The 283,932-nt window shown below is 41.3% G+C and overlaps 18 protein-coding genes across 34 annotated transcripts in view; 11 read left to right on the plus strand and 7 right to left on the minus strand.

The window, feature by feature from the left end:
• The first annotated feature begins 6,557 nt into the window (after nt 1-6,557).
• On the plus strand, nt 6,558-10,553 carry LOC121180902 (microfibril-associated glycoprotein 4-like). Its single transcript, XM_041036595.1, has 5 exons — nt 6,558-6,615; nt 8,398-8,595; nt 9,101-9,197; nt 9,384-9,551; nt 9,969-10,553. Exons 1-5 carry the CDS (start codon nt 6,604-6,606, stop codon nt 10,238-10,240), a joined length of 747 nt encoding a protein of 248 aa, XP_040892529.1. The 5' UTR covers nt 6,558-6,603; the 3' UTR covers nt 10,241-10,553.
• Nucleotides 10,554-12,775: 2,222 nt separating this feature from the next.
• On the plus strand, nt 12,776-31,453 carry LOC121180901 (cdc42-interacting protein 4 homolog). Of its 2 annotated transcripts, XM_041036593.1 has the most exons (15): nt 12,776-13,067; nt 19,465-19,580; nt 19,694-19,747; nt 20,307-20,454; nt 20,606-20,668; nt 20,974-21,078; nt 21,310-21,438; nt 21,657-21,803; nt 22,434-22,595; nt 24,262-24,285; nt 26,491-26,600; nt 28,271-28,403; nt 28,497-28,564; nt 28,822-28,928; nt 29,019-31,453. In XM_041036593.1, the coding sequence occupies exons 1-15, from the start codon at nt 13,044-13,046 to the stop codon at nt 29,162-29,164; spliced, it is 1,536 nt and encodes a 511-aa protein (XP_040892527.1). In that variant the 5' UTR covers nt 12,776-13,043; the 3' UTR covers nt 29,165-31,453. The 2 variants fall into 2 exon arrangements, with proteins under 2 accessions (XP_040892527.1, XP_040892528.1); XM_041036594.1 differs by lacking the exon at nt 24,262-24,285 and having other exon boundaries at nt 12,778-13,067.
• An 89-nt stretch (nt 31,454-31,542) lies between these two features.
• On the minus strand, nt 31,543-45,828 carry sh2d3a (SH2 domain containing 3A). 6 transcript variants are annotated; one of them, XM_041036588.1, is made up of 19 exons: nt 45,686-45,827; nt 45,376-45,467; nt 45,129-45,246; nt 43,445-43,506; nt 43,115-43,281; nt 37,604-37,643; nt 37,324-37,440; nt 36,758-36,901; nt 35,658-35,947; nt 35,474-35,559; nt 35,170-35,289; nt 34,926-35,083; nt 34,608-34,808; nt 34,208-34,369; nt 33,797-33,912; nt 33,379-33,550; nt 33,173-33,284; nt 32,449-32,634; nt 31,543-32,203 (listed from the first exon to the last, which is right to left on the minus strand). In XM_041036588.1, exons 2-19 carry the CDS (start codon nt 45,463-45,465, stop codon nt 32,010-32,012), a joined length of 2,535 nt encoding a protein of 844 aa, XP_040892522.1. In that variant the 5' UTR covers nt 45,466-45,467; nt 45,686-45,827; the 3' UTR covers nt 31,543-32,009. The 6 variants fall into 6 exon arrangements, with proteins under 6 accessions (XP_040892522.1, XP_040892520.1, XP_040892521.1 ...); XM_041036586.1 differs by having other exon boundaries at nt 45,129-45,467; nt 45,686-45,828; XM_041036587.1 differs by lacking the exon at nt 45,686-45,827 and having other exon boundaries at nt 45,376-45,598.
• A 2,099-nt stretch (nt 45,829-47,927) lies between these two features.
• LOC121180044 (proto-oncogene vav-like) lies at nt 47,928-65,705 on the plus strand. 2 transcript variants are annotated; one of them, XM_041035161.1, is made up of 29 exons: nt 47,928-48,076; nt 48,649-48,744; nt 48,829-48,945; nt 51,613-51,729; nt 53,406-53,464; nt 53,968-54,033; nt 54,337-54,445; nt 55,783-55,878; nt 55,981-56,049; nt 56,147-56,250; nt 56,370-56,469; nt 58,200-58,295; nt 58,405-58,473; nt 58,598-58,684; nt 58,876-58,961; nt 59,052-59,187; nt 59,286-59,395; nt 60,504-60,605; nt 60,721-60,815; nt 60,923-60,945; nt 61,059-61,095; nt 61,268-61,404; nt 62,463-62,528; nt 62,774-62,805; nt 63,683-63,793; nt 64,300-64,387; nt 64,554-64,683; nt 65,222-65,373; nt 65,471-65,705. In XM_041035161.1, the coding sequence occupies exons 2-29, from the start codon at nt 48,658-48,660 to the stop codon at nt 65,522-65,524; spliced, it is 2,535 nt and encodes an 844-aa protein (XP_040891095.1). In that variant the 5' UTR covers nt 47,928-48,076; nt 48,649-48,657; the 3' UTR covers nt 65,525-65,705. The 2 variants fall into 2 exon arrangements, with proteins under 2 accessions (XP_040891095.1, XP_040891096.1); XM_041035162.1 differs by having other exon boundaries at nt 61,268-61,284.
• On the minus strand, nt 58,544-69,065 carry ubl5 (ubiquitin like 5). 4 transcript variants are annotated; one of them, XR_005893922.1, is made up of 6 exons: nt 68,985-69,065; nt 68,200-68,264; nt 67,689-67,772; nt 67,553-67,590; nt 66,886-67,032; nt 58,544-58,591 (listed from the first exon to the last, which is right to left on the minus strand). XR_005893922.1 is itself a non-coding variant. In XM_041035168.1 (5 exons), the coding sequence occupies exons 2-5, from the start codon at nt 68,253-68,255 to the stop codon at nt 66,989-66,991; spliced, it is 222 nt and encodes a 73-aa protein (XP_040891102.1). In that variant the 5' UTR covers nt 68,256-68,264; nt 68,985-69,065; the 3' UTR covers nt 66,691-66,988. The 4 variants fall into 4 exon arrangements, 1 of the variants encoding a protein (XP_040891102.1); XR_005893921.1 differs by lacking the exon at nt 58,544-58,591 and adding an exon at nt 59,255-59,280 and having other exon boundaries at nt 66,885-67,032; XR_005893923.1 differs by lacking the exon at nt 58,544-58,591 and adding an exon at nt 66,691-66,883 and having other exon boundaries at nt 66,926-67,032.
• Nucleotides 69,066-69,206: 141 nt separating this feature from the next.
• Nucleotides 69,207-75,012, plus strand: pin1 (peptidylprolyl cis/trans isomerase, NIMA-interacting 1). Its single transcript, XM_041035167.1, has 5 exons — nt 69,207-69,364; nt 70,960-71,042; nt 72,999-73,107; nt 73,197-73,307; nt 74,091-75,012. Exons 1-5 carry the CDS (start codon nt 69,307-69,309, stop codon nt 74,198-74,200), a joined length of 471 nt encoding a protein of 156 aa, XP_040891101.1. The 5' UTR covers nt 69,207-69,306; the 3' UTR covers nt 74,201-75,012.
• A 2,795-nt stretch (nt 75,013-77,807) lies between these two features.
• LOC121180045 (perforin-1-like) lies at nt 77,808-82,647 on the plus strand. The gene is made up of 10 exons (XM_041035163.1): nt 77,808-77,816; nt 79,083-79,371; nt 79,469-79,548; nt 79,729-79,774; nt 80,035-80,171; nt 80,254-80,392; nt 80,504-80,584; nt 80,679-81,172; nt 81,268-81,361; nt 82,148-82,647. The coding sequence occupies exons 2-10, from the start codon at nt 79,102-79,104 to the stop codon at nt 82,358-82,360; spliced, it is 1,554 nt and encodes a 517-aa protein (XP_040891097.1). The 5' UTR covers nt 77,808-77,816; nt 79,083-79,101; the 3' UTR covers nt 82,361-82,647.
• Nucleotides 82,648-83,391: 744 nt separating this feature from the next.
• si:ch211-14k19.8 (flocculation protein FLO11) lies at nt 83,392-93,724 on the plus strand. The gene is made up of 11 exons (XM_041035160.1): nt 83,392-83,827; nt 84,306-84,686; nt 85,102-87,093; nt 87,170-87,258; nt 87,368-87,426; nt 87,956-88,119; nt 89,134-89,299; nt 89,389-89,580; nt 91,574-91,795; nt 93,125-93,284; nt 93,372-93,724. The coding sequence occupies exons 1-11, from the start codon at nt 83,785-83,787 to the stop codon at nt 93,444-93,446; spliced, it is 3,543 nt and encodes a 1,180-aa protein (XP_040891094.1). The 5' UTR covers nt 83,392-83,784; the 3' UTR covers nt 93,447-93,724.
• A 3,488-nt stretch (nt 93,725-97,212) lies between these two features.
• On the plus strand, nt 97,213-101,358 carry actb1 (actin, beta 1). Its single transcript, XM_041035166.1, has 7 exons — nt 97,213-97,355; nt 98,479-98,604; nt 98,716-98,955; nt 99,502-99,748; nt 99,843-100,034; nt 100,240-100,421; nt 100,686-101,358. The coding sequence occupies exons 2-7, from the start codon at nt 98,482-98,484 to the stop codon at nt 100,827-100,829; spliced, it is 1,128 nt and encodes a 375-aa protein (XP_040891100.1). The 5' UTR covers nt 97,213-97,355; nt 98,479-98,481; the 3' UTR covers nt 100,830-101,358.
• Nucleotides 101,359-102,634: 1,276 nt separating this feature from the next.
• fbxl18 (F-box and leucine-rich repeat protein 18) lies at nt 102,635-107,163 on the plus strand. Its single transcript, XM_041035193.1, has 7 exons — nt 102,635-102,772; nt 103,668-103,865; nt 104,082-104,431; nt 104,597-104,732; nt 104,827-105,905; nt 106,169-106,387; nt 106,480-107,163. Exons 1-7 carry the CDS (start codon nt 102,752-102,754, stop codon nt 106,634-106,636), a joined length of 2,160 nt encoding a protein of 719 aa, XP_040891127.1. The 5' UTR covers nt 102,635-102,751; the 3' UTR covers nt 106,637-107,163.
• A 7,703-nt stretch (nt 107,164-114,866) lies between these two features.
• Nucleotides 114,867-117,445, minus strand: LOC121180950 (stonustoxin subunit beta-like). The gene is made up of 4 exons (XM_041036661.1): nt 117,296-117,445; nt 116,516-116,579; nt 116,141-116,173; nt 114,867-115,562 (listed from the first exon to the last, which is right to left on the minus strand). Exons 1-4 carry the CDS (start codon nt 117,332-117,334, stop codon nt 115,042-115,044), a joined length of 657 nt encoding a protein of 218 aa, XP_040892595.1. The 5' UTR covers nt 117,335-117,445; the 3' UTR covers nt 114,867-115,041.
• A 347-nt stretch (nt 117,446-117,792) lies between these two features.
• ptcd1 (pentatricopeptide repeat domain 1) lies at nt 117,793-122,468 on the plus strand. Its single transcript, XM_041035170.1, has 8 exons — nt 117,793-118,382; nt 118,456-118,596; nt 118,849-119,067; nt 119,160-119,261; nt 119,763-120,416; nt 120,734-120,850; nt 121,006-121,188; nt 121,907-122,468. The coding sequence occupies exons 1-8, from the start codon at nt 117,909-117,911 to the stop codon at nt 122,111-122,113; spliced, it is 2,097 nt and encodes a 698-aa protein (XP_040891104.1). The 5' UTR covers nt 117,793-117,908; the 3' UTR covers nt 122,114-122,468.
• Nucleotides 122,469-122,673: 205 nt separating this feature from the next.
• zgc:112980 (uncharacterized protein LOC503706 homolog) lies at nt 122,674-130,962 on the plus strand. Of its 2 annotated transcripts, XM_041035885.1 has the most exons (21): nt 122,674-122,730; nt 123,238-123,367; nt 123,457-123,565; nt 123,650-123,743; nt 123,853-124,003; nt 124,128-124,224; nt 124,678-124,803; nt 124,924-124,986; nt 125,111-125,236; nt 125,310-125,465; nt 125,580-125,633; nt 126,255-126,481; nt 126,572-126,651; nt 127,422-127,511; nt 127,622-127,699; nt 127,778-127,882; nt 128,095-128,200; nt 129,271-129,343; nt 129,499-129,506; nt 129,599-129,653; nt 130,309-130,962. In XM_041035885.1, the coding sequence occupies exons 2-21, from the start codon at nt 123,247-123,249 to the stop codon at nt 130,316-130,318; spliced, it is 1,929 nt and encodes a 642-aa protein (XP_040891819.1). In that variant the 5' UTR covers nt 122,674-122,730; nt 123,238-123,246; the 3' UTR covers nt 130,319-130,962. The 2 variants fall into 2 exon arrangements, with proteins under 2 accessions (XP_040891819.1, XP_040891820.1); XM_041035886.1 differs by lacking the exon at nt 129,499-129,506.
• On the minus strand, nt 130,785-139,379 carry smcr8b (Smith-Magenis syndrome chromosome region, candidate 8b). The gene is made up of 6 exons (XM_041035884.1): nt 138,661-139,379; nt 136,391-136,803; nt 135,106-135,860; nt 134,249-134,704; nt 133,341-133,845; nt 130,785-132,754 (listed from the first exon to the last, which is right to left on the minus strand). Exons 1-6 carry the CDS (start codon nt 138,844-138,846, stop codon nt 132,316-132,318), a joined length of 2,754 nt encoding a protein of 917 aa, XP_040891818.1. The 5' UTR covers nt 138,847-139,379; the 3' UTR covers nt 130,785-132,315.
• Nucleotides 139,380-140,659: 1,280 nt separating this feature from the next.
• Nucleotides 140,660-148,181, minus strand: mief2 (mitochondrial elongation factor 2). Of its 4 annotated transcripts, XM_041036956.1 has the most exons (10): nt 148,028-148,181; nt 147,285-147,384; nt 147,025-147,129; nt 144,867-145,027; nt 144,591-144,756; nt 144,345-144,439; nt 143,056-143,232; nt 142,745-142,908; nt 142,428-142,580; nt 140,660-142,060 (listed from the first exon to the last, which is right to left on the minus strand). In XM_041036956.1, the coding sequence occupies exons 4-10, from the start codon at nt 145,002-145,004 to the stop codon at nt 141,550-141,552; spliced, it is 1,404 nt and encodes a 467-aa protein (XP_040892890.1). In that variant the 5' UTR covers nt 145,005-145,027; nt 147,025-147,129; nt 147,285-147,384; nt 148,028-148,181; the 3' UTR covers nt 140,660-141,549. The 4 variants fall into 4 exon arrangements, with proteins under 4 accessions (XP_040892890.1, XP_040892891.1, XP_040892892.1 ...); XM_041036957.1 differs by lacking the exon at nt 147,285-147,384; XM_041036958.1 differs by lacking the exon at nt 147,025-147,129.
• Nucleotides 148,182-149,519: 1,338 nt separating this feature from the next.
• On the minus strand, nt 149,520-152,880 carry alkbh5 (alkB homolog 5, RNA demethylase). 3 transcript variants are annotated; one of them, XM_041036901.1, is made up of 5 exons: nt 152,730-152,880; nt 151,524-152,284; nt 151,312-151,392; nt 151,090-151,212; nt 149,520-150,504 (listed from the first exon to the last, which is right to left on the minus strand). In XM_041036901.1, the coding sequence occupies exons 2-5, from the start codon at nt 152,240-152,242 to the stop codon at nt 150,345-150,347; spliced, it is 1,083 nt and encodes a 360-aa protein (XP_040892835.1). In that variant the 5' UTR covers nt 152,243-152,284; nt 152,730-152,880; the 3' UTR covers nt 149,520-150,344. The 3 variants fall into 3 exon arrangements, with proteins under 3 accessions (XP_040892835.1, XP_040892834.1, XP_040892833.1); XM_041036900.1 differs by having other exon boundaries at nt 152,414-152,880; XM_041036899.1 differs by having other exon boundaries at nt 151,524-152,880.
• Nucleotides 152,881-154,181: 1,301 nt separating this feature from the next.
• Nucleotides 154,182-193,947, minus strand: myo15ab (myosin XVAb). The gene is made up of 77 exons (XM_041037327.1): nt 192,687-193,947; nt 191,458-192,653; nt 189,450-190,691; nt 188,454-189,209; nt 188,218-188,328; nt 187,762-188,079; nt 187,361-187,558; nt 186,935-187,176; nt 185,925-186,318; nt 185,531-185,613; nt 184,903-184,966; nt 184,681-184,790; nt 183,916-183,990; nt 183,546-183,636; nt 183,393-183,398; nt 183,209-183,312; nt 182,204-182,267; nt 181,743-181,856; nt 180,580-180,741; nt 180,314-180,427; nt 180,142-180,200; nt 179,693-179,816; nt 179,485-179,580; nt 178,945-179,076; nt 178,121-178,246; nt 177,608-177,685; nt 177,161-177,312; nt 176,315-176,360; nt 176,048-176,172; nt 175,386-175,503; nt 175,086-175,261; nt 174,063-174,215; nt 173,968-174,025; nt 173,763-173,844; nt 173,452-173,582; nt 173,103-173,198; nt 172,816-172,944; nt 172,627-172,733; nt 172,259-172,437; nt 171,578-171,650; nt 171,222-171,413; nt 170,566-170,639; nt 170,393-170,466; nt 169,101-169,209; nt 168,791-168,859; nt 168,619-168,683; nt 168,252-168,533; nt 168,114-168,137; nt 167,175-167,256; nt 166,940-167,035; nt 166,695-166,755; nt 166,335-166,428; nt 166,054-166,171; nt 165,345-165,460; nt 165,183-165,242; nt 164,899-164,974; nt 164,667-164,782; nt 164,434-164,552; nt 163,492-163,633; nt 162,091-162,202; nt 161,919-161,993; nt 160,497-160,702; nt 160,267-160,385; nt 159,600-159,669; nt 159,412-159,484; nt 159,139-159,212; nt 158,950-159,032; nt 158,701-158,831; nt 158,499-158,593; nt 158,215-158,292; nt 158,019-158,115; nt 156,886-157,046; nt 156,663-156,796; nt 155,661-155,794; nt 154,680-154,813; nt 154,397-154,537; nt 154,182-154,283 (listed from the first exon to the last, which is right to left on the minus strand). Exons 1-77 carry the CDS (start codon nt 193,945-193,947, stop codon nt 154,182-154,184), a joined length of 12,933 nt encoding a protein of 4,310 aa, XP_040893261.1.
• Nucleotides 193,948-216,381: 22,434 nt separating this feature from the next.
• grin2ab (glutamate receptor, ionotropic, N-methyl D-aspartate 2A, b) overlaps nt 216,382-283,932 on the plus strand; it is an 84,804-nt gene continuing 17,253 nt past the window's right edge. The window contains exons 1-10 of the mRNA XM_041036241.1: nt 216,382-216,399; nt 217,226-217,432; nt 236,092-236,316; nt 236,422-236,580; nt 274,387-274,553; nt 274,678-274,812; nt 274,922-275,021; nt 277,238-277,443; nt 280,889-281,003; nt 281,125-281,327. Coding sequence (XP_040892175.1) covers nt 216,382-216,399; nt 217,226-217,432; nt 236,092-236,316; nt 236,422-236,580; nt 274,387-274,553; nt 274,678-274,812; nt 274,922-275,021; nt 277,238-277,443; nt 280,889-281,003; nt 281,125-281,327 — 1,535 coding nt within the window. The remainder of the gene's footprint in view (nt 216,400-217,225; nt 217,433-236,091; nt 236,317-236,421; nt 236,581-274,386; nt 274,554-274,677; nt 274,813-274,921; nt 275,022-277,237; nt 277,444-280,888; nt 281,004-281,124; nt 281,328-283,932) is intronic.

Consider the following 283,932-nt stretch of genomic DNA (forward strand, 5'->3'; position numbering starts at 1 on the left):
CTAAACTAGATACATTACTAATATAACCAGGTGCTCGTTTCATGGTTGTCAGACAAACGTTCATACATACATACATTTTCATTTAACTCTGCAAGAAGGGGAATTTCTCAGACAAATATATAAAATAAATAAATAAATATCTCAGACAATATTTTTAAGATGAAATTAAATCTCACTCTGTTCCTCTGAATTTACTTTTGTTTTCCTGCCATAAATTATCTGATTTTTGATCTGCTAAAGAAAACTCGAGCACAGAGACTCAGAAGAGCTCACTTTATGTTTCCCAGTGTTAAGTACTGGGGGACAGACATGCAAGCAAATGATGTGATTAAGCGCACGGCTGAAGTTTAAGTGAGGGGAAACATGTCCACAACAGAGTCGAGATGATCTACTTTGTTGTCGGTGTTTACCCCTGAACGCTGAGGTTCCCTTTCAGCCTACATTATTGATTCTCAGCGTTACTCCTTCCTCGCTACCTTCCCTCTTGTTCCCTTTCATCCTCTAATTTGATCTTGCTCCCTCCCTCTGAGTCTCTCTTCATTGAGATGCCAGAGCATCGCCTCCCTCTCCCACTCCTCTTATCTCATTACTCTCACTAATTAGCCCCAAACGAGCCCGTAGGAACCAATAACAAGCCTTCACTCACGCATATCAATGAGATTCACACACACACACACATCTGTAAAGTCACACACACATCTGTAAAGTCATGTTTGATTTGTGTGTATGTGTGTGCAAGCATGTGTGTTACTCACATTAGTCTTTTTGATATTTAGATTTGCTAATATGGCCATGAGTGTTGGCAGACTTTACTTTGGTTGATTATGCAAGAGAAAAGGGAAGTGTCCGTGTGTGTGTGTGTGTGTGTGTGTGTGTGTGTGTGTGTGTGTGTGTGTGTGTGTGTGTGTGTGTGTGTGTGTGTGTGTGTATGTGTATGTGTATGTGTATGTGTATGTGTATGTGTATGTGTATGTGTATGTGTGGCCAGCTTGTATCTCAGTTGGACACAGGAAATGGGTGTTTGGTTGGGAACAGATGATTGTGAGGCACATTGTCCCAGGCAGAACTCTGTACCAGGAGGTGGCCTTTACACACACACACACACACACGCACACACGCACAAACAAACAAGCAAACAAACCAGTGCAAGTCCATTGGCGTGGAATAATTCCAACCCACACCAAGCCTAATGAGTTTTTTTTTTGTGTTTTTAGAATGTTACACACCTACAGAGTCAACAAATGTCATGTATTTTTCCTAATGTTTCTGAAAGTATTTTTTAGACATGACGTGCAGTAAATATAGTGACATTCAGACCGCTTTAATTGGATAGTGTCGAATGATGTGTTTAAACATGGTGAGAGGGTTTATTAGTCAGTTGTGTGTGACTGAGATGGGAAGTAACCCAGGCACAGCTGCAAGTGCAGCTAAACAAACACTCATACATAAAAGATGAGTCCCTCTCTCCCTCAGTCTCTCTCTCTCACACACGTTCACACAGACACACACACACACACACACACACACACACACACACACCACTATATATATGTGTGTTTACCTGAGTTTGTTGACTAATGTTCTTTTTGTACCGTTTCATTTACCAGCTCTCTGTGTTCCTAAGAAGTGGACAAACAAGGCTCCTTGGTTCCACTTGTTATTTTAAACCTGTATGGATCTGTGCACCTGTGTTTATTTCTGTCTTTTCCTGTTCTCCTCTCCTCTCCTCTCCTCTCCTCTCCTCTCCTCTCCTCTCCTCAGGCCTCAGTCTGTCTGAGAGGACTGAAAAATACCTTTAGGTGTTTTTATCACTGGCACTCAGCTATGAATCTGTGCCCGTGTATGAAATGGATTATGCCGTCTCTCTCTGAGCGTCAGCGCTCAGCCTGTCTGACGTTGTGTAATGAATTAACAGCACTGCATATTATGGCTGTGTGTGCAAGCGGGTCGTGGTGAATCAATAGTATTTGTGGAGTGAAAGGAAACAAAATCTGTCATCACTGCCTCTGTCTTACAGCTGTATCTGTCTATTTCCTTTCATTATTTGTACATGTCTGTCTGCTTATCTGCCCCCATACCCCACCCCTTCTCTCTCATTTTCCCTTATATACCCAGAAGCAATGAGTGACTTGAAGGGCAGAGTATGAAAACAAAAATTAACCACAGAGAGCATGTCAGTGACAGAGAGGAGAAGGAAATGGAGGGAAAGACCATATAAAGGAGATGGAAGAAAGAGATTGTCTCCAGTATCGATCTGGTAATCCTCATTGTGCTCTCTGGCGATTCTAATCCTCCTCCTACACAAGATGAGGAGACGCAGGGAAAGGGCAAGAGAGAAGAGGAGTACATGGAGGGGGGCAGTGGATGCAGGGAGAGGAGGAGCAGTGCCATCCAGTGGTGCAGAGAGATGCTGCAACTTACCGTTTCATTGATGTTTATCTGTTACTGTGCGCTTATCTGCATGTGTTGGTTTGTGTGTTAACAAAGATAACTGCTCATTCATAACTACACAAACCAAAGATAAGACATCAGGTCCTTTCATCCCCTGGGTCTCTGGCACAGAAGAAGCAGAGCAAAAAACGGTGAACATATGGTCCCTGTCACACACTTTGACCTTGAGTGTGGTATTTAGGGAGTGTAGCACACGCAAATACATATTTTTACACACGGACACATAATACAGATTTCCAAGCCCTATAAAAAATATGCAAATATGACCATTTGTTATTTTGATATGAAAAAAAAATATGGTTATAAAACAAATAAATTATAAATGAATAATATAATCATGTAATACACCACAGGATACGGCTCCAAAACACTGAGTGCTTTTTTTAATGTTTTGATCTCAACCCCCTGGAACATAAAACTGCACAGTGGATCACAGGACTGTGTGTATATGTGGAAGGGTTAGGCAGTGATGAACCCATAAACAATTATCACCCGACTCTACAGCTCCCTTCAGCTGTACAGATTGTTTTGGCATCTTTTAGATGGCCCATAACAGTAATGCTTTGGTTCACCCTTGCCCCTCTAGTAGCATTGTTCCCAGATGCAGATGTTACTGACTAGCAACAAACAGCTATTTAGCCATAAGCATTTAGTGTTTAGCCATTATCTTTACCTACCCGTGTGAGGGATTGAGGACGTGCGCCCGTCTGAGTCTTTGCTGTCAGTGTCCTGCACTTTGTATACTCATCATCCACCATGATCCAGGCAGCGTTTATGTTTTCTCTAAAACAAATGAGTAATTCATAAACATAATTTCTAGGAGACGTGGAAGCATGATGATCAGCCGAAGTGAAATGGAATGATTTGCCTCATTGAAAATGACTTGTTTATCTTGCAGCCACTTGCTTCACTCACCTTCACTGTTAATAAACACAAGCAAGAGCTAAGCACCAGAGGCTCAATAGGTTTTTCAAAGGCTGAAATCAAAAGAAAGGAGGACGTTTTAGCAGCAAATTAATGCTCATGGTTTTGGAATTAGATGTTCAGCAATCCCAAATCTCATGGGTGAAATGTTCAGGTGTCCACATATTTGTGGCCATGATACCATGTTTGTAGCTCTCTCACACACTCATGCAGAAACCTATTTTCTGCCTGCTTTCCTTTTTCTCTGATTTTCCTTCTGATTACACGGCGATGACCTCAAGAGTCATTTATTAACATGGATTATATGTCGACAGGAACAAAACCTGGCAGAAAACCAGCAGTTACGCCTCTCTCGCTTCCCCCCGAACCAATACACCACCAGAAGCCTGACAGCGAGATTGAGATAAAAGGAAAGTAAGATGTAGAGAGGGCGAAGGAGGAAAGACTGAGAGATTTGACCTTTCCTTGTTTCATCGTTCAGAAGCCCCTGGGTTTGATTTCTTCTCTGTGTTCGAGATAAGCCATCAATAACTGTGCTGTTAGTGTCAAGCAGCTACTGACTCTGCTCTGACTCCCGCAGGCAGATCAGAGGGGAGGAAAGAGAACGGCAGAGCACAGGTAACTCTGTTCCAGTCAACAACCAATTTCCCAAAAAGATAGAAGATAGGGCACGCACATCCAGTCTCTCGGGACATCCAATTAAAATAAACCACTTTCAGAAAAAAATGTAATGAGCAAATAATAAGATGCCATTGTTTCCCTTGTTTACTGTGGTCGTGACGTGGTTACTTGTTTGGTTGTGTGGTCCACCACTTTTAATCCAGACTGAAATATCTCAGCACCTATTCGATGGATTGCCATGAAATTTTGTAGGATGAATCCCATGGCTGCTGACTTTTCCTGCTGTGCCACCAGCAGGTCAAAGTTTTCCCCTACATAGTGAAATATCTCACCATCTACTCTGCACAACATTTTGTTCGAGCAGTTCCGGTTCTCAGACGATGAGCCTCTGTGATCCCCTGTGAGATTTCCTCTAGTGTCGCTATGAGGTTGACATTTGTGGTTTTAACAGAAATGTCTCAGAAACTATTGGATGGATCATCCTGACATTTGGTACAGATATTCATGTTCTCCTACAGGATTAATTGTAATATCTCTGGTGATCTCTTAACTTTTACTCTCGAGGCATCGTCAGATTTTCAATACTTTGCTTTATGACCAAATACCAAAGCTAATAACATTCCCATCATCCTCAGCTGCCCTTTGTGTTTAGTGCTAACTAGCTGACGTTAGGATGCTAACATGCTGAATTAAAGTGGCGACCATGGTGAACGTTACTGCTGCTGCATACACAACATCAATGCTCAGCACAAGGCAAACCAGTGCTGGGAAAGGGAAGAGTCCAGGAGGCGTTCTTATCAGCGCCCTGAGCCACCTCAACTTTTTTGAGCAGCGATTCTCCTTCAAACTCTAAGACCTGCCACTCTGCAAAGGAAACAAACTAATTTCAGCCACTGTATCCACCATCTCATTCTTTCGGTCAGTACCCAAAGCTCATGATTATAGGTGAGGCTTGGAAAGTACATGGAAGCACCAAAGTGAGAGCTCGGTGCCAACATTACTGCCGATGTGGCAGTAGTCTGGTTGATCTGGCATTCCATTTTATCTTCACTCACTAATAAAACCCCAAGATACTTGAACTCATTTACTTGGAGCAGTGATTCACTTCCAATCCACAGCGAGCAATTCACTGTTTTCCAGCAGAGAACAGTGGCCTCAGGCTTAGGGGTGCACACTGGATGTCATGGTCTGGTGAAGCCAGCAGAACCACATCATCTCCAAAAAGCAGAGATTCAGTCCTGAGGCCACCACAGCGAACACTCCACTTCTCAGCTGTGCTTTCAGATTTTCTCCATGAAAATCACAAATGGAATCCGTGACAAGTTAAACCCCCGGTTTAGCCCAACAGCCCCTGAGAAAGTTTTTGACTTTCTCTGCCTAGAATGTGGTCCAGTCCAGGTCAAAACACTTAAGAATTCATTGTGAAGCAATTGTAAGGTAAGACAGAACACAAAGCAAATTTTACTGGTACTTGAGTGAGTCTTTCTGCTCCGTCTGAACTGCTTGTGGGATGGTCAGGTATGTTTGGAAACCGCCTCTCAAACACCTTTCTTATATCGGATTAGGGGCATCTAAGTCTAAAGTGATGTGACAACAACCAAGTACAGCACCATGACACTGACTGACATGTGCGTTGTTATCACTGCTTTTAAACCATATCATTTTCACTCCACCTTCCTGTGCGGCCGTGCGGAACAACTATAGGTACATTTGATCTCCAGTGTGGTTGGAGAGCACTATTTCCAAACTAAACCAGCTCTTATATACAAAGACAATACTGGAGGAAAATAACAAAAAGAGTTTCTGGTTGGTTCAGTTGAGTTGAGTCAGAGGCTGAACTGAACACAAAGTCACAGTCACTCTCCCACTGTTGACACTCATGGTACATCGTTTGCTAGGTTGGTTTCATCTAATGTGTACAGAAGAGTAAGCGAGCGCTCCAGTATTGCTTCACATTTTGTCCCTTTATCTGCCCGGACGCTGAAGTTGTGGCCTCATTATGGGATTTTCCACACTATCTTAAATTTGGAATTTCCCAAATTTTGTTGCTTGTTAAAAAAGAAAAAATTATCTCTGTTTGTAACTGTGATTGTTAGATTCAGAACTAGATTAGGACTTCAAGTCCTCAAGTCCAAATTCCACCAAAGCAACCCCACATTTTTATAACGTTCTGATTGTCTTACTTTCATTACTTATTTGACTTTTTTCATGTCACTAAAAAGTTTTATCTCCCTCCATGACTTAATTGTTAGTGTAGATTTTATAATTTGTTCTTCCTTTCTTTATTTTTGTACCTAAAAATGGTCAAATTTAAAGATACTGACTCTAAAGAATCTACGTTATAAAAACAGCGACTGCCTTGTGTGTAACGGCAAATAACTCTGGACTGTAAAAGAAGTGATAATGTGACCTCCACTTATAAAGCCCAGAATAAAAACAAGCTAATAAACCTTATGACACTGTGGCTCTGTGTAAACAAAGCCTGTCACATGCTGCAGTGGACACACCCTGTGCAGACTGTTTAAAACTGCCCTGTTTCCCACCAAGATTTATTTGAACAGACTGACCTGAGAGAGTCCAACTCAGCTGCGAACCCTCCACTCTGTGATGATGGTGCAGGTAAGAGCTCAACCAGACTCAGTGCTCAACCTGGAGGTTTGACACAGACTCAAAGCACTCCGACTTTTAAATTATTTTATTTCACAATGACGTTTCTGCACCTGTTTTCTTGACAAATTATAATGACTAATGACGTATTCTTATGAATAATTCTTATGAATAATCTTTTTATTAGTAGTGATAGTAGTTCTAGAAGCAGTACCATCAATGAAAAAGCCAAACTATAGCAAACACAACTGGAAATACAGATTCAGCAAAATGCAAATGAAAGCTGATTTCACAGTTTCATGCTGGAAAAGATGGCTTTTCAGCTGTATCTTAAAATACCATCCTTACTCAGTGAAGCAAATGTTTGATTTTGTTTGTTTGTTTGTTTTTATTTACAATAAACAGTGAAAAGTTAGTCTTCTTTATAGACTGAAAGGGATGGAATCAAGATTTTGCTATAGCTTACACAAACCATTTAACCATTTAATTCTGCTACCGTTGCTTAAATTAATCAATAAAGAAGTAAATGAACTGAGCCCAACTGATAGCGTCAATACATCATCAATCATTCTGTTCTCTTGGTTATTACATTGCATGTTTGTCGATCCCGTAAACGAACGTCATTGAGGATATTTTGTTGACGTTAGTGTTGTTAGTTGTTAGTTACATATTAACAGGCAGTCTCAGTCCCAGTGAACCCACATTAACTGTTTCCAGACATCACATCTGTGAACCTGCTGTAAACAGACAAACAAACAGTACAGGGAGTAGACAAGATAATTTAGTGTTTAATGTTTTGCTGCTGAGAGGCTTTAGATTAACAGCCTCCGCTCCAGAGGAGTCAGACTAACAACAAATTTGATACTAGTCTAACTCAAACATGCAGTGGCATGTGTACAGACTCACCCAGCAGGGAAAACCCAAATGTTGTAACTGTTGTCTGCACCTGGTGAAGTAACTTTTATGATATTTGCATTGCATTCATTCATTTGACAGACAGTTTCATCAGAAGCAGCTTACAAAGTGAGGAGCAACACTCAAGCTTCAGCACAGTAGGAGACACTGGACTGTGCACAAAGTACTAATGTGCAAAGAGATAAGGTAAAGAAGAGGTGTCAGGAGAGGAGGTGCTCTGGAGAGAGCTGAGTGTTCAGGAGATTCTTGAAGATAGAGAGCGACGCCCCTGCGCTTTGTTTTCGCGTTCCACCAACAAATGAGAACAGTCTGGACTGTGATTGCCAATTATCCCAAGTGGCATTTACCCACACAGATACCAGTTGGGGTAATTGGGAATTAAACATTTATATGTTCACAGAACGTTTGAGATAGCAGCTGCTGAATAACTGTGCCACCACCCGTGAAAACAGAAATTACAAAAAGGTCCGGACAGTGAGGCCAGCAGATTGTAATGAATATTTAATTTTTCAAAGAGAACCAAAAATAAAACTCAATCTACCTCTTTTGCTTTGGGGTGACAGAAGAAATCTAAGTCCTAGATATTCCGAAATTCCCAGCAAAAACAACCATCATGGCCAGAGACCACTGGATGTAAGTAAAAAAGCTTGTATTTTGGGTGCACTGACAGGGAGAAAAAGAGAGAAAAACATTCGGGTATTTTTTTGTAATTAAAGATACATAAATAATTTCTTAGAAACAGGAATAAAACTATGAAACACAGGACCAGGATCTGAGTGCTGCAGATGACAGGTGTGTTTAACCACTGTGTAATACTGTGAGGCGTGCAGGTAAACACCTTAGATATTATTATTAATCTTTTCCTGTTTTTTTATCCAGGTAACAATATTCGTAGCGCTGCTGGTGTTTGCGGCCTCAGTCCAGTCAGACTCCCAGTATTACCTGCCCATTGACTGTGATGACATCTATCGCCATGACAACACCAGCTCCAGTGGGGTGTACATCATCTTTCCAGGAGGTCCCACCACACCCCTGAATGTCTACTGTGATATGGACACCGACGGAGGCAGATGGACTGTAAGTACACCTAAAATTTTATCCGATAATTATTGACCAATCATCAGACTCTGGGTCTTATTGAGACCTTTTATAAAAGCTGTTTTTGTATTGACTTTAGCTCCCTTAAGTTATAGCAATGAGGACTTGAAACTGGACTTGACTTGTTTAAAGATTTGATTTGAGATGTAAAAATCTCAAACCCACTGAGAATTATCACCCTGCCAGACATTTTTACACAGGAGCTGGTGGAGACCAAAAACAGAGCTGAAAGGAAGGAGGCTGTAAGGAGATAGACAGTATTTTAACTTTCAGGTTACTCTGCTGCCTCCATTCAGTTCAGTTAACGCATTTTGATGTTTATACATGTGCACAGGGCGTGGTGAAGACCTGCCATTTATGACAGTACTATATTTACTATATTTTTTTTGTACATGTAACTGGTTAACAGACAGTCATCAAGAAGTTTTGCTACTTAAATGTATACTGTTGTATTTCAGTAAACTGTTCTGATTGGCCCTTTCAGGTGTTTCAGAGGAGGATGGATGGGTCTGAAAACTTCTACAGGCCCTGGAACCAATATAAGACTGGCTTTGGGAATGTAGCTGGAGAATATTGGCTCGGTGAGTTCTGCAGAGAAATGTGAATATGAGGTCATTGCATTGTTTTTAGCTGCGAAATACAGTATACAATACCTGCCCACCTCCACATGGCATGATGGACACAGTTAGGGACTAGCTGCTGAACACAGAGGAGCATTTAGCAGTGAAATGAGGTGAAATGAAACAGGGCTCTGTGTGTCTTTTCAGGCCTGGAAAACATCTTCCTGTTGACTATGAGGAAAAAGAATGAGCTGCGGGTGGACATGGAGGACTGGGAGGGAGGGCAGGCCTCTGCCCAGTACTCCTCTTTTTCGATTGATTATGAAAACATAGGTTATCAGCTTCACTTGGGCAGCTTCTCCGGTGGAGCAGCAGGTGAGGGTCACTGTGTGGATCTTAATTTGGGAAGTTTGGGTTTGAATGGCAAGGATTTATTTTTTTATTTTTAAAAAAATGTCCTTTTTTTAAAGTTTTAGGTATCCAACAATGAGCCAGCTGAAGGCTGAATGTGATACTGTGCACTAACAAGCTAGAAAACTATAATGACAGCGCATATTGATTTTTGTGATTTCAGTGAAAATGTGGCTCTCCAGAGACAAATTAAGTTTACTTTCAGGTTAATAAAAAATGAAAAATCAATGCTCTTTTGGGAGGAAAGTGCTTTAGAACATAATTGGTTAATTTAACAAAAAAAAAAAAGATAATTTAAATCCTCTGATGACAAAAAGCCCCGGAGGAGCAGCAAGCTCCTCATCTTAACTCAGCTCACATTGTTTTCTTCTGTATTTTTAGGGGACAGTTTTTCAAATCACAATTCCATGAAGTTCACCACCTATGACAAAGACCAGGATCAGTGGGATAAAAACTGCGCTCAGTATTATCTTGGTGGATTCTGGTACAACGCCTGTCACATGATAAACCCCAACGGCATGTACGCGCCTCACGGTAGCATCGGTTTTGAAAACGTCCATGTCATTTGGCAAACGTGGAAAGGCTGGAACTACTCCCTCAAGACGGTTGCCATGAAGATTAGATCAATCTCTGAGTGTCCGTGCACACATTAACCTGATTAGCTGTAGATTAACTAGATTGTGGAAATACTTCACCCTCCATTGGGCCAGAGGATTTGGGATGTGGTGGTAACATCATCTCTAGCACCTGTTTTGTTCCCAGTGAATTCCATACCAGAAAAATTTATAAAACTAATATAAATTGTCAGTTATACCTTTCATACTCACTGTCTCAAAAATACAGCCAATCATTATATTTTAGGTGAACATGCTGCATGCATTTGCTTCCTCTGCTGATGTTAATTGTTTATTCATTGTTCAGTGCATTTTGTAAAGTACTTTGTGGTTACTGCTTTTGATTAGTGTTATTTAAATAAACATGATTGTTTTAACTGTATTATTATTATTTATTATTATTACTGACATAATTTTATTCCTCAGTGTTGAAATTGGACATGTTTTTCTGGAAGATGAAAAGTGTATTTGTTCACTGGGCCATCTCACTGATAAATGTAATGAGTTTAATTTTATTTTCTATTGTTTTCTACCAGGATCCCGGCAACACATGCTAATTAGAACTAAGTACAAACTGGAGCTGAGGCTGATGGGAATGTCATTAGCTTTGCAAGTATCAAGTCGTCAACAAACGTATTGAATAAGTTAAAAATGTGACCAGATGATGGCGCTAGAGGACAAGTTAAGGGATCACCAAAGTTATCACCCTTCAGCTTTTCGGGACTGTGTATGTCTGTATGAAAGTTCACAGCAAATCCATCCAGGAGTTTTTGAGAAATTTTGCTTATAACTACAAACACCACCCTCATGGCGGCACCAGAGGAAAAGTCACCAGAGCACCAAAGATATAAGGATTCAACATCTGGGAACCATGAATGTATTTACAAAATTTGGTGCCAGTCCCTCACATAGATGTTGAGATAATTGAGGATGAGGATAATTGAAAACGTTTACCTGTTGATGTTGAACCGATCTTTTTATTTATTTATTTAGATCTATGATGCACAAAAACTGAGTTTGCTATTAACATATGAATCATTCAAGTCAGCCAGTACAAGAAATTCAGTTTTATTTTATATTTTCATATTAAACGATGTGTTAATATTTTTGTTTGTGCTTCATAAAAAGAGCATGGATGTAGGTTGTTTCTTGGTGCCTGATTAGTGCTTCTGCAACAGACTGAATCTGTTTTTCCATTCAGGATTGTAACAGACAATGTAATGGTACCAGACAAAGCAGCTACAAATGTCAGCCTGCTGGTGGCGCTAGAGGAAAATTTCCTGACAATCCATCCAGTAGGTATTGAGATATTTCAGTCTGGACCAAAGTGGTGGAAAGTAACTAAGTTCATTCACCCAAGTCCAGTGCACAAGTACAATTTTGTGTTACTTCATGTGAGTATTTCCATTTTATGTTACTTCATACTAAGACAGCTCCGTGTTTCATTGGGAAATGCTGTACTTTTTTCTCCACTACCTTCATTTAACAGCAATCGTCGCAATAGTTTTCCACTTTTCTCTGATGTTTGCTCTTTTGTAAAGTGCTGGATAATTCCTACCTCTGCGGGCCTCACACAGTTCTGTAAGTGAAACCATCTGAAAAGTTAACAGAGGAAGTCACTATTTTGTAGAACAGACAGAGTAAAAAGGGCCCCCCAAGACACTGCTTTTAGGGGTCACAGGACAAGAAAAAAACAAAAACACTGGGAAACTGATGAATCTTTTCTATAAGCTTATCCTATGTTTTTTAAATCTTGATCTGAAAAGTTACTAGCAACTGGAGCTGTAGTGATAGCAGCGATTAATGTAGTTTAGTAAAAACTGTAATATTTCCCTCTGAAATGTGGAGGGAAAGAAGTACGAGGTAGTGTAAAATGGATATGCTGGGGAAAGTACATCAAAATTGCACTTGAGTTCAATACTTGGCTACTTTTCAGCCCAGCAAATTTCTGTCTAATGACCAAATACACATCCCAGTATCAATCTGCATCAATAATACTCCAATAATATATTACTGTAACTGTAAAAGGAGACATTCTGCAGCATAATTTTTTCACTCCTGATACTTTAAGTAGATTTTCACGTATATGTATTTATGTAGGCTACTTTTACTAAAGTAATACCGGACTTTTACTTGTAACTTTTTTATTTTTGTACAAACCTTTACTCATTTAAATGAGCTGAATACTTGCTCCACCTCTGAGAAGAACTGACCGACATTGCCGAGCCTAATTAGTCAGAGTAATTTATTTTACGGGGGCGGTGATTTATTGAGGACTTGTCCAGCACACTTAATGGTTTATTTTAGTTTATTCTCTCAGGTGTTGATGCTATTAGTGAAGTGTATTCCTGCTTTACTGCCAGAGAAGGTATATGTGTTTATGTGTATAATGTTTTCCGGCTTTCTTGCGCGTTTACGATGAAAACAACCTCAAGCTGCTTCTTTAAGATAAAACAAACATAAACTAGTAGCCACACACACACACACACCTCCTCCCTCCCCCTTCTCTCTCTCTCTCTCTCTCTCTCTCTCTCTCTCTCTCTCTCTGGGACCCAAACTTGTTTCAGGAAAAGCGCCTGAGCGCATTTTTTTTTTCTCTGGCTGGGAGAAACAGGACAGCCGCGTCCGTGCCAAGGAGAAGGCGTAGACTTCCTCCAAACATTTCCTCCGCCATCTCCGTCTTCGAGACTCACAAGTTTTGTGGATTCTTTGTAACGAGAGGAGTTTTTTTCCCCTTTCTTACCCCCTTTTCCCCCCCTCCACCACCTGGGCGCTTCTGTCTTCGCTCCGAAACAACACGGAGGATTCCTCCTTTTCCTCAGACATCTGAACTTTTGCAGACATGGACTGGGGAACAGATCTTTGGGTAAGTTGACAGCTCACACAGAAGATGGGAGAACTCATTTACACAAAATACCTTCAACATCCTTTAAGAGTAAGCTGTCCTGCCATTGTCTTCGTCGACAAGTTATTTACACGGGGCTCTTGTTTTTCCTCGGTAGGCCTGGGTTAAGTTGGCCTTGTGTTTAGACAGCAGCAGGAGTGTATCTGTAAAGCCTGCAGCCAGATGGATTTCGCAACTCCAGCTGCATACCTTATCACAAGCAGAGAGGGGGAAAAGAGAGGTTTATTACTCTTTCTGGCCACTGAAAGGCTTTACATTCTTATCTACTCGCTGGTGTAGGCTAAGGGTGTACTCCACCACCTTCTACTTGTTCACCTCCTTCTTCATGCATGCTTGAACCTATCAGCTCTGCTTTGGGGACAGCACTTCTCAGGAAGTGTTGAGGTATCTGCGTGGTTGTCCACAGATGAAGGTTCATTTGTAAAAGCACCTTGTCACTGCATCTGGACAGTGTCTCAGCTGTGAATCACAGCCACAGTCATCAGGTCCGTCGACCTCCCACATCACTCGCACCACCCCAACACCAGTAACCTCTACAGAGTCACTGGGACTGAGCCACTGGTTTGGGGCTGCAACTGATGAGTCGTCCTCATCGTCAGTTCATTTCCCATTATGATTTTGCTAAACCCAGAATAACGAAGTCAGATTGCGTGTTCTGCCTTACCAGCAGCCCAAAACCAAAAGTTATTCTATTTATGACACAGAAAGACGAGAAATCTTCCCATGTAAGAGGAACTGGAACTGGAGAATGTTTAGCATTTAGCTTGATGAGCAGTGAGTCAGTTATCAAAATAGCTCTTGATTTTGGTTCTGCAGTCAGACCGATGTGGAGGAGGACTTCAGAGAAATGCATGTTATGTACAGTGTGTGTGTTTTAAGTCAAACAGAATGTCCTGCAGTTTGTTCTAGTTGGTTTAATAGTTGTTGATGCAGAGCAAAGAGAACAAATTTTCCCCAAATCCTGCTGGGAATGTGGTTGGAGTCAGACTACATGCCTCTGAGATTATTCAGCAGTGAAACACAGGGTGGGTGAGGCTGTTGAGCTGCTTTTTAATGCTGCGTGTTGATCAAGAGTTGACGTTCAAAAACAGTTGTGAGGCTTGTGGTGCGTTGTGGTGTGACCTGGGATGTACACCTTCACTGTGTTAAAACCAGAACACATCCAAGCAAGAGCTGAAAGAATCGATTAATTAGTCATTTGACAGAAAATTGCTCATCCAGCAGTCAGCAATCACATGTGAGAGGCTGCAACCAGGAATTTTTGGCATTTTAGTTTGAAAAAATTACTCGGCTGAGTCATCGATTCAGTTTCTGTTTGACCAACTAATCTTTTCAGTTCCACAAGCAGCTGCCATTTTTCAAGCATTACGTCAAGTTCCTACTTCCAACTTCTCAAATGTGAGGAATACTGACGGTGTTCACTTTTATTCTCTACTACACCTTTGATGCTTTTTGCGTGGGTGAGAAATTAAGAGAAGGGAGGAGGTGGATAGACTGTGTGTATGCTTGTGTTGGGTTACTTGTAGGCTTGTAGTTTCTATTTGTGGCAGATCTACATTCTGATGGAACGTGATGCAGATGCAAACAGTCTAATTAGAGCTGAAATGATTAATTGATCAAAATTTGTCTAAAATATGAACCACTTAAGCATTCATGTAATCTTTTTTAGCACAAATTGCAAATATTCACTGGTGCCTGCTTTACAAATGCATGTATTGTTTTATTTTTTTGTATACTGGTATACAAATATATGTATATATATTTTTGGGGTTTGGGCCTGTTGGTCATATAAAACAATGCATTTTAAGACATCTCCACAGGCTGAAAAAAATCATCTTAACATTTGTTGTCATCTATATCTTATCTTTAGTTGCAGCCCTAATCTGATCTTTACCTAAACTGACTCAGGGCATCCACCTGGGTCTCCCTGCTCGTAGCATGCTTCTTAGAAGAACTGAAATTTGATCTAATCTGAGAAATCAGCTGTCGCAAGCAAAGACATTACATGTACACAAAACAAATTCCTATACTGAAAAGCATAATTAAATTGGCTTTTCCCCCATGAATTAGATTTAAACTTGGATCACTGTAGTCACCACCTTCTGACTGTACATATGTCTCAGGTAATAAAGACTTGTAATGTGTAAGTTACTTGCATGGAAACATCTGTGGCCCTGTCCTGTTGAAAGAAGTCACCGCAGGATCACAAACTGCAGCACAGCTTCTAAAATGACAGTGTCGGGATAGCAAACAGTTGACACGTTAGTCTTAGCTGCCAATTATTTGTAAATGTAGGCATGTTTTATTTCTACCTTTGTATGTGGAAACATCTGAGAGTCAGTCAGAGTTAGTGTGCTAAACCGTTTGTTGTTATTAGGTCACTGAAATCAAAGTAATTGTCATAACATTTTGAAATTTTATGTAGGCCTATATTGTGTAATTTTTGGGGGAAAAAAACATATTGATTGAGCAGCATTTTATTATTATTATTTGTCCATTCAGATGTGTTGATTGTATTCAATATTAACGTTTGGCTGTAAGCGGGTCATATATTAGCAAACTAACATTAGCCACATCTGGCAGTTAGTGGCTGTCAATATTTAGTTTCAATGAGATCTATGTACAAACCAGTTTGTGTGGTGCAGCCTATTTAAATCCAGTGAAATGTCACATCTTAACTTGGCTAAGTTTTGAACTAAACTTGCAGAAAAAGCACCAGGCTCAGTGTCTTTTCAGCGCAGACACAATCTAACAGTCGCTTCTCATCGGTAGCTCTGAGCACTACGTCGTGATCCATGGCACTCTGAGCGGAGGCCAGTCAGTCTTCCCACAATCTGTGCTTCGCATGCTATGTTGCCACGAGGGCACGCAGGGAAGGTTCTAGCACAATATGAGCATGTACCTGCTCTTTAAAGTCCCCATCCACTCAAAAAAGTGTCTCGCTTATTGTTAACTTCTCTTGGATGTTTGGCCTTCACTGTGCAGAATGATGTTTTCACATTCATCTGCTGAAGACGGAAAGTTTCTCTGTGTTAACCTTGAAGGTGATTTCAGACAATTAGCAGTTTTACACAATTACACAATTCATTTAGTAAGTTTTGATAACTAGCATCATAACTGTTGGCCCAGACCAGATAATCAGACTTGGAAGCAAACGTTTCTGACTTAAATCAGCTGGAAAAAGTTGAACCATCATCATTTGTGATGCACATTTATGAGGGCGGCAGCTGCCCTCTCTTTGCTTGCCACTGCCGTTGTGTTTACATTTAAGACAATGGAGGAGGGAGTGTCCAGTGGCCAAATGGTTAAAGCTCATAACACATAACTGCAACATCCACAGTTTGATTCCCAGCCGGAGGATACCCCTCTCTCTCCCTCTGGCCTTGCTTCCTGTCTTTGTTTAGAGCGTCATCTGTCAAATAAAAAACACAAAAAAACAATCTTTTAGAAAACCATGGAGGCAGTGGGGGTGTGGAAGCTGCTCGCCATCTGAGAAAAGCTTAAACCTGAGCTTAAAGCTTGAATTTTCTTGTGTCCAGAAAAAGTTTTTAATGTTTTAAAATATTTTAATTATTCCTAGATTCTGGATTTTTCAGTGAAGGAGAGGGAATAGATGTAATTTTAAGGAACTGAACTTAATTTGTGAAAGAAGACCCATTTCAAGTACAAAGTATTGTTCCAAGCAAAGTATTTTTAAATGTTTTAAATAAGATATATATTTTATATCTTATTTCTGAAGTGAGTGTTTATGTTTCAATGGTGCAGCCAATTTTAGTAAATTACTAATTAGAAAAGTAGCTCATAGAAAGAAAAAAAATGCTTTACAAGTAGCTGGTACAGCCAGTCCTATTGTTTGGTAACTTACATTGTGATTGATATGAGCTAGAATCTGACCTCAGATCAGTATGCATCAGGAAACAGCACTGTGTTTCGTCACAGAGAGGGGTGGGACTAGTCCGACTGGCTCCAAGGCTTGGAGAGGCCCCTGGGACCGTCAGTCACAGGGCGGAGGTTCGCACTGAGCTAATGATTATCTCATTCCTGAACCCTCTCCGTCTCACTATCAGTATTTCCTGCTTTCGCACAAACATGCAGATGTATTTCAGTAAAGTAATGGGGCATAGCAATAGACGTTTGAAATGCAAGCAGCACTATATATCCGAAAGATTATTTACAAACTCTCTAATCTCTCCATCAGGATCAGCATTTGCAGTTTGTTTCCTGGCCATCTGATTTCCATGCTCACTCTTCTTCCTGGTGCAGGTTTCTTCTGGCAAAATGTCCATTTCATTCACATTGTCCTCTTATATTTTCTAATCCTGTTCCTTCCTCCTTCCCCACCTTCTCCCAGCTCTCTCATATCCAGGACATTGCTAACCGTGTTACTGTTTGATCTCCATTTAGCTTCCCCCTCCTCTGAGAACTCAATATCTGTGTCTCTTGTCTCCAAAAGGCCCTGCAGCCTCTAATACACACATATACACACACATACACATACACATGAACAACTGAAAGGTCAGGTCTCTCTTTGTATTTCACAGCAGACATAACAACAGAACCACCCTGTTACTAGTGCGTCCAGATTCTCACGTATCCGTGTACTCACACGGTTCAGATTTGCGGTCACGTTCTTCATTGCTCTCTTTTACTGTATGTCGTGACACTGTGTTGATATAAGCCGGTTGGGGACAGAGAGGACCAATGTTACCTGTCCAACAGGTTTGTGTGTCTGTGTGAGTGGTTTTGAAGAAGTGTATAAAGAGGAATGTTGAAAGGAGTGTAGTGTTCACTTTTATTCTCTGCTACACCTTTGTACTTTTTGTGTGTGTGAGAAGGGAGGATACTGTGTGTGTGTGTGTGTATGTGTGTGTCTGTGTGTGTGTGATTATTTGTAGGCTTGTAGTTTCTATTTGTGGCAGATCGACATCCTGACGAAATGTGATGCAAATGCAAAAAATCTAATTACAGCCAAAATTATTGGTCAATCAACAGAAAATATATCTAAAATATTAACTATTTAAATAATGTATTAATTATTAAAATAGTGTATTAAGAGTGGGCCGAATAATTAATGAATATTAATGAGCCAATTGGTTGTACAAAACAACACATCACCATGGACTCTGGTAACTTGTTATGGGTGTTTTTAACTATTTTAATGAAATAAATTGTTAATTGCAGTTCTAAACGCAGTACAGGACTGATCTTAGTGTCTGTGGATGTCAGATGTCAGTGCAAAATGTTCATTATCTTTAGACATTTCATGCATTCTCACAAGCAAAATATGCTTAGTACTAGCAAAGTCCATCTGACTCTTGGTCAAACACAGGAAGCAATATGATGGTATCATATTGGGCCTTAGCACACTGAGACAGTCATTTTTTAACTTGACATAACAGAGACAAAACCATTAATCAAGAAAAAAAATCAGCAGATTAATCTGTGGCCCCTGCAACATATTTCAGAGTCCCAGGTTCATTTGATCAAAGTAGTCATCTTTATATGAGTAGTTTGCAACAGCATCTTATTTTCTGTCACTCACCTGGTAGATGGAGCGGTAAGAAAAATAAAGTCATCGTATTTGATATTTAGTGTCAAAATCTTTGTGTACAGCACCTGTCAGAAACAGGGCTGCAAATAACGATGGTTACATCATTGATTTATTTGTTTGTTGATCATTGTCTTGATTTATTGTTTGGTCTTTAAAATGTCAAAAAAAAGAGTGTGAAATGCCCTTTGCAATAACCCTTGGAAACTCTGTGTGTTGTGTTCAAGTTGTTAATTTTATATTACAAATAGTCTAAAACTCAAACATATTGAGTTTAGTTTCATACAAGCAAAAGAAAAGCAACATACATCCTCAGATGTGAGCAGCCGGACAGAGGGAGCGTTTGGCACTTTAACTTGAAAAATTACTGAAGTAGTTGCAATCGACTAATTGATTAATCAACTAAGCTTTTCTGTTCTACTCCGAAGTCTAAGACCCACAGACGACAGGAGACACCTGTTATGTTTTCATGCTGATACTGCAGCCAGCTTCACTTCTTGTTTGCTACTTGTTTCAGGGGCTTTTGCTTTCAGTCTGGTGTTCAGTAGACGAAACCACGTGACTGACTTGGCCTGTCCAAACACACATTGCACTAAAACTCCTTGGTGTCATAGTGTGGTATCGCTGTGTTTACGTTTTGAGCAGCATTGTCCCGCTGCATTGTCTTAAATTTGGACTGTGTGTTAAAATGGCTACAACACTGATGTAACCGTAACCCTCAACAATAAGCTCGTAAATCACTGCTCTCAGCGGATGCATTTGTGTGTACACGTGTGTAAAGATGCTTGCTTTGTGTTGTTCCTCTCTTAGGACCAGTGTGATGTCATTGACAAGCACACGCAGTCAGGCCTTGATCTGGTGGACCGTTACATAAAGTTTGTGAAGGAACGGACGGAGATAGAACAGGCCTACGCCAAGCAGATCAGGTATGCCCAATGGTTTTCTCTCCTGTTGTTTGTCTATATCCACATGAAGTGGGATTGTGTATTTATGTGTGTGTAATAGAGAGTCACAGTGCTTCCTTTATACTGTCTAACAGGAGCCTAACAAAGAAATATGCCAAAAAAGGGAGCAAGGATGAGCAAGACTGCAAGTGAGAGACCAATAAAATGTCTTTCCATTATTTCTCATTTCTCTTATTTTTCATTTATACAAATATTATTTGAATATTTGCCAAAACCCCTTAGTTTCTACAAACCTGATGAGCTTTCCGTTCTTGCACAGCACATGCAGTTAAACAGATAGACTTTGATTTCAGACAGAAGTGAACAGAATCGGGCCTCTCATTTTGAGCTGCTGACCGTGGATTTTGTGAGCTTAAATTTCTTGAGTGTTGCTGGCAGATTCTATTTGTTGTTGCTAGCCAGCATAAGTTAAGAGTAAGGCTAACATTGAGGACTGAAGCTAAAGTTGCATGTCCTGGACAAAAAAAAAAAAAAAAAGAGCAGCATTATTTGTATTTCAGGGAAGAGCTCTGGATCTAACCTTAGTGTGGTTTGGATGCTCACTGCAGAAATTAGAAAAAGCTTACTCAACACAACACAATCCATTAATGGGAAAATCATAGTTCAGGGGTTTGGCAAACAGTCAGTAAAATGTTGGTCTCTCCAGCTGTGACCATTTGCCTAATTGTCTCTTCCCTCCCGTTGCAGATTCAGCAATCACGCATCATTCCAGGAGATCCTGAACGAGCTGAACGACTACGCCGGCCAGCGGGAGCTCATAGCTGAAAACATGATGACCGCCATCTGTGTCGAACTCACCAAGTACCTTCGGGAACTCAAACAGGAACGGAAAACAGTGAGAGAGGGAGATGAGGAACACACGGGGGAGGGGGAAAGCAAGCAAGGGAGGGAGAAAAGGGAAGAGAGAAGGAACGGGGAAGTTTGGCAGATTGCAAATTGACGTGGTGTGTGTTATCTGTGTCATCATCTGAAACTTCCTTCCCCAGTACCTGTCTGATGCCAAGAAGGCCCAGCAGAATTTAGAGAGCAGCCTTAAACACCTAGAAAGCGTGAGTCACTTCTTGTTGCTCTCAAATGTCAAGGTTGGATCACATGATTCTTAATTGAAGGTTGATTTGCCCAAATTCTGTTCTTACATTAGTTGTAGAGAAATTGCACATTTCTCACACATGTTTAACCCTAAAGGACTACAGGACTCTTGCCTAGCTCAGAAAGTATTAGGAATTATTTAAGTAGAAGTGTAAGGAGTGAACACTTTCTAACCCATAATAAATCCATTAATAGCAGTTTATAAAACCCTTATAAAGACTGCCTTATTAAGTGTGTGTGTGTGTGTGTGTGTTCATGCCTGCAGACTAAGAAGCGCTTTGCCAAGGAATGGGCGGAGGCTGATAAAGCCACACAACAAGCAGAGAAAATAGAGAGCGACCTCAATGCCACCAAGCTCGATGTCGAAAAAGTAAACACACACACACTAGCATCAACAGCTGTGCATTGATTTTTATTTTTTGGTTTTTGAGATATTTTAAGTGCAAAAAAAAAAAATATTTGAGCTCCTCTCCTCTCCTGCCCCTCCCTCCCCTCCTGCCTGCATCTACCGGTACTTCTGCATTTCTCCCACTTTGCATTTTGTTTTGTTCTGACTCTACCTTTCTCCCTGTTCCTGCATCCTTTTGTCTTCGCTCTCAAGGCCAAGCAGCATGCCCATGCCCGCACACACACGGCGGAGGAGTGCAGGAACGACTATGCAGCACAGCTCCAGAAATACAACAAGGAACAAAACTTATACTACTACTCAGAGATACCGCAGATCTTCAATGTGAGACAAAGGCGCACATACATACACATGTTGACAATGCAGTAAATCTAGGCAGAGCTCACATACCTGCTAATGTGGTGCACTACAAACCAAACACGTCCATGTAATGTCCTTCTCCAGCATGTTCATACAGGTTTCAATGTATGGTGCAGAAACACAGACAGTGGGACTATAACATGAAGTCAGAGGAGGTTGTTTCTTGTTTGTGTTGCAAACAGAAACTGCAGGACGTGGATGAACGGAGGATCCGGCGGCTGGCGGAGGGCTACTGCCAGTTTTCAGACATCGAAAAGAAGGTGCTGCCCATCATCTCCAAGTGTCTAGAGGGAATCTCTGCAGCAGGCGTGAAAATTAATGAGAAACAGGTACATGTTACATGTTTGCAAGACTCTGCTCACATGGTTAAAACAAGGGCGCTGTGTCTATCTTTCTGTCCAGTGTCATATCTAAGACACTGCTTATCTGATTCTTGTTAAATTTGGAAAATGGCTGACCCATGGTCTGGTGTTTAAAGGTATAGTTCGACATTTTGGGAAATAAACTTATTTGCTTTCTTGCAGAGCGTTAAATGAGAAGACTCTCGTGTCTGCCAGTTAAATAGAAAGCTACAACCAGCAGCCAGTGAGTTCAGCTTACTGTAAGACTGTAAATGTGGTAAACAGCGAGCCTGGCTCCGTCCAAAGATAACAAGCGGTCCACCAGCACCTCTTAATCTCGCTAATTAACATGTTACCACACACACACAAGTGATATCAATCCTCTCATCTAACTCTCAACTACAAAGCGAAAAAGCATTTTCCCCAAAACATCAAACTGTTCCTTTAATAAAACGTTTTACCTGATGTCATATGATTTGATAAAATTTGAATTTGAAACAACGTACTGTTACCAGCCTCAAAAATCCAGTATCAGTTGGGTTGTGTTCAGCAAACACTTACATCTGACTGTGTCTGTCTCTTTGATGTGAACGAGTGTCTGTTTGCATGTCCCTGCAGGACTCGATACTGTTCATAGAGCAGCACAAGTCTGGTTTTGAGCGACCTGGAGATGTGGAGTTTGAAGACTATTCCCAGGGAATCAAACCAGCGACCTCGGACTCCAGCCTCAACCCCCCCAAAGTGCGCACCAAGCTCTGGACTTTCAATAAGAAGCACAAGGTGAACCTGCACTCAGATTTACTTGTCCTTGAGTTGTCATAAGACTCACAGCATCTCGCTGGCCTCTCCTCTCTCTGCCAAGCCTGCATCTGTGTTTGACATCCTGAATATTCTCTCTGTCCTGTCTGGATCCTGTTCTTCAAATGCAGCTTAAGTAATCTGGGTTTACATTTTATTATCAGACTAAAATTATCCTGTAATTTCTAATCCACACACCTTGGTTTGTTAAATGCAGTGAGCAGGGTTGATTTGTTAGTCTTGAACTACTGTAGTTACTTATTTTGATCACATAATGACTGAAAAAGTGCTGCATTGTAATTAATTTAAAGATTTAACCATATTCTGATTATTATTTATTTATCATTTGAGGATCCTAGAGCCTAACTCAAACCGGAGTAAATAGTAAACAGTTATGTTGGAGGACTATTTTCAGCTGTGGATTAATGTGCATTTGCCGTGAAAGTGAGTTTTTTTATGGCACCAGGATAGTGCACGTTGGAGTGACTCAAGATAAACTACGGTGTCCACGTTCATTTTAATAAACTGTGACTCATGGATCCGTTTTTAATAGTTTTCTCAGTCAGCAGTGTGTAACGAAGGAATAGGCTATTGTATATCAGGCTTTAGCTACACAGACAACACTTCTTAGCAGGATAAATTCATTGTTGATTTTGGTTGTTTAATGGGATTTGTAGACAGAAGAAAAATACAACCAGAAAATCCTTTAATAAACTACATGTTTTCATTTCAAATGATAATGACATCAACATTTCTCAACATACTTCCAAGAAAAAGTGTCATGTTACAGTCAGCTCTGGATAAACCTGTATTTTTGCAGGTTTTAGGACGAGAAAACAGCTCCAGAAAAAAACAAAAAAACAAGTCCCCAACAGTCAAATCCATATTCAGGGCACAGCTGCCGTCTCCTTATCTTGCTGCTGTTGACCACTGTAGAAGTGCAAAATGACGTTCATAACAATACTTTAAAACAAAAACACACACACGAAACTCAGCTCACATTCCACTCATGTCTTACCCCACCACCCTGCTGCCCTCAGGGGCCAATTCTAATTCCAGTCTGCTGCACAGACTTGCCCAGAAACACCCCTTGCTCTCTCTTTCCCTCTTTATCCACTTTATTGCAAAAATCTCTGCATTTCTGTGACTCACTCCCTTCTTCTCCTCCTCTTTTCCTCTCATTACCAGTGTCATTTTCTCCCTCCTTTGCTCCTCTTCCTCTGCTCCCTGTTCCTCCACCTCCTCTCTTTAGTTTGCCCCTCCTTCTTTTTCTCCCCCGTCCCCTCTCCCACCCGGCAGCCACCCTCTTCCCCTTTCCCTCCCCCTCTCCAAGCTGCAGGGCTCCCCTCTCTCTCTCTGTCTGAGGGAGTTGAATCGCTCTGTCAAACCTAGGATTTCCACCTTAAAGATATTACACAAACCTTGCTTGGTGAGTGACACTCCCATCTTGGCCCGCTTCGGGTCTCAGCACTGTCTTTCTGTTGCGTTCGCCATTCTTCTCACTGATGCTATTAATGTAAATAAGCTGTTATACCTACACATTTTTACTTTGTGCTCTCATAAAAAAAATGTTTGTAAAATGTTTTAACCATGTGGTATGTCTGTTGCACATCTGTCTCACACTGAATCTCCATTTCTCTCTGTCCAGACATCTCATGCTGAAAAGCACATGGTAACACTTGTTGTTGTCAGAGGGTAAACTTGAATGGTGTTTAGATAGAAGCATAGTCTGGTGCTGGATTGTTTTCAAGGGGGGATAATAATAAGGAGTAACTCCACACTGGATCTTGCTGCACTGACCTCTGTGGGTTGAAACTTGAAGCTTGCTTGCTCGACATCACACAAATAAAGACGGGATCCCCTGATCCGGGTTGGGTAGCTGGAAATTACATACACTACCAGTCACCCTCAGTTTTCCAGCTTTTATTGAAATTTCAGCAGTTCAAGTCCGATAAATAACCTTGAATGGTACAAAGATAAGAGGTAGACTGGTTTTGTTGATTGCTTATAAACCCTCATTGTTTTATAAACAAAGGCAGTGTTGGAACACACTGTTACTACACCCTGTGGTGCATTATTAGGACAATACTATAGCACAGGAAGCAGTTATGTATTTTGCTTGCTATTTCTATTTAGAATGGTGAGAAAAAGGGAGGAAGCAAAGGAAGACAGACTGGTCGGTCAGGGCCTCATCCTCCAGCAAGATAATGACCCGAAACTTAAAAAGAAAAGAACTAGACAGTGGCTTCACATGATGAAGACCGGCACTGTCTGCAAATTTAAAGCCCATCAATCTGGTTTGGTATGAACCTGACAAAAGGTGAAAGCAAATTAACCTGCAAGTGCAAAACATTTGTGGGAACTTCTGCAACAGTGTTGGGACAAACAACACAAGTGTGAGTGCTGCTGCTGGATGAGTCAAAAATTTAGGATTTAAAATTCCACGATTGCATGATTCCTCCTCACCTGCTCTTTGTTCCTTTTAAAGTTAGCACTGTTAATACAGATTGCTGTTGGTCAATGCAGCAAATTTGTGAGTCAAAGTTAAACTCAATGCAAATTCCTGCAGATTTGCTTTGAATGGTGAATAAATCCAGTGATTCCATTTACTTCACCACCAGCTGGCAGTGCAAGCAGTTTTTCTTGTCTGGGTGCAGTTACTCTTTAATTTATTAAATCAAACATATTTCACTAATGGCAGATGGTTCTACGTTTTCTGTTCAGGGAAATACTTTAACTCAGTAAATCAGTGCATCAACTTTCTCCCCAAAATAAAAACAAAAGAACCAAGCTTTTATTCTGTAATGCCATACTGACATATCACTACATTCTATCAGTTTAAAACAAAATTGAAAGCTTGATATATATATATATATATATATATATATATATATACACACACACACACACATACAATAATAGACTTAGACAGTCAACCCAAAATACAAATGCACATCTTTTCATACTTACCTCGAGCGGTATCCAGCCATGAAAATAGTTTTGGTTTTGAGATATCTGTATTTGAAATTTTTGCCTCCACCCCACTTACAGTGGGGAGAGAATGTAAGTGACAAGTTACACTCCACAATAATTCAACATTTTAATAATAAATAATCCAAACAAACAGACGTGAACATTTTCTCAGTCTTTCCCTTAAAGAAAGCACCGGTTTGTTTGTCTTGGATCTGCAGTGTCTTAAATCCGTAATCTCTTATTGTTATTAATAATTAGATGCAGATATGTTAGCGGTTCAAAGGTCAGAGTTGGAAAAACAAAGGGTGATCAAGCTTTTGCCTTTGTTACCCCTAAACTTAGGAACCCTCTCTCAGAATCTTTGCACCCATAATAATTTACCCTTAATAATATTTTTAAATTTAAATAATTTCATATGAATCATATTCTTGCACTTAATTAATACATTACATGTTGTATGGCATCACAGGAGAAAGAGCCTTACTTGCTGTTTCTGTCTATGAGCTGTTCATAGAATATGAACAGATCCAAAACATGGCAACAGAAATTCACTGGTATTCTCGTTTGGATAATTAAGGAGTTCCACACAAGCTGGAAGGCTCTGAGCTGCTTCTCACTCACTCTGTCTGTAACCATGTGTGTGTTTTCTCTGGTTTCCCTTCACTGCTTTCATACCTTGAACAGGATTTGTGTCCTTGACACAGCATAATTATGTGGCTTTCTATTGTTAGGGTTCTTTGACTAACAAGCTCTTCACAGTATTAACCTGTCAGTCTGAGCGTAGACGTCTTATTAGCAGTGGGAAAGAGAGCTAGATACAGCGAGGAGTGACATCAGGTGGTGAGCGTTGTATACACCACGCTCAGGTCACTACTTAACTGTTTGTGTGTGCGTTTTTGTGTAGCCCCCGCCTGCAGAAGATTTCTCTCACCTTCCTCCGGAGCAGAGGAAGAAGAGGCTGCAAGCAAAGATTGACGACATCACCAAAGATCTGCAGAAAACGCAGGACCAAAGGTGAGAACGTCACCAACAGCACCACAGCCGTCTCTGAAAAAAACATGTGACTCTCATGATTTTCACAGTAATCATCCAAAGTTGTTTTGGTCGCCGTAAAATGGATTTAATGTGGTTGAATTCCACAAAATGCAGTGAACCTCCATGTGTTTTTGGACTCTTGGGAATCATTTTTAATATTTTTATCAGCTACAGAGTAACTGCAGAGGCATTGCTGTAGTTTTAGGCTTTCGGTTTTACTTTGAAACTGGATCAAACTGTTGGTCTGTTAGTCCATCTGTCATCAGGTCAAAGTTTTGATTTTCAAAAAACATGCTTAGCTTGGATGGCAAAAACAGTCAACATTAAACCTGCTAAACATAACCATGTTAGCATGGCCACTGTGAGCATGTCAGGATGCTGTTTTTAGCATTTAGCACAAAGCACAGTTGTGGCCAAAGTTCAGCCTAATAGAGCTGTTAGAGTGGCTGTAGACTCTTTTGTTTACCAGCTCCTGATGATGCTGTCAAATTAAAACACAAAGCTTGAAACTGCGACAGTACCTCTGCCCTTTTTGGAGCATCGCTACACTATAAGCCTGAATTAATTAAAAACTCTTTGGAACTCCACAAGCCCTTGAAGTTATTTCTATATAACACTGAATATCCATGACTAAATGAGCACTTTGATTATTATTCATATCAAGAGTTTACCACTGAGCTACCCTGGCTCATCAGGACTGTGTGGGTGTGGTTTGATCAGACTGTGACTGACAGTGACCTGGCAACATAAGCAGCAACCCGACAGCTCTTATCACATTTTGATTCACAAAATGCTCAATCCTGGATGGTGCATGGAAAACATGACATTATCTTTGTCCAACTTCAAATGAGTGAGAAGCACAGAAATAAAAAAACACATGCAGACTTCTCTCGTGTGAAATAACCAAAACTACTTATAGAAATAAACAGAAAACATATGTTTATCAAGTCCATTTATGATATGTTCCATCAATGGAAATAAGCTTTTTTTTTTTAACCTTTATTGTGAAGTCCTTGTTAGTGTGCAACTGACACACCTCAAAATGCATATGCATTTTTAATTTGTAATTTGTAATAAACTCAACCAGTTGATTCCCCGCAGTTGTTCTTAGGTTTTTTTCAGACCACAGTGATCTCAAAAGGTTACATGGCTAAAGGTGTCTACATGCCTTTTGTGTCTGGGATTGTTTTTCATGGCTTGGCATAGGCCCCTGAGTTCCAGTGAAGGGAAGTATACAAAATACATCATACACTGGTATTTTAGACAATAGTGCACTTCCAACTCTGTGGTAACAGTTTGGGGAAGGTTCTTTCCTGTTTGAACATGACAATACCTGTGAGCCATCTCCATAAAGTTTCTCAGCTTGGGATGGAAAAACCTGACTGGCCTGCACAGAGCCCTGACGTCAACCCCATCCACCACCTTTGGCATGAATTGAAACACCAGGTCTTACTGCCCACCATTAGTGCCCAGCCTCTAATGTCTTTATGCAGTAGTTTGACATGTCCCCTCAGCAAGTCATCCTGACTTGTAAACATTTCAGCCAAAGCCCTCCCATCCTTATCAGCAGTGCTGCACAGGAGAGAAGCTTCCTTAATCAGTTCTCACATTTCCAAAACAATAACACTTTTCCCCCCGTTTGACCTCAGTGAGGCACTGGAGAAGATGAAGGGTGTGTACGAGCAGAACCCACAGATGGGAGACCCCTCCAGTCTGGAGCCTCAGATGACTGAGACTGCGCAGAACATAGGGCGCCTGAGGGGGGAGCTCGCCAAATATGAGGTTAACACACACACACACACATACAGTTACTGACAGATGATATTAAAGTATTTGGGCGTTTTTCAAAAACTCTTGATTTCTTGTTCGTTACAGTCGTGGCTGTCAGAGGCAGTGGGCGGAGAGGAATCTTCCAACACCATCAACAATAATACGCAACATGGGTAAGGCCTGTATTTAAAGGTGTAGTTTCCCATTTTGCAAAATAAGGCTTATTCGTTTTCTTGCTGAGAGTTAAACAAGAAGCTATGTTTGTAGCTACGTTTGTAGCTTCACATTTACTGAACAAATACACAACATTATTTTATTAAGAGAAGTGTGCAGTAGTTTTTCCTTTAAATGTGAATGTGAGTGGCAGACTACACTGATAAATGAGAGGAAACTGCATGTCTTGACATGTGTTGGATTTGTGTTTCTTCAGTGTTGTAGCAGCTGACCAGTCCCATAACATCTACACTGAGTTTGACGATGAGTTTGACGACATAGAAGCTCCTGTTGGCCAGTGCACAGCTCTGTACACCTTTGAAGGTACATTTTAATATTCACACTTAACTTGTTCATAAGTAGATCTACTTTTAGTGTTTTATACACCTCTTACTTGTGTGTGCTTGTGTGCAGGCAACAGTGAGGGCACCATTTCCATTACAGAGGGTGAGCTGTTGAGTATAATGGAGGAGGATAAAGGAGACGGATGGATGAGAGTCCTTAGAGCCAGTGGAGAGGAGGGTTATATACCTTCATCGTATGTCAAACTCTCCCCGTAACACACACACTCAGAGCTTGCGATGGAAGTTTAGAGCCAAAGGTGAACACAAAGTCATCCTTGATAATTGGAGCTGCTCTCTACATCTTTTATCTCCGCCAGTGACGTGTACGGTGAGATGAGAGTCAGCGATTAGAAAGCGTCTTATCAAGGCTGATTGCCGTATCATACACTCCCTGTCTCTGCTCGCTGTGGCAGGAGAGGCTGTCTCTAAACACAGACTGCCAGTCCTGTCTGATCTTTATAGATTTCAGCTCTTTTAAAACCAAACTTTTGAATGTATACCTGAACTTTTTGTCATGGTGTTAAGTGACGAGTCGTGTAAAGCATATTCGGCGTCATAGTAGCCTAATGCTACATTTCTTTGTGTCAGTATATCCACACACTTGACTTTCCCACTGCCATTTTTTTAATAACCTGCTGAACGTTTCCTTTTTGTAACTCCAGCCCTCTGCTAAATCCTCTTTCCTGACAGGATAATGTGAGTTTTTTTATTTTTTTTAATCATAGTGATGTGAAGTTTAATGAGTTATAACTGGATGAAAACCACTACTCTATAGAGAGTGCACAAACTATAATATCCCTCATTGGATCGTCACAGAAAAGGATTGCTTCTGGGTTTTTTTGTCTGTCTTAGAACAGAACAGTTGGGTGCCTGTATGAATATTGAAACTGTTTTTGCTTGCTGTAACCATCCGCCCTGTTTATACTGGCCCTTCCTTATGCACTCCCAGTGTAAGTGATGGAGGACAAAAACTTACAGCCCTCGCTCTGGGCAAAAATACATTCCAAAGTTTTTCTCAAGATAATGTGAAGCTTCAGCAGTCTGAGTCAGACTACTCAAGTGGGTATCTTCCAGAGTTTCAGTGCTTTTAATACAAAACTCATTCTTTTGTGTTACTATACTTCCACTGCAGCTCAGCTGGAAAACACAGGGGAAACACAAAGAGGAATTTCGTATTAAAAGACTAACTTCGGAAGATACCCACTTGATATGACAAAGTCAGACTTCTGAACCCCCATATCAACTTCAAATGAACGTTGGAATCCATTTTTACACAGAATGAGGACTGTAGAGATCCCCTGCCCCCTCCCAGCTCTTTCATTTGAAGTGCATTAGGAAAGGATTTCTTAATAGGCAGTATGTATCATTACGGAAAGCAAAAACTGTTCAGATGGGCATGTAAGTACTGTTTTAAGACAGACTTGAAAAAAATGTCAACCTATCCTTTAACCTTTATCATATATTGCAGTTTCTCTTCTACAGATTTGCCAGGAAATTTAAAAGCACAACAGTTAAAATGATCAAAGTTTGGTAAAAATGCAGAATTTATTGTTTTATAATTCCTGTGAACTGCCTGTATTTGAGGTTGCGGCCCCTGTGCAGCTTCAGAGATCATCACATAGCACTGACATTGTGAAACCTGATAATAGGTGCAGAGAGTAGGCAATTATTTAGTCTCATTTTCATTTTCCAGTGTTGAAAGTATCAAAAGTGGCCGGGCTCTTGTGTTGGAGCAGTCTCAGTTCTGGCAAACAAGTCGTGCTCTGAATATTTTTGCTTCCCATGTTGTGGTTTTATATGGTTTAATTATATATTGTGAGACTTCACTCTTTTTGGCCTTCTCAAATTTTCTGAAACAGTGGCCATTAAAAAAAAAGACCTCTTAATTCCCAATTTAAATCCTGATAACGTGTTCTACCAAATTTCAGAAGAATCAGTGACACCAGGATAGACTTCAAAGCAATGACATGGGGGTTTTGAGATTCAGCTCCTTGCTGGATCCCTCTCAAAAAAATAAATACGTAAGCACTTTTAAAATCTGGTTGGACAGTTTAACATCCCATCGAGACATAAAAATAGTCTTGCTTTAAATCATCACTTGTGTTTGATATGGCTTTTCCACATAAAAGTCAATTAACTAGTTAAAATTTATTTTATTACATCTACACTATATTTGTCATTTAAAAATCTAGAATCTGTGAATTTATAAACACAAGATGTGTCACAAGTTTAGAGAGGTATGAGATAAAATTTGTAAAAGCATCCTAGTGTCAAATTCAATTCAGAAGGTCAAACAAGAAGCAACACAATTTCTGAGTTTCTCTTATGTCTTAAACCTTATGTCTCATAATGTTTAAGACATAAGGTTTAACCATCTCTTTCTGTACCGTTCTGTCCTGCACTAGTAAATGTTTTTGGAACATTTAAGGGGTATTATTGTACGATCCATTTTTAAAAAGAAAATGTATTTACATGTATCATTTGAGTCATAAATTGAAAAAAAAAGCCTGATTTCTTATTTGTGTTTTTTTTTTTTGTTCCTTGACAATGTTATTTATGAGTAATATCACATGAAAAAAAGTGCCAACAAAAAGTAAACACATTCATTTATTGCATTAGATACACTGAAGTGAAAAAAAAAACTATTTCCAGTGTGGTCCCTTACAGCAGCAGTTCAAAGGGAATGAACTCAGTTTTAATAATGTTTGAAATGTCCATGTTGTTCCTTTGGAGTCTCCAGTATCAAAAATGCACATTTGAAAAGTACAGTTGCAAGTGTTTGGGTAAACAATTTCAGATTTCCTGCAAAAGGAAAATGAATCAGACGCAGCCCTTTTCACAGTGAAGGTCTCTCCACACATAACAAATATAATAAATTTTTTACATGTTAAAGTTGTCGTTTGACAACAACAGTTCACTCACATCTCTGCATGGAAAGGAAAAAATAACTTCTCCCTCCATGTCTGCGTGATGTCAGGGGTCAGATCTCTGCCTTTGGTACCTCGACGCACAAAAACTCACAAAACATCTTTGGTCTTTGTTTGCTGATTTCACCGGCGGCTCAGGCTAAAGGGTCAGGCTGTAGTGGGGTGATTTCCACGGGCTCCAGTTTATCGGAGAGAACGCAAAGAATTTTGTCAAACTTCTCGTAGCGCTCTTTTCTGTCGGCCGCTGCACCCGAATGACCCCAGAGCAGCCGCAGGGCGAACTCTGTCCGGAAGGCCTCCAGCAGCTCAGGGACTGGCTCCCAGCCTCCTGGTGGAGTAGTGTGATGGACATTTGATCAGATTAGACACCACACATGATGGAGTTTTCTACTTCCTGCCAGAGCAAGTATTTATTTTACCTTACAACAGACCTGTTGAACAGTTTTGTTTTGGAGTGGCGTATATGAATGTTTTAAACTGAATTTATAGAGTTAAGAGTTATATATTGTTGCCTATGGCAGGTTGTCTGTGTTTGTGCAATGAGAGGACATCATTGTAGGTGCATGTGTGTACCTGTGAGCAGACTGCGGGCGTGCTTCTGATAATCTTGGGCGTGCAGCGCAGCACTGCGAGCTGACTGGAGAACGTCGTAGAGATGCTGACAGCCTTGGTCGCTGTTCTCGACCGGGTCCTCACCCTCCATCAGCATCAGCAGAGGAACAAGGTGAGGCACGGCTACAGGACCCTCAACTACAGAATCTACAGAAAAAGGTAAGAACACACAGAGAAACTGCAAATATGTAAATTGAAATATGTGTAATGAAAGAAACTGAAAGGGTAAGTATAAGGGTCTTCACTTTTTGTTACTGTGAAAGTCCACATTGCTGAAAGCTACATTCATATTTTTTAGGAAAGGAGAAAATTGAATTTACATTTCTGTATATAGAATTTCCCCATATAAATCAAACTGATGTTAGACACTTCTTTCTGACACTGAGTGTCAAACATACCCTTTTTCTTTTAATTATATAGTTTTAAATCTAGTTGGTATCATATAAACCACTCAAAGCTATTTCAACTGTGGATTTTCTCTCAAACGGTTTGATTTTACACTGAAAACAAACAAAATGACTGCAGTCCCTATCAGTTGTTCTGAATTTCAGTTCTTTCTACACCTCAGCACACTTTAATTTCTTTTTTTTTTTTTGAAAGCTGTTAATGTGAGAGAGTTGCACTTTCAATTTGTAATTTGCAAAGTGGCAGTGGACAAAAGCATCTGCCTCGTAAACAAACTTACCGTCTCCCTCACTGAGCGAGTTCATGAAGGGTTTAAGTTTCTTCTCAAATAAAACTGCACTCTCTGTGTGGTTCCTCCTCAGCGCTCGCCACGTCATCTGCAGTCGCATTATCTGCACACGCAAATACAGTATTTGTGAAAGGAAACTTAAACCACTTTGCATAATTTTACATAGAGCAAGCATATCTTTGTCATAATTACACCACCTGAGGCATCTCCAGAGCCTTCATCACGGCTGAGAAGGAGTAGAGGTTGTGGGTGTGTTCTTTCAGGGCCTGAGCCAATGAGATTACTTTATGTAAAACAGTTGCCCTCTGGCTTACAGTCCCCGTGCAGCCAAGGATGTCCACTGCGACTCCCAGTGCTATTAGATGATGCCTACAAAAAATGAAAGATTAAAATATCAGAGAGGCGTGTGCGTGGGCTGTTTTGTAGTGACATCTGTAATCTGAGATAAATCCTTTAAAACCTCTATTATATCTGAATGGCTATTTACCACTACAGATAAGTGAGGAACTATTTGTTTAATTTTATGTTTCTTTTGTGATTTGAGTGAAGCAACACTTCAATATATTCACTCATCCATCTGTTTTTAAGTGTATTAAGTGTGTCAGCTGCATGTACCTTTCTAACAAATCCTGTCGTAACTGGCGTCCATGTGGCAGAGTGACAAGCTCCAGCCCTGATTCAACTCCCATGATCCTCTTCTGCTCATCTGTCACCCCAACGATACGTGCTACCTGCAGCATCACAACAATAACAGGTAAATCAGTGGCCAGTCAGGTTTTTCATCCAGTTTACTGAATGATTATTTAAGCTACTCTCAGTATCTGGGACTGTTTGTATCCCTCTCTGTTACTCATAAGTGTAAGAATAAAAGTTGTTTATCAAATTTCTTACAACTTAAAAGTGCTCTTTAAGCTTTAGGTTCATGAGGTCTGAGAGTAAGTCCTAGATGACTGGAGCATAACAAGAAAAATAAAGCGTATACTGATTCTGAAAATCTTCTTGTTAAGTTAAATGGCCGTGGGGTACCTGGCAGTCAACACTGAGCATGTGCAGAGCGGTGGTGTTGGCATCAGAGCGGTTGAAAAGTTCTTTGAGTGCCAGCAGGACACTGGGCTCCAGAGGTCGGTTGTTCTCCGGTAGAAGCAGCGACTCAAACTGATCCAACTGGAAACATGACCCTGACTCCATCTGTGATGGTGTAAGGATGTTACAACATCAGAACACAACAGTCCCTGAACTTATTTCACAGCACTGTTAAATATACAGGCCACTGAGCGTATTCTAACAAGCAGCTGTTACAAACTGTCACGTACAGTATCACTGTGACACCTGGTGGCAAAATAAAGTCACTCAATTGGCCATAATAGGGCAAAGATGCAAATGTGAAAACTACAAACAGTAAAATAAAAATATCATTAATACAAACTTGTGGCGGTTCAAAATGCCAGTCGTCCATTTCCTCTGCTGCCTTCCTCTGCGGCTCTTTGTCAAACAGCAGCTGCGATGATGCCTCGTTCTTCTGAGCCTCCAGGAAGCCAAAGGAAGTTTCTGTGAGGCGGGCACGGCTCTGCCACTTCTCCTCTGCACGTAATCGGTCCACATGGCCCTTCCGTCGGGACTGTGGCACCTGGACACGACAAAAAGCAGATATAAACTCTCCGTGGAGGATGTACAGGTAGCCTATGAGGCCTTCATTATTTCCCCAAACAGAAAAAAAAAGATCAGCCTTGCTGTGTGTTTTTACCTGGATGACCAGCTCAGTGTAGAAAGAGGAGGGGTCTTCATCCGAGTCTGTGGGTGGAGGAGGTGTAGCGTTGGGGAAAACAGCAGAGACCCTGAGAGGTTTAGGAGGAGCTCTGGGGTGCAGCTGTCCATCTGAACCTCGTAAAGTCACGCCACCGCCTGCAGGCGCAGAAAGGGGTGTTAAGAATCTTAGTGAATCTTAGTTGGAGAGAGGATGCATGTGTGCTCGTGTGTGTGTGTGTTACCTGGATGGGAAGGGCGCGTGTGTCGTGGCCGTGGGCTCAGCAGGGGTTCACTGCCTGTGCGAAAGACTGGGGAGATGGGGGCAGGGCTGATGTCCTCTGACTGAGTGCTCTGTGGAACACCTGGATCAAGAAGATAAACCCCATGGTTTCTCAGTCACTGCTAGCATTAAGTTCAAGTCAGTAATAAATGCCTATTATAGCACAACCTAGAGTGGATTTCTGAGGCCGATACTGAGAGTTTTAAAGGTCTGATAATGATCTATTGGCACATGTATGTATATGTTGCATGTTTATGATAACACACCAGTTCGTAGGTTGCTATCAGACTGTGCAGACTGTAGTGAAGGCCTCCGTCCCACATTCTCCAAGTTAGCAGGCTGACTTCCACTCCTACCACACATAAAATAAAGTTCACGAGCATGTTTATTTGTATCTGTTTGATTAGATGTAATGTGCACTACACTACATTTCAACAGGCTTCCTCCCACCTTAGCAGCGGATTGATGACCTGCAGTGTGTCGGCGTGTGTAGAGCTTAAGCTGCGTCTTTTGCTGGGTTCAATGTGCTTTTCTCCCCCTGCACCTCTGCTGCTGTTTCTGGTTTTGGACTCATGTCCCTCGATGATGACACGCAGAGGAAGGGTCCGTGTGATTGGGTGAAAGATCACAGCACCTGAGGCCTGGGAGATGGAGCGACGGCCGCCCACATAGAACCGGATCAGAGCGGGAACATTGTCAAAGCGATCCTCCTCAAACTGGAACAGCTCCCGAGTGTAGCCCTGTCACAAAGATGGAGGCACACACTTAATGCATGTCAAGCAGAGTCTTTAAAGGAACAGTCCGACAAAAGTCTTTTTGGTCACAGATGCTCACCCCCACAAGGCCATAGAATGGCTGTTGTAGCTTGCAGAGGTCAGCTTGGATTTATAGTAGTTGCAATAGTGACCCAGAGTCACAGCACAATTTTAAAAAAGCATCAAAAACTCCATAAACATTTCCCAATCCACTTCTCAGCTATTGGTTTGTGCGCTCAGTATGTCCCAATAAATCACTTTGTCATTTTAAAATCACTCAATATTTCTGCCAGACTTTCAGAGCCACGAGGGAGCAATAGCACAACTTAGAAATAATGTATGTGTAGTGTTGTGCGTGTTGTGACTTTGACTGAACATACTGAACATATGGATCAACGGCAGAGAAGTGCATTAGACTCCAGGTGTGATTTCAGGAGTTTTTAAACATTTCTTTTGTATTTTACTTTCATAATTTATGACATACTTCCCCAAAACAAGGTCAGAGCACAGGAACAGAAACAGATCAAGCTAAAAAGCTAGAACCTGGCTTAGGTGTGATAGGTTACCAGTGCTAACTAGTGTTTGTGCTAGTGACTACTAAAATACACTTTATCAAAGTATAATATGTTCACATGTATAATCCAGTGAAATCTAACATAACAGCCCTGCAATGAATCCTAGTTTACAATGTTCAGTTTCTGTTGGACTGGAAGCACTTAATGTTTGGCATTGTTGCTTAATAAATGACTTTAATAATCAAATCAATTATCCCACACCTGCTGCGCAAAGACAGACCTGTTTGGGACGAAGGACCACTCGTATGATCTTAAAGTGCATGGGCCCGTTCTTCCAAAAGCAGCTCAAAACATAGTCGCCGGGGGCAGAGCTTGAGTCTCGGACCAGGAAGTCACCATCCCTCGAAAATAGAGACTCCGCAGCCTGAAAACAAGTCTGCAGGTTAGCTGGAAGTGGATGTATTGACATCATACTGTCTCTAACTTAGGCCCAGTGTAAGATGGACATAGTGCACAAGAGGATAAAGCAATAATTTGCTTAGCTTAGAGTTAGATTTTACTTGTCTTTATGATAAATATACTCATTTTCCAGTTCATCAGGTGCAACTAACTAAAACTAATGAAGTGTAATGTAATAAATCCTCCAGTCTTTATGCTAAACTAAGTTAACCTCCTGCAGTCTCCAGCTTCATATGATAGAGTACTGAGAGTGGTATTGATCTTTTCACCTAACTCTTCCCAAGTAAGTAAATAAGTATATTTCCCAACTAAGTCTATCTATTCCTTTCATTTGCGTCTATGTTAATAAGTGTAAATACAGTGAGAAGCGTATGGTCCATTGAGCACCTCTCGTGTCAGCGGTCCATGGTACCATGCATGGCTCCTCAGGTCCTCGGTGCTGAGCTTCAGCTCCTCCTCCAACTCCTTCTTCAATGAGTCCATCTCTCTCCGACCCCCAAAAAACTACAACAACACACAAAGGCAGCCAAGCAGAGACCATAGTTACCCTGCATGTTTTCTGTGCTCACATTTTGTGCAAGCTGGGGTATAAAAGAAAATATGCAGAAAAGAGGTAGCTACAAAAAATAAGTGAGAGTCAGAGAGGCCTGTTTGTATAACCTCTTACCTTCAGCTGGCTGAGGTATGCACTGACACTCCTCCTCTTGCTGAAAAACAAGAGAGGAGAGGTGATTTGGAGCTGCTAAATTAAACCCCAGGGAACCGCAGAAGATGGTGCCATGTTTTTCCTCTGAACATGAACAGTACAAGAATGGAAGGCCACTGCCAAGGTCTGGGTCTGTCATTAACAGTAGACAAACTGAGTGACTTTTAATAGCCCCCTGCTTTTTCCTCCTTCCTTCCTCCCTAAGCTTCCACCTTCCTGCCTCTGTAAACACAAGGCTAGCAGATGAACAGTTCAGGGAGCTCACAACAGGGCTGAACTCAGCAACTCCTGCTGTGCTCCACCAGTGGTGCAAGGGTTGGTCATTTACCCTGTTTGACCCTGACTATGACTATTAACTTCCACTAAAACAAAACAAATGCACATATTTTGTACTTATTGTACACATATTTACAAGTTATCAGTAAATTAGGTACTGAATTAACTAATTCAGTCTGGTAGAACTGAATAAATAATATTCAGGTTTGGTTGAAATCATTTTAGAGAGTTTTAATTGTTTGTTAATTGTCAGCTTTATGGCCATTTTGGAAGCTGCAGTTGTGATGCTGACAAAATAAATTCAGTTTCTTCACTAAGAAATCTGCCTATGACCAGATTTCAAAATTTGTGTTAAAACAGTTTTAGAGAGGTGTTCATTTAACTGCATGGTTGTGGACACTCTAGTCTGTGATGCTGTTGAACTGTACTGCTTTATAAAGGGTGTTTCTATTATTTTGTTCATTTATGTCAATGAAGGCAGGCTAAATAACAGAAATATCTTTCTGTATAATGCAATACAACAACACCACTAACTGCATCCTCTAAAATGATCATACAGTCAATCGGTAGACTACATTAGGTATGCAGTGAACCAAATGAGTGTAAATGGGCGGATAAAATATTAAAAATATCATGTAATATAAACACAACTCAACTCACAAACTAGAGTCCCCAAAATGACAATAAAGCTAAATCAATCAGTCTGCATTGGGTTGAACAAGGTGTACTTAATAAAATGGCAATGATTTTGGGCGACAACAATAACATAGACTCTGACAGGAGCACAGGCATAACACACAGTCATCCAGGTAAATTAAATCAGTTTTAAGATTTATCATGAGGTATGAGGGAGCAATATCCTGTTTGAGGGGCGTTGGCCCAGACAGCACACCAGAAAACACCTGTGCAACTGCGCTGCAGAGCCACTATTGTGAAATGCAACCTGAAACCAAACATAACTCCGTTTCAAACTATTTTCTCCAGCTTCACCAGCCAGCTGGTATTCCCCTGAGTGACCCAATCACCACGGACTTCAGCTACTGTCACTGAAAAGTAGTTTTTATCTGGTTCAGTTTGTTGTGAAACTGAACAACCAGTCTTGTGAGACAAAACTCCACAGATTGTGCAACAGGTTGTCTGATTGGCAAGAAGTAACCAAAGTAACACTGTCAACTTTTTCTTTTTCTTTTTTTTTTTGTGGTTGTTGCAGTTTAGAAATATTAAAGCGAGATTTTAACAGTTTGATATGTCAGGAATAAATGCTAATAAAGTCAAAGCAAAAGTGAAATCAACCCTTTTAAAAACGGCCAAAAACTTGACCAACATCGAACATCTCGCGTTAATTAACGAGGTTATCCGCAGTTTAAAAACATTCAGCTGGCAGTGGCCAACGGTCCTACCTGTCAGCCCGCCTCACAGGCTCGTCGCCACGGACATGTTTTACGGTTTGTGGTCCAAACTAAAACAGCACCAAACAACAGCTGGGCACAATCCTACAATCCTGCTCCGCTCCGGTCCTTCCCAGCCCGTCTCTCCTCCCTCTCCCCCCCCCTCTCCCCTCGCCCTCCTCCCTGTAACACGCAGTTTCGGACGAGTTCCCACAAGTTCTCCCGAGCTCTCCTCCTCCTCCTCCTGCTAATCCTCCTCCCCGCCCCGGGCCCCGGTGCTGAAACACCGCTATCTGCCTGACATTCCTCGGATACCGACACAAGCTGAGCTGACACATCACCTGGCTGCAGTCAGGATTACCTGCCAGGTAGCTGCACGGAGGTATGTGACGGTAAAACATATGGTATTAATGTGGTTTCTTCAAAATGACATGTCAAACACACACCGGTCTCAGGTCAGAACAAGGCTGGATTACCAGCAAAACAACGGTGAAGCAACGCAGGCAACTAACTCCACAGGGGCCCCAGAAACCCGAGGTTTACTCCATATCGTGTGGGTCTGCATAATTTGATCAGATTTATTAGAAATTTGCATCAGTCGAGTATCATATAGTCGAGGATATCAGCTTTACTGGGTCCTCCCTCCATCTTGTGGCTTTGGTCTTGTAGAGAGACACTGGGTCAAGATCTAGTTTTAAATCATTAACTTCGTTTATATCGAGCTCATTTGTTGTTATTTGTTTTACCAAATTGCTTTGTTGTGTTTTTTTCTGTTAAGTAATTCACTTATCACAGAAAATCATGGTCAAGGAGTGCGTCTATTAATTTAACTATTGTTAATCATTAAAAAAAAAAAAAAAACCTATCATTATATTCCCTGAAGCCCAACTTTGCATATCATATCATTATGTTGTCTGACCAACAACAACAGCAACAACAAAACATCTGAGAAGCTAATACCAGAGAATTTTTGACATTTTTTGTTTAAAAAAAAAAATTTGAACAATGAATCAGTTATTTTTAAAAAAGGGGTTCTAAACTAATAATTTTCTAAGAGATATTTTCTGCCCTAGAGTACTGGTTGGTTTCTCGGTGCCTGGGGGAAATAATGAAACTGCCATGTATAGTGAGAGTCAGTGGGGGCCCAGCAACAAATTGCTTGAAGATTAATCCGACTATGGCTTAGAAAAGATGGCGTACAAATGCCAGAACCAGTTAGATTCAGATTCAGGTTCAGACAACTTTATTTATCTCAAGAAGGGCAATTCATTTGCAGCTTACCCAGTCCCGATACAAAACCTCAAAACTCGCAGGCAAGGTAATTTATATGTCAGAGACAACAGATCAATATACATGAAACATTTTGTTATGGCTCATATAAATTACTAATGTTTAAAGAGATAACCAAGTGTAAAAAGAATGTAAGAGTCATTTAAAAATGATTACTGTCAGCTTTTGGCACCTGATAGCAGAAGGAATGAAAAACTTGAAGTAGTGGTTTGTTCTCCTGAGGGGCAGATTATATTGTCAGCCTGAGGGCATTAAAGTGGTCTTTGCTGGACTCCAATTACCTTGGAGCAAACCAGGACTGCTACTCAAATTCTCATTGATTAAGCTTTAAATAATCAATAATTTTCCGTTATTTACAGTATCTAAACGTTTTGTGCTCATGGGAGAAAAAAAAATTTAGACATGGGAGAGTAACGAGATGCTAGTGCCTGGGATTTTGGGACAGGGCATTAATATGTATGTGTTGTCCAGCCAGGTGCTCTAACCACTAATTCACCTGGTTTCGAACATGTCTGAGCCAATCAGAGCGGAGAACCATCTACTTCATTGAGAACCAAAGTTTTGGTTTACGACCTCAAGGGCTTTTAGCAACTAGAGAGCAGAGATGTGCCCGAACTTGACAGCCTCCATTTATACATTTACAGTAGTCATCAGTTGTTAGATTTAAAGAGGATACTCCAGTGTGTCCACGGATATGACTCAATAAGCTCTAGAATGAAACCGTTTTTTTATTCCTCAAATCATGAAAAAATAATAAATAAAAAAAATAAATAACTGTATTTTCTTATTAGCCATGTAGATAATTATCATCAAAGCTTCTGTATAAAGACATTTTTTGTTGGATAGTCAGAGGGCTCAATTAAAAGTAGGCAAGTCCTGACCATGTTTTTGCTCCTTAACCCACCCAGAGTATCTTAATATTTTTTTCCATGTAATACAGCTGCACAGTGCAAACTCAGGCTACAGAACAAAATGCAAATGCATTTGTCAGCTGAGTTAAAAGCTCTGCTTTAAATATATATATAACCTGCTCATCAGGCTTCCTCGTGGTTTTGTATAGTTTCCCAAAGTATTTTCTGGAGTTTGTTTAAACAACAGTAACAGTAAAATAATCAGCAACTCTTTTAACAAAGAGTGAATTGTTTATTTTTTAAGCCAAAATGCCAGATATTCCCTTGTTCCAGCATCTAAATTGGCTTCTTTTCTTTATTTTATGTCATAGTAAACTAATATCAGACAAAACAAGACATGTGATGACTTTGGCTTGGGCTTTAAAAATGTGATGGGTATTAGGGGTTCTGCGGCCACGTATTCTAGGGACCTTTTATGTGTCTGTGCCCTGTGATCCATCGTCACATATATCGTCAACAGAGTACTTCTTCAGTGGAAGGTACAGTTATTGAAAACTGTTCACATCTTTCTGGAAAGAGATTTTAGACAAATTTCTAAAATGTTATTTTTCAATGCTTTGAGCACCCCAGACAACATTCAGTTCACCTCCACTGTGCTGGGGAAGTGGCAGAAATCTTTAGAGACAGGCGTTTCGAAACCAAAAATCTTTTCTCACTTCCAGTATCTAGCCATGCAGGTAGGTTTGGATTTATGCGCTGAGATTTTGGAATATTCACCATTGAAACTTCTGTCACCACCTCAGAACAAAGGAGGTGAATGGACTTTTGTTTGTGCTCTTCAAAGCGCTGAAAAGATACAGCTGTGTCTTTTCAGATACTCTGTACAGGGACTGTTTCTTCGTCAGAAAGTAATTCCTGTGAAAACGGTTCACACTATGGTCTGTGGATCATTCAGAGTAACTGGAACATTGTTTCTAGAAAGACAAGTTGCTGTTGGGGTTTTCAGATGTAAATTCTTAGTGCCTTCAGCAACTCAAACAGAATTCTATTCGCTCTTGTTGTATCGTGCTGTGAGGTGGCCGCAGAAATCTTACATTGGGATATCTCAGACCAAAACTAAACTAACCCACTAACCAAAACTAAAACTATCTGAATGGTGTAATACCGTCAGGGATAGAGTGGAAACTTGTCTTTTTGTAATTTAAGGGATCTGGCTCTTCAATACTGAAAACGAGCCTGCACTGAACCTTCCTGGACTTCAAGATTAACAACTTCCAAGCACACACACTGGCCTTTGTCTCTTAGTCCTTGACTTTTCACTGGAGGAAAGAATGGCCAAAATATCAAAGTCCCAAGGTGTGCCGTTCATTATGTTAGTCATCAGCAAGCCGCTGTTTCCCTCATTGGTGAAAGTACAAAGTAAGATCAGGATGGTTGAAATTTTCTCAAAGACTTTTCTTTCACTTTGTCTTTTCAACCTATTCATAGACGACTGACTGTTGGGTACACCTACCTCAGCTTACAAGCTCTGCCATAGATTTTATGAGGGTTTGGTTAATTATTAACTGAACATGAGTAGACTACGAGGAGAAACTGGATCACACACATAATCACTATCGCACTCTTTCACAGATGCACGCAGAAACACCCATAGAGGGTCATCTTACCTGTGTTTGCTGTCCTGACAGCAGTCTGTCACGGCCTCCCTGCTGTCACTGTTGTCCTCATTCAGGGGGCGGAGCTGCGAGCAGGAGACAGACAGGCGGTTTTTTTTGTCTGCTCGCTGGAGGCGGGGCAGAACGCTCTGACGAAACAGATCCTTCCTAGGCTTCACCTGCAGGACATGATAAAGACCCAAATAGTGTAGCTCCTGGAGTGACTGTTTGCATTGTCTTAAAGGGAGGAGGGCTGGTGATAAATGTGTTCTGTGGACATGTCTACTGTTTAGTGTGGCCGTAAGTTTGTGATGGCATCTGGTGCCAGCTGTGTGGTCTCACCAGGTCCATAGACGATCCCAGGGAGTACTTTCGGCTCACCCTGCGCTCTAGGACCGGCACAGCTTAGGGAACAAAAGGACATAGTAAAGAAATAGTACAGCATTGTGGAAAACATGAACATATGCAGAGGTTTCTGAGGTCTCATGTCTCAGGTTAGCTGTTTTCCATATTTCCAGTCACAAAACTAAGCTTATTGCCCAAAATGTTGAACAGTGGACACGTGTACATACATATACAGTATATCATGCAAGAAACTTGTGACGTTATCATTCATTCAGGCTCTCTAGATTTTCACATTCAACACATACTGAGCAAAGACAAGCTAGTAAACACCCCAAACAAATAACGGTTTGATTTGATAATCTTGTCACGCCAAGCGTAAATGACTTCAACAGAGACTGCTCTGTGCAAGTTGAAATGGAAATGGATGATTAAAAGATAAGAGTTTATCTTCAGGTTCCTTTAATAAACATCACACACACAAACAGATTTACTTGAACAACTAAACTAATATCCAAAATGAGCATGTAAACAGAATCTGCTGTAAACAAAGAGAGCAAATGAAGCTGACAGTCTGTTTGACGCAGTGTGTGTGGGCATGTGCACATTGTTCTTTGTCAGTGTGTGCACTAGGACTGGGTGATGTGATTAAAATCCTTATCACAATATTAATAAGGATGTTTTTTCATTATAGATAAGGCTGGGTATAAATTCTCAATACTGTTTTGGTGCTGACCAAAACGGGTTTGTACCACCCAGTCAAGTACTGAAAGCTAGCATCGAATGTGCTCTCAGATTGGTAAACTCGCTTCTTCTTTGTTTCTTATTTCAATAAAAAATTCAATTCTGCTTCTTTTCTGAAATGAAAAAGATTGAATGTGCTGATTTCTCTAAAGTAAGGTAGCATACTACGCATTAGTTTTGGTATTTCTCCCAAAATTCATTTAAAACACTACCCAGCCCTGAGCATCAGTACACTGTATATCATGGTATTGCAAAATATGCAAAACATTATACAAAATAATGAAACCACTGAAACCACCAGTTATGTATTACATAATTCAAATCTATTTATATGATATCTATAATTTTTTCATTTTAAATTATAATGTTCTCTGGATTATTAATTTGTACAGCTGTTTGTAGAATGATACAGTACAATACGACACAATATTTGTAGCCGGATTAACTTGGTAGGCCTCTGAGGAGTAAAAATGATCTGTTAGATCCCTGTTAACCCTGTTTTTCTCCCACTCTGTATTCATGTTAATTAATACACACCCCAATATTTGCTGTGTGGTAATTTTTTAATAAATATTAATTAGCATTGTGCAGTGTATAAGCACAAAACTGAACATCTTCAAGACAGGCCCCTTAAGATAAAATAACAAAGCATGACCTGCCTTAAGGCCCTTTTCAACTGACATTGTGCTTTTAGAGCTACACGTTTCTAAGGAATATTTCTATTACATTCGCACAAACACTGAAGTCAGAAGCTTTCATGGCTCCTGGTGTTCTGGGCCTGGTTGTCTCATTGGCCTGGTTGGTAATCCAGCCTTGTGTGTGATACAGACTGATATGATTCATCTTGATTGATATGATAAATTATTCAGCAAATGTTGAATATTAAATTGTCTCCTAGCTCTAGTGTAATGTGTGCTTGTGTGTTGCTGGTGTCTGTCACCAGAGTGTGGGTCCAGTCTCTGTCTGTGTCTTGAAAGCTGATTGAGGATGGTTTCTCTGTGTGCCGCATCCTCTATGCCTGCATCCCTCAGCTCTCCATCATTTACGTTCAACAAACCCTGCAGAGAAAAAAGGAGAGCAAAGAAATGAACAGAAATTGAGCACTGTGAAGGTTGAAGCACAGAACAAATGAAAGAAGTATCGACAAGCACACACAAGCACAAGATGCATTTTGCACGTTCACATACCTCAAGTCCATAATATTCACTTTCTAGTGTCTTGGTGTACTGGGGAAGGCCGATCTGTCTCAGCCACCAGGCGATGGAGCGATTATTCATGTCTGAACAGTGAGGGGAGTAGAGGTACTGATTACATACCAGCACACATGCAAACTCACGCACGCACATGCTTGTACATGTTTTTTTGTGCACACATTTCTGAGAAAAGTTCAAATGAAAGAGTAGTTTGACATCAGCTTACTTTTAGATATCAGCCACCCAGACACACATGCAGAGAGACATTATTTGCACTGCAGCAGCAACAGTATGTAACACCTACCTGTTTACAGCGTCCCCCTGAGGCACTCTGGGATTTTACTTCACTCTTTCTCCTTGTAATATATTTATCTCATAATACTTCTTTCTTTTCTTACTTTCCTTCTGTTTCACTGTCTTCCTTTGCAGCTGCTCTCATCTAAGTTGTAGCCTCTGTCATCAACACTATCTCTCACTACCACTCTTTGTGGTAATAGTGGAAGCCCGCTCCCCCTCAAACCTGCTGGGTCAGTCAGAAAGCCAATCAGATTGTGCAGTGGGCACACAGTACCCCACAGAAAACAGCAAATCACAGCTCAGGAATTAGCATGAGCTTTCATGAGGTGGAGAGCGCAGGTTGAGGCATGCCATGAGAGAGAGAGAGAGATAGTTCCGATAAACAAGATGGGAGTGGGGGGGGGGTGAAAACGTTAGTCTGCAAGGCAGCTGTCAACATGTCAAGTCAGAGATAGGCATGCATGCACAGTGGTGTGTTTTCCAATCTGTCTGTCTGTCTGTCTGTCTGTCGAGGTTAGGAGATACAGTATCTGCAGGGGGAAAGTGTGATGTGAATTAGACTGACACCTGGTGTTGAAGCAAAAAGTGACACAGGCTTTTTGTCTCCGGGTGATTTAAACTCATTATGAGGACTACCACTCAGCATGTGTTAAGCTGTATTATGTCTTCTGTAACTCTAGATGAGCCTTGATAGGTCTCTGTTTACAGAGAGTCTGTGATTACTCGGCAGGGGGTATGGAGTAGCATTATGGGTGAAGTAGTATTTGGAGCTTGATGCTTTCTGTGGACTAAAAGCCAGGATATCTCAACCACTGCTGCTTCCATTATGAATATTCTTTTTTGTAATCTGCCTCTTGCATGTCATATTAAGATGACGAAGGTCCAGACATTGGTCTGGTATGATCAGTTGCCTCACAGTAACTAATTCTACCAAACTCTTGATATATTTTGCTTTCTGACTTTATGACTCCTCTTTACTTATGTAATAGTTTCACTATGTTTCAGCATTTACCATTATCCTGTAATTGCCCCTTTTGACAACAGTGGCCACTATTCAGCAAAAGTTCCTCATCTGTTGACTAATTGCATTAATGATCTGTGTCGAAAGCAGAAAAAAAAATCTTACTTATCCCGACTGTCATCTAGACAAACTTCTGCCTCTACCTCAGTACAATGAGGATGAATAAAGTTTCATTTACAGTACTCAAAGGTTTCAGAAATACACTTGTCCTCAGTAACCGGGACATTATTTCTGGAAAGACATGGTTTTAATGCTATAACCACAATTAATTAAATTGTATTTATATCTGTAGTATTGGGGTGTGCAGCAGAAATCTCAAAACCATCAAAACAGTCAGTGTGAATAAATAGAGAACATAGAGTACTTTATTAATCCCAATGGGAAACTGCAGTGTTGCAGCAACTTGACATGAATCACAAAACAATGAGGTACGTAAATACTGATGCAATTAAAGGCAAACTTCTGTACAATAACTCAATAGACGAAAGAAGGAAACAGTTCACCTGAAAATTACATGTACGCTGTGTTGTTCTGATTAATTTGGAGAGTTAGACCAACATCAGCTAATATAGACAAGTTTCTTGTTACATCAGAATGTGATGACTTGAATTGCTGAAATCACTGGTTGGCACATTCTGTTGAACTAGTTACTGTAAATAAGTGACTTCCAATAAGAGAGTTTTTTGTTTGACATGTTACATCTGAGTTTTGATTGTAGGGATTTCAGGTGTAAAAGATGCTGTAACAGGTTTAATGTTTTCTTTTTCTAAATTGTGCGATTGTTACCTCCATAAACTTAAATAACACATCAAAAGTATGCAATTATACCTCCTTCAAATAATGTAATTTTTATCAAATTTTTGTTTTGTTTTGGTGTTGTCTAAATAATGTGGTTAAGTTAGATGTAGCAAATTTGTGTTTTGATTATCTTGTGTTCTGTACTGTGTTCACACATACACATGCACACTCACTCCTATTCTATCTGATCTTGTGTATACATTTACACACAATTTCACACACAGAGCACACTCGCTTTGTACCACTAGCAGAAGCAGCAGCAGCAGCTCTGTGTGTATGCATGTGTGCGTGTGTGTGTGTGTGCGTGTGCGTGTATGCGCGCGCGTGTGCGTGTGTGTGTGTAAGTGAGTGCATCTGTGAGTGTGAATCTGAATGTGACTGTGTGAGGGTGCGTCAGAGGAAAAAGGAAGTTGCGGGATGAAGTTAAAAGCCTTCAACACAGTGCAGCTCTGCAGAACACCCACCACGGAAGAAAGGCAGAACGAGAGCGCCGAAGTCTGAAAATTAGATAATGAAAAGAAGACAGGGAGGTGAACATCGAGAACGAAGACCAAGAACTGCCGGGGGAAGCTACTGAAGGTGAGAGCTGACTGTAATGTAATCCTACATTGATATGCAGTTAGAAAGTTACTTTTTCTGGTATAGTAGTGGCCTTTTTATTGGTCTACTGGATTTCAAGAAAGCCACAATATTTTGCCTCAAGTACGGAGAAAGAGTGAGTGCTCAGAGTTCGCTGTAGGCCAACTGAAACTGTCTGGTGATTCAGACTGATTGATTGAAAGATGTTCAATAATTTTCATGTCCTGGTTCTTGGACATAAGAAAAAGAGCAAGTGAGATTCAGAGCTGCTTCGTATGCGTAAAAGCTGTAAAAAGATGCCATTGCCTCGGCTGTTTTGCATGTGTGAATTCACACAGTGAATTCAACAAATGATAAAAAAAATGTGTTCTTCTTGTGAAGCTAAGTCATCTGATTGTCAAGACAGCGCTAACTTACAGTATAACAAACGGATTCACTGCTACTGGGTATTGTGCAGAATAATAGTCATCATTGGTTACTGGATGTTGTGCTTGTACTGATGAACTATATTTAACAAAACCTCTCGCATCTTTCTGTCTATCTATCTATCTGTCTATCTATCTGTTATTCAGAAAACAAAGATGGAGTTGTGGCGGCAGTGTGCGACATGGCTGATCGACTGCCGAGTTCTTCCTGAGAACCACCGGGTCACATGGGAGGGAGCACAGGTAAATCAGCTGTATTACATACGTGCACATGAACACGCATCTTGGTTCCTCGGTTTAATTTTGTGCGTGTGTCTGCTGTGAAAGGTGTGTGACTTGGCTCAGGCTCTGAGAGATGGCGTGCTGCTCTGCCAGTTGCTCAACAACCTGCTGCCACAGGCCGTCAACCTGAGGGAGATCAACTTACGCCCACAGATGTCCCAGGTAGTGCACACACAAATCTTTTCCTGCTCCATTTCCATAGGACATTTCCATAGCGACCACTGGGCAGCATTGAAGCCCCGAGGCAGTCCGATAAGAAAAGCTGCGATCTGTATCTGTCCACATCCCGGAGCATGCGTAAAAAGTGGAGGGGGCCAATGATAGAGAAGAACAACAAAAGCAGACAAAGAGAAACTACTAGAAAACACTCAGAGAAGGCTTGCGCACACAAGGAAAAGTGTCAAGTAAATTTGTCCAGTATTGAATCCTAAAAGTCTTTTTTTGGTTTTGTTAACCTTTTACAGAAAAGATCAACTTGTTCCATGGGTTTTGTAGCAATTAGTGACACTAGTTTGACAGAATGAGCACTAGACTCATGAAAAGTTAGTCCTGCTTCTTAAAAAAAGTTGATTTGTATGAGACATTGGGAAATATTTTCTTGTTTTGCACATTTAGGAACTTTGAGATTCAATAATAGAATAGAATACAATAGCTTTATTGTCATAGGCAAAGCGAGCAATGAAATTACTAAAGCCCCTCCCTTGGTGTTACAAACATTAAGTGAGAAGGTGGTGATTTTAGCATCTGCATCTGCAAAGTATTATTTGTACGCAAAAAATACAAAATACAATATATACTCTGTGGATCTGGAGCTGTACAAAATTAGACAAAAATAGTTATGTATTTTTATGTGCCTGATTGTTTTCATGAGCAGTTAGCTTAGCTTGGCACTAACACTGGATGTTGATGAAACACCTAAATTTCACTACTATGCACTTTTTTAGCAAATAAAACATAAAAGATATAACATGTTCATTAGAGAGCTTCAGAGCTGGTTGGTCGTTCTGTGGCCATTTCACAGTCTTGCTAACCTAAGCTAAACTCCTGCTGGTTGAGGCTTCATATTTACAAAACAAGACAAGACCGCGGCCTGTCTTTTCACCAAATTTAATCAAAATCTATTTTCAAGCTTTTGAGAGATCATGCTCACTTACAACCAAATACACAAGAAAACTGGAGTGGAAAGAATAACAAGAACAAGGACATGGGTTATCTCTCAGTAGGAGAATTAACAGAGAGGGCTTGAGCAAAATACTAGACACAGACAAGTGAGAATAACAGAATGAGAGAGTGTGACAAAGAAAGACACAGGCTGTCACTTGGTTGGCTGAAACTTCTCAAGGAAAGTCCTTGAATCATGTTTGATCGGACTCGTGGCGCTGTCTTAAATTTGAAACTCTGGGAAATCCTGTGAGGTCAGCGGTGGTTAAGAAACATCCGGTGATTAACAGACAAGAGACAGGAGTCCACTCTGACGTATGCACGCATGTACACACACACACACACACACACACACACCTACCTTAAAATATTGCACAAGCAGAGGATGTTCCCTGTGTAACATTAACATTAACTGCGAGTTAATGTTGCAGAGACGGATATATGCTTGTGTGTTAATGTAAACTCCTGAGTAGTATCAGAGCAGTAGCAGCCAGAACTCAACATTTCCCCTTTTCTCAAATTAGAGTTCCTCATTTCCCATTTCTGAACAGACTGAGAGGGAGAGAAAGAGCAGCTGGTTCAGGAAGTTATGTAAAACTGCATGTGTCTGACCACCATGTCGGGCGTACTGTGCTCTGTGCTCTCCGGGGTTTCTTGTGAAGCTATATTTTAGCTTCAAAATTCTGCCTTTCGTATTGCTGCTTTTAGGATCAGGCATTTCTTTGTATCAGCGCATTACTGTTTGTGTTCATGTGGTCTGTGGCCTGATTAGCATTTGCATATGCTTTGATATAGATATTTAGTGCAGCTGTTTGTGGTTGTGTATATATGGTGCGTACAGCAGTTATTCTAGAAAGTTAAAAGTCGTCTCATTGGACAAGCAGCAGAACCAACATGATGTTTAGCAATACTTTTATCTTACAATGTTCAGCAGTGTCTGTCAAGTGTGTTTGAAATCTGCCTGCTATGTAATGTGTGTGCATCTGCTTTACATGTTTATTCTGTGCTTCTTGTATTTGTCTGTAATGCCACTTTTCCTTAGTCATTTAAATATTTTGTCCCATTTGTTGTTTTTGAGTTTGTTTGTTTTTAATGCTGTGTCTTGTTAAAGGTATGCGTTTTAATGTTGCCTGCATTTCATTTGGTTTTAACTGGCCATTTGGATTATCAATGGGTATTGTTTCAGTTTTCACCACTGATTCATCTGTTAAATATTGTTGTATTCTCTTGACTGATGAATAGTTTGGTTAAGAAAATGCCAGTGTATACTGAAAAATCCTGATCACAAGTTTCCAGAGCTCATGGTGACGTCTTCATATTGCCAGGACGCCATGACCAACAGTTAAAAACGCAAAAATATTCGCTCTACTGTAAAATAAAACAAGCAAAAATACATCTCATGTCACATTCTTACATGTGAGACATTAGAACTATAAAATGCTTGTTTGTAATTAACGCTTGAAAAAGGAATTATTTAACAAACTGGACTTTTTAGAGTCTTTGTTCATCAGAATTGAGGGTCTGCAGGGTCGAGGGTGTCGTATACTTTGCAAGTTGAAAAGCCCTCTGAATAAATTTGTGAATTTGGACTATATAAATCAATATATTGAATTTCATATCATTTCAACACCAAAGTAAAGAAATATTTGTGTTTGTGTTTGTTTTTAGTTTCTGTGCCTAAAGAATATACGGACGTTCCTGGGAGTTTGCCAAGACAGGTTTCATCTCAAAAAGAGTGAACTGTTTGAGGCCTTTGACCTCTTTGATGTTCGAGACTTTGCAAAGGTATAACCCCACCACATCTATCTATCTGTCCATCTATCTTTCTGTCGGTCTACGCATTGTGCACTCATATGCCAGTCATTATGGTAGGAGTCAGAAGCACTGCAGCTTGCAGACACCCACATAGCCCTAACAGGAAGAACCATGGTGATTTTCTAATTGAAGCGGCTCAGTGAACACATGTATTCAAAATTTCACAATTCTCTTTCACTTTCAGTGCAGTGCAGCCGCAGCACTGCAGTATGAACAAGAGGAGATACGAATTGTGCACTCGTTTGATTTGTATGTGCATGTAGTAAGAGGAAGCATTTTTCTCGCAGAACGAAATGAGTCAACAGGAGGTAGAACCCTAACCCCCACCCTGACTGCGGGGTCTTTTTACAGTTTATTTAGTTTACAGTGTGTTCCTGTCACTGTGCTTCTCGTTTCACTTTATTGTTTCCAGTCAGTCATCCAGTGCAGTAAAATACAGTAAACACACAGGCATGGTGTGATCTCCACGCTATGATTTACAGTGGAAGAAGCGGTGTTCAGATCTTTTATTTAAGTAAAAAATAGTAAGAACACACTGAAAGTACCCCATTACAATCAAAATCTTACTTAGGTAGAAGTATAGAACTAAAAACACTAAAAGTAGTCACTTGTAAAACTTGTTCCTGTGACTGATAGAATATTAAATTGTTAGATTGTTAGTACTGATCATCAGTGCAAAAGTAGGTGTTGTCGCTGATCGAGGTGGGGCTAGTTTTACTTGCGTATAGTTCAGTAGTTTAGTCCAGTGGTTCCAAAATGAGGAGTTGAGCCCCTTGCAAAATAAATCTAAGGCATGGCAAAATGATTAACGAAACTGGAAAGAAGAAAACCTGTAACCTGCCACACTAATGTGTATTCAGCAGGTAACTGGCAACAAGCGAGCGGTATCAATCCTCTGAGATAATTCTCCACCAAAAAGTGAAAGAGCATAAGTGTCAAATAATTTTTTTTACGTTTTTATTAAATGGCTGTAGGACTGTAAATCAGTCCATTCAGACGTTTTTTTCTTTGAACTTCTCCTTCAGACTTTCACTTCTTGTTACATCTTTTCTTCTTTTCTCTGCCTTGAATGAAAGAAAACAGAAAAAAGCTCTACAGTACTGACGGAGAAGTGTAGCCTTTACTTGAACAGAAGATTTCTTTTTTCATGACAAGCCCACCTTATTTTAATTTGTCTCTCCCGAAGAAAAGAACCACAGCTCAACTTTTGAATTTTTATGTTTCTTACTGCAACAGCTGAGAAAGTTTCAACTGGAACAGGAGTCCAGTGTGATCGTGGAGAGGGAAAAATAATTTCTAAGTTCTATGGCAAAACAAATTCAAGTAACTAAAAATCCATATTATAAAAATCCACATAAAATGTTAAAAACATACAGTTAAGCAGAGATATTAGAGGTCACATATGTGACACCTTTGAGTTTGTTTCTGGTTCCATCTCTCATGCTGGTTATCTGAAGTCACTCATCGTGATACTGCAGTTCTCTCTGAAACAGTCAAACAGAATAAGAGTGAAACCAGGTCAGAGGAGAATTATTCAGCGTTAATGTTAAAGGTGTGAAACAGCTCTCACTGTTTCTCCTCCAGTCTTTATCCCACTCTGCACAACATATACTAACTACGTACTGCTTTATATGTCTGTGTGACAGGTCATAGACACCTTGTCCATCCTGTCTCATTCACCGATTGCAATTCAAAGAGGACTCCAGTGAGTAGTTTCCTTTCTGTGTCACACAAATGATACGTTAATGTAGTTTGTTTACTTTACTGTAAGCACTATGTAAACATGATTTATTACAGACTATAATGAAGTTGAAAACAGATATAAGGACACTTTAAGTGTTTCTGAATGCATAGTATTTATCAGCCTTCTTCAGTGAAGACGTGTTTTATATTATTTACAACTGAGCTTTATTATATTGTCATTTCTTATCTGTTTATACACCAGCCTCTGTCTATGGGGGGCACCAGGAGGAGTTATAGCTGTTGACAAATACTTAAACTGTTATATCTGCTAACAACTGTATTTTAGTGTGTAATAAACCATTAATTAAATGTTTATATATACGACTTCAATGCTATATGGGGGGGTTCATATAACAGAAGTGAAAAAGAAGATGTTGTTGTCAAAATGTGTCATTCTCCCTGTGCCCTGCACCTTTACCACCCTCACCTACAAACATACACTCACACACGCTTCTCTTCCTCTAGGCCTTTTCCTTTGGAAGGATTCGCTCCTGATGATGAGATCTACAGCGGCTTGTCTGACCAGATAGAGTGAGCCATTTTTATGATAGTCATTCAGTGAGTGAGTCAGTAGAGTGTATCATCGTGTATCATCGTGTTATGATGATAAATTTGAGGAAGGAGAGCGGTAGGTCAAAAACAAAAGCTGCCGTTTTTGTGATGGTTTGTCGACACACCCCTGCAATGACTCCATGTCCCCAGGGTAAAAATATGGAGTGAAACTAAGTGGAATGAATATGAATTATGTAGGGAAAATAAACAATCCAGAGGCTGCCGATGCTATCCTGCTGTTCTTTAACCAAAATCCAACTTGAATCATGTTTTGTTTATCAGTGACACAGTGGATGAGGATGACGACTTATACGACTTTGTGGAGGATGAGGAGAACGAAGGGGATGAGATCTATGAGGACTTGATGAGGACGGACGAACAACCTGAAACTGTGAGTGGTTCACGTGCAGCATTATACCTCAAACAAAAAGGAATGGTCTAAGGCTGTGGAGGTCTGTTATTGACATGTACAGTGGACTACAGTCCAGAGCGTTCTCACGCAGATCAGACATCTATAAAACCCAGAGTCCTCAATCATGTATACCAACTGTTTCTCTGACCTTTTTGGCTCAAAGAACCTTAAAACAAAACAATGCTACTTGTGACTATGGTTAGGAATAATTTGATAATGTTGGATGCTAGTATCCACAGGACACCTTGCCTAAGTTATTGGTACTTTTTTGAGATCTTACCTTGAGAAATTTTATAATGTTTTATCATGTTATAAAATTTTTATTTTAACAAAAGAGGCCAAACTTCTCAAATGTTAAGTTTTGTCTTATTTGTCTAAATAAAATACAGTCTATAGCAAAATAGCAAAATTTTGATTCAACAACAAATTAACAAAATTACAGATGAGACCAGACATTAAGTGCCCAGCTTTTGGTTCTACTTACATATTTAGATACTACTTACATGTTTTAGTCAGATTTATTTGGTCCTATTGAATAATTTTTCAAGCCCTGAAAAAATTGAGGGTAAAATAGTAATAAATAAACATAATTTTATTTAGTAGAATATATATATTTCTTTGTCCCTATTCTGTTATTCTTCCCATGATCACTTAGATTTATTTTGCAACCATTTGTGGGTGTGGGTTGTTTTGACCCCAAGGTTGGAAACCACTGATAAACAGTGAACTAGAGTTGTGCGAAGATTTTTCCGCAGATAACAGATGGAGACCAGGGAAAGCATTATGTGTAAATGTCACCCAGCTACATAATTCATGTGGGCACAGTCTCACTAAGAGACGCTATGAAAGGTGGTCTAAGTGAAGACTCATGAGAGTCAGAGTCAGAAATCATCAAGGGCAAAAATGCCCTTACATTTTTAAAATATACCACAGATATTGAAAAGGCTCAATATTTAAGAGTATTGCTGCAGCATTTTATAATTTCTTTCTTGTCAAATATTTATGCATCAATTGAACTTCTATTTCGGCTGTGTGAAAACGCAACCTAAGCAGCAGAAAGTTTTTTCATGACACAACCAGAAGAAGCAGAAAATGCTGACATGTCCTAGCATCAGGAAGAGAAATTTGATAGCTAATATGGTGAAAGGGGAAAAAAAAAGTCAATGGTGGAAGGGTGAAAGAGAAAAAGGTCATTCTGGAAGGCTTGCATCATCTGCAAGATACAAAACAAACTTTAAAACAAACCTCAGTGCTACAAATTGTGTCCATTACAATCAAAAGAAATAAATCTCTTCATACTTTTTATGTTTATGCAGCAACAGAAGACGGGCGTAGACAAACGAGAGTGCTGCCTGCAGGAGATCAGACAGACGGAAGAGAAATACAGCGACACACTGGAATCTATATTACAGGTGTGCACACATCTTGAGTCTGAAAAAAGAAGATCCATGCAAAGGGACATTCATATGTACATTTAAAGACACATTAACAAACATCCCCTCTCTTTTGAGCAGCACTTTATGAGACCTCTCGAAAGGTTTCTCCAGGATCAAGACATTGAGAGTATCTTCATCAACATAGAGGTACAGGAGGAGGTTCTCCATGCACTTGCTCACATGTACATGTTTAACTTCATGCAGTAGCCCTGTTTACATGCTTCCTGTGTATGTATGAATGTAGGATTTGGCCAACACCCATCGTGATATGTTGGAGGAGGTCCGCAGCTCCATCCTAAACTATGGAGCGAAGAATCTCTACCAGGTGTTTCTGAACTACAAGGAGAGGTACACAACACACATGCATAATTTTTTCTTTCTTTTTTCTTTCTTTCTTCTACAGTAACACTGGAAATACAGGTATATTTTAATACTTTTTTTTTTTTTTTAATTCTTAATCCCCTCAGGCTCTTGCTGTATGGTCGCTACTGTAGCCAGGTGGAAACAGCGACAAAACACCTCGACAAGCTCTCGAATATGAGAGAGGATATCAGGATGAAACTGGAGGTGAGAAAAACACACACCTTCAAAGGCAGAAGCTCAGGGAATGTGTGATGTTTGCACCAAAAAATGTTCACAGATGTTCCATACCCAACACGTAATGAGTAAATGATCTGTACTGTCTTTCTTGATAAGAACATAAAGATGTTCTGCATAGTTTAAAGTGCAGTTTTATACCACTAGAGTCTTAATTGGTAGTGTTGGATGGTGGGAAGCCAGTGAGGGATTGTGTTCTTGTACTGTTCTGCGTACAATGTGGTTTTAATTACAGTTGTGCTTTTCGTAGCTTGTAACTGGATTTTGTTGTTTTTAGCTTGATGGATGTATTCAAAGACGTGGATACAGTGTGGCAGAGTCAGACTTTCTGCCGTTCTGTCCCAGTGGCCAGTTATGGTACTACAACAAATAATTCCTTGATAGGTTAGCTTGAATGGCACACAAGGTCATTTATTACACTTTTTCTTCAGATTTTTTAAACCAAAAAGATTTAATATTTAGATTTATATTTACCTACAGCCTAGAAAAGCTATTTTTATGAATGTGGGATGTGTCAGCAGCTTTAGGGAAAGACATACTGATGTGCATGTTGAGTCATGGCCAGCGCAGTCTAGAAACAAACCAGGAAGAGAGAAAACATTTTATTGTGTTTGTGCTGGGTGAACAACTTTCACTGGAATGAATGGAAGCTACCTTTGAACATGGTTTCATTTCTGTAATTTATCCACGAGCTGTACTCCAATATAAGTATGTAGCAGCAAGAAGGACTGAGGAAATTGTCATTTTCTGCCACACCAGAGGCTCTCTTGACTGGTTGGTCCAACACTTTGGCTCATACTAAAATATTTTGACAGCTGTTGGAAGGATTGCCATGAAATTTTGTGCAGAGATTCACAATGCCCAGAGGATGAATTCTAAAGAAAGAGAGTACGCTTTGAGTCGTTATGACTAATATTTAAACTTGATGGTTTAAAAATCTGTAATACAGAGAGTAATAATTGACCTTGTGTGCTGTTGTATAATGGTGGTATGCAGTGGAAATGTTTTCACGACTACAGGACAGAGGGGAGGGTTGATAGATATCAGTAGTAGAATATATACCAACAAAAAAAAAAAGGCTCTGTCACATATTAGATCACATCCTGCACACATGAACATTACTCTTAATGTATCAATATTTACTTTTGTGTTGTGTGCATGTGTGAAATGATGACCTCTTTATTTACTATTAAAAACTGTCTTGTGTTTAAAGATGCATGTAATCAGCACAGAATAATAAATTATCTGATGTTTAATTAAAATATATTCATTAGTAGCCCATTAATAATGGATTCACCTCATAAATCGTAATGTATTTCTCTCCCTTACATTATTTACTTTTAATAATAGAAAGTACTGTTATCAGTATTGATGAAGATGATCCTTTCCCTGCTTTTATTTGCTATAGCATCAAAACCAGACCTTTGTTGTAGATGTGTATGTTAACTGTCACGTACATGCATCATTATATGCATGAAAATCACCCACGAGGATTTTTTTACTCAGCACCTGATTACACAAGCAGGAGCTGACAGGAAGGTTCAGTGTTGGCAAAAATTGTGTGCACTGCATGTATATCCATGTCTATATGTGCATGAGTGTGTGGTAACTCACAGAGCCACCTCAAACTCTACACACACATCCTCATAACACCACTGTGGTTTACTGCAGATGTTCACATCCTTTTTTTTCCCACTCAGGAGTGTTCAAAGAGAGCCAACAGTGGACGTTTTTCTCTCAGAGATTTACTCATGGTCCCTATGCAGAGGGTCCTCAAGTATCACCTGCTGTTACAGGTATGTGTGCGTGCGGGTGTGTGTTTGTATGTGTGTGTGTGTGTGTGCGTGTGTGCATGCTTGCGTTACATCTAGCAACTATAATTTGATGTTGTATGTGTGTGTGCAGGAACTGGTCAAGCACACCACTGACCCAACAGACAAGGAAAACCTACGCACTGCTCTTGATGCCATGAGAGTAAGTGTGTGTGTATTTGCTGCTTATGTCAATTATTGATTTAAATTTATGATGTTTAAACGTTCATCTGTTTGTCGTGTGTGTGTGTGTGTGTGTGTGTGTGTGTGTGTGTGTGTGTTGCCAGGACTTGGCCCAGTGCGTGAATGAGGTGAAGCGAGACAATGAGATCATCAGACAAATCACCTCCTTCCAGTTGTCCATAGAAAACTTGGTGGGGTCACAGTTTTCATACACACACACACACACACACACACACACACACACACACACACACACATATATATATAAATCATATATATATATATATATATACACACACATGTATGTATGATTTTTTCCATATACATTATATGTTTTATTTAAGTTATTTCATTTATTTGTTCTTCTCTTTTTGCTCTTTAGACTCAATCTCTCGCTCTCTATGGTCGGCCCAAGATTGATGGAGAGCTGAAGATCTGCAGCTCGGAGAAAAGATCTAAACAGGACAGGTGTGTGTTGTTTATATGTCTCTGTATTCTTTGTAAGTTAATGCCATGGATCTTACCTTTTGTTGTATTTTGCTGTTTGTTTTCTCTCAGGTATGCATTCCTGTTTGATAAAGCCATGTTTGTTTGTAAGAAGAAGAGCGGAGAGACGTTTGAGTTGAAGGAGATCATTGAACTACAGAACTATCAGATACGAGATGAAACCACAGGAGAGAAGGACAATAAAAAGGTGTTTTCCTCTGCTTCCTTCACTCTGCATCACCAGTTATCCAAGGTAGTACATCTACAATGCTGACTTTGTGTGTTTGTGTGTGTGTGTGTGAGCAGTGGTCCCACTTGTTCCTCCTGCTGGACTGCTATGGAAGGTGTGGGTACGATTTATTCTTCAAAACCAGAGAAGTGAAGAAGAAATGGATGGAACAGTTTGAGATGGCTCTGTGAGTTACCACACATTCATGCACATATAGACATGGATATACATACACACAAAGACTTAAATAAAGAACGCAGACTGTCTCTTTGCATTGATGCAGTGATCTTATGCACAGAATTTTGAAGGAGGGGTAATTTAGTACATTTGCTGATTAATTATTGGCTTTTAAAAACCCTTGTCATTTTTATACAGCTTCCGATGACAGGTACAACCATTCTCCAAGCATTTTAAGATACTAATTCTTGCAGTATTGACTAGTAGTGTAGTGACAAACCCACAGAGATTTATCAGTTGATTATCAGAGTTTCCCCTTCAGCTGGGGGGCTTTACCACTTCTTTCAGATAAGTTTTGTGGTTTTCTGAGACACGAATTGTTTGGTCCGCTCTCAACACTCTCATAATGTTGTTGTTGGCTACAGCAAAAAGAAAGGTACTAACACACTCACTGTACATTACCTACACAGCATCAAACCACAGATAGACGAAACTAGCAACTAGCAGGTGAACAGTGGTAAGCATTTAGCAGCTAAATGTGTTCAGATACTTGCCCCAGAAGTTGTTAGAGTCCAAAAACAGAGCTAAAAAACTGTATATTTTGAACATATATACATAGTGACCAGTAAATAATAAAAAGGTGGTGATATGTCAGTGTTGTGTTTACCACTTACTTCGCTTTCAAGTGGCAGAAAAATCTATTATTGCAGGTTTAAGTTAAACAGATTCTTTACTGTAATCTGATACTTTTCATTATTTCAAAATGGTCCATGAGTAAATTAGGTAATGTAAAACATAAGTGGACAAACAGAAGTAGCTAAATAAGTTTAGCTGTAGCCACTTGTCATTCATGGCTGGGTGTTGCAATTTGGCTGAGTGTTCAACCCGATAAGAAATTTACAGACATCCCATGATTTGGTGATTATGCTATCTGCAATCTGGTCTACACTGTGTTGCTGCTACTGTTGGTAGCAGCTACTTTATTATACATAAAGAGCTATAATAAAGTTGTTACTTCCACCAAAGTCAATCTACCTTTAAATACTAAAGTGAAAACCAGCTCTGTCATTGCTTGGTTCCCCGACTTCGGTCCAAACAGCTGCACTTCATGGTTTCAGGTCCAATATGTGTCCGGAGAACTCCACAGCCAACAACCACGACTTCCAGATGCACTGCTTTGAGGAAACCACCTCCTGCAGGGCCTGTTCGATGCTGTTAAGGTACCTTTGTCTCACTAGCTGTTTCTATCAGCTCCTCTCTTAACTCCAATTTAAAAAGAAAACAACACCAAAGACTTATCTGCTGAGGCTGAATCTCTCCATCTGTCGTCGACAGAGGGATATTTTTCCAGGGCTATCGCTGCACTCGCTGTAAAATGGCTGCACATAAAGAGTGTTTGGGCCGAGTCCCTGCCTGCGGACGGAACTCAGGTCTGTATACGTGCATGTGCATGTGTTTTAAATTCTACTTTTAATTAGTTACTCATCATTTAGCATAGTTATCACTTTTTACATTGATTGTCCTCTTTAAATTATAGATCATGCTGGCATGATGAGGAAGGTAAGACAATATATCTCTGACACTGTGGATACGTTTTGCATTTTGCTGCTTCTTTTCAACTATTTTATATGCCCTTTATTTTTTATTTAAGTTTTTGTCTTTTGTTCCTGCAGAACAAAACACAGAGGTCCTCCGGACACTCCAGCGTTGGTAAGGATTATTGTTTAAACAGCACATTTTTTTGCTTTGAAAAAACACCTTCCAGTGTTGTGCTCATGCTCTTAAATCTTTAAGAGTAACTTGGCTAAGAGTAACTGCTTTTATTGCCTGTCAGATCTCCTTCCTAACATCTCATCTTTCTCACCCTCGCTCTTCCTCCCAGGACTGCCAAAGATGGAGGTATGTCAGGAGTATTTTGGCTTGCCTCCACCTCCTGTGGGCTTCGGCCAGCCGCTTCACCTCTCCAAAGGTGACATCATTGAGCTGACCCGGGCTGTTGCTGACGTGCCGTGGTGGGAGGTAACATCAAACTCAAGCAAATACACTCTGCATTCTGAAAACTGAGGGGGTCACACATTATTTCGTTGTGTTTGCAGGCCTTGTTTCCTGTGGTTAATGCGTAGGTGTGAGATGCTTTTGTCTTTTTCAGTCTTTTGTCTTTTTCCTTTCTGCATCTCGTTCTCTATCTTCCACTTCCTCCCTCGTGCCCAGCCCGCACTTCTGTCTATCTGCTTTCTATTGTGTGATTCATTTGAAAGGTTTTGATTTGGAAAATAAATCAGACCCTAATGGCTGAGTTCCACTGAGCCGCTTCAGTCTCAGGGTCCTGGTACATTGTTCATGCTGGCTCACTGTCATGGTTTACTGGGACACTTGAATAGAGTAGAGCCATTTCTAATGTGATTAGTGCTTCTCCTTTTTTTGAAAAGTCAAAATATTTGCTGTGGTAATGGCCAATTAGATGCCATTTACCTTTTTTTTTTATCATACCATAGTTTGATAAAAGGCATTTTATTTCTTTATTTTTCACTGTGCAAGTTGATTTTAAATGGTACTTAAATGAAAGAACACAAATTAAAGGTACTAAAGACCCTTTTTATTTACCTAACTAAGGTGTGTTCTAGGAAAATGTTAGTAATGTGTAAGTAATGTGAAGCCTGGGGCTAAAATATGCAAAACACTGGCTTTGTGCTTTAATCTGTCACACTGTTTAACTGGAGCCTGGTGGATCCACAATATTTAAATACGTCTTTGCTCTCAGACAAACTATTTTCAAAACGCTCAGGATTCACAGAGTCTCTCATTGAATTTTTATCTATAAATCATCTTTTGATGTCACCTCACAGTTGTGTTTCAGTTGTTTCAAGCTTTGCAAGATTTCTTCAGTATTCTACGCACACAGATTTTGTGTTAATTGCCTTAAATCAGTATCTACTACATCTGAGCAATTCCTTATAGGGTAGAGTTTGTTTTTAAGTTACTTATCCATGTTCATCTTCTAATACTTTCATATGTTGCAATGACTCTTTTTTTCCACCCGGTCCAGATATGTGATTTGTTTCTCATGTGTCACTCAGGGTAGAAACCTGACTGCTGGTCAAGTGGGATGGTTCCCTTGCCAAAAAGTTCAGCCCTATGTCCCAGTGAGTATAGTCCACGAGCCAACATGGGCCATAAAAACACATTTGGACAAATGTTTTCAAATATTTTTTTATCTGAGATCTGAGCACAAGAAAACAAACATACATGTTCATTTTAGTCCAGAGTTTATTTACAGTCCATTTACTGTACTGAAACCAGCATTAGCAGTCCCAGGAAGAACTGTTACCACCATGACCACAGACTTTTTTGTTAGGACTTACCTCTGTGTGATCTCACCCTTTCCCAGAGGCAGACCCCCGACTTGTCTGGCTTTAACTGGTAAGTATCAACAAGAACTGGATTAAATCACTCACACACCAAACCACTGTCAACCTCATAGTTTTATTTCCTCCTGTTTTGCAGTACACTTCAACACAGAGAAAACCCACAGAGCTGACACAGTGAATTAGTCTAGTTAACAGCCTCAAAAACGGAACCAGACACCAAAAAGCACTGGTGCTTTTAAAGCATCTTCTGAGAGAAACTGCATTATTATGACACTGATGGGATCTTTCACTTCACACCATTGTTTTCCATGTGTAAAATTAACTTTAGTCACTAGTCACCTATCATACAGTCCATGTTCTCTGCCCCTGAGCTCTTGATTATAACAATGGTGCACTAACTCTCGAGCACTCAAAATGCTGCAAATAATGATTAAAAAAAAAAAAACAATTAAGAAAAAAAAACAACAAAACAGTTTGGTGTTGTCCTCAAAGTCAGTATTTGTAGGATTTGAAAATGTCCTACTTTGGCACCACCTGCTGGTCATAATCAAGCATGACTCAGTGGCATGAAAAAAACACAGAGCAACACTTTGACAACACAGTACATAAACATTTAATAAATGATTTACAACTCACCATTATGTTGTTTTAAGCAGGTTTAAGAGTTTTAATGTATCTATCAACAAATATAACTGCTTCTGAGGCTGGTGTAAAAACAGATAATGAATGGCAATATAGTAAGTGATTACAGAAGTAATAATATAAAATGAAGTTTGCAAACATTAGCTAACGTAAACAGAGAAAGGGTGGGATTTACTGCTGATGAATTTAGTTTTCCTTTTGTATTTTGAAGATTGTGTTATACCATTAGTTACTGAGTTACTCATGGCAAAAAAAAAACAAGGTACCAATTCTCACTCTGATTCAAGGTTTGCCGGGAACATGGACAGAACTGCTGCCAAAAACCTGCTAATGTCCCGGTCTGATGGAACCTTTCTCGTGCGTCAGAAAGATGGAGGAGAGTTTGCTATCAGCATCAAGTAAGCTTCCATCAGTTCATCAGTCAAAGCCCCATGTGCTTTTGAAACTATTTTATCTACATACCCAGAATCAAAACTACTGATATTAACCCAGACGCCTAGATGTTTTTTGATCTACAAATGCTATGGTCTTAGCTAAGCTAATGGTCGTAGCTAAGCTTAGATAAATTTCTGTATGTGATTGAGCTCAACTTTCACTTCCTCTCGAAACCAGAGAAGTAAAGTGATACCAGTTGTATTTAGTCCATGGTATTTAGTACATGTTCTATCACCCATTCTCATAGGAGAATGGGTGGAACACCAGATAGACAGTGGAACCATCTATTTTTCCTCTTTTGAGAGGAGCAGCTACACTACATTCAGCTTTAAATTAAACACCAAACATTCACCATTCAACCCCTTTGTGAATTTTGTGTGAACTTTCCCTTTAATGTTATTAATCTCAAAGCTAGCAAGCAAAATTTACTACAAGAATATCGCTCTTTTCCCTCTCTCTGCAATCCCAGGTTCAACATGGACATCAGACACATCAAGATCACATCCTGTGAAGGTCTGTTCCGCATCAATGACAAGAAGGCGTTCAAAAGTTTAATTGTAAGTTTAACATCCTTATCCTGCCCAAATCTTCTGAGACTCACGCTGACACATTGTGGATTTACATGTAACCTAATTTCCTCCTCTCAAACAAGGCCAAACATCTGTCTCACATGTTTCTCCTGCACTCTCTCTTGTCCTGTTGCTCTTCTTTGCTCTGTGTTAGGAGATGATTCAGTTTTACCAGCAGAACTCTTTGAAGGAGTATTTCAAAGATATGGACACTACGCTGCAGACGCCTTACAAACAGCCAGAGCAAGGCAGCTCGCCCAACAACACGCCGACTAGCACACCAGGTGCAGTACATCACTGTCACGTCACACACATTACAATCATGCTAAAGCAATAGCTCAGTGTTTTGGAAAATATAGGAAATTTGCTCATAAACCAAAGATTTGGAAAAACTGAAATGTTGACATAATGGTGGCGCTAGGTAAAAGGTCAGGAGGTCAAAGTTACTACAGCTCACCTTGAGGAGACCACGAATGCCTGCACTAAAGTCCATTTCAATCCATCAAATAGATGAGATATTTAAGTAAAAACCACAAATATCAACTCATGGTGGCGCTAAAGTAAAAGTCAGGGGATTGCCAAAGTCAGTAGGATTCATCCTCAGGGGGTAAAAATGAGAACCTGTGGTTTCACTGGGGATTATGACATTTTTTTTACTCAGCTGTTTCCCCTTTTCCAGGTTCTACTCTAAGTCTCCTGGCTGTCGCTTCATATTTAATGCACAGATCAGAATAGTATCAATCTACTCATATAACTCAGCACGAAAACAAAAAACTCTTCTTTTAAACTTATCTGTGCTGCAACATGGGCTCTGTCTCACAGGGGGCAGCATGAGGAGTTTCGGCGTAGCGAGGGCCAGGTACGACTTCTCGGCCAGGGACCGCTCAGAGCTGTCGCTGCGGGAAGGAGACACCATCAAAATCCTCTCTAAGAAAGGTCACAGTGGTTGGTGGAAAGGAGAGGTGTACGGCCGGGTGAGGAATTTTCAAACATCCACACATTAAATACAAAAATACTGCAACCTTTTATAAGACATTTGTGACTTACCTGCATTGCTCCTGTTGTTTCCAGGTGGGGTTATTCCCAGCCAACTATGTGGAGGAGGACTACTCTGACTACTGCTGACGAGGCTCCAGAGAAGATGTGAGGACCCAAACTGTATGTGTAGGAGGCTATGTGATACCTGGTTTCCATCAATTGCATTAACCCATATGCACGAGTGTGTCTGTGTGCGTGTGAGAGAGATGCTGTTACATGTGATCTAATGAGTGTCTAGTGATGTGAATAAAACGTTTTCTTCAGCTGACATGATGATGTCTGTTTATGTACAGCTAACTAGGAGCAAAGCGTACGTTTGAACGTTACATCCAAAACCATGCATATTAATCTGCTGCCATAAGAGCCTGCACTCCTCTGGGAAGGTTTTCCAGCTAGGTTCTGGTAGCTGGCAGCAGGGATTTCCTCCCATCAAACCTCTGATATCTGTAAGAAGATATAAATATATATGGTTTTAAGTACTAAAAACCATCTCAATATACTTTTACATCTCATCTCTCACACTTCTGTCTGGAGCTCTATCAGAACCTGGGTTGGCCTGGCTCCAGTTCATCCCAAAGGTGTTGGATGGACTCTGAGCTGGACACTCAAGTTCTTCCACACCAATCTGGGAAAAGCATTTCTTAATGGATCTGGAGCTTTCTACATGGTGGCATTGTAATGCTCAGCTTAGTTTAGCATAAAGAGTGGGGCACTGCAATGTTCAGACCTCTGGCATGGCTGAGAGCTGTGCACTGTCCCTGTTAAATAAACAAATAAAAAAAAAAAAAAAAAAAAAGAATAAGAAACTGGTGCCACAAAGCTGGAAGCACGTGTCTAAAATATCACTGTATGTTCATAGAACTAAGATGTCCAGCCCAAAGAAATGGCACCAGACCAAAAGTGATGTAAAAATATTCACAGCTTTCAAGCACAAGTATCAATACCACAGTGTAAATCAAGATGTTTTCTTTTTAAACTTTAGCAGTTAACTTTATTACACTTATTATTGATGAATTGACATATATGCAGGGGTTCAATGTTGTAGCTATTTCAAGTGGAACTTTTTAAGAGCTTCATATACTGCTGGGTAGTTTACAACAATATGATGTTTTATAGGTGGCATGGTGGTGCAGTGGTTAGCACTGTTGCCTCACAGCAAGAGACTGTGTGTGTATGTATATATATATATACACATCAGTCTCTTCCCACATGAGAAACCTAATGTACAACAATGATCAGCACTCAGTCTTGTAGGTAGGTAAATATCAGCTTTATTTTCAAAATATCAAAACAAAAATATTTGTAGAACAACATGTTTTTCACATAATAATTTGTGGGCAAAAATTAAAAGCTACAACTGAAATCTATATGTAATGTATGCGACCATTCCTCTCTCTTTCAGTTGGTTTGTCTCATCTCGGTTTCCTTCAAAAGATTCCATCTATTCTGTGTGTGTGTGTGTGTGTGTGTGTGTGTGTGTGTGTGTGTGTGTGTGTGTGTAACAAGGATGAGTGTTGTTTGTGTTGCATTGTCCTGTGGTCCTTCTCTGGTCTACTGGTAGTACAGCTCCAAGTTCATCCCATCATGGATTTCATCTGCAGAGGTCATAGTTAAGTACAACAGACCAAGACAGAAAGGTTGTTGAATGTTCTTAGTACAAGTTTGCTACCATTATTAAATGCATCAGAAAAATACTCCCCCTATTTACATTTGGGAAAAAAATAACTTGTTTATAATCAAAAATATGTCACAGTTATATAGAAACAAATAATTGCTGTGAAAATCCACAATATCCTCATCAGAAATAGAAACTAAAATACCTAGGAAAACAGGATGCTGACTGTTGGCAGTGTGTAAAAACACAAGACCCAATTTCATAGATGCCTGATCAAATAAAACTAATTTTAAAAGGTTGTTCATATCCAATACATATGCCACCACTCCACCCACTACCATATTCAGTTTACACAAGTTATTGGTTCTAGTACTTATCCAAGATTTACTGTTAAAGTATGAAAAGTAAGTAAACCTCTGCAGAGATATAAAACTGTTGCTACAGTATCAGTACTGAGCTACTAATGCTAAGAGTGGTTGAAAAGATTGTTAAAAGGATACAGTCACCCAGAGACACATGGTCCTTGAATATGGTGTACCTGTGGAAGCGGAGAAGGAACATTTAACTGCTGAATGCAAACAGCCACAGAAACGTTTGTTATGGTCTAGCAGGGCAGAATCCCAGATGAGAGCTTACCATTTCTTTAATACAATCTTGTCGTGCCGCGTTCCTGTCTGGGCGGCAATGAGCTTCTTCAGATCTCCAATGGTATCCTCAGAGCTGAAAACATGGGGGTTAAAGAAGGAGTACAGTGATGGCATGGAAATGGAATGGCATCTGTTCTTTAATAGTGGTTTAACTAACCCAGGCTAACAAGATGTTAGCTAGCTACCTCTCGTTTAGCTTAATATGGTTCTTCAAATGCAACTGGAAGAATACAGCCTGAACACAGTGCACTATGATTGGCTGGCATGACACTGTGTGGCTACAGACAGCACAATTTTACTGTAGCTGCACAGTAGTTATATTAAACCTGAGAAACCAACTAACAACCAAGACTGCCTACACGAAACCAGAACTTAAACATTAAAATGGACATCTAGGGCACAAACACATCCAGAAAGGGCCCTGTGCACGCAGACCCAGGTTTTACACAGGTGGCAGGACACATTACTCAGCATTGTCTGCTCAGCTTAGTGAAGGATACTTGCACTTGACCCGGACTTTCTTGCCCAGACGATCGTTGCAGACCACCTCGATCATCTTCGGTTCCTGTCAGCCGAATGAAATGAGACAGAGTTAACATAACATATGAGTTGAGTTGATAGTTGATTTTAAACAAAGGCCAAAACTAATACACTCTGGCAGAACAGTCCTGAAATAAATCCTACCTTCATGAAGACTGGAGTGTTAAAGAGGTGTTGATTCAGCTGTATGATCATTTTGGAGACTGTACTTTGTGGTGCTGTTGAACTGCAATGCATTATACACAGAGGTGTGTCGTTGATTTGAACGTGGTGGACAAAATAATAGAAACACTAGGTAACGTAACGTAACGCAACACAACAGCACCACAGACTACATCCTCGAAAATGATCATACAATTGAATCAACACCTCTTTGACGTAATTCCAACAAAAACTGAACATTGAAACCTTAATGAAGATAGGGTTTCGTATAGGACAGTGGCGCTATACTGCATTAGCTTTAGAAACGTGTAACCAATAAAGTGCCAACTGAGTGAAAACTCGTACATAGGTTAGGGTTAGGGTTATGGTTAGTGTCGTTCATTCACAGGAATCCACAAGGGAGAAATGGAGTCTTTAAAATCGGGCTGTTTTGTTTAGCTAACAGTAGCTAACCCGGTCGCATGTTGAACAGATAAATGTGCGTAATGTTACAAAGCACCCAAGTAAGGCGACCTTCTGTATTAAAAATATCGAGCATTAGTTAAAATCTACACCTACATTCTGTTAAATGTGACATTCCTACCTTAAAATGCACAAAACAACAAATATTGTCCTGTTGTGGATATTTTCTCGAACGCTCTCTGCCCCGTTTACCGTAAAGCAGATATTGTTAGCGTATTATCTTCTGGACCAATCAAACGGGTACACTTGTGATTGACAGCCCACATTAGCGTATGGCACGAAAGAGAACCCCGTCAAAGGCGGGCCTACATCTGAAAACAACTCGTACCGTAAACACGTTCCTGAGTGTTGTAACTTGCCTAACTGCCGCCCGGCCTGTCTCACGGTAACCACATTGAAATTAAATTTATTAAACGCTGCTGCAAGAAAATAACTAAAAAATAATGGCAGACGAAGAGAAGCTACCGCCTGGATGGGAGAAAAGAATGAGCCGCAGTTCAGGTAACGAAACAGAAGGCATGAGAGGCTAAATGAGCTAGTCTGCTTGCTAAATGGCAGTATGTAGTAAAGTTAGCTTAGTAGCTAGCAGCCCCAGCATCGAGCTTTACTGCTGCAACGAGGCGGAAAAGAAGTTTAGGTTTACTGAGGAGAGGCTGAAACTATAGATGGGTGGCTCGGTGTTGTGGGTGTGTGTTCTTAAATGTGGTGTTTGGCCTGTTACTAGGTGTGTTGCTGACCCTTTCAACCTGCAAGGCCCTGCATGACGTCATTCCGCTCCAGCGCCTCACCTGCTGATTGAGAAGAGCACAATTACAGCTGCATGCACACCTGTGTGGGCAACCCTGGGCAAATTACATAGTCTGAAGATTTTCTTTTTCAAAGCGACAAGAAGTAAATGCAGCCCTTGCCGCAAGCAGACGTTTGTTCAAATTGGGTCTGCAGCTAACAATATGCCGATTCAGTTTTTGATCAATTGATTATTAACTTATTAAAGATATTGCAGATATTTCTCAGTGTGACGACGACTCGTGTCAACAATCCAAACCTGAACATATTCAGACCCCACTTGGCCCTAGTTTGTTCTTCTCCTTCCATCAAGGTTTTTACAGTGACTGTTACAGTTAAGTCACAGAAATAAGCAGTTTTTATCCTCTTCCGCTCTTCCTGCAGATCACTTCAACTTCAGAGAAATTCTTAGATTGCCTTGCATGTACAGCATGTTTACCCACAGATTTTTAATACTGTTGAAGCCAGGGGGCTGTGATAACCGTTCCAAAAGCTTCAGCTTGTGTTTCTTGAAGAAGTTCATGGTGGATTTAGAGGTCGGCTTTGGATCATTGTCCTGTTATAGAAGCCAGCTTCTCTTCAGTTTTAGTTTCTTGACTGACTATCTATATATCGATCTCTGCATTGTTTCCTGTGCCACTGACTGGACACACTGCATTAACATTTGATGAAAGACTCCCTTTGATGCCTGTTTGCTGTAAGGGTTGCATTTACTTCACTTTAGAAATTAACAAAATAGGGAATTTGCCCAGGTGTGCCCAAGCTTTGTAGAGCCTAATTCTGAAAATAAAAAGAAATTAAATGAATTCAGATGCTGAATGGCTTCAGAACGTGTAAACGAAACTTGTTTGCTAATACATTTATAGAGGCACCAAGCTAAATGCTTCTCTCCTGATTCCAATACCTCAGTTCAGACGTAGTGCAATACTGCTTTTTTAAAAAAAAATTTTTTTACTGCATGTAAAACTTGTACATCTCACTGAGTAGGACTCATTATCATGAACCAGGGGTTGCTGTGGCTGTAAAAAAACTGAGCTGACATCCTGCCGTGACTGAATATATGCAGCTGAGTGCAGAATGCATGAATTTTATATGACGAGATTGTCGAAAACACTGTGTTCCATTTGTATCAGTCATAGCCAGTACCACTGAGAGGTGCCGAATCAATGCATATCCAAACACAGGTGTCATAACAACTGTATGGGGTGAATAATATGTCAGTGTGGTGTTTTCAGCTTGTTCCACTTCCTCCATGTGTTTGAAAAAACAGTAAATTCAGTTTTAATTCCTCCCTGTCTTTGCCCCTCCAGGTAAAGTGTACTACTTCAACCACATCACCAATGCCAGTCAGTGGGAACGTCCGGTGGGAGATGGCCGTGGAGAACCAGATAAGGTTATTATGTGTAATTTGTCAATGTATTCAGTGCAATAACTAAATACAATGGTATGGTGATACTAAGTTTATGGTAATGTTGATCCTGATCCGAAGTTGCTTCTTTGTACACACCCTGCTGGACGTTTCATTCCCATTAACTATTCAACTATAATAACACTTCTCCTGTGTCGCCTGCAGAATGAGGAAGTTACTCCCCATGGTGTGGGTCATTTTTTTTTCTGTTAGAACAACAAAAAGATACAGTCAACAAAATGGTGTTTCTTCCTCAACAAAACCATCTTCCGCCAATTTTTGCTGCTTGGCCAACTCATAGAATTCATGTTTTATCTACAGCTGAGTAAATGTGCCGGTGACAGTTGTTATTACATCTTGCAAAATGAATGGCAACTCAAATTTTTATTTCCACTAGCTTGTTAAGACTCTGTTAATTGTGTTAAAGTTGCGTTAAAGCTGCAGATCTTTTCACATGGTTCAGCCCTGCAGGTCCCTGTGCCTAATGACAAACTTCTAAATGTACACAACAACATAGCTGAAATGATTTATCAAGCAATGAATTAGTCGATCGACAAAGAAATATATATATATATATATCATCGCATGTTACATGGACACACTTTGCATACATGAGCCTGAGGGCAGGGTGGTTTTTCATTCTATTATCTATCAGATGTTAATTATAGTTACATGGAAATTACTAGTGGTATGCAAACTCTTAATTATGTATGATGAGTGAACATCACTTCCCAATAAGGCAGACTTTATACAGGGATTATAATTTGTAACTACAATGATCACAGTTATGAATTATTTATCATTTTTTTTGACCTAAATGTCAAAATGTCTTTTTTTCCATTCATTAAGCCCCTCATCATGTAGAACTTTTCCCCACTTTAGAAGCTTAAAGGTTTAAAAAAGTTGAAATTATTCCAAATGAAGGTTGCAGCTAATGATTATTTTCATTACAGATTTAATTGTCAGCCATTTCTCAAATAACTGATTGTTTTGTCTATGAAATGTCAGAAGACAAAAAGGAAAATGTCCATTGCAGTTTCCCACAACCGGACGTTCCGCATTCAGATTGCAAAAGCCTAATATATATCCAGTTTATTGTCATGTAAGAAAAGCAGAAAATCTTGGACCCATTAAATATTTTAATTCTTTTGCTTGAAGACAGATCTACTATAAAACTAGTGCTAAATATGAATATTTCCTGTATCAGTTTGTTCCTGCTCTTCATTAAAATTATATGATGTTGTCACTGAGTGAAAATTTTAAGAGCAAGATGCTGTGGCTTTTATGGCTGCACCTTCCCATCAAATGGAAATATTGTAGCTGTCTTCTGCACCATTTTATGCACATTTCCAAATTCAACCTGACCTTTTTCATCGCTTTGAAAACTTTGGGATCAATATTCCGATTTACAATAAAGTTCTGTGGGTTTAAATAAGTTTGGCTGCACTGTTGAGTTGTTAATGATTGTACCACCGCAGAGTGAGTGAGTCCTAAACTGATTAATTATTGTCATAAAAGTCTTCCATACGTTTACAGCTGCAGGTGAGTTACTCTAAGCAAGAAACTCAAAACACTTGATTGATAATTTACTCATGTTCCAGTGCCATAAAGTTTGCAGGTATATTTGTAAATCTTAAATAAAGAGGCATGGGTGTGCCATGTTCCAATAAATGAGCTAGTTAACAACCAGCCTTGGGGATCTTTAACAGCATAGAAACCCAGAGGTTTGTCTTATCAAAGGATTATTACTGTAAAGCATTAATAAATGCTCTGTTAACACTGACAAAGTCATGAGTTACTACTCGTAAAAACTGTGAAAGCGGCGTTCTAAGGGATAAAAAAACAAAGATTAACTCAATATACCACTGTCTGATCTCTCATGTCGATTCTGGGTTGTTTGGACACTGATAATTTTGTCCCCCCCCTCACCGACTCACTCAGGTACGCTGCTCTCACCTGCTGGTGAAGCATAATCAGTCACGTCGTCCATCTTCCTGGCGGGAACAGAATATCACACGAACTAAAGACGAGGCCCTGGAACTCATTCAGAGTAAGTAAGGCAGAGGAGGAGAGGGTGAAGTGATTCACTCAGGTTGATTGACTTTTTTATATTGTTCTTTATTTCTCTTTTCCATTCAGGTTACATAGAACAGATCAAGTCTGGAGAAGAGAAGTTTGAGTATCTGGCTTCTCAGTTCAGTGACTGCAGCTCAGCTAAGAATGGTGGAGACCTGGGATTGTTTGGCAGAGGTACACAATAATACTGTATACATATACCACCATTACATGCATTGTTACATAAGCAAAAGAACAATAGATGTAAACAGGTAATAGCTAAAGCAAGGCTTCTGTACCTGTTCCTCTTCAGGCTCTTACACTCTTTACTTATGTTTGAATATTGTTTGCAAAAAACTACAGTGCCCAACTTTTTAAGGAAATTATTTAGCTTTTAAAAAAAATGAAATTGTATATTTTGGACCCGTTTTTAAAGGTCGTTAAAGGTTCAAGTGCCGCAGACTGAGTGGGAAAGTCAGAAAGTATTGAGAGAATAACATTTTGTTGGTTTTGGTCTTTTTATGGTATTTGTTACCAGTAACATAATATGGATTACTGATAGTTTTGTCCTCGGAAGAGTTCAATGGCAGGAGGTTGCTGGGAATTAAAGGGTCAGATGGCCCAGTTCAAAGAGTTCAAGCTTCACTTTCCAAAGTTTCGATGATGTTCTTTCATTTCATGCTCATTCATTGTTGCTTTCACTTCCCAGCACTGTGGTGGCAACATTCCAACTCCACATGAAGCAGCTACAACTAAAAATGAACCCTAATGAATTTGAGTGAAGAAGTAATTCAATTAAATTTATTGTAAAAGATTAAAAAAACACAACAGAAAAGATTATTTCAAGCGAATGTAGGAATTTATGTACGTACTCACAGGTTGTAGATGATAACATACAACATGTTCCATGAATTTTTATTTTTAATGTGAAGAAGTGAGTTACTGCTTTAACAAAAAGTACCTGTGTTTATGTTTTAGGTCAGATGCAGAAGCCTTTTGAAGATGCCTCCTTTGCGCTTAAAGTGGGAGACATGAGTGGTCCTGTTTTTACTGACTCTGGGGTCCACATCATCCTACGTACTGGCTAAAAGGAAGAAGCCACATACTGTACCATCCTCTACACACACACACATACACACAGTCCAACCCAACCATGATTTATTTTAATGACACACACCACCCAATAAACAAAGCTTATGGGCTAAATGGCATCAGTTTAAGTGGGATAATTTGTTCCTAGCACTATTAAACATGTATGAATATTTTCATTACACTGAACATCAAGGAGTATGGCAGACTGTTCCTGTAAGACCTCAAGCTTTTATTAACTGTGGCAATGCCACTGCAGAAAATTAAGAGTGCCTGTGACTCTGTAGAAGTGACCTGAGGAAGCAGTTTCACATGATGAGCGAAGTTTCAGAATGCATCTGTAAAAGCTTGTGTTTTTGTGTGTGCATGTCTTCAAAAGGACCATTTACTGTTTGTTTTCCTGTTATGTTTTCCATTTCTACGGTATGTGTGCCAAAGCTATTCCTCTATCTGTATTATAGTTTTGCTAAATAGATTCCTAAGATGTTTAAGAGGTTTTTTTTCTGGCCATTTCAGATCCCTACAGTTGAAGAAAGAACCATCTTTCTCAGTTCTCTACATTTAGCCCTGATATAATATTTTGTCCCTTGCAGATTTTCAGAAACACAGAATCAGTTATTTTCATGATCCACTCTGAAAAGCGCACGTTCCCCTCCCCACTGTGGATATGCAAAGATGGCACCGCTGAAAACTTCCAGGTTTTAACAATCGGCTCTGCAGCTTTTAAAAACATCAAGGTTCAGATGAACTGTTACACTGTTGTGTTATTGGGCCTTTTCTTCCATCAATAAAAACCCCTTTTTTTTTTATAAATTTTGCTTAGTTCCTCTTTTTTTGAGTTCCTCTTTGTAAGATCGCATTGTGTTGCGCAGTGTTTGCGCATGCGAGAGATGTTGTGTGGATCAGGATTTGTTAAAGACAAAATGATGAACATGCATAATGACCTGCAATTAGATGAGAGGAAGCTTGACTGTTACCATACAAAGAAACCTTTGGACGTTGGCTAAAGGTGAGCACCTCGTTTGACTTCTTTGAAGAAAATAAATGCAAATTTCCATATCAGGCACTTTAACAGCAGTGTGGCTCTAGGGATCGTTATTGTCATGAAATATTATTGCAAATATCATTTTTGTTTCACTTTTGTTCACGCACACAAACAAACAAACATACCTGCACAGTGGCATTAAATTTTCAAGCTGTCCATCAAGATGCCATATCCCTTTGATTTGTGCCATCTACCTGACAGGACAACACGCTTTGAAAAGGTAGACACAGAGAAATCAGCTCCATCCCCTCTCAACCTAATTCTCCTCCTCTTCCAGTTGTTCCACGCCCTTTCTCTCACCTGTCGGACTGCAAACTATAGCCAGTGTGAGTCCACTTCCTTTGTCCCAGGCCACAACATGATGGGGGTGGCTTTGATGGTTGACATGAAGACACTCCTCACCTGAAGTGGTACCTGTACTCTCTGCTCCAACCCTCTTCAAGGCAGCTGGCTCCAGAAAGTAATTAGTAAATGAAGTAAACAATAGTTCCATAGCAACTTAAACAGTTTCACACACTGTGTGCAGGTTAACCGCTAACCCACCTCTGTTAGGTTTGTATTATACAGCACAAACTGTATAATACAAACTGTATAATACAAACTGTATTATACAGTTTGTATTATACAGTGAAGTTTAAATGCTGCTATGCTAGCAATGTTAAAAAAGATGATTTCATTTTGATGTGGCAGCTCAACTCAGTACCCCGTGCCTACACAAATTCAGCTCCTTACTCACTGAAGATCAGCCAGACTTCATATCACAATAAAAAAAAGTTTTGTTTTTTTTGTTTTTTTGAAGAAGTTTTCTGACATGTGGAAGTGGTGCTTCATTTCAGGTTCCCCTCGGGGGGACGACTCAGACGAGTGACAGCTGCACATACCCGTTTGTCTTCCCTGAATGGATTCTCCTCAAATGAGGTACATCCAGCACACAACTGCATGTTTGTACACACTTTATACGCACATAAACACTTATGCTGTCTTGAAAGACAAAGATGATGTTTTTCAGCTGAACACAAATGAACAAATGTAATTTAATGCACATACCACATAACTGCATGATCTATGGTTCAATTTCAACCAAGGACCAATGTTGCATGTCATAAATGTATCTCTCTTCCCTTGAATCCCTTGTGTGTACACATTGGGACTAATGAAGGGCGAACTGAAAGATGAACTTCCCCTGGAAACAAATTTGCTGCTAAAAGTGCAGTACAATGTATAGAATAAACAGAAATAGCAACTTTAAAATTAACCAAGAGAACTTGCAGTATTCTTGCATCAATGGGTAATATACAGAAAAAAAGCACATTTTATCTAGTGTTCCCAGGATATATGTACACCAACTTGTTTGCCTGCTTTGTGTGTGTCAGTGAAAGGAAACAGGCAAGATTCCTGTACACTATGTCTGAGACAGCTGTCAAGGTCAGGCTACACATGTTTTTGACAGACATGAAGTTGGCGTGTACCAGTGGAATGTTACAGAGATGTGTGATCATAAAAGCTAAAACGCATAAATTATTAATATTACTTTTGATTTTTTTTCTTACAACACAAGTCAGTGCAAAGTGCAAGGGGATCACTCGACTAGCTCAGACTTACAGAAATCATATGTGTAATAAAAATAGATTAACAGATGATTAACAATGGAGAGATTTAGTGTAACAAGAAAGTCGGACCTGTTTGACTGGAGATAAATGAAATCCTGTAAGTCATACATGAACCACCTGTCAAAACAAACTTGTGTGGCTGGTGTGTAACTGTGGAATGGATGGGGCATGTGTAATGACAAATGCTGTTTATTTGTATGGGAAGTGCTTTTAAAGATTCCAGGGGCAAAACAAAAGTATGGTTCTGTTCACAGCAGCAGCAGATGGAGGTTAAGGAGTTCAAATCAAATCAGGGTTTATTGTCACTTTGCTGTACATACAACTGCAGTGCAGACAAAATGAGACAGCATTTCCTGGGATCAGTAGAGTGAAGGCTAATGTTGCTAGCAGCAAATTATTATGTTTCACAGGCTCAACACAGTGTTTGCCGGGCGAAATTCAGAGATTCAGAAACCCAAATACGCGAATTAGTTTTTCATCCTTTCAAGCAGCGGTCACTACAACAGCAGTAGAACTGGGAATCAAAACCAAATATGTTATCATATTTTTATAACTTACGATTCAAAATGCAAATGTAATGAAGTCACAAGTTCTAATTTTTTAAATATGCCAGGACTGGTTGGAGGTGCAGGTGAAATATTACCAATTAAATATTACAAGTTCCTTACAATGAAGAAAATGTTGTCACTCGGGCTTGTCAGTACCAAGATAAATGTTAACGGGAAAGCCTCATTTTTGCAGCCCATTTACCTGAAATGTAAGATGTGGTTTGTCCTGTTTTTTAAGTTGTTGTTTTTTCTATCCATGGCATGTGCAATAGTTTAGGTACTTCTGTATGAGAATAACATCTCTTCTGTGTGCCGGACTCCTCACGTGACTTCATGTATAAAAGTGCGTTTACCTGCAGACTTCACTTCATTTCACTTCTCCAGCTCACTGGACAGATTCACACCTGAACAGGTAATCTTGCTTTCATATAAATTATGCACATTAATGAACATTTAAAAGGTCATTTCAATCAAATTCCAAAATAAAAAAAAATACGTCAAAAAAATACGTCTGCCAAGATTTCGAAATGTCCTTCTGAGATTTCTCCCAGTTTTATTTATGTTTTCATTAGTGAATAATTAAGTTTTTAATCTGTGTGAATTAACCTTTAAGGAATTTTTCTTTTTCTTATAAGACTGCAGTAACTGAGAGATGCACAAAGTTATTACGGAGATTTTTTTTTTGTTTTGTTTTAAACTATTTATTTATTTATTTTGAGTTACATAAAACTCACAACTGATGTGAATGAGAGCTGCACTTTACAGTGTCATTACACTGTGGTTTTTGTTGTTGCTGTTTATTTACTTTTTATTTATTTATTTATTTTTTATACATGTACTACACAACAAGCTGTGATTCCTTAGAACTGCTGAATGTGCACTTTCACTCCTTATACTCACTTAACTGCAGAACCACTGATCATGCGGTTCAAACGCTGAACTTGAGTATCATACTGCACCTGCACAGGCACTGATTGTCATACACTGAAATGCCAGAGCTACTGAACTGTAACAGAACTTTTTTTTTTTTTTTTAATATATGATAAGAAATGATGCAAATTATTAGCTGGATAGACAAATACAGACAGATTCAGAATTTCAGAGCATCACAGCAAGTGCAGAGAGTAAACTGAAAGAGAAAAAATAAGTGAACTCACTTGCTTTAAAGTGCATTATAATCACTAGAGCTGCAAGAATTAGTCTACTAATTGTTTAGTCGATCTACAGAAAATTAACCTGCAGCGATTTTGATAACTGTTTGATCATTTAAGTCATTTTTCAAGCAAAACCCACCAGATATTCTGTGATTTTAGTTTCTCCAGTGTGGGAATTTTACACTTTTCTCTGTTTTGTATGATTGAATATCTTTGGGTTTTTCCTCTTGTCAAACTCCTTGATCAGCTCATCAGTTGTAGTTTTGGTGATATGCTGAGAAATCATCAATGTGTACTCAATTCTGGTATATATCAAACTAGATACATTTAATAGCTTGAATGCTGTTAAACTGGGAACTGATATTTTTATCCCCATATGGGGTGATGGAAATTGAAATTCACAAAGCCTGTTTACCAAAAAACGTTGTTGTCCTTGTTAACTTCTTTAATAATTACATTACAGCTAAGATGACATTCACTCGTTTCTGTTTCTACTCTCTCTGTCTTTGTCTGAAACATTTCAGTGTCTCTTTGGCCCCAGCCATGACCTCCTTTTCAACTCCATCCACTCTCTATTTGAGTCTCCTCCTCTTTCTGTCATACCACTCCCCTGTTCTCTCCTGTCAGACTGGAAACCCCATCCAGTGTCAGTCCGCTCCCTTTGTGCCAGGTTACAACCTGGTGGGGGAGGGCTTTGATGTGGTCACCCTGCGGCGAAAAGGAGCCTACACAGTCGACGTGAGGACCTTCCTCAACCCACAAGGCAACTGTACTCTCTGTCCCAACCCTCTTCAAGGCAACAGGCTGCAGAAAGTAAGTTAATCAGAAAAGTTTACACATACAGCAGCAAATCTGGCACACACACATATTGTTAACATGTTAACTGTGGTGGTCTCACTTGTATTTTCAGCTGCCAGTCTCTGCAGTGGACTGGCGTGCATTCAGCCGCTGCAATACTTATCTCTACGGCAGTGTGCACACCTCTATCAGGTATTCTGTGACAGAAATACTCCCAGTGTCGTAAGCCTGTTTGTTGTTTTTTATTCCAGTGCCTTAACACAGATCAGTCAGAACTTCCTAACATGTACTCTATTATAGCTTCATCTGTCCCTGGATTGTTTTTGGAAAATGAAACAAACTTCATGGTATTTTCTGTTCCCATGTCCACAGCTCACTGCTTCAAACATACACCTACCAGGACAGCTACGACTGGAAGGTATATAAGATTTCACAGATGTTGTTAGTTATTGAAAACAAAATTATTTATTTATTTACATTTTATTTGTAATTATTATATTTTATTTAATCATTTGTTCTGAAAACATTGAAGGTCAATGACGGCAAGGTGGATGGCAGCAGAAATCCTAAATAACTCATAATAACGCAATTCAAAATCTTTCATCAGATAAAACCAAAACATCATTGTTATTACATTCAGACATCAAGGAGCTCATGCACCCATTTTTTTTTTATCAGTTTGGACTAGATTTGAGGAAGTTTCTGAGCCTGGAGGTGGGAGGAACACACTCCACTGCATATAGCTTTGCTACAGCCAGGAGCCGAGAAGACCGCTACACCTTCAGCACACACAGGACCACCTGTAGCCATTACAGGTAGGCATCACCAAAGACTGTCATATTTGTCATTTAAGTTTGCACAGGCAGGTTATTGATTACGTTGTCCTTTCGCATTTAGTTACCGTGTGTCGAGCAGACCAGCCCTCAGCAGTGAGTTCAGCAGGGATTTGGCGAGACTGCCCAGATACTACAGCTCCTCAACCAAGGCCCAGTACAGACGACTCATTGATATCTACGGCACACATTACATCCGCCAGGTTACATACACATATACATGCACTCACGTACACATCACCTTTCTTGTCTTACTTCACAGGAATAAACAATATTTCTCTGTCTCTACAACATTTTGTTGTGCATAATTTTAGGTTTACCTTGGGGGGCGAGTCAGACGAGTCACATCTACACGTACCTGTTTGTCCAGGCTGAATGGACTCTCCTTATACCAGGTATGTGTAGCACACATGTCTAGTGAAGGCAGCAAACAGACAGTCACACACTCTGTACTAAAAACAACATCTAACATCCCCTCCTGTCATCTAGGCACACAACTGCTTATCACTGGGTGTCAACATAGGCCTTGGGAAGACCAAACTACCTGCTAATCTAGGGTCCTGCAGCAAAGTCTTACAGAACCGGGACTTCTCTACCTCATACAGCTCCGGGCTCCACCAGCATTACACGGAGGTGGTAGGAGGCAGAGGTTGGACGGGAGAGTTTGCACTCACCCATAATAACTCCCAGGGCTACCAAAATTGGTTGAAAACCCTCAAGGATCACCCTGATGTTGTTAAGTACTCCTTGAGACCAATATATGAGCTGGCGTCAGTGTGGACACAAAAGGTCGGACTGAAGGCTGCCATAGAGCAGTACTTAACAGACAACGGCATCAAGACCCCGACCACACCCTACTGTGGCAGTTGGTACCCTAACCTGGATTCGAGGTGCTGTCCCAGACAGGCCTGGAGGGGAACGCTGGTGGTGACCATCGTCCGGGCCTGGGGCCTCAAAGGAGATCTCTGGGGCAAGACTGAGGGGTATGCAGAAACTGAGAGAAGGCACATTAAACATGATGCGTCAAACACAAATATTGATATAGTTATTTGCTCTTCCACCTTTTTCCATTTCACAGGTATGTTAAGATGTGGTACGGCTCCGTGTACCGCAAGACCCGTGTGATCAGATCCAACAGCCCTCGCTGGAACACACGTTATCATCTGGGAAATGTCAGTACTAACCCTCTTTTCACAGATCAACTTCCAAATTTTAATATAGGAATAGTTTGACAGTTTGTGAAATATGCTCATTTGCTTCCAGGCCAAGAGTTAGTCTGTCCATTAAATATGAAGCTATACTTCTCTACAAAGCCAAAATATAATAACTATGTGGTCAGCATTGAGTTAAGGTATTTACTTACTGACATATTACCAAACCATAAAATTATTATATTGGATTCAAAAGTATCTAATAAGATAGAAGATCGTGAAGATAAAAATTAGCTAAAATAGAATAAAACAGAATAACACAGGAGAATAAATGTAGTGCAAGATATGAATAAACAGCCCCAATGCAGTGGCAAACAGAAAAGTTTTAAACCCTGATATAAGAGAACTGAGAGTTTGTTTCAGAGATGTGGAGCATAAAAACAGAATGCTGCTTCTCCTTTTTTAGTTTTCACTCTGGGCACAGTAAACAGACCAGTCCTAGACAACCTGAGTGGACAATTAATAACAGACCAGCAGATTAGAAATGTATTTTGGCATTAAACCATTCAGTGGTTCAGATTGCAAATTGGTAATTTATATAACTCGTTGAGCAAGTGGAACAAAACAAATACAGTTCATAAATATTTGTTCAACACAACATTTAGTTTTGACAGATTCATAAAAGGCACAAATCAACAAGCGTTTTCTAAATATGCATAAAAGTTAGACCAAAATGACCCTGGGGTACGTGGTATGTGTTGATATTATTTTGGTTTAACTTTTACTGATTTTTTTTTTTTCATGAAGGTGGACACACACTTGGGTCTGAAGATTGAAGTCTGGGATGAAGACTGGGGCAGAGACGACCGTCTCATATCATGTGTGAAATACCTGAGCCAGGGGACAAGCAGATTCACCTGCCGGGCCAAGAAAGGCACCGTCGAGATCCTTTACACTCTCACCTGCGACCGTCACCTGACTGGACCGAAGTGCAACCAGTACAAGCCATCTGCATCGTGAGGAGCGCATACTGGGCGGCACGCTCTGTGGCCAATCAAGTGCTAAATCAGATCTGTTGTACTTTTTTAAATGCCATGAATCAGACAGTCACACAGGTAAAATGACTGTCAGACATAGGTTTCCTATTTTAGAGCTTCAATTACATATATTTGGACTATAAATTAGAGTTATAGCAATTCACTTATGTATTGCTAATGGTCCTGTTAATCCTGTTTTGATTCTGGTGGTGGGTCCACATTTGAATCACAAATTGTGCCTTTGTCATATAAAGATGCTGTTGATTATTTTCTGAATTCATGCATCAAAACTCCTTGTGCTGGGTACTTTTACTGTGTGCTATTGAAATGATAATGAAGTTACTATTTTTGTGTGTGCTTTCTCCTGCCAATGAAGACCTAAGCTCTTTAAACCACTAATCAGCACTGGTAAGCCCAATTCCATTTTATTTAGACCTATATGCACATTAGTACAATGCAAATTCAAATGATAATAGTCTTAAACAACCAAAAATATAACTCAGAGCTTGACACGCTGGTTTCCAGCACTCCCTGTCCAAGGCTGATAACAAACCAGGCGAAGTTGCAAACTGCCTAGATGCCCCAGACCCTCAGAGCCTTCACAAAAAAACGCTGTTTCCGCTGCCTCTGCTGGTTTGGTCCATCTGATTAGTTATAAATGCATTAAGTTATTTGCACCACCAAAGTACAATATAAACTAAGGTGGGTCCTGCATATTAGATAATTATGTGGTCCTGTCTTGTTGGAGGTTCCCTTAGTTCCCTTAGAGTCAGCAGGGTACATATTCAGTTGTGTGTGTAGGGGGGCACACAACAAATATTTGCCCCTTAACAGCTTAATGTGGCCATGTTTCTGTCTGTCACACAGTGGGGTGTAAATGTAAAAGCACTAATGAATTGCCCCCGCCCTCATGTCTTCATGCCTCCTGTGGTAAAGGTTTCCTGTGCAAAGGTTTATGCAGTGCGTAAAAAAGCCCAGCTCCTGCAGCGACCGCTGGATTCCTTCCTCTCATCTCTGAAAATGCGGACTGATTCAAGCGACCGCACGGAACAGCCTGGAGGCCGTGTAAACGTCTCCCCCGCCGTCCTCTCTCTCTCTCTCTCTCTCTCTCTCTCTCTCTCTCTCTCTCTCTCTCTCTCTCTCTCTCTGTCCATCCCACACTGCGGGACACTGTCTGACACACGTGTATCTAATTTAGGTGACAGCGCAGCGGTTTCCGTTACAAGGAAATGATGGAGAAGGAAAGTTTCTGACGCCTCTCCGTTTCGTCGGGACTGTCCGCAGGAAAACTGGAGAACTCTTTTCGCTGTTTCGTTTCGTCCTCATAACAACGCGGGTCTGAAAAAAAAATCTGTACGGATTTGGGATTAAACGGGTCTCCGACACTGAAATGTCTCAGGATTGGAAATGCAGCTCCACGCCTGTCTGTTGCTTTTTATTATCACAACAGGTAAAGAAATCTGCTCGTTACTGGACTCTGCTTTATGCCTTTTGCTGTGAATCTGCTGTTGAGCTCATTGTTTTCTCCTGTTATTATCACTTAACTTTCTATTGGACATATTTTTAGCTGTAACTGCTTTTTCATGATCTACTACTTTAAAATAAAGTCACAGTTGTGCTGTTATATTGTAAACATGAACTAAATTACTAGGGGTTTCAGTATACAGGGTTGAGTTCAGTGGTAAACTGAATTCCTCTGCCTAAATTTTAGGGGTCATTGGTTAATAAAAGGAATAAGTAAAAAGAGTTTGGGGTGAGTTTTCTTTTTAATCTTTTCATGCCTCAAAAGTCCCTCAAATGAAAGTATCTCAGAGTGGAAAACTGCTCTTTGGTTGAACTGCCCACAGCGTTGTGTCATCGCACAGAGTTCAGGATATTTATGCCAGAGCGATTCCTTCTTTTACCAGAATCTTTTTTCTTCTCCTCAGATAAAACATTGGCCTTGTTGCACCACTGTAACGGAAATGTCAGCCTGGACCAAGAGCCTGTTGGTCACATCAGGCTCACTTTATCTGGACTTCTTACTGACACCAACAGGCTCAACTCCATGAACCACCAGCCTGACAAAACCCTTTCACTTTGTACTTGGACGATCGATATTCCTCCGGGTAGGACGGTACTTTTGAAGGCAGCCTGGTTGGAAAGTGGTTCGAGCATATCAGTGCGATGTGTTGGGAACGAGGGAGATCATGATTGGGTCCTGGAAAGCGGGGGGACGGCTCTGCTCTCCGGCTGTGACAGAAACAAAGCCACCCTCACTTGGACAGGAGCGGGACATTCCTCAAATGCTATTCAGATGTCTTATTATGGTGAGAAAGGTTAACACAATTACCCAGTTTGATTTATTGAATCAGTATGGCCCACTTGCCTGCACTTGCACCCTGATCACGAGAGTTTGATCTAATAGTCGTAATAACATTTGGATCAGACATGTTTTAGAGCTGGGCTTTGCTTATGTTGTTGTCTCGCTGAATATATAATGAGTGCTATACTGAAAAAATAAAATTCTGTTTACAGTAGAAGAGGAATGCTGTGGGTACAACTGTGGAAACATACTGTGGACATGTATTGTTCAAAATGAGCTGTGAGCTGTAAATCTATCAGCTGGAAAGTTCTTATCACACTCACTGTGGTGTGAGAGACACAGGGATGTTGTTGTGGTTTCCACTCTGCCTCTCCTCACTCTGTCCCTCTCTGTTTTTGTGTTTGTCCCTGATCATCCAGTCCAGGAAGATGAGAGGAATTCCTCGGAGGACCACACCAGCCCACATACAGACCGAGACCTCATACGCTGGTCTCAGACAGGAACCAGCTTTACAAGCACAGTGCCTGTTAGTCAAGAGGCGGTGAGAGGGACAGAAGGGGTCAGAGGTCGCCTCCACGAAGGTCTAGAGTGGAGCCGTAGGCTTCAGTCTGTGTCTGGTTCCTCCTCCCAGGACCAGGGGCTGCTGCACCCCACCTCACTCCTGCAGGGACTCACTGTGGCTGGGAGAGCCGATAGGGAAACTCTCCCTTTTCCTGAGGAAGGGCTGAACAATGGAGCGGATACATCTGGAGCTGTTCACCTCACTGATGGTCCCATATCTGCCAGAGAGAGAACACACCCCTATTTTCAGCACACACATCATACAGACACATCAAACACTGCAAACACAGAAACCAACTCTGTCAGTGAGCTCCCTCAAACCAAGATGGCACTGACAGATGCAACAGCCAGAAGCTACAACACCTTTCTTGGCACGGAAACATACAAATATGCAATCAGTCACACATCTAAACATGTAGACAGACATGCAAGTACACAAGCTCACCCCACTGTGTCCAGCTCCAGCATCCTGCTTGTCACCTCTTCTACCCCTGAGCTACCTTTCCTGACAACCTGGGAGAGTGGTACCGTCCTAATCCCACATGGTGGAGCTGTTAGCGGGACACCTGAAGAGAAACACCCCCATTCTTGGAGGAGCCAGAGAAGCACAGACAGACTTAACTCTGATTTGACCTCTGCCATCACCTCTGACCCTTTAAAATCGCCCACCCAGCCTCCGCAGGATGACTCAAGCCGTGCACGTGCTGATACTGAACCCACCGAGCCATCTACATCCTCACAGGCTTCCACCAAGACTCATCAGTCATCCACCGCCCACATCACAGAGCTTGACACTGCTGTTAGTACTGTGGCGGCAGCGTCATTTCACCCAAACATAAGTCGAAGTGACTCATTTGAATCTGCTGCATCAGATGTTTCCAGTCAAACTGCTGCGTTTGCGTCCTCTGATAAATTTGACAACAGAGGAAAGCTTCACACTCCCACTTCTTCCCCTGAGAGTCAGACAAACTCTCCACAGAGCACAGAGAGCCTCACACACTCAACTTACACATCATCTACATTCACACAAATGGAAAGTACACAAAGAAATTTCATTAATACATTCGTGACTACAAACACTGCTCCCTCTTCGCCTGTCATTACCGAAGCTGAAGGCCGCACTTCAAGTTTCACAGCTTCGTCTTCTACACCCAGAGCAGCTCTGACATTGGGAGATGTTGTCAAAGACTCAGCTGCCATAGGAACTACTTCTGAAACGTATACGCTGCATCCCACTTACACACTTTTACATGAAAACTCACCCACAAATTCACACAGTCCTGTTCCTCCTTTGCCATTCGGTACATCTCTACACCAATCTACAACTTCACAAATGCACACTGCGGCTTCTGATAGTTCACACACCACTCACACACCCACATCTTTAACCTCTGTGACTGAATCCACAAAGCTTACAGCGTTTGCCGACCACAAAACGGTGCCTACATCCTCACAATCGTCAATAGTCAAATCTATATCTTCGCACACACCTTTGCTGTCCTCTACTAAAGTCCCTGCTATGCATAAACAGTCCCACAACTACATTACTACTACGCATACTTCTCTGCTCTCACTCACAACTCCAAAATCACATTATGGACCAGGACACAGAGGAGTAGAAGTAGAGACAGAGGATGAGTTTTGGCAACGGTTTCCCAGCAGCACAACCACACACACTCCCACAGCTGGACCACCACCACAACCTCCACCCCGGACAACCCCATATCCCAGTCAGGAGAGCCATGTGACGCTCACACCTTCTGCTTTCACCTCTGCACCCACTTGGAGCTCCACAGCTAGTCAGACACCCAAGTTTTACATTGTGCCAGATCAGCCTGCAGCTGTTAGAGGTAATGTTTGTGTGTTTTTGTGTGAAATTAAATATCCTGGCCTGTTGTAATGGAATTATTTGCTTGTTCTGTGCAGTGGAGTCAATTGAGCTGCTGCTGCAGATAATCGTAGAGGAGTCCAGATCGGCTTTTAGCTCTGGCTTGGAGGAAGACACTGCTGCCTGGGTTAGGGATTGTGTAGACAAACACAATGCATGCAGAAACACACTAATAAACATCTTCTTATATAATTGCTTTAGACTTTTATGTAGTTTTTACTCCTTGTTTCTTTCAGATTGAGCCATACCTACAGAAAGCCCCAGGGTTTAGCAGGCTGCTGGGAGTCTGGAGCAGGTGAGGTGGTGTAGAGTGCAGTTAGCCCCGGTGTGTCCCTCTCATGTATTACCACAAAAGTCAAGTCACGGAAATCGACATTAAAATTTCAGACAACTTACATACCCAGTGATCTTGAAAAATCCAGAAGGCTGTTTAACAACATAAACTGCTGTTTTCAAGATACTTACAGATTTCTTAGAGAGTCTTGTAACTATTGAAAAAAAATTTCGGCCGATTCTTGCAAAAATAAAAAATACTTGATCATGAAGTTTGTTACAGATATCCATGGTGCCAAGAGAATGAATCCTAGTGACTTTAGCGATCCCCTGATTTTTCCTGTAGTGCCACCAGCAGGTGAAGTGATGTTAAACAATCTTCTGGGTTTTTCAAAGATCACCAGGCATGTCTTTTTTTGGAAAACTGAGCGTTTAGCTCTCTGACTCTAATGTAGTAGTAATTCATTAGAAACACAAACTGTGGCCATGCTGCAGTGGACTGGTTGAAAAACTGTGCAGGAGCTGAAACTAATGTCCTGCTGCTGTTCCAGTGGCCATGCAGTGCAGAGCCTGGTGGAGTTTAAAACCAGCAGGGCTCTGCAGTGGCTCAGTATGACAGGACCCACATCACTGCTGGAGCGAACAGGACTTGCTCAGGCTGTTCGTGAGGGGAAGGGGTTCAGATCATCCAAGATCACCAACATCACACTGGGAGGTGAGCCTGTGCTGAAATGCACACCTGCTACTACTAAGGGTTAATAGCTTTTCGGGCAACCTGGTGTCCGAGGGCTATAACGCGAGTCCAGCCAGGGACTTTTGCTGGATGCCACTCTCTACCTCTCTCCCCTTATTTGCTGTCATCTCTCTTCTGTCGGCTTTCTGACTTTCTTCAAAAAACACTTTAACTGCCAGGCCAGCGGTCAGCCACAGTGGCTTCATTTACCAGAGAGGGAATTCCATTCTTAACCTGCTTAATTAATAAACCCAGTTACAGGCAGGCTCATGTAAACATTATAACTCAGTTAGATTGACACAGTTAAAGTGATAATCCAATAATGAGAAATCTAGAGCGCACCTGGCTTGCTCTGATGTTAAACTTGTTACTGTGGAATGTAATCATCTTTCACTTTTGGTGTTTGCCATGTGTACAACTTCACAATCACAGTGAGTGATGTGTGTGCTGTGGCTGCATTTTGATGTCAAGACACACGGTGGTGTGGAACAAAGTCATCGGTCATTTGTTTGCTGTTTACTGGTGAAAGGTTGCATGTAAACTCTGCATGTAAACATACTCACTAAATTACACTAAACAGACTTCCGAAACCTATGTATTTATTATTCTAATTTTCTGGAGCACATGACCCATCATCTGAAAAATATTTCAGCAATAAGCAGACATTTAAAGGATCATGCTGCTAAAATTTTGTTGTTTCTGTTTGGTTGTTAATGTGTATTAAATGTGTATTAATCTTCAACAGATGCACAATTTGCTCCTGTATGAGTAATGCTGGCTAAAACCTACAGTGCCCATCTGTTTTTGGACACAACCTTTACTTTTTAAAAAAAAGTGTCCTATGTTTTTTTAAGATCTGCAGTGCCCATCTGTTATGAATGGGCTTGGGGCTGAGTGCCACACACTGTCTTTTTATGGGATTTTTATGGGATTTTTTAACAGTAATAAAAATAAAGAATGACACCAGCCTTATCCTTTAACATGTCTTCCTTCCAGGTCTGCAGGGTGATGTGTGTGACTGGTTGCTGCAGTGCCCAGAAGGCTACAAATGTGTGTCCCAGCCTGGCACTGCAAACTATAGCTGTTCCTCTGTCTGTCACTTTGCCTACTGCCACCACCACGGCATCTGTACGCACCATCCAGGCCAACTTCCAATTTGCCGGTAAGAGCAAGAACACACATTCTTGTATGCCAATTGTCTGTCTCTAATGTCTGTGCACATAAGTGAGTGTCTTTTTGTTTGTGTACTAGCTGTCTTGTAGGAGAGGACTTCTGGTACATGGGTCAGAGGTGTGATGTGAGGATGACTAGAGCACGGCTCGTGGGGGCATGTCTTGCCATCTTACTCGTCATGGTGACAGTCATTGGCGTTTTGGCCTTTGTGGCGGTGCGACGCTACCGAGCCATTCTGATCCAGGCCAAAGTAGATCAGACCCGCAGCAGGTACACACTCACTCACTTTTGTGTATATATATATAGTCAATGCTGGCAGCACACAGCCTACAATCCGAAGATTAATATACACAATGCAGGGTTTTTGCAGGGTTGGCCTGACTATATTATGAAACCTGCTTTTTAAGTCTTTGCTAAAATTGATACTGCCAACTATGAGACTGATAAGCTTCTTAGCTACTGAAGCACCTGCTACAGGTCTGATAGTGTTGACTAAAAGTCTACATGTGCATAATCTGCTGTTCAAACAGTCCAACTTTTAGTTTGTAAGTGTGTCACCCTTCCCAACAGACCAGGGAAGCGAAAGTATTTAAGAAAGGTAAAACCACTGAAATGGGCATAATTTCATGTACAGTAAATGTAATTACAATCATATCCACTAGGTGTCATAGTGTGGCTGTAGAAACACATACTGAAGATGAAAGCTGTGCTATGGAACCCTGGTAAATGTTGAGACTCTGTCTGAATCTAAATATCCACTATCCAGACTTGCAGACAGCTGTTCAGTCATACATACCCTGATGCGTTCACTGTCATCACATCGTCTGTTATGGTGCTGAGCCACGAGGGGATGTATTAGACAGGACAGACCTCACTCACTTCCATGGTGATGAGTCAAAATTTCTCTTACCCACTTCAGATTATTTTCCTGAATTGTTTTAAAAAGTAGACATTCTTATGTTGGCAGTTTATGCAAGATAAACTTCGTTAAATAAGCTTACAATAGGTTTATACATCAAAAATGAAGATTATGACTTATTAATTGTGTGAAGCTGACATAATTAGACTGATTGTTCTGCAGTATTATCATTAATAATTTCTGGTCACATCCATATTACTATGAACAGTGGATAAATTTCCAAGCAAAATCTGAGAAATTCCCACTCCAAGCAGACTCTAGACGCTCCCCAATAGTCCACTTGAGACCTTGTGTGAATTTGAATGAATTGTGGATTTGGACAGGCCTCTGCAAATGTGCTGAATGTAGACATGTGGAGCCAGAGTCAGCCTCTTAAAGCTGCATTAGCCAAGATTTTTGTGTTAAAACACTTGTCATCTGAACCCAAATCACAAAGTGGGGTTGCAACAAGGAAGAGCTTTCCCACTTGAACAGAGACACTGTGGTTTTGTTCCTATTGCCTACATTAAACTTAAATATTGAGTATGGACACAGGCATAGTTCAGACAGAAACTGCTAACTTTGATTATTGGTGCCAGACAGGCTGTTCTGAGTGTTTCTGAAACTGATGAGTTTACCCAGAATGTGCCAAAAAACAGCCAGTGATCTGCAGACAGAAACACCTTGTTGATCAGAGAGGTCAGAGGATAATGACTGTTTGGAGCTGACAGAAAGGCTGCAGTAACTCAGATAACTTTACTTTATATGAGCAGAAAAGCATCTCAGAATGCACAACATGTCAAACCTTGGGGCAGATACAACAATGAAAGACCGCATCCACTCCTGTCATACTCATAGGTGACATGCAGAGGTGTGTCTGTTGTTTAGCCTACCCTTTTTGATTTGAATGGGGTGGACAAAATAATAGGAACACCTGTCAACATAATGCAATTCAGCAGCACCACAAACTATATCCCAGTAATGTTTGTTGGCCACCCTTTGTCTGTCAAACAGCACCAGTTCTCCTAGGTACACTTGCACTTGGCAGGAAGGTTTTTCCAAGCTTCTTGGAGAACTTGCCACAGCTCTCCTGAGGATTTAGACTGTCTCAGTGTCTTCTGTCTCTTCACGTAATCCCAGACTGACTTGATGGTGCTAAGATCAGGGCTCTGGCAGAGCGAGACCATCTGTTGCAGGAATCCTTGTTCTTCTTCTTGTTGAAGATAGTTCTCTATGACTCTGGCTGTATGTTAGGGGTTGTGGTTTGTGGTGGCAGTAATTTTAACTATAATCTAGTTTCAATTGAAGCAGATACAATAAATGTCCTGTGGCTATGTAACCTCTAATGATTTGCTGTGTGTGCAGTTATCGCAGGTTCAACCATTTTGATGAGCTGTCGGGTCGGTTCTGGTTGCGCTCGTGGGCGGGATCAGCAGACTCACTGGACAATCCTGCATTTACACGCTCCGATGAGCTGCTGCACCTGCGGGCACTTGACCGCCCTTGCTGTTACCACGACGACACGCTGTCACTGGCTTCCACCTGCCCCAGCCACGGAACACACATCAATACAATCTACCCACACAGGTACACACACACATTCAGTGTTGCACATGAACTGTCAATGTGCTTGACAGTGTCTGAATGTTTAAGTTAATATGTTACTCAGGTGAAATCCACATGACAACATGAAAGTAATAGTTTATGCATACCTTATACATGTTCCTTTACTCTGCTGTCAAGTGCACACCATATAAAGCAACTTAAGGTTCAAGAGGTAAGTAAGAAAGTAATAATCAGGATAAAAACAAACAAGCTAGCTGAATGCATACAGACACAAGATTTGCTGTTTTACTTACTTTACTACTCAAACAAAAAAAATGATGACACTTTTTAAATAATAAGTGTAAATTTGAATCATTTTAATAAATTCTAATGTAAATAAGGACCTTATGAAAATCAATAGACCTTCCTTTAAACATGCATAAAGGGTTTTTTGGCCACTTTGGGCAGCAGGACAAACAGTGATATTTTATCACACTATAAAGCTGTTAATAGTAAATGTGATAGCAAACAGTTGCTTATTCAAAATCCAGCACACACGGAGCAACATTAGTATTCATTTATAGTCATGTCAGGCCAGGTGACAAATGTAAATTAGCTCTCCTTTTAGCTCTCTTGCGGTCTTGTCTAACTCCCAAGGGAAATATTTGGCTCTGTAGCTGCTAAATGCTCCACTGTCTTCATCATCTAGTTGCTCACTTTGTCTCTCTGCCATTTAGAGCTGGGCTAGTACAGCACAGTGGGTTTATCGCTGCTTTTCGCTAAACAGGGTGCCTGCGTCTGGAAACATTGCTAATAGGGGCAGAAAATGAAAGCAATAATCTGAAAGATGTTGAAAAACCTGCAGAGCTCAGTGGAGGGATAGTTCTCTGGGGGGGTGGCATTCTCACAAGTCCCTATCATTTTACATTGTCATTTCATCCATTGTCAATATGGAAATATTTATTTGAGCATCTTTAACTATATGATCGAGTACTTTATTTAAACCAATGCAAAAGCAAACAAACAAATAAAGGGGTAAAAAACAAATATAAAAGGTCTAAGCATAACAATAACTAAGTTAATGCAATTTAGTGACATTGAAAGTCCACTGATTGATAGGAATTGTCAATTGATTGTTCTTAAAATATTGACCACAAATGATTCTCCTAAACGTCTATTAAAATAAAGCTAATGAAACAGTAGAGATGTATTTGGACCCAAGAATTAATGAGTAAAGCTATATTTCTGTCTCTCTCCTAATCTTTATCTTAAGCTATTACTGTAAAAATGTAAATATATGTCTAAATATTTAGAGTCTTTCACACATACAAAGATGATGACTAATCCCTTGGATCTCTGTATTACTTGTAGCTCTCGGTATGGTTGGAGGGGAAGTGAAATGAGTATGGGGGATGGTGTGTTGGACTCAGGTAAGGCCAGTGACCTTTCAGTCTGTAGCTGGCCTGTGGAACCCATTCAGTGGACTCCATTCCCACTTCTGCAGCAACTGGCTTCCCACAGGACACCCACAGTGAGTGTTTGATTATGTGTGTTTGTGTTTGAAAGAGGTGTATCTGGTTTCATTATGTGATCATGTGCTGTTCCTTTGTGAAACCAGGTGAGGGTTTCAAGGCCACGGTCCTACTGTGAAGGCATGGAGCTGGCAGACCTGGGGAAGAGCTGGACTGCTTGACACACACATAAAGACGAATCAAATCTGTTCTGACACTGGTATTTGCAGATAATTTTTGTAATCTAAGGCTCAGATGTTCTTTTTTGTTAATAAAAATTGCAAAACAGTAAGTGTAAATGTGTATATATATTTTTGTTAAATTCTTGCTACATTTTCCAGCTTGAATCTAATATGTTCATTCTGAAAGGATGTAGGATATACGGTAAAGACTTAAAAACAAAGAGGCTGTGTAAATATCCATGGCTCCGCGTCCAGTATAATTCTTGAATAAACAGAAGTCTTACTCAGGAAAGGAATATATTTATTCTGTTATTAAGTTCTTGTGTGTTTCAACATACTGAGCTTTGCACACTCAGAGGTCATCACTTAGCAAGGCAAGCCTTTTTGTATTGCATGTTACATATACAATGGTTAAAGTTTAAAAATTTACGATTTCCCTATACATCGAAGAATTCCTATCTCCTAAGAGTCAATCAAAGAAAGAATGAAAGAAATACCACCTGACTTACAGCTCATTGTTTGTTTTTTTTGACTGCAGCGGGTAGGTGTTTTTAACAAAAAAGCCACTGTACACCAACTACCCAGCAGCAAACAGCAAATTACAAAGTTAGCAGCTAGCTGGAGAAGAGCTAAAGAGCCAGATATTTCCCTCATTGGTAAAAAAAATATTTTCCAGGCACCCAGAAACATGACTCCATATCTATGCTAATAATAAATAAAACAAAGATTAAAATTTGAGTCACTAAGAATTGTTCAGCCTAGTTGCATGTGGGATTAATGTCTCTCTGTCCTTCCAAAATATCTTCTAGAAGTTCCAGCCAAGACTGGATTACCAACCAGGCAAAGCAGGCAACTGTCCTGGGGCCCCAGACCCCAAAGAGCCCCAAAAGCCCCAGGTTGTATCCAGTTGATTTACTGCATTTGTTTAGGAACTGACACAGTACGCGCACAGTGAAAGCAAGGTGTATCCGGCATTATTAGTCTTTCTAATCTTGTGGTCCTGTCTTAGAAAGGGGAACTGTGTCAAAATCTTGTCATATTATGTTATTGAGGTACCAAAAACAAGTTAAGGTTCAGGTTCATCTAGCCACTGGTCCAGGCCAGCTTGATAGTGAGAAATAGTAACTAAATGCTGCTTTTCCATGTTTAGTTCAGACTCTGGAAAGGTTAGCTGACCAGTACCAAATGATCTGAGAAGGGTCAGATGGTTACAGACAGTCAGAGATGTATTTGAACCTAAACCACAAAAGAGCAGTAACTTTAATTCTATTCTATGAAACACGGTGCACAGACCTGAGAATAGGTGTGATGTGTTCATTTTTCTTTGAGTTTATTTGACAGGGGATTTCTATCTATATAAATTAGTATCTGATAATATTACATTTCCAACAGTATTTCACATACCTCCTTACTCTTTCTTTCTCACTTGAGCGCACACCACACGAGCCACACCTCCTCTCAATGCTATGTATGAAACAGCTGGAATGTGATGCCATAAATGACTGGGAAAGACTGGTAGAGAGTGAAACAGGCAAATATGTACCCTGACCTCATCTTGCGCTCCTATAAATGTCCCTATCCTGGGAAAATGAATAAGGGAGTGACTGATTCGGGAGAGAGAGGAAAATGTGGCAAATAAAGGAAGCTAGTAAGTGTGTTTGAAAGAGAGAGAGAGAGCTAGAGATGGGAAGAGAGATGAGTGAAAAGTGGACAGAAGCTACCTGCTTGCTTCTTCCATATACGGTCTTAGTCAGAGCTGAGAGCCAGGCCTGTGAGTTCCTCTGACTGTGCGAGAGAGCAATGCAGGGAGGGAGCGCGTACGTGTGTGTGTTGTAATCCTAATGCATGCATGAGTCATGCACGCTGCCGAGTTTTGCAATGGCTTGAGGAATGGCATGAGTGTCCAGAGGAAACAATGAAAAAATTGTTGTCAGGGAGGTGTTAGTGAGAACAAAGTTAAAACAAAAAAAGAAGGAAATCTAAGTATAAATCTGGGTATATGGGTGTAGAACATGGAAATCAAGGTGAACAGTGGCATAATAAAGCAACATGCACGTTCACACATACACGCCTTAAAAAGGGAGATTCATTCATTTCCTCAGACTGGTCACATGACCTGAGCAGTGCATTCTTCCCCCCATGTGACTTGCTCCAATTTCTCCTTATATGGACGTCATCCAAAGGAACTCTTAAAGGGATGGTTGTCCTGCCCTGGGTCTAAACTTGGTGTGTGTGTGTGTGTGTGTGTGTGTGTGTGTGTGTGTGTGTGTGTGTATAGCAGGATAATGCGAGTCTGAAAAGCCAATTCCCTGATCAGCTCATTCTATGCTGTCCTTAGCTGCACCATTCCTGATAACATATGGGGATGTGTGTGTCTGTAGGTCTGTGTGGTCACTTCCTGCGTACATCTGCAGAAGTGAGGCTCTGTGAAACCTGCTTCCTGTCTCTTTTGGTGAGCTGGCTTCCATATATCCTTATTAGGAACACACAGAGCCAGTGAGAATTCCTAGTGTAAGTTTATGTTTATGAGTTTATGAGTCTTTGTCCGGTGCCCTTATTGAGTTAAAACAGCACCCTGACCCACCCACTTAGTCTCTGGTCAATTTACAAGATGGGCTTTGAAGATTTCCAAGTGTGTGTTCATTAAAATAAACGTAACATCTAAACAAGTGTAATGAATCATGTTGCGTGACATATATGGGTGTGTTCACAAGCAGGTGTGTCCATGCATGTCTAAGTGAGTCACATTTGTGAACAGAAATTTCATAACAAGACTTGAAGTTTCAGTCTGACACCATACATGTTCTAGAAATTAAACACCTATCTCATTTCACTGTGGCCAGCAAGGTTAATCTGCCCCCTCCACTCATTCAAACATTATCAGACAAGTGATGAGAGATAGGAGAGTTACACAGTGTTTGCTGTAAACACACCTCAGCTTGACCACATGGTATCACTGTCACTTTGCTCTGCATGGGTGTGTATGTGTTTTGTTTGTGGGATGTGTGAGACACAGTGGTATGCCAAGGGCAGACGTGTCAGTCGGGGTGTTAACAGGGCTGTCACTGACCCTGAGATTGTAATCACCCCATGTGCTGGCACTACTAACCACAACTACCTGCAGTTAATAAGAGAACTGTGATCTGCAACAAATGCATTAGCAGTCTTCAGTACAATCTAGGTCTAGATTCTGGATCCTTTTTTGTCCTTCAGTTAAATTTGATGAATTATGAATATGTTTGTCTATGCTCTGCACTTAGATATTCCTCCAGTACACAAAGATAGAGCATAAGACAATAGCATGGGTTTATATAATCAGATGTGGTTCGGAGTTTGCCTAACCATGATATAATGTAGATCCCTTCCCAGTTTGGATGATGTCAGGGTTTAAAACTAATACGAATTACATAAAAATAATCTAAATGAAGCAATACTAAAAACAGAAAAGCACATATTTTAAGTCTGCTGCTTACTTTAAGTCCACGTTGTGTGTTTTACAGTAAGAGTTCTGTGATTTGTTGCTCCTGAGTGTCATACTTGTATTTCATCACCATCACTTTCATAATAATGATGAAGAAAGAGAGAGATGTATGTTTTATTGAACACTGAACAAGCCCGGATTGATCATTTTGATAGTAGATATGGGTTAGTTTTCTTGTCGCTTGTCCCCCCTGTCTTGTCAGAGAGCAGAGCCCTTTTCTGCATGCGCCACACCCAGTGGATGCGGCAGAACCAATCAGAGGGCGCCGTGCGGAAAGTTCTCCTTTTATGGAGAGGGGCTGCAGCACGAGCTCTGATAAAACGCTGCAATTTACTGGCCTCCATTGCAGTGAAGTTCAGACACTGAATCCTCCGGGAGTGTACCGCTCAGTCACAGTCCTCTTAAGCCGATAACCCTCCCTCACACAGGTAAGAGAACTGCGGAATAAGAATGAAAGTTTTTTTGCGGTATTTTAAATACTTCTCCTTAATATATGTGTACGTGATATTTTAAGCCTGCAAGCTGAATTCAGTCTGCCGGTTAAGTTGCGATGCGAGGGTTTTTCTGTGCGGCTCCTCTCAAGTTAAAGAAGCCGTTGGAACTTAAATTCGCTCCGTCATTCATTGCATCTTTCTGCACCCAGCAGACTGAGAGGAAGCTCCCACTAAAGCTCAGGTGTAACTAGATATGGGGTCGGCATGCTGTCGTTTATGTTTAACGAACAGTGTGGAAATAACCCGGCTGCTCCGTGCTGTCATCGCTTCATCAGTTTAACAAATCAGACTGCGTTAGAAAAAGCTTGACCTTCTCGCTTACATGTAAGCATCTGCTTTGGCACGGTCTCCGGGGCTGGTGTCTCCGGTTTCACACAGACACACACACACAGACACACACACGCATACACTCACAGACAGATGACGGCAGCTTTGATGGATTAAACTTAAAACTTAACAGATATTATAGGTTGAAATGTAAAAGTGTTTCTGTGACATTTACACCTATGCAGGAATTTCCTAATCTAACATCTAATGAATGACAGTCAGAGGTTGTTTTTTTTTTTTTTTTTAACATAACCTTGTAACTACAGTGGTCACGACATAACGGTACACCTATTGACCGACATGACATGGGGTGGAAGTTCATTCACTCCAACTGTTAAAGCAGATCTCATAAAGTATACGTTAGCCATGTGTGGATGGTTAATTCAGTTACTATGATGATGATGATCCCGGTGAAGGGAGTGGCCGGCTGTCGGTGTCATTTGAGGTTTAACGACTCACGGGGCGGCTTGACGGGCCGGTCTGCCGCCGTCTCTAAGCTGCTCTCACTTTTGCCTTATATGGCCATGGCCAGACCGAGGGAGAAACTGCCTTTGTTTCACAGCTCTGGATTTGGACTGGAATCTGCGCCACTGCGACATCCAGCGTCCGGTCTCCATAATGACAAGGATTTAACCGAGTTGATGTTTGCCAGATGCAGCTCATAACTGTCACAGAGCATGGGTTTTAAACACACTCCCCCTTGTCATCCCTCCCCTCCCTCTCTATCCAGAAAATGGAAGACGAAATCGCCGCCCTCGTTGTTGACAACGGATCCGGTATGTGCAAAGCTGGCTTTGCAGGAGATGATGCTCCACGTGCCGTGTTCCCCTCCATTGTTGGACGTCCCAGGCATCAGGTATACAGCTTCCCCATCGCATTATAGAAATCCCAAACCTTAAATAATGTACAATTTAATACATTGAAGTTTTGATTTGAGTTTTTAATCATACTGCTCTTTGCATCCCAGGGTGTGATGGTCGGTATGGGCCAGAAAGACAGCTATGTTGGTGACGAGGCACAGAGCAAAAGGGGAATCCTGACCCTTAAGTACCCCATTGAGCACGGTATTGTCACCAACTGGGATGACATGGAGAAGATCTGGCATCACACATTCTACAACGAGCTGAGAGTTGCCCCTGAGGAGCACCCAGTCCTGCTCACGGAGGCCCCCCTGAACCCCAAGGCCAACAGGGAAAAGATGACTCAGGTAACATTGGCTAACACACTCACAAATCCACTCAGTCAGGAAACCTGCTCAGCTCCCCTGCAGGGACCAACAACAGGGAACTGTGTTGCCGCCCAGGCCTTTCTTCTTCTTCTCAATCTGTTTATTTCCTCCTGCTCCTTCAATCTCCAGGTTTCTTCTATCCTGAGCTGATCTTTCCATCACTGCGGATGCTTCAGGTCTCTATCTCTCTGCACTGTGATGCATCAGGAATGACTAGCTCCAGCATGGTCACTGCTGTTTTCAAATTAGGCTTGTGTTGGACTTGGCTAGAGTAGATGACAAGCATCTAACTACACTGGTGACTGCATGATTCAACAGATAATGGCAGAGCAAGATGCTGCACTCCATCTTGTACAGTCAACATGACTAAATTAAAGTGCTGATTATTATATTGACCGGTTTTAGTGTGGGGTTAATACTCAAAACAAAACTAGATCTGACTGTACTAATCCTCTCCAGCTCATTTCAGGTTACTTTGACTCACAGACTCAATGACTCATCTCTTGTCTCCCTCTCTCCTCCCAGATCATGTTTGAGACCTTCAACACCCCTGCCATGTATGTGGCCATCCAGGCTGTGCTGTCCCTGTACGCCTCCGGTCGTACCACTGGTATTGTCATGGACTCTGGTGATGGTGTGACCCACACAGTCCCCATCTATGAAGGCTACGCCCTGCCCCACGCCATCCTCAGGTTGGACCTGGCCGGCAGGGATCTCACAGACTACCTCATGAAGATCCTGACTGAGAGGGGCTACAGCTTCACCACCACAGGTGAGCAGCACACAAACACTGGCAAACAAGATAAGCTTATATTTGAAGTTATGGGAGAACAAAATATGACAAAATGTCTTTTCTTCTCTCACAGCCGAGCGTGAGATTGTCCGTGATATTAAGGAGAAGCTCTGTTACGTTGCACTGGACTTTGAGCAAGAAATGGGAACTGCTGCCTCCTCTTCATCCCTGGAGAAGAGCTACGAGCTGCCTGACGGACAGGTCATCACCATTGGAAATGAGAGGTTCCGTTGCCCCGAGTCCCTCTTCCAGCCCTCTTTCCTTGGTAAGTAACTTCATGGAAACAAAATTTTAAAGGCAGAAACCTCTTCTAAATGCACTTGATATTTAATAAGAAGTGCATAAAGGTGGTTAAATTTTTAGGAGGTATAGTAGTTGAATGGGCAAAGATAAGACTTGAGTTTTAAATTTGATCAAAATATATTGAACACAAACAGTGACTTACATTTGACCTCACACCCTCTTCACAGGTATGGAGTCTTGTGGCATCCATGAAACTACCTTCAACAGCATCATGAAGTGCGATGTGGACATCCGTAAGGACCTGTATGCCAACACTGTGCTGTCTGGAGGTACCACCATGTACCCTGGCATTGCTGACCGTATGCAGAAGGAAATCACTGCCCTGGCACCCACCACCATGAAGATCAAGGTAAAACTCCTCCCCTTCTTCACTCACTCACAACCTCCCTGAGGCACTGTTTGGGGGGGGTGGGGCGTTCCAGAAAACTCCTTACCATCTACTGCCACTCAGTGGACAAGCACTGTTAATGCAGTATTTAATTTATTGCTTGCCTTTTACCTTCTACTGTACTTAAACTGTAGACATAAAGTACTTGCAGGAAATGCAATTACAAACAGATGTGAATAGACTTTTGTATTTTTAACAACTTTTTTTCCATGTTCCTCCCTGTAGATCATTGCTCCCCCAGAGAGGAAGTACTCTGTATGGATTGGAGGCTCCATCCTGGCTTCCCTGTCCACCTTCCAGCAGATGTGGATCAGCAAGCAGGAGTATGACGAGTCTGGCCCCAGCATTGTCCACAGGAAGTGCTTCTAAACAGACTCAGTTCCCTCCCCCAAAACACACACTGCTACAAACCCAAACGACTGGCTCCGCATACATGCCTACACCAACACACTGGTGTATGCTGAGCCCACAACACCTCTTCCCATTTCCCTCATCACAATGGCTATGGCACCATGCCCCCTGATGGGGAGAAACTCTGCTGGAAGTACAGAGCGTCCCAGGCGGTGTGAATGTGTGAGAAACATGATGTCCATTGTCGTGTTTGTGTAGGTCATTCCAGATGTCTTTGTTCACCACCTTATTTGCCTCTATGAAGGTTTATTCTCTGCTGGGCCCACTGCCCAACAGACCTGTAGTATTGCTTAATATGTAAATTATGTAATCTGAAACTTGTTTTGTTTTTTTGTACTTTCAGCCTTAAACGATACTTGGTCCAGTTTGTTTTTGTCATTATGCAAAAGACAAAGCTTCTACCTTGTATGAGGTGTATGAAGGTTTGTGCTTGGGGCTTCAAGCCTCTGGTGTACACAACAACCCAATAAAGCGCACATGTCTGAGATTCCAGTCTGACTACTTGGTCTTTATTTATCTTGCCTCACAAATCAAAAGAGCCTTATTTTCTTATTGTATCTAACTTCACTTTAATATTTAATGAAGGTTAGAATGTTGCTTTACATTCTTCACATTAAAAACCTTGGCAACCACATTCAAGTATAGCTACAGTATTACTGTGAGATTTTATTTATTTATTTTTCATGCTACCATATCAGTAGGCCTTTACCATGGAAGGCATTTTGACATTTTAATGAGGGCTGAATTCCATTTAGCTACTCCAGTTTCAGGGTCTTGGTATTGTTCATGCAGGTTCACTGTCAAGACTTGGACAACTGAATAGACACTTGTGCGTTAACTACTGCCAGGTCAAAATCTGCAATGAAAAAGACCTGTACTCAGCATCAATCTCTGTATCATTTAACTATTAAAGGCTTTCAACCAAGCATTGTCAAACTACTGCAAAATACTGCTACTGGATTCCACAAATTCCTCAATGGCTTTCTTCTGTGATGTAAAGAACCTTTAATGAGAATTAAATCTGCAGGATTCTACAGCAGAAGTAGTTTTTAATGGGTTTGGACATTTTTTGTGTCCATGTTGAAAACTTGTCAACATCAGAACCTATTAACTGACATAAATCAACCTGTTCTTAAAGGAGTTAAATTGAATTTAAAGGAGATTAAAGGAGTTTAATTGCAAACAGCCACCTCCCAAGTGTTGTACTCTGAGGACAGACTGGATGGAGTATCACTTCACAATGGAACTTTTTGTTACAATGCCATCGTGTGGACAACTAAATTTATGTGAAAATAAGTATAGTATGAATCAGTACCATATATATATATATATACATACATACATACATACATACATATATACACATATATACACATACAGACACACACTTCTATACATATATAACCTGCTTTTTTCAATTAATTACAAATCAATTCATTTATATATATTCATATAGATTTTATTATTGTTTATTAGTCGTTTTTCGTGGAATTAACATTTTATCATAGCGTTTTAAACTGTGGATATTCCTACTGTACAACAGTACTGCAAACTATTTTAAGTTGCCTATAGTTTATTAAAAACTACTTTTTATCTTCTGTTTTTATTCCGTGACATTCTTTTGATATTTTGCACTTTGCTGTGAAATTGTAATTTTATTCAACAGCAAAGCAAAGAGCAAAAATCGGGCCGGGCCGACAGGAAATGTGTCCGTCACTGGAAAGCCCTCCCTCATTGTGCAGCAGCAAACATCATCCGTCCTGACAACGGAAGGTTCACTGTAGAGCAGCTTTCTGGCACCATGAAACGCTGGCTGGCTGGATGAACGTTTAAAATCTTTCTGTTCATGAGTGGGACAGCGAGTGGACTTTTCAGGGGACATGGATCGACAAATTGTACAGGTTGGCGAACCGACACAGCTCAACACGAGCTGGTTATTTTCTTAACGGTAACGCCGAGCGGACCAGCGGAACTGTTAGCTTATGGTAACGCTAAGTTAGGTCATACCCATAGACTGGTCATACCAGACTTCACTGAGATTTCTATCAACTTTCTCAGCCAAGTTTGGCCAGTACGTGTAGGCGGTGTGGCAGAATGACATGTGTTTTAGTATCTCTTTTCAAACATTACGCCTAAGTTAACCGGCTAATAAACAAAAATACAGCGAATTTGTGGACGTGTGGATGGACAGAGACACTTCTGCTGGTGGTGACACTGAAATTCTGTCAATATAATTTTGTACATACCCGCGAAGTGCTTTGTATTAGGATACAAAACACTATATCCTTGAAACACTCAAACATTCACTTTCTGATTAGCTATTTTTAGTTACTGTGTTTACGGTTGCAACTAACGATTATTTTCATATTCGATCAATCTGCTGTTTTTTTTTTGTAGATGAATCAGTTGTCGCTAAAATGCTAAAAATGTTCAGTTTACTATCATGCATCACAATGAAAAGCATCCAGTGCTTGTCTATGAGAAGCTTTAAACAGCAAACATTTGATATTTTTGCATAAAAATCACTGAAACCATTATCTATCAGAATAGTTGCTCATTTTAAATCAAATGCAGCTCTAAGAATATGACTGTATATATTGCCATAACTGTAACTGACTGTCTTAACAACAGCTTTTTTCTCTGTGCTGGATCTCAATAATACACAGAAACAGTATTTGCTGCTAGACAAACGATTTTTAGCATTTTGGCCGTTTCATTAATTATTCCCAAAGGCTGACTGGATACACAGAAGGTCTAAAAGCATGTAATTGGGACACTGTTTGCTGTTCGTCACAGGCGGTATGCGATGAAGACACAATGTCGTCCAACTCGGTGGGTATGTCAGATCTGTCCGATGAGATCCTGCTGTGCATCCTGCGCCATGTTCCAGTGTGTGACCTGCTGCAGAATGTGGCAAATGTCTGCCACAAGTTACAGACACTGTGCCATGATAAGACCCTGCTCACACATGTCAGCCTGTCTGAGGAGTACCAGGTACAGCTATTGAAGACATTTTTTTTATTATCCTTTGCACTGATAAGGCATGTTTCAGGATTGTTTTAGTGATGATCTCTATCACAATTTATCTTTTAGTTTATGTGTGAAATTTTCTGTATATTTAAAACCATTTCTTTAACAACACAGTGGAATACTTACTGCATTTTAACAGATGGAAACATTTAATGCATTTTGTTCTTGTGTTTCCTCTAGGCTGATGATCTTTTGGTCCGGCACATATTGAAGCAGCTAGCCAATTACGTGCAGTCTCTGAGCCTGAATGGTTGCTACTGGCTGTCTGGCTCTACCATGGAGCATCTTGCTCGCTGCAAGGCAGTGACTCACCTCGATGTCACCGGCTGTCGCCTCACTTCCCTTCGTCTGTCCCGTCTCCTCTCCTCCCTCTCTTTACTTAGATCACTTGCTTTTGATGTGACACCGGGCTTCAACTCTGCTCAGCTCAGTTCAGAGGCGGTGGGTTCACTGAGCCGCCTGTCGGAGCTCAGACAGACGCTGTTGACACCGAGTTATGGTGTGGTGCCATGCTGCGCCCAGCTCCGCAAGTAAAGAGCTTCACTATATTTACTTTTAGCCATTTTTACGTGATTATCAGGATACCAGCTGTAGCATTTATGGACCATGTAGTATCACTTAACACAAACTGCCATAGCCATCCCAAGAACATATGAACATATTTAAATGTACGTATTTGTGTTTGTGTACTGTAGGCTGATGCTACAGTTTGACATCCCAGACGTGACCAGAGAGGGTGTCGGTGTTTGCTGTCAGTTAATGGTGGGTCAAAGCAGTGTGCCACATTACCAGCAACTGGAGGAGTTCACTGCTAGGCTGGCTCCAGGAGAGGTGAGTTTGTCTGTATGCATGTGCATGTATTATGTTCCCTGTAGTACTGTGCACAGTGTTTGTAACCAGTGTATCTGTGTGTTAATGTCCATAGGTAAACCAGACCTTGCTCCTTCTCTACCTGGCAGTATTCAGTGTTCATGTTCCTAAGCGTCTCAGAGTTTTCCTCGTCTCGATTCCTGGCCCAAACCCTGCTCACTGGCCTGCTGCCCCCTCACTGGCTCAGAGCTTGGGTCAACGAGGTGACCTGGAGGCCCTGCAGCTCCCACGGTCCTGGCTGGATTCCTTGTCACTAAAGAGAGCTCTGGAGGGAAACAGTCCGAAGCATCTCAGCTTCAGCCGCTGCCCGGCGTTGTGGCCACAGGTGTTCCAGTCGCTGCTGGAGGGAGGAGTCAGAGATGCTACGCAGCTGACCAGCCTGAACCTCAGCGGGATCAACCAGGTCCTGTACTCAGAGTGTAGGAATGTGGAAGATCACCTGGTTCCTGGGACAATAAGCCGGTTGGCAGATGGCTGTTCCAACATTAAACACCTGAACCTGATGCACACACACTATCATCATGAACACTCGCCTGGGCTGGGTGGGGAAACACACCTGTGTGCCAGCTTGGTCAAATTCAGACACCTGCGTGCTCTCACTCTGCCTGCCTGCACTCTGTCAGATGGCTTAAACACACATCACATCTCTACAAACAACACATCTCACTCTCCGTTGTTCCAGGGGCTAAAGAAAGCTGCACGTGTTGGACTCCAGAACTACAAGCCTGATTCAGAGTCTTCTTTGTCAGGGGACAGCACCTCAGGGCTCGCTCAGCTCTTAGCTGGCTGCCCTTTTTTAGAGACCTTAGAGGTCATTGGCCCAGGTTTTGTCTCTGCGCTGCCTCGACTTGAGCCCTGCACTCGTGCCAGTGTTGAGCCCCGTGGTATGTGTGCGTGGGCTCGAGGAGTTGGCGATGCGCATTTAGCTGCACTTGAGGCTTTGCCTCGATTACGCCGTCTGACTCTGGCTGGGCTTCCTGGGGTTTTAAGAGGGACTGGACTGGTACAGCTGGCCAGGCAGTGCAGAGACCTGAAGGTCTTATCCCTTGCCAACATGGGATCACTAAAAACCATGAACTACACCCCTGCCTTGCTGGACACGCTTAAACAGTGCACACAGCTGCAGGAACTCAGGTTAGAAAATGCCTCTGTGTACCCTTCATTTATTACAATAGTTAACACTGACCATCATATAGCCATCATATGTTTGTTTTTTTAAATTTATCATAATAATCTCTGAAATTCCTCACCATTTAGCATTAGCAGATTTTTTTCATTTGCAAACCATATATTCAGACTGTATCTTGTAGTTACATGTAGTGTTTTTGTTTTGTCATTAAAAGTGATGCCTTAAACATTTGCTTGTCTTTTTTAATTTTGTTGCCTCTGTTTCTTAGGTTAGAGCAGCCCTACCTGAATGCCAACACATCGTTCTTTGAGGCACTGTCCTCCTGCTCTCGCCTGCAGCGTCTCTGCCTTATCTCACGCAGCGGCACCTTCGACCCGTCAGCCACAGAAAGTTTCATGGAGCAATGCTGTCATGTCATCATGTGCCACATGTTCATGGGCGGCACCTTGGTGGCTTGTCGCACACTGCAGAAAGCTCTGCTGGACAGGTTAGTGAGTGTGTGTACATACATACATTCATCTTACACCTCATTGAGAGACTAATCTCAAATTTCAACTTTTCTTGTGTTCTCTCTGTTAGATTTTCAGTTGAGCGCTCAGCCCTGAGTGTTGTCATCTATCCATTACAACATGAGGACCTGCCTTCAGTCATCAGAGATATCCCACTAACGCTGCTGGATCGGATAACGTTGTTTCAGAGCCATGTGGCCCAACCACCACATTTATCACCACTGTGACATCACCAGAAAGTTTCAGTGTGATTGGTGCTCAACAGCTGGGGTATTCAGACTGTTTTCTTTCAGCAGGAAAAAAAAATCACACAGGAAAGAGACTGATTGTCATTTGCACTCTGATTTCTGATTGTGTGATCTGTTACACCAACAACGGTTACAGCAATACATAAATAATGCCTGTTTACATTTACATGACTCAGTAATGGTGATTTTCAAAGGGAAACTTACTTCAGCTCACCTCCACAGGGAGGTATAAAGTCAGGGTCAGCTACAGAGTGATGCTCTGGAGCTGGTAGGTATTTTTAGCCTCTCGCTCCACAACATTTCATATTTGGTGCCATGAAGGTCTAAATTCTGTCTTCTCACACAAAAGTCTGCAATTTTGAAAATAAGTGCCAAAAAAAAGTGTTCTGAAACTTTGATGTTGTAATAAACTCCATATAAATTATTTAATAATTCTTGTCTGTGCACCAACACCAGTGATGACATGCTTGTGCTGTGGCCCAGTCTCCACAACTGTGTCAAGTAAGTTGAACACTACGTATGTTGGTACTTTCTCCTTCACTGTCATGTACTTTTACTTTCATGTGTTCATGAAAGGTAAACATTTATGGTTTGGTTCAGTTCAGAATGATCTGTAATGAAAACTTTGATAAGTCCTACAGGATACAAATCAGCCATTCTGCAGTGGTTTCACAGATGATTTATTCAGATGCTTATTTTTTTATTTAAAGGTTTTGAGTAATTTTCACATAAGTAAAAGTTCATATTTTGCATCAAAACATATAGCAAAATACAGGTATTATGTATTTTTTAAACAAATATGCCCAATGACATACCTAATGGTTTTAACTATAGCTATGTAGAAATTGTGTGTTTACCATAACAAATATGAAACCTCTCAAGCAGAATACACTAAAACAGAACTACACTAAAAACAAGAGTCTACATCTTTGCTAGCAGTCATCACCAAAATCATTAGTGGTGTGGGGTGTAGCACTGCACACTATTGTTATTCTCGTTTTTCTTACATCTAGAATTTCGGTTCGTAACTCATCCCACGCTGTTGAGTGCACACCAACAAATTATACATCAAAACGTGCGGCTTGATTGGACTCGGTGTGGTTGTATTTTTTTTCTCCAGAATATTCAGGTTTCACAACATAATTTGTGAAAAACTGCAAAAAATTTCCCATAGAGACGAGGTAAAAAAAAAAGTCAAAAAAGTCGCAATTTTTCAGTGTTTTTCAAACATCAACTGCTCTGGCATACTTTCACCTAGGAACTCCATTCAAACTTAAAAATTTAGACACAAGTCTTGTGTATTCAAGGTGTATTCAGCTTTTTTCCTAAGTTGTGTAGTTTCTGAACAGTGACCGATCATGAATGATTTTGGAAAATTTTGAAATGTAAATCGAGAAGAGGATTTTTGGAGAAAAGCAGAAAATACCCTTTTTTAAACTTGCCATATTATCCACATTTTTGACACTAGGACCAACAAAAATACATCACTGTGTTCCTTAAGGTCTCGTGGCTTTGATGATGAAATTTGTTTGGCGATACCATGTTTGGTTTTTGAATAAATAGCAGTAGTTTGTCAGGCCCAAATCGGCTGATAATGAGCCTATCGGAGCAGCTGTGAGGTGCTCTGAAAATTTCCCAAAGGCAAAACATCAGCACACAAGAAAACAAGAGAAAACAAAGTCCTGTGAGGATTCCAGTGTCCTGGCATGGTGCAGGCACATTAGATCCATTCATAGGATCAGACAGATTATTACTGTGATTAGCAGTGATAACAGTAGTCATACTAACTGCAGTAAAAGTCAAATACAAAACAGATAAACATAGTAACAGTAGCAAATTTAGTGGTCAGCAATTGCAATTGCAGCAAGTGCAATAAAAGGGAAAAATGTAAACATGTTATTGTTCCTGAACAAAAACCTATAAATCTGTGGTTGGAACCAAAAGGGGACCTTAGCCAAAGGTCATGAATGACAGCCAATAGTAGTTTTTGTTTTTGTTTAGTTATTTGCACTTTTTTAATTTGCCCTCTTCTATTAAATACTGAACAAAAATCTTAACTGAAAAAGTAAAATTTGAATTTTGACTTAAAAAGTATTTTTTATTTACCTAAAATCTTTGTCCTGTGTTTTATTATGATCATAATCATGATCAACTAATTGAAAAATCACTAAATCATTCAATGATTATGAAAATTCAATTTTAAAATTTTCATTCGTTTGCATATTGCATTCACGTCATTATGACGCATTGCTCCGCCCTACACAAAAATAGATAAGCTGCTTTTCTGAGTATAAAGTATTGATATTGGTATGGGTATCAGCAGTACTGGCCCTGTATTTACTTGGTATCATGCCAAATTTTGCACTATGGCACACTCCTATGAGTTTCTGTTTGGTTTCGTAATACATGGCCTGTAATGTTATGATCTGGCTCAATTATCAGTGGCCAATCATTAGCCAATCAGAGATGACGACCCACCTGGTTGTTAAAGGGGTGGGACTTAAAAGGGGCAGGTGAAGGCCGCGAGGACGCCAAGAGCAGGTGTACACGGAGGCGCTGGTTTTGAGTTTCTTCAAATCTGTGAAATACTGTTGTTCATCGGGTGAAGACCCGGGACTTTGAGTTAAAGTGTAACCTGATAAAACCGGACGCTGAGCCGTGAGTTGGAGCTGGTTTCAGCTCGTAGTTCAGCTAAACCACGGTACCACTGTGACCACCACGCGGGGCACCGAGTCCGCCATTACCGCGCCGGTGTGGAGGAGAGAAGAGCGCGTGTGCGCGGAACGCAGACTTCCACCGAGTTTCTGAGTGAGTATGGAGACGGTGTGAGTACACTGAGGGAAACAGACCAAGTGTATCAGCCTGTGAATCTCTGTTCTTCAGATGCTGCAACAGAGGCGCACGGGGCCTTTCTACCCTGTGAGCCATAGACGCCAATTTGTGCTCGCGCACACAGCCTCAGTGCGCGTGTCTCCATCGCACCGCTCACCTCGGACAGACGGCTTGGAAACGGCTTTCTGGGCTTTCAACGAAAAGTGAGTCCACACAACAATTCAGTCCACGAGTTCAGAGGATCCCCAACGAGCGCGCCAACGACATGGTTCCGAAAACAGTCACAGTTTACGGCGCCATGTTGCGCTGGTGCCACCTGGGGTTATGTTTTAAGGTAGAGCTCACCTGTTTCTGTAGTTTCTTAAGTCTTGGTGGTTTGACATATTTAAATTCTGGACCGTGATGTGGTTCATGTGGTAATGATAAAGGCTGAATATGACACGCGGGACAGCGCAGCCGCACAGAGATAATTAGGCCTCAGCGGCCTCCTCAGTTTACCTCCCACCTGCTCAGGTTATCAGGGGTATGTGGAGACAGGCCTGTAAGTCCTGTCTCCAAGAGTTTTTACCCACATAAACATTTATTGGTTATATTAGAGTCCAGAACTGCAGGTCAGTGCGCGCGGACTGTGGTTGTCTGGAGCGCACCTGCTGCAGGTGCAGCAGCGGCCTGGGTGAGGGTGAACCTGAGGGCGGTGGTTCGCTCCGAGTGAAGCTCGGACGGTAAAATACCGTCATCAGTTTGATCAGTGTTGATTTTCTGTTTTACTCGTTGAGCAGAAGTTAATCAATAAACAATATTTAAAGATTGTGAAACGCTGCTCAGTGAAGAGAACTTGCTGCTGCGTCTCTAAACCACCTGCAGTCAGTCTGAAAATCTTCATCTTTCAGCTTCACCACAGTCATCCTCACACATCACAGTCTCCAATATGATCAATAACTATGACAGGAATGTTCCATAAGCTCGACCACAGCACGGGAAATTATTATCAGAAATTATTATCTGATCAGTGTGAGGTGTGTGTGTATAAAGCTTAACACAGATGGATTTATATTCAGTGAACTGATGTCCACAGAGTGTGAATGCTGGACAGGATCAGTCTACTCTGTCTTCACAGGTGAACTGGCTCTGACCTGCAGACTCAGACTGAGCTGGTTCTTCTTTTTCTTTCAGGTCCACAAACAGATCAGCATGAGAATAAATCAACTAATTGTAAGTGAAGTTTTTATTCTGCTGCTGGGGTGTGTTTGTGTGTGTGTCTCTTGCACAGGCCTCATTCCAGTGCTTGAAGGAACAGAGTGAGGAAGACATGTTGAAGTTTGGACAGACCAAACTTAAGTTTGGTCTGTTCTGCTTAAATGATTCTGTAGCTCAATTATAAGTGAACTGAGGCTCTAATCTGTGGCTGAACTTCCAGTGATGGTGATACTCTCTTTATCCATGTTGTTTACTTTTACATGGTCTGTTGCACTCATTTCTCCCAAATTGTCAGTTTTCTCTTTTAGCACCTTTTCATATACTTGTCATTTTATTTATTTTAGTTTAGCTTTACATATTTATGTGTATGGGTTTTTTTAAATTTTATTTTCATAGTTATCCTTTTTCTTAAATTCCTTTGTTCTTTGTTTTTTTTTTTAATTTCTTACTTTACATTTGGACTTTTCTGTCTCTGAGCCCATGACATGGAGCTGTCAACCTGTTGATGTCAGTCTGCAAAAGGTATAAAATGCAGTAGCCTCTGTGGAAGGGTTTGCAAAGATCACAAGACCACGGCAGAACATGCTGAAGAGGAGTTCCACAGGCAATACAGAACTGGAATGTGATCAAGTTTCGAGTTAATGGACTGATGGATAGATGACTTCGGAAACTCCCAGCAGACTTTCCACCCTGCAGGGATGGATGCACTGGACTGTTCCACCACAGTCTGTGAAAGCGGCAGACACCAGAGTCAGGAGAAGTGAGAGAGCGGCAACCAAACGTAAGTTCTGAGGTCACATTGAAGGTTCAGTTTAGTCTGTTTGCTTTTTACTTATTACTAATGATTGTTTTTTTTTTTCTCTGAGTCATATGTCCAACCTTAAGGAAGGCTGGAAGGGGAATGTTGTGGCCTGACCTCCTCCACTACGCCCTGGACACTGCCTAGATCTCCGGACCTCTGAAGGACTGTTGCAGCCCACATCGCACAAGTCTGCAAGCTGTTCTTCAAACTACAGGACACGAGCAGGAAGTGAGTCTGCTACATCTAGGAGGTAGATGGGTTGATTTTCTGCATAGTGAAGCTCAAGTGCTGATTAAGCATAGACTGTGACCATTTATCAACTCTGTTGCTGGAACGGAAGTTTTATCAGCTCTTCACTTTTGATGCCTCAAAAGGAGACGGTCTCAGGAAAGTGCAAACGAAACACAGCTGGATCTGTGATGTTGGCTTTCTCAAGTGGTTATTCAATAAGGAGACAGTTGTGATGCCTGAAGCTCATAGATCACGTGTTATCAATGAATTTTCCAGCTCTTTTTTGTTATATTCAGAAATAAACAAAATCTTTTCTGTATGTGTCAGAATCAGAGAAACTTTATTAATCCCTGGAGGGAAATTCTTTAGTTACAATTAAACTCCCAATAGAAAATGAAGAAAATGCAACGTAGTATGCAGAAGAGTTGACAGACAGAAGTAAGATTTACTTTTTTTTTTTTTTTTTTTAGATCTGTGGAAGGGTTTGCAAAGATCATAAGACCACGGCAGAACATGCTGAGGAGGAGTTCCACAGGCAATACAGAACTGGAATGTGATCAAGTTTCGAGTTAATGGACTGATGGATAGATGACTTCGGAAACTCCCAGCAGACTTTCCACCCTGCAGGGATGGATGCACTGGACTGTTCCACCATAGTCTGTGAAAGCAGCTGACACCAGAGTCAGGAGAAGTGAGAGAGCGGCAACCAAAGGTAAGATATGAGATCACGTTGAAGGTTCAGTTTAGTCTGTTTGCTTTTTACTTATTACTAATGATTGTTTTTTTTCTCTGTGTGACTCATATGTCCAACCTTAAGGAAGGCTGGAAGGGGAATGTTGTGGCCTGACCTCCTCCACTAAGCCCTGGACACCGCCTAGATCTCCGGGCCTCACCTCTGAAGGACTGTTGCAGCCCACATCACATAAGTCTGCAAGCTGCTCTTCAAACTACAGGACACGAGTAGGAAGTGAGTCTGCTGCATCTAGGAGGTGGATGGGCTGATTTTCGGCATAGTGAAGCTCAAGTGCTGCTTAAATACAGACTGTGACCATTTATCAACTCTGTTGCTGGAACGGAAGTTTTACCAGCTCTTCACTTGTGATGCCTGAAGCTCATAGATCACGTGTTATGAATGAATTTTCCAGCTGTGTTTTTGTTTTTTTGTTATATTCAGAAACAAACACAATCTTCTTTGTATGTGTGTCAGAATCAGAGAAACTTTATTATTCCCTGGAGGGAAATTCTTTAGTTACAGTCAAACAACCAATAGAAAATGAAGAAAATGCAACGTAGTATGCAGAAGAGTTGACAGACAGAAGTAAGATTTACATTTTTTTTAGATAAATTTAAATTATAAAAAACAAATAGAATAAAAAAATAAAAAAAACTACAGTACCCTCCTCTTAGAATATACATATACCCTAATATCAGGGAAAAAAATTAACACGTCTTCATATTTATATTTACATATGTACATCATAGGTCTACTGTTTATAGAAGTGATTACTGTTGAGGTAAAAATGTAGAGTGTGAGCAAGGAGACTGATGACTGGTTTAAATGGAATTATTGATAGAACATTGCTGTTCTGATCTGATGAATTGGTTGTAAATGTGTTTCTGATGTTGGCTTTCTCAAACAGTTTTTCAGCCCATGGATGATGTTTTATGAATGCATTTAAAGTCTGTATTGGCATCTGAAATACATTTGTGATCACATTTTTTGATATTGAGTAAAATCATTGTTAGGCCAGTAAGTTGTTAAATTTTCCATCAGTAAATGGTGGAGATACACGGGCAGGTCTGATGTCGACTGATTGGGGATCCTCCAAAATAAGAGTTGTTTTTTTTAATAGTATTCAGCCTGTGTCCTGAGCATAGTTGCACTGCTGTCCATCATCACCACCCAGATTTTGATAGAAGCTTTATTGTACAGGGAGGGTGAGTTGACTTTGAGGTCAAACACTGGCTCGTCTCGCTCTGCCAAGTTTCGTTCCAAGGGGAGACTGGAGTAGGACCTTTCTGGGTTGAAGTAGGTGCAGTGAGGAAACGTTTTGCGATTCTTACGTTTTTTTTTTGGCGTCGGCACATAGGGAGGCCTCCCGACAGGGGAATCTTTCCCGCCCCTGTAAAGTGCTACGCACGGTCAATCGTGGACAAAATTCACTGCGGTATCAAGCAGCATGGGGTTATTTGGGTCAGGTTTAAGTGTTAAGGGTTCGTACCTTTTTCCTTTTTGCGTAGTGGACAGGGTAGGTGAAGGAAGCCTGGCAGAGAGACGACTCAGATAGCTCAGACCACTGTAAAGATGCACCCAGTTTGGGTATATTTGCTTCATTTTCCATCTAGTGGTGATGATGAACGCAGTGACCACTGTGAAAACCATAATAGATGTGTCAAGTTTACCAGGTTGAACAATAATGATTAATTTGCTCCTACTGAGCTACGTGCTATTGACATACTTGAAATGAGACATTATCCTGGGCTGAATTCAAGAGGTCTAAAGGATAACAGGCTTTGTCTTGAAGTAGAATTGCCAGTCTTTATAAACCTGAACAGAGTGACAGCCATTTCAGAAGGCAAACCTGAAAAGATATTTATGGATGGTAGAGAAACCTTTCACTATGTTTTAAAAACCATGTCAAAGACACTAGAGGGGAAGACACAGTTAAGGCCTCATTCCAGTGCTTGAAGAAACAGAGTGAGGAAGACATGTTGAAGTTTGGACAGACCATAAGTTCTGCTTAAATGTTTCTGTAGCTGCTGTATCTCGATTATGAGTGAACTGAGGCTTTATTCTGTGTCTGAACTTCTAGTGATAGTGTCACTCTCTTTATCCATGTTATTTACTTTCACGTTGTATGTTGCACACATTGCTCCCAAATTGTCAGCTGATGCTGTCAGTTTTCTGTCCTTTTTTCATATACTTATCATGTTATTTATTTTGGTTTGACTTTACATATTTATGTGAATTTTTTTTTGTATTTCTGTCCGGACCAAAGTGGTGAACTGACCACACATCTGACATTGCCTGCATTCATGGAGGAACGCCACTAACATGGCTAAAAATGTAAATGTGAAATGAAAATGATTCTTCTAAGATACATTATTGTGATTTGTTTAAATACGGCATTCAAATCAGAGTTTCTCTGATTCTTATAAAAGTTTTTTTTTTTTTTTTAAATCAAAGCTTTGTATTCCCTGCATCCTGTTTTGTGGCTTTCACCCTCCTGCTGAAAGCAATAATGCTCATCCCCATTGCTGTACAATATCACCAGTGGACCAGCTGACATAAGACAGACTGGACATATATTGACTGGAACCTCTACTCCGGGTCACACAGCTGGGCGCTGTCTGCAACCCACAGCCCGGGGTAGAGCAGCTGTGTGAAAGTGGTCTCGACTCTGTGCATCAGCTGCAGTGTGGTGTCACAGACACAGTAGTAGGTCAGAATACCTGCCTTATGATCCAGGAAAACACCAACTCTGGAGGACTGAGGCTCTGGCACTGCAGTCTCCTCATCGTTGTGTCTGAAACATACATGGTTTTTGTTCAAGTCTAAACTCCAGGACTTGTCGTTGCAGCCAAACGCACACTCGTCATAATAGCCTGATCTGCCAAGATCTTTGTATGCCACTGCTATTTCAACAGATCCTCCAAACTCCACCTCCCAGTAACAGCGTCCCGTTAGGCCTCCTTTACACAGCACCTGAAAGAGGTGAGAGAATCTGTCTGGGTGTTCAGGATATGTCTGGACTAAATCCGTGAGCTCTGCCTTTCTGTTGTCCTCAGACAGGCGCAGCTCTCTGTATGCTGTGTTCGGGTCCAGGGTGAGGTGACAGTAATCTGGAGAGGAGAGAAAATAGAGGACGGATGTACAAAAACTTATCTTTCATTCATGCACCTCATGCCAATGTGTGACAGTATCCATACAAAAAACATGCTGTAAAAACGACACATTGTACAGAACAAAGCGCCAGGCCAAGAAATAGTTAAACACATAGCCAAGAATGGCTGTGGTTGTCTTGAGATCACAGGCTAATTATCTTCTTAACTAAAGTAGAATTCTTACTGGTTGTACTAAAAGGTCAACAGGACCCGACAGTGATCATCCCTATCCACATCGATCCCTCTCCTGGTCTTTAAATGCAATATACTCTCTTAACAATGAGCCACTAACAGATTGAGGAGGCAGGGAGTCTGACCAAATTGCTCTGAGAGGAAACTAATACTCTCGTCCAATAAAGCACCCCACGTATGCTACCAAGGTCAGATGATGGCACCTTTTATTAAAATGGATTTTGAGGTCCAGTTCTGAACGACCTTTATCCCTTTAGTTCAACAAATCCAAAGAGCAAGCAGCAAATTCAAAAGAAATTCACATGACTGTGATGAAACTGTTTTTACTGCAGATAAAGACTCACATTTTAAAAGGTCCTCTCTGGTCCGAGGTTCGTCTGTCAGCAAATCATCAGTTAGTTTCACAACAGACACAAAAAAAACATGTAAGTCCCAAATTTCAAAACACAAAATGTCTGAAGTGCATTTATCACTGAGGTATTCAAAACATAAAATGTCAATAATCAAATCAAACATGAGTTTAACTTTTTGTTTTTAATTATATTAATGATCAAAACCGTTCATATGGTTTTTACCAAATTCTATAGATGTCATAAGATTAAATTATTATGATATGGTTTTTTAATAAGTTTAATAAGTGATAATACTAATATGTTTTATTATGGAGCAAAGTCCATTCATGTATGCTGCTGGGACATGTGTGTGTGTGTGCTGTGCACCAGGAGGAGGTGTGGTGTTGGACACAGGACAGGAGGGTGGAACTAGCTGGTCTTGTTCAGAGTCCTGTTAAAAAAAAAAAAAAAAAAAATCATATTTAGTTGTTTTGTTTAGTTGTATATGATGTGGTGCTCTTTGTGACAGAACATCATCAAAAACTCTGACATTAAAAGGCCTTTTATCGAGGTATGTGGTACATTAATGATTAAATATGAGGTGAACAACATGATTTGCCCTCCTATTTGTGATCTCTGTAATCCCAAACAAATGCCAAATCAATCATTCACAGGATGCTCTTATTTAGAGAAGCTTTACTCACTAAAATAAATAACTTTCCAGGCCTGTAATTAAAAATAAAGGTCAAATTCTTGAACTGGACTTTAGAGCCCTCTGCTGAGGCAACAATTTACTACACTGTCACATTTTTTTCCTCATATGGTGACAATGTTGAATGAAGACAGCCTAATTCTGCACTCACATTTTCTCAGTTTGCCTGGTTTACATATTTATTGCTTGACTTTGGTGCGACTTTGGATACTTTAATGTCTTGTTAACCTACATTTTAATGTTGGCAGAATTAACAGAGATTTGAGTTTTAAGCAACAACGTGAAACTGAAATTATAGATGCACATCTATCACATACAAATCTGCGTGACAAATCATTTCTGAATATCATAGGAGAGTAATAAGTTGGACAATATCAGATAAATTCCGGCTGTACTCGGTCTGGGTGCGGACAGATGACACACACACACAGACTCATGTCTAACCTCATTTTTACCATTTGCGGTGATGATGGCTCTCCACCTCTGTCTACCATCACTGGAGCTAAAGTGTGTGTCCGTGAAGTCTGTGTCGACCCTGACAGCTTTGGTTGGGTCTAAATTAATCAAACCAGCCTCAAAATATTCCTCTGTAGTCCGCCTCGCCGTGTTCACCTCACTTCACCCCAGGAAGAGACACAGAAATGCAAAGACTTTCAGAACCAGCTGGGGGCAGTTGCGTGTATTTTACTCCCCAAATAATGTGAAGCTTTTAACGGGGCTGACAGCCATAATAATCTATCACCGATGTAGTCGATCAGATCTCTACATCTTAATGAAGCTTTTAAAACTATTTATATTTTTACAATTGGCAACAAACTGATAAAAAACGACACTTTGATTCAAATAACGTTCTTGTTAATTCTCTCTGGGGACCAACACGCCAAAACGAGGCGCTTCATAATTCCCGCTCGATATCTATTATTCAGGCCTTGCTTAGTTTGACATAGAAACATCGTGGGTACGGAGCATGTCTGAAGCTACATAGCTACTAACTAGCAATGTATGAGTTTCACGAACTGTGCTGTTTGCTTAATTAGCTTGTAGTTATCTCAGTAAAAGCCGTTAAATATGTTAAGGTCCGTCGCCTGTTCGTGCATGCGAAACGGGGGGAAAATCTCTGTCCCTGTCGCTAAGTTGTCCCTCTTCTCGGTGGCTAAGAAGTGCCCCAGAGGTCTTAATCTGACAGCGGTTCAGGACTTGTCACAGCACCGGTCGTTCAGGTTCATCACACCAACTCCATGGCAGCCTCCGAGGGGACTCACGGTCAGGTCTGTGTCCCTGTCAGAGGCCTCGCAGCGGGATGCGGACCCACTGGACGCTCCCTCAGAACCAGCAGACAGGGCCAACTTCGGCTCCCTTTCCACCGACTTGTCCTCTAGGAGGTCGTTCAAAAAAAGCAGCCCAGAAATCCAGGGTCTGCGACTTGATGATGATGATGATGAGGAGGAGGAGGACTCGGTGAAAGCTCGCAGGAGGCCCGGGAGGAGGAACACACCGTACTGGTACTTCTTACAGTGCAAGAAGCTGATCAAAGACAAGAAGGTCAGTGTGGTTGAACTGTCACGTGTGTCTTCCTTTCTTTTTGTTTTTCTAAACATGTTTTTTCGTCTCACAGCTGCAGGAGGCTTTGGATTTGTTCAGCAGAGACATGCTGCAGGGGGAGAGGCTGCAGCCGGAGGAGTACAACTACACTGTCCTGATAGGAGGCTGTGGTCGAGCTGGACAACTCAAGAAGGCCTTCAGGCTCTACAATGATGTGGGAATATTTCAGTTATATACGTGTATCTGTGTTCACTGTATGTGATGTTGTATGTATTTTGTATTTTTAGTTACTACCATAGTTGTGATGTTGACCAGTTCATTGTAAGTTCAGCTTTCTTCAGTTTCCAGTCATAGTTTTAGCTCTAGCTTTAATTTCCAAGTTGTGGAAACGTCTTGTGAATGTCTTGAGACTTACACACAAACACTAACCTCCTCAGATTGTGTAATGTGTGTGTGTGTGTTTCAGATGAAGAAGCGAGGTCTCAGTGCTGTGGACGCGACCTACACTGCGCTGTTCAATGCCTGCGCTGAGTCACCTTCAAAACAAGCCGGTCTTCAGCAAGCGTTGAAGTTAGAGCAAGAACTCCTTCGCAAAAACTACCCCCTCAGCACCATCACATACCACGCTCTCCTCAAGACACACGCCATGACCAACCACCTTCAGGCCTGTATTCACACGCTCAGGGTACGATTCTTACATAACGGACTATGGAAAGGAGGTGGTCCATTGAAGTGTGTGAGGTTTCTGTTTATACATGGGTTTGTGTGTGTTTGTAGGAGATGCTGCAGAATGGACATGTTGTAACTCAGGAGACATTTCACTACCTGCTGATGGGCTGCTTGAAGGACAAAGAAATAGGATTCAGACTGGCTCTACAGGTAGGTACATGTTTACAGGAAGCTACAAGTGTAAAAACTTTTCTACAGAATAAGAGCATGTTTATGTGAAGGCTGTTAAATTGAATCATCTTAATTGTTTAATACTGTTTTAGCTCTGCAACAAATAATTTTTCTTATTATCTATTTATCTGCATGATTTTCCAGACTAGTGGATTAACCATCAGGTCCATGAAAAGTTTAAAAAAAAATCACATTTGAGAACAGGTTACTAAAATAATTGTTGATTACCTTTCTGTCAATCAACCAATCAGATTGATTGACTAAATGTTTCAGCTCTAAACAAATGTTTTTCTCGCTCAAAAACAGTTTTCCCACAGTAAACTGAATGATACTGGCAGTTATGCACAGTTTTTTTATTATGCCCCCTGAAAAGAGGATGATGAAGAAGAGATTTAGCTGTTTTCCTGTTGCTCAGACATTTCAGAATGAACAGAGATCTATTTTTGTTAATGACATAGCCGAACTCTGTGCGTGTTTTAGATTTGGCGCCAGATGCTGAAGTCAGGGATTCTTCCTGACTCCAAGAACTATAACCTGCTCTTGAGAACTGCAAGGGATTGTGGAATTGGTGATCCGGCCCTGGCCACTGGTATCCTGCTTAGGCCTGAGTGGGAGAACCAGAACGAGACAGAACATGTGTCAAATGTCAAGTCAGAGTCAGCAGTAAGGGATGTAATCAACATTGACCTTCTGGAGAGGCAGTTGTTTCAACCTGATGCGCACAGAGAAAGTGAGGAGTCCTTTAGCGGACAGGAATCAACCCACCTGATACCAGTCAGACAAAGAGAACACACCTCGCTGCCAGTTGACTTAGTGAATTCCAAAGCCCCAAATCTGCTGGACCTTTTTGAAGGGAGGAAGGGTGCTTTGGTCTCTTTTGGCACTGTGGATGAAGCATCTGATAGGCTTGCCCTGATCGGAGGAGCTAAAGGTTTTCTGGAGAAGATGGTAGCTAACGGTCTCAGTCCAGACCTCAGAACTCTGACCCTGTTGGCCGATATGATGGAGCCAGGCAACGAATCTCTGCAGACGCTGCTGAGGGCCGGCAGGCAGCATCACGTGAAGCTCAACGTTGTGTTCTTTAATTCTGTGATTTGCAGAACAGCCAGAGTTGGTGACCTGGAGGCAGCAAAGGTACACACACACACACACACAACATAATGGTTTCAAGGAAAAATCTTCCCACACAACCATAGAAATGTTTGTATATCTCTTTCCAGAGTTCTTCAAAAGTGAATTAAAAAAAATTGCATATTATAATAAATTGTGATATGATTAAATACAAACTATGTCATATCTTTCAAGCGACAGCCAATGAAAGGTTACATAATGAAATCAAACAACCACTAGCAAAAATATCACAGTGAGAAAATGTTACCATTTTGTAGTTCGGGCGAAGCAATGGTTTAACTGTGTGTGTATGTTTTTGGTACGTTTCTTCCTCTTCCCAGAGTGTGTTGAGTGTGATGCGACAACGTAATGTAAGTGTGGATGTACGTACATTTGGAGGCCTCGCGTTAGGCTGTGACCGACAGGAGGATGGTCTGCAGCTGCTAAAGGACATGGAGGTGATGAAACACACTTCTAAAAGTCAGAATAGTTGTTTTCAATTCATATTGGCTGTATGTTTGTGTAAACACAGAGAAAATGCTGTATACTGGCTATAGTAGTAGTAGTAGTATGAAGAGAAGACCAATCTTGACACACCTGTGTTTTTCTGCAGGAGGCGGGACTTAGGCCTAACGTCCAGGTGTTCTCTGCTTTAATTGGCCAAGCAACTAAGAGGCTGGATTACGTCTACCTTAAAACACTCCTTAAAAGTATGAGCGACATGAAGGTGTGGCCTAATGAGGTCATCATCAGACAGCTGGAGTTTGCTGCACAGTATCCTCCCAACTACAACCAGGTGAGCATATGTACACTACCTGGCTGCACAAGAGTTTCCCCAGGTGACCCATCTGGTCAGCTCACACCTCTGTGTAGATTTTTATCACAACCGAAGAACCTACAGACTCTCATGTAATATTCATGGTACAATAACATGGAAGACAAGTCAAGGAAACAGGTTTCATGTGAATAAAAAACAGGTGTCCCAAAGCTTCTTGTAATAGAGGCCTGTGGAGGCTGATGAGAGATCTAAGACATTTTTCTAATTTCTGAAACCGCACTGTTGCATTGACAATCAAAAAGCCTAGATGTTCGTTTCGCTTTAACTAAGATGTTTGAATGCATTTATACTTGTCTTGTGCTTTGGTCTCGTTCAATGAGCTGCACAAATCAATATTTTTAACAGATGAAATGACAAGTATGATGTGAAAGGGATCACAATTTATTGTAACTGCATTTTTTTTTACTACATGACTCTGCAGTTCCCTTAAGTTGTACTGATTTTTAGCAACTTTCAGCCTATTCATGGGTTTTCAGGCCCCCAAACCCTGCCTTATCCGTGTTTTGCGTTGATTCCTTTGAAGCTGAACCTGGATTTGCTTCTTCTGCAGACTAGGGGTTTCTTGACTGATTCATAATTTTCATGTTGCCCCTTTTTTCCTCTGTTGCCTTCTTTTTTTTTTTTATTTCACCCCCTCATCTTTCTTCCATTCTTCTCTCTACTCTCTTAATCCTAGTACAAGTCCAGAAACAACTACCTGGTCCACATTGATGGTTTTCGTGGTTACTACCAGCAGTGGCTGAGATCCATGCCTGCTCAGGGTGTGGAGGATGAACAGGCAGAACTGCAAACTGAAACAAGTGCTGCAGATCTGAAAACAGAAGCTGCAGATGGACTGACGCAGGCTCAGAGGAACCAGAGAACAGCAGCAAGGAGATATTAGTTTTGTAACAGGGACAAGACTGGCAGCACTGCTCTGTAACAGCACTGCTTGAAATATTTCCGAATTTTGTCTGAATGGACTTTTGTGTCAAAGTAGAATCTCATGTACCTCTTATCAGTTACCTTTGTACAATTTCATTTAACATAAAAGATAAAAAATATTGTTATTTATAGTGAAATAAACATTAATTCCAAGTTTCAAAACAGGATTCCCGAGGAATTAAACCTCCATCTTGGTTTTATTTTGAAACACTGATTTTAGGGTCATTTGCTGATTGAACTAGAGCCAAATGTCTCAGTAGAGTCAACTCTTTGATGTGAGCAAACTGTACAACAAATTTAAATAAAACTATATACAGCAGGGCAGTGTACCAGTGAAATAAGGATGTATATGTGTAAGACTGACTCACAACCATACACAGTAATAAGTAATATGTAATATCATGCGTTCATCTAAAGCTCTGGTTCAGTCCCGAAGGTGGCGGTAATACACTTACAAGCCGCCGCTTATAAGACGAAGAAGAAGAAGCAGCATAAGACGTCACGTCCGGTGTCGTCAGATTTGAGAACCCCGGCGCGAAAAACAGCGTATTTATTAAAGCGCCGCAAACAACAGAGGTAAGGTGACTCATAAAAAATAAAAGAACAAATTTAACGTATCCTAATAAATTTACCATGCTAGATTTTTTTAGTAAAAAGTAGAACTTGAGGACTTTTACTGTTGACACATGCGGCGACCGCTGTTAGACGCAGTTAAGTTTCTGTTTCCTGCCTCGAAGGGAGCTAATAGCTAGCTCCTTAAAAGTAAATAAAAAAGTGAATGCGGTTTGGTTAGGAGCTAAGTAGGAAAGTTAAGGTTACAGAAGAACGCAGCTAGTTTTGTGACAAAGACACGGCTTACCCAGATGACATGCTCTGTAAATTTTTATTGACATGAACCTCCCAAATCAGAAGACAAGCCTGTTTCCTTTCACTCAGGAACAAAACACGAAAGGTTTGATGTGTGACTCTCGAGTGAGTCACACCAGACTGACAACAAAGGGACACTCATTTTAAGCGTACTGTATACATATCTGTGTTGCTGTGTGTTGATAGCCATTTCTTTACCTGTTTTTTTGTGACTAGACATTTGTGATGTGTACAACGGGGGACAATGGAGAAATAATCATCCTCAGTGATGATGATGAAGATCATGACGTGTCATGCAGTGAACCCTCGGTTCTCATTGTGGAGGTGGAGGATGTGAAGAAGAATGGTAACAGCTGTGTTTACTTCATACACCTGCCGTATGTGTTAGGTTAGAGGTTAGTAATGGTCACTGGCTGCTCCTCCTCTGCCTTTCAGATTTTGTCTTACCTCAAAGTGCTCTGGATGAGGACCTGGTCGTTACCTTCTCCCGCCGTGCTGAAGTGCTGCCTCACGCACGCTATGACTGTCCCATTCATCCTTTCACGTGAGTAAACTGTAACATGCACATTATGTGAAATACTGCCTTCCAGTAGAGATAATCACACTGCCTCTCTTCTGTCCTTCTCAGGGCCTCAGAGTGTGAGATCAGCGCTCCTGTGGCCAGTAACCAGCTCACCTGTGATCAGTGCTTCTGCTACATCTGTGACAAGCTGGCGTCTGCGGTATTTATCTGTTAAGAAATAAATTACACACCGCTGTATTAGTGCAAGTGGCTTCTGTTTTTCTCATTGTTGTGTGTGTGTGTGTGTGTGTGTGTGTGTGTGTGGTCAGTGTGTAATGTGGTGTCACAGCGGCACATGTCACTGCAACAGCCACAAAAGGAGCACCTTCTGGAGCAACTTGAGAAACAGTGCACTGCTGGGAGGACTGAAGGCTTTCAACCTCACTCTGACTGAAATAGATGCTCAACTCCGAAATGCAGGTACTCACTCTCATACAAAAACTACTACATTCACATCAGGGAAAAACTCAGACTGAACCACTTGTTGTTTGGCTGTAATTCCTTGTCATTTCACCGCCATTGGATTTGTCTTCCACTTGTCTAGAGACGATGCTGCAGAGCTTCAGACAAGAGCTCTCTGCACAGTTCTCAACCTTCCTGAAGGGACAGATGTTACAAAACCAGCAAGGCCTCCTCCATGAGTGAGTTGCGCAGCAGAGCTGTCCATAAAAGTTATCCATCCTCAGATTATCTTACACTGTTTATATATAAGAAATCTGTGAAATTTTAATGTACATATATCAAAGCCATTAATATCCATTATTATCTACGCATAACTGTACCAAATACCCATACAGTGGGTAAGGGGCCCAGCACATACCACCCCTAAGCAGGCCCATACCAAAAGAATGCAAAAGTAGGAGAGGACATGACAGAAGCGTCTGCATACTTTTGGCCATGTAGTTTATGTCAGTCTGGATCAAAACCAAAACGCCTGTGTGAATCAATAGTCCAACATCATCACCCCTGAGAGCTTCACCTTCAACATTATTACCCTTCCGTCCCAGCAAAGTCACATTTCGAGCAGTGGCTCTATAACACGTAAAAAGTGACGTCAGTGCAGTTTCCACATGTACATTTTCTTTTTTTCACAGTTACACACCTGTGTACGAGTTTGTGTCATCGTTCCTGAGCAAAGCAGACGAACAGGACGGCAGAGCAGCTGCCATCATGAGACTGGGAGCAGCTGAAGACTTTATTAGACATTATCACCCCACAGGGTACACTCTCACACACACACACACACACACACTCACTCACTCACTCACATTATTAATGGTTTACTTCAAGTTCAAATTTCTTGTGAATTCATTTATTTTGATTTATATTATATTCTGTAGAGGTTTCATCTTGCAGTCTCCCATGGCCAGTGCTCATGAGGCTAAAGTGGTGTTACTGCATAGGTAAACACATGTTCATACACACACAACCAAGGCTTGTGTTTTTTGTTTTGTGTGTAACTATGTCACCTGGATATTTACCTTCTTCTGTGTTTGTGTGCGTGTCTTTGTTTTTGGATATTTTCAGGGTCATTACATCAGTGCAGAAACAGATGGTGATGGCTGATTTTACTCCAGAGTTCAGCCACAAGCTGCAGGATTTTTACAAGAGATTGTGTTTCCCAGGCGAGCTGAAGATGAAGATGAAGAACAGGTGTGTGTGTGTACGTGTGTGTGTGCACACGTTTTCAAATGTCACTCACTAACTTCATGTATGTGTCCTGCAGCTTGTGTGTTCGGTCCTGGGATGATGTCCTGCTGGTGTCTGTGCTGAAGGGGCAGAACGTGTTGGGCGTCCGCAAAGACAAAGGCAAGAAGGACGTTCTGAATGAGCCGATTCCAATAGTTCTACTGAGAACAGAACTACTACAGCGGCAGCACAGGTATGAAATGGATTTACTCTTTTTTTACTCTTTCATACCCGTATACTGTACTGTATACACACACGCACACACACTTGGCCTTTAAAACCAAACTTGGATGTGTCACGTCTGCAGGTACAGAGAGTTGTGTCGCTACCTACGAGTCGTCCAGACTGATGATTCCGAACTGTGAGTGTTTCTAAACCAAATAACCACAAACTCTTTACATGCTTTCCTCTTTTTCTGTCGTGTGACCTATGAGTGTTGTTAATTTCACCTTTATTTAGCGAAGATGGTGTTTTGAGAAGATTATCTCTTTTTTTTTAACTGTTGTTTTAAGTCTCAACCTAGTGATAAAGGGCAGAGATTTAAATTTTGTGAGGGTAAGCTCAATCACGGATTTTCTCAGCACAAAATGAGATGTTTATGTAGTTTCCCAACAATACAGTAAATATTTCCTGTAAATGTAAATAAAGCTTTTTGTTTACATTTATAGGACATTTGAGGACACTACAATGGGTTGTTTAGATGGAAGTTTTTCACTATTTGCCAACATTTTGTAAACTAAATGATTAATCAGTTAGTCAAGGAGTCAGTTGATTAATCAATCATGAAAATAGTCAATAGTTGCAGCCCTAATCTCCATATTTTCTAGACTCTTGGACATTGAGATGGGCATTTATTTTCTGGAATGATTATTTGAATCAAGAAAATAAAGAAATTTGAATATTTTGAAGATAAAATCTCACTCAGATTTATTTATCTACATCATGTTGTTGACTTGCTGCATTTGGTTTGCATCTCCTGCAGCTTCCAGGCAGTTCAAGACCTCATCCCTTTCTTCTTGTGCATGGAGGGAGACTTCATCTTGGTTTGCCAGAGTTTGTTCCCCTCTCTGAACGGCCCCGCCTCTCGCTTCACGCCAGCCCTCTTCCTCTTTTATCTCCGCATCTTTGAAACTGCGAGAGCACCACAGCTGACGGTCAGTCATCCTGAGCAGCTCTGCTCTTCTGATGCAACGTGGGGGCCAATTAAAGGTCAGACAAAGATATAACATCACGCTGTTCACTCAGAAAATCTCCAAAAAGTATTTTCATATAAGAAGTCGAACTCCCTCCTCTGTCTAGATGCTGTTCCTTTGAGGCGTGCTGAGCTGGTGAAGTTTGCTCTCAGGGTTCACAAATGCTGCTCTGCTGTCTACGCCGATGTAAGTCTACAACACTCATCACTGTCCACTTTGCTTTTTACAAATCTCATCGTCCTTCTTGATGCAAACCTCAATTTTCATAACAAATTAACAGAACATTATTTTTTTTTAAAAAAGTCATCTTGTCATTGATGTTAAAGATACTGGAAAATCAAACTTTTGAATATTAGTTGTGTTTGTGATCTTTAAATCAGCTCATTAATGTCTTTGATTGTGAGTATAATTGCTCCTGTGTCGCTATTTGCTTAATTTCTTGGTTTGGAAACATTTACACACACACACACACAAATAGGAGACGCTGCTCTTTCGTGTGTGTCGTCTTTGACATGTGATTAATAATCATTATCCTAATTAGTGTTGAGACTGAATGCGACTTATACCATCCTGACCTCTAATCCTCAGTTATTTGATGTTTAAAGTAATTTAAAATCCTTTTCTTTTAGGATTTTCTCCATGTTTATAAAGCAGTGAATGACCTTGCACATCATGTCTATTTTAAATGCTCCCAGCTGCCAGAGTGGCCTCCTTGAGAACTTGAGATGTGCACAGATTATATTTTAGCCATTTAATGTGATTTCTTTTGTTTTTTTTTGTTGTGTGTGTGCGTGTGTGTGTATGGGTGACACACAGTGATCGTGAATGGCTTTTTCTCATTTTTATTTTCGTTTAAACCACACTGAGTGTATGAACTGTGCTTTATAAATAAAGTACGTCTTTGTTTTTAGCATTTTCAAATGTGTGACTGTGCATCTGATGTTTTTCTGATCCAGTCTCAGTGTTGGACCCGTTTACTCACAGTTGTCAACACACCTTGTGGTTCACTCACTTCCCTACCAGCACCGAACCCACGGTTTCTACACGTATGCATTTCTAATTATTTTACGACTCCTTTATTTGTATAATCTTCAGTTTATTTTTAGCGGTTGTTGTTTTCACTCTGTATTCTCTGTCCTCCGTGTCGGGACGTCAGGAAGCGAAGAGTGTTGTGAATTCAATACTCCTCAAGCAGCACGGGTCAAACGTACATATCCCACGATACTTTCTGGAGGTAAGTATGTGTAAATGTACACATCAGCATTCAAACGAATGGCAATAAACTGTTAAAAAAAACTGTTTGTTTTTACAGGTGTACCCAGATCAGGCCTTGTTACTGTTGGTAACAGGGGCTTTATGTTTGAGAATCCTCAACACTGCTCTGTGTCCAGCCCTCCCTGTGCTCAACACTTACAAGGTATTTTCCTCATTCTTTCCATCTTAGATGTCACATCGTGTTTGTGGACATTAAGTTCGAACAGCCGACTGTGCCTAATTTGTTGTACTTTATAAATCAAATGGATTAACAAATTGGGTTAGAGCACAAATTGCTTTGAAAATGTCTGGATGAGCTGTGAAGCTGAAACGAGGATCTAGACATTTTTAACCAATAACCTTTCTGTCTCTCAGGAGAATGTGTGGGCTTTCTGGTGGCTGTGGTACAGTTTGTCCACCAACGCAGAAAGACTCAACTCCTTCTTGCAGGAAATCACACAGGAGGTGGAAAACACAACAGGTGTGTGGGCATCTCTAAATAACAAGTCAGTGCACTGTCAGAACTCTCAACATCCATTTTCTGGGTGTTAAATCATCAAAAAGAGCAAAAAGAGAACTCAAAATGTATCAGTAAGGACATCACACATATTAAATTATTATTATTAAATATTTATTTCATATAAAGATGTTTCAGATTTCTCACCATAAAATTTAGCAACAGGAAACAAAAAAATAAGAGCTCAACAAGTAATTCAGCAACTTCAGCAACATCTAGTGGCAAAATGTAGAAACTGCGTCAGCATTCAACCCCCCATCTGATTAATGCTGCATTTATGTCACATCAGTTATTACAAGTTTCCAACTTGTAAAAAGCTTTAACATTAACATGCAAGTTGTAATTTTGACTGGGATGCTCAAATATTTCACACTTGGCTCTTAATAATATGGAAAAGCCTGAAAACCAAACTAAATATGGACGTCTCGCACGCACCAAAGATCATTGTTGATCTCTGTAATCATACAACCGTCTTGATGATGTGAGCTTGCATGTTGTTAATATAGGACTCTTTCCCTTCGCTACCAGCGAATGTGGCATAGTTTTTCACACGGTAACTCTAACCATGCTTCGTGTGCAACCCATGAGTACCTCTGATGAGAGGCTGTTCTCATTTGTAAATTTCACCTTGTGTGGTCTTTCTCTATGACAGCAGGCTCCGTCTTAAACTGTGGCCGGTCGACGCACTTTTACCAAGATGTGGTACAGCTTAGTTCTTCTGACTATTCAGCACTTTTTATTTGCCATTTTAAAATCTGTGGTTTGTTTTGTTTGTTTTTAAACACCTCGAGGTTATCATGGTCAGAGATTTGTATCACGTCACCTCCTTGCTCATGGTGTACATGTGCATCCTCATGCATGTGTAAATGTGTAGATGACACACAAACACAAACATCCACCAATCCACATGTTGTTCTATGGCACCAGTAGTGGTGAAAACCTCTTGAGCGTATCTGTAAATGAAGCTGAAACAGCTCTTGTGTGCAAAAACACAGCCACATAACATAGTACCTCTTTGTCTCTGTTTCTGACAGATGGAGAGAATTCATTACCCTTTCTTCGCTCCGTCGTACCCACTCTGTCTTCTTCAACAGAGAAGTCGGACCAGTGAGTCATACTAAATTTATAGTTCTGCAACAAAAGCGCAACAAGCCTTTTGAGCTTTATTTTCCTTTGGAGTGGGTTTTAAAAGGTAGTAGGAGGCAGTGGATCTGATCTGTTGCCTTTTTTTTCCCCATGTCTTCTCCTGATGTGGTGAGAAGCACCTACTGTAAGTTGCTCTGTCACACGTGGTGATCCTTCACTATGGAGCTTTCCTGCTGTGGTTTTGATTCTAACCTTCGGTGTGTTTTCCTCCTGCAGGCAGTCCAGCAGCTGTTAAACTCTGCTCCCCCCAAGTGAAGGCACAGTATCAGCTGTAAGTCTAATTTCTCTCATCTTTCTTCCACTTTTAAAGGAACAGTCTGTGGTGACTTTACTTTTAGCGGTGGCTAATATATATAAATTTCCTCTTAAAGCAGACTGTAAAGTGAGTTATCCTGTGAGGCTTTCATTCGGTATTTATTACAAAACAACATCACGTGAAACCTTTAGGGCCTTACAAACATGTTGAATGTGCTATAAACAGGTTTTTAAACATACATTGTTAACACCTGAAAAGGTTTGTCTTCTTTCCTGCCGTTTGCTAGTGCATTGCTCCATTTAATGGCCAAAGACCTCCGCTAGCTATCTATTAGCAATCAACAGAAATGTGTATCATTCACCTGCAGACAAAACAATCAGGAGAATAATCAACAGACTAATCTATAATGAAAATAATGATTAGTTTCAGCCCGTAACATGTTACTCTCAAAGGTTTATAAGACCACCTCGTTCTGAAGACAGTGATGATATATATATATAATATTCCCCTCCCACATTACTATCTCCATTAGCACCTAAAATGGCAAAATGCTTTGTGTAATTACTCTAATTTGTAATGTGGTACTATCAAAGTTGTCAGAAACTGACTCTAACAGCTGAAACTTTTTTAAAATAGCTGCTGTACTTATTTTGTTGTTTGGTGGTTGCAGCTTGTCCTGATTGCACATCGATACTGCTGCCAGACTCGTTGCTGTGCTGTCGACCAGAGTTATCAGCTTCATACAGGCGTCAGAATACACCTGCACAGACCAGGTGTTGTCGGTATGATGCAGAGAATAGCGTCCTCGCTGTTATCCAGCATTTAATAACGCCATAGAGACACTATATGTTGCTTTATTCTTTAAAGACTTGATCAGTGTTTGTTCAGTGTGCTGGTAGTCTGAACTAGATTACAAGTGTTAATTCTGCACTGTGCCATTTTTTAATTTAATTTAATTTTTTTTTTTCTTTTTACTTTACTGTTTTGCTTTCTGGAAACACTTCTGGATATTCACTTTTGTTATAAATGAGGAAATTATTTACAGATAAATAAATGAAAACTATGAACCGCTCTGGACAAATTATAGAGAAGGAAACTTATGTCTTTGTTACCCTGGATTGCTGAATTATTGCTTAAATTTCTGAATTCCAGTGTAAAATACAACTTTATTTTCTGAGTAAATATACAAACGCTCAAATCGGCTCATATTTGCATCATTAAAGTAACAACCATAAAAGTACAGTGTTAAACAGAAGGAGGATGTTGTGCTGCTTCAGAATCTGTTTAGACTTTAAAATCCAAGTTCTTAAACCTGTCTACTTAAGTAAAAGCAATACCACAGTGCAGAAATACTCTGTTACAAGTGAAAGTTAAACATTCAAGAGTTTACTTAAACACACAGTAGTAAAGGTGGGGCTTAAATAATATACTCTGAGGTAGCGTAATCTATAATAACACATTATTCCTTTGTTGATTATATTTTGTTTCCAATTGTAGTTGAGGAAAAAGTACAGTATTTCCCTGTATGTCGTGGACCAAAAGAATAAAGTAGCACAACATGGAATCACTCAAGTACTGTACTTGAGTAAATGTACTTAGTTTCTTTCCATCACTGGGAACAAATCAGATGGATGTTGTTTTAAGTGTACTTGTATTCACTGAGGTTCAACTAAAACCTGCTGTACATGCAGTTTAATTCTGCAGTATAATGCTCAGTGATGGAAAGTACTGAAGTAAATTTGCTCTAGTACTGTTCTTATTAGGGTACAAGTTTACTCGTTTATATCCATTCTATGCTACTTTAAACTTCTACTCCACTATATTTCAGACAGAGTATTGTACTTTTAACTCCACTGCATTTATGTAATAACTGTTATTTCCTTTTTTTAATTTGGTAAGCTTATAAAAATAATGCATTATTAAAAATATGAAACTAGTGATTTGTTAGCAGTTCCATCTAAAAGACACTTTCCCCTCTAAACAATATTTCACAAATAACAGCAAAATTAGTCTGCTGATAATACTTCTGTACTTAAGTGAGATTTTGATTTTGATACTTGTAATGGAATATTTTTACATTGTGGTATTGATGCCTTTGCTTTAGTGAAAGATCTGAACTTTAAGCTGAAAAACCTATTCAAAAAAATAAAAACTGTTCTTTACCATCTGGCATGAATTGGAATTGGACGTCCTGCATGGAACTTGAAGTAACATCCAGTTCGAGTGCTTGTTTTAACAGAGCAATGATGTTAAGCCCTGAAACCCTGAACCCATTCTAAACTGAACTGAACTGGTTCAAAGCTAGATGGCAGAGTTTTTATTACAGTAAAGAAGAACTGAAGCACTAAAATACAACATCCATAAGCCTCAGTACTACGCTGCCTTCACAGTACTCACAGATCTACAGAAGGGTGTGGCTCAATGTGGCTTAGTTATCTTAAATTACATGTGATCCAGTGATAAGCCTGCATTTTATATATATATAAAAACAAAAACAACTTCTAATACTGCCAGCATGTAAAAGTGCACTAATGTACAGTAATCCAGCGACACGTGACCTAAAAACTGCAGATAAAAACGTTACCAGTGTGATTCTTTTGTCTTAACGTGTTCACAGTAGCAGATGAGGATCAGTGCGTTTCGTTGTAGGTGTTACAATCTTTTGTTCATCCAGAGTCTATGTTGTGTATGTATTTCTGTGGAGCTGCGTCGAGATATAAGAGAACCTTAAAACCGGCAGTCCACGTCCTGCGTGGCGCTGTTTGATGAGGTCAGACAGGAAATTCATCACGCTCAAATCATTTTCACTGCTGCAGACTCCTCGTTTAAACAGAAAATCCTCGCCCTCCTTACCTCGAGCAGCGCGTGGACGTTGTAAAGCAGGATTGAATGTGTACAGCAGAACCTGGTTGGACAGCGCCGTCAGGCAGCTCTCCAGGTAAAGCAGGTATGTGATGCCTCGGCTGATGCCAGTGTGAGGATCAGCCATTCTGCCAATGAGAGAGCCAGAGTACGACGGAGAGCGCAGAGTCCTCTGGTCCAGGTCCAGCAGCGCCAAATAACGACTGTAGCGAGTCAGAGAGTGAATAATGCTGGTCGAAGAGCTGGAGGATGATCTGGTCAAAAATAAAAATAGAGGTGTTATGTCCACCTGGGGGCTGTTTCATTTGTACTCTTCTCATTGAACAAATCTACAACCTGCTCTGGCACATCTGAAGATCTTAAAGGCAAAGTTCATCATAACATGTAGCCATTGTTTTAGCTACTTACCTTTCATTTTAAACAAAGTCACATCTGCCTCATTCAAAATGGCAAAAAGTCTGAAATTTAATTAAAATTTATACCAAGATAATTATAAATTTAGCAAAGTACAAACATCAAAAAAGGCAACGTTTAATTATAACTGAGCTGTGTGAGCACTGGCTGTTCTAACCCAACCCATCAGTTGTTCATTAACTTGAACAGGACCTGGGGGAACCACATGATTAAGTATTTTGATGTGTGTAAAAGCACAGATGGGTCTTGAAACAGAAATGCAGAAACTTTAGAACATCAAGTAATTGGCCAAATAATTCAGTGAGTCATTCAGCCCTCAAAGAACGTCTGAAGAACCCTGTTTTTCCGGAGTTGAGAACACAACATCATAAACATGAAAGGTGGCAGCAGACAGGGCAGAGCTGCCTCTGTGTACCTGTCACATACCTGTGTATTCCTATCAGTCTCCAGGTGAGCAGGTCGGTCAGCTGAAGTGCTGTGGACAGACACGGCATCACGGCATTTCCATCAGGACCAGGGGCAGGCAGGAAGAGACTCAGAGCGTCCACCAGCTTCCTGACCAAATTCTCGTCTCCTCCTATGACAACCAGCGGCCGGCCGCTCAGGAGACAAAACACAGCATGCTGGGAGAACGAGTTCTGTTTGAGGAACCTGAGGGCCCTGAGTCCAGCCTTCCTTCTCCTCCTCTCATCTAAACGGGTGTTGCTGTGGATACGTTGGGTGGGAGTGGGGGGATCCGAGGAGCCCGTGAAGCTGGCGCAGTCAGACGCTTCATCGATGCTCAGCAGCCTGAGGGGAGCGCAGGGCGGAGACCAATGGTCAACCTCCGCCAGGGCAACAGGAGGCGCGAAGTTCACATGGAGGTCAGGCACGGACTTCACCGTCTGATGGGCTTCAGAACACTTTGGCATCGACTCCACTGCTTCTTCAACTGTGAAGTAAAAACATTTTGTTATATCTTATTAATTAACAAGACGTTGAAACTATTAACTTTTCTCAGTAATAAATAAAAAGATAAATCTGAGAGGTGGTTAAAGAAAAGAAAATTATCTTTCTAACTTTTCTCAAATCTTTGCTTTTTCAGTTGAATTACTACAAGTGGGCTCTCAACACTCCCACACTTTTCAAATGGTACTTAATAAATTAATATAAAACTTAATGTACATTATATTGTATTATAAGGCATTTTATTATCCACCTCACTCTGAAACTAAAAATACGTCCACACTAAAGGGGCTACATCTGACAACACATCTTTTCTCTTCCATTTTGGCTTTGCCCTGGATCGTGTTTAACTGGGCTTTAGAAATGAATACTGTAGATGTGTTTATTACCTTGCAGTGTTTTGGACGTCTTCTCAGGACTGTTGTCTTTATGGACTTGATTCTCCTTCAAACACTCGTTGACTGGTTCCTCTTTGATCATGAAGCCGTCACTAACAGTTATTTGCTTTAAAGACTCTTCTTTATCAACACAGCCTCCATCTCTCTGAGTAGGCAGTTCATTTCCATTTCCTAAAGTAGCTGCATTCAGTGTTTTCTCTTCCTTGTGGTCAGATTTACACTCGGTCAGTGTTTCTGCCTCGTTGTCGAAGCCATTGCTCAGAGGTTGCTGCTCCGCCTCCTCCTCGGTGATGGCGGTGAGGTCGTCCGGAAAGATGGACTCGGTGGTGCTCAGGACCTCGATGCTGTCCTCGCTGTTGGCTCGCCTGGCGTACGTCCGCATACGTCTGACACCTGCGTCCACTGCTGCTCGCCTGACAGAGGTGTCCATCGGCAAAACCGGTGTTTCTGCGGAAGAGAGAAAACTGTGAACGGGGCCTGTGGTGAAGAGAGCGTTTTTTTTTTTTTTTCACTTAATTGGTTAACCTTTTAGTCTGTCAAAAAAGAGTCCAAGGAGATGTCTTCTAATTATTTGTTCTGTTCGACCAACAGTCCAGAACTTAAAGATTTACATTTATGATGACAAACAGCAAAGAAAAGCAAAAAACTGTTGCATTTGAGAAGTTGGAACCAGTGAAGGTTAAGCATCTTCGCTTGATGAATTACAAATCCAAAGGTATTAAATTTACAATGATATAAAACCAAGAAAAGCAGATCATCTCAGTTCAGAGACTGAAACTTGGTAAAGTTTGGCATTTTTGCTTGATAACTTATGTGAATGATTATAGATGATCTGTGAGTGGACGTACCTCTGCTGTCACATGCAGAGACGGCATGCTGCGTCCGATAAGACTTCTCAGTCCCGAGCACTTCAATGCTGTCGTCGCTGCTCACGCTTCCTGTCATCTCCGTGGCAACCCTGGGGTCAGGGGTCACAGTCCCAGCGTCTCCTGCCTCCAGTTTGATCGGGATCTCCTCCACACAGGAGCAGAACGACTCCAGGCTCATGGGTTCTGACTGGACCCCCTCGGCGGCGCTCTTACTCCCCGTCGCCCTCTGTAGCTCTGCCTCAGCGCTCCCCCTCTCCTCCTCCTCTACGTCCTCTGGGCTCCACAGCTCGAACAGGAAGTTGGTGAGCGTGAGCCTCCTGGAGAGCGAACGTGAGATGCGAGCAGTTCGCAAGACACTCTTGTCACCACGAAGGCGGCGCACTGTGTCTGCCAGCTGCTCCTTCATTAAGGAGAGGAAGTAGGCGTTGCAGAGCTCCTGCAGCGCCTTCAGACGGTGCTCGGATCTGCAGGCGGTGGAGGTGGAGGTGGAGGGACTGGGCTCAGGAGGCAGCAGCGCAGTAGGATCAGTGAGGGAGTCAGCCGGATCGTAGGGCAGAAAGTCGGGCTGTTTGAGCTTCCTGTTGGGGTAGGATGTGACCTGACGAAGGAGGTCTCTGTGGTTTAAGATCGAACGCTCCACAGCTTCGAGATCCCCGGCTTTTTCCCCAACTCCTGTGAACCCATTAACCGTCGTCAGGTGTTCTCTCTCCTGTTGCAAGGTCACTCGTGTGTACCTGAAACAGAGAGAGTAATGTTTACTCACTCAAAGTAACACCAGGCTGAAAAGCAGCATTTCATTGTCCTCTGGCTTAAAGCTGTGAGTCTGTTTTACTCTGAACACTTATTCACATTTACTAATTCATACATGGAGTCCAGGCACATAGTATAATAAGTCAAATCACACTGGTGCACACAGCCCAAATGATACTGAATTTTCAAGGCCAATATTAAGGAAATTAGTTGGGAAAAAGAATATTTTTATAAAAATTACTTAATTTTTTATTGGTCATAAAGAATTACGACCAAGATATGTAGTGGGCAGGACATTTTACAGATTAGTTTTGTGCCCTCTGGTGAACAAAGTTTCTAAATTACCACATTACCACATCTCTTTGGCATTTCAGTACTGCAATTTATTATTACTTAGCAGTTGACATATTTTCAATTTGCATATATCTGTAATGAGCTAAAAGCAGCCAAGTAACCAACCACGCTGATGTATGTCTCTAATATCTAATATTTGTGTTATTGCATAAGATCTTACTCGAGCTCTTGTAGTTTTCTCTGCAGCTCCATAGAAAACGCCTGTCTGTTTCCCGTCTTGAGGCTGTCAGACGCCTGAGAGAAGCACGTCGCCAGTTCAGCGAAGTTCTCCATCAGCTTTGCCTGGTCCGAGCACACGTAGGCCATACAGAACGGACGCACCATGCCCCGAGCCTCCAGGTCGTACAGGGTCACGTGGTGAACATATGCAAAAGCGTCCTCTGCTGAGTCTCCCAGGATCACTTTGGAGTCCTCACTGAAGTTGAGGCGGGGCCCCGGGGAAGAATGAGAGGTGTGGACGGGGCCGGACGCCTGGTAATCCACAGACATGATGCGAACAGAGAAGTGGTTGAGGTCGAAAGAGCCGATGACTCTGGGGTCGTCCGGTATCGTCAGCACAGGCTTTGGACCCACCTGAAAACAAAGCGGAGGTTTGAAGAAAGGCAGCACATTACAGGTATTCACCTTGGTCCGCCAACAATGACTATTATAGTCTATTTAAAAAATCTGAAAATAAAGAAACATGCCTGTGATTACAAAAAGACAAATTCTATTGCCAACTATTTTGATAATCAATTAACTGTTTGGGTCATTGACATGACTGATATTTTACAATCTAAAGCTTTAGTTTTGGTTCAGATTCTAGTTAAAATCCTTTGTTATTTGTTGAGTGATTGATGTGGTGGGATAAAGTAATGCAACCATTTCCCATCAATCATTATTCCCTCATTGGGTTTCATCAGTAACATGTAGGAGGCATCTACACACCTGTGTTTTCTTTCATAAAACCTCTTTATCCAAGTTTCTGACATATTTAACATCTTTAATCAAATTCAGAGTGAATAACTGTGACACCAGATCATAGGAGAGATTAGCTCTAAAAGTTCCTCATAGCAACTCTGAGCCTCGTCATCTTGTGATAAGTATATATGCAATATCTCAAGTCTCTCTTGCAAAAAAAAAAAAAAGATCTTAATCTCATTGTGACTTCCGGATTGAAGTCTAACTCGCTATCAGTTGCGACACCATTACCATGACAAACACTGACCAGCAACATTCATTTTAGCAAGACGTTTTAGCAACACAACTATACTACACTACTAGGAAACTATACTACACTATTTATTTTTCGACATATCTATATTGTGTTATTTTATATTTAATTACCATTATATACTTAAAATCCTAAAGTTGTCATTATTTAAAAAAAACTACTGGTTAAAGCCTGTTTTTTGCACATATTCTGTATTAATGCAGATAAAGCACATTTATATAACCTGGCCACAGGTACCGTTAGTGTGTATAGCTCTCTTCTGCTTCATTGTGTAATTTTTCTGCTTACAGTCTAATGTTTTTTGTGCTGCTGTAACGCCTAATTTCCTCCTTGGAAATGAATCTTGTTTCCACTCTTTTCCTCTACGATAACTCCTACATTTAAATCGTAAAACAATAAAAAATGGGAGTCCTTCTGGGCATCTAGTTTTGATAATGATTCCCAAAACACTCCTGCAGGAAGAGTGTTTTACAGGAAGTGTTGTACTGAAGTACAGTTTTGAGGAACTTTTGCTTTATATTTTATATTACTTTATACTTCTTCTCCACTACATTATAATATTGTACTTTTGTCTCCACCACATTTATCTGACAGCTATAGTTACCAGTTACTTTTCAGATTAAATTTGAACATAAATCATGTGACAAGCTTATAAAAACAATGCATTATTAAATATTAAGCTAGTGATTTCCAAACTTTTTGGCTTGTCACCCCTCTAGCTTGTCATGTTTCAGATGAGTGGTTAGTTTCACCCCAGAGAGATTTGCTCTCTCTATCACCTCTGAACAACTCACATGGTTTCACTGAAATAACTGTGAGAGGTCACACTACCCAATATTTCACAAATAACTGTAAAGATTAGATAAAAGTCTGAAAAATGAAAACAAATTACAGTATCAGATGTTTTTTTATTCCACCTCCATAAATCATTTCATAACCTCTCAAGTTTATCTTGTGACCCTACCAGCTAAAGCTTTCATATGGAAGCATCAGTAATGATATTTCAGTCACGGGGACCGTTAAACTGTGAAAGGAGCGCTTTTACTATACTTCAAGTATATTTTGTTGGTAATACTGAGATTTTGGATGAAGGCCTTTTACTTGTAATGGAGTATTTATACATTGTTGTACTGGTACTTGTAAGTACTGGATCTGAATACTTCCACCACTGACAGAAAGTACAGCAGTGTTTATCCAAGTTCTAAAAACACACTCACCTGCTCTGAGAACTCAGCCACCAGTATGAAGTCTCTGTGAAACTGGGCGCAGGTGGTCCAGGGGTTGGAGGGAGGGAAAAGGGGGACAGAGAGATCTTCAGGTAGACCCTGAGCCTCCTGGTCCTCTTCCCCTTCTCCAAATCCCTCTGTGCCGGTGAAGGCCAGCAGGTCCGGTGACCCGATCATGTTCAAACAGCGTAGGGGGTCAACCCATGGGGGATCTTGACGGCGATTCGAGAGGCTTTGATCCGCTCAGCGGCGTCAGTGTCCCGCTGACGCCCGGCCTTCAGTCGGTGAGTCAGCTGTTCACACCGCACGCCAAAACAACAACCGGAGAGTTAAGAACTTGTTGCGCAGTTGAAAACAGCCACGAAACGATTAATACTGAGCCTGCACCAAATGACAGCTTCAAGCAGTGCCCTACGCGCTTCCTTTCAGCAGCAACAGTCGCGTAAACAAGCGGCGTTTACAGGAACAGGCATCCGAGAAAACTTAACGAAGAAGCGAAACTTCCCTGCGGGCGGCAGTCACACGGTTAGCTAACCTTTGTCCCGGGATTTGTGTTCCTCTTTCTCGCAGTTACTAAGATAACTTTAAGCCTAATACTTGTGTCTCGCTGTCGCGTGTTTTAAGGGCAAACGGAACCTTCTACACCCTTATTTAGCCATGTGACAGAGACGCCGGGCCGGTGCCGCGCCCGGTGCCGCGCCGGTACCGCTCACTCGTGCTGTCAGAGCGCGGCGCTTCGCGAAAGCCAGGCATGAGTTATGGAGACTTCCGGTCATCAGTTTCAGAGTAAAGTACTTTTTTGCGGGGGAGAACATGCGCAGGAAACGCACTCAGCTGGCAGTTAATAAAGCCCGAGGTGCTGATTCTGAGGTGCTGTTGAACTGTATTCCCTTATATTCAAAGCTAGATTACTAACCTGGGCAAAGTGAACAACTGCCCCAAAAGCCCCATGTTTACTCAATGTGATTTGTGGCTGCATAATTTTAATTAATTTAAAACTGGTTATAGATTTGCACCACTGTTCTGCTCGGCATTTCATCGGTGCTGTCTCATCATCCCATTCCCACCCCCGGAGCGCACGGAGCACAGGTGGAGCCCGGGATTTTAGTTTTTAAGACCTAAAGTGGTTTATTTTATCTTCCTATTTGTTTTCTTTTCCGTTGTTTTATTTCTTTCTTTCGTTGTAAACCAGCTGATTAAAAAACAAAATGTTGAGTTTGTGTCAACTGACTAATTCAGCTATTTAATCTCTAGATTAGTGGTTGGTTTCTTTGTTGTGCAATACAGTTCAACAGCACCACGAACTAAAGCTTCCAAAGCGACCACTGAGTTGAATCAAAAACAGTTTCAGCAAAAACTAAAAACATGACATGTTGTATAACCTATGGCTGTTTTATCTTCATCTTCTGCAGCTGTAGCTTTTAAAGTGGCAACTGCATGTGAAATAATGTATGATATTTTTTAAATTATTTTTTATAAACTTAATTCAGATTTGAAAATGGGGTAGACAAAATGGTAAAACATGTCAGTATGATGACATGATTTAACACCACACATCAAAAGTCCCCTAAATTATCAAGAGGCATCCTTATGCCTATTGTTTGGTTCTGTAGGGGCGTACGGACCCTTACATAGGACTACAGTGGTAAAAGGTTGGAGCTGGTCGGAGTCTCTGCGGCTCGATGAGCGCAGTGCGACTTGAAATAAACACCGTCAGGCTCCTCCGCTCACAGCTCAGTGGCTCCACCTGGCGGCACATCAGACACCCATAAAAAGTAGGGCCCACAGAGGACAGACGGTATAATGATCATAACTAACGGTAACTCCTTCAGTGCACATATGGACATGTCAGTATTGTTTTAGGACATGATTCCACCATTTTGATCAAAGTTTAAACACTTTTTAGTGTAATAAAGTTGCATGACTCTCCTCAGACAATGTCCAAGACAAAAAAAAAGTGCAGAAAAAAACAGGAGCAACTGAGTGAGAATCTAAACAAGTGCTTTAATTTTTATTTGCAGTTTCACTGTTCAATCAAAGAAAATCGTTTTCTCTTACACCCAGCAAGAAGATGACACCACTGAAGAAATGCCCACATTCATACTGTATTTAAAAGCAGCTGCATAAAATTATTAGGCAACTTTAACCATAATTTAAAGGCGTGGTTTGCCCAAATAAGATCAGCAACAGAATGAACACTAAACAAAAGACAAAAATACTGCACACTTCAACCTTCAGTACGATAAAATGTACACGCTGAGTTAAATGAGCCCAACTCAGATACACTGAATAGTTTAATAAGTGCAGCAAAACCTGGTGACTTTCAGCAGCTCATTGTTTTTCTGCATAGTTAGAATATATTAAAGGAGATTTAGGAAAATGATGCAGAGCACACACTATCAGTTAGAGGATAACTTGAGCAATAAACTGTACTCTACCTCCTGCTGCTATACTCATATACTGAACTGTATGTGGCCATGCTGACCATATCTCTGACTCCCTGTGAAAAATAATAATCACACAAGCTTCAATGCAGACTTGGCTCCATTGAGTGCGGGGAGTTATGATCACACACATCATGAAGCCTCATTTCAAAGATTTGATTAACACTCCCTTAGCTCCTTTCCTTGGCACGTCTCCTTTCCTCGGAGTGATTTGTTTAGCTTGATTATCACTGTCACATCTGCAGCCTCCTTGTAGCTTCTCATCCTCCTCCAGTGCAGCCGTCAGTTCTGTCATTTGTCATTGAAACTGTACTCTATGTTTCACCACTGCAAGACGGAGAAGCTAGACAGGGAGAGTAAGCAGTGGGAAGAATACATCTTTACCCTGAACCAAACATTATAGATGATATAATATTACTCCTGTGTTTCCAGGGAGTTATATGAACAGTATTTCAGGCTCTGACACAGCACAGTAGAGCATGAAGCCCATCTGGTCCACCTGGTCCTCTGACAAGCTGCTCAGCAGATTGACAGCTGGTTTGAAGTAACTGTGTAAAGCCCATTGCTCGAGGTAGCCAATCAGCTCTGTGATACATTGCTGGAATCTCACATCCAGGCTGATCTCGGACCAGTCGCTCTCACTGTCACTGAGGTGCAGGATGAGATTGGCCAGCGGGGCACTTTCGAGAGGCCGCAGGGCAGGGTTCAGTCTGCACACCGCCTTCAGGACTTTGAGTGTGTGCCTGCGGTATCCGTTGTCAGCCGCGTCAAGTTGAGCCAGGCGCTGAGTTTCCCACGGGTAGAGCGACAGATGCCAGGCGTTGACCCAGGGAGAGGTGAGCTCAGGCTGGGCGGTCAGGACCACGTCCTCCTGCCTCAGCAGAGGCAACATGGAGATGAACAGAGGGTGATCACTGCTCTCTGCTCCTCCTCTTTCATTACTAGGTCTAATGGATTAAATCAGAAAAGCTCATTAGGACAAGAACATCAAGTTTAACAGACACAAACATCATATGTATTTTCAACTTTGGCTGGGCAACACTTAATTGTTCATTTCACTAAACTGGAATTATATCATGATGATATGATCATTGGGATGCTTTCTTTTGTCCAGATTCATGGGTTCAAATAAATGTGCACTCTGTAAGTAGGCAAGCGCATTGGCAGGCATCATGTTGATTGATGAGATAACCTAAGTTACTGTTATTATAGTTTGACCATTAAAGTATATTTGAGATGACAGATTATATTTGACTCTCCAGAGCTCATTTCCAACAATGAAAACAACAGAACAATATTCAAGCAGACACACACCGAATCTCCAGTCTCAGGTCCGGTCCTCCCAGTACAGGTCTGACAAGACAGTCCATAGTGCTGCTGATTGATGGCCAGTTTATAGTTTCCATGACAGCTTTACTAAACATGTTCACAACAGCTTCTGCGGAGAGGTAACCACCCACCAGGTACCTACAAGACACAAGGAGAGACTGGTTTTAGAGTTTTCTATGTTATTAAGTTATTCCGATTATGTTTTCGGTTTCATATCTTTAGCTTTGATGACCTTCATTGTTTGCTACAGCTCCACTTACAAGTATCTCAAAGTGCAGGTCACCTGACTGCACCTTTCTTACCTGTCCCAGTAGCTGCGTCCTCTGGGAAAATATTCCAGATTGACCCGTCGGACCATCCAGTGCAACGGGTGTGTGAGTAGTGTTTCCTCTCCCGGGATGAGACGCCACAGAGAAGCTTCCAGCTGTAGAGGCACCAGCAGACAGGCATGGTCCGCAGTGACCACCTAAACACACACAACAAAATAAACCCAAGATGCAGTAATCTTACATCTCATGAAGAACATCACTGAGGTGCAGAGAAACCTCTTCTAAAAATGTTTAATCATCCAGAGAAACAACATGTCTGAGTGTGTTTGTGTATGTGTTTGTACCTGCAGGTCATCCAGCAGAGAACCTCCGAGGCTCATTTCTCCCAGCGGCATGTCGGGGTGGCGGCTGCGCAGAAAGCCCTGGATCTCAGTGCAGATGTCCAGAGCCAGAGACTGAGCCCTCTGGACCTCATGCGGAGCTAGTGCCACCCTCGTGTGATAGTACTGCTGCAGCCGCTCCTATACACAGTTTATACAGTTTTCCGATGATACAGAGCGTGTAAAGTCTTGACAGAACAAGTCAGTCACTGTTCAGGCTGACATGTACTATACTACATCCAAATCTGTGCAACATTCACTGAGGCACAAAAACTGTGTTGCTAAAAGAGTAACTTCAAACATGAAGTGAATCAAACAATGTTAAAGTTTCTACTTTTCCACTGGGAATACACACGGTTGTCTCTTGAGTAATAAAATATTCAAAGTTATTTTGTACCTCTAAGCAGATCTGAGAGCAGTGACAGGGTGATTTTTGGTATGTTAAGTTGCTACATGGAGAAAAACTAGTAAACAGCAGAGAAACAATGCTGCGTCTATACTGCTTCTATACTACGCATTTACAGAGGTGAATAATCGATCATAAAACAAGTGTGGTTGTACTCTCTCTGTGTAGGGGACGGGGGTTTACATGACTGGAGGGAGCCAGTGCTTTCAAAATCCAACTGCTGGCACCAAAATGACTGTATAAACAGTTTTATTAAAACCCCGCCCAGGGCAAAAAACGACTGGACCTAAGAAGCAGCTGAAACTGAAAATGCATTCTGCCACAGAGCAATGTACTGCTGATTCTACTGAGGATGTTGGGCCAATCCTGGACATCATTGATCCTTACAGAAGAAAAAGTCTTTTACATTACAAGTTACTACAAGTTAAGCTTTCTTTAAAGGCAAATCACGTTGTTTCAAACACGCTCTTAAGTCCAATCCTGCCTTTGTGAGCTCTGTACTAGAATTTACGGGACAAATTTTATAATGTAGCTACTACAGAACAATCCACAACCTTTCTGTATATGTGGATGTTCTGCACAGTAACACAAAGATGTTTCATGCTTGTTTGACTTCTCCTATACAGCCAGTGCACAAGCTCACATTGTGTTTTGATTATTCAGGGCTCTTGGGGCTCTGTGCAGCCTAACCAATGAATAACAGTGTGTATCCCCTTAGCACTGCGGTTTACAAAACATGTTACACGTGCATAAATGAATGAGTCAACACTGAGCAGAGCTCTTACAGTGGCTGTTTAGACTGAATGCATAATCTTCATAAGCTCAAAGCTGAAACATCAGAGTATACCTGCAGACTAAGGACACACAGCTGGAGCCTCTTGGACTTTGACTCAGGTTTAGACACCTCCAGAGGGGACATCTGAGGCTGTTGGCACAGGTCAGCTGTTTGAAAAATTGGTTAAAATAGATGTCAAGTAGTATCACAGGGTTATGATGACGATTAGAATATGTACCATAGAAATTCTATGTGAATGTGAATTTTTTTGTGGGTCATTTGTCTGAACACTTTCGGTTGCTGAGATGCAGTTAATACCTTTCTGCTGTCTGGCTGCCTTGGCAACATGTTTCATCACCACGCCCTCTATGCCTTTCTTGATCAGTGTGGGGGAAGCTGAGACCAAACTCAACTCCTCCCAACTCTCAGCCATCTTCTGCTCCACCTTTTCATCATTGGCTGCGCGACCTGCACGCTCTATCAGCTAAAAACAAACACAATGTGTCCAAAATACAGATGAATTTTCCATATTCACAAGAATAATGCATATGAATGACCCATTGATGTGGCACTAACAACATCAAAAACACTCACCCGTTTCACTGCCAGTGTAGCAATTCCTAGCACGGCAGCTCCACCAACTCCCAGAACCAGCCGGGCATTAGACAGCAGGAAGTCAATCACCATGGCAATGCCATCCTCTCCTCGCCTCCGACTACCCTGGAAGTTCATTGCTTCCTTTTTTTGTAGTTAGCCTGGGGATGAGAGAAGGCATAAATTGTGGGGAGTAGAAAATAACACATGACATGACAGTCAGGTAGAGGTGAAGTGAACTGAACCGGCAGCTTATCTCTAGAAATCACTGTAGATAACTGCACTTCTGCATGAATGTTATGAAGGCAGAATAACTGACATAATATGGCATTTTTATTTCTGTTAAAATCCAATTAAAATTTCATTAAATCTTCCCATCATTCATGAATTTGTTGGCAGCTTTAGTTCTGGGAAACTACCCACTCTGCTGCAGTCTCTCAATGGTATTACACGTGGTGCATCTGGGGTCAAATCTTAAGCCTTTAGCAACAATGATGAATCTTGTTTTTAAAAACAAGAAGCTAAGAGAATAATTAGGCATGCATTCCACTTATAAAAGAGGGCTGCATACCACGCTGTTGGCTTGTTTCTCTTGGCTGCTTCTGTGTTAGAAAAAGTTAGGCTGTTCAAGTTGAAAGCATGGTTTGTAAAGAGGCCTCTTCCACAGCAGATACACTGGCGTCATGGCAGGAAAAACATAGGTGTAATTAACAGCATTAATGATGGCTATTTTCCAGTGTCTTAACAGGTGGGCTTCACGTGACGTCACGACGCAGCGACGCGAGGGCGCCAAATTCAGATGGAAGGCAGGAAGTCGGCCTTTAGCTGCCTGACACACTGAGAAGCTACCGTGTGGAAAAATGCCAATGTTTTGTGTAGTTTACCGGTGCTCAAATCGTTCCAATAGAGAAAAAGAAAAAAAAGATATTATAGGGTACCAAAAGTAGTCACCCACAAAGGTGAGGAATATAAAAAAAACTTACAGAACAACGCCGTAAAAGGTGGATCTTAAACCTACGTCTGCGGTCGGGAGGAGCAGTCTGCTAATGCCCGTGTCTGCAGTGACGACTTCGTCAAAGGTATGTTAGCTAGCTAACTTGTTTTTGGTGGCTGTGTTTATATCATTAGGTTGTCGCTTAATGCTCATTTACATAGTAATAATTATTAAGTTGCCGGTAGTCTAATATGGACTTCATTGGGACTTTTCAGGCTGCCCTAGCGCTTTAGGGGACGTTGACTCAGTAGACTGGGCTCCGACGGTCAACTTCGGTTACCAGAAAACTAAGCCCAAATCAAAGGCATCTCTTCAACGAGAGCAAACGATGAAGTTGAAGGAAGACCAACTAAGACGGTCGGAATGCGCAGAGGCTATGCTGGATCTTCAACAGACAGCTGAGAGCCCAGGTATGAGCCCGGATCTGATGCAGACAGCCGAGAGCTCGGAACCGAAGCGGCCAGCTAACCCACAATCAGAGGGCATCAGTGGGAATGAGGCATTAATTGATCATTGACCCGCTCACAAAAAAGGTTATATGCCTCCAGGCTTTTGTAGGCTTTCATTTGCTGTTTCGTATAGTAAGAAGTCTGAAGTACGAGATAATTGGTGACGTCAACAGCCTCGATTGTCGGCAAATCTTTAACGTCCGTTGAAAACTCGCTCATCTTTATGAGGTACGGGTCACGTCCAGCATATTGTTTGATTAATTGTGCGTATCTCCGTCTCGACGCGGGACCTAAATCCGTACAATACGGACTTTCGTCTAATATTTCCTCCGTTGGCTTTGACGTGTAACTTACTTCCTGCCCTCCGTGTAAAATCGCGCCGCCTACGTGCGTCATCACGATCACGTGATTTAAACCCAGCTGATTGATTACACCTGTGATTTTGTTGTGGCGGTCATATCAAAATGTCTGTCATGTCTATCGAGACAAAGGCGTTAGAACAGCTGCCTGTTTGAGTAGATGGCCTGTGATCAAGGGCAGTAAGAAACTGCAGCAGTCGAGTTTGTAGCTCAAACATTTGAAACATCTGAGTTGAAAACTGTGAACCAATTCTTTAAGCTTGCTAATTTCGGAAGCAGACAAATACAGTATGTGTGTAGCATTTGTAATATATGTATACTGGTGCGTTGTGCTTATCATATTTAGCTCCTGGCACCTGAGATGGAGAAAAAGCCCCCGGATATCTCTCCAAGCAGTTTCAGCAGAGTACGTGTCCTCTCTCCTTGCCAGACGTACAGGGTCCCAAGAATGGAGATATACCCTATTTATAGACCCAATACATGCCTGAGTCACACTGGCTGGGTCAAATATATAACAACCTTCCTTGTTAGGTTACAGCGCAACAAATGTCTGCGGTACGTACAGTGCTGAGGTGGCACGTTCAAAAGAAGAGCAGAGTTCACTTAGTTACATTACCATCAGGGAAAAGGCAAAGGACATCTGATGTTGACAGATGTTACCCAAACCGCACCTGATGTTGACAGATCTTACCCAACATTCGCTGAGCTGATTGTAGCTGCAAACAAATGAAGGCAACTGATAAATATATAGACCAGTCTGTCAATAATGCTATTGATCCATTTGCTGTTTGTTGTTTCCAGCCTGCATAGCATTCTTAAAATTGGATTTATTGTGCAATTTTATTAATAATGATAGTATATCGTTAGTTGCAGCCGTACACCGCACTGACCAAAGGTGGCAGCACTGCCAAACAACAACAGAGAGTTGTTACATAAGGAAATCACAGAAAAAGAGCACTCGGACTTCTCCTTCTGGGACCTTAAACAAAGCCTTTTTCAACTTATCTTGCAATATAAAAACATGTCATCCTCCTGGCTGGACTGCTGACATGCTCAGCTCCACAGATATATCTTAACATTCACCTAATAATTATTTTCCTTGTGATGGCAACGCCTCCTCCATACAGGCTACAGTCTACAGATGTAACGGCATCAGTAACATTGCAGTTAGTAACGCGACAGATGTACATCCAGCTAACCAACATGGCCAATCTGCCATTGTAATGTGAGGCATTTGGAGCATGAAGAGCAGCAGCAATCAGATGAACCGCAGCTAACGTTAGTTAGTGAAGCTAGGCAGTTAGCCACATTAGCAGCCAGTGACAACTACCTCTTCACTCTAAATTCAAATATGCTTACCACTCAATGCGGGGACAAATACAACGGTCTGATCCCAAACCATTAGCGTTTGTTAAAATACGTCTTTAAATCTTTTTTCATCAACAACACGTACTGTCGTTCGCTACCATAGGTTAAATATAGCTCAGCCAGCTATCTAACAGCTGCGGTCGTCTTCTTCCTCGGTCTAATTGCGGTTAGTACTCAACCTTAAAGTACTACAGCGCCCCCAGTATCTACCTCGGGAACTACAACAACACTGTTCTTTTCCTGATAATTTCTTGAAAATCTATCGGAAATAGCAATGTAGTTTGGTACTAATAACAGTGTTTGTTTAGAAACCATCGTTGTGAGGACATTTTGTCCAGTTTTCACAACTTTAAAGGGCTGTTTGAGGGTTAAGGCTTGGTTTTAGGGTGAGGGTTCAAATGGTAAGGGTTGGGGTTCAGAATTTATATTCAGTGAGTCTCCATTAAAATTAGGTTTCGACTGTTAGGAAACACATGAAAACCAAGCTTTTTCACTCAGAGGGTCTGAGCTGAGGCCATTTATTTGTGAAATTTGTGTGATTTAGAGATCCAGAATCCAAAAAACCTTTAACATGCCAGGAATAATTTACTGTATACCCAGTATTTGTTGCAGATTATGTTCTTGAGTTGTGGTCAGCTGGACTGTTTTTTAGACAAACTTAAACAAAAGACTCATTTGTTTGAGGGCAGTTATAATCGTGAATTACAAGAAACATACCTGAAACTGCTTAATCTTTTAAAATAGATGTCACACATTACATGTATTATGTAAACATGTTAAACCGGTCAGGTGAAGCCAAAGTATTTGTTTGCAATTTATGGTGGTAAGGAAACTTAAATGGTTCCTTCAACGATATGGGCATAAATTGAATTGCTCCTGCCAACTGAAGAACACTGTGATGTGTTGTTCCTATGAGCCTGATCCTTCAACTGCCAGCTTGGTGGAGGTAAAACTGTGCTTTAATGAATGGAAAATCATCTCCGTGGAGACAATTTCAGCTTTATTCCAATCAGCCGGCACTGTTTTAATCAAGAAATGTGCCCACTGAAACCCATTAAACCTGCCCACAAAGTCAATGTCCCATTCTCTGTCAGAAGAACTCCAGTATTTGCCACTTGCAGACTTTTACTTTTAACTTTTGCTAACATTTTCAAGTTCACGACTGAATCAGAGCTCCAGAAAACCATGAACACTACTCATTCTGTTTTTAGAAAGTAATTTCTCCTCTGAACAGAGGTTATTTTTGTTCAAATGTAACTCCAGACTAACCTAGCAGTCAGTTAATGAGTCCCTCTGCCAAATATGGCTGACTGAGAGCAAGAAACAAATTTATCTGTGTTTACACAGCAAACCACAAGGACAAATACATCTGGAAATTGAGTTTCTTCCTAGCTAAGTGTTTAGATCCAAGTTAAACAAGACATAACAGGGTTAGTTTTTGTCAAATTAAGTTCTAACTGGCCCAAATATCAGCCAATTTGAATGAGCAAAAATTAGATTTAATAGAGAACAGCAATAACATGGCATCTGTCACTACATAAGGTAAAGCAAGTTCAGACTGAAACAAGAGTGTAAAACAAGGCCTGAGTATTCCTTCACTCCATAAAGCATCAGTTTAGTCGATACACCATATTGTGACCATCACCAAGAGGAGCCACGCGGCTGAATCAAATGATAACACAGAAAGCATAATTGGACATCTGCCAGTTGCTGCAACTTAAAACTGCGACAGAGAATCTAAAGTGAACAAACAGCAAAGATCTGGGATGGCACAGTAAAAGTGTGGATCAGAAATATAGGTGCTTCCAAAAAAGAAAAAAAGATTTCATTCTGCATAAAAGTTCCCCCAATCAAAGACTATACAAATGTATTGTACATTATAACAAGTTAGATTACAGCTCAGGGTTTCTTTTATACAAGTCCATACGTACATCTTCCTTTTAGCTCTTAAGGTCTGTACATCTTGGTTACAAAAAATACATGCCATTTTGAAGTATCTATGAACATAGAAACAAAACAGTTTAATTTAAGGTAATTGAACAGTTTAACAACAGAGCCTAACTGTAGTAAGTAACTTCAGGTTCTATAACGCGTAGCAGAGACGCCAGCTTCATCTGCCAGAAACAAATATACACTCAAACTGATCCAGACCCAAATCAAAATGCATACAGCATGATGACCGTGTTGTCTCCTTGTGCCAGACTAAAACTGGAGCCAGAAAATGTTATCTGATCAAAGAATGTTGTAATATTGAAATACATAAAAGAACGGATATATTTATATGTGAATGTGTGTGACTGAGAAGTTCTCAATGACGTCTCATTTTAACTTTGCGCCCTGAACTCTCCCGGTGTTTGTCGTAGTCCTGACCACGCCTCCAGTAGTTTTCTGAGCTGCTGCTGTGACGACGATGACGGGAGAGAGAAGGATGTCTGTTCTCCTCTTTATCCATCTCCAAAACCCTTGGCCTGATGGAGGGGGAAGAGAGAGAGACACATCAGGTCAGATTTGTAATCATCATGTATCACTGACAATACAATGCTTCATTATTTTGCAGTTATTTCCTTTACACTCTTAGAGATCCTTGTGTATCTACTCAGCTCCCATTGCTAATGCTAATTATTTTTGCAGTTAAAATGTTGCAGTTCTTGTTGTTGTCATGGCCACTGGCTCTCAGTTGAAGTTAATTAGTCTGGGGAGCAACACAGTTTTACTGAGCTGAGATGAGAGGAGGAAGAGTGGATCATTTAAATGCTTTATTTTTTTCACAGTAAACGTTTAAAATGGCTTTTCAGCTTCTGAGGCTTTATTTTGCGTCACACTTGCTTTTAGACAGAATAACTCAGTAGGTCTAATTTGGAAAACAGGGCTTCTCTTCTCAGAGCTCTGTGAACTATGAAGTGCAGTTGCAAGTGATGCTACTTTTCTTTTTCAGATGCTCATTAATCAGTGGGGTCTCATATGTGTTAAAGATTATGACATTCGCAAGTAGGCTTTCCATGATTACTGGCCCCACGAGGATCTCAAGTGGGTCTTTATGAGGTGGTGTATACCTGTGAGCTGCATCGGGGTCTGCTTTGCGGTGAGAGCGCTTGGCTTTCAGAGGAGTGGGTCTCTCCGAAAGGGACGAGCTTAAAGGGCTGTCCGAATCCAATCGAGGAGCATCAGGTCTGGTCCTGGCAAACGGAGGAGGGAGCACAAGTAGAAACACTGGGATTAGATCAAGATTTCATACAACCTATGAGTATTTTTAGAATTACGGTATGTTGACTCACTTTCTGAGAATGATGACTGCCCGCCGTTCCTTGATGTCTTGGGGCCGGATGCAATGGGTGATGTCATCTGCAGCATAGCCACTGAGAAAGGAAGGAAGGAAGAAAGGAAGAAAGAGAGAGAGAAAAAAGAAAGAAAGCTTTTAGTGACAACTTCAGGCCTAAGCACCTGCACAATTCAATCATGGCATGACAGCAAACACAGTCAAAGTCACCTGAGTACTGTGACGCTGCCTCTCCTCACAGGCAGGACAAACACTGGCTCTGACACACGGATCGGTTTGAACTGGAAGCGGCAGCCGAAGCAGAGCGCGCTGTCACTGAAGAAGGACACAGAGACGATGGGCCGCGCAAAGATGTGCAGAGGATCAACATGTGACACAATACAGCCACCTGGCTGATAATCATTGATGACTGCACTGTTAACAAATCCTTCCGGGATCACTCCATTGGACACCAGCCGCTTGATCACTAGCTCATGCACCCAGTTCGGGATCTCATCCACCTCTCCTTTGCGGTACAGTCTCTCCTGGCCCGGTCCACGCTTCTCCAGCTGGGCTCCATATGTGTACCCCTCCCCGAAGAAGTACTTGTTACGGAGGGGTGCCCTGTCCACAGTGTGCTCACGGTAAAGTCCAGCTTCTCCCTTGGTGACCACCTCGTCGATCTTCTCCTCGATGAGAGTGCACTCCTCCGGTGTGAAGATACTCTTCTGCAGGATGCTGCTCCTCACCCGGCGGGCCTCCTGCTCCCGGAGCTCCGCGCTGTCATCGCTGTGCTCGCATTCATCGTCGTCTGACTCCCGGTACTTGCGCTTTCGGCCTTTCCCGCTGCCGTTACTCGTCCCGTCCACGTATTTATTTTTGTAGTCGTCTCTGTGTGGAGTCATGGACTTAAGCTTCTCCCTCAGGTCAGAGTATCCGCTGGCTGCCATGTCAGCCAAAACACTGTAACTGGTGTAGTGCGACGTGAGCTCCTAACAAACAAATACAAGTATCAGCGCTGCATTTCAGCACCGGTTTAACCGGGTCCGGTTAATATGAACGGACAGGGTGTCAAAATGAGTATCCGATGATGGATATGGCTAGCTTAAGGCACCACTCACTTTCACTCACAGCGGCGTCCAGCGCATAAAAGTAGCTAACATTAGCCAAGTTGCTCCGCCGCCCTTGTCTTAAACAGCAGTCTGGTTTGAAACTCAGCAAGCTGCAGCTGACCGGACAACCACGAACAAGCAGAGCTGTGTTAAACGCGGCGTCGACACAACAACAACAGCAACACGCTCAGCCAGCGGAGAGGCCAACGATAGCTAGCCGAGCTGCTAGTTAGCTACGCTAGCCTGGCTTGGTCTGTCCGTCGCCGCCTGGAAATACCGACAAACCACGCAGCAACATTTCACATGTCACCGCTAAATTCCAAACCTCGGCGCACGGGAGACGTTTCCTCTCGGGTGTTAAGAGTCCAGGAAAAACATTGTTGTACTGGCACTAGGCTTGACCACGGTTAGTTTACACCATCATAACCCGTCTCTAAGAAAAACGCTGAAAATAAACTCGTGTAACCTGCCAGAGATCTGCGCATGCCCAGTGGCAACCTGCCAGTTCGGGGCGGGACTATCGTGTGTCCTGGACGTCCATAGGAGGACACGGAAACCCTGTCTAGGAGCCTTGAGGGGACATGTTAGGCTGCTGCTAATTTTGTGCCCCTAACCTCTCGTTTACCCCCGTAAAGTTAACTCATAAGGGCCAATGTGCTATACTGGTTGCGGTTTGCCTATTTAATAACGAAAATAATAATAAGAAACTTTATTTATAAACGTTGTTCTTACAGTGGAGAGAAAATTGTGCAAACAGTATTTGCATATTATTAATAAATATGAATGGTTTCCAAAATTAAAAAACAAACAAATATACTAAGTAAATAAAATGCTAAATAAATACTGAATTTTAAAGATAAAACAAATCATCTTCTTCCACACTGAGTAATGGTAGTATCCTATATATTCTGCATAATCTTGTTGCACCTCTAACTTGAAGCTGTGTAGTGTTTACAGCGAGTGGCATATTAAGTGTAGAAATGTTAGTATTAAGTAAAAGTAATGCATTTAAAAACTGTAGTATTAGCATTAAAATATACTGATATACTGATATACAAAATTAAAAGTACTTATTGTGCTTGTCTGTTACATTATCGGGCAATTATTGTACATGTACTATAAGATTTAATGCTGAAGCTGGTAAAGATGGGAATAATTTTAATTACTTAATATACTGCTGGATAGCTCGTGAATTTACCCTTGGGGATCAATAAAGTCTTAACTAATATATGTCACAGTTTATTTGTTGTTATCACAGTTTAACTCTCTCTTTAAAACTGATTATTTTATTTTGATAAAACATTTTTTACAAAATAAACAGGTTGATACATTGACATTGGTTGAATACACCAACGGCTTACATTAACATCAAGTTTTACAGTCAACAGTTGTTATAAAAAAATAAAAAACATCAGTTATAAAATTTTGCAATGACAAGGCACAGGCCTATGAAGCCTCCTCATGGTTCATTAACAACTTCTACACAGCTAAAACATTTTTAATGTGAAATAACTACAGTAAGTGCAATTATCAAGGTGTCAACCTGAAAAGAAACACCAATCAATATTGACATTCACTGTACAATACTGCAGTATTACAGTACTACAGAACAATAATAAATACACTTATGAATTCACATATAATATCAGTGTCTGTGTATGAGCTACAACAAACACCTGGAGGCAAGAAGAGGTAGGCTATTTTTACAGGTCTCATGTGCATGTATGTGTGTGTCTGTTTACAAAAACGTGTGCATATAATTAAGCATGAGAATGTGTTATAACATGGTGATTTCGCTGGGTGGCAGGGTGAGCCTCTTCTCCCGCACCGACATCATGTTTTCCACCTGCATGGCGATGACTCGACACAACTCCAGGCCCTGTGGACAAACACAACCAGATCCAGCACGGAGACTGAAGCACAGCAGCGCCACTGAAAATGATTATGTGTGGCCTCTGAAGTGTGTCCTTGTCTGTGTTGTTTGCGTAATACCTGCTCCAGCTGCAGCTGAATGACCCGTTGTGTGTTCATGTCCCCCAAGGTGAGGTCTACATACGGGTAACTGGTTCCAGCAGTGGGCCTCTGAGTGCGGCTGGACTGCACTTCCACCAGGGGGACCACTGCCATCAGCTCCTGCAACACAGAGTCCAAACATTACAGCACACTTCTGTCTACTGCAGCTATGTGACTCCACTTCTGGGCTCATGTTTCAGTCACGATGAGCTGAGTCACATCAGTGCTTGTCGATCGTGAGTGTGTGCGTGCGGCTCCTTACGTGTGTATTTTTGTGCAGGAAGTGGAGACCATGTTGATTGACAGCAACAATGCAGGGGGCGTAGAAGGTGGTGGAGCTGCTGCTGTGGATGTAGAAGAACGAGGAGCCGAACATGGGGAATGCACTGACCAGGCCTGCACGCACACACACACACAGAATTTAACGAGTGTGAGCACAGACTGTCGCTTTTTTATTCTGTGACAGGAGGTGGCACATGAGTAGAACAGAAACCCAGATCTTATTAAAGAGACAATCCACCGATTTTACACATCAAGATCAATGTGCTTTGAGTCTGATCATTCTGTGTTCAGGACACCAATCCTTTTTTCATAATGACAATATTCTTCAAATAAGTTCAAATTTACTCATTAGTCACAACAGTTTTCAGAAAGTTAGACTTCTGAATTATTAAATTATTAAAGAGTTTCAGTTCAGGTTAGTTTAGGGTAACCTGCTAGATTTTATGGAAACAGCTAATCCACCTGCTGAGAGAGTTTATTGTATGTTGGCAAATCCTTTGTTTGGTTGGTTGGATGTTGTTATTATTTCCCCCTGTGTTCTTGATATATTTATCTTCATGTTTTATGAGATCCCCTTGGAAACATGTTAATGTGAATTATTATTAAGGGGAATGATACTTTGTTTTTTTCTTGTTTTTTTGTTTATGTTTGTTTTTTATGGTTGCTGTTCTCTGGGCAGATTGTACTTATTAGCCCAGTGTGAGCTGTGTTGCAGACTGGGGTTCTTTAAGGACAGTACTGAGTTTTTATATGACATTTGCATTAATGTGATAAACTACATTTGTCAGGTATTTATAAACAGTTTTTTTTCCCTTTTCCTCAGATTTTAAACAGGAAATTCCTTCATTTTCCTGAAAATATCACAATATATCTTGATGTAAGGTACAGAAGGTGCAGCTGATACATGTAGAGTTCAGCCACAATTACTCTGAAATCCTCTCAAAGTGAACGGAGATCTTACCCAGAAACTGTGCTCTGGCCTGGTGCGGATTCAGGGTCTGTACTTGCTGCATATGCTGCGTCACCATGGTAACCCACTGCTGGGGTGGCTGCTTTTTGAACAGAGGTGTGGCGATGTACTCCGATAATTCATGTCTGGAGGAGGGGGGAACAGAAACAGGATCTAAGATAAACAGAAGTCTGCTTCGCTCAGTGATTTCCAACATCTCTCACAATAACTTTCAACGACTCTGAGCCGTTCTGTTCTGCTGCTGGCTGCTGGCTCTGTGTGTGGGTGGACGGAGACAGTGGTAGCAACAGTAAGAGCAAGAAACAACATAAAGGCTTTAACAGTTGAGAACATAAAGAAAAAAACAAGTCAACAAATGAAATTTTGCACTTGTTGACTATTTTATGTTTGATTGCAACATTTAATTGCAAAAGATTAAATGTTGCAAAGATGTAACATCGCTTTCTTTGGTATTTATCGAGGTTGCACAAGTCGTCAATATGGCAATATGTCAATATGGCATCTACCAGTAGCAGAACGCCTTCTCTTTATGTAAATTTCCCACTTATATCCTGGTCACAAAAAATGTTTAGACCTTATTGGATTAGCAACATTGGAAAGAATGTATTACAAAAGTTTCAGAGGGACCAGAATTTATTTTATAAAGTTTAATTCATCCTAATGTAAAGGATTAAAAAATAGTCTTTACTGAAAATATTGAGAATAATTTCTATAAATGGAATTCCAAGAAACCAGAGGCAAGAGAGAAGCCCAGGTGTGGGGAAATGGGAAATTTTCCTTCCTCTGTTTCATTACTATTCTTGTTTCTTCATTTCATATTATGATTAGAGTTTTCACGACTACACTCAAACTGTAAAAATGTGGTGTAGTGGGGGTTATGAGCCAATTATTTATATCATTCTCTCATTTAGAGATTAAACTTTCAAACAATCTACTTTGGGGCTGAATAGAGAGAACACCCCCAACCATTTTTCCTGGCTACAGTTTTCTCACATGCTGGGGATGAAGATGATGTCTTTGGCCCTGTGCTGCAAAGCTGCCAGTTTGGAGATCTGGTGGAACTGTTGATCGCTCACTTTCCCATGTGGAAGAACATTTAGCAGGCCTTTACGGTAGTCCGGAAGGATCTACATGAACACACAAACACATTTACATACACATTCACACATATAAACAACAGATATTCTGTATGTAAGTGAAGCATCGCCTGTCGTACCTGGTTGTAATGCATCGCGACACAGAGCTCATTCTCAAACTTGAGCGGCTGAGTCCAGACGACTCGTCTGAACCAGAAGCTGTAGCTGTTGTCGACTAACTCTGCCTCTGTCGCAACATCCAGGATGTACTCATGTTTGTTCAGAGGACGCACACTCTGACCTGGACATACACACACAAATACAAGGCTTTATTGTAAGGTTTATTATACAGGGATATGAATATGATCTAAAAATGAAATTAAACTACTCAGATAAAGAATTCATATACAATACCACATTGTCAGTTCAATGCTCAGGATCAGTATCTGACCTATACAAGCCCGAAAGTGACAGCCCAATACAGAGTATTGATATATATATATAAACCCTGAAGAGTTATGTTAATACTTGTGTAACCACATGTTGTGTGACCTGCTGTGTTTTTGAATAGCATAGAAGCAAGAGCAGCTCTCAGCTGTTATCGTGTGGAGATATTTAATGCTAAAGGAGGGAAAATCAACAGCAGAATTCAAAGTGTGCTGTTTGAGTGCTTCAAAGGGCGAAATCATTGCTGGAGCTTTCAACACGGAGAACTTGATAGAGCAGAAGGAACAGAAGTGTCATGCAGAGGATTATGAGAAAGAACAACAAGCAGCAATAAAAAAAAAAAAAAAAGCTGGAGCAACAAACTTTGACAGAAGAAATGAGCAAGCAAAAGCAGGTTCCTTTTAAAACAGTCAGAAAAAGTTGTATTATGGGATATATGTATTTGATAATATGTACATAATGTTTTAAATGCATCTATATACATTCACAAAGTGCATATGAATAGCACATTAACCTGTGGGTAGATAATAAGAGGAAAATGTGTGTTGGATTGTTGTTGGCAGAGACTCAGTGCTGTGGTATCTGTATCAGAAATGAGACATTGATATTGAGCCATCTCTCGTTATTTTGCCGTGACAGCCCTATCAGGACTCATGAACATGAGTGACTTTCTCCCACAGCACGAAACCAGAGAACAGTCTGATATGTAATCTGTGAGTAGATCTGCTTCACTGGCAATGAAGAGTAGACTGACTCTGTGCACTAACATAACGTTTAACGTGTGTATGTGTGACACAGAGGGAGAAGTAGACGTTTGTGAGCGCACCTCTATTGGTGACTAAAAATACAGCATATTCTTCCATGGCTTCCAGTTTGTGTAAACCCATCTCATAGCACAGCTCCTCAATCACCTCCAGGGCAACCTGAAAAACAAAAACAAAAAAAACAAAAAATGTCTATGAGAGCGCCGCTCCTCATACATAACTGTACTGGTGAACTGCCAACAGTAGCTGAGCACCTACAGAGCACGTTTTGATTTTCACGTGACGTTCGATGCCTCCAGGAAAGAGAAACAGCTGACGTTTTGAACTTCGGCCAGCCTGAGGAGGAACAAACACACACTTATTTTATATATATTTATATATATATATGTATTACACTGGATGTGTGGTACTGTGGTTGATATTTTCAGCACCTTAACACATCAAAACCTACAAACATAGTTGTGAAAAATAACAAAGCACAAATATTTAGATACAGTTCTTACATACTGTGCAACTTTGGGACATTAAAATTTTACACTCACCATCATGGCCTTCAGCTCCATGCTGTTGGGTGAAACAATGCGGCCACCATACTGGAACGTCTTCTTCAGGTTCTGCTCGCATGCTTTAGCTATGCCTAACATATTTAAAGAAAACATTATATGCTAGTTGTTTTGGTAATGTGCACAGCAGATTTACACTTGGTAATATTGTGTGTGTTTTTTTCTTTTTTTTTTCTTTTACCTTGATACTGTGCCCCAGCACTGCGAGAGGCCTGCTGCAGGTATTTCAGTAGGAAAGGTTTGAGGACTTCAGAGCAGCGATGGAAAGCAGTCAGGATGTACAACAGCCTCCAGCCTCGTTGGCAACTATCACTGTACAAAACAAGAACACACATACGCACTCAGGATCACAGGCTCGGTGAAGAAAGAGAAACAGTGTGTGTGTTGGTTTGTAGTGTGTATGCTGTTGATGTGCTGCGAGCAGACTTACGGTTTGGAGCTGGTGTTAGCAGTAAGCTGTTTGACAAGCTGGCAGTAAGCCTCATCCCTCATCAAGGTGAACTCTCCTATGAGCTGAGGAGAGGGCACACACAACACACATGACACACACACACACACATATTAGCAAACTGTCAAAGAGAGAAAAAGGAGCTCACAAAATAATTGTGTATGTACTTACCTTCAGGAATGTGCTGACCACTTCCTGTTCTGTCAGTCCCCTTGGCGACGAATCACCCATGAAACGCATCACCGCTACACAAAATACACATCCAGCGACACACAGAAGTCAACACTACTAATGTTTTTTAATAAAACATTTTGTAAAGAAATCCAGTTTCCCTTGAGCACGTGCCATCTGACACAGAATCATCTCACTCCATTTTAACAGAGGATGACCGAGAGCCCAGATGTAATCAGGGTGCTGTAATGCAGCTAGAAGGTGAAAACTTACACAGGAAAAGGTCAGCTGCCACTCTGTTCATGGCTGGATCAGTGAACTCTATCAGAGACTCAGTCAGAGGGGTCTGAAAAGGAAAAAAAAAATCAAACAAGAAAAGAGTCATATGAACAACTCGACAGACACACAAGCCACAGAAAGTTAGGAGAAGATGCTTAATGTTATAGCAAGAAGAAAGGCACCTTAGAGAACTTGATCATTTCGGTGGGCTCCCTGGAGTCTCTGTTCTTGCTTTTGCTCTTCAGGGAATCTCTGATAACAAAATCAATTGCACAGTGCAGCCTTTAGATTTAAACAACACTGGAAGAAGAATTCAGATCATTTACTTTCATAAAAGTAGCAATGCCACACTATAACAATGGTACATTCTATTTTAATTCAATAAGAGAACAGAAGTAATATCAACAAACTGGTTCCTGCCAGTGTAAGATGATTATGTTAGTTGATTGTTGTTATTGATGCATTGACATGTAATACTTTGAAGTTGTAGCTTGTTGGGATGGAGCCGATTTTAACTACTTGATATACTGTTAGGTAGTTCAATCTGTATTATAATGGTCCATTACATTTTATAAACTGATATGTTTTGTATATAAAATCTTAATCAGCAAAATAACTATTAGGCCAAAGCAGTTAAGTAAACGTAATGGACTTAAAAGTACAATATTTAACTCGCTTGGTGTAGGAGTATAAACTAGCATGAGACTAAAATGTATAAATACGTCAAAACTGTTCTTGTGTAAATATACCTCAATACTTTCTACCAGTGGATTGGACATGGGATGGTCTGAGTGTGAGTTTTCCGTGTGTGTGTGTGTGTGTGTGTGTACATATTTTTCTTTGTCTTACCCCTTCCCACTGGGTCCCTGTCTGAAGTACTTCTTGGCAAACTCCAGCATGTCATATTTACTGTCCTGCAGGGCCCGCTCATCCAGATCTCCATCAGTAAAGCCATCAAGAGAAACTTTCTGAAAGCCAAAGACTGACAGTGAAAAACAACCTGACACCCCGTCAGTTCAGTTTGACAGACAGAAAAAAAACAAAAAAACAAAGGACCGTATGTGTGCGTGCCTGGGTACCTCAATCGTTTGATCTATCTCATGTGCAGCCATGGTGGACGCCACCGCAACAGCGACGGCTGATGACACAGCAAACTGTCCCGCTCCTCCTCGTGGCTCCGCCTTACGATCCAGTGGCAGCGACAGGAAGTCAGGAGGAGCAACAGGATGGACGCACTCTGCCGGGAACGCACCGGAGCGGCCGAACACAGAACCAAACTTCCAGCCTGACACACACACAAACACACACATACCTAGTTGCTTTGTGTCCCTTAACAACCCCCCAACACCACCACTATAACTCCTTATCACTATCAGCCCTTTCTCTCACAGCAGCTTTGCATTTAAAGTTAGATCATTTCTCTCTACTCCACAGCTATGCTGATAACCTGCCACATTATGCAGCCTTTGGTCTAATTATAGATAATATACTCATGGGTATTTCTGTTGCTTGTCAAGACATCGTATTGACTTACATTAATACCCTGAAGGGTAACCTTAATAAGCTATAACCTCTACATGCAAAATCCCAGCCCTTGTCCTAAACTTCACCTTGTCATATAAATATACTCAATGCTAAAGGTGCTAAAACAAAACCTTAACCTTAAAATTAAACATCAGACAAACACAGTTAGCAAGTAGCTCGTGAACACAGTGGAGCATTCAGCGGGTAAAGAGGCAGATATGTCAGGAGTTGGTGAGACCATAACAGAGCAAAAATTAGTTTTCAGCTCTGACCCTCAGTGGCCTAAAGCGCTTTAAAGATTGAGAACAAGCTATTTGTCCCAGAATGGAAGGTAAGTCCTCAATTTTTGATTTATTCTAAGTATGCAAACATACACATGATGCTGTCCCCACATCTCTTGATTTGAAAATCCATACAGGGAGAAATGTCGCTTTTTTACCCAATTAAAGATAATAACTGATTTCATTTGCTTATATGGTGGAGGATCGATCACAGTTCTGACAATCTGAGTATTGTGTACTCTGTAAGGTTAATTTCTAGGCATTTTGGAGAAAGAAAAAATAAATACACCACAATAAGTTGCAAATATGTGTGCAGATGCATTTTGATTAGAGTCTGTCCTATCCCGTCTCTGTAAGATGTGACTTCTCCTCATCTGTGACACTGAATCAATATTTTTCACATTGCATCACCATCATCCATCTGGAAAATAATTTTCTGATACAATATTGTACTTAAAGAGCGCCTCGGGCACTGTCAACATCACTGCACCTATTTCTCCTTGACATAAAATACTATTATACCTCCAGGGCACACAGACACAGTCCAGGTTAGTAAATCTCTCAAAGCTGTCAGTTTGAATTGTCACCGTGTTTATATTTGAGGCCTTGGCCATGGTGCTAGCATCTGGATACCACATGCAAAAACAAAATGATGACAGATCTTATTTTAAATCAGATAAAAATAAATTAACTCACCAAAGTCCTGAGTGTCTCGCTTCAGCTCCTCTAAAAACACCACCTTCTTCCTCACCACACAGCCGTAGCTGTAACCTGGAGGAGACACACAGAGCAAAACACACACATACACACACTTGGTTCATAGATTCACTTAGATAACAGGATTTTCACTACATGTACAATGTGTCACCTTTCTCCAGCCCGTCCATAACCTGCAGCCTGATGATGTCTCCTTTGTGGAAACTGAGCATCGAGCGGTCGTCTGTCACAAAGTTACGCTCGGCAATCACATAGTCTGAGTCCTGAGGGTGAGAAGAGAAAGAAGAAGAACCACACAAATAAATACTGCCACACAGTAACACAAGGTTTTATCTGCAGTAATTTGGGCTGAAGTGTTTGTAGGTTTTGTATGTTCCCACTTTCCCAAAAACCTGCTGATTTCCAGTGTCACCAAAAACACTTTCTGACATGTTCCAGAAAAGAGTACGTTGGGAATTTTAGCTTTTTCCCCCCAAATTGGAAGGAATTGTAGCTGTGGCAGTTTGGATGGAAGTGATATGTGTGCATGTGTGTGACAACTTTCAACTTCAAGCTACGTTTTCGTTATTATCTATATCTATATTTATTATTATTATTATTATTAATAATCTGGGTGTGAGTATGTGTGTGTGCAGTGTTATGCATGAATTCTTATTTTTGTTAACTGTGAACTTAACGCATAATTTTTCCAACTGTGAGCGCAGACGTGAGTTTCGCGCAATCTGGAGGGAAATAACGACGTTCACCTCCGTTCAAGAAAAAGTTTTACGACAGCTGTCAGTCGACGTGCGATTTACGGCATACAGCATGGCTGGTACAGCTGAAAGAAAACCCGCCTCCGGCATCGCAGAAGCAACTGACCCACACAAACATTGGAAGGAGTTATTTGGGGAATAAAAAGTAGTACGGATCCTTGCGGATTTTTTTAATCAAGTCCGGACGTCCACCACATTATTGTCGAATTTGAAGCGACACATCGAGTTGAAGCATCCGGCCAGTCTTGGGAAACATCTGAAAGTGACAGAGCTTCAGAGGAGGAGCAAGACCGTAAGTGAACAACCCGCAAAGTTCCTCCACCCAAGTAAAAGTCATGGCATTTTGTAAAGGACTGGCCACCGCTGTTTCCCATCAAGAAGTAGACAGACTTGTATTAGACTGTATTGTAGAAGATCTGCAGCCTTTGAGCAAAGAAAAACCAAATTTCATCAAATGAATTACTGGTTTGCAACCGTACAGATACAAGGCATTCAAGTTCTGTCCAGTATCACATATTGTTCAAGTGGTAAAACAAATACTGCCATTGCTTTTTCTTGACTTTTAAAAGTAATCTCTTTCTATGATTCTATAGTGTAGTACTACAGTACAGTTCATTTAGTTTGGGAAGTGAGTGGAGGCAAAAATGGAGGGCTGGGGATGGATGGGCAGGTCAGTCAGAGATTCTGTTGAACAAGAATAGACGCGAACTGTTCATTTTGGAGTCTATGAACTTAGTTCAAAATTAATGTGTGTGTGTGTGTGTGTGTGTGTGTGTGTGTGTGTGTGTGCGCTGTACCCTTTTGATCTCACTGATGAAGGTATCTATGAGATGTTTGACTTGTGGTGCCTTGGCTGAGAAAAGGATCAGCTTCTCATTGGTCAGGTTGAACTCCAGCATGTTCTCAGAGGGGATGGTTACAAACAAGATGTCGGCATAGCTGAAAAAACACAGTATAACTTGTAGGCAACGCACACATCACCGCAGAAACACACACACAAATGCAAACAAAAGTAAACACGAGAGGCTTGTCATCAGCACAGTCGGACAGTCTTTGAGATACTTGGCTTTACTGTTCAAAACACTGATAATTCTGGTCTCTTGTTGCCAGATATCCAATGAGTCTGCTAAACAAGAATTTTCCAGGTGTAAGTAGAGTCACAACTGCATAGAAATGCAAAAAAATTATTATAAATAATTAAATATGGAAAATAATTGCTGAAAATACATTAAGAATTAATTGAAAGATTGAACTCAAAGTGACGTTAGTGCTTTTGATCACAATCTATGATAACCCATTACTTTCCTTTTATGCTGATAATCAGTTTGTAAAGACATCAGTCTAATGTGCCACTTTACCCTAAAAGGATCGGTTTTGGCCATGTTGTGATGGTGATTTTAATTTTTTGACCGTTGTAATTCTTTTATATGCTTTGCTCCTCAGACATCAACAAAACTGCTCCTGGCAACTTTGGTTACTATAATTGGAACTTAAAACATCTTCAAAAGAGCGAAAAGCCAGGCTTAAACCCACAATGATCTGGCTAAAATACTAATCCTACATTCTGCGAAAGGCTTGCTGAAGTCTAAATGATAAAAAAGTTAAGAGAACCAGAGTCAGTTTGGCGTACCTCTCTGTGATTGAACGCCCTCCTGACCTGACTCTATCTGGTAATCCAAACAAGATAAATCACACTTAAATACATATTTGCAGAGAAAGACAGAAAAGACAGCACGTACGTGTATGGTCGTAGGACTCTGAAGTAGTCTGGAGCTGCAGCGCTGCTTTTTACGGTCTTCAACAGCTTAATTCCACTGTGCGACACTGACAGCACCTGCACGCCTGTTCCTACACTACCCTGCACATACACACACATATACACACACAAACACATGCAAACATAGAGAGGCTTAATGAAAATGAAAGTAACACACTCATGAATTATTTTCCTCAAAAGATTTACCACCCTCACCGAGGCGGGGAAGAGTCTGGAGAAGTATATTTCCCAGGTTTCCCTTGCTGCCGTCACAACTGTTTTCTTCACGTGCTCCTCCACAGGATCCATATTCTGTTGAACCCCGTGTTTAGCTGCCATTCACACAAACAGACACATGAACTCATGAATGTCAATCAGATGTATTTGGATTAGAGCATACAATCCCCCCCCCAAAAAATAATGTCTCCAGGAAGAACAGACAGACTACCGAAAAGAGCTTTCATTTTCTGCCTTTCATCCCGGGTGATGCGAACACACGCCTCTGACAGAGTGTCATTGACTATCTGTGGGAGAGAAAGGAGAGGTAATGTTAGATGTAATTTAGTTTGATCTTTCTATGATTTTTTTTCTGTTGCCAGAAAAATCAAAAATGTAAAGCACTATTTGTGAGAAATTACTAAACTATAGCAGAGATATTAAACAAATACATGCATCTGTTGATGTTATATCCGTCCATCCATCCTGTATGAGCTCAACTACCTCTGAAGTTACCTGTTTGAAAATGAGGTCTAGCACTACAGGATTGTTGAAGCTGTCTTTGGGATAGAAAACCTGTAAAAGAAAAACACACACACAATAGGATACGAAAATGTTGACAGTTTATCATGATGTTTTTTTGTGTTTTGTGTTGTGTGTATTTGTGTGTGTACACACCTCCTTCCTGAGGTACAGTCTCCAGGGAACGTTAGTGTAGGTGTAGTGCTCTTCGTTGGTGCTCTGATGAAGCTGTGTCTGGATGGTCTCTGTCTCTACCGGGAGCTCTCGAGAAACTGCATCAGACACATCAGATTATATTTTAGATTCAGTCTTATTCTACTCAAGACGTTTATTCAGAGAAAACTGTATTAACTGAACATGCTAAATGTTCACTTGGCATCTTGCTCTAGGACATTGTGATGGCCTGTCACTGCTTTCCTCCACTGTTACTGCGGAGCACAGTCTTTCTGTGAGGCACACCTCTTTAGGGGGTTGCTGGAGAATTGGAGGGGGGTGGGGGGGGGGTTTCGGAGGGATAGACGTGAGGCGAAGATACTGCATGAGGTGAAAGGGACAGGTAGGTGTTCTAAAAATAACAGGAAGTTAGTTGTCGTAGTTTGCCAGCACAGTCATCAGTTGCAGCAGCAGCAGTGGCTGTGACACAAAGCTCATGGAGGAAATTGAGGCACTTGGTGCCTGATTTGAAAGCAGAAGGATAACTTAAAGATTTGAAAGAATTAAAAGAGGCTTTGCAGACTTCTTGCATTCAGTATATTTTTGAGGCTGTTCTGATGCAGGTGGAAGTTTTCCCAACACTGCAGAGTGTTGTAACCCAGTCTGTATTGGAATATGTGGATGAGTATACTCGGAGTGAGTGTGTGAGTACCTGGAGGAGGTATCGGGAGAGGACGATCAGGTGCTCTTGCCTTCGAACTCTTGGTGGGTTTTACTCCCACCTCTTTCATTGCAGATGCAGAAGGTGAAGGGGCAGCAGGACGTTTGGGCTGGACAGGCAGAAAAGCATTTCTTTGCAATAACAGCAGTTGCTCAACTGTCACTTTTACTGCTTTCAGACATTGCATGTGTCCATACTTCTGCTTACATTACATATCAATCTGTATTTTAGTAATTTCAGACACAAGTGTGTGTGTGTGTGTGTGTGTTTACCTGTGGAGCAGGAGGGTTGTCCATCTGTGGTTTGAGGATCAGTAAGGCTTCATCACGAGGGGTTTGCTTCATCTTAAACTTCCCATCTGATCTCCTAAATCCATGCATTGAGAGTCAACGTACTTTACAGTTTGCGGGATTTTCCAGCTACAAAAGTAATGTACCGTATAATCCGTGTGTTTGTGTTTTTTGTGTTGTAAGTACAATCGTTCTGGTGCTGTGTGCTGAGTGCGAGCAGTGACATCACAGTCGGTGTCTGCTGGTGGTTTGTTATAGTCTGGGGCTTTACAGTGTGTACAGTTCATTCTGTGACTGAAGATAGCATCAACTGCTGCGCTGTCTGTGTGTGTGAGGTCTCACCTCTTGCCAGGTGGCAGCGGGTCTGGTGGTGGAGGTGGTGAGTTGTACCTTCTGATGATTTCTTTAAAACATAATAAAGTACATTACCTTACCTCCTATTTCACTGTTTTAAATCCAAATATCAACTAATGTGTCTGTGGCAAATAAAAAGCTTTATCAGCTACATGGCTATCTTTCAGTCATGTTGTTTAAATCCCTTCAATAAATCACGACTTCAACATTTTTTAGTTTTTAAATTCAGCTACCCTGGATATCTTGGCTGGGGACAATGTGATCTGAAGTCCGAGCCGAGTACTTCACCACCTCTCCAGCAGGGGGCAGAGGTGATGTCACCACTGGGGCTAAAAAACACACATATATAAAATAACACAAGGCAATAAGACATTATGCTTTCTCATGTTAAGCTCTCTTACATAAAAATATTAGTTGAAGGGACTCTTGCTTTCTCACTCTCTCCTGCTTCCTCTCTCTCTCTCTTACCAAACTTCCTGGCTGGTTTGTCCTTGTCTATGGGGATGCCTGGAGCCTTCCTGCGTGGGACACTGTCCTTACCTGACTGAACCTGAAAGATCCAAACAGAGAGGACAGTGTTTGCACTCAAAGTTTTGCAGATATTTAATTGTGTTTCTTGTGAGTTTGTTGGAGCAAGGTCAATGTGAAAGCAAGGAAAAGGGGAGAACACACACAGCACATGATGTTTGTTACAGATATTAGAGGTGTGAAAGGTTCAGCATGATTATTTTTACTTTATCAGCGTCTTTGGTGCAAGGGTTATTGTGGAGGTCATTTCATATTGCACTGAACTTCACGCTTATGTTTTAAACAAAATGTACCAAAAGAAAATCTGGATTCTGTATGAAAACATCATAGGGTCATATGAAGCGTCATATGATCATTACCATTAAATTAAAATACTGAATGATTTCCCTGGATAAGAGCAACTGTTTCAAAAATAAACAACACCAAACACTCATTACTGCTGACAAACTTACTCAGCTAAAACTAAGATATCAGAACAAAAGAGGAGCCGCACCATGTTCAGTAACAGCTGTAAGAATCACATCTGTAACACCCCTCAGTCTTGTTTTACTTCTGTTTGGAGATTTTTGTCTCACTTTCAAGTACACTTGCTTTCCCCTGAATGATTAGACACAGGCATTAGCATATTATCTTCAGCTGGTGCATTTTATGTGGGTGTTCCTCTTTTTTTTTCCACAAGCAACTGCTTATTATCCTAACTACACAGCTTTTAAATTTTTTTTAACTAAACAAAATACTTTCCACAAAAAAGCATATTTCTTGGTAAATGGTGCCTGAAGTTTACAGCAACCATAACATCTCTAATAAGCTCAGCAGAGCTGAATCATTATGCACCATGTCAGTTTGGGCTGTTATATCACATGTCTCAGAGTTACTGACCTGTGCAGCAGGGTTAGCTTTAGGCTGTGCGGCCCCAGATTTGCTAGTTTTAGTAGAGCTTGGCTGAGGTTTGGGGTTGGGGCTTGTGGCCTGAGGCTGAGCCTTGGGCTGAGTCCGGGGCTCAGAAGCAGGCTGAGCTTGGGGCTGTGACAGAGTTTGTTCCTGATGAGCAGTGGGAGGATAGGGGCTTGGCGGGATGTCTGCTGCAGCGTATGGAGTGGGAGTGAAGTTAGCATAAGGGCTGGGTGGGATGTTAGCATATGGACTTGGAGGTATGACAGCATAAGGGCTGGCGGGGGCGTAGGGGCTGGGAGGATGGTGGAGCAGAGGACTCATGGGAGGGCTTGTGACCGGGGAAGTGGGAGGGCTTGACACCGGGCTGCTGACCATGGCCATGGCCTGCATGGTCATCTGCTGGGCCTGAGAGACGAGAGAGTGACACATCTCAACCAAAACAAGAGCAGTGAAACGGATAAACAGACGCAGATCCAGACCGAGGGTTTACCATGATGATGGCCTGCTGGTTCACGATCGCCTGCTGCTGCTGAGCCAAAACAGCCTGCTGTGCATCTGGAGAGAGAGAGGAGGAGAAACACAGTTAACCGGACAGAGGGACGGGAATTTATGATTAATGAGGTTTTTTTTCTCTCACATTTCTTTTCACACTTGCTACGAACCAGGTGTTACAGGTGCCACAGCAGCAACAGGAGGCGACATCACACCTCCCACAGGAAGGACTCTCACAGCTGTGGACACACAAACACGCACACGCAGTCAGATTTTAAGTATATTTGCTTTAGTGTACATGCTAATGATTTATGGAGATAGTATGGTTCTTTCAGTCTGTGAGTGCGTCTGTAGTTCTGTCTAACTTGATATTTACTATATCCAAGGTAAAGTGACGTGATTCACTGCAGTGTGAACTGTGAAGTGTTAAACAGGAAGAGTGAACAAGGCACTCATTCGCAGTTTGTGTTTGTGGCTGACCTCCAGGTGGAGGTGGGGGCCCAGTGGACTGCCCCTGCTGTTGCCAGCCTCCTCCAACTCCTCCGGCCCCCTTCATCCGGCTGGAAAGTTCTGCAGCTGAGTCTCCTTCCTGTGAGAAAATACAGACCCTGATGGAAACATGTCTGTAGCACTTAGTATGTTTGTATTCATTGATAATACTATATTACATTTATTTAACCACTGTCTTGCAGAGAGATTAAAAATGTGAATAATATTAGTATAATCAGAGACTGTCCAAACAGAGAAATCACTTTTTTTTCAATGCACAGCCGTTCCATCAGAAATCAGCTGCTGACCCATAAATCCACAGGAGTGTGTGTTTGTGGGCCATGTCTCATTAAATAGTAAGCCCTTCATTTGCTAGAGTGTCAGTTCCTCGTAAGCAGATCCGCGCGTTGCCTGGGTGGGAAATCACCGTGGCGATCTAGTCACTGTGACAGTTACGGTAACTGGGTAACGTAATAGGTTGCTGGGCGGGAGAGGTCTGTAGAACACATCTGATACATGCTAATTCCTGTCAGCCACATCCGATAGCACGGCTAACATTCACCACATCGAAGCTGTCCCAGCGGAAGACTGATAGAGCCGACGCAGCCAGCGCTCACTGCACCACTGACCCGGATAAATACACAACAATCATCTGCTACTATTACAGCGATCATTTTTATAACAGCGGAGCAGTGTAATGTTTAAGGTGGAGGCAATGCGTCCCCAGTGAGCTGACGTAGCTATTTTACTGCTGCCCAAACTGAAGAGTAAACACTGATCTAAATAGCATTAAGTCACACAGAGCTCGCAACAAACACTACATCTCTGTATATCTCTGTATATCTGGCAGATATACAAAGGGGATCCCACTGTACTAAAGAGAAACTGTCATGTAGTTTATACCGCTTGTGTTAACACGAGCAATTAGCAGACCAGGTTTGGCTCTGTACTACTAAAAACCGATTGATTACTCACTTTTACTACATATTCTTCATGTGAAGAAACTCATTGTGCCCAGAAAGGAGTTTCTGTATTGAGTCACTAGCTGCAAACTTTAACAAGTACTATTCCATTTGAGGTTTTCTCTTCTGCTCTGAAGGACAAACCTTTCTTATTTTGCAAAAACCAAAAAAAAAATGTAGATTCACTCAATGCTGACTCAAACAAATGGAGTTTTGCAGAGTTTTCCACGGCCAATACAGTAATTAACATCAAATGGTAGGACAGAGGTAGCTTCACTCATGTGGCCGAGTCTGTCAATGTGAGTGAGTTATGTAACTTACTCCAGTTACATCAGACAGTACAGGGTCAAACAGGCTGTCGAGGTAACGATCCATCCCTCTCTGAGGCTCCAGGTCTAAGAAAAGCGAGGAGAGGAGGGAAGAAGAGAGCTCCACGATCTGCTGTGATGAAAATCAGTGCATGAGAGCGTTCGTGTGTTTGCTTTAAGGGGTACCTTGTCCATCAGAGCCAGGTACAGTGGAAGATATGACATCGTCATTTACTTCAAACCCTCCACCCAACAGGCTGCTGCAAAACAAAAACAAAAGAAAAAAAGAAATAACTTCAAATAACTACAGCCTCTTCATCAGTAAACTCAGCAGTGATGGAGGAAATTCTCCAAGTCTTTACTTAAACCTGCAACAACTGACTTTTTGGCCACTTTGGGGCAGTGGAAAAAGTTGTGAACTGGTATTCTGAATTTTGAAGTCGAACACCTAATGTAAACACTAAAAGCCACTGGTTCCTTACTAGGCTCGCTAATGTCTGAAGTTTTGCAACTATAATAAAACAATAGCATTAAGTAGCCACTGTTTAATTAGCTTACTACAATACTCGCTGCTAATATACACTTCATACTCTATGTGCAGTTATCATTTAATTACTTTAATGGTTTTCTAATTAGTTGTGCCTTTCAGCCACTCTAGTGCTAATAAGAGTGCAGCATAACATTAGAAATATTTGTCCTTTACACAGTATTGTATCGACAGTGTGCAACACGACATGATTCTTTAGACCTTGACCAGCGTCCCCTCAAAATGACTACAAATTATGGTCCACGCTTGGTGAGGTGGGAATGTGTGGCTGTGTGTGTGTGTGTGTGTGTCTCACATGCTGGCATTGGGCCGCACTCTGGTTGGTTCTTGTGCAGAGATGATGAAGTAGCTGCTGTGTTTGGGGAAGTCAGAGGGAAGCTCCAGGTCTGACATCAAGTCCAGAACGTAGTCTGAGCCCTCCAGCTCCACCCACTGAGCTGGCTCCTTCAGCAGCACCGACCAGCCTCGACGGCCCTCCACTACACCCCTACACACACACACACACACACACAATACAATAATGCAGGCAAATATTGTGTTCATACCTACAAGCGTGATGCAACATTTCCACCTAAAGGCCCCACAACTTCCTTCTTTCTTTGTGATTTGTAATCACATCTGTGTATTTAGTGCTTTACAGTAAGATGATACCTGTGTTGCAAGATGTCTTTGGCCATCTCTTCTCCAGTTGTCCAGGAGTGTAGAGGACACAGGAAGGACACACCTACAGGAGGAAGAACAGATATTTAAAATACCTACTGACATAAAACAATTACTGTGAAATGATGTGTGTTCTTTCATCTTGGAGGGCATTAAAAGCCATTTAAATTTATTTCAGATTCAGCTGTATCCCTAAGACAAAATTGGCAGAACCCTTCCTGGTCTGTCTGTGAAGATTCTCACAGACACTCAGCTAGTGAACCAGAGCGAGTATCAGGTGTTGTCTAATCCTCTGCGGACTTGCCAAAAGGCCAGAGGACAGATTAGCTGGATGAGAGAAGGAAATGAGAGAGAGACAGAAGCAATTCTCTCCTTCATACTGCACACATTGACTGGGCTCAGGTAAAAAAAAAAACAAGAGAAGTGAGGCTGAGTCAGTGAGAGGAGTCAATACAAAGGGAGTCAATAGAAATGGGCTTCAAATTCACAAAATGATGAGTGATTTTACTTGGATGTACTGGTTTGTGTTTGTGATGTGCTTCCCACATCCCAGCCCCCCTGCCCTAATTTGCATCTGCTCTTGTTTTGCATTTGTCTTAAAAATACTGACTGTTGTCTTTTCCATGAACAAAGATCTAAAATCAGTGCAGGTATGCGTTTGTGTGCTCTCACCATCGAAACAGTGTATGTGCAGGACAGTGTGAGCTCTCTTGCGATTGGCGGTCCACTCCAGCAGACAGGGTGGGTACGTCCGGACGTGCTCGGGCCCGACATTCAGCCGCTGCAGAGCCTGAAGCAGACGGTGCTGACACACACAGTCATATCCCTCCGGCCCATAGTCAGAAACAAACCTACAACAACAAGCGTGAACAGAGATAGAAACATGGAAATATTTGTACAGCAGCTACTGAAAACATATGCCACGGGACCCAGGCATGCATGAAAAGAAGAGAATATAAAGTCCAGTGCAGAAAAGGCTTAAATTGTTGTCATTGCTGTTTTACTGACAACACTGGATAGTCTGTTTGTGAGCGTCTTACTTCAGAAGATACTTGGCCAGTCTTCGAGACGGCAGGAAGGCAGAGAGACAAGATGAGAGGAGGAGCCAACCACGTTCTGAATTCAAAATGTTAGGATTCCTCCACACCTAACAGAGAAGACATGAGAAGAGAAAATGAAAGAGGCTGTCTTCTTTTGGCTTTCATTCCCATCCTGCCAAAAGTTCTCACCTGATTTGCTACTTGAACCAGGATCTCGTCTCGGAGGCTGGGATCGGCCAGTCCTCTTTGGATGATGTAGTTCCCAAACAGATTCTCCTGGGCCCCATTCAGGTTAGGATCACCCATGAACCTGAGTATCTGTCAAAACCACATGTACTGCGTTACAACACCATACTCTTACCTGAATGACCACTTAATATCTTTAAAGGCTGTAGAGTTTTATGATGCCATAACATGTTTAGCAACTGCCTTGGACATGCTAAAGTTTTCCAGCAAAACACGAAAGCAACATGTACCAGAATGAAAACGTTCAGGGCTCCTTGTTTCAGCTCCTCATCCAGTCTAATCAGAGAACTCTCCAGTGGGGCTGTCAGCATCCCAAACAATGGCTCCTACAACACACACACACACACACACACACACACACACACACACACACACACACACACACACACACATAGTACTTGCAAATAATTTTCCACAGCAATTGTTAACAGTAGTTATATGGATAAGCACTGTAACAATTCTGTGCTGGGTCCTGTGAAGTTGACAAAGATTAATTTATTTTTTTATTCATGTGTTTTATATGCAGATACAGTGTTTGTGTGTGTGTGTGTGTGTGTGTGTGTGTGTGTGTGTGTTTACCCTAAATATGGCCCGGATGTAATGTGTCATGAGGTAGTTGTTGATATCCAGGGGCAGGGTCAGCTGAGGGTCAACCTGCACCTTTGGAGCCTGGACCACAGCCAAGCAGTCAGAATGCAGCTCTTCACCACCTGTAAACACACACACACACACACACACAGAGCAGGCAGTGCGTCATCCCAGGAATAGTCAGTAAATATTGTTGAACCCACTTGCAAACAAGGTGGAACACATCTGTTGATGGAAGTTTATTTATAGCACTGAGTGTTGTATATATGTATATGTGTGTGTGTGTGTGTGTGTGTGTGTACCTGACGCTGCCTGCAGCAGGGCTGCCAGCTCAGCAGGGATAGGCAGTGTTGTCACGTTGACCACTTCTCTGTTGATGCGATCCTACACACATTGCAAATACACACCAGCTCTTATGTCACACACTAACACAGCATCTTCATCCTTCCTCAGAATGTGTCCCTCCTTCCTCTCAGACACTTTCAGGTTATTTCCTCCTTCACTCACCTCCTCTGCCTTCCTTGCAGGCTCCACCACTGTCTGACAGAAAGACAACAGTATCACACGTCACACATTTGTTCATTTAAATATTTTTTTTTTTCGGGGACAAACACTGTAAATGTACCCAGAAGTTTCCCTGTTCACACAAACGCGAACACTTCGCACATACCCTCATGTAACGCTGGCGGTTGACGATGAGTAGCACGGCAGAGCGGAACCTGATGAGGTACTTCCTCCTCAGAGCAAATTTTTTCCTGTTCAGGAAACATGTTAAGAGAGAGAAGTTGAAGGAACTGGTACCAAGTGTGAATAACAATAACCTAAAAAACAACTATCCCACATAAAAGATTAATAATCGTCAATAAAAGATGTTCACTCACTGTAATTCAAAGGGACAGTTACAGAGCTAGTTATAGTTTCTGTGCACGTTTTACATGATCTGTCATTTCCCCAAATCATCAAACCGTGACCAGCAATCTCTGAAATATCATTACAGATTCAAAATGTTTAACCTTGAGCTTAGTGCCATTTTAGTGTCCTCATTAAACCAGTAAGTGAATTTTTAAACATTTGAATAAAATGCAAATTTGCACCACGTCTCCGAGTTTTGTCCGACTGGCAGTGGGTGAGAACTCTATCACCTCTGATGGATGAGCATGGCCTGAATCCTCTGGCCTTGTCTCCTCACATCAAGGACAAAAGAAGCGGGCTGTCTGTGATAAGCTTTGACCTATTTGGCTCTGTGAAACCAAACACTAAAGTCTAAATAGTCAAGCTCAGGACTGAAACTCCAGACTCCAGCAGGGCAGTGTTCTGTCCATCAAAGAAAGCTAAAGCTCTGAAGAGTCATCTTCCAGCAAGAGACTGATGATACTGCCTGACTGATGATCAGGAGTAACAACCCATGACTCTTTTCTCTGTAATTTCCAGATTATAAATGTGTGTAATCAAGTAAAGCAAGCTGGTAAGAAAAATCCCTCTTTAGCCGAACTGTTCAGCACTCTGCACAGTCTGTGTTTTGTAAAGAGGCATCCCTTTTACATTTGGATTTACAGACGTTGTGAGCCATTAAATTTAAGAGTCGTGAATGTTTGCTAGCCGCTGACCTCTCAGGTGAACATTACCTGGCCACGTAGCCTCTGCAGCGAGCTTCAAACAGGGTCACACGGCGCCTGAACTTGACAAAGTTCTTCCGGACAAAACACATGCGAGTGTATCTCTGCAGCGTCATGGCGGCGATGTTCAGGACACGGTCACGCTTCCCCTCCAACAGCTGATACAGCTCCTCTTGCAGGAAAATCTAACGCACACACACGTGTGCAGACACACAACAGTACACTCGGCAGTATTTATTTCTGATGCATGCCTGTTTTTATCTCACATTTTAAGTTCATGCGTGGGCGTTTGTTACTCAGAGAGCTCACCTTACTGACTCCCAGCTGATACGAGCCTTTTTTCACCGGGCCGAGCTTGTGGAGCATGATGACACAGTTCTCTCCGTCTGCAGGCGGAAGATCCCTCAGGCAGAGCAGGGCTTTATACCTGTGTGCACATACAGGCCCACACACCTGTTTAATATGACAATTCAATTTGATTTCAGGATCAGCGAAATCCAAAGCTGCGTGAGTCTTAACTGGGAATCTGGGAGACCTAGTGTAAGGCTAATTGAAATTCATGGTATGCTGGGTTTTGGTTGTGTAGTGCGAATTTAGCAGTTTCAGTGTGAATCTAATTGACTGTGAATGTTGAATATTGTTTCTCGTAATAGGTCAGACTAATTTGGCAGCCAGTGGTCAGAGGTGCTGTGAGGCCAGTTGGTTTCAGCTGCCTTCCTACTGCAGGAGCTGGCAAGTGCCAGATGGCCATTTCAGCATGAAGAAATTAGTGTGTGAAGTGAACTCTCGCCAAAAAAAAAGTCAATAATTCAAGCACTTTTGACAAGCTGAAAGTGGTGTGAGTGGTAATAAGGAAAGAAAGCTGAACACAAGGCTGAGATAGTCTGAACTACATTTTATCATACATGGTTCAATTAGCGCCTAAATTTCATCTCCAGTGCACTTAATGTGAAAATTAGTAAATCACCAACCTTGATAGGAAGCTGTGAAAGGGCAATCTGATTGGATAACCCTCCTTCCTGATATGGATGGTCTCCATAATACCGGAGTAATACAGCTGAGTGTTGACCAGCTCAGCGTCAAACACTCCCGGCTCCTACACACACAAAGAGACACACACGCACACACAAACATACATACATGCGCACGCATAATTCACATGAGCTGAATATTACATATAAATCAAAATGCAAATAAGCACAGCAAACCTGAACACACCACCCAATGTGCAAATATACCTTATGATGGTTTGGCTTGATGCATCGCACAAAATATGGGTTACACCTGTCACAGACAGATGAGAACGAATGGATGGATAAGTGAATGAATGAAAGAACGACTTGATAAAGGCTTAGTATATTTGTCCTCTCAAACTGGAAGGAAGCAAAGTAAAACCTAAGTAGAAATCAGAAGCTGGTTTTATAGTTGAAAATACATATTAAGTGTTTCAGATCAAAAGATCTCCAGAGGCCTCTGTTTTCATGTGTGAGTGAGCACAAGTTAAGCAAATAAAATTCATTTTCCTAAGAGAAATGGCTCCTACAAACAGTGACACTGGAGGCTTATAACAATGCCAGAGCTAATCCCCAATCACTGAAAAAACCAAGGCAAAACTAATCGTTCAGAACTCATTGTCTGTTTTACGCACAGACCCGTAATATGATATGTCACTGACTTTCTGGGCTGTGAAAGAAATCGCTCACTCTGTCACTCATTCGTTAGTGATCATCATATCATACGGACTCTCTGGATCTTCCAGCGTCTCAGAGTAACGCTCAGACACTTACAGTGTGACTCATCATTATTTTGCATCACCACTGACAGGTGCAGCGTCCCATAAATATAATTTACACGCTTGTTTTCTCAGGAGCAAAGTGTGCAGTTAATGTGGGAATGCATGAGGGCACTGCTTAGTGCACAAACTTTACACTTAGAATTTGGACACTCGAAAGAGTTAGAGGGAGGCAGTTATATTACATATTATAATATATAATATAAATTTACCATTTTCCACTTATGATGAAATTTGTGTCAGAGGTTTCTACATCGTCCTAAAGATTAAGTGAGGGGTGTTTTATGCAAACCTTTCCATCTTCTCCAGCAGCTCCTGCAGGCTGTTCTGAAACTTCGCGCTGACCGTGTTGGCCTGGTAACGACGCGCCGCGCTGCTGCGTCGAACGTTAGACCGCTGCTGAGACGCAGACTCTGAGTGCTTCAAGAAGAGGCTGGATACCATCTGTATGCGCACACACACATAAAACATTTAGCAACAGGTCCACTGACCAACAACAAAGAGCATTTTTCTAACCTCAAAACTACAGTTAATAAATAGGTACTTGTACAAAAAATTTAAAAGCACAAGCTAAAACATACAAAACAGGTGTAGCATGCAAAGGGAAGATGATGAGTAACAATCATAATTCTTAAATGTAGCTGAAAATCACTGCTTTTGTTTACGTTCACTAAATTAACAGAGAGATTGGGGAACAACAGCAGAGAGTGCGTAATAAGAATGTGTTTGCATGTCTCACTCTGTTCTTGCTCTGGATGAAGAGGTCTAAAACATCCTGGCGGACCATGTCAAAGTTCTTATCCAAGAATTTGTACACCTGCACAACAAAGCATCAGAAAAGTGTTATAAGAAGATTCAAACCGGAAACTTATGATACTACCTTCAAACAAGTATAACAGCCCTGTGCACTTTCATCCAGGGAAGTGAATTTAAAAACAAAGCTTTATTTGAGGGACTTTTATGCAAAGGAAATAAAACATGATCTATTCAATGAAAATCAATCAGAACTAAATGCAGAACTAAGAGGTCGATTGGTTTTGAAATGACATAAAACACATGTCTACTAATTAAAGGAAATTGAAGGTGGTTGGTTTTGTTAATTTTTTATTACACCTCAGGCCAGGCATTAAAAACACATGTAAAATCAATTGTTACTAATAAAAAGTGACAAAAAGAAATAGTGTTAAAATACTAAACAGTTTCCATTTGTATGAAAAGAAAGAAAGAAAGAAGGAAAGAAAGAGAAATGCACCTGATAAGTGACCTTCCCGGCATAGTGTTTCAGGGTGAACTCTGGCAGCGGCATCTTTGGCCTGGCATACAGAGGGTTGTTTCCATGGTGATAGTGGCACTTCTGGAGGAAGGTGTGGTCTGTTGCCTAGCGATGATTGGAGACGGTTAATGGTTGGTGAGCCATGGAAACTAAATCTCTACAGCACAAACACATGTTGCCTGTGTGCGTTCAGCAGATTGCCTCGGTCAGTTACTCGTGTAGCACGGTGTTCATATTTCACTTTGAGCGTCGGAGACACTCAATAATACGTTTATCTCAATATGAGCTCAGTCAGCTTCTTACATTAGGAGCCCCGGGAATAATGATAGCAGCAGGTAGGCAATTAAGCGAGCGTGTGGGATAGTTTTGTATTGATCGGAGCTGGCTACAATACGCTCCAGTCTCCAGGTTTATGAGAAATCCAATATGTGAGATGTTTTTTCAAACTCAATTTCTCTTGAAAACTGAGGTATGAAGTATTAGAATCATGAATTATTGTCGGCTGTTGCCTTTTTTTTTCCACAATACACACTCAAATAATGAAAGGTTTTAAAAGCTTCTTGTATTCTAATCTAACTTCATTTTTAGTACACTTGCTCACCACAGGAGTCTGTCTCAGTTGATTGGATCTTTGTGCACTTAGAACATGATTTTGATGGAATAATGAATTATTAACGCCCCTTGCTTCAGTTAAGAATTTTCACGTCGCTAGCATCCACATCAGCTCTGTGTTTATTGTGAAATTTTAGGGATTCTCCATGTCTTTGGAAGTGAGGAGTTTAGCTCAACGGGTGTGGATATACCTGAGGGAAACCGCACTGGTCGTCCAGTATGCGCAGTATCCCATGAGGCTTAGCGGCAATGAGGTCAAGACAGGCCTGGTTGTGGCTGAAAGGCTGCTGCTGCCACTCGATCTGCTCCCGCATGTACTCATCCTACACATGCAGCACAAAAGTTCATCAGGTTGGTGAATATAAAGCTCGTCTGACTCCACTGTTGATTTTCTCCAGTTTTCTCCCCAGTTAAAGTATTGCTTTGTTCACTATACATTGTGAGATTTAATGACCTCTTGGGTTCATGAAAGCTTTTCTGAAATGCATGAGATTCAGGTTACAAACAAGGCTGTATATCTTCTGACTCATTAGCACTTTTTTAACACTACTGAATATTTTCTTTCCTCTTAATTGGAAACTAAGGTAATGCTGTGTTCATGTTTTTTCTTCTTCTTCTTATTTCAGTTTTAACCTAGATGTCTAGATGTCTTATACACAAATCACGAAATAAATCCTTACAGGACAAAACATAAATATGTGTATGAAATATGAACTTGTAGTTTCCCTGACCTGCTCCTCCTGGAAGATGACCCTGTTAAAGTAGAACTGCAAAGTTTCATTGGCGTAGTTGATGCACAACTGCTCGAAACTGTTCACCTGTAGCTCCTGGAGGGTAAAGAGAAGAAGATATTGGCGGTTGTGTGGGCTATTTAACACAGGTCAGCTCAGATCCATCAGTGCTGTAACACTGTTGAGCGAGATTGTGTTTCACTGTGACCTCAAATCCATATATGTCCAATATGGAGACGGAGAGGGCTTCGTTGCGAGGGTAGACCCGTCCGTTGATGCGCTCCGTCAGCCAGCTAAACAGCAGCGAATACAGGATCTTGGCAACAGCATCTCTATGAAAAACACACAATAAGGTTTCTATGGAAACAGAAACCCCGGTTCCTATGGAAACAGAGGACATCTGAAAAATCTTTCCCCGAGCCCTGACGTCCTTTGTCCTCACATGCCTCCACCAAAGATTGGAAGAGAATATCAAAGATTCTTCACTCTCTCTCTCTGTAGTCTCCTGGTACGACTTTAGAGAGGAGTGAAAAAAAATGAGGACATTAAGAAGCCTCAAACAAGACTGTCAGACAGGCTTTTACTTCAAGTTATTCTAAGCAGAAGTAGGTGAGTACTATTTAATTTAACACATACTATACTCAGACTTTTATTCACCTGGCATCCACAGCACTCTCCACTGTGAGCGGAGTGTAGATCTTCTCCCGTACTGTATCCTGTGGGTCAAACACATCTGTTGTCAAACAATATCTCTTTAACTGTTATAATTTCTTATCGCTGTCGTGTATGAGGTTTTTTTTTTTTCTTTAATGACGTGTGTGCTTCTCACTGTCAGTTTGAAGGTGACAGACTTCTGCAGGCCGTCAGGTGAGACCTGCAGCAGCTCAGCGACAACCCTGATCTCCTGTGCACTCACTACTGATGCAACCTCCTGACCCTCAGCCTGCAGGGACACACACACACAAACGGTCACAGACATTCATCATTACTATCATCGATCAACATCATTATCATTATCATTCAGCCGTGAAACTAAATGCATTTTTATGTGTGTGTGTGTGTGTGTGTGTGAGAGAGGGAGAGAGACAGAGAGACCTGGTGTGGCTGGAAGTAGACATTCCCCAGATGAAGGACAGAGGACAGCAATCTGTAGATGCTGTTTTGCTCCTCGGGGGTGAAACACAGGATGTCCATGGCACTCAGCAGACGCCTGAAGTCCTCCCCGTCATCCTTCCCCTCTATGGTACAGTCCCCACCCTGCGCACATGTACACACAAACACACACCATTATCAGCAACAACACAACTTACCCTCAGCCCATTTAATCATGGCTCTAATTAAAGAGCAACTTATCAACAGCTGAAAGTCTTGTTTTGTGCTGACATCCAGGGCTTTAAAGTCTCACCTTGCTGCAGTGATGTAGACAAGCACTTCGGGGTGTGTCATTACATTGTGACATTTACGGTGTCATTACTTGGAGTGGTTACTGGTGGAACAGACCACACTCCTGACCACACTTACAACCAGAGAGGGCAGTGAAGTACTACTTTTCAGCGTGGTGTCAAGTTACTCTTTAAAAAACATAAACGACAGTTGCTTGTAGAAGCAACCACAGAGAGAACTGTCTGCCAATAGTTGTGTAGATATTTCAGTCTGGATCAGAATGATGGACAGTCTGACTGACAGACCGGCATTACAATCCCTGCTACACAGAGCCAGGTCTCTTTTTTTCCATCTTTTCTCCATTCTTAGATTTTTTATGATTTACCTCAAAAATTACTCAAATGAATCAATCTGAAGAGCTAAACCCACTCGCTGGTTAAACTACTCATAACTCAGACATTTGAACGCAACATGTGATGAGGGGTCACAAGTTTTGAAGGGTCATGACCAACCACTGATGAACAGCTATAAAAAACGTATAAAAAACGTCATGGCAATCATTAAAGCCTCAGTAGATGATACACACAGTATTTTGGAAAGAAATCACCAAATTACTTTTATACCTCAGTACACCTAAAACACAGAGAATCCAGGCTGCAAAGCTAATTCACACAAAACAATGAGTTTTACGTTTGTGCCATTAATCACTCTGTGGAATAAATGTCACATTTTCAAAAAGCCGACATCTCATTTGTTAATGTGACTGTGAAATTGATTATAGTGACCACTCCTTATCTGTGCCCTGTGTATGCGCGTGTGTGTCTGTGTGTGTGTGTGTGCCTGACTGCGAGTGTATTTCACATTTGGGTGAGCACCTGATTCAGATAGTAGTAAGTCTCAGCTTCCTGCAGATACAGTGAGCGCTTCTCATGAGGAGGAAGACCAGCCAACATCTCGTAGAAGATGTGGTAGTTCCTCTCTGATTTGGCCTGTGGATGAACACAAACCCACCCACACACACACACACACACATAGATAAATAACACAAATCAACCACCACATGCACACAGATTCACATACACAGTTAGAAAAGCTCTACAATTGAGATCTGCGCTGGTAGACTGAAATGGAAATAGTACTGGAGAAAAGAGCCGTGGATAATCAGATCAATAAATCAGCTGATAAATGGACGAATGACAATGCACAGTTAGATAAAGAGCAACATGTTTGACACCTCTCATGCTGTCTGCCTCTACAATCTCCTCTTTCTCAGTGACTCAGTTGTAAGAGAACTCCACCTGACCTGCTGTATGTTGCGTGTTCTTGTGTTTTTCACCTGAAAGACAATGCGGGACTTCTCCAACAGGTACTGAGACGTTATGGCACCGCTGATTACACCCCTGGTAAATGACACACACACACACACACATTAGTGCACACACGAATACACTGAAACACACACCCAGTAAGTCTGAGTTAAGTAACAGGTCATGCATGTGTAATGGGCTCGGCTCTTCTCTGTCACAGTTCTAAGAGAAGAGCTGTGTTACTGGGACATGTTAGCATATTCTCCCACTAAGCCCACTGTGTGTGTGACTGTCTATTCACAGGTAATCTAACAAACAGGTTGGTTGTTAGCTTAACAAGGGCTTGTACTTATCTCAGAGATATTGCTGAGTGTCTGCACTCATGTTCAGTCAGTTTAGAGGCAAATATTATCTAATTCCAAGCCCTGACGTGGTGAATTGATAACACATTTCCATGATAACAATCAGTTGTAGTCCTGACATTTAAAAAAGGTCCCTTTGTATTTTAACACTTTCTGGACAGAAAACTACATTGTCCTTTTCAGCTCTGTGTTAAATAGGTTTGAACATACAATATCTGCTTGATGAATTCTTGTTTGATTTTTTGGTATTTTGACAATTGTAATGAATGAATGGAAAAGTCTTTAGTGTTGCCCATCGGAGGAACCTCCTCAGTGAGCCCAAAACACACATTTTGCATCGGTGCAATACGTTAAATAATGTCTCTTCAGAGCGTTCATTTGACAGTAGCAATGTTTAGTATCAATAACCTTCTTCAGGCAGCGAGATGAAGGTCAGTGGGATTTTCTCTTTATTGACTGATGTGACCATGCTTGATTTGATTTCAGAGCTTTTTTCACTAAAACTACAACCATTAGACTATAATATGTGATCGGATTCTGATGATGTAGAAAGGAGGTAAATTCCTCCTTTTTTATCATCTACATTTTGTACTTTTCTGGACTTAAAGGCCCCTGACAACACAAAACTGTTGCAGATGTTTGTTGAGTTATTGCTAAGTTGGCATTACTTACTCCTCCATGAAGATCTGCGTGTATTTGCCAAAGCGTGACGAGTTGTCGTTGCGCACCGTTTTGGCGTTCCCAAAAGACTCCAGCAGGGGCGTGGCCTCAAGGATCTGACCAATCACCACAGACAGAAATGTTTAACAGGGATGCTGTTTGTCATGAGAGCAAAACAAGAGGAAGAACACTTTACCTCTATCTGATGGTAGATGATAAAGAAGAAGACAGAAGAGAGGCAGGGAAAACAAAAAACAGAGTTAGTATAAATGAACACAGTATGAAGTTTATTTGTTGTATTTGCGTGTATGTACCTATGATGTTGGTACATAATATACCGTATATCTACCTGTTGTGTGACGTTGCGTTTGTGATGTATGGCTGTCAGGTAACGCAGGATCAGTTTAGTAGCTTCAGTCTTCCCGGACCCACTTTCTCCACTGTAATAACAAAAAAGTTAACCTGAGCCTTTTACAGCACTTCATTGTTCTTTATTATTCATCAGGAGTTCATTGTGGACATTGTGATGAAAATTATCAGACAACTGATGTTGTCAAACAAAAGAGAGCCAAAGAGAAAAAAAAGAACTTTAAACATTCAAACAGCTTTTCAATATTTAAAAGCTTTGAGTTTTAGAGTTTTGCCCATGTGCTGCTTGTTAAAATGAGCAGCTAATTCAAGGCCTTACTCAGCCAAAGCAAAGAAAATGCATTTCATACCTGATCACAATACACTGGTCCTTTTTGGCATCCATCATGGTGGTATATGAGAGATTAGCAATGGCAAAAAGATGACTGCAACACAACAAAACATTTTTAATGAACAAATGCATTTGGGTGCCCACTGGTTGTGTGTAAGTGTGTGTGTGTGTGTCTGTGTGTAGATGAGAAGTGGCAGTGAAATCCATAACCAAACTCTCCCTTGGCAACCAACCAACAGCAGTGTAATAGGAGCCTCTTACTAACACCTGAGAGTGCTGGCATTTACACCTCTATTTACCACCATACTGTATCTTGGAGCACAGCTTACGACACATGTAGACAGATGTAGTACAACAGTATAATCACACACAGGAACACACAGTCTCAAAGGTTTCAGTTAAAGGTTAGAGAGTTCAGCTTATCCACTCTACTCAGAACTTGAAAGCACTCAGAGAGCTCCTAATTCTACCAGGGCTGTACAGTCCTAAATTTGTTATTGCAAAATGTCTTCTTCTTTCTTTCCCCTTCTTTAAAATACATATAATAATAAAACATTATGAGTTAGATATGACAAATTATTCAAGTGAGTGCAGCAGTGCATGAAAGACAAGTGAAAAGATTGAAAAATGATTTGCAAAGTTGAAATCTTTTCTAAAATGCACTTCCTCTAAATCAAAAACTAATCACTTTCCATTAGATTTGATGAAAATCTGCAAACACATTTAGAAAGTTCACGTTCACAAATGAAACACACACACACACACACACACTCCTGGGTCTTACGGAGGGTTGTCACTCAGGCTGCGGCCTTCATACTGAAGCACCATGTCTGTGCCGTAAATGTTGAGCAACTTGTAGGGATTCATAGACACAAGGATGCTGCCTATGTAGGTCTGTGTGGTAGAAAAAAGAGAAACAAAGGACAAGAAGGAGAGTGGATGAGTGGATGTAGTTGACATTTGATGATAGTAGTTGTTGAATTTGCATATTAGAAATTATGCATACATAGAAGAACTCCTGGTCGTAGCGCTTCTTCAGGTTCATCAGAACCGTGGTCTCATTCAGCTCACTGAAATCAAACACGGAGGAAATTAAACACACACACATACAGAGTACATATTGGCACACTGCAGCGGGATTTCCACACTTGCTTTACCATCCAAAATTAATTAACCTTCAGTGGCATTCAAAATCTTTCTCTGTGAAAACTGGTGAAATTGAGTGATATCAAAATCAGACATCAGATAAAATTTTTACTTGGGAGAATGTCGAGAAATTTTAGTGGAATAATTTCTTTCAAACTGTTGTTGATGTAACACAAGTATCTTGTGCAAGGGTTTGAGCCAATCTTTAAACAAAGATATACTTAGGTGCTGGATTGTAATACAGTAATTATATTCTTAACATACTTAATGCTAGAGATTTCTCTCTGAACTCCACAAATTTTCAAGGATTCTCAAAGCCTGGTGATACTCTGGGACACACAGGCTGTAAAGTGTTGCTTGGAAAAACTGAATGAATATGCACTGAAATGAACTATGCTGCTGTACACTGGAGCAACAAAATGATTTGTAATAGTGTGACATGAGTGAATGAGCAGAGAGGCTGTTTATTAATACTGGATTGTGCTTACGGCAGCTGTGTCATGTCCTCCATTCCCTCCGCCCAGCGTTTCACCCTGTGGCCTGTTGTGGGCATGCTTAGGATAGAGAAGATCTGGACACACACACACACAATGGTATGTAATTGGTTCAACATTGTCAAAGCTTGAGGGATCATCACTTGATGCAGAGCTGATGTAAAATATGCAGAAATTTGAATATTCTTGTTTGTGAACTCTACAGGAAAAGCTTTTTGTGAGCCATCCAGCTTCTGTGTTATGTCCTTTACAGTTCTCCCTTGCTTATGTGACTAATATAGATATATTCCTATCCTAACTTATTGTCCATCAGCTGTCATAAGAAATTGTCAAAACTTTCCTTTACAGACACATCTGAATAGACACCTGAATTCATAACATCAGCTACCTTGTCATACCAGCTTTGACCAGGTGCTCTATCTCTGTCAGGAGTCCAGTCTGGGTGCTGAGGCTGTCCGTCCACAAATCGAGGTATGGGTGAGTATCCTCCTAACACACCGTCTTCTCTGTACATGGACCACTTTGACAGGTTCTGGACCGTTCCATGTGGTAAAACCCTCTCAGCTGCCCAAACATCCTCCCCTCCTTCCCCTCCTTCTCGGACATTCCTGGCCCAGTGGCCTGTGCGTGGCCCGTAGGGAGGAACCACAGCATAGCGATTATCCTCACCCTGCAGGCCCGTTGGCACCCTGTATGATGCATAGCGAAGCTGCTCGTTTTGGATAGCGTCAGACAGGCTGGGGTTGTGGAACCGACGTGTGAGAAGAGAGCCATCCGGCAGCCTGTGTGGCAATTAGTGGTTCTCGTCAATAAAGAACATGTAACACAGGGCTGAACAACACTGACAAAAATATGACTTTGAAAGAAGTCTCTGCTCTGGGACTTCAGGTGGGGCTTTTGAGGCTGGTTGACAGGGACTGATGAGAGACTTGTATACCAATTCGTTCATAGACAAGGAAGAACTCTGATATTGATATAAAGAAGAGTGGATTTCTTGATGTTTATAAACATTAATCTTCACTGTATTTATCAAATAAAGGCTCCAAAAGGCCAAAAAAAGTTTTCAAAAAGAAAGAAATCAAACACAGATCTACTGATGAGACAGCGTCCATTTTAACCTCTGAATGCCTCCTTTTCATTCATTCATTACATCCAACTCATACATCAGAGTCTCATAACTGTAAATGCAACAGGATAGTTCTGTGTCGCTGTCTTCTTGTGGGTGAAAATCCGCCATCAGTCTTATTTTCCATGAAGGGGACTTTTAGTTCCTAAAAGATTAAAAAATTAATGCCTAGCTTGCAGCTTGATTTCTTCGCAGGTTATTCTGTGCAACACCTCAACAAGACTATTAAGTCATTCTCTGTCTTAGTTTCCATTAACAGTGTAGTTCCCTACCTGTAAGTGATACCACGAAGTTCCTCATTCCGCAGCGCAGAGCCGAGGCTGGGAGAGGTGGGTTTGGGCGCACCTGACAGTACTGAGTTTTCTGACAGATGATAGAGACCTGCTGAACGAAGTGCCTGGTTTTGCCTCAGAGCAGCTGCGAGGTTAGGAGAGGAGGGCTTCTGGCCAGGGATAATCAGGGAACCATCAGGGAGCTGGTATGATGCGTTACGAAGGTTCTCATTCAAAAGAGCCTGCAGGTTATTCAACGTCATAATCACAATTCACTAAATTATGCAAACTGTTGTCATCAAATTATGTGATTATAAAGTCTGTAATGGCCAAAATGTCAGACTAAAAGGTTAGTGAAAAAAGGAAGACATTTAAAAAACACAGGTGCTGCAGCAAAGTTAAATTAAGATAAATTTAGGTACGCACTGCAGACAGGTTGGGGGAAACTGGCTTCCGTGGGTCAATGATGATGGTTCCATCAGGCAGGGTGTACGACACCCCCTTTAGATATGGGTTCTGCAGGGCGGCTGTCAGTGTGGGGCTCTTTGGTTTCCTTGGGTCCACTATAATAGTTCCATCTGGGAGGGTGTATGAGGCTCCTTTCAAGGCTGGGTTATTGAGGGCCTAAATATTACAACAACTGGTTTCAGTTCAGGCAAGACTGAGAGGTTAAAGTGTTATTTGAACTAAAGCAGCAGTTTTAGTTAAACACACAACATAGTCCTACGCAAGTATGGCTATATGGATGAGGAGGGAGAAAGGAGTAATAGATCAACACACAAAAATAAGACATTATAAAAAACAAAGAGGCTGTATCCATAGCTAACCTTTGCCAAGTTTGGTGATATAGGTATATTGGGGTCGTGAACCCCATCCGGTAGTGTGAAGGAGGCGTTCCGCAGGGAAGAGTTTTGAAGGGCACTGGACAGGTTTGGAGAGACAGGTTTCCGTGGATCAATGATGATAGTGCCATCTGGCAGGGTGTACGATGCACTTTTCAGGTAAGGATTCTGAAGTGCTGCTGTTAGGTTTGGGGACTTCTGTTTCTTGGAGTCAATCACAATGGTACCATCGGGGAGCGAGTAGGAGGCTTCACGCAGAGCTGGGTTGGTCAGGGCCTTAGCCAGGTTTGGGGAAATGGGTTGCTGTGTAAGAAGAGACATGAATCACCAAGTTTAACTATTACTTTAACTTCTTAGAAAATGCAATACGCAGAGGGAAGTGAGGCCATAACAACAAATGGCGAATTCAATTAAAGTTAAGGATCAAGAGTCATGGGTTACTTGCTGTCTAGGGTCTATAATGGTGCCATCAGGGAGAGTATATGAAGCAGTCTTGAGACCCTGGTTCTGAAGAGCTCTGGAAAGGCTAGGAGACATGGGCACACGAGGGTCCTGCGTGGGTGGGAGTAGGAAGCATTATAGGAGAATACAAATAATGCAATTTGTTACTGTCACATTGTATGCAGGCAAACATACATCTCAGGATGGTTATTTTGAGATGTTCCTTTTATACTTACTCTGATAAGTGATCCATCAGCCAAGGTGTATGAGGCTCCACGGACTTGTTGGTTTTGCAAGGCACGACCGAGCAAAGGGGAGGAACGTGAACTTGCATATGGTGACACTAAGGTTCCATCAGGCAGCCGGTACGATGCCTGCATCAGCTGCGGGTTTTGCAAGGCACTTCCTAACATTGGTGAAGAGGGTGGTGGGGGCCCGTATGGAGACCGTCTGAGTTGAACTGGTGTCTGATAAGATGCTTGGCGGAGGTTTGGGTTCTGTTGTAATGCATTGTGGAGCTGAGGTCCAGCTGGCATATAAGGATTACGGCGTTGCATCATGGGTGATCTTAAAGATGAGACATTCTGCAAATCGGATCGGTTCTGCAGAGCATCATGGAGCAGTGGTGCTGGGCCAGGCTCAGAGATATAATCGTATGGGGTAACAACAGTTGGTCCATATGGCGAACGGAGCTGTGGAGTCTGATAAGAGGCCACACCTCTTAGTGCCTGACCATGTCTCATGGCTCCAGACAGCATTGGAGATGAAGGTACAGATGGAGTATATGGGGACTGAGGCCTTTGAAGAGGAGACACATAGGACGCTTCTCTCACTGCCTGATTTTGCAGCGCTCCAGACAGCACTGGGGAAGACGGGGGCATGGGCTGATCATAAGGTGACAGTGGCCTTTGTAAAGAAGAAACATAGGACGCATCTCGTATAGCTTGATTCTGCAAAGCCCCAGACAGCATGGAAGATGAAGGGGCCATAGGCTGCGCATGAAACGACATTGGTCTCTGTAGTGAGGGAACGTAGGACGCATCCCGAATGGCCTGGTTTTGCATTGCACTAGAAAGCGTAGGGGATGAGGGAACATAGGGTTCTACATATTCCATATCCATCTCACTCATGGCCCCCACCTGGGCTGCCTCTGGGCCAAGAGGTAAAGAAAAAGAGGCTTGTCGGATAGCCTGGTTTTGCAAAGCACCAGATAACATGGGAGAAGGGGGGGCAACAAACTGCTCAGTATAAGGATCAGCACCGGGGCCAGACACATACGTCTCTGGAGTATAAGTGGGTGCATGGGCAGCTCGAGGGGGGAGGAGGGGGGAGGGCTGACGAGAGAGTCGAGGAGAGAGGCGTGGGGATGCAGGATGTGGCATGTGCTTAAGGGAGGGCTGTGGAGAAGCAGGAGGCATCCTTCTCATAGATCGCTGAGCCATGAGGGGACGACCTCGAGCTATGGGGCGAGGAGGAAATCGACCAGATTCTCTCCTCCCCAGGGGAGCACGGTGGACCATGTGAGGGGAGTGGAAAGGCGAAGAGTGGAGGGAGGAGTCCACTGTGAGAACAGAAGACCTATTGCTTCTTATGGAGGCGGCACGGAACGGACGCACATTCTGGGTGGGAGGAGGCACTGGACGTCCTCGGAGACCCATAGGGGAGGGTCTGACAGTACCTAAAGGAACATTTCCCCCCATCCTGGGCCTGGCCAATGGGGTAGGATCCCTGAGCAGCCGAGTTGAGCGACGAGACAGAGTTGGAGATGATGGGGCAGGACGGGGCCCTGCAGGGGATAAACTGCGACGAGATGGAGAGGGAGAGGGAGATGGTCTTCTGCTGAGCTGTGGAGAAAGAGAGGGAGATGCATAACCAGGGGAGATGGGAGGGGAGGGTCGCATCCTTCTCCCTCCAAACGGGCTGCGAGCGAGAGTGGGCGATGGTGGTGGACTTTGCCTCCTCATGGAAGCACGGGGAGAGGAAGGTGGAGAACGTTGCCTTATTGATGCTCTTGGTGATGGTGGAGGACTTCGCCGTATCATTGAAGCACGAGGAGAGTGAGGGGGTGAGGGTCCACGGGCTAGAGGAGATGGAGACCTACGAGGTTGCATTCTATGACGGGTGAGGGGGGATGCCATGGGGGAGGAAGGAGGTGAAATCTGCCTTGACATAACAGAGGGGGGTCTTTGGGCACTAATGAATCCACTCCTCATGGATGGTTGTGGCGAGGGGCTTCGTCTCTGTGGAAGCATAGGAGAAGGTACTGGGGAAGCCCTGGCAGAGGGATGGCGTTGCATATGTGGGAAGGGCATGATGACAGAGCGGCGAGAAGGAGTCGGAGAGGGCTGCAGACGGCGCGCAGGTAGGGGGGACATACTTGCTTGCTTAATAATCATGGCAGTTGGAGTGGGGATAGAGGGTGGGCCATAACCCTGTTGCTGTGGCATCATCATAGGATCTGTCATTATCTGCTGCTGGAAAAACACAGCAAAAATGAAAGATGTTAGGGGAGCAATACATTCCGTGATAATGTGGTAGAAGTACTAAATTAGTACCATGGTTGTAATTCATAGTATTCCTATAAGAATACTACCACCCACCTTTTGGAAAATAAGTTCTGCAAAGTGGCACAACTGCTCTACAAAGGCAAATATATATGTTTTTGTTGACTACACATGAGGGACACATTTGACTGTTGTTATTGTGTGCAATGTCAATCCTATCTGTGGAAGAATGCATTTTTTTATGTACATACTTGGGCACCTTAGCAGAAAAAATGGTATAGTAAAGATCTGTGAAAACTGCAAGGCCCCAACCCCCTGGCAAGCAGTTGGTTGCTGGATGCCAGCAGTGTTGTGTCAAAACAAAATTAAAAGTGTCAACAGGAATTAGACTACTACTGAGTCTCTGTAATCTTTTTGTTTATGACAAGCAATGTAATAACCCATCACTTTTTATAGATAAGTGGATGAGAAAAGAGTAAGTGTAATATTACCTGCTGGTGGCAAGAATTTAAGTGAGCTTAACTCTAGATATTCACTGATCTAATATCCACTGACTGGCTGTTGAGTTGGCTGTGACACATAAACCCTCTTAATTATTTCACACCAAATTGCTGTCACATTTTCATATGTTCACCCCACATCACAGTAGGAATCAGGCTGAAAGTTTCCCTTCTATCACCCTTTAGCACAAAAGAGTATGGTCATACAGAAGCAATAACAAAACAGACAGAATTACCTGTGGTGAGATCATTTGTGGAGTCATCATCTGTTGCTGTGGCAGCATCATTTGTTGTGACATCATCTGTTCTTGTGGTGACATCATTTGCTGGGACATCATCTGTTGCTGTGGTAACATCATTTGCTGCTGTGGTGATATCATCTGTGATGGCATCATTTGGGGGGACATATGCTGCTCTTGTTGTATCATCATCTGTTGCTGTGGTGACATCATCTGTGACGGCATCATTTGGGGGGACATATGCTGCTCTTGTTGTATCATCATCTGTTGCTGTGGTGATGTCATATGCGGGGCCATCATCATTTGTTCTTGAGGTGACATCATCATTTGCTCTTGTGGTGACATTGCCATTTGCGGCTGTAATGACATCATGTTACCAGGTTGACCTGGCGCAAGAGGAATCTGGTCTTCATACTGGATTTCTGACATGTCTTCAAATTCTGGATCAGGTGGCAAAGTAGGTGGAGGGGGCAGGGGGACATCCAGACGTTCTTTCCCAAACAGGCGCACTTGAGGTCTAGGAACTCTGAAAGTCATCTCCCCTCTCTGAAGTCCACCGGTATCATTCCCATATTGATCCAACTGGTCTGCAAACTGATCACCATACAGACCCTGTACCTGATCCATCCCCTGCCCTCCAAAGCCAATAACCTGATGGCTTCCTGGTGGGAATCCAATGGCCTGCTGGGAGCTGTAGTCTTGGTAGGGCATTCCAGCATCACTATAGCTAAGTTGATAGTCTGGTTGAAATTCCCCTTGCATTCCCATAGTCGCTGCATAAGGGTTCTCATAATAACCTCCCTGTCCGTTGTCATAGTAACCCACTTGTCCATCACCATAGTAAACCCCTTGATCATTTTCATCATAATAACCCTGAACCTGAGGGTCAAGGAATCCATCTACCGCGCCTCCATAGATAGGGTCCTCACCCATTAATGCATAATAATCCAGAGCCTCATCACCATACATTGCCACTGCCTGTTGTTGCTGGTAACCATAATAATCAGCTTCCTGGTTATTATAGTAGCCCTGAGCAGAATAATGGTTATAGTAGTCCCCCATGCCCTCATCATAAAGACCACCTTCATAATATTCTGCATTTGGATCATAAAGTCCTTCTTCTTCATAGTAACCCAGGTCTTGATAGTCTGCTCCCCCTGCTCCATTGTCATAGTAAGCAAACTGACCCTGGTCTCCATATGCTGCAGCTGCCTCATCTCCATAACCACCATAACCATTGCCATAGTCTCCATAACCTTTCTGTCGAATTGAATGTCGCTGGTCGTATCCGTAAGCCTCCTCCCCATGCTCATAACCATTGTTATGGTAACCACGGAGATAACCTCTGGAGCTGGCTTGTCGGCTGTGTGCTCTACGCCCCCCCCAGCCACGGTGTCCTGAATTTCCTCGCATTTTAGTTGACAGGAAGCGTTTGGTGAGCCAGTTAGTTGCTGCTGCAACCTTACCCAGCAACACACTTCTGTTCTTGAAGCCATCGGCATCCCCGTCACCATCTTTTTTTCCAAATAAGCCTTTGAAAAAGCCCCCCTTCTTCTCATTTGATTCTTTCCCTCCCCCCAGGCGAAGCAGCAGAAAGGTTGGCTTCTTCCCACCATTTGCCGCTTTTTCTCTGGCCTCTTTCTCCTTTTTCCTCTTTTTGCTGGCCTTAAATCTCATCATGAATCGAGAGGTGTTCTTCAGCATTGACTTACGGCGTTTCTTCTTAGCGAGTCGGCTCCTTCTCTTTCCCAATCCCAGGAACAAACGTGATGTACTTTTCAGTTTCTTTCTGCTGTTCCTGCGCCTCTTGAAACCAGAAAACTTCATGAACATCCTGGACATGTTCTTCAGACCTTTCCTTGGGATTTCCTTTATCGGAAGCGGTGGTGCTTCTTCTTTCTTTTTGCCTTTCTTCTTCTTTGCATCAGCATCAGATTTCCCTCCTTTATGGTGGCGGTCATCTTTAGATTTCTTTTTGGATTTGCCGTAATCCTCTTCGTCCTCATCCTCCTCATCTTCTTCTTCTTCTTCATCCTCCTCATCCTCCTCCGAGTCTTCCCCACGTCTAGACTTCCCCCCTTTCTTTCCCTTATCACCTTTGCCTCCTCGTCGCTTCCCTCTCCTGTCATCCTCTGAGTCTTCCTCATCATCTTCTTCTTCACTTAACTCTTCATCCTCCTCATCACTCAGAAGCTCCTCTTCTTCCTCCTCTGACTCCACTTTCTTACCTTTTCCTTTGTCTTTTCCCTTCTTCCCGTCATCTTTCCCCTTGGGTGGCTCCTCTTTTCCTTTCTTCCCTCCTTTCTTATCATCCTTTCCCCCTTTCTTATCATCTTTTCCACTTTTCTTATCATCCTTTCCACCTTTCTTGTCATCTTTTCCTCCCTTTTTGTCATCCTTCCCTTTCTTTTCCTCCTCTTTCTTTTTCTCTGGTTCAGGTTTTCCACCCTTCTTAGCGTCCTTCTTGGGGTCTTTCTTGCCAGGCATTTTAACAAGTGGCTAAGGGCACACCATGCCCTTTCTTCACAATGCAATGCCTGCAAACCTTCAGAGACAAATACACACAAATGTTATATGCACACTGTATTCAGGGCAATGCTGTGAGAGTATTTTTAAGTTTAACATGAAGAAAATAAAATGTGATATGTTAAGAAAATCTGATCAGGAGTCTGACCTTTAAAAGATTCCTTGGTTTAGATATGCCTGGTTGACTTTGTTCCAGCACGACATGCAGGTTTGGTATCTGTGTGAGGACAGGTCCACCTGGCCAAAGCAGTTCTACACTTCCCAAATCTGGTCCCCATGAAGGCTCCTGTTCAGACAAACATATTTAAATATCAGCAAAATTTTACCCCAAAGACACAGAGACACATGTACATGTTCACACGCACTAGCATACACACAATGCAATCAAGTACAATGATCTTAATGTCACTGCCCCGTTCAGGAATTGAGCTAAAATGTATTTACAAAGATAATTAACTCTTATGCACTACAGTTATAGCCACTAATATCACTCTTTCCAGCTGTAACCCTGATGTCTCAAACCCACAATGTCCCAAACTCTACCCAGAGATCTCTTAAACCTGTTCAGAAAATTTTAAATCCTGCCCACAGATCTCAAACACCTTTCCAAACCCTACTTTGATCTCTAACCTCTATCTTTCTATTTCTGCACACTTCCCAGAAATCTCTCATCTAAGAGAATTCTGACTTTATCTATAGAGATATACAACCCATATCCAGTCACCAACAACTTCTACATAGAGATGTCACAAGGTGTTATGAGGTTTAAGGTCAAAGAGTTCAAAGTGTGTGCCAGAACTATCCACACATTCTTTATGTCTAATTCTGATTGTATATGAGTAGCATCAACTGTATTTTCAAGCTTAACCTCTCTGAAAACTACAACAGAAAAGATTTTTACTGTGTTGGTTTAACTAATTTCCACACAGCATGATCCCTGCAGCATTTGCTTTCTGTAAAACTGGATACAAACACAGAACTCCAGTTCACGCTCTACACCCTCTATGGTCCAATCTTTCTCCTGTAGAGTTCTAGTGAAAGCGAAACTGTTGTGGCAATGCCACCATGATTAATCATCAAGACAGTTTTCCATGATAGTCACCTCCACATTCAGTGACAAACAGTACAGAATAGCAAGTGTGGCGGTCGCCAGGATCTCTGCGGTCTTCAAATATGTTGCGTCCTTGCTGGAGGTCTTTTCTTTAGAAGTTCAGCAAAAAAAATAAAGCCAAAAAAAAAGGTCCAGGACAAAGTCTGTAGGTCACAGTCAGCTTCTTCCTCTGACCTACTCTGTCTTCTGTTGCTCACAACAGCACATTCCCTCACTCAACACAGCACTCCATTCACACTGCCCTCCTCAGAGTGTGTGACAGCTAGTGTGTGTGCAAGTAAATGTGTGTGTGTGAGAGAGAAAGAGAGAAGGGCAGATGGGTTGCCGGTTGTTTGCGTACGCGCGTGTGTGTTTGCATGTGTGTATAGATGTGTATGTGTGAGTGTATGCGTGCATTTGAGGAGTTCCTTGTGGCGGGTCGTAGAAGGAGTCTTAATTTGTCATCTGGCTGTACAGGTGAAACTCGAGAGCTCTGGGCAGCTGAGGGGGCGGGGCATAAATAATACAAAAGGTCCAGAGAGAGAGAGAGAGAGAAGGAGAGACAGACATAGGATGCACAAGATAAGACTGATTGGCAGTAATATGCAAGCAAATCTACAAAATATCCAGTAATTAACAACCTCAAATTTCTATATCATCTGTGTCATATGTGTACTTGTGTATGAGAGAAGTTACATAGACACATCTTTATCCCTATCTGACTTTAAATCTACTCCCCCTCTTTTTCCAGAGTAACATATACTGTCAGGCCTGTGTGTGTGTTTGTGTGTAAGAGTGAAGATCAGAAATGCATCTTCCTAAGAAATATTGTATTAAAACAGCATCCGTGTGAGCAGTGCAGCCAGCCACCAACCTACTTCTACATACGTAACAGCAGGAGAAGAAGCAGAGGCAGGAGAAACACCCACTTGTTCAACATATGACGTCTTCCCTCTAGGTATCAATAACAGAGGAATGACTCTCACGAACACACACACACGCGCACACAGCCAGTAAGGGATCGGTAACAGGGCTGTGATTATTAGTGCCATCAACCAAATTATTCCTCTTCCTGAGGGAAGGGGTCGGATTGCCAGATCTGTCCTGTTACAGGGTATAGGTGTTAGGTTGCCAGATCCTGATCTTCTGGCCTTGGTGTGTAAGTCTATCTGATCATTACCAAGCAGCAAAGAGCACATGCAGTATATGTGTGTGCATGTGTGCACAGTGTGTTCATGCAGAGTTATGTCTTTGAGTGGGTGCACGTGTGCATTAAAAAGACAGAGAGCGTGATGAAAGAGTATTTTTTCCTGGATTTCCCACGGTTTGTCTCTAACCGTACATCTTCCTTTGAAGCAGAATGAAAAGACCCTATCAAACGTGAAAAGCTCTGAGTTGCAGCCAGTATCCCTCTTCCCAAAGCAATCGCTGCTGGCAGGTGGTCCTCCATCTTTTGATAGAATTTGTAGAGAAGAGACAACATAGAGAAACTGGGATACATGCCTGGGAGAGAAAAGCAGACTTATGACAGAGGTGGACTTGATGAGCCTCATCAAAAGCATTCAGGTCCTGGGGGAGAGCTGCAGACCATCTTTGTCACTTTACACACACACACACACACACACATCTGCTGCTATCTAGTGGAGCAGTATTACACCTGCAGCACTCCTAACAGTTTGGAGTTGGTTCATCAGGTAAATTTACAGGCCTGCAGCAAGTGTAAGGTTTGCAGAACACATAGCACTTACCTAACCACTGCTTGTCATAATTTAGCCTAATACAGTCTTATAATGAGTGGCAAGGGGAAATCCAGGAGTTCCATTTATCTTGAAGTATACTAAGCCGTCTGCAGGCAAACTGCAGTCTTTACACCTGTGGTCAAAAGGGGAGGGAGGGAGGGCAGGGGAGGGTGGATGCCTCACAAAAACCTACCTTTCCTCCGGCACACCGAACCTCTTAAGCCGCTCACGTCACTGGAGCTCCGTAGTAAAGTTTCCTCATCATCTTCTAGGTAAAAATAATGAATAAATAAATAAATAAGTAAATAGAAGGAAAAGACAAAAATAATACCACCCCAAACTGAAGCAAATCCCGTTTACATTTTCTTAATCTTAACTACACACCGCTCCCCACCTCGGCGGCTCCTCTGGCGGGGCTCGGAGCAGCAGGGGTCGGTCAGCAGGGAAGAAAAGTGCGCCACCGGGAACGGAGGATGAATATTTAACGACCGCTATTCTTCGGTGAGCGGCCGGGGGCTTGAGTTCCACAGACACGGTTGAGAACTGATGAGCACCGCGGGTGGGCAGAGTCGGTCATACCGGGTGATAAACACTCATGCATGAAGGGGTAAATAAACAAGGTGGGTGCACTGAAGGAAAACTAAATTAAACGCCATAGTCTTGCTTAATTCGGGAGCTAAAGAGCACAAGCAGTTTACGCCATTTAAACTGATGAAAGTATTTTTCCCCTCCACTACCTGTCCGGAGGTGTTGTCATACATTGGGCATTGGATATTAAACATTTCCTCTCATCCGGACTGAACACGGTGGGAAAGTGTGTCATGAGATGGCTCAAGGGGTAAATCGAGCATAACAGATGAAGGTGAGAGTTGCAACAAGAAAATGTGCCATTAACGTCTTCACATGAGCAATCCTTCTGCTGCCCACCAGATGGACCCGCCTGACAACAAACAAACTGCACAGAGCCACAAACTGCTGCATCTCCACTGGATTCACTCCATAACCCAGACGACCTTGCCGTCTTCCCCACATGACCGGCTGGCCGTCCGTATCAAAGCAGGTTTTGGCTTTGATATTGAACCTACCGTGGAGAGCCACGACGCAAGGCCTCACTGGGTTTTTAGGGGGAAAAAAGCCTTTGGCTGCGTTTTAGCTATTTTTAGCACTGTTCCTGAAACAGTGACTTACATACATTCACTACAACCAATCGGCAAATTTGTAATGTTTTGGGGGAAACAAATTTGAATATACTGCTGTCAGTCTGCTGCTGGCAGCCAAACACTGCACAGTCAGTCTTGGTCAGTGCAGTCAGCACTCCAGCCTGCCAGCTTGAGTGCTTTCTAACCAAAACTAGAGCACTGCTTTCTTTTTTTTTTTTTTTTGCCCACTAACAGCAGTGCAGTCAGTTAAACAGTTGTTTCAAAACACAGCTACTGATGTGCAGTTGAATTATTGAAAACTTTAGTCCCATCTGTCATTTGGTTGCAGTATGAATGAGGTCAGTGGTTCCTAACCTGTGGGTCAAGACCTCTATAAAGGATCACAGTGGGAATCTGGAGGGTCAGGAGGCAATTACCCAGGGGGTCTGCAGGTCTAGAGAAGATGATTTCAGTTTTCTCAAAAAAGGTGTCAAAAAGTCTTGAATTTCACTTACAAAGGTCTTTAATGTTTTATCTTTTTTTTCTTTACCTTGATGAAGGCTGTGATACAACCTATAAGTATTTACTTTTGTATGTGATTTTAGCAAAACCTGGCTGGAAAATCTCCAGTGTTGTTGTTCCAGACCTCTGGTGTTATGTAAAATTCATATGTGCCTTAAATAAATAGGTTTTTTTTTTTTTTTTTATTGGTTAATCCTTCCATTTATACATCCATTTCTGATGCTTATCCAGGACCAGGTCATGTTTAATGATTAATCAATTATATTACTTGGACTTAGTAGTAAACTTAATCAATTATAATAATTATGTGCATCTGAGAAGGAGTGAGAAAAAAAGAGTATATATAATTCTTAACCACACCATTCCTGCTGGTTTTTATTGATATTGCTCATACTTCGGTTTGTGTGACAATGAAACATGTAGTGAGTTTCCTTCAATGTTGATTTAAACAGATCTTAAAAATCTTAAACTGAACCCCACAGAAACCCAGTTATTATTATAGCAAAACAGAAAAAAACTCCTGCCACAAAAAAAAATGTGCTTATGTCTTCTGACTTTCCCATAATGCATGATTTTTTTTCTTATGAATTACTGGATAATTTAACAGGACTCTAAAATTATTCAAATGCAAATGAACCAAGCAGAAAGAGGTTGGGAACCACTGTGTTAGATGAATGATGGTAGAGGGTACCTCTCTGTCTCTCTCCCTTTCTCTATGGTTCTGTCATGATTTCATACAGCTCCAGGGTAGTAACACCTTTGGGCATCAGCGCTATTTTATTCTTTCTGGAAACAAACCTTTACCTGAATTATTTTGATTTTTGAGGGCAGTGTTGCAACCAGGAGTTGCTGCAGGAGATTGTGGCCCCCAGACATCAGCTTGCTTAAGGCCCTGAAACTGTAAATATCTATAATGCTTGGCATCTTCCAGGGCCCCTGTCCAGTTCTTGGCTATGTGAATCATTCAAGGAAAGAAATGGCTCCATCCTGCAGGTACAAGCTGTTTTTTGAATAACATATAGAGCAAAACCTTGTTTCAGGAATATGGTGATGTTTCTGCAGAAAAAAAAACAGTTGCCAAGCTAGAGCTGCATTGTTACTTGAGAAAAAGAAATGATCAGAGAAGAGAAATGTCAGAAATAATTGGAATGAAGAGCTAAAATGTAAATAGGCTAAACTAACAGATGAAAAAATGTAAATACAGGTGAGGGGAGAACAGATAAAGCAGCCCCCTGGTTTACTGCTTCTGAACACAGGCGGCTGGCTAATAGTAGGCGATAGGGCGCCGCCCTCCTTGGCCCACACGAAAAACTGTTTATTTTGTCTGAATATTATTGTCCAATCAGCAGCCGGAATGTTATTGTCCAATCAGCAGCCTAAACATCATTGTCCAATCAGCAGCCTAAACATCATTGTCCAATCAGCAGCCCCTTGGGGCGATTTCAGTCAGATTGAAAATCGCTCCAGGCGCTCTCATAGACTTGCATGTTACGTTTTTTTTTTCGAACTGTAGACCCTGCAATGCATATCTACGGGCTCCGGGAGGGCGTGCCCCAACGTGCTTTCGTCATACGCACTGATTTAGTCACGTGCTCCTCAGCGCGCATACGCATTGCGTTCACGTTCAAGATCAACATGGCTAGCATTGCAACTCAAGTAGCAACTCCGTTGTGTCATTGCGGGAATTACCATTCTGTCGTCGGAGCAATCAAGATAAATTGGCTATGAAAGAATTAGGACCACCCAGATCAAATTTAAATATCAAGCAGGTGTCCGCGGATTTTCACGGAGCTGGTATGAGCGGAAAACGGGCTAGCAGGATGCGAAGTAGCTAACTTCACCCGGATGGAAACACAGGCACCGCCCGGACAACCAAGGTGCCACCGACATACACCATCTCTCGGAGAAGATGAGAAAACATGAAACATCGAAGATGCGTATGGACAGCTGCCTGAAACTCTCGCCTTTTGGACGAGTTAGCATCGCCACACAGTTGGATGAGAGCTACATGATAGCTGTGTGTCGTCACAATGATAAGGTGAGTAGTTGTATTGATTGCACATTGCCAGCTGGATATCACTGTGTATACTGAATATGCTTGGTGATGATTTGATTTTCAATATGGCATCATTATTTTATGTGTGTTGCCATGGTTACTGTAATGATGATTGTGTATAGTAGAGCTGTGTTGTTAAAATCTATTCTCCGATTCTGAATCGATTCTCTCGTTCGTGAATTCGCGTCATCGAATTCACGCATGCGCGTGTGGTGTCAAGCTACCAAGCCGTGAACATGGCGTCGGACAGTAAGCAATACTTAGTTAACGTTAAAAATAAAAAAGTGCAAACTGGGGTATTACTAAATTACGTTGGACAGTGTCCGACTTTATGTTCATTGTTTGGTAGCTTCACACCACGCGCACATGCGTGAATTTGATGACGCGAATTCGTACGCGAACACCTACGAATCGATCTTTAGAAAATAAAATGAGAATCGATTCAGAATCGGAAAATCAATTTTATCAACACAGCTCTAGTATATAGTCAAAATAGCAGGTTATGCCAACATTGATTTCATTCATCGAAACAACTGCTGTACCTAAAATACAATGTTGTTAGATGAAGACAATGGGATTGTTGTGATTAATTGTAAAGCAGGTCTTTTTTCACTTTCAGAGGTATAAATGAGGGCAACCCAGTAGATGACAATGTATCTGTTGATGGCCACAGTGGAAGTGTTTCATCGTAGAACCAAAATAATTGTAGGAAAACCAAATTATACAATGCAATGTAACATTGTAAAATGATTTTGGTTATTTTACCCGTTGAACGGGTCATCTTAGCCACCATCGCAACAATTCCCCCCCCTGAGAGATTTGTCAGGAGCTGCCACTGCTTCTGAATGTGAAATGGATGCAGTTGTGAGATTTCCCACTACTAGGCTCCGCCAGTCAGACAGCAGGCAAGATCAGTGAGCGGATCACCAACATTATTTTTTTCTTCCGAAGGACTTAGCTGGAGCTGGAACAGCTGCTCCGAGACACCCGGTCTCAGCAGCAGGTCAGAGGGTGGCTGTAGAAACCTCCCAGTGGGATGGAGAAACCTGTGCATGTGTGTCTTTGTCTGTTTGTGTAAGAGAGCAAGAAAGAAAAAAATACAGACAGATAGATAGATAGTTTGAAAGACAGAAAAGCAGCAGCAGGGTACATCGATCAACATCCACTTAACAGAGGCTCCACCTGGGTAGGCCGGATAGCGGAGGATAGCAAGGCTGCTGGAGTAGCGAGGGCCCTGCTGTGTGTCCATCAGTTTCAAACAATCCCTGCTGCTGCTGAAGTGTCCTTGAGTCACATGTTGAACCCCTTCCCGTTCAGAGGCACACCTGACTGCTGTTGCAGTCCAAACTACAGGGAAATTGTTCCTGTCATTTACAAAATTGCTTCTTTTGTGCATCTGTCTTTTATCCACAGGCCACATTATGTCAACAAGAAGCTCAGCTATAGTGCAAGTATGGACCTAACCTGCAGAATCACCACACCCACTCGAAGATGGATATGAGTAAGTGTCTTGTGTTTCTATTTTTATTGTTTGTCTCTCTTTCCCTCTGTGTGTGTGTGTGTGAGGGGTGTAAGGGTTACTTGACAATGACAGATAGTCTTAAAGAGGATAAGAACCTGCATTTGGCAAATATTAGATAGAATGTCAGAGGAATATATGGCAGCAGATTGTATTTATGGACCTCCATAATGAATTATAGCAGCCTTACAAGACAGAAATGTTGAACCTTTGTATCAGGGAAAGCCGCACAAAGCCTCAAAGTGCTGTAAAGAGTAAAGCAGGGCATTAATCCAAATATAAACAGGAGACAGCAAAAACATAACAGCTTTTATTCTATGCATGACTAAATGAAAAAAAGAAACCTTATTGCCCAGGGCTGACCCATGGAAAATGGGGTGTTACATTACCATATATAAAATATAAAGTATGTGGTTCTCTTCTTGCATATACGAAACATTGAAGTACTGTTGTCTCAAGTCTGGTTTGGATTTCAGGGGATAGGTATTATTTGGAAGGTATGTTGCATATATGACATAACATACAAATCTGTCCTATACAGAACATATAAACGAGTGGTAATAAGCAAATGAATCTGACTAAAATAAATGTGATAAATTATTGCAACATTTATCTTAATATAATATTCACCGAAATATTTAAAATCACATAAGGCATTTAAATGTATGCTCACTGCTTTAATTGGAATGTTTACTATACTAAAAATCTACATACAAGAAACGAATAATTTCCTCAAATAACAAAGATTTATGTATGAGACAGATGTTGTTACCAGTAATCATTTAATTAGAGATTAGAACTGGAATCCATAAGAGTTTCATCTCAATACACTTATGGATATGGATAAATGATAAGTGATACTGCAGGTATTAAGATGCATACCATGGAACCACAACATCCCCATCCAATTACTGCTGTAGATCTTTGTTTCATCTCATACCCCCCTCTCTCTAATTGTTTTTCCTGTCGTTTTAATCGCCAAATGATCGCACATTAAGAAAAATAAAAGATGAGCAGAGACAGTCTAAAGCATAAATGATCTATGCAAACTTCATAGTGCCTTTAATCCACACCAGGAGCTCATTAAAGTGTTATAGGCTCCAGAGAATAAAGGAAGTTATGAGTCATTTTGTCTTGACATTGAGCATCAGAAACCTGCAGTATATTCAGAGGAGGGTATACTTAAAGTAGATGTGGGTGATATCTACTTTACAGCAACATCCATGTTATAGTTTCTGTGTCAGTTTGGCTTTGTTTGTTACTGAATGGCAGCTTCCCATCACTAGATGCAGACTGAAGCTCACCGCAGCCCAGATAAAGTCGCTAAAATAGTGTTGGCTTCAGTAAAACATGTTGGAAATAAATAACTGATAATCATTCAGGTAAACTGGATTATAGCATACAGAAAGAAGTGCAAGTAATGCAGAGTGGCAACATTTGTGTTCTCTCCAGGTTTCAGTAATGAGTTTTCATTTGTAAAAATTCTGCGGTACTTATCTACATTCAAAACATTCATTAGAGCTGGAGTATTTCTTTAAATGGCTGTTAAACATAATGATACTGCTTAAAGAATTTAACTTCTCTTCCCTCTGGGTGTTTTGAAATCACAACAGTCTGAGGATTTCGCTTAGTTCAGCTTCAGATCTACTCCACTCTCGAGTGTATGAGAGCAAAGGGGCAACAGAGATGAAATTATCATGTTGTTTTCCGCACAGCAGGTGATTATTTGATCATCAGGAACCGCTTGGTTCTGAGATCATGCTTTCATGTTGGGATGGTGCTGTGGAACAGAGATAACACCTGTCTTGGCACTCAGAAACACAGAAATGGAATTTATTTGAAAGCTGATGCATCTCGTAAGCCTATTAGATGAAGCCAAATTATAATTTAAGATCTTTTTAAATAGAGGGAATTGGGCAGTCCACCCATAGGTGATATTCTCTTATATAGACACTAAGCAGAGATACAGTAGACAGGACACCTGTGGACTTGGCAGACATTGTTATTTGACTAATTGCACTGCAATTTTAAGACATTATACATTATATGTGGAGGATGTACAACTGTAATTTGTCAAATTGCTCTCTCTCTCTCACTTTCTGTATACTGATGCTTTGTGAGCAGGCAAGTTCCACAAATTTATATTCAGAAGGACTGACTTCAACAGACCTTCAGTAACCCCACATCCTGTGTTCCTTTATTGTCTACAAAGATACTGAATAATTATTTTTTAAATAGAATGTTTAAAATAAACTTGGCATTCTAATAACCTCAACGGGTGATGAATTTTAATGTGAAATTTAACATTTGGATGAGTTTGGATTATTTCGTATTTAACCTTAACAGCCTGCAGTAAAACAGGAAGGGTATAATACTATCCTCTGGTGCTCTTTATAAGCTCCCGCTTCAGCATGTAGAAGCTGCAAATAGCACTTGTAACTTAAACAGTTTTGGCTGGAAAAATAGCTCAAACAAAAGTGACTCCTTCACCAGAATTTGTTTTATGGTGTCATGCACGTTATATTAACTTAAATAATATATTAGCTGACAAATACTATTGTCCATAGGAAGTCTATGACAGCTAAAGGTTAAATAAAAATTGAAAATCAATCCCCAGGAGGAACTGGAGGATGTAGCTAGGAACATCTGAGCTACCTTGTGTATTCAGCTGTCACCATGACCTGGACTCAGATTAGCAGGGAAGGAATAGATGAATGAATGAAAATCAATATAGCAGTACATCTTAGACTATAGTAAATCATCTGTACATCATTATTGCTTGTGTCCATGTGGTCTCCTAATATTTGTAATGCCTCAAAATTTAGGTTTATCACTGTAACAATTCTGGTTACCCTGAAGTGGAATCAGCAGGTAGGAGTACTAAGAGAAAAGAACACTTTACCAGTCAAAAAGGCAGGATATAGGTCGGAAATAGGTAGGCAGTAAGTGGAGGCAAACATAACCTGAAGGAATCAGGCAGGCAGCCAAAAGTCCAAAAACTAGCTGGGTTCAAAGTCACTAAAACAGGCAGGCAGATAGATACAGGAAACAAGGCTGCAACAGGCAATCTGGAAAATGACTGCAATTACTAAGCATACAGATATATACTGTGGGCCTGAAGGGGTAATGAAGAGGAAAGGGGAATGTCAGTGTGTAAAATAACTGCCGAGGATGGATGACAATCAGTAGACAGCACAAGCTGAGACTAAACTACATTACTCTTTCCATTGTTGGCATGGTTTCCATCCTCTTTGCTGCCATTAATATATACATTCTGGGGCCTCAAAATTTAGATATGGCTCTAATAATTGTAGAGTAAGACCCAGAAGCAGAATCAGCAGGTAGGAGTAGTAACAGAAAAGAACAATTTACTAGTCGTAAAAACTGGATGTAGGTCAGAAACAGGTAGGCATTCTGTGGAGGCAAATAAGGCCAGGAGGGATCAGGCAGGCAGCCAAAAGTCCAAAAACTAGCTGGGGTCAGAGTCTCTTAAGGCAGCAGGCGGGTAAAAGGCTGCAGTAGACCTTTTTCATGGTGGATATTTTGACTTGTCATAGCAAGAAATGCACAGGTGAAACAAATTTCATTAATGATGGCTCAGTACCATCGTCTCCATTTTCCATCATTAATGAAATGCTGCCTTTTTTAATGTTATCTATAACACCTGTGTTTTCCTGCTATGACAAGCCAAAACATCTGCTGTGAAGAAGGTCTATAGATGATCAGGAAATGACTAGAATTACTGGACAGGTCTACCTAGTGTGGGCCTAATGGGGTAATGAGGTTCAGGTGTGCAGACAGATGGAGGATCAAGGATTTTTTTCTGGGACAGACAAGTCATAGCAAAAGTCTTGCTGTTTGCACTAGCCCTATCTGGAGATGGTGGGAACATGCGGGGGGGGAAACATGGATGGAGGTGGAATAGCAGGGTCTGGATTAACAGCAGAGGAGCTTTGTTTTGAATTTAACAACTTTACAGGACAAACAACAGTACAGTTGGAGTATGTATAAGGAGTATAGTAAAAATGGACAAAAACAGAAAATAACTACTAACAAACTAGGACACAAATAAGAAAAATAGCACTGAAACTAATACATAAATAAATGCATCACAAAACAAATCAGTTTACAAAATTATTATAAACACACAAATACAAATCATCTCACAGTCTTCCCTGAAATGGAGGTGGGGTGCCTTAAAAGTTTCAATGTTTTTAGAGCTTGAACAGACCGTATTATCCGAGATTACAACCAAAATTCTGCAACGTTTGGTAGAAATGGAAGAAATCTGGCTTTGTGAAAGTGATGCTTGTCTAAGAACATCTGTGAATTTGATACCAGCAAAGGTTAGTAAATAATAAAGACCTTTTTCAGAGAAGAGTTTGAAGTGGGAAAAGAAATGCACAGGTGTAAATAATGAATTTGACAATGGCTGAACTCTGTTTCACTGCTGCAGTTTCAGGCTTCCGGTATTGCACACCGGCTCACTGTTACCCTAACATATCTTACTGAGACAGCAGAGTACAACTGAACCATTGTTCAGCATGTGCCTGAGCTGCTGTTTTTCCTACTACTACTTTTCTACTAAGTCAAAATGTATGTGGTGAAAAAGGCCTGTTAATAAACAGTTGTTGTCATAACAATTTCACAATATTAATATTAATATAAGGCTGTTGCAGGTTAGCACAACTGACACCTGTTGTACAAATACTAAATCCATTGTTTTGGGGCGATTGTTCTTATTTCTGTTTGAAATTACCTTTTCCTGCTGTGGTCTACAGAGTGTCTTTGAATTTGTTGGTTCATATTCTTTTCTGTTTACAGAAACTAAACAATACTTTAAGAGGAGAAACATGGACACATGATGCACTCAATATCCCCCACCCCCACATCCCACGCTCTCTCTCTCTCTCTCTCTTTCCCTTTCTCTCTCAATGGGAAAGGCATGGGTCTCTCTTGGCTCTCTGCTGGCCTTCAGGTCCCAGTTGGCCACTCATGATGGTCAGTCCTCCTACGCCTCTGAGTGTTGTTGCCAGAGGCAGAAAAGCACATAATCATAATCAGGGGAGAGGGAGCCACCAATGGTATTTCTTTAGCAGATTTACATACCCCACAAACACACAGTCCTGAATATGGCACATGATTTATTAGCATAAACATTTGGCAAAAGCTGTTTACACTTTCACTTTCTCTGCCTCTCTCGCTTCACACCCTCCTCTGTGGGAACAGTAAATGATTAGGTGTTGCCGGGAGCAGCTGGAGAAAGTCACAGATAAAGTCAAGACACAGCTGGAGTGAGTTCACCTCATTTAGGAATGACACATTCACTTGTTCACTCATCACTCACACGCACACCAACACACATTTCTGCATATGTTGCAGTTTCACACGTGAATTCAAGCAAACTAATTACTTAATTGCTGCATATTGTCGTCATGAGCCCCTCCAGCATCTCTTTTTGGACTCCTCTTGGTTTCTTTTTTGGTTTAGTGTTTCCTGTTTTAATTTGAAGTTCTGTTACTTCCTGTCTTTGTGTTTTCCCACCTTTTTGATTGTGTGCCCCGCCCTGATGTGTTTCACCTGTTCCCAATTACCTCTGCCTCCCTTGTGTATTTAAGTCCCAGTGTTCCCTTCTCTCCTTTTCAGTTTGTCTGTTTGTCCTCCCTTGTGTATGTGGATTTGCCTCCTTCGTTGTTTCATGAAAGAGTTCCTTGGTTTCCTTCGAATTTATGTTTCTGAGTTTGTTTTTTTTCCCCCCATGTGGATTTCTGGATTTCCTGAGTTTTGTTCCTACTTTCCTGGACTCTAGTTTCTCTACACGTCAGCCTGTAAGCCAGTTTTTGTTATTAAAATATCTTCACTAATCTGCCTGCTTGAGTGTCTGCATTTGGGTCCTTTCCCTGTTTTCCTGGCCCCTACTGCAACTCTTATATTCTGTGTGTGTTTGTATACCAGGATGTTTAACAGGAGAGCCTATTAGCATAAAGAGCAAGAATCCAGTTTGTATGTATGTATATATGTATGTATGCATGCATGTGTGCATGTACACTATCACTCTAAACAACTTCCTAACAAACAGGCTACGTTTGGGGATTTAGAAGCATCACAAGCGTCCCAGTTCTCTCTGATTTGTGGGGTTGCCCAATTTAAACCTGGCACTTCTGAGATTTTAATAATGTGCTGAAAGGTTGAAAGATGATCAATCTACACAGCAGTGACAGGCTCTGCACATTTAAGAATGAAAACTAAAGTTTCAAATTCCCGTCACCACTGTTTAAATATCTACAAATATAACACTATTAGAAATTTAACAAAGACCACTGCTTCCCTGATGGTAACAGAATTATGTTATTTTATTGTATGTACTCTATGTGTTTGAACACAGAAAAGTTTTCATATAAACAGTATCTCTCATTTTCCACTGTTTTCAGTCCTAAGCCAGTGAAATCCCCACACTGACATTATAGTAAAAGATATTGGAGCCATAATGACACAAGCAGTGTGACAGTCTATAACAGCCTGTTTGTGTTGTTCTCGTGGGTCCAGTGTAACGATGATAATGTTGACCAGTTGGCATCGAAGTGCAAAGTGTCACAGAAGATTACACAGCAAACGCGCTGCTTTCCATGAGAGACAAATTGTCCCACAGCAGCTATGTCAATGTGGCCTTCACTCACCACACTGACCAGACCATATGTGCCAAGAAAATGCTACAGCGTCACCATACAATGATATGTGTGTTTGTGTGACTGCATAATGTAGCCACCCAGCCCTCTCCCTCAGTGGTCCTTTAGGAGATGAAGCAGATGGACAATATCCTCTCAGAGCATGCGTTTCCCATTCAGGAGAGAAATGTCCCAAAAGTTAGACCGCATGAAATCACAAAATGACCAGAGACAAACACATATACGAACAGATGCACACCAACACAGCTGGTACGGGGGCCTATTTTACTCAGTCATTTAATTGATTAAGATATTCACTGACAAATCGGTTTAATTAAAGACATTAAGGAATGTGCCAATCAATCCCATAAAAGATATCTGAATGAAGAGTTTTATGAGACTGTTTTTGTTTTTTTGTTTTTTTTAAATGATGAATTATAAATATTTTAACAATGACTTCAATCATGGGTTCAGTGTAATGTTGATCTGTTTGTTATGAAGACTATCAGCATGATTTCTGGGAAGTGAAGAACAGCAGATTTGGTGCAACTCTGAAAAATCTGGAGAAAATAGAAGAATCATCAGTCAGTTTTAGCATGTGTATATACACAAGTAAATGATTAACTTGAATGTGATAATTTCTCCTACTCGAACCCCAAACCACCCCTCTACATTCTCAAATTGATTCACTGATTCATTTGTAGTGTAATTGATTAATGACAGGAAATTACTTGATGATTATTTGCTTATTGATTTCTCAGTTTATCACCTGATCAACTTGTCAACATCAGTTATTCATCAGTGAATTGATTATTGAGTGGCACATATACCCCAGAGTGCACGAGGTGCAACATAAAATCATGTGTTGATGAATGGAAAAGTTTAAGAAGAGCATTTCAGATTGAACTGATTATACAATCGAACCCTCAACCTTTGCCTTGAGTTCAATCAGGAAGACTACTTAACTCTCAGTTCTTTCTTCTTTACTCTTACAATAATTACTCCCAGTAAGACTTTCAAAATTCTAGAGGCTACTCTCTCTGGCTCCCATCATCCAAGCAAATAAGCCCACAACCTTTTCTTACCCCCAGAGCCAATAACTGATCATTGTTCTCTTTATTAACCCAATATGCTGATGCTAGCATCCAACCACAACATTCCACACCACCACCAGGATAAAGACTCGATCAGCAGTTGGCTGATAGCCAAGCTGGGAGTTTGTGTTATTGTCTGATTATTTGATTCATCCCCATAATCGGACATTATCCTCAGATAAGGTCTGCGCCAATCTAATCTATGTTTAATCAACAAAACTAAATTTTTAAACTACTCTCCTGATTGAAATCATTATATGTACTTTTTTTTTCAGTTTTTGAGGTGTTCATGATAATGGGAAACAAGTGGGCTTGTGGCTTTTAAGAGCTGAAGGGGGTCTAAAAATACATCATTGGAGTGGCAGAGTTCAGCTGTAAATATTTGCAGGTTATCACGTCCATTCCCAGTTCCATCCAGTATCTCACTGAGACTAATCCTGTGTGCTGAGAGGCAAACAGCCTCACCAGCACTTCACCAACAACGAAAAACAAGCAGATAATAAGTCCTGACAAACTTTTAAACGTTTCACTAAATCTTGTATTTAGAGGTCATACAGCCTGTCCTTTTATCAAGACTTCTCAGCTGATCTGAAAAGAAATAACTCTTCATTCTCATAGTTGGGCATTTGTTATTGGCAGTAGGATATTTAATGCACCCTCTGGCTACAGTGATAATAGAAAGGCCATAAAAAGTTACAGCCTCAAGATGAGCTATTTTAAATTGTTCTGTGGACTGGGCCAATTAGTTTGATTTGGCTACTGCTTCCAACATTGAAACGCTCTGCTGCACAGACTCCTTGGCCACAGTGCCCTAAGTACCCAATGTATACTCTGAGCACCCCAAGAATTTAACACTCTGAATATACAAATGGGATTTCCTGTAGCACTGAGATTTTCCGAGCTGTCAAATTGGGTACCAGAGTGTGCCCTGGTGCTCTAAGTGCAAATTAACCAACACAGTCTAAATGTGCACTTCGTCATTTCTGCACATTTGTGTGTGTGTGTTCCAGGTTGCTGCTTCAGGTGCTTGAGGAGTCAGTGTACTTGCTGCTTCTCCGTGTGCAATCCCCATGCCATACTGCAGCAGCTCAGAAAGACTGTGACCTCCCTATCACTGCTACGATTGTCAACGTGTGCATGCTTGGATGCCCAGATTGGTGTCAAAACTTAATGAAACCTGCAGGTTAGTGCTTGGGTATTAAAGGAACAGTTCAATATTTTGGGAAATGTGCTCATTTGCTCTTGTGAGTTAGATGAGAAGATTGTTTCTAGTCTCACATCAGCACGGTCAAAATGAAGCTGCCACCCTCAGCGGGTTAGCTTAGCACGAAGAAAGGAAGCAAGGGAAATGTTTTTTTTTTTCAATTCTATTCTATAAATCCAATATTTATATAGCGCCTTCCACAATCAAAATTGTCTCAAAGCGATTTCATTTTCTGCTAAACAACCCAACCTGAAACCTTTGCATGGTTATAAATATCAAAAGTCAAGTTAACTTAGTTAATTAACCAAGTTACTATTTCAATTGTTGAAATATATATATTTTTTATTCCTTTCTAAAGGTATTCAGCAGGCAAATTATTAAAACCCATAACAATATTTGTGCTTATTAACTTCAGGTACACTCTATCAAAAGAGTCAAAATTTTGTTCTGAATTAATGAAGAGATTTTCATGTTTAATGTGTATTTACTTCAGCTGTTTCAGCCAAGAATGGTTCTGGTTTTTGTTGTGAAAATGAGCACAGACAGTTTGCATGAAGACAGGTCTCACTAAAGCTTCAGAACTTTATAAGTTGTTACTTACAATTAATTATTAAATTATTGACTGACCTTTTCAAGCTAAGGATAATTGCTGATGTAGCCAAGTGAAAAAGACACAGCAGTGCATCACTCTCAACTAATTGATTTGGCTGTTGTACTCATGAACTTTTCACTGTGATCAGCACTGTGACAGCAAGTAATCACCCATCAATTTCTGAGATGAATGATTTTCAAAGGCGCCTATAAATTTGAAAGGGGGGATGATTCTGCCACGGTAGACTGTTGAAAATCATCCTAAAGCTCGAATGAGATCCAAGCACTGCATGCTGCCCCTGTCTGGCTGTAGGAAGCAGTGCTGTCTGTGGGTGAGCTCATTTCAGGTCACCCACTCTCTGTGGGCGAGAGAGGGTGGAGGATGCAGGGGGGCGAGGATGAGGGTGGGGGGACGACAAAGTAAAAAGACAGACAAGAGAGAGGGAGAGAATATCTGTAACTCAGTAAATGCCAGCTATTACACCGTTCTGTTCGAGATAGAAAGCCTTGAATAAATTTCTGTTTATTTTGTTGCCATTTATTGACTGAGTGATTCATTTCCTGAGTCTATATAAAGCCATGTACTGTATCTACAATGCAATGTCTTCGCTATGGCAGTGCCTCGGTCTGAGAAAAAAGTGAAGAAGTGTCAAGATCATTGTATAAAAGACCGAAATTTGTTTTTTTTTAGGCTTGCCTCTCCTCTGAGCTCATCATACAGTAATTAGGCTGAATGCAGCCCACCTACATTCTTTAACTACCAGCTTACTTCCAGTTGCATAGAAACATTACGAGTGAATCATACTTTTGTGTTTGCCCGTCAAAGTCCTGATGACTGTCAGATGAGCCCTAGTGTGTGCTGGTATGAAAATGCCAAAGCATTTTAAAAAACTCGACAAACTGCTACCGGAACCACGGAGAGGTAGCCGACCACGTGAGCTTGACCGGTTGATTAGGATTAAGGACTTGGTGTGCCTGCTTCAAAATGTAAAAAAGTATAAAATCCACAATGCTATTCTTGAAAACACATGCAATTTGATAATAAAAACACAACGTGTGCCATCAGGTCTTGTTGTCATGGAAACAATACGTTTTGTACTAAAAAGAATTTTAAGCAAAGTTGACAGTTGCAGGCTTTTATGGACTGGGTTTCACTTAGCTATGCAGCTAATTAGCAGGATGTGCTTTAAAAGATTTCCCTGTTAGTTGCATCAGCAGTGAGCAGGCTGCAGCAGGGCTGCATGTGCTGGGTAGGTGTGATCAGCGGGGCCGGTGTACATCAGTGTGTGAATGAGCGGCTGGCATCCTGTAGCAGTTAGCGTGGCCAGTTGTTTATGAATGGGGACTTGTGTGGACCAGCACCATTTGGAAAACATAAACCATATGTATCTGGGTTGCGCCTCTGCCATAACAAAAGTGGTGACACTGAAAAAGTCAGTTACCATGGATACAAAAATTGCCCACATCATTTTTTTTTTGTCAGAGGCCTTGTGTAATCGTTTTCTCTTCCCTGTAATTTATTTATCTATTTATTCATTTATTTATTTATTTATCAGTTTGTTTGTGAGCCTGCCTGCTGGTTTCATATTTGGAGTTTCTTTAATTGGACTCCTTTTCCTTTCCTCTGATTCATTCTAGAAATATTGGACTACTGGGCTTTGACTATTAGCCAAACAACGTTAGTGCAATGAGCTTTTGTCTTCAATAATTATACAGAGCAATAACAAAATCCTTAGCACGCTGTTGATGCACTACACAGTGATAATGGGTCTATCTTTTTTTTTTCAGATATTTCATGATCATACACTGGAATGAGCTATTAGCAACAGCCTGGTGATATTTAATCAGACAGCAGAAATGAAGAGGTAAAGGGAAGTGGTTCAGTGGGGTGTTTGGATGCTAGGAGCCAGATTTGAACCTGAGCTGAGTGTCTGCATGTGTGAGTGTGTCCGGTGTTGTCTCTGCAGCACGACATGCCTGGGTAACTTCTGTTCAATGTGCTGCTGGCCCATAAAAGATGCATGAGGACTGAGCCCAGCGGTTATCAATCAGTTATAATAACAGGGACGAATGTTCAGACAATTCCAACACTGTGCCCCCCCCTCCCTGCCGAAATACCTACAACTGTCTACAGACAGGGCAGGACTGACTCACTGCAAGTGACAGTGCAAGTGTTGTGCTGGTGTGTGCTGAGGAATGCATATTAAATGAGAGAGAGAAAGATTCTCAAGTCTATGTGCACACAAAATACTGAAAAAGGTCATGTCCCAGAAATTACTATAGGGAAGTCTTCAGGCATGCATACCCTTGAATGAGATTATACTTAATGAAAAGGACAGCTTTTAAAAGCTTTATTTATGGTGGCCCAGAAGAACGTATGATTTTATTTCCTTGGAAACAGCTTAATGTTTAAATATAGAATAAGGACAAGCTCAGCTTCTACTGGGGCTACTTTTTGGTTAACAGACCAAAAATGAAAGCCACTGTTAATGGCATCACACAGCATCCTCCACCATTCCCAAGGGGGGTGTCCTGGGTCCAGCTTGTCCCAACAGGATGCATCTAATGGGTAAATAGCGGGAGGAGATGGTGATGAGTGGGATGGTATGAAAGAAAGGCAGAGATATTATATTTGGAACCCCAGGATTTTTTTTTCCTCAAAAGAAAAGTAGACCATCATCCACTCTTCGTGTGGTCTTTCTCCCTCTCTTTTATGTCCATGTTATGCAATCGTCTGTTTCTTTTATTCCAAGCCTCCGAGGCTCTGACGGAGGAGGATAGAAGACCTCAACAGGTGGAGATTTTTATTCTAGGGATAGAGGAGGAGGAGGAAGAGGAGGGTAGTGGAGTATTCTTTAATAATAAGCCCGCTGGTCTGCTTACAATGCGCTGATTTTTTTTTTCTTTCTTTTTTTGCCCCATAGTGTAACTCCGCTTATGACAGCCAGTCCTAGTAGAGCTTCAGCCTGCTAACATGACCCCATGCAGTATCTACACCATCTGTCTGCAATGGGACTCCAAGGCAACACTGAGGGAGATGCAGAGAGAGGGATGGATGGAGGGAGGGGTGGGGTGGGGGGGGGTTGTCAGTGCTCCCCGAGGACCCCCTGTGCTGCAGTTTTGATCTGCTAATTATGTTTAATTGAGGCTGTGTAATTCACAAGCGTTGCCTCTATTTTCCCTTATCTCACCCGCGTAGCTTTTAACAAACTCTGAGAAACGAGGGAACATGACACACCATCAGCAATAAACGGTTCGGTGCAATAATTCTGAATGGATCGGTGTTTTAATTTTGGGGAAGCAGGGTGTCTGCTTAGGGACCAGTAGATTGGGTTACAACAGTTCAGCGGATATTGAAATGTTTTATCAGTGCGCAGTGGATGCTCTGAGGAGCGGAGGCGCGAAGCGGCTACTTGTTTGACGCCGAGACAGTCGTCACAGCGCGCGTGCACACACACACACACACACACGGAGAGATAAAGAGACGCTTGCACAAAAGCGCGCACGCGGCTTCGTTTGGCGAGATGGCACCAGGTGATACCATAAACGACGAATGATGGTGTGCGTCTTCGTTTTCTGGAGAAGACACGCCAGGAAACGCGACACACAGAGAGACAGAAAAACGCGACAGGGACAGACGAGGAAGAGACATATCAGTTTTAACGAGCTGTGAAGTTGGAGTCGCTTTTTTTATTTTTTTATTTTTTATTTTTTTGGAGGGAGTAGACATGGCGAAATTTCCCTAGCGCGCGCCCTTTTAACTCGTCACATGAAAATCTTTTTGATATTTTATAATGGGAAGATGAAGTCACCCAAGTCTGCCCCCCACCCACCACAACACTACCCCCGCTCTCCCCCTCCACCACCACCAACCTTTTCCCATTGAGGCCCGGTGCCGATATGTTTAATTAACAAGGCTGATGTGTAAGTACCTTCAGCCAGAGAAGCGTGGGCGGACGGGCTGCGGGGTAAGGAGACTGCCGGAGAATATTTCCTTATTTCTCTCCGCTGGGGCGCTCGGTCTGCTGCCGGAGCATCACCTCAGTCGCGCGGCGCAGAGAGCGACAAAAACAACTCGACCCGTTTAAACTTGTTCCGAATTGTTTAGGTTGGTTTTTGGTGTGCGGTACTCGTTCGGAGAGCGCGTGAGGGAAAGACAGCAGGAGAGTGTGAGTGAGAAGAGAGAGAGAGCGCGAGAGAGTGTGTGTTAATATATAAATGAATGTGTATGTGTGTGCGTGTGTGTTTTCGTGTTATTTGTGACGGAATCCCCCCTTCAGTCTCCAAGAATCCGCGAGCGGAGCGAGGAGGAGGGCAGGAGAAGAGGAGGAGGAGGAGGAGGAGGCGCGCGGACCTGTCCACGAGCCCTCACTGCGGAACGCGCGGGGCTGCCGCTGGAGATTCCAAACCCACGGTTATTTTGGATTCTAGAATCTAACTGATCCCCGCACGTCCACGGCGGCTTTTTTCCCCCCCTCACCTCCTTTCCCCTCCGTCTCCGCCGTTCAGTGGACGGTGTTTGACATCTTTACCGGGAGGAATACTACTACCTATCTACCAGGGGGAGAGGTGGTGGTGGTGGTGGAGGGGGAGGTCTTCTGAGGCAGACAGGTGGATTTATCCGTGTGGTAGAGTGTTTTTTGGGGGGGATTGGATGGAGGAGAAATTGATGGATTAATCTGACGGAGGAGAGTCGTATGTGACTCCCACTCCTGCCGAGGGCACCCGAATGGAGTAACAGGCTGCAATGTCATCTCCACCTGGCCGCCTGGAGAGATGTGTCACGGGAATGGGGTGAGTTCGCCTAATAAGTATTAGTATTTTATTTTATTTTATTTTATTTTATTTTATTTTTAATTGGTTTGGCTGAACTCTCTCCTCTCGGGGGGTGACGCGGAAATTGAGCAGCATTTGTCGGGGTTCAGCGGTTTAATATCCGCCGCACACTCACTCTCCGCTCAAAGTGGAGCAGCGGCGGGGTGGTGGGGAGGCTGGTCTGTGTTCCTCTCTCCGCTTCTTCGTTTGTCCGAGTGCCCGACACACAACCTGCTGCATGCCCTACATAGACGAGCCCGGCACCGGAGAGGGGAGCGTGAGGGGAATATTCGCTAAGGAGCCACAGGCTGTTTTTAACGCTCTCTCTCCCCCTTTCTCTCTCTCTCTCTCTATCTGACACACACACACACACAAACACACACATCCACAGAGTAGACAACCTCCTAATTTATCTTTCTCGCCGAACACCATTCAACCTTTGAATTTAACTTGTGTTTTCGTCACGCAAGCCTCCCATCCAATAAGCCCGTGTCTCAGCATCTCCAAAAGAGGCACGCACGCACTTGTACTCCGACATACACAAAACATACAATGTAACACACACGCGCGCAAACACACACACACACACACACACACACCCAAGGACGCGGTATGAGCTGGTATTTGAGGTAATTCAAACTGTTAAAATGCTAATGAGTCACGAGGAATATGACGATGCTGGGTAATAATGTTTATAGCTCGTAAATAGGAACCGGCCTTTTAAAGAGTCAAATTCAACAAGTCTGCGCTTTTAAGAGCCGCAGCACAGTAAGCAGTAATGTTTTTGTGACTCCTTGTTTTCCAGATCAAGTTTGAACACTTTTCCTCTGGTTTCATTGACGCTGTGAGAAGGAATCAAGATGCCAGTGAACGGACAGGTCATGGTGGCTGCCTGCACGGGCCCTCACACCACGGCACGAAAACTCAACATTCATCGCACGGACTCCGAAGAAGAAGGCGCAAAACCTCCGCGATCGCAAACCCGCTGCAGCCACGCTTTGTGACACCGAAGGTAAGGACCGCGACCGGTAACGGCGATCAGGGGGGAGAGAGCACGGCGCGCCGCGAGTGCGTCTCGGAGACGGAGCGCCGTGCGACGCTGAGCGGCGCTGTTGCATCACATTATGCCCGGCTGCTGATGAGAGGCCCTGTAATGAATTCATATCTCAAATTACAGTTTTCAGGCTTTGAATGCAGTCACGTTGTAGAAACACATTTTCTTCCGTTTTCCTCCCGCTTCCCGTGCCAAGTCTGACACACGAAGTGTCTTCTCCTCCTCTCAGGGACACAGAAGCCATCACACACACACACACACACACACGCACTCACACACACAGATGTTTCACGGGGGGTAACTATAAGAGTCTGACTTATCAGAGTGGGCTATAGGAGTGTGACATGACAGGATATATAGCCCTTAATCCCTTAATTCTCCATCAGACTAATTATTCCTGGTGGCAAAGGGATGCCCCTCATTTTCAATTCTGAATATTGTGCGTGAATGTGTGTGTACATTCATCACGATCATTTCAGGCAAATTATCATTCATGCCATACTAGACTCATTGTGGTGTTTTATAGAGCTGGAGAGAGAGAGAGAGAGACTGATGATGTGCTCAGCAGTAGCCTATTTTCTTGAATAGTGAGATGACACAAAAGGAGATCAACTCTGTAGGGCATAAACGCAATAGAGTGGGGAGCACTGAGTGTCGGGAGCTGTTGCTATCTTCATTAATATAAATATCTTGAGCAAAGCTGCAGTGAATTCTGGGTGATGTCATAACACCTTTAAACCTCAGCAGTACTTTATAGTAGGCCTACTTTTCTGATCACTTCTTTTTTTAGTTGCCATCACTTCAGAGTGTGTTTCCTGTTCAGCTGTGCCATGCATTTTCATCTCTCTGCTGTTTAACAACTACTGAAACAAAGCTAAACAGTAAAATCTTGAAAATGTAAAAATCCACAGTGCTGTGATGCATACCATATTCTGAGTCCCATTTTGGCTCCGGCATGACACAGTGTTGAAATTATGTGTCGAGATGCATCTCACCGAGCTGTTCACTGAACCGTCTCTATTGTTGGCAAAGCAGGTACTGTAGTTCAGGAGTCATTGTCTGGAAGCCGCTTGTCGGTGTCGTCAGAAATGAGACTGTGTTCTGTGTCTCTGCGGTTAAAGCTATTTAATCCCTAACATTAAGTGTGCTGTTCTCAACATGTTGTGCTGCCTTTAACAGGATGGCCCTCTTGAGATTATTTTGATCGCACCTAAGTGAAACTGGTGATATTCACACAAACATTAAGTTATTGTACCTTTGCTGGTAACGAAGATCTAAAAGGTTGTTCTGTTGTTTCTGTCTTGTGGCTCTGCTAAATACAATTTTCTTGTAAAAACATTTTTTTTTTAAAAATAAGTTATTCTGAGAGGTTTCTTCCAGAGAAAGGGCTACAAAAGGTGAGCACTGAGAATATTCTGTGTCATCTTGAGCTCAGTGTTTTGGTTTTTAATAGTGTGCAAGACATTTTTAGAGCTGCAGCCCGAAATTGGCCCAAAATCTACATATGCCTGCAAGTGGAGAAAGGTTCAGAGCACAATCATGCAGAAATCCTTCTTTTCATGAAAGATAGATTTAGAGTTTCTACCTTTGTTGAACTATTAATTTTACTGAAGTGATCCAAAAGCATTGTAATTATTATTATCACATGTTTACTGTGACACAGTCTCAAAGAGCAGCTTATTGGCTAGCTACACCATAAAACTGGCCCTTTGATTAGAAGTACTGAGCCATAAGAATAGTGCCCTGGTAAATTTTTAGAACTAAATGTGTTGTTTTGGGTAGCTCAGTTAAATTTATTTTGGTCACACACATTTGAGTAAAACCAACTAAGAATCCTCATATCTTCTCTTTTTCTCTTTCCCCCCTCCTTTTTTCATGAACAAATAGAGGATTTTAGGTAGGAGTACGCACACAAGATTGGGACCTAGAGCTTATGAAAAATAATTATAAAGATGCTTAAAAAAGAGAAAAGCCAAAGAACCCGTGGGAGGAAAAATGCACCTTCCTGCCCTGCATTGTAGCTGTATTTGTCCTGAAGGAGGTATTGACATATCCTGTGATAAGAGCTACAGCAAATAATCCCCTTATCTGCACAGTATTTTTGGTTGGAGCTCACTTTCCACTGAAGTTGACAGAATGCATGTTTGGGGGGAAAAAAAGGTTTTTGGTGATGGGGTTCTGCCTAGAACATAAAGCCAAACCAAGTGCAGGTACCAAGCCTCTGGCATGGCCTCCAGCTGTCATCTGCTGAGTGAGTGCTTTCTTTAAAGTCAATTAAACCTGCCACTGTGCCCGTACTGCGTTTCGTCAGATAATCTTGTCCCGAGAACATCCACCACCAAAATTGGGTTATATTTGATTCTCAGTGGCCAATAAATTTAATTCCTTTTCTTGTTCACTGTTAGAAGAATGTATAAAGTGATGCCATGCCCTCACAGTTGCTGTCTTTGTACGTACAATCACAGGTCAAATGCTGCTCACATGCATCTTGAGAAGATGAAAATGAGTGTTTTCATTTTCCTGTTCCTAGCAATTACCAGTGAAAAGGGCTGAGTGACATATGATGATGAGTCGTTTGACCCCCGCTGATCTTCTGTATATTGATGTGTGATAGTGGGGTCTCATATACAAGTTAATAACCCCAAAAGCCTCATATGAACGTGCACTGTTTAATCATTTAATCAAAACACAGTTGGTGGTCTCATTTAATGAGTTAGTGAGCCACAGTGATATTAAATAGGGTTTGACTAATACAGGTTTTTGAGCTGATATTTTTAGAAAGTTGATGTTTTGTGATGATGCCCGACATCTGTATAAATTTAACCATTTCATGCTGTGTGTTTGCATGGCCTGAATATTGAAAAATCTTATTAAAAATCTCCTGTTTTATAAGTAGATGTTCCGTAATCCACACTGAACACATAGTGTAGTGGCTGCAGTATTATGGTCCTGCAGCCTGCACACTGCCGCTAAGAGTAACACTTCATTAGTGGTTTGACCTGTATATGGGCATATGACTAAATATTTATAGATAGTAGTACACACCTTCAGTGCATCTTTAATGGTTTTAAAGCATTTCCATCTGCTTCAGATTCCAGATAAGTCTTATCCAGTTCCAGCCCACTTTTTCAAAACTTTACTGATAGGATTTAAGTAATCCAGTCGGAATAAATCAGAAAATTGGGGTTTTTCAAACGCAAGAAATAATAATTCTCATTGCTCAGGCTAGGATTTGGATTTGGAAATCAAATCCTACCTCTAATCAATCTTAAAACGTGTATCTGTGTTTTTCATGACTCAGAGGCAGATAGTTGTGATGCTGAAAATCAGGATAATCTTGATCCTACTTGAGAGGTGGTTTCAGGGTGGGTTTAGAGACATGACAAGCATAATAGAGCTGCAACCAAGAAACTGCCATCTATACAGCTTGAGTATGAATTAAAAGCAGAATTTCATTTTTCCATTTTAATCAATAAATCTGTCAAATCAGTCTCTCATCTGTAATGCCACTGACCCTTTTTTTTTTTTTTTATATATATGTAGCTTTGAAATCATGTTGTTATAAGGTTATTATGCTATATTACTTTTTTCAATGTAACTTGTGGCAGAACGCATTTTTGGCCACTCACTGACACCTAGAATTTTTCAGATTGCTGTTATTAAAAGCATTATTTGAGATGGTGAGATAAAAGTTAAATGGATGTTGGGTAAATTGTGACTTTTATTTAACAGTATTGACCAGTACTGCAACAAAGTCTATAGGTCTTGGCTCACAGGAGATTATGATTGACCAAAATGCAACTGTCATGTTTTCACAGCCATCTAAACTGTGTTAAGATCCAACAGTGATATCTGTGTAGTAATTTCCCTTTTTTGGCTTGAAAACCCAATGTGTTGTGAGACCTGCAGTCCTTGTCTACCATTTCTAAGCAATGTAATACACAAGCGTGAAACACCTGAAATCATACTGCCAACAAACTAAACTAAGGCTGCTTGGCAAAGGTTAGGGATCATGGCAAATAAACTATTCTTAAAGCTGCATTAACAGATTGTTTTTGGCCACTTGACAGTAGCATAATAAGCTGTAAACACAACATTAACAAATTATCACCTTGTAAAGTTGTTATGGAAAATGTGTCAGCAAACAATTGCTTATTTACACATCCAGACACGGAGAAACATTAGCATTCATTTTAAGATGTGTGTCTTGAGAACTAATGAATATAAGTCCAATATCCACTCATGTCAGCTCTGTTTTGGTCTACAGAAGTCCTGGGGCTAGTTTCACAAGGATAGACTTTGACTATGGCTTAGATCTAACTAATGTCAGACTTCAGATTCATCTACTGCGCAAAGCTGTTTAGTTCATGAAGTCTGGGTAAATTGAGACTTGTTTCTAGCTAACAAACATGACTGAGCAACTGCACCAAACCACTTACCTTCAGAAAAGATATACAAACGTGGGAAAAGATGCAAAGACAGAGATGTTTAATCGAGAAAATACTAAAACAGGTGGACCACAGGAAGAAGACATGATAAATGGTGATGAGGATAGCGTTAACAGCGGGTGTCACTGATTACCAGCATGGATCTTAGTTCAGACTTAGCTCCAGGGTCAGGTGTCTAACCTTTTAGGTTTGAAATTAGTCAGTCTTAATTTTTGTGAAACTGTTTAACTTTCATTTGACTAACCTAACAGCGAAATTAAGACTGGCCTAACACAACAGACTGGTCTAAAATCTCTTTGCTAAGCCAACCCTGGACTGAAATATCTGACTGTTGAGCTACTTAATGCTTTAAGTTCATTAGCTGGTCTCTAATTGTCATGCAGTGCTGGGCTGGTAGCATACATTGGGTTTATTAGAGCTTTTGCACTTACAACAGCTGCCGGTTGATGTTCGAAATGAGGCTGATGAGAGCGAAGAGACTGAAGCAAAGCAATTAATGTAACTATGGCAGAAAAAGCTAAAGCACTCCATAGAGCTAAGAGTAACTGCGGAGTTGGGTGGTAATTCTCTATGGGTATGAAACAGCAAGCAACACTTAACAGTACATATGGTCTTTTGATCCATAATTAATATCAAATATTGATTAGCCAGCTTTAAAACCCCCATGCACGGTTTTGAAAGAAGAAAATTCAGCCTCAACACTGATAGTCAGTGGTCATTGTTAAAGATGCACACAGATGTGCTCCCCTTTGATGTCAGTGTTCATCTTTCAGTTGAAAGCTTAAGGCTTTCAAGATGGTGGATGGTTTCATTTTGGATTGTAACCCCCCACAGAGTCTATTTGAATACTGTGCTTTTGAATTAGCTTGATTAGTATTAAGCACAACATGTGGCTTTGAGAGCAAGAACATTTCCAGCTTCCTAGGAGGCTTAGTTGTTACCTTAAATGATGTCTTTTACACTTTGTCAGTCTGAGGGTTTTTCCAAGCTCAGAAAGAGGCTTAGGAGCTTCCTAAGTGCGGCCAGGCTGGCCCTGTCAGTTTGACCAACTTAACACCCAAACCCATATTCCAATTTTATGCTTTTACAGACACCAGATTTTGGTTCAGACTGATATAACACTGTCCTGGTTTAGACATTCTCGAGCTTTTCAAATCCAATTTGATTAAGTTTTCCATAGCAATGAAGAACAAATCAGCCACATAAATGCATCAATATTATATTTCCATTTTTTTTTTCGCCAGCAGGGTTAATGTTAAGTAGCTGAAGACTCACTGATTCCTTGAAATATGGTTGCCACTCTCATAATTTCATGTATTACATTTGTTAGATCACAATTATCTCAATGTCTCACTGAGGTGATTAAAACATTTCTACAATACATCAGACATCATTATACCAGAGGAGATAACTCGTGCACAGCAGGGCTTTCTTTAAACAATGACGCTATAAAGCTTCACAATCATATTCCACTGTCGCACCATTATTGTATTGGTAAAAGAGGGTTTAAAGGGGGTAGTTATTGTAATTCTCTTGGTAAGCCATCGGTTACATTACGAAAAAGAAAGTCTGGCACTGAGTGCTCAGTACTAACTGTGCCAACAATGTTAAGTCCATTAGGAATTTCATCAGTCAGCTTCAGAACAAGTAAAATAGCTTTATTATCTATTATTTAAACAGAAGTTCCTTAAATTCACATTGTATGGTATTTACGTTTAGGGTAATTTGTTCCTTAAATGTTCAAATGTTTTGTTAAGCGCTTTGCTAACTTAACTAGCCAACAACGACAAATCCTTACAGTTAGGGGTTCACATTTACGGTTTAGCTATCATGGTCTTAGATTTTTTTTCAATCACAGTTTATCATGAAGTATTGAGCTTAATTTGTCATTGTAAAACTTCCTCAGTGCTGCAGTCAGACAAATTTAAAGTCCTTTTAAAATTGCTTGTCATTTTTTAAGGAAAGAAATTGTTGTTTTTGGAGCTGAGTCAAGGATTATTTGCTGCAAGACAGAGACACAGTGTAAACTAAGCCAAAAAAAACTGAATACCACGTCCCAACATGCCACACCACTCATTCCACTGATAGTCGCTTACTACTTTTTGGGCCCATTAAACATGTGCACCAGGGACCTTCTCCAGCTGAATGGTATGTGGGTTAAAGATTTTCCTGGACCAAGCTGGCTGACTGACATAAAATTATATAAATTGCTCTTCTAGACTTTGTAAATGGATCAAATTCTGATCAAACAAATTGTCATTTCAGGGTGTTTGTAATGTTTCCACTGTTTTAGTGCCTTTCATTGTTAAATGTCTTTAAGTTTCATGTTGTTTGGATTCTGGGATTTTTGAAAATTAGGTAGGTGGAGCAGGTGGACTGGTCAACAAACATGGCCTGCTGCAGGTCAAGGGAAGTGACAATGTTAGACATTATATATGCTCATACTTGTAGACACTGTGACTAGGAACCCAAGGTTTGCTGCTGTACATCTGTGACTCTTTCTTGTCAGTGTCATAGCCTGCTCTCAGCCTGTCAGTCACAATCACCGCCGTGCCTCCGTTAGGAGAGCGACGTCACGGCTTAATGCAAATGTCGTTTAAAATAAAAATGTTTTAATGGGGTAAATGCAAATCCACCTACATAGATGGATACCCTATAGCGTACCTACAGGTAGAGGCACAGAAATGGACGTGTTTATGAGAAAATGAAAAAATATAAATTCCCCATTTTGTGAAGAGTTGTTTGAGCTTATTTTCTGTAAGAGGGGAATGCTATCAAAATTAAGTGGTTTTATCCATTATTGATTTGTGAAAGTGATCCATGCTTTTATGTCTTCTCACTTAAACTGCTGTAATTCAGTGTTTTTACCTCAGTCAAAGGTCTTTCTCTTGTCTCCAGTTTGTACAAACACAGCACCTATGAGACTTCCTGGAGCACTGACTCTGCTTTTATTGATTCTGCTGTGATTTTTTTTTTTTTGTGTGTGTGTGTGTGTGTGTGTGCTATTTATCTGTTTGAAAAGCACAGTGTAACTGTGGGTTGAAAAGTGCTGTATAAAAATGATTAGTACTTTAATTATCTAATTGTAGATTGACCAGTAAATCTCTATGTAGTAATTGCATTTTTTTTTTAATGAAGATCAGCCCTTGATTTAAATGGTGGATGTTGGTGCTTAAGTAGATTTTTATACTCACATCCCATTGCACTGATTTTTCGAGACTTGCTTTGGAGATGCACAGTGATGTGGTCAACAAAGAACAGAAATCTGCAATATGTGTAGTTAGTTTCCTAATCTAAAACACATTTGCCAACCAATAAATGCTCCTAAAATATAAAATGATAATAACAAGCAAACAATACATTATTCTGTGCAGTTGATGAGCTTCTGAGTATTCGGAATACTGAAAAGAAATAAATGTAGTCAGGTTTTTCAAATTAAATGATTCTGCTGTTTGCCAAGTGACTTTCAACATGTGGTGACTTTTACCAGATTTCCACATGAACAGGACCTTGATCACTCCATGATTTAGAGTGTCAGTGTCTAGCCAGTTTTCATCCTTTTTTTTGTGAATGATCTTGTCGAGAACTCTGCCAGGCAGCGCGATGCAGAGGCCAAAAATATTCCCAAAACATCCACAGATCATCCAAAATATATTACTCCAGGTATAATGCTCCCTTCCACGCTGGCGACAGGTGCTGTCTCAGCCAGACGGGGCATCTGGTGATGTGGGAACATTTGAAGCTTCTGCCTCCTCCTGCCAAGTGCAGTTTTTAACAGCAATGAGCAAAAAAACATACAGTATGTTGAACAGACACTGGTGCCCAGAGATGAAAGATCAGGTATAGATACCGCGTTGGAGGCTTTTGAAAGGCCTTTTGAAATACCTTAACCACAAACCTAAATTACTTAAGATTCCATAAGTAAAATGACACTGCAGGGTTTTTAAAATAAAGAAATTCTCAAAAGGCAAATATTAAGTACAGTACAAGTCTGAAACCATTCAGACATTGAATATGGAACAGTCCTGGCCACATCTGTCTGTTAAAGTGATGGCTTTTTTTGCATTAAAACATACTGTAGGTCTTCTTATGTGAATGTTCCATAATGATTTCATTTAAACATGACAGGACAATTATGAAAAGGGCCACAGTGTGGTATCACTGCTAGAGAGCAGAGATGAGATGGAAAATAATGAATCTTTCCAGGTTTGTCATAGGCGTCATCAGTGACTTATTTTGAAACTGAAGTCTTAATTAATGACCATCACAAGCACGAGGGACACTCGCCCCCAGTTCTCAGTAGTAAAAATACATTAATATGCAATATATTTTCACATCAGTTTCACGATTAGATACAGAATTCTGCCTGTGAAACACAAAATAAGTTGAGTCATGTAATCCTTATCTGCTTATATTTGCTGGATTTCTGTAATTTCATCAATGTAGGGAAATTTTATTTGATACTTTATGGAGAGAGATGGCTGGTCTGATTGTTCTGTTTCTTTTATTTGCTTTAGCTCTTGAGGTAGCGGTGGCTGATGTGAAGATCTATATCTTGAGTCAGTGTAAATTTGTCTACTGTCAGAGATGTTGCCGTGCAGTGTATGTTTGTCCTGTGATATCGAACCCTTTGATATATTTGGTTATATTAGGCTATTTTGGGCAATTATGGAAATCAGTGAGCATACCTGCTTCGTGGCAAGTGGGAGAAACTTAGGCCAAGATGTGTTTTTAACCATGTGCTGCTGTAACTGTTACTAGGTCCAACTCAGTAAGCTTGCTGTCGTGACTTTTACAGAATAGTGGTTCTGGCGCTTGTTCAAACATGAGACCGACATGTAAAACTGGCAACATGTTTGATAACGTGCGCGCCTGAAGGGAGCTTGAGCAGAAGGATTTCACAGGGGAAAGAACATGCTACATGGGCAATTTTTCCTCATGGAAAGGTAAAAAAAAAAAAAAAAACTCATCCCAAATCTTCCACACATATACGATCAGATAAGAACAGGACCAGCTCAAACGTCTGCTTTTTAATTCACCTACAGTGATCAGCTGTTTGTCATTGCACATGGTTGAACATGGCCTAAAAACAGCAGTTCAGTACTTTCATTTCCTTGACTTATTACATCAATTGGTAGATTAATAAATGTCTTCACTTTCATCAATAATAGATTGTTCAAGAGATTGGGGCACTTGTCATGCATGAAAATTAGTACAAATTCAGTTTTTTGCCTAAAAGTTAAAGGGAGAATTTAATCCATCATTACATCAGACTGTCGAAGTAGGCTTACAAATGATTGTCTACAACCGTCCTGTGTCATTTTAATGTTTCACATCCTTTCAATAATTAAAAGTTAGAAAAAAAAAAAAATCACATTGTATATTCATAAGGATGGCCGAGTCTCATACTGTGCTATGTTCTTGTAACCCTGGTGTTCGTAGTCTGGGGTCAGTTACAGTTTTAACATACAAATTTCATACAGTATGAGTTAATGCAAAAGTTTCTTTTGTAAACAAACAAATCCTTCAAACTTGAGGAAATTGTTTTACTAAAACATATTTGTTAGGTTATATCCTTGTTGTACATACAAACATCCAACCATAAGCTTCATAATTAAGTGCAATTCTAATGTAAAATATAATTTTTCGAATTTATCGACTTACCTAACTACATGGGCTTGCTCCGTCTTTCCAAGGTCAGAACTATCCTGCCTGAAATTCTGCACACTTTCCTGTCATGGCAAAGCTTCACAATAACTTTATTTTTATGCCCTTTCTTCCCTTTTCCTGCCCCACCCTCACCCTTTGTCTTTTATTCTCCTCTACAGGGGTTGTGTCTTTCTCTTCCTTCACATCTTCCTGCACAAAAACACAAATAACCTCAAAGTCAAAAATATAGACACACAAATAAAAACACACAGATATAGACATACATACAAACACTGCTACAAAAACACACAATGCAGTCCCCCAGTGAATCAAGGAGTGCGTCCTTTCTGGTGTTTGGCATTGTCCTTGTTTATTCATATTTATTACCAATGAAATATGAATGACAGAAGTCTTGTGGAGATTTTCCGTTCCCCCAGTTCCACATGTCGCATACCACAAGCATACAAAAAAAAAAAAAAAGAAAGAAAAAAGATAGAATTGGCCAGTGTCCCACTAACACAGGTACACACATTTCTCTGCATTGCTGAAATTTTGATGTGGAAAAAGGCTGTTGGGCTGTTAAAAGACTGTGTCTAGCAGGTGGTTTTATCAAGGACAAACAGGAAGGCACTTGGAACGTACATCAATGTTAAACAAATAAAATTTCAAATGGGACCTTTCCACCATATTCCGCTGTCGAATCAAGACAGCAAAAATTTGTGTTTTGCAGTTCAGTGTCTGGGTGGGTGGATAATGATACACACTGTGCTTTGGTAAATGCAGAGCAGTCTTTGGGAAATGTAAACCCTGGCACTCCCAGGTCAGAAAAAACACATTTTAGTACATGATGAGACGGTGCATCTGCATTAAGATTATTCAGAGGTGATGCTCCGCAGTGGCATTAGATGTAAACCATTCTTTTATATTAGTAGCTGTTGTAGAAGTTCAGTGAAATTATGGAGTGTTTTGTATTTGTTTCTCAGTTACTGAGAAATTTTTCATTGTCCACGTCCTGCTGTTGTTGTGCCTTTATATTAATCATGAAAATTGCACCTTGTTCCAGTGTGATGTTGCAAAACATGTTTGCTAAAGTGTAGGTAGTCATTTGATTCTGTGTAGTTTGGTTTGAATTACTAACAGTCCTCTCATACGTGTATAAAATACAACATGTCAGACTAAGTTAGGGATAGAGCAGTGAAATCCTGGAGATATTTCCATCATTGTCCCAGATGCTTACACAGTTCACCAGCATCCACTGAGACGGAGACAGATATTCAATGGCTGACGTTAAGGAACATGAGAAAACATGAACTAAAGCATAAAGAAAATAATCAAATCGACAAACAATCACTTCGTTTCGGGTAGCAGATGTGACAAAAAGTATCATCATATTATCACATCATGAATAACTGCAGTTGTATGTTATAGTTCAAGATTCAAATATCAGTTAGTATAAAAGTAAAACATAATAGGCAAATTCTACGAGGGACTACTATCTAGTCTTCTTCTATCCTCTTAAAATAATTGTACAAGGAGCTGGGAGACCTTCCGTGTAAAATCGTGTATTTAATTGAATATGACGTGCTCAGTCCTCCACTTGAAGCCAGTGAAGTGGTAAGAACTGACACCTGCCAACGTGACTCCAAGCTTTAAGCCTGAGGCTGACTCTGACCAGTTTGTTTTGTGCTACTTGAGCTTTGTGTGTCAACATTTTTATAAGGGCCCACTACATGGATTAAAAGCATCGTCGAAATAACACTAGATCAATAAATCCCTCGAGTGTAGAGCAGCCTGCTTGTTAAACCAACAAGCAGGCTGTGATTTTGAAACATTTGGAGCTGGAGGTGATTATTGTTCTATGTCCTGACAGTCAGATTCTTATTCTATTTAACTTGTCATGTAAAACCTCCTGTATCTTTTCTTTATCTCTGTTAGGCACCAGTTTAGCTGAATCACCTGCAAATAAGAACAAGGAATTTGAGATGGCGGCTTTCATGTCAGTAATATAAAATAAAAAGAGGGGGTGCCCAACATACTGCCTTGTGGCACAGGTTTCAACCAACTTAAGAAGCCACCCAGCTCAGAGCTGTATCATCATACCAAGTGACCAAGTAAGGTTGGAAAGAATGTGTTGCTTGTTATCACTGAGAGACTCCAGGAAGTCACTGTGTCTAGCCAAGATCAGGTCTCGTACATAACCCCCTGTAAAACCACATATTGTTGTCTTTATGGCTCTGGACCGGGGACATCCATGGCCAGGGGCATTATGTTTTTCATCCGCCCTGTTCTCGTGAATGTGATATCTCAGGTACGCCTTAAGGGAATTTCTTCATAACTGTTCACTTTCACTCAAGGATGAACTGATTAGAATTTGGTTGCCAAAGGTCAAAAGTTAAGGTCAGTGTGACCTCAGCTAGAAGGTGAATCAGCGTTTTCACTTCAGAGTGAAGACACTGGTGTTATAGGTACAGTATCAACAATGAGGTAAATGTTTTGATGTAGGAAAGGAACAGGTGCCAAGTATTTGTATAAAGTGAGAAATGTAATAATGACTTGATGTGTATTATCACCAGATAATTATAACTGATGATAATTCCATCATCGCAGCAATAACAGCTCACTACTGTAGCAAGCATATATCAGCTGGAAGTGCAATATTTCTACTGACTTTTTTAATATCGTTTTTATCAGTTAAAATTGATTAAATGCTAAATGACAGCTGGATGAATGTTAAGCTGTCACTATCAGAGACATTATTCAGACCCATTAAACCCAGATATGGTGTGGAGTGTGTGTGTGTGCGAGCATGCCCATGTGTCAGTGCTTTCTCTCAGTATTTACTTGTCTGCTAGATTATCTCTCCAAACCCTCTCTTTCTCTCTAAACATCACATTTCAAAAACATTCTTCCAATGTTTATGTACATATCGTAAACCCTTAACACACCAATAAGCTTATTCAGTGTAAATATTGCATTCAAGCAGCACATTCAATTGTGTTTCAAAGATTTCCAGCATTGTCTCAATTCCGTCAACATATGCAGCGATTAAACAGAGGAAATGTCCTCCAAATGTTAATGTCTTCTTACTTTGATGAAAGGAGAGTCCTGTTACCTGTTCATCTACTCCAGACCATACGTGACATGTCTGCCACAGGCAGGCCGGCAACAACCACTACTGTATACCCTAGATGTTACTGATTTGTCTAAACTCCATACTATGCACTGATATTGCTAGTTATAAACTAGGTACTAATGGTGACAGTGCACTGTTTATGCAGTGACTTTACAAGAAGTTAGTTCACAACAATTTGGATGCCAATCAACAAACTAAAACAACTGTCAATTTGAAAAAGGGAAAATACTTTCTTTCTTTTTTTAAAAAAAATCTAAACCTTTTAAAACAAACCCAACATGTCCTTGAAGACGTCACACCACCATCTGCAATGTGTTTTAATTTTTCTTTTTTTTTTTTCCCAACTGAGACACAGCTTAGCACAGACCACCCGGTAATGTGACGAGCTTGGCTAGCTTCTCGTTGTACTATTGCAGCCAAATAAAATAAAATAAAAGAAACAATAAAGGTGGGTGGCTTACTCTTGTTTTAACTTCTGTACACTATGAATTTTTCCCAACAAACATAACAATGAACTGCTTTCCTTGAAAAAGAGACATGGAGTCCACACTACGAGTCAGGAAGGCATACCTTTCTATTGCTTCTTTGAGACTCTGAAAAACAAAACAGTCTCCAGTTTTCTAAAAATGATTCAAATAATCATTAAATACATCTAATCAAAAGGAGAAAAATACATCTACCACTTGTACACCTCCTTCTGATACATTTACAGTATACCACTTTACACGCTGGCTGCTAGCTACTTAGGGAAATTCTTCTAACTTTGCCCATGTTGTCAAGTTACATTACTTAGCAACTACAAAACCGACAGCACTAGTCAACATAAAATTCACTTAATATGAATGTTATTTATCAACCAGCTTGAAAGTATGGTTTGCCTGTCATCTGAAACGCAGCTTGCGTGTGACCAGTGAAGTGTGCCTCTCTTCTTCATGCAAATGCATTTAGCATTTAAAGGACGAATACACAGATAGCAGAAGGATATTTGATAAATGTGGTTGGCTGCACATTGTGGTGCATTTACTAAGACTCACCCAATATTCAAGGGCTAGTTTTACAGGGAAGATTTTCAGATGTAGAATGGTATATCAAAAGAAGGTTGTAGTGGGGGAGACAAAAATGAATAACCTCGCTCTCTGCAGATATTACCATAACAGCAAAAACGTGTAGGAGCACAACCCTGAATTATTTAGAAATAAGAGTGACAGCTTCTTTGAAAGAAAATGAATGTAGTACTATAAAGAAACACAATATTGCAGCATTTCTTACAATAAACAAAGATGGGATGGAGAGTTGTGGTTTTATGGTGATTTAATCTGAACTTGACATCCTCTGACCTAATGCATATGGTGTTTGCACTCCTGACAGTTTTGATGGCTTGTTGTTCAACATTTTATACGCTGACTCCTACTGCACTGGTTATACCAGCATTACCAACATTATGATAATTTTATAGTAATGGACACCCAAATAATTAGAGTCAGAGTTAGTTTGAGTTTAATCGCGGCCTTAGCAAATGGTTTGGAAAGTTAAATTTTCTTTTAATGGGACTTTTTATTTCAGGATCACTACATTTTGATTTCTCTTTCTTGGATTGATTTCTGTCTTGATTTATGACTCAATCACATCCCCATTTCACCGCTGAAATGCGTCGTTTGAGGTCTCGTTTATATGCAGAATGCACCTAAAAGACAGTCCCGCTTACTGATAATTAGCTACTGCTTTAGTAAATCAGACGCTAATTTCATTCAGATTGCCAGCGCAAATATGTACATAAATCTGGGCCTGACACTCAGAGTTAGGAATTGGGTAATATGGATATTAACAAACCAAAGAGAAACAACATTTGATGATGGAAAAAATGTTTTTATACCACCAGAAACTGTAGAAAAGTGGGTAGCAAGACATTATTTCAGGGTGTCAGCTGCTACCCTATGCTACCCCAGTGATTTATTTTGGCCATTTTTGCCTTTAATGATAGTCACAGGGGAGATAAAGCAGATAGAAAAGGCAGGGGAAAGGGAGAGGGGGGCAGCAAAGGGCCCAGGCCGGTTTCCAACCCAGGCCACTGCAGAAAATAGTCACACTTGATAAATATGGCATGTACTTAACCAGGAGAGCTACAGAGCTGCACCCTGTGGGTGTAGTTTAACTTTTTGTCCTGCTCAAGAAACATGCCTTTAAGCAAATATTAAAAATTTAAGCTCAAGGAATGACGTCTTCTACATGTTATCTGAGCAAAACATTTTCAGGTTGAACAACATATTTCTCAGGTACTACTATAACATTATTGTAGAGTCACATGTAGTTGCATTTACTGCTGTCGACCCGTTTGTTTTGTTGTTTTTTTGGTCCGACCAGAATCCAGAGATGTGCGCTGAACAACTGTCCATTTTATTAGCGGGAAAATACCAGATAATTAGTGCAAAAAAAAAAAACAAAATAGGAAAACAAATATGATCCAATTTAATATGAAACAAAATAGTACTGGACAAATCAGTATTCTGCCAGGGAAAGCCACAAATTCAGACACTTTTCTGAAATTCCTCAGAAATAGAAGAGGCTTTGTACGAAACTTTAATATATTGTCAAGCAATGAGTGACTGGGAAATGATAAACTTATGGAAGAACAGTAGAAGTGAATTATGTTGCATAAGTTTAAGTATCCGTGGATGTTTTGGTACTTTTTTCTGACAGTGAAACCTTTATTCCTGACTGAAGTCAATTTAAAGTCTCTATATGAGCAAACTAGCTTTTTACAACCCCTTTACCATCCCGCAAAGGCAGATTCTGGGTGGAGTGTCACCTCAAGTTATTTTGGGAAAACAAGACCCACATAACCGAGAGCCTAATTTGTGTTGTCATCTAGAGACACCATGTAGAGCTGCTTCACTGGCAATGAATGACAGAATCAAATTGTGGACTGTTAGATTTAAGTAATTACATGCCCATGAGGTTTGTTTAAGAAACATTAGGGCTAACATTGTTGAACCAAAGAAACATGCTTAAATTGTGAGGAAAATCACTCTGGGTTGTGTTACTGTGTGCACGAAGATGCCCAAGGTCGAGGACCGCTTAATGTCAGCTCCCATTTGTGCACCGGGTGTGTTGTTTCTTGCTTTGACAGAGATATAATTTTCCAAAATCTAGGTTTAACTTTGGCCACGACAATAAAAATATTTTTGGACATGGAAGACACATTTGCTGCTTAAAGGCAATTTTTTTTTACAGTCTAGGCAATAAAGAGGTTGTTGGAAAAACCTTTCACCTTTATAACACATCTTCAAAGAGTGAGCACTCATTTGGTGTTGGCGTGATACTAGAGAATTATGTCTGCTGAATATTATTACATTATTAAGATCTTGCTTTTTTCAGTCTCATGGAAAGATTAGCATAAATGCTAACACAGAGGGAAACAGTTACCCCTTGTGACATCTCTTTTGGAAGCTAATCATAGGAGTCAGCGGATATGATTTTAAGGACATATGCAAATCCTCTAAGACAGCGGGAACACTCAATGACCCAAAGTTTTCCAGCTACGTTGACCATTTTGAAAGCTGTGGCACAGCACACTCTGGCTCCTAGTTATGTTAGCTCTGATGCTAACTCCAGGGAAAGTTAGTGTAATCCTGTCCCATTGGTTGGAGCTGACACTAATTCCCTGGGACAGGAGTGTAGCGGTGTGTGATTTAGCGGCGTATGCTAAGTGCTGCTGCAGCTGCAGGCTAGTCTGTGGGCACCAGGGCAGAGAGAGCAAGCTGGGAAAGTACTGACTTGACTAACTGGCCTGATTAGACCGGGTGTGAGATGACAAGGATCAGATACACACACTAACCCAGCTGGAAAGACAGATTGGTAGAATTACAGAAAGAGTATAAAAAAATTTTTTGAAATAAATTACGAGAAAATAAATTGATATAGATGATTAGCAGATATGGATGCAAAGTTAGAAAATAAGGAGAGAGGAGAATGAAGAGATATAGAGACAGTAGGTTAATTTTGTCAATGTGATGTTTCCTCCTGGGTGTTTTTCAGCTCCGCTGGACTGTAGCGGTGTAAGAAATTGGCTGAGATGCAACGTAGCATTCGCATCATGGTTTCATTAGCTCTCATTCAGCCCAAGGCATTTCACACTGCATTTCCTCTACTCATCTGCTTCTCTTAGATCTGCTCACATTACAGGAAAAGGTAACACTGAGTAAGCTGAAACTGGGAACAGTAGCTTAGACTCCTCTGTGTAAGATTGGAACTTGGTTGGGATATGGAGTTGAAAGAAATTTTATTTTTCACCTCAGTGAATGTTATTGATTGATACAGACACTCGTGTGCCTTTAGCGATTTGGAATGTTTCCCCTCAAACCCCTAGGAATGGGGTAAAATCAGATTACATTTATTTCAGGGTTATTTTATCCATTAATAGCTGGCACTTTACTGTGAACACTGCCTGCAGGCATAGATTATGTTCAAATAAAGGCAGACAGTGGAAGAGAGATTTAGGGCATCTTATGAAGCCCGATTAGCGGTTTAGCAAAAATAAAGTTAGGTTTAAGCCTAGTCTCCTAATGGCTGCTCACTTTGAAACAGAATTAAGTGATTTTTGAGTAGTGGAGGACAGAAAGGGGACTGTAAACTCAGAGCCCCAGTTTGTCCCTATCATGTAATCTTTGCTTTTGCACTCAAAACTTGCACTAATTATTAAATTTGAGTCACATATCTGACTCACACTGTTTTTCTCCAAGATAAATAGAAGCCAGTCTCTGAGAAACCCGGCGGGTCGTTTTAGAGCACTTAGTGCGTTTTTGAAGACATGTTCAGAATACACAAAACTCTTACATCCTGCTGGTTTGAAATGTATTCTGTCCACTACAAAGTAAAGTAGATTTTTACTAATTTTACAAAGCTGTGGCTCTATTAAAAAAAATGCAGCTATGGCAAGAAGTGGCAGATGTTGCTTGTCTTGTAGGATACAAGCAAAATGTATAACTTTTTGCTGTGTAACGTTTAGATATATATATCAAAAAAGAAGCTTCAGTTTTTGCAGCAGCTTTTTCTCTTGGACTGAGTGAGATGAGACAGTTTGATAAGAGTTAAGCAGTTTGTAAAATAACAACTTCTCAGTATTTTTTTTTGTACCTTGACAGTGTGTGAACATATAACCAGCTGTCTCGTGTGTATTATCTGTGCTTCTGACAGGCTGTTGATTGCAGGCAGAAAAACTGTCAAGATACACCGATCAGTGGCTGATTGGTGTATATTGTTACAGCCAGAGTATCTGAGCTTGCTAACATAAATTCAGGTTTGTGTCTGGTTTTGTGAAGCAAACTGTCACAGTGTCTTCAGAAGACAGTTCTTTGTATTCAAATTTGTTTATGTGTGTGTGTTTTTAGGGTATGATGGGTGTAGTGGGCTGGATGTTACTCCTACTCTCCCAAATGATGGTGCCTGTGGCGTCCCAGAAGCCTCCAGGGCTCAGCGTGGGTGTGATAATGGGCCAGACGCGCCCTGTTTCCGATCAGGAGCTCCGGCCACCTCGGCGCCCCGATGATGCCCTTGACATCTCCGTGGTAGCACTGAGGATCAACCAGACAGACCCAAAGTCTGTGATTACACAGGTGAGAAATGCAGTGAACATTCAGCGATACTACACATACTTTCTATGAGACACATGCAGTCCCTTGTTTGAGACCTGTGTCTTGTTTGTTTTACTGTGTCCCAAGGTGTGTGAGCTTCTGTCACGCACTCGTCTCCACGGCATTGTGTTTGCCGATGGCACAGATCAGGAGGCCATTGCCCAGATCCTTGACTTCCTCTCCGTCCAGACACAACTTCCAGTTCTGGGTGTCCACGGAGGCTCCTCTATGATAATGGCTGACAAGGTGAGTGACCATGACACAATCCCTGACTGGCTGACACGCTCGCACACAAACAAACCATGCAGCCACTTCTTTGTATACACAATGCTTGTGTTTTGAAAGTGAGATTAGGGAGTTGTAATCCCTTCTCTCAGCCAGCTCTAAATGTTGCAGGATAAGGCTTTTCGACCTACACTCGCTCAGATGTCCTGGCACGTTAGCAATTAGGTCAGACACTTATTTCATTGACAGACTTGGTATTTAGAAACTCAACCCACCTGAAAGGCAGCACACAATTCAACATAATCCACTGGGTTGCAGCATGAAAAATTAGCTCCTCAAATCCCAGAAAATATATGTTTTTCAAAGTGCCCACTTTAGAGATGCAGGAAATGTCCTCAGCTGGTGGGAATATAAAATAATGACAAACCACAGCCTTTGATAAATATTATCTTTGCTTCAAGTAAGTTTCTTTAAGCTCATTCCAATGGATGTCTAATGGATGTTCTTTGGGTTAAAAATGGACATGGTTCACTTACTTCATACTATATAAACTGTCCAAGGATGTTGTAGTCAGCATGTTGTAGATTAGAAAATGACACACGGGGAGGATGTAGAGGCTTGTTTGGGCAATCAGAGCTGCTCTGTCAGATTATTATGCCTCCGCGCCAGCAACAGCCGTGGCCGGAGGCATAATGTTTTCTGGTTGTCCGTCCGCACCATTTTGTGAACACGATATCTCATGAACGCCTCGAGGGAATTTCTTTAAATCTGACACAAACGTTCACTTGGACTCAGCGATGAACTGATTAGAATTTGGTGGTCAAAAATAAAAAAGTCAAGGTCATAGTGAGGTCACAGAACACGTTTTTGGCCATAATTTAGGAATTATGGTAATACGTTTCATGCCTTTCATTAAAGCAAAATTACAAGTTGACTGGTTGGCGGAGGCATTCTAGTTTTTTGTTTAAGTTTAGGGTTGAAACACTGCCAGCGCTGTAAGCTGGAATTTAAATCGGTCTTTGTATTGATGGCTGGTATCACCCAAAGCAATTTTATGTTAATTAGCCTTTTAAAAGTTTTCATAGTGCACATTTAAATGTACAGTATTTGAAAGGTCAGAAAAAGTCTTTGAATAGAACATGCAGCATTCTTTGGTACATTATTTTCATTTTAACTGATGATCAAGCAATTTTTAAATATGTAATAATGTATTTTCTGCTTGGTCTATAACTGGGCTATGCAAAGCTAAACAAAAAAAGTCCTGTGCTGTATATAGTTGAATCGTGGCTGGTGCTCAGTGGGATGCCAGAAAAATAGATTCCTAGTTTTTAAAAGAAAAGAAATAGAATATGTCCTTAAAGATTGTATTTTTGTTTTTATTTTGGTGTGATGCTTGGTGCAAAGTTAGAGATGTACATCTTTTTCTTTGCAGAATTCTCTCTCTGGTACTGACTCTGTAGACCTCGCTGACTGACAGACAGGCTGAGGAAGCTTTGATAAAAACACAACTGGTTCTTTAGCTTTTAAATCTCTCAGGACACAGCAGCCAAAACACAGGAACCAATAACTGCCGCAATACAGCAGCCTTTTGAAGTACTAGTTGATGGGGGAAGCTCTGTGTGTGTGTGTGTGTGTGTGTGTGTGTGTGTGTGTGTGTGTGTGTGTGTGTGTGCGTGTGTGTGTGCGTGTGTGAGAGAGAAAAGAAAAGAAAAGAAAAGAGACCAAGGGAAAGAGGGAGGAACTTAAAGAAACACTGGTGAGCTGGGTGCAGGCGAGTGAGACTGCAATGTTACCTAGCTTGAACCCCCCACTGAGTATATAACGATAGGTAAAATAAATAAATTGTGTTTTTTCCTCCCTCCAATCGCTGCTGTTGATGTGCCATTAAACCTGGTACTTAACCCCCTGCTGCTCTAATTGAACTGTTCTGTGGCCAAAAGTACAGGAGTGGGGTCATTGCTGGCAGCTCCCAGGTGTGAGCGTGAGTGTGTGTAGCCTGTAACTAACCAGCCCCCTGCTACTGTTCCCGCAGGCCTGTCCTGTAAATAAAAACGTCCTCCTGCCGGCCTTAAATAAAGGGCAGTAGTAACCCACTGGCAGGCAGGTATGGAACCTCGGTGAGTCAGCAAATCACTGAAAAAGCAACGTTGTTGAATTGGTTAGACTGGAGCTGAAGGGAAGGGTTCACTTATGTGAGTAAAAGGTGGGAGATGATATTGATGATTTTCCTCATCTGCATCCTGGGAATAGACGTCAATAACTGCCTAATCATATTGGCAGCTAAGGGTTGCTTTTCATTATAGGTTGACTAAACAGCTGATTATATGTTTAGTTTATAGAAAACCTGTGAAAGCTCCCCATTGATCAGATAGAAGACAGTACATGAAATTCAGTTGTGGAGAACTTTTCTTAGCTGTAACACTGATAGAGACGAGATAGCGTTAAATTCTCTTCAATCTGTTAAATGTGTTATAGAAATTTGTACGTATGCACACACATGTTTTGGAAATGCTCAAGAATGTACAGATTAAGTTAAGAAGAAGTGGACATCTTTGATAAATACGGGTGGGATATTATATTACATATTAGATATGATTTGGAGTTATCTTTTCATTAGCAGCTAAGGTGGACAGTGCAAAAACAAACAAACAAACAAAACAACTAACACAGATTAAAAAAACATAATGCAAAGCTAATTGGAGTTTTAAGAAAGACTGTCTTTGAATATTAGGTTCCTAAAGATACTCCTTCATTGGAAGATTGGTGTTAAAAATGCTATTACTACACGTGTGATGCTCATCACAATGGTCCTGCTCTACTGTAGCACTGTTCTCAGCCATATTAGCTCCTGCCTATGATTTCACTAAATGATACACATGTAATCTCCAATGGTGTGAACAGAACAGAACAGAACAGAATAGAATTAAAAAAAAAAGACCAAACCCAACAAACATATTTTGTTATGAAAAAAAATCTGGCTCCATGTAATACTTCTTGGCTGTGCGGCTGTTGCTTTCATACCTGCTGTCAGTGGTGTAGTGGTAATCTGGAGGATGGAAAGAAATCCCAGTGGGCTGGTAACAATTCTGCCTGATTATTGTGGGCTAACAAACAATATTGTGCTTTCTGCAGCCAGAGCGGGTACAGCCCCATGTTCTCTTTCTCTCTCTCCCCATGTACTAAGTCTACAGTAGAGGAGAGGAAAAATGAGCAGCTCATCCTGTGGTGCCTTGAGCATCCTGCCTAAGTACAGTAGTATTCTACACATCATTTTTTAGATGGAGAGCAAAAAACAGAAGAAGATGGTGCCAAGAAAATAGAGAAAAAAGAAAAAAAAACTTGAGCAGGCAGGCAAATGCTCTAAAATAATGGATATGTGTGGAGGTGGGCAGTGCAAGTGTGAAATGCTTGGTGTTAAAGCAGCATTAAGCTGCCAAAATGCAAACTTAACTGTCATGATTATGTCACATTTCAAGTAAAGGCTTTCTCCAATTGTCATTTTTATCAGTAGCCGGCTGCACAGCCATCACACTGTATCACATAAACAGGAGCAGGCATTGCAGGCATCCCTGAAAACTGTTGGGCTGATAAACAAGATTGTGGAGCCTAGTAACTTACAGCAACAACTCCTCAGGTTTTAAAAAAAAGGACGTTTTTTATTTGTGAAGATTTTCCCAAGTTTACTCACCATGTGACTTCTGAGCTCAGTTACAATTTGTGTTTGTGCAGTTTATTTTTCCTCGAGACTAGAATATTTTTTAGCTGCTTTTCAGTTGGGGATACTCTTGTTCATTTCAAGTGGTGTCAAACACAGGGTTTTGTTGTTCCATTGATCAGGGCTGCACTTATTGACTCATCTGTCATTTTTCCACCTTATCAAAACCACAGTAATTTTGCAGTAACAACTGTAATATTTATTTTTGTAATAAATACACACTGTATAAGGAAAGGCTTCACGCCTGGGGGATCCTTGAGCAGCTGCCCCCAGATACAACCCTCCCCCCAGCAGCACCACCTCTCTACATGGTTCATCTATATCATCATTTTAAGTCCTGGGCTGAAATGAAGTTTCATCTGCTGCCTGCTGCAGGCCAAACTGTAGTTCACATGAAGTAGACCCCAGACCCCCATTTAAACGGCTTTCACAGATGTTTAGCATGAAAAAAAACCCAGCCTCCTTTCAAGCTCAGTGTGCAAATGTCCTCAGACGATTTACACACCTGCTCACACACACATTCACATCCACAGATTATTATGTTAGGAATACATTAATAAGCTAATGACTGCATGAGTGGGCTTTGTTTCCTCTGTGTGGTTTAGGACGAAACATTGATCTGCTGGCCTGAGACAGACCCTGGAAACCTTGCTGACAGAAATATTGTTTTTGCTTTCCAGTGTTTGTTTTTTGCCTGTACTGTACTCCCTGTACCACAGCCAGAATCAGCAATGTTCAAAATAAATTACACCCCAACCGGCTCAGCCCTAACAAATCAAAGCCTCGTCCGTTTTTGTTTTCTGAATCCATTATTTTCCCTTAATGAAAACAAATGGATCAATGTTAGAACAGGTCCGTTCGCTCTCCTTATCTCTCTCTGCCTCTGCCTCCTCATCATCCCATATAATGCATGTCAGTGTGGAACAGTCAGGAATAATCTACGGGAAGTTGGATGGTGTGCTGTGAGAAGGGAGACATGTTTAGGGAACACAGAATTGATGGGGAGAAAGGGCATGTGTAAGCCCAGGAGAGGAACCGGATTAGTTTGGAATGTTGTACTTCCATTACAGAGAGACCGCTGTGGGAAATAAGAAATGTTGTTGGCTTTACCTCAGCCCATATGTGCTCGCTCATTCTCCGCCAACCTTGTTCATTTCTTCTTTTGACTTCCTTCTTCTTGGTGTGTGGGGGATAGAGGGTGGGGGTTGGGGTCACAGTGTGTAGCATAAGAACACGAACATGCTGAAATGGAAGGTTGTGAATTAAACATGCATGTTCTTTCTGCTTTGCTCTGCCACTGTGGTGGGATGCGGCCCTTGGTGTCTGCGTATTTGCGTGCTTGCCTGTGTGTGTGTATGTGTGTGTGCATGTGTGCATGTGTGTGTGTCCCAGCCTGGGATGTCCCATATCAGTAGGGGCCATTTGCCCAGGTCCCCTTCAGTGTCCCTTTAATATTTAACACCTGCTCCCCTCACCTGCTGTCACTTGCAGAAGATACACTGCTGTGTCATTCACTCACTGAGTCCTTCCCCACTTTCACCTCTAATTGTTTTCTCTTGCTCTCCAGCTTTTACTTTCCTCATGACTCCCTGTCTCCTCCAGCCCCGTGTCTCTGTCTGATGCTCATCTCCCGTTTCTATCTTTCTCCTTCTCAGCTGCCACCCCATCCTTCTTTTCTGTCTTTTTATTTTGCCGAGCTGCACAGTCTTCTTGTGTCTAGTGTCTCGTAGAACAGCCAGCTATGTTAGAAGGCTTTGGGAAATCTTGCTAGCCTTGAACCCCTGTGAAGCAAGATTGGATGATGGGTTTGTGTGTCTGTGTGAAAGAGAAAGTAAGAAAAAGAGAGAGAGAGGGGGAGGGTTTATATGGTTACTATGGTGACTAAACCAGACTACAGTATTTAGTTCTGTTCTGCTGGCTGCTAAGGTTCTCTGGCTGCATTTACACCACAGGTCTTGATGCCCAGTTCCTTCCAGCTTGGCTGAGCACCACACAGAACACATCTGGAAGCTGTGAAGCTGACAGATCATGTCCTTGTCTCCGCAGTAGCAACTCCAACCCCGAGATGGGACATTTTAAAATGCTTTCAGGGCTGCAGACTAACTTTTTGCACTACTAGCACTGGTGTTCCCTACTGAAAATTTTAGTAGCACCAGCACAAAATTTTGGAGCACTGCTTAAACAAAATGTAACACAACACATTCACATTTTTTTCCATCTGAACTGTATTGCTGATAAACGCTTTGGTAATAAAGAGAAATTTTACAGAAATAACAATGTGCTTTCCAAATAATACATTTACAAATGTAAATATAAGGTATGTGGTCAGGAGGAGCTCCAATTCAAAGTGACCCATGAATTTAGTGAACAGCAGCTCCTCATTTGCAATGTGATAGGCTGCATTTGATTTCAGCCTCAGCTGCAGACCGATTAGTATATATATACATTCTGTTCCACATGTGAGCAAAAAAAATAAAAAATAGTGGGTCACTTTTACCAGATGCTGTAAAGGAAGTCTTAGTGGCCTTTACGTGACCAGAAAATCACACAAGCACACCTACACACACAAGTTTTAATTTGTGGTTCCAGTCAAATCAAAATTGGGAAGAACAGCAAACAGCTTAAAACAAACAAAACAAAACAGAAGCAAAACATGTAACACAGAAGTGAATCTATGACTCAGTTGTGTTAAGAATATTTGTACTTTTGGTTATAACCTGGCTAAGACTCTGTGCTGTGTGTGGAAGCTAGAAAAAAGATCTGCAGCATCACTCCTCATCATGTTGTCTTGTCTTGGAGTTGTTTTCATCTTTGCAGGGTAACTGAAATATTTGCTGTAGTTTTGGCTTTGAGACAGTCACTCCTCATCATCCTTTTTAACTTTGAGTGCTTTTCATCTTTGCATGGTGATGTTCAGTCACAGTCTGTTTACTTTCCAGCGCACTTTCCCCCTTTCCTTTTCTTGAACTTTCTGTTGATCAGGTTTGAATTTCCATAGGTTGTCCTCTTGTGTTTATCCTCAGCCATCGTCACTATCACTACTCTTTGCAGCCTACACTGCCCTTTTGTTCTTGTCTTTCCTGGTGCTAAATTACAACTATATACCTGAAAACAGAACAGATTTAGCTTGTTGTTTACCAAAGCTCAGTGGTTTTTTATCTTGGCTGCAGGCATTGTTAAGCAGTTAAATAAGCCGTCTTCCAACTGACAGATGATTGACAAGACTTCCCAGGTTTACAAAAGATCAATCTGGGAGATTGCTACTTAGAAGATTTAAACACATTAAAGTAAAATAAATGTTTGTGCCTCTCCTTTGACTAGATTGATTCTCTGAAAAGATGAAAAATATATGCAGCATTTTAAGGATATGATTGGCTGATTCAATCACATTTCACTGTACCGGACCTCCTGTGAGCTACTAAGTGCCAAGAAAAATACAAATGCAAGCAGAAGGCAGCTGAATGACAGCAGTAAGATAACAAAAACCCTGTGGAAAAATAATAGTTATTGCATGTCTGGTCTCCTCTTTGCATTGTGGTTTCATGGCTCTGAATGCAGAGCTTCAGGAAGGGGCACTTTACACACATCTTTTTATTTGCTGCAATTGCTTTTGCGGCTATAACTGAAGTGGTTTTCATTGTTGTAGTACTGTAAGTATTACTGAAATTTTGATGATAACAAAACAAAAAATCTTGGGGAAAAAGAAGTCGTGACATGTTTCTGCACACCCTGCCTGGGGCAACAGTGGGAGATTCTGTTTTTCTTTATGGGGAAATTGTAGGTGTTGACAGAATTAAAAAAAAATTGCTTTGCATTGTGTCTGAATGTTGCTGAATGGATCACTGTCTTGGAGGATGAGAGAACAACAATGCTTCTGGTTTCCAAAAAAAAAAAAGCTGCTTCAGAAAAAATCACACCATGCTGCTCCCTCTTTGCACATACCCTGTGGCACATTATTGCTTTAAGGGGAAAAAAATTGCATCTAATAATGTAGACATGAAGTCTGAAGGGTCAGCACAATCCCTTAAAGTTGTTACCAATGTGGTGCCTTTTATAGTCTCAGGGAAATCACAGTTACCTACACAAAAGAGCCCGTCCCTCTGTGATTCTGTGTAGCAGTATTTATTCTAAGTACGATTATCAAAACCAGGCCAATCTGGAAAATGAGTTTATTTACCTGGCTTTCAGAGCAGGCTCCTAATCATGTCCACCTATAGAAAGCATGCATTTATTCTTGTCTGGAAAGTATGCACACAACCATACACGCACATGCAACCATATGCAGCCACCAAACAATGGCTGCTTTTAATACATCAGGGTAGGGTAAGGTGGAACGGCTAACATCTCCACAATATCAGTTGCATTGCTGACCATACACAATAAGTGTTAGGCTACTAACATCACTGAGTCGTCAACTTGCTTACTTTTCATGTATGCATATGTTTCAGAGAACGTGTGGTTGGGTGGTTCTTTTAGTTTCCTTTGAAGAAAGTTTTAAGCCCCCTGTTGAAACACAAAACACTATCCCTTGGCCCTGGTGTTGGATTAACAATCCACAAACACAAAATGCCTATGGTAGCATTGAGCGGCATAGCGAGTTGGTTTCTGTTTACACTGGCCAGGCAACTGGAGCAAAAATACTGTCCGTCACAGCTGCTATCCGACAGCTCAGTCTTTATGGTTCTGGCTAGCGGTGCTGCTGCCCAGTCACAACAGCCTAAGCCTCTGCTTTATTCCCACAGTGGTGACTTTAGCTTGCGCAAGTCAGCTTTGACACTGACAACCAGTGGCGTTCATGGGGGCAGGAATGGGTTGCCCTTTTTCCTCTTGGGTGCAAATTGCCCTTTTCAACTGGCAATCAAAAGTTTTCAGGCCCTGCCCTGGCCCTTTCATAGGGTATGACCTTCTCTGGCTCAGTTGAGTTGGAGTTAAGGCTTTTATTTATTTTTTGCCCATGCCCCTGAAAACTGCCTCGGCAAGACACTGCTGACAACATATTATTAAATGTGAAATAATCCATAGCGTCATTTGTGTGCCTATAGCGGGAAGTCATTTCGGCTGTCCGAAATGCAGATGTCAACTCGAGTGCCTTTAGTTAATCACAGTTGGATGGAAGGAAATGAATGTTATCTCAGAAAAAAAACCTCCACTTGCAGTCCTTTCACCATCGGCTGGAGTCAAAATATGTCACTGGATTTGAACTTCTCTGCCACATCTGGCTACAGTGATAACAGGCAAAAGATGTGTCTCCTCTTTGACATATACATACAACAGTAAAGTTGAAATTCAGCAAAACGTTACTGGCAGAGCGGGTAACCAGTTTCTGTTGTATTTACTGTCATTACAAAACCCATTACCACTTAATGCCTCATCACAGGTCTGCTAAGAGTTGTGATTTTTATTTTATTTTATTTGGAGCTGCATGCCACCATTCGGTTATCTCAGCGTTAACAGCACTCTAAATCAGAGACAGACCAAACTCTGGGAACAGGGCAGAGAAGGTTAATACTGAACACTGCTGTTGGATTATCAGTGCAATGACACTGTGCTCACTTATGTCAAGAACTACAGAAATATTGGTTTGCTTGAACCATACCCATCCTGACAGTTAGAAGTCTTGATTGGGAAGGAAGAGTGTCTGGCTCTGTAAGAGATGTCCAGACTCATTATGAGGCAGATGATGAAATGCCCCGATTAACTAGCAGATTGATCTGAGTTGCCTTGATGTATCAAACATCAAATTCAATAAAACTTTACTTCAGTTCAAACACCAAGCCCGTTAATATCACTTGAATCCACGTCTAACTTTATCTTATGACTTATTATCTAAATATATTTTATCCAGACATGATGATTGTCAGGTGAAGCAACACATTTCTGGCTTAAATGCCTTTGGAAAACATTGTTGACTGTGTAACAGCACTTGTGTAACTGTCTGTTTATGTGTCTCTTCGTTCTGTTTATCTGTCTGTGTTGGCAGTGCATCTCAGTTATTGTTGTTTGCTTGTTGGAAGCGGCTGCTGAAGATGTCAATCTCTCCTCGGCAGAGCTGCTGCAGCTGCTTAGCATACATCATGGGCTGTGTTGGTGTGTCCTGTTGTCTGTCTGTGCTGTGCTGTGTGACGGAGCAGCAGAATGTCGCTATCAGCCAACAGGTCCCTCTGTCTCACACACAAGGAGAGGATTACCTTAGCTGGACCTGCTGCCTTTGCACCTGTGTTTGTGTGAGTGTTTATGAAAAAGTGTGTGTGTGTGTGTGTGCATGAGTGTTGATGCATCACTGAGATCTGTCAGCAGTCATCTCTACTCAACCTCAAACGCACCGCTCTACAGCAGCAGTCCCACTCAAACCAGCCTTCCATATTATTATATCTTTCTTCGTTTTTTTTTCTCTCCTGCTTTCACCACTGTCATCTCTCACACACTCTCCCTCACACTCTCAATACTTTCCAGATTTTCCCCCTGCATCGCTCTCTTATATCCTTTTATTTTTCAGTCATCCTCCATGTCTTTTACTTGCTCCCTTTCTTCTCGTCACCTCTTGCCAACCATATCCCCTTTCCTTTTCTCTTGTCATCCCCCCTGCTCTCCTCCTCCTCTCACGCCCCAGTTGGGGAGTACAATGAGATGCCAATGGCAGGGTTGCGATGTGTGTGTGTGTGTGTGCGTGTGTTTGTCTGTGTGATGTCACACTACAGCAGCTCTATAGTAGCTCTCTCTTTTTTAATCCCTGTGCTCACAGACCACACTGCTATTTTAAGATTCTATAAACCTTTTCAAAGGAGCTTCAAGGGGAGAGCTTGTCCGTGTACTGTGTTCTGAGTCTGTGTGTCTTTGGAACGAAAGGATCCGTGGGGGGAGAGATTGTTTAGGTATGTTTGCGTGCATGTGTGTATTTTCACGTCAGACCAGCGGGCAGCACAACTCTCGGCAGTCACATGGTTCGTGTCAAACGTATTCACACAGTCATGAATTTAAAGCTTGTTTTGATACAGCAGATTTGTATTGCTGGAAAACAAAAGTCCCGTTTGACTGCACTGTTTTGAATTTTCATCTGTTTGGGGATTTGGTCTGTATAATATTTTTTCAGAGGCTATTCCCAGTTCTCACCTGCTCATTTGCCTTTCTGCTGGGTCACGTAAGTGTGAGACTCTCAAAGAAAAATAAAGCTGAATATTTAGAACCACACCTGATGCCATGTTAATAAAGCAGACAAAATCCCAAGACAATAAACAGACAATAAACCTGGCAGTAAACCTCGCTCACAGTATATTGCAAGCTCATTATTGCCTCAGCAATATATCTCCAGTCCTGAACTGTCTGTTGTCTCGCCTTCCATCATATGTAAAGCTGTTACTGGCACAGCGGAGCAGTTCCCTAGGTGCAGTGGCACTTGGGTCACCATTTTTAAGTTGATTGCCCCTTTTAACCTCAGAAAACCTGAACGGAGAAGCCATCCTGGGCTCTGTGCCTGCACTTGGACTCCTTGGAGGCCAGGTGTGAAAAAGGAAAACATTTCACTTATTTAATTGACTGCTGAGGAGGCAGTGAAGGTTACATCACCTTCAAGAGCATCTAAAATCCAAGGTCTCCAGCAAGTCCTCAGACCTCAAAGTATATTGTTGGATGATCTTTTTTCTCTCTTTTAACTGCTTGGTTAAGGTTATAGATGATGCAAGTGAATCATTCTTAAAGCAGCGCTGATTGAGCTCTTTGTCCACCTGTGGGCAGCTGAAGATGCTGTAAACACAACACTGGCCTATTATCACCTAATAAAGTTGCTTTAGCAAATGTTTTAGCAAACAGTTGCCTATTTACACATCCAGCAGGCACAGAACAACATTAGCATTCATTTGTATTCATGTTTGTGGCAGCCACACAAATACAAGTCCATTATTTACTCTCCTTTTAGCTCTGTTTTGATATCAGCCGATTCCTGAGGGATCTCTCCGGCTCTTTAGTTTGGTAAACCTACCACTATGCTCAGCACATCAAGACAAGTCAATTTATTTATATAGCGCCAAATCACAATAGAAGTTATCCCAGGGCACCTTTCATATAGAATAGGTCTAGACCTTGCCCTTTATAATATTATTTACAGGCATTATTTACAACTCCCACCATGCACAAGCACTTGGCGACAGTGGCAGAGAAAAAAACAAAAACCCCAAGCAGAACCAGGCTCAGAGGGGACAGCCAGTGGCAGCAAGGTGCTTTGTTTCTTTGAGGTTTCTCTGAGGAAACAAATGATTTTGTTTTACACAAAATCATTTGACCCATTGTGAACATAAAAATCTAGTTGAGATTCCTTATTTAAGTAAAGGAAACAATATCATAATGTGTAAATTCTAACTTAATGTATTAAAAGTAAAATTACACAATGTAACTTTGCCAGACTTATGTGAAGTGTAGATATTTGCCTTTGAAATGTAAAAAAAAAAAAAAAAAAAAAAAAGAACTACAGTGCTTGAGTAAATGTACTTGGTTGTATTCCACTGCTGTTAAACACTGAGCATAAACTTAGGCTGTTTGAAGCTGTTTAAACAAATGACCAGTGCTGTAGTTTTTCTGGAGTGGACAGCCTCATGGGTCTTATTCCAGCCTGATAAATGTGTTGCGCCCTCCTTCCTCACACTGGCACCAGTGTGTGCCCTACAACTGTCCCCAACATTTTTATTTCACTGGAACATTCGGCTGTCCTGAACTGCTTTGAGTGCTTTCTTCCTTAATAGAGACTGTTTCCTACATGAAATCCACAACCTGCCTCTTGACATTATCCCCACAAACCTCCTCAAGGAGTTTCTTGATATTGTCGGCCCAAGTGTCATCTCCACTGTAAATAGCTCTATGGCCACTGGGGCTGTTGCATCCTGTTTCATACATGCAGTGGGCCTGCCTCTTGTAAAAATCTTACAATTTTCAGCAGTTTCAGACCCATCTCCATATTGCAGTTTTTGTACATAGCACTACATATCTCTTTCTTTTTGAATGGTAACATGGTAATGGAAAACAGTATGGTTTCAGGAGCTGACTGTTTGGAAACAGCTTCTCCTTGACTGTTGGTTCTGACTGTGCTGTTCTTTTCCTCGTAGATTTCAGTGCTACCTTCAATATGGTAACTCATGCCATCATAATTGACTGTCTGGAGCATGGGGCTGGTGTAAACAGTACTGTCCTGCCTTATCTCATGTCATAACTGAGGAGCAGAACCATTTGGGCAATTTTTCATCTGTCTTGTCAAGGCTCACTCATCGGGTCCCTCAGGGTTCAATTCAAAATACATTTCTCTTCTGCATTCATTTGCTGCACCACTGAGTCATATCATTGAGTCTTACATTTCTTTTCATTGTGGACCAGCACAACACCCACTGATCAGTACAGTTTAAAAGCTGTATTTACAGCAATTTTTAAACTGACCCCAAAACTGTTTTTCAAACTGATATAAGAGTGAATCTCAAGGATTTTTGAATCTTCTTTGTCTGCCTTAGTTATTAATCTAAAAAATACCCCATGGAACCAGGTGCTCTGAACCTTAAAAATGTTAATTCAGACCTTAAAGCTAAGCTATCTTTAACTTCATACATGTTGTCGCCCTTTCCAGTGTCAAGAGGGAATTGAAATGATATTTGAACTACAACAGAGACTGTCGAATGCATGATTCTGTGGAGGGATTTTGTGTAATCAGGCATTGTAAAACCTGGAAAATACACCAGCTCTCCATGCTCAATTTAACAGCAGAGTTGGGAGATAATGTCCAACTCAGTTAATTAAAGTCAAACTTTAGTAATCCCAGTGGGGGAATTTGTCCTCTGGATTCGACCCATCCTAACTGTGTAGGAGGAGTGGGCAGCCACCGTGCAGCTCCAGCTCTGAAGAAGACCTTCTTCCTGTTAGGCAACAGAACTAACGACTGATCCACTGCACTGTCTATGGTAAATATAATGTAATAAGTAATGAAAGCTGTTATTTGATATATATTTGATATATATTTATTCTTGCAAAAGTTTAACTGCTGGATTCAAGATGTCTCCTATGGCTTCTCCTTACTGAAAAGTCTCAGTGTGTGTCCACTGGAGGTCTCAGTGTTCCACATCACACTGGAACATGATTAGCTGTCATGGAATCATGCTTGTAGGTACACGTGTCGACTCAGACTTAAGGTGAGCACACAGAAACTCTCCTCCTTCACTAAATGAATGTGACAACAGCCTTCTAGAGTCAAACTGTGAACATAGATCATTTTGCACAGTGAAGGTCAAACATCCAAGTGAAGTCACAACAAGCAAAACACATTTCTGAGTGGAGGGGGACTTTAATTTACGCTTCATTGATCTTCTTGAGGAAGTGTGTCTTCTGCATTTGACCCATCAAACTTTTTTTTTTTTGGGTGCAAAGACCAGCCATTGCACTGCATGTAGAGCCCATCTCCAGTTCCAAGGCCACTGCCTCTTATCTCCTCCCCACTGGATTACTGTAGCTCCTTGCACATATGGATCGGTCTGTCCTGCATGCAGCTAGAATAGTAAATTGCTTCCAGGCTCAAAAATGCATCCAGAAAGGTAGACCACATTTCCCTGTTGGCATGTCTTCATCTTTCTCTTGTGCTGCCATAGGACAAATGTGGTGTGTAAGGTCTGGCATTTCGAGACTAACATTCTGTTTGTCCTTGAGTCTCTGAATGGGGTTTTTTAAATTTCAGTTTATATATCTAGAGGATTGAGTTCACGTTACTTGGGGGACCTTTAATTTTCCAAACTCAAGGAGGAAGCAGCTACACTGTTATGTTGTGTAGATCATAACTGGAATATATTTGGGGATTACGTTGATCTGCTGAGTGTTTCTCCTCAATAGCAGTAGACTTACTTCCTCTAGAGCATTGCTGATTGCACACCACAGACGCTGCCTATCAGAACAAAGAACTTAATAGCATTTTATGTCACAGAAGTCCAAGTCTTCAATATATGGATTATCTCTTGTTTCTAAGGCTCAGTTGTTGCTTGTGATGATAATGATAGTGATGTCAAAGACGACAATAAGTATGATGACAGTGATGATGATAGCGATGACAATGATGTGTGTGATGATGAGTAGTGGCATTCCTGTAAAGACCAGAAAGCCCTTCTTATCCCAGATGTAGGGAAAACGGGAGGTGATAGTTATCACGGCAGCACTGAGGTCGTTTTCTGTAATTACATTTTTTATTAAAAAGGATTTTATGTCTCTGTGCAGTATTCATATTGTACGGAAACATACTAATGAACAGTAAACACAGTTACAGAAAAATAACATCTACATTAATAATGTAAGCATCTGCTGTATAATTAAAGTGGCTCTTCCCTGAAAAACAAAGCTGTTCACTGCAGTGTTTGTCTGCGCTGTCTGACGTACATGCAGGATGTTACTAATCGTGTCGTATTTCCTTTAATTTCAGTGTTATTGTTTGAATATATTCTCTGTGAGCATCCAGGAGACATTTGTTGTTGTGTTAACATGTGTGCAGTGACACTTTTGGCATTGCCAAAAGTGTCACTGTTGGGAAACAACATTTCTCAAGTACGTTGGTAGACAGTGATGTGGGATTTTCATGGGAATTCATATCAAGACAAACAATTTACAATCAAATATCCAGTAAACATTAACACACAGGGACATTAAGCTCACCAGTATTTGTCTTAACTAATACATACAGTTGGATACCTGATTACTGAATGCTTTGTGATGCACGGGCTAATGGAATGAAGATTTTGTGTATACCAAGTTATGAGAAAGTAAATGCTCTCAACGCATTTGTTAGGTCTCAAAGATAGACAGGGCATTTTGGTATAGTTAAGATTAACTTTATTTATCCCTAAGGATGTGATGAAAACTGAATAAAATCATTGGAGTTAATAAACCTGTGTCTGAAAAGTCCCTGTCAGCAGACACTGTCTTCAGGGATGTCCTAATATTGACTATCTATCATGTAACTACCTAAAACAAAGGTAGGTGGCTCGCTAAAAGTTCTGTAATTCCTGATACGTTTGCAGAGCTACAACTGATACACTCACTCACTGTAATTGGTATGTGAACAAAGGGATGCATTCTCCAGAGCAAATACTCCCTATAGGTAGAGTACTACCTCACAACTGTTCAATTGTCTTATAAGCCAATTACTGCAACAGGCATACAACCCAATCAATCATAGTTACAGAGGTGTTTGACAAAGTTGCAGGACTTGAGGGAACAGTAGCCATCGCTGCTTCACCATTTCACATCAGTCACCTCTCAAGAGCAAAAAAGTGAAAAATGCTGAGGAAGAGTGTGATTTTTAGATTTTTTTGTAACTGTAATTATAGTTGAAATAAGTGATTTCATCAATTTTCATCACAATTTTCAATAATCATCCTTCACCGGAGTCTGCTAGCCTATATATTATTACTTTTCTTATAATTCTGTCTTTTCTTGTTATTAAATAATTTCTCACTATAAATGTTAGCTGGGCATTATATGCAAATTAAATTAAATTAAATTAAATTGTATTTATGTAGCGCCAGATCATCACATACATTATCTCATGGCACTTTACAGAATAAGGTCAAAACTCACCCTCAGCAAGCACTTGGTGACAGTGGGGAGGAAAAACTCCCTTTTAACAGGAAGAAACCTCTGACAGAACTGGACTCAGGGTGGGCGGCCGTCTGCCTTGAACAGTTGGGTTGAGAGGAAAGTAATGGGAGAGAGAGAGGAGAAAGAGGGGGGAGAGAGGGTGAGAAAAGACAGAGGGAAAGAGACCAGGAACAGATATACAGTTGTACAAGAGGCAAGCGTGGAGAGAATTAAGGTAGTGTAGAACAGAGCGCCCTTTGGTTCTTGTAACTTAAGTCCTTGATGCTACTGGGGTTATAAGATTTCTGAACCTGTACTTTGGCCCTTTTAATTGCTTTTACCACCAGTTTCCCTGATTTCTCTTGAATCTCTTACCCATTATAAATATTTTGTGCGAAGGGCAGATTTTGAAGCGGTAACAATGGTGAATTTGGAAGTGCAGTGGCAAATTCTTCGACTGAACATCTCAGCTCATCATACTATTGATTTCTGGAATCAATGCACAGAGCAAATCGCCTTTTGACAGCATTACCGTATATCACACAGTACATGTGCGAGGGAGATTTTTACACTTTTACATAATCCTGTACACACATAACCAGCACATTTTGATGTTAAAAACTAGTGAGCTGTTATGGTAGCATATGTAGAATTACCTCACTGTTAAATCAGCTCAGTGACGTGTGCAGTTAAACAAGCATGCATAATATTGACATTAGTAGCCGCGCAGATAAGCTGTTATGCCTCTCCACATAATAGACAGATACAATAAACGATGACACTTGCATACATGCATAGCAGTGTAGTTTCACCCCCATCTACTATATAGACAGGCAGCCATATGTGCTAAGAGCATCGGCACATGCCTCGAGGCATCCACCACCCATGTGCTTCACGTGTTCTGCTGGGAGAGAGGTAGAGAAAGATGGAGAGGAGAGGAAGGTGGCATAGGGAAATGGGGAAAAAAAAAAAAGGTGGAGAAAAGGAGATTTGAGTGAAGCTTGTGTCAGAGCCATACCATGTTGGTGTCAGTTCCACTCCTCTTCCTCCATGTTAAGAAGTTTCTCTCTCCCTTAGAGGGAAAATGCACCAGCTGGCCTTGAGAGAGAGGCAGAGAGAGAGAGAGAGAGAGAGAGAGAGAGAAGAGGAGATGCGAGTGATAGAAATAATAGGCAGGCAAGTGTAGGTACAAGAGGAGATAGAAAAACAGAAGCAGACTGATAGATTTGTTAACATAACACCACATGCAGCAGCGATGTCCAATTATATGCCATGGAGAACCCATTTCTGTACATGCAGCATTTCCATTCAACCAAACAACTGAGCTCTTTCTCAATATTTGTTCTTGTGATCCCTGTGACATTTTATCTGGTCTGTAGCTCACAGTGCAGAGAGAGTTAAAATGGAAAAACACTGATTGGGTACAATATCAAGCCCATCACAGCCCATCTCAAAATGCGGCACCTTGTAAGCATCACTACATGTTCAGGAGATCATTCTCTCCGGGATCATTTATAGATAACTCTTTCCTGCAACAGTTTGGCATTCTGGGATTTTATAGTCACCCCCCCTGCAGCTGACATCATCTGATTAGCTACCTTCAAGCTGAGAGAGTACAGCTAATTAGCGAAATCACCTGATGTATTAATTAGCCGGAAGGAAAAAAAAAAACCTGTATTTGCTTGGTCTCTATTAGATCCTCTATCCCCTTTCCAAGCAAATCTTCTTTTCGTTGCATATAATTGGACATCACTAATAATTACGTGACACACACACACACACACACACACACACACACACACACACACAGATGTAGGAGTGGGGCTACTGCAACAGTTTGAGACACCGCCTCTTCAGTTTTATTCATTAAATTAGTCTTTTGCAAATTGTGTTGGTGGAATTTTATATTCAGTACTTGTGGCAGTTAGTAAACATTAATGGGGAGACTGGCTCCCACTCTTGGAGCCAGGCTGGGGAGAGAAGCTCGAAGCCAAGCTGTACTCCTGGCGCCTGTTGTTCAAGTAACCCCCATAGCCTGTCTGAGCACAGCCTGAAGAAGCAGCAGGAAGCCGCTGTCTTGTGGCCTCACCACCTGGGATATTGCAAAGAGGCATAATTGGCACAGGTGCAGCGGGTAACACTAAGTATTTCTGGGTGGCAGTACCTCAGTATTGGGTACCATAACCATTGACTTTAATCCAAGTCATTTGGTCCTTGTGTACTGAAGTTACAGTTGCATTGAGTCTACACTGTTCAACACAGATCAAGGATGTGCATTGTCCCCTTTGCTATTCCTGACTTTCATGCAACTGCGTCTCCTAGAAATTACATTTCTATACAACAAATACGTTTAGAAGAAAATGTAATTGTGACCAGATTACATTTCCTATTAACATAAAGAGGAAATAATGTTAATTTACACCTGGCAAGTTGCAAATATGTTGATACTGAACTCATCAGTTACAGACAATATTTTTTTTTTCTGCCAAGATATTTGATCTTTAATCTTCCCGTTTTCCCAGTTGTAGTCACTACAGCATTATTACACACACAAAGTACTTTTGTTGCCTAAACCTAACCACAGACAGGAGTCAGGATGCAAACCCTGGTCTCTTGTGATACAGTTGTGTGCTTTGTATGCTTGCCATCCATCCCAGTCACCTCCTGGTGGTTCCACTGCCATTAATAAATGCGGTGCTTTATTTATTCATTAAAGAAAAGCCCACAAATATAATCCAGCTGCCAATTACGAATCATAATGCCACCAAAGCGTACTTATGAAAACACTTTAGTAGTACATGGGTATCATTTCTAAATTACAGGGTTGCTTTCATGGAAAGGACAGTGAATTGCAACTGTGGTGTGGAAAAAACTCCAGCTCTGGGACATTATTGTGTCTTCCCATCAAATTGCAGATGGTGCTGTGCTTCTGTGTTCATCAGCTTGTGACCTCTGATGTGCACTTGAGCCTTTTGCTGTTGACTGTGAAGCGACCGGGAAAAAGGGTTAGTACCTCCAAATCTGAGGTTGCGGCTCTGTCACAAAACAAGGTCGCTTGCTGTGTTCAGATGAGAGGGGAGCAGCTGTATCGGGTGAAGGAGAGAATACCTCAGGGTCATAGTCACATATGAGTGTAAGAGAGGCCAGGAGATTGACAGGTGTTGTTGCTTCTGTAGTGCAGGCGCTATACCAGAGTGCTATTCGTAAGTGAGACTCACAATTTACTGGTTTGTGCGCGAACAGCCAAGATGGTTTGGTCACCTTGGAAGAGACTCCAAGACATAGGTGATTATACTTTCCAGTTACAATCCCCAAGAGAAACTTGACGAGTGGGCGGAGAAACTTTTGTGGGAAAGGTCTGTCTTGTCTGCCTGTTGTGTTTGCTCAAATTTAACCGCGACCCTGAAAAACGACCAGCGGCTGTAGGAAATGGATAAATGGACGTTATCGGTCTATGCCTAGGCGGCAGCTGTCGTAGTTACATGCGAACAATATAAGCAATAAGATGGAGCTGAAATAGTGTGTGAGTGGGCAAGGAAGCAAAGGTGATTGAAACAGGTGAGCGAGTGGGTATGGAGACAGGAAGAAAGTTCAGGGACATCTGGTGGGCGGATGGAAAATGGCAGGTCTGGGGAGATGAAGGGCCAAATGTTGTCTGGGAGAAGTGATCAGGGGCTGGAGGCAGGGGCCGAGGGGAACGGAGGAGCAGACTGTGACAGTGGTAAATGATATGTACCTTAAATTCAGCTTTATTAAAGTTTATTAAAATGACACATTATCATACTTAGAGTCCCATCAGCATCTGTCTTCATATTATTTATATCACATATTGTAAAGTGGCTACTAAAAGCATCATTTTTAAGAAATAAGAAAGATGCAAATGAGGATAAGATCAGAAAATATGAATACTGAATACTGAACTGGAATAAGATGACAAATGAGTGGGTAAGAGTCGGAAAGACATGTTAGTCAGGGTAAGCAGTGGCATTTATTTTTCTGTCTTTATCCAGGTAAAGTTGAGTGAGTACGCATGTTACATTTCATTATATTTTTCAATAATTCACACCAGCAACCTTTGAGTCATAGTCCCACTTCTCTGACCTCCATACAGAGCTCTGACTCACTTCACATAATATGGTATTTCATTATCCAAATCAGGAAAATGTGCTACATAAAAATGAGGCATTTCTGTCATTTATGCTATCAAAAACGGCCTTACTGTTAATTCCTTATTATAGTAAAAATACAATTTTTTTGAGACTTCAAATATATCCCATTTCCTTGCATTGTACATCCTTTATTGGTACAGGAAGCCCAGCATTCCTTGTTGAATCCAGTATGTTTAATGTTTTCATTTCTCATCCCCACTGCTGTGGATGTGCTACTGATGCTCCCCTCACCATTTGAGCTGCTGCCCTTGAACTATTAAGTATTTTGTGCACAGCCTCTGTAAGAAAGTATGAACAGCAAAGCAAAGTTGCGATGAGATGAAGAGACAGAAACAGAGTGGTGTAAGGATAGATGGAGTAAAGGAGAGAAGAGTTGTGTTGTGTTTCTGAGGTGATGCCCACTTTGGCAAGTCACACTCCCTTCACTGCTCTGTTCTGCTCTGCTCTACTCTGCGTGGGCTGTTGCTGTATAAATAACACTCAGAGCAGATCAGAGAGGGAGAGAGAAAGAGACAGAGAGAGGATGAGGGAGGCAATAACAGCAGAGAAAGAGATGGTGAGGGAGACAAGGGAGGAGGTGGGGGGGCGCATGGGGGAAGCAAAGCGGGAGAGAGAGAGAGAGAGAGAGAGAGAGAGAGAGAGTGAAAGAGAAGGATGGAGAAACACAGTTGATCAGAGTGATATTAGATGTTCAAGAGGAAGAGGGAGCGAAGAGAAAAGAACTGTGGGGAGAGAGAGAGGAGATTGAGAGGGCTTGTAGAATAATTGAACCATATATGGTAACATTAAGTACGAGGCGATTTGAGAGGATGAGAGAGAGAAAGAACAAGTGTGAGAGAGAAATGGATGTGAAGATGTACAGTATGAACCCTTCAGAGGGAAAGAGAGAGAGAGAGGTTTGTGTGTGTGTGTGTGTGTGTGTGTGTGTGTGTGTGTGTGTGTGTGTGTGCGTGTGTGTGTGCGTGTGTGTGTGCGTGTGTGTGTGCGTGTGTGTGTGTGTGCGTGTGTGTGTGTGTGTGTGTGTGTGTGTGTGTGTGTGTGTGTGTGTGTGTGGTCTTATGAGATGGCCTGTCTTAGGCGGTACTTGCATGACACCATCAGCGTTAGTCATGGGGAAGATGATTAATAGTGTAAAGATACTGCAGCAGCTCATCACTGCCAAACAACAGATCTCAGATCATTTTGCTTACATGCACAACATCTAATTCTAACAGACTTTTCCTTTTTTTTTTAACTTCAACATAACTTCAACACAACGACTTCAACATATTGAACATTTAGATTTACAGTGAGACACACACCATTCAGACACATGCCAATTCAAAGTGCTTTACAGGGGCATAGAATAACATTAAAAATAAGATCTTTAGACCTGCATTTAAAAGACAATAAAAACAAGGCAATTCAAGGTGCTTAACAGAGGTATAGATTAATTAAAAACATTAAAAATAAGGCATTAAGAAAACTTTAAAATTGCATTTTAAAGACAATAGAAGCAGAAACCAAAGCAAAAACAAGCAAATAAATAGTTAAAGATTAAATGGAGATTACGTATGTAATTTATTGGTAAGCCGCACTAAACAATAATGTTTTAAGCCCTGATTTAAATGAGCTGGCAGTTTTAGCAGACCTCAGGTATTCAGGAAGCTTGTTCCACAGGGAAGAGTACAGAAACTAAAAGCTGCTTCACCTTGTTTGGTTTTTATTCTGGGAACAGTAAAACAGTAAACCTGTCCCAGATGACCTGAGGGGTCTGGATGCTTCATTACGTACAAGTAAATCAGAGATGTATTTAGGCCCGAGACCATTTAGTGCTTTGTAGACAAGTAATACAATTTTAAAATCCTTTGACACCGAGGAAGCCAGCGCAGTGATTTAAGCACCGTTGAAATGTGCTCCACTTTCTTGGTGTTAACGAGGACTCTGGCAGCAGCATTCTGGATGAGCTGCAGCTGTCTGGTACATGTTGTCAGACCACATCGGAAATCAAAAGTGTTTATAGCTGTTCCAAATGGCTGCACTCAAAGTCGCGGGTGAAAAGCCGGCCATCACAGAGAGGGGTGACATCATTTTCATACTCATCAAACCGTTCAGTGGCCCCTCGTGCCCTCTGGATGGGGTCACTGTCATCCTGGAAGAGACCACTCCGATCAGGATAGAAATGTTTCCTCATAGGATTAAGGTGATCAGTCAGAACAACTTTGTATGATTGATTTGTAGTGACCCTTCCCTCTAAGGGGGACAAGTGGACCCAAACCATGCCAGCAAAATGCCCCCCACAGAATAACAGGGCCACTGGTTTCCCCTCTCCGTAGGGGATTTTGAAACCAGTAGAGCAGTCTTTGTGACTGAAGCTCCTGTCATCTGTGCCCCAACAATGAACCCTCTTTCAAAGTCATTTAGACCTTTTCCTCTTGCCATGTTGATATAAAATCAGAATCAAATTTTTATAGCTGCCACAGAGCATGACTGGATGTTAATTGCTTAATTGTACCATGCAGTGAACCTGCGTGGAAGCATCTGCATTTGTTATGTTCCTCCACTCATTTATTCAGGTTTTTCCTTTAGTATGTCACCCGTCTGGAACGTCAGGGAATATGTGGTTTAGTCTGACAGGTGTGAGATAAGTTATTAACCATTTGTATTATAATAACTTAAATTTCAAATTAATTGTCTACGTCTGGGCCTTCAGTCATGCCATGCCCCAGTCTGCTTCATGTATATTCTTCATCATATATATTCTCCGTGCATCTCATTTCCTGGGAGACGAGTCTGTTGAATGTGATAGGTCAAAAAACAGAGATAGCTGACATTTCCCAGTCGTATGAGGGAGTTTAAGTTCCTCAGTTTTGGGCAACAGTGGCTGAAAGACTTAATTATCGAATGGTAAAAAACATTTGTTTATTTAAACTCGTTTGGAGGAAAAAAATGTATCTTAATTATGTGGACGTGTGAAGTCGTAAACAAAAATTAAACCATTATTAATTGCACCCGAGCACTTTGTCATTGTATGTGTATGGAGGAAACAAGCAGTACGGCAGAAAATGGCCTACCTCGCTGCAGCGGTTTAATGATGGCCAGAGGTGTTGCGAGGCTAGCTGATGGTGATGCATCCTAGAACATTGTTCTCCAGACCAGTACTAATCAGCTGTTATTGGTGCGAGGCTAACTAGCAGAGGATTTGGATCGGAGTAGTCTCAGAGAGGCCTATATCACTAAAGCCAGTTAATGATGGCCAGGGGTGCTACAAGCCTGACACATCCTGAAAGATTGCATTAGAGATCAGCACACTGCAGATGCTTACATCACGTCTTGCCGGCTTTATATAGATTATGTTCCCGTTTAATTAGTTTTACTGTAATAATCAGAAATGGTCAATTTAAAAATATTATGTTGTTTAAATCCTGCACAGATCTGTCTTGTCAGTTTGAAAGTTCATTCCTGACCTTTGTGGAATAGTATCTCCTGGTCCTCTTGTGTTTTTCATTAGTATGGAATATGAAGAAATCTGGAACAACCAATTCAAATGTCATCTGATAGCAGCGGTCCAGTTCAAAGTGACACCACTATAATCTTAATAATGGGTTTCCGGTGTGGCAGCCAGCACATTGTCATTACACACGCACTAGAGGCGGTAAGGTTTTTCACCTCAAAGACAAGCATCGCCTCTGTTAGGTGGCAGTGTCAGCACGCAGTGTTGAATTTTCAGGGTTTTCTTTTTTAAACTGTGCTTTTTTGACATACGAGAAATGACCCGGACGTTTCACACTGGGGCTATGAGCAGAGATTCTTTTTCCTGCATTAACTATCTGCGAAATTGCTCACAGAGTAAAACTAATCCAGTTTGAATAGTGTTATAGTTTCAACAACGTGGCTTGGTTCTCCTGCAGGGGCCACTTCGGTGCTAGTACAAGTAAATACTGGCAGATTGGCGCTAGCCAAGGCTAATGCAGGTGCCAAGTGGACTGTTAAGTGCTAGCCATGTGATGCAGGCCTATGGCTCCTGTTGCTGTAATGAGAGCGGCTCAGTCTCGCCCGAATGCTGCTAATTGCCTTAATTGAGAGAGTGACCTACATCTGAGAGAGGCTTCGGTGGATCAGCAGAACAGCTGGCAAACCTGCAGAAGGAAGGGGAGGGAGGGAGGACTGAAAAAAAGGATGAGATGGAACAAATGAGGGAGAAATTAGGAGAAACAGAAGTGGATACAGCAGGAAAGAAAAATGTGGCTGGTCTAATTTTTAATAGATTGTTTAAATAAGCTTTTTCAGCACAACAACTTCTAATAGTGCTTAAACTCATTTTTATTTCAGCTTTTGTGCACACATGCTCGAATGGATACATGCATCATGACTTTGGACCAAATTAAGCGTCAAATTTAAACCAAATTCAACCAGAGGAATGAAAGTAAGGGGGAGAAGGTGGAAAAAGCAAGTCGAACGGATAAAAAGGAGGAGGAAAGGGACAGGAGGAGAAGCCTGGCGGTGACATCATGCTTTTAAAGCAGAGGCCGGCCCTCAGGCCAGTGCTGAATACACTCCTCACAGTCTTGTGTACTTCCCTTAGACTGAATTATTCAAGACACTCTTGATGGAGAAACTGACTGTGTGTGTCTGTGTGTGTGTGTTTCTGCATGTCTGTGTGCTGGGGTGCATGTGTGCATGTAGGTGCGTGCATAAGTGCATTTGTCTAGAGAGCGAGAGTATAAGTTCTCTGTGCATGTGTGTTCGTACAACTTTTCTTTTGCTTTGTGTGTTAGAAGGAGTGTAGAGGAGAGAGGCTGCTTGGAGTCATTGAATGGGAATTGCGATGTGTGGGTGGCTGCTCAGTTTATGTGCATGTGGGGAAGTGTGCACACACGTCTGTCAAGTCTGTTGAAGTAAATGTGTGTTTTCTGGGTCTCAGATTAAGCGGTTCCGGTACTTTTTGTTCTTCTCCGACAAAGAAATTGTGCTCAATCAATCCTCTTTCTCACCCCAGTCTCACCAGAATGCTTGTCAATGTCCTTTCCCCAGCACACACATATACACAAGCACACGCACAATGTAACACACTGTCTCCCTCACTCTGTTTTGGATTTTAAGCTGCAGTGCTCTTCTGTGTGCCCCCATTTCTTGTTTTTGTGTGTGTGTGTGTGGGTGTGTGGTCTGCACGCTCTTACCCTAAGTGTGTGTGTGTGTGTGTACACTTTGTGTGTTTTTGCCAGCCTGTGTGTGTTTCTGTGTGTGTGTGGACACTGAATGTTGGGGTTTGATCCTGTGCTAATGATCTCCCAGTGGCTCAAACTTCTGTAAAGTGTGTTGAGCAGGAATGGAGAAAGAAGGAGGGGTGGAGAGGAGGGATGGAGAGAGGGATTGAGAGGATGATGTGAAAGTGAACAGAGAACTGTATCTTATCGTCACCACCATCACCGTCATCATCACTAAGCCTCCCAACACTCGCTCACTATGCCGCTTCTGTAGCGTAACCCCCCGGTCTTCTCCAGCGCCAGAGCTTCCATCTATCGTGATCTGCTCAGCTCTCCACTCGAGCAGGAGCAGCCACGTTGGCAAGGTCTGCATTGAGAGCTGCAGCCTCAAACTAGCTGGTGACAGAAGGATGGAAGGAGGGGTGGATAGACAGATGGATATAGAGAGCCAGCATGTGATGTGTGTCATACTCGCTCCCTCCTCAGCACACGCATGCACACAAGGAAACGTCAGCTGCAGACAGTCAGATATTGGAACTGAGGTTTCTCTCGTTTCTTTTTATTGAATGTCATACAGAGGGGTTTTCTCGCATCCCTCTCTCTCCGTCTTTCTCTCTCTCCCCTTCTTTCTGTCTGTCTCTCTCTGTGTCACTCTCTCACTGCCTCCCCCTCCTCCCCTCCACTCTACCTGTCAACTCTCAGCTCTCATCTTCTTGCTTACATGGACTGTAATGCACTTTTGTTTTCTGAATGTGTTAGCACTTCCTCTACTTCCTCCCGTTCTCCGAGTCTTGCCCTACCTCTCCTCCCCTCCCTCCCCATCTGGAAAAGATCTGTCTCACTAATAGGAGGCCTGGTAAATTAGCCCTTCTATCCTTCCCCTCTATCGCTCTTGTCTCCTCCCTTCTTCTCTCATCTATCTCTCCAAGCCCGCGCTGCCCAATAGAGCGCACTCATGCACACCCACAGACACAGACATAAGAATACATCATATGCGCAAGTACAGATTTGCCCCGTTTGTGTGTCTGTTTGTCTCCAGGTTGGGTACTGGCTAATAGGGCGTAGTAGGTAATGGCAGCCGTAGCCTATTATCTCTGCTCTGCTGTCTAATAGCCACTGGCTTTAAGCATCTGCCATGAAGCTGCTCTAACTCCCCCAGTGGACACTTAGCAACTTCACACACGTACACACACACACACATACACTTGTACAACTCATCCCCACAGATGCATAGCAGAGATAATCTACACACCGCCAAAAGTTATTTGTGCATATGTGAGTGTTCCTGTGCACGTGTGGGTGGAAGCAAAAGTATTGTGTGTGTCTGTGTGTGTCTGTGTGTTTCTGTGTGTTTGCGGTTATCACTTCTTGCACACCGTGCCCTGACATTCTGAATGCTCTCTTTTCCTTGGGGAGCACTGCCTTCCTTTAATTAGTAAAGGAAATAGATTTACTTATCTGATCTTTGACACATTGGCCACACACATGTGCACATGCGCACACACGTGTGGTGGAATGCCGGAGCGAGAAGCAAACACAGTGTGTTCAGGTATGTGTACATATGTGTGTGTGTGTGTGTTTGTGTGTGTGTGCTAGGGAGAAATGAATCTGCTCCCATCTGTAGACTGACCATTGATTTGCCATGGTAACAGTGGATGGTGACTGTCGTGTGAACAAAAGCGATGAGAACAAGCGGCTGGATTGGAGAGGGAAGGTGAGAGGAGAAGGGGGAGATGGGGTATAGAGGAAACCAGTGGTGGTATTAAACTGGAGGAGACTCACACGCGGACAAGCAGAGGCTGGACTCAGCAGAGGCCGGGAGAGAGAGGATTACGGAGTGTTAGCCTGTTGCTGGTTAAACTAAATGTAGCAACAAGATTTTTATGTGTGTATTTCAGAAAGCGAGAGTGTGTGCACAATAGTGTTGTGGGAGTGTTTTTGGTATAAAAAGGCTTACACAGAACCTGAGTAAGGCTTATATATAATGAATGAATCCCCCTTTAGCTACCGTTTTTCTTTCCTCTGCAGAATTAGTGATTTGTCTAACCCCCTCCTTTACCCGCAAACAATCTCTGCAAAACCCCTGCATCACTTTCCAGTATTCCTCCCAGAATCCACTCTGCACCCAACCAACATGCCCCCTGGACGCCTGTGTCATTGTGTAAACTTATTCTGTGGTATTTAGTAAACATAATGCCTCAGCTGTCAACAACTCACTTAAGAAATATTGGGCTAATGTAATTTTAACCAAAACGGGGATAAGCCAATGTTTTAGTATTCAACAAGGCCCGCAGCTCTTCTCTAACAGCAGAAAGACTAACACACTGCGAATTGTCTAATTAATCTTCTGGCTTGTGGTATTCCTACACCAGCCAGATCCTTTTGTTTTGCAGTGGCACTGGACAACCACCCTGACCCCAGCCCTCACTGGCCGTCCTGTTCTCATACCTGCGGCACTTGGCCTGCTTAGCATGGTCCAGCAATCAACGCTGAGGTAGTCAGCCGGGATGGGCTGACTCACAGCTTGCTGCCATTTTTACACCAGGCCTAAGGTTTCTAAAGTCCAACAGAGTCACCATCAGTGGGCTGGGAGAGAGAGAGAGAGAAAGAGAGTAAGAGAGAGAGTGAGATCTTTTTTTTTCACCCAAAGGCACTTCAGCTATAAATATCAAACTGGCAATTCTTTGATTTGCCAATGAAGGCTGCCAGAGGAGGGAGGAGGATGCAGGGTCTTGCTCAGTTCTTGAGCTGTTTTAAATTCATTCACCGATGGGGGAAGAGAGAAGCTGAGGGAGGAATAGGGTTGGCTGTGTCATTTATTTTCCATGTAGGTGGATGAAATAACATTAACATCTCTTTCTCTCTGAAGCTCTATAAGTCAAACAGTTATTATTACTCTAACAGCAGCGGCAGCACACAGACACATACACACACACACACACACGCACCATATGTAGACACACATCCTGTTCTTTCTGCTATTTCAGCCACACAGTTGCTTGTGTATGTATGCGCGTGTGTGTGGATGTCACACCCTGGACCGACACTTCAGTTTTAATAAAGCAGAGGCCTTTCAGCACTCTGGCGGATCCTGCTGTAATCTCTCCTAAACAGGTGTTGTGATTAGCCTCTGCCGTGAGCAGCATTCTGACACTTGGATAGGCAGGGCCAACCATGCACACAACCATCAGCTACCACTCAGGAGACAGATTTAACTGGCGCTGCTTGCCAGGCGCACTTCTGCCATCCAGTACGATGTGCTTTGTCGAAGTTCTGCGAGATATTAATTTTCTTTTCCTCTGCCAAATAATTATGTCATTTCTTTACAATATTCTAGTTGAGTCTTTGCACACTGATGCAGCAGTGTATGTGGTAGAGCCAGCTCTGTGTGGCTCTTGATTTATAGAGGTCAGTTAATGGATTGTTTCTAGGAGCATACAGAATGTAGACAAATGTAGCTGAACAGCACGACTCCTTGTATATGAGGTTATTTATCAACAAATTACAATATCAAAATAATATACAGTATTAGCCTGAGCAGTTATTTGATCGCGAGATTCACACTTTGATTAATCTGCAGCACACAGAAAACAATTTCTCAGCTTGCTTGCAGTCCCAATTAGGAAATAATACTCTTCCTAAGAACATCTGCATCAGAAAGTTCTGCTAATTAAATCAAAATGTTGTAAGAGTCTGTTTGTGTTTCACAGTCTCAACCTAAAAAGTAGGCTGTTTCAGTTGCACATTCTTACTTCTTATTTGTCAGTATCTGACAACAGCTCTGTCCCTCTCTTTTTGTAAACCGTATATTAGCTTTCCTTTATCAGTACAAATGACAAGGACAAACATTGACAACCTTCCCCCTCCTCCCGCCCCACTCCCCAAGACCGTTCCCTAAAACACAAAAACAACACGTTACACTAACAATAAGGTGGAGCTAACAAAAGATAAATGTGTAACATAAACCAACAAAAAACAGCAACAACACAGTAGTTAAAAAAATATACAAATGAAAACAAGAGCTTAAAAGAATAAATAAAGATACGTGAAAAACTATGTGTACACTCTCAATACCAGTCCTGTCCCAAAGGTAATACTTATGGATGTCAAGCTATAAGATTGTTGCCTTAGGAAATGTTTTAATGTCAGGCTTGCTGTTGATTTAGTGATATTCACTAAATAGTAGATCATGAATACTTGACCTTTTATTGATAGAAACTCCTTTGATTTGACAGAAGCATAATATCTCAGGTGTCAGATGGTATATATAACACTGATGAAAAACTAAAAATATTAGCAGCCACAAACACAGTAAACAAAAGCTTGTGTTGATGTTAGTCTGGGGAAGAGAAATCTTAATCACTGTGGGTATGTCTCTGGCACATTACCAGGAGTGTGACACTGGATTAATAAATCACTAATCTCTTGCTAATCTCGTCATGCATTAGTTACTGATAATTTGTTTTTTTTTTCCTACACTAAAATCCCAACAAAAGTGTGAAAAAAAATCTCGACTGACAAGTTGACGGTAAAGAAATATATTACATTGGTATGATGGATGTCTGTACGTTCTTCAAGGCAGCAAAATGTCTGCGAGCTCTTTTTAATGGATTTTTGAAAACAAATGTGAGTTTATGACTTCCCTGAGATAATTAACATAAACACACGGTAGAAGAGAGTGCATTCGCCTCTGAAAGTGCAAATACAATGGTTGGTTCACAGTTTTTATGGCCATTAATGACAATAGGAAAAAGCAAAATAACATTGGTATTATGCTTACATGTTTTGCCTAAAAATGCTCAAGGCAGCATATCCCAAAAACAAATTGTCTAGATGAGAGGTAAACCACTTCTCTATGGAAGCAAAAAAAATAGTCATAAGGATTTCAGTCTAATAAGTAACTGAAGAATTTTTAATTTAATCACTACTGAATACTTAATGTTGAGATTTTAAGACCACTACATTTAGCTTTGAAATATTTTACTTTAAGAACTATCTATCTGAATGCATGTAGTTTGAATTAGCCATTCCCTTTGAAATTTCCAACAGATGTTTTGAAATTGTGCAATTTCAATTTTCTTTTCTTTTTTTTTTTTTCCTATTTCATTTAAGGGGTTCATAAGTTCAGACAGAAAAGCAACCAGTATTAAAAAAAAAAAAAAACATATTCAAGTTGCTCAGATTTCTGTCAAGTAAAAATTCAAGTCAAAATCAAAAGATTAAAACCTAAACATCTGGGCTACCACAGACAAGCAGCCTGGCCTGAATGGGACGGATCAGACCTGTGTCCTGTAAATTATGTTCTGTCGCTCATATAATCCAACACTTCAATCTGAATTTGTGAAACAAAAACAAAACATAAAAATCACAAAATAGTTCTGTAAATTTCAAAGAAGGAAATTAAAATCACAAAAATTCGGAGAAAATGTTTTCAAGGGGAATTATTTCAGTTCTACAAGGCCAGTGATGTTTAAATTTCAAGAGTAAACATAAAATTCAAATCCTCATGGATTTTTTTTTTTGCCTGTGGGATGTGCTGCCTTGATGATGCGTTTTTCTGTGCCAAACATTTTAGTGTAAAAACAGCAGACTTTTATTTTCTCTACATCGTCATTAATGACCACAGAAACTCTGAACCCAGCCAATACATACGCCACTACTATTCTACAGAAAAAATGCTGGCCTCTGCTGTTGGTCCATTTTGGCTAAGTGTTGGAAAATAACGTCAGAAAATAAAACTTTTGTGTGAAAAAAAGTCAGTGTTAAAATGGAGGAGGAAAATATATATATGGGAGACATGTCTTATTCCAGTCTCATATTGCATTCTGAGGTTTTGCTGTAATGCCGCGCGCTTTGTCAGTCGAGGCCCGCTCTGCTGTCCATTACATGCTTGCCTGAGTTAGTGGTGAGACCTAATGCTTCACCGGTCTGAGCTAGGCTATGCTAGCTTGGGGGCTCTGCGCTGTCTTAAATGCTATTCCGTGTTTGCCTGGGGAGTGTGAGGCTGTTAAATACTACAGTAGACTTAAGCATTGGGACTCACCTCTTGTTAAATACTAAAGTAGTCTTTGTTAGCATTGGGAGCCAGTGTCTGCAGGCTAAATGCTATAGTTCTCTGTCAATCCTGGGAACGTAGAAAGTCTGTGTTCGGGTAGTGGATGTGGGCTTTGGGACCTGTCTCTGTGTTCTAAAACTGAAGAGCTTTCAGTGCTTAAGGGACCACTGCTTGTTAGCTATTGAGGGACCTGCCTTTACATTCTGTGAGTGTCAAGAGAATTTTTATGCTGTCTTCGCTGTAGAGGTTGTCGACTGTGCAGTCCCTGTTCACAGCTTTCTGAAATGTTCAAAGAATGGTGTTTGATGTTACATGTTTGACTATTATGCTCATAAAACTGTTATGTGTAGATTTCCTGAAGTCACAGCACAGTTCATGCTCCAAGAAATCAATAAATTAATGTACATGTATAGATTTATTTTTAAAAAGACAGTGCCAGTTATACAGTAGATACCTCCAAAGCTTTTGTAACATGAACAGCTCTCTGTGAATGCATTTTCTTTGGCTGTGTTGCTTCTGATGTTGGTCAAGTGACAACAGGCTCTCCTCCTAGGCTACCCTAGGTGTTTGTTTGTAAGTGGCTTTGCTGGGCTAATTCTTTGTTAGCGGATGGATTTAGAGCGGTGTTTGTTAGCACTAGGGTTTGCAGAACATCTGCTGAGCATTTACAGAGAATTACACTGCAACAGAAAATGTGTCCTGCCTACCAGTGTAGCTCTTTGGAGCAGTTTAAATGTTTTACGGGCCCTTGTTTAGCGTACCCACTTTCATCCTCCTAACATACTAACCTGCAGTGTTTAATTAATCTTAATTGCACTGATAAGGTCCAACAGTACAGGGAGACTTTAGCTTATGAAAAATAACTACTGTAATGCCTGAGGTGAAACATAGGCAGTCTAGCACCACATGTTCACTAATCTTGTTTTTTCAGGACGTGTATAAAACAGAATATACTGTAGCACATTCTTTACTAATATAAGCTGTATTCAGATTCTCTGTCAGTCTCATTGTGCCACAGTGGTTTGAATTAGCTCCCTTTGTGTATACCATATTTTTTTCAGCCTTTTTACACCCTTTCTGTACATCATATTTTTTACAGCGGGAAAACACAGGCATTATTAATGTTGTTAACAATGGCTCTGTTGCATTTAAATGGCCCAGTGAGCAATACCATGATCTATCTGGAATATCTAAATGAAATACAATCATCAGTATTATTAATTACACCAGTGGTTATTTCCCGCATGCAAAAATACCATTTAAAAAAAGGCCTGTTGTTACAACCTGAAGACAACTCACCACCCAACATCTGTTTTTACATAAAAGAAGAAATAGCACATATACAATATATATACTTGGCAGATTCGGGACTATGAAAAATAAAAAATAAATCTGTGACTGTTTTTAAGATGTCAGTTACATTATTTGAATTGAACATATTTGAACAGAACCATCTTAAAAACTGAAAGTTCCACCTCTACATTTTTCCATGAGAAAATTACTTGCCTTTTTCTTTGGGCAGCTAATTATTTAGCTTTCTCAAATCTCATCCCAAACTGCTCCCCTGAAAATATTCACTTGGATTCCTGAATGGTGAATGAGACAGCCATGACCTAAAGTTCAAGTGAGATTTTATTATTTCATGTTCATCTTGGTGGAAGCACATTCACATCATTTTCATTTGGATGGAACATACAGTATCTATTAATTACTGTGGCAGTAACCTTGTTTTTCGATGGTGCTTACTGATCCCAACTCATCCACTGGAAATACCAATGGATATAATTTCTATACCAAATTAGTTTTGTGGTGTTTTGTCAGTTACTTTTACCTCAAACCTCAGGGAAGTACTATTTCTGCACAGTGCAGCCAGTGAAGGTTAATGCTCAGTTCACCGGAATGACGTGGGGATGTACTTTAATCTTTCTACAACTCATCTTTAAGCAGAAGCTCATTCTGAATTTCTGCATGTGTAGATCCGCCGCTGTACCTCTGTTCTTTTTTTGGCGATTGACTTATTTTGCATTTCGCTTGTGACCCTTGAAGCCGTTGTTGACACAGGACTTACTGCTAGCTGGCTAGTTTGTTTGCACTTTTGTGCAGACTTAAGTGGGATGGTACTTAGCAGCATCTGGGGGGTATACTTTGTCAGGCCCACTTAATGTAGCTGTTCCATCCTAACTGACCTGCTGCATTAAATATTAATATAGCACACTGCTGGCCTCATCAACATCCTCCTTCTTACCCCCATCTATTTCTCATTATTCTGCATACTTTGTCTTGTTGTGTGCCACCCCATGTCATGTACTCTTCTTCCAGCCTTTCAATTAATGTTCCCTAGCCTTTGGTTGCTCAGTGCGCTCTTCCTTCACCCTCGCTACTTGCAGGACTCAGCTCCTCCTCCTGTAGCCCACGACTCCTTCTCTCAGTGATTTCTAGAAAGGTGTCAGTTCATCACTCATTAGCCTGGATCTGTGCAACTCTCTCCACATGTTCATATTTTCTTAATCTGATCGCCTTAAACAAAAATGAAATTTGACATGAAATAGCGTGTGTGTGTGTGTGTGTGTGTGTGTGTGTGTGTGTCTTGGTTTTGGTGGTGTATTATTCATTGGTTTGCTGGCTTGTGAGTAAAGCTATATTTTGAGGGCCCTTTGTGCATGTACACATGTGTATGTGCCGTGTGCATGTATGTGGGTGGATGTGAAACTGTACATGAATATATTTTATATTTGTATAATTGATGCACAGTGTCATCAGTAAATCTCTAGGTATGGAGTTATAATGTGGAAATACATTTGTGTGTGTGTGTGTGTGTGTGTGTGTGTGTGTGTGTGTGTGTGTGTGTGTGTGTGTGTGTTCTATTTGTGCATTATTTATGTGTGAGCTTCTTGGTGGACTTGTGTGATTTGATGAGAAGATGCAGGTCTGTGTCAACGTCTCTTTTTGTCCTTCATAATTCAGAAACCACTAGCAGCTATCATCTTCCCCTTTCACCCTTCAGTCTTCTAAAAAGATTTTTCCATCATTCATTCTAAATTCTCCACTTACCCTCCATCCTCTCCTCTCCTCTCCTTTCCTTTCCTCTCCTCTTGTCACCTCTCAGATTGTGAAGGTATCTAAAAGTAAGAGTGGGTTAGACCACTATGACAGGTGTAAATATTAAATATGTTAAAAGCATGTTATGAACATGTATGACATATAGAACCTTCTCTACAGTGTCTTCATTCGTTCACCATATCGGGACCACTGTATATATATGTGTATGTGTGTTATTATAAAATTATGAACTAGGCATTACAGTCTTGAAGAGAAAGGTTTGCTTAATTGATGAAAAAATGAAATTAATGTATTGTTTTCCATCAGTAAGAGTTTGTGTTTGTGTTGATTAGCTCCACTTTGGGTTATAATCGTTGTTTACAGTGTGTTTTGAATTGTGGCTTTCACACTTTGTAACACCTCTCTTGTTCTCCCCGTGTCCTCCGCAGTAGGTATTTCTTAGGTGAAGGCAACACAATGTGTGTATTTGTTTTAGGGCTGTAACTAATTATTATTTAGAATTATCAGTTAATTAATCTTTTTTTTTTTTTCCAAATTTTTAAACATACTCAATCCTGCAGTACGTCCCCAGAGCTCAAGCTAACATTTAAATTCAAATAACATGTCCAAAGCAACAATCCCAAACCCAAGGCCGTGGCAGCAAAGAACAGAACAGCAAAACATTGCATTTAAAAAAAAACAGCAAATGTTTAGCTTTTTTTGTTTGATAAATTATCTAAAGGGAAATTCTGGCTTATTATATTATAGCAGCATAATTATGCAGGTTTTAAACTTTCCTTTGGGTTAGTCAAACTTATTTGGAAAAGAAAACACAGGTGAAAGGAATGTTATGTTACCCATAGTGTCCGTTGTAAAAATCATAGCTTACAGACTGGCCGGGTCAAATTGGACCTACTGTACTTGCCGTAGTTGTGTGAAGGCAGTTTTCCTGTGCACTGAGAAGTTATTACCAACATCTTGTGTGTGCTCACTTTTAATGTTACGTCAGCATGAAGTGATTTTAGATACTGTGGCTTCTCATCTGTCTTTTCTGACTGCTCAGATGATCTTGCAGGACTTTGCTGCAATGAAGTCATGTTCCCGTTTTCCCAAATCTCATCAGTTACTTTGATTAGTGCATTATTATTATTATTATTATTATTATTATTATTATTATTATTATTATTATTATTATTATCATTATTATTATTATCATCAGTAGAAGCACTGGCCAAAACTAAAAAAGAAGACCTATATTGTAGTAAACCAGAGTTATCCTTTAAACAATTAACAGATTGTTTTGTTGACTGAATGCTCGGTAAATAGACTGATTGTATCAGCACTGGTTTGTGTGTGAGTGTGCAGTTGTACATTTGTATGTGCGAGGGTGTGAGTGGGTGTTAGTGCATGTTTGTACCTGTGCTTGTGTGTTGGTGTTATCTGGGCATAATTGTGGATGAGTCTGTTGCCACACAGAGGGAGATTTTTTTCTTTTTTTTTTGAAAGTAGAAAGCCGCACACACCTACAGTCAAACACAGACACACACACACTCACACTCAGATGGAAACAGTGAGATAGATCTTTTTGAAGTACAATTTCATCCTCTCTCCTTCCCACTTTTCTACCTTTTCTGTAGTGATGGAGTGAGGGGAGTTAAATCTCTGCGAGGCCTACTTTATGTGTGTGATGGCCAGAGCTGAGAGCTTTTTGTTAAACTAGAGGACAAGACTGGAGTCACGGTATAAGATTTACATGCATACATACACACACACACATACTCATGAAGGTGGGGGTGTTGGGGGCAGAGAGACGGGAGCTGACAGCTGATTCGCCATGTGTGTTTATCGAGGCTTTGATGTTTAATGTGTCATGTTCTTTGATGCCTTGTGCAGAAGGGGTGTTAGAGCATGTATGTGTGCTTGTGGTCTGTGTGTGTGTGTGTGTGTGTGTGTGTGTGTGTGTGTGTGTGTGCGTGTGTGTGGAAGACCTTGTGATGAGGTTTGATGTTTGTGCCTCGCTCCGTTTTTCTCCCAAGTCTCTCACTCCTCTTTCCACCTCCTTCTGCAGCAGGTATCTCAATCTCACACATAAGACTGGAGCATTTTAGTCATTCTCATTCTCCCCCTCGGTCTTTTCTTTTTCTCCCTGCCTGCTCCTCCTCCCTCTCTCCTCTCTCCTCTCTGGTGGATGGGCTGTGTTGCTGTCTATTTGTTGTGTCCCACGGGGGAAACTTAGCTTACACTTTATGCAAACATACATTCTGCAATCATTAGCAACTTATTTCACACTCACTTTGGGTTTCATTCTGTTTAATAGCGGCTTTGGTTCTGGTTATGCTCGCTGCTGCCTCTTACTGTCACAATGACCCCCAGTGTCCCTGCGACGCTGAGGCTAAATGATTTAACTGTACATGGCATTGTGAATTAATGCTGTAAAATTTGGAGACACAGTTTATAGAGGATATCCACTGACTTCAAATGAGACAGCAATAAAATGACACCATTATTTTCAGCTAGTGCACCACAGAAAAATTATGTTACACACTGATAACTCTTTTTTTTTCTTGTGTTGCACTAAGCATTGCGCCAGCCTAATAATACAGCACTTTACAAGGCAGGTGGAGCATCTGTATTTGGCTCAATTAGCTTTCAAGACAATGCTCGGTTGTTGTTATATTGGCTACTGAGGGTTGAAGTGAATCAAACCTGTGAGTTATGAGGCAGTTATCTCCGACCATTAGACCTCCTGTTGCCGGCACTCACTCTCTTACAGGGTAGTCACACTTCCTGACTGAATCTTGCTTTTTCGGTGTCTCGTGCTCTTCCCCCTTTTCCCATTTTCCCTCTCTCCTTGTCGTTTCTCTAACACTTACACTCTCTCTTATCTCCCTCCCTGTCCTGGTCTGACTCACTGATTGCGAAATTGAAAACGGTTCTTCTAATTCTGTCGGGTTTTTGAGTCTGATTTGTACTCATTCACTCGAGCTCTTGTTTTTTTTTTTTCCTTGTCTGCAATTAATTCAGTTCCTCAGACAAATCTGCTGACTGTCTCTGCTGCTGGCCTGTGTGTCATTGCAGGATGAGAAGTCCACGTTCTTCCAGTTCGGCGCAGCTCTGCAGCAGGAGGCCCTGCTCATGCTGGCTATCATGGAGGAGTACGACTGGCATGTTTTTTCTATCGTCACTTCGAAGTTCCCCGGGTACCAGGAATTCATCAGCACACTGAGGATAACTGTGGATCACAGGTAATGAATACACAGCCCCACATGTGCACACACACACACACACGCTGTTTTCATCCTTAACTTTTATTTACGACACCTGACAAGATTTAAGTACCTTGGATCATTTAATGGTGTATTGTTACAGCTTTGTGCGCTGGGACCTGCAGAGTGTGGTCACTCTAGATGCTATAGATGGCGACCCAAACTCTAAATCACACATTGCCCTCAAGAGGATTCAGAGTCCTGTTATACTACTGTACTGCTCCAAGGACGAGGCTGTGTGAGTGTTTGTGTATTTTGTTTTCTTTTGCTGTTTTTGTCTCTCTGTCATACACAGCCAGATTTCAGTGGTGGATCATTATTAACCCTGTGACTCTACTCCTTGACAGGTATATACTAGAGGAAGCTCGGTCCTTGGGCCTGATAGGAGCTGGTTACATCTGGATCGTGTCCAGTCTTACCACTGGCAACCCAGACTTTACCCCTGAGGTAGGGAGGCCCCATATGTACTAACAGGTGGCCAGTTTTGAGTGGTTTGACAAGAGAAGCAGTGTTTCTGATTCCAGGCTGTTGCGGGTCATCTGCTGCCTCTCCTGGGTTTCTCCTCTCCTTTATTCTCTGCGGCTAATAAGAAACACAAGATAAAAGCAATAGTTTAGTATATTGAGAAATATCTCATAAACTCACTGGGCACTTTCTTAGGAACGCCACACTAATACAGAGTACTTCCTCTCATATCTTCATGGCATTGATTCCACAAGATGGTGGACACATTCCTCTGAGATTCTGCTCCATGTTGACATGTTTGCATCACTTATTTTGTTCAGATTTGTCAGCTCCACATTTACGCTGCCAGTCTCCTGTTCTGCCACGTCCCAGAGGTGTTCTACTGGATTCAGATGTGGTGACTGGGGAGGCCACTGACGTACACTGAACTCATTGTCATGTTCATGAAACCGGTCGAGGCGATTTTTTTGACATGGCGCATTGTCATGCAGGAAGTTGCCATGAGAAGATGGCAAATTGTGGCCATGAAGGGATGCACAGTTTCAGTCTTCAGCTGTCCAGGTTTGGTGAGCCTCTGCCCACTGCAGCCTCAGATTTCTATTCTTGGCTGACAGGAGTGGAACCTGACATGGTCGTCTGCTGTTGTAGTCCATCCTCCTCAAGGTTCAATGTGTTGTGCATTCTGAGATGCTTTCCTGCTCACCAGAGCTGTAAAGAGTGGTTTTATCTGAGTTACCACAACCTGTCTGTCAGCTCCAAACAATCTGGCCATTCTTCTCTGACCTCTCTCATCAACAAAGCATTGCCGTCCGCAGAACTGCTGCTCACTGGATGCTTTTTGTTTTTGGCACCATTCTGAGTAAACTCTAGAGACTGTTGTGTGTGAAAATCCCAGGAGATCAGCAGTTTCATAAATACTCTAACCAGCCTGTCTGGTACCAACAGTCATGCCACGGTAAAGGTCTCTGGGATCTTGTGTGATTAGGTGAACATTCACTGAAGCTCCTGACCTGTATCTGCATGATTTTGTGACTGGTTGATAATCAGCAGGTGTACAGGTGTTCCTAATAAAGTGCCCAGTAATAAACATATAATTGAACATTATAAAGTTTGTAGATTGTAATAGATTTTGTAGGTGCATCTAATAAAGTTAATGTGTTAATTAGTTTAGCGGTGCGGATAGGTGGATTTTTTTTTCTTTGGATCGAGCCAGGCTAACTGTTTCCCCCTGTTTCCAGTCTTTGTGCTAAGCTAAGTTAACCAGATGATTCAGATTTAACCAACAGATACAGGAGTGGTATCAATATTTTCATTTAACTCTTTGGCAGGAGCAAATATTTATATTTCCCAAAATGACAACTTGTTCCTTTAAGTCTAAACATACTACAGTATAGAGATAAATCATGGTGACACGTCCCCTGTAATTCAAATAATCTTTTAGGTTTGGTGAATCCAACAACAGTCACTTCTCACACCGCTTTGTTTACATTCTCTCTGTACCTAACTACATTTGCACAGCCCCTAAATAAGGTGTTCGACAGTGTTACATACACATTCACTCAAAATGTAGGACAGCAAGGTAGCTATTATCCAAATGGCTTATAAATATGTGTATAAATAATTCGGAGTATAATCAGCTCAAATATTCCCCTCACATTAAAAATGGAAACATATCCAGTGTTTGCTTACCTTTCTCAAAAGCCTCTGAAATGTCTGTTCTCCTCCTTCTCTTGTCCGTCATTCTCCACGACTCAACGTTCCTGTTTGTGTTTGGTTTTTATGCCTCAGTTTTCGCTCTTAGACAAAGATCTGATTTTCCAGTTAGCGCCAAATTAAAATATAAAAACAAAAATATTGCAGGGTAGACTGACAGATTATTGTGCTGGCATTTTTTGATGTTCTTTCATTTTGGTACAGAGAGATAAACTGTGAGCTATTTAGTTTGTCAAAAATATTTTAATTTGACAGTTGCAACACCTGAATAAGCAATTCTCTGCATACAGTCTGTTCAGACTCATTTAATAGCCAGCTATGAATTATTTCTAGAAGGCACATGATACCAATAAATTATCTGTTTGACACCTTTGAGAGATACATTTGGATATTTAAAATCGGGGTAGAAAATGTCAAATTGAAGTCAAATTGAATTTTACGCACCATATGTGCCACTTCTCAGATTTCTTCCTCTTTCCTCTCAGATGTTTCCCCTGGGTATGATCTCTGTGTCCTATGACGACTGGGAGTACCCGCTGGAGACACGGGTGCGCGATGGAGTGGGCATCATTTCCTTTGCAGCCACCTCCATGCTGCGGGAGAAGGGGGAGCTGCCGGAGGCCCAGAGCAGCTGCTACAGCACACCATCAGACAGGAGCCCAGGGAAGCTCCCACCTAGTGCCCTGCGCAGGTGTGTTTATGTGTGAGCATGTGTGAGAGTGTGCGGACATCAAGGTCTAGGGACTTGCATAACTCTTTGTCTTCGTAGCTGAGCGGTCTTACGTAACTCTTTTTAATGTACTAATGAGAGGGGTAGAAGGCAGAAAGGAATCAGAGATGACAGCAGTGTTAAACATTGTGAAGTCTAATGACATTTAACACCATTCACTGTTGTGTACATGGCTGTGTGGCGTAGTCGAGAGACAGAGTATTGAACTTCAGTCAGACCTCTGTGTTGTTGCTGCCCTGTGTTAACTAGATCCCAGTATGTGTCTGGTGTGTGTGTGTCCATGTGTATCCCTCTGTGTGTGCACCTTGCTTCACATGACTGAACTCACTGTCATTAAGTCAGGATTAAAGCAGCTTTTACAAGCTTTGTTCTCTCTTTTTTTTTCTTGTTGCGTGGCTCTGTGGGTGGCACGTATATGTTGGTCAATGTGTGTGTGCGGATGTGTGTACATGCACACGTGCATACCACTAGGTGTGTGTGTGTACTCCTCTCTAAAGTCCCTGTGGTGAGGAGACAGGGGAGGACAAATGGACACACACAGACTCACATGCAAGCACACTCATACTAAACATTCACAAATGTAAAAGTGCAGATATGGAATTTGTTAATGGTGTTGCTCCCTGTCAGGGCTTTTTGGTGTGATATTGTGAATACATTTTGAATACGAAGCACACACTGGCTAAAATATGATTATTAATTCAGACTTCTATATAGAACTGACTAAAAACATGAAGGTCAGGTTGCTGGGCTCTGCACATCTGTGGTGACGTAGGAGTTGCCTCATTAGAATGAGAGCCACAGTGTGATTTTTACTCTTTTTGGCTTTATTATCCCAATTTTTCTCTCTTATTAGCCCATTACAGTATATATCAAAGCATATACAATTCTGCAGTTGTTGACAGGTTGATCCAGTATAACTCAGTCCTCAATAGCAGCTCAAACCTTTTTTTGGAACAATCTTTTTTCTTTCTGTCAGAGGTACCTCATTTGTCTCACTAACTTATTAGATAGAATCTGCATATTTGTCAAAACAACTGCAGCCGATTTTTGTGATAATAAACTGACAGGTTGGACTTCCCTACCCTGATTTGGAAGTGGTGAGGCTGTGATCAGAATTCTGCATACATTAGTCTAGATACAATCTTGCCGCAGTGTGCATATAAACAACGTGAGGTGGAGAGGAATAGGACAACATAATCTGGCACGTAAAAGACACTATCAACCTCGTTGGATCCCCTGTCATTCTTGCCTGACAGGAATTGATATCCCGGACTGTAGTTCAGCGTGTTTGGACTCCACAATGGTACAGGTTTTTACTGAGGTTTGTCCTCATAGTGTATTTCAAAGGCTTATTCTGTTTGATTGAACCACTGTACCATGCAAACCTCTAAGCTGTCACTTGAAAAGATGCTCCCTGCAATAATACAGAATTTGGGAAGAGCCTGCCCTCTTTCTATATTCATACTTTTAGAAAAGTGCTCGCACAGTGGCTACCCAAGTACTTCAGTAACAGAAAAATGCTCCACACATAGTAGTAGCAGCAAGACCCACATATTAAAGATGGCATTTACAATAGCAGGGATTTTAGTATTTCTCTGATGCAGCTTATCCTTCCTTAAACCCTCATTGAATTTCTAGTTGATGCAAATAATTTTGCATACAGAAATTTGGAAATCGTTGAACTCCTTTTTAATGTGGCTGTACATTTTGTTATAAAAGCATCACATGGGATGACATGAATATACATATTCATATAAATATGAATATATAAAGTGGAATCTGCCTGTTTTGCATGCCTCAAAAACACACCAGCCTTATCTGTTTAGATGAAAATCTTTTCCAGAAATGGTAACAAACCTGAAACGGGAGGAGAAAGCAGTTTCCCAGAATAGACTGCAACAGTGTTTCTGCTATATGTATTCAGCCGTGGCAATGCACTGTGACAAGGGCATCACCTGCTGCACCGTGAAGATTTTTCAAACACAAAAATATATATTTGTCTTGACATGTCACTAATATTCAAAAAGCACTGGAACCTATAATGACAATGGATGGTTCAGTTATATAGCGCAGAGGCGCCTCTTATGTCTAACTGTGTAGGTTTATATTTAATTATTTGCATTTGCTGAGGGAGGGAGGGTATACCCACAGCAGAGCTGTTTGGTATTTTTGCAGTGCCTGCATGCGAGGGAGAAAGGGACCTTTTATTTACTCTTCACTCAGTGTGAGTTCAGCCTGCTTTGAAAGAGCACAGGCCTGTTTCCAAGTCTTTGTAAAAACAGATGATTAATGTACCGCTCTCTAATCCACTGTCCGACAACAATATTTATGTGTGTCGACTCTAATACCTCTCCTGCAGATGAGACAACATAAAATCCCACCTGTTTGAGCTAGAGTGTAATTATCATAGTTTTCACCTGCAGGGCACATGCTAAACAGCACTCAGACGGTTCTCTTTATGCATCTTGACTTCCTGTCGCAGTGTTTAAGTTTATGCATGAATTCTTGTCCCTGTGCCCTGTCCGACCTAAAAAACAAAAGTGCTGTTTTAGCTTCCTTTTTTTTTAAACTCTTTATTTTTAGGATAACAAAGTCATGAATCTTCATGACTCTTTGGTTTTTGAAATATTCTGGTTTAGTCAGATGATATTTCAGTTATATAACATCACCCAACCAACGGTGTTTGACAGGTTGACAATATCAAAATGAATCAAACCGTTTCTAATAAAACAGAACACAAGGCACTGAAGAAACAGTGCTGTCTGTTTTTGGGCAGCTGCTGTACCTCTTGTAATTTTGCCTTTGTAGTAAACTTCCTTAGACAGCCCTCCTTTCCCTCAGTGGGAATTCATGCTATTATCCCAGTCTTAACACTCAGAACATCCTCGCCTTCTGAAAATTGTTTTACTGGAGTGAGTGTATTCTTAATCCCATATCACTGTGTGTGATACTGATTCATTTACTCGTCTCTACTGCTTCACTTTAGCGAGTGTGTAAATGCTTCTGCAGAGGATCTGTTTGCGTATGCAGGGTAACTGTAGTGAGTAAGAGAGTGAGGGCAGCCTTGTTGCACCAGTGGCTTGTCTTTCAGGCGTATATATCTGTGGAGAAATCAATGCAGAATGTTGATGGGAGAGATATGTGGCCTCTGACTCTTCCCCCTCCTACACACAAATAGATGCGCGCACACACATACACACTCAGGCATGCATGCACACATGGTGGGTGAAGACAGCATTGATTTGAAGAGGATACTCTTGCGGTGATTACAGAGTGCTTAACTTGTTATTTCAAATGTATCTGCACTTGTGCACACATACTCGCAAACACTCTAGCAGATGCAAAACAAAAGCAAATAACAGCTTCCTACTCTGTTCTCCCTTTTTTTTCCCCCCATGTGTTTCAGACACATGATGCATGTGTGGAACGAAGGGCGCGACTTATCCTTTACTCCAGATGGTTACCAGGCCAACCCCAAATTGGTTGTCATTGTCCTGAATAGTGAAAGGAAGTGGGAGAAGGTAACAAATGGATACAGTTTATTTGCAGAGAAGCGTGGAAATTAAAAAGTCAAAACACTTTAATTAAGATGGCTGTCCCTGATTTTGTGTGCGTGTTTTGTGTGTATTTGTGCACACACAGATGGGCCGCTGGGAAAACGGGACTTTGTCGCTGATGTTCCCTGTGTGGCCGAGGTATAACTCCTATGGGGATGAGGACGCAGATGAAAACCATCTCTCCATCGTCACCCTGGAGGAGAAACCTTTTGTCATTGTCGACAACGTGGACATCCTCACCGGCACCTGCATGAGAAACTCTGTGCCCTGCCGCAAACATGTCAAAAAGTAAGTACCCACACACTCGATGTGGTAGTGAACAAATACACCCACATTTATCTACCTACCCACTACTCGCATGGAATCAAGAGCCATTTGAAAGCCACACTTGTTTAAAGGTACCGTGAAAAGGCTTATTCTCCCTGTACTGGAGGTGTTTCAGGAGGACCTGTTTGTTCTTAGCACAAATTAAATAAAAGTGGATGAAGGTGGTGTTGTTTCTTATTCTCAGGAAGACATTTGGCATTGTTAATTAGTTCCCCTGTAACCTACCAACTTTTACTGTTCTTCTGTTTTTTTTTTGTCTGTCTTAAATGACTAGAATCCCACCGCTCAGGCTGGTCTCAATCTGTCTGAGAACATAATCGTCAATCAGCTGCCCTTTGCTAGTCTACTTTTGTTCTACAAGGATCTATACAGGGCCCACTCATTTTTACTTTATATAATAATGACTCACCATCTGTTTGTCCTCGAGACTGAAATCCAAATCTATGTGGCTGTAATATATGCACACAGTAGCACTGAAACACCAGTTAATACCGAACTCAAAAGCTCCGTGGTCCATGTTGCAACTTGTTTGAAACTGCATGCACGTTCTTTACCAAGACAAACAGCTCTTGTGTAGCTCTATTTGTTTGTGTCATGAGAGAAGTTCCAGGTATTTGTTGACGAGTCAGATTCAGTGTAAACTAATTGTCGATCCTGCTCTACATGTCATGTCATGTGATTTTCCCCACACATCACTGACTGTTTTGTGTTCTTTGTCACAACACTAAAACACTGTCCCAACTTCTGTCAGAGAGTTTAACACATACTGGCAAAGTAGTTCTGTCAGCATTAATAATGAATTGCTCTGTGTTGCTGTCAGCTTGCTAATGCCAAATCCGTCGGTGCACTTGATTTTTGTGTCTGCTACATGTGTCGCCCACTGTGGTCTTCTTTTTTTCCATCGTGCCATTAATTCAGTGTGAATTATGTGTTGTTTTCGATGTACTGAATGTGCTACTTGTTTAAAATACTGCAATTACATATTAATAATGCTGCTTATTTATTATTTTCCGTTTGGTACATGTTGTCTATAAACAGTAACATTCATCTTATTCATGTACTATTCATTATGCTATTTCAATATTGTTTGTTTTTATTTGCATTTTCTTTTCATGCAATTTGTCGAGTACCTTCATTATTTAAAATGTGGCTTTGTATAGAAGAAAAGAAGTCAGAAGCAACACCCAAATGTGGAACTTAGCCACTACTGAAAACGAAACTCTCACTGAACTTCTCGTTCTTGGTTTCTATGACTGACAGAACGTAGCCCAAATGTGAATTTTCATCTTGAAATTTGGTGTGTGGATGCGCTTGACTTGAATTTTTTTCCACTTGACACTTGAAATTAAATTTGCACTAGAACTGAATTTACATGAATTTAGATTCATGGTTGGTAAATATTTCAGTCTTAGGAATTCACTGTTTAAGTATTCAGTAGGGATTGTTGCTAAAAAGATTCAAATCTTTATGCCTTTTTTTGGCTTCCATACAAAGGATGAAAACTATTTTTTCGACTAACTGGCACATTTACAGTTATATCTATAAATGTGCAGTATCCATGCAGGAAAAAAAAACCTTTAAAGAAAGAAGTAAACTCCAGCCTGACCTGTACCTGGAAACAGAAAATGAAAAGATGTTTAATCTGGGATGCTGCCCCACCCTTGTTATTTCCCATCTGAACTACTGCAACTCCCACCACGCCAAGTATTCTGTTCATCAGCTACAAACCATCCAGAACGGTGCAGCCTGCCCTGTCTTCAACCTCCCTAAGTTTGTCACCTCCCCCTGCTCCCCATGCTCCCCATCTCCCTCTCCCCTGGCTGCCGGTGGCTGTTCACATCAAATTCTAAATTCTGGTCCTGGCAAGGCTCCTCGGGGAGTCGCATGCTCATATCTGCAGGCTATGGTCTATCCGTATTCACTAGCCTGCGCTCTGCTACAACCAGCCACTTAGCTCTCCGCTCCCTGTGGCAGCTACGTCATCATTTCACCTGGCCTTGACTCTTCTCTCATCTTCTCCTCAATAGTGAAATGTCCTTCCCACTCCAGACGGGATAGCAGAAGTACTCCATACCTATTCAAATGTAAAAAATGCCTCTTTCCCCTGAATATCCCCATTCCCCATGTCCTTATTATGCACCTGCTGTTTAAAAAACATCTCTCATACGTGATACGTTCATCTAGATTTTTCCCTTCTTATTCTTAGCATGTCTTTATCTGATGTGATCCCAGGAATATTTCTTTATCTGTGATCTGTTATCTGTCGCTCATGGTAAAAGTATCAGCTAGTGGAAAGGTAATGTTTCACAAATTCATATTGACTTTGTTGTGCCACTTCATTAAATGTGTATGGGTTTTTTTTAAATGTATATATACATTTTTTTCCACCTCACCACCTCGTGATGTATATATCACTTTTTCCACTGCAACGATAGCAGTGAGCTGAAGACCTGAAATCATTCTTTGTTACAAATGACGGTTCTAACTGAACTGATTTAAATTCACATCACAATGAAACTAAACATAAAATGCAGAATTCATTTATTTTACTGCAAGTGAAGCATTT

The sequence above is a fragment of the Toxotes jaculatrix genome, chromosome 4 (genome assembly GCF_017976425.1).
Source record: "Toxotes jaculatrix isolate fToxJac2 chromosome 4, fToxJac2.pri, whole genome shotgun sequence".
In the NCBI taxonomy this organism is placed as follows: domain Eukaryota; kingdom Metazoa; phylum Chordata; class Actinopteri; family Toxotidae; genus Toxotes; species Toxotes jaculatrix.

Excerpts from the sequence above, each read along its gene's own strand:
- LOC121180902 (XM_041036595.1), top strand. Across the intron at positions 9,198-9,383 it reads AGCTGGAGAATATTGGCTCG|GCCTGGAAAACATCTTCCTG; the intron begins GTGAGTTCTGCA and ends GTGTCTTTTCAG. Across the intron at positions 9,552-9,968 it reads CTTCTCCGGTGGAGCAGCAG|GGGACAGTTTTTCAAATCAC; the intron begins GTGAGGGTCACT and ends CTGTATTTTTAG.
- LOC121180901 (XM_041036593.1), top strand. The coding sequence starts at position 13,044 with ATGGACTGGGGAACAGATCTTTGG. Across the intron at positions 20,455-20,605 it reads TCAAACAGGAACGGAAAACA|TACCTGTCTGATGCCAAGAA; the intron begins GTGAGAGAGGGA and ends TTCCTTCCCCAG. Across the intron at positions 21,079-21,309 it reads CCAAGCTCGATGTCGAAAAA|GCCAAGCAGCATGCCCATGC; the intron begins GTAAACACACAC and ends TTCGCTCTCAAG.
- sh2d3a (XM_041036586.1), bottom strand. The coding sequence starts at position 45,465 with ATGAATAATCGCTCCATCGCCTGGTGGCTGAGACAGATCGGCCTTCCC. Across the intron at positions 37,441-37,603 it reads CATACCTCAGCCAGCTGAAG|TTTTTTGGGGGTCGGAGAGA; the intron begins GTAAGAGGTTAT and ends GTGTTGTTGTAG. Across the intron at positions 34,809-34,925 it reads ACACTGAGCTGGTCATCCAG|GTGCCACAGTCCCGACGGAA; the intron begins GTAAAAACACAC and ends TGTCGTGTCCAG.
- LOC121180044 (XM_041035161.1), top strand. The coding sequence starts at position 48,658 with ATGGAGTTGTGGCGGCAGTGTGCGACATGGCTGATCGACTGCCGAGTT. Across the intron at positions 58,474-58,597 it reads CTGCTCTTGATGCCATGAGA|GACTTGGCCCAGTGCGTGAA; the intron begins GTAAGTGTGTGT and ends GTGTGTTGCCAG. Across the intron at positions 64,388-64,553 it reads AGGCGTTCAAAAGTTTAATT|GAGATGATTCAGTTTTACCA; the intron begins GTAAGTTTAACA and ends GCTCTGTGTTAG.
- ubl5 (XM_041035168.1), bottom strand. The coding sequence starts at position 68,255 with ATGATCGAGGTGGTCTGCAACGATCGTCTGGGCAAGAAAGTCCGGGTC. Across the intron at positions 67,591-67,688 it reads AAGATTGTATTAAAGAAATG|GTACACCATATTCAAGGACC; the intron begins GTAAGCTCTCAT and ends CCGCTTCCACAG. Across the intron at positions 67,033-67,552 it reads CCATGTGTCTCTGGGTGACT|ATGAAATCCATGATGGGATG; the intron begins GTATCCTTTTAA and ends TGACCTCTGCAG.
- pin1 (XM_041035167.1), top strand. The coding sequence starts at position 69,307 with ATGGCAGACGAAGAGAAGCTACCGCCTGGATGGGAGAAAAGAATGAGC. Across the intron at positions 69,365-70,959 it reads AAGAATGAGCCGCAGTTCAG|GTAAAGTGTACTACTTCAAC; the intron begins GTAACGAAACAG and ends TTGCCCCTCCAG. Across the intron at positions 73,108-73,196 it reads GGCCCTGGAACTCATTCAGA|GTTACATAGAACAGATCAAG; the intron begins GTAAGTAAGGCA and ends TTTTCCATTCAG.
- LOC121180045 (XM_041035163.1), top strand. The coding sequence starts at position 79,102 with ATGACCTCCTTTTCAACTCCATCCACTCTCTATTTGAGTCTCCTCCTC. Across the intron at positions 79,549-79,728 it reads AGTGTGCACACCTCTATCAG|CTCACTGCTTCAAACATACA; the intron begins GTATTCTGTGAC and ends CCATGTCCACAG. Across the intron at positions 81,362-82,147 it reads CACGTTATCATCTGGGAAAT|GTGGACACACACTTGGGTCT; the intron begins GTCAGTACTAAC and ends TTTTTCATGAAG.
- si:ch211-14k19.8 (XM_041035160.1), top strand. The coding sequence starts at position 83,785 with ATGCAGCTCCACGCCTGTCTGTTGCTTTTTATTATCACAACAG. Across the intron at positions 83,828-84,305 it reads GCTTTTTATTATCACAACAG|ATAAAACATTGGCCTTGTTG; the intron begins GTAAAGAAATCT and ends TCTTCTCCTCAG. Across the intron at positions 93,285-93,371 it reads CTTCCCACAGGACACCCACA|GTGAGGGTTTCAAGGCCACG; the intron begins GTGAGTGTTTGA and ends TTGTGAAACCAG.
- actb1 (XM_041035166.1), top strand. The coding sequence starts at position 98,482 with ATGGAAGACGAAATCGCCGCCCTCGTTGTTGACAACGGATCCGGTATG. Across the intron at positions 98,956-99,501 it reads ACAGGGAAAAGATGACTCAG|ATCATGTTTGAGACCTTCAA; the intron begins GTAACATTGGCT and ends CTCTCCTCCCAG. Across the intron at positions 99,749-99,842 it reads CTACAGCTTCACCACCACAG|CCGAGCGTGAGATTGTCCGT; the intron begins GTGAGCAGCACA and ends CTTCTCTCACAG.
- fbxl18 (XM_041035193.1), top strand. The coding sequence starts at position 102,752 with ATGGATCGACAAATTGTACAG. Across the intron at positions 102,773-103,667 it reads TGGATCGACAAATTGTACAG|GCGGTATGCGATGAAGACAC; the intron begins GTTGGCGAACCG and ends TGTTCGTCACAG. Across the intron at positions 104,733-104,826 it reads CTAGGCTGGCTCCAGGAGAG|GTAAACCAGACCTTGCTCCT; the intron begins GTGAGTTTGTCT and ends TAATGTCCATAG.
- LOC121180950 (XM_041036661.1), bottom strand. The coding sequence starts at position 117,334 with ATGGTAGACAGAGGTGGAGAGCCATCATCACCGCAAATG. Across the intron at positions 116,174-116,515 it reads CAACACCACACCTCCTCCTG|ACGAACCTCGGACCAGAGAG; the intron begins GTGCACAGCACA and ends ATTTGCTGACAG. Across the intron at positions 115,563-116,140 it reads CAGAGAGGACCTTTTAAAAT|ATTACTGTCACCTCACCCTG; the intron begins GTGAGTCTTTAT and ends TCTCCTCTCCAG.
- ptcd1 (XM_041035170.1), top strand. The coding sequence starts at position 117,909 with ATGTTAAGGTCCGTCGCCTGTTCGTGCATGCGAAACGGGGGGAAAATC. Across the intron at positions 119,068-119,159 it reads CCTGTATTCACACGCTCAGG|GAGATGCTGCAGAATGGACA; the intron begins GTACGATTCTTA and ends GTGTGTTTGTAG. Across the intron at positions 121,189-121,906 it reads ATCCTCCCAACTACAACCAG|TACAAGTCCAGAAACAACTA; the intron begins GTGAGCATATGT and ends TCTTAATCCTAG.
- zgc:112980 (XM_041035885.1), top strand. The coding sequence starts at position 123,247 with ATGTGTACAACGGGGGACAATGGAGAAATAATCATCCTCAGTGATGAT. Across the intron at positions 124,004-124,127 it reads TGCTCAACTCCGAAATGCAG|AGACGATGCTGCAGAGCTTC; the intron begins GTACTCACTCTC and ends CCACTTGTCTAG. Across the intron at positions 125,634-126,254 it reads CAGACTGATGATTCCGAACT|CTTCCAGGCAGTTCAAGACC; the intron begins GTGAGTGTTTCT and ends CATCTCCTGCAG.
- smcr8b (XM_041035884.1), bottom strand. The coding sequence starts at position 138,846 with ATGATCGGGTCACCGGACCTGCTGGCCTTCACCGGCACAGAGGGATTT. Across the intron at positions 133,846-134,248 it reads GACGTCCAAAACACTGCAAG|TTGAAGAAGCAGTGGAGTCG; the intron begins GTAATAAACACA and ends TTTACTTCACAG. Across the intron at positions 132,755-133,340 it reads AGACTGATAGGAATACACAG|ATCATCCTCCAGCTCTTCGA; the intron begins GTATGTGACAGG and ends ATTTTTGACCAG.
- mief2 (XM_041036955.1), bottom strand. The coding sequence starts at position 145,004 with ATGAACTTCCAGGGTAGTCGGAGGCGAGGAGAGGATGGCATTGCCATG. Across the intron at positions 144,440-144,590 it reads GGCAGCCAGACAGCAGAAAG|CTGACCTGTGCCAACAGCCT; the intron begins GTATTAACTGCA and ends TTTTTCAAACAG. Across the intron at positions 142,581-142,744 it reads GGACGCAGCTACTGGGACAG|GTACCTGGTGGGTGGTTACC; the intron begins GTAAGAAAGGTG and ends TGTGTCTTGTAG.
- alkbh5 (XM_041036901.1), bottom strand. The coding sequence starts at position 152,242 with ATGGCAGCCAGCGGATACTCTGACCTGAGGGAGAAGCTTAAGTCCATG. Across the intron at positions 151,393-151,523 it reads GGCAGCGTCACAGTACTCAG|TGGCTATGCTGCAGATGACA; the intron begins GTGACTTTGACT and ends TTCCTTTCTCAG. Across the intron at positions 150,505-151,089 it reads GACCCCGATGCAGCTCACAG|GCCAAGGGTTTTGGAGATGG; the intron begins GTATACACCACC and ends CCCCTCCATCAG.
- myo15ab (XM_041037327.1), bottom strand. The coding sequence starts at position 193,947 with ATGCCTGGCAAGAAAGACCCCAAGAAGGACGCTAAGAAGGGTGGAAAA. Across the intron at positions 187,177-187,360 it reads TTTCCCCCAACCTGTCTGCA|GCTCTTTTGAATGAGAACCT; the intron begins GTGCGTACCTAA and ends AATAACCTGCAG. Across the intron at positions 171,414-171,577 it reads AAAGACATCTTGCAACACAG|GGGTGTAGTGGAGGGCCGTC; the intron begins GTATCATCTTAC and ends GTGTGTGTGTAG.